General features: G+C 42.6%; 5 protein-coding genes across 5 annotated transcripts; 1 reads left to right on the forward strand and 4 right to left on the reverse strand.

The window, feature by feature from the left end:
• Nucleotides 1-27,938: 27,938 nt before the first annotated feature.
• arl8 (ADP-ribosylation factor-like 8) lies at nucleotides 27,939-42,588 on the reverse strand. The gene is made up of 6 exons (XM_080751613.1): nucleotides 42,274-42,588; nucleotides 40,387-40,447; nucleotides 40,142-40,289; nucleotides 39,158-39,241; nucleotides 29,551-29,702; nucleotides 27,939-29,141 (listed from the first exon to the last, which is right to left on the reverse strand). Exons 1-6 carry the CDS (start codon nucleotides 42,317-42,319, stop codon nucleotides 29,093-29,095), a joined length of 540 nt encoding a protein of 179 aa, XP_080607739.1. The 5' UTR covers nucleotides 42,320-42,588; the 3' UTR covers nucleotides 27,939-29,092.
• A 752-nt stretch (nucleotides 42,589-43,340) lies between these two features.
• On the forward strand, nucleotides 43,341-55,224 carry nsun6 (NOP2/Sun RNA methyltransferase 6). The gene is made up of 12 exons (XM_080751919.1): nucleotides 43,341-43,409; nucleotides 44,704-44,803; nucleotides 45,606-45,761; nucleotides 46,720-46,817; nucleotides 48,094-48,200; nucleotides 48,356-48,512; nucleotides 48,800-48,881; nucleotides 49,346-49,465; nucleotides 49,909-50,053; nucleotides 51,629-51,774; nucleotides 53,446-53,571; nucleotides 54,550-55,224. Exons 2-12 carry the CDS (start codon nucleotides 44,708-44,710, stop codon nucleotides 54,745-54,747), a joined length of 1,431 nt encoding a protein of 476 aa, XP_080608045.1. The 5' UTR covers nucleotides 43,341-43,409; nucleotides 44,704-44,707; the 3' UTR covers nucleotides 54,748-55,224.
• Nucleotides 55,225-58,870: 3,646 nt separating this feature from the next.
• Nucleotides 58,871-188,949, reverse strand: cacnb2a (calcium channel, voltage-dependent, beta 2a; the record flags this gene model as incomplete). Its single annotated transcript, XM_080752027.1, has 14 exons — nucleotides 58,871-59,785; nucleotides 64,313-64,477; nucleotides 66,643-66,738; nucleotides 68,538-68,689; nucleotides 74,707-74,816; nucleotides 81,603-81,661; nucleotides 82,681-82,761; nucleotides 90,372-90,502; nucleotides 90,884-90,957; nucleotides 92,133-92,269; nucleotides 93,283-93,405; nucleotides 103,421-103,540; nucleotides 187,258-187,350; nucleotides 188,869-188,949. The coding sequence occupies 14 exons, from the start codon at nucleotides 188,947-188,949 to the stop codon at nucleotides 58,871-58,873; spliced, it is 2,337 nt and encodes a 778-aa protein (XP_080608153.1).
• A 12,665-nt stretch (nucleotides 188,950-201,614) lies between these two features.
• LOC308306727 (zinc transporter ZIP12-like) lies at nucleotides 201,615-220,326 on the reverse strand (the record flags this gene model as incomplete). Its single annotated transcript, XM_080751771.1, has 12 exons — nucleotides 201,615-201,743; nucleotides 202,356-202,543; nucleotides 203,488-203,646; nucleotides 203,832-203,904; nucleotides 208,731-208,811; nucleotides 211,239-211,394; nucleotides 213,515-213,687; nucleotides 214,394-214,565; nucleotides 215,185-215,345; nucleotides 215,633-215,840; nucleotides 218,616-218,927; nucleotides 220,087-220,326. 12 exons carry the CDS (start codon nucleotides 220,324-220,326, stop codon nucleotides 201,615-201,617), a joined length of 2,052 nt encoding a protein of 683 aa, XP_080607897.1.
• Nucleotides 220,327-228,068: 7,742 nt separating this feature from the next.
• Nucleotides 228,069-265,913, reverse strand: mrc1a (mannose receptor, C type 1a; the record flags this gene model as incomplete). The annotated part of the gene is made up of 33 exons (XM_080751772.1): nucleotides 228,069-228,307; nucleotides 229,453-229,485; nucleotides 229,659-229,826; nucleotides 230,536-230,652; nucleotides 231,207-231,359; nucleotides 232,141-232,306; nucleotides 232,870-233,102; nucleotides 233,475-233,580; nucleotides 234,526-234,698; nucleotides 235,175-235,283; nucleotides 235,794-235,933; nucleotides 237,290-237,390; nucleotides 237,668-237,732; nucleotides 239,045-239,208; nucleotides 239,665-239,703; nucleotides 239,840-239,984; nucleotides 241,468-241,549; nucleotides 241,673-241,788; nucleotides 242,478-242,677; nucleotides 243,427-243,575; nucleotides 244,279-244,394; nucleotides 244,688-244,804; nucleotides 245,136-245,293; nucleotides 245,901-246,077; nucleotides 246,701-246,844; nucleotides 247,347-247,460; nucleotides 250,729-250,884; nucleotides 252,857-253,030; nucleotides 253,858-254,257; nucleotides 259,707-260,317; nucleotides 262,723-262,846; nucleotides 265,015-265,087; nucleotides 265,642-265,913. 33 exons carry the CDS (start codon nucleotides 265,911-265,913, stop codon nucleotides 228,069-228,071), a joined length of 5,334 nt encoding a protein of 1,777 aa, XP_080607898.1.
• Nucleotides 265,914-266,377: the final 464 nt, after the last annotated feature.

Genomic DNA, 266,377 nt, shown 5'->3' on the forward strand with positions numbered 1-266,377 from the left:
AACCCATTCTGTTACAGTGGTTCCCCTGACATCACAGTGACATCAGACCATGATGTCAGAGCGGCAAACCCATAGACCGTAAAAATGTGTACACATCTGCACGTCCCGACAGACGGACATGGACAAGCTGTGACGTTTCTTATAGTAAACTGCGACCTTCGGTCGCAATAATGTAGAACTGGTTAAATAAACTCACCTGAATTTCACCGTACAATACAAGGACTCTGTTTTGTTAAGTGGATGGATGCCTTGATGTCCAGTTTTCTTGGCATTGCCCACCTCACCAGCGTCGGACTCGGCAGGTTAGCTACTCACCAGCGTTAGTTTTACTGAGGTTAGGGTTAGGGTTAAGGTTAGGTTTAGGTGGTCGGACCAAAGGGAGTTCGAACCAAGGACATGTTACCATTTTATTGTTCAAGATGGGCTCTTTACTTTTTTTACTTTTTTTAAACACACATAACTAAGACAGAGATAACAAACCCAAAAATACAACTAAGATAGAATAATTCAACAACATACACCACGTAACTGTCTCTGAACTGAGATAACAAAACAGTCTCGCAAATACATTACTTAATTCGGTCAGGAAAGCGTAAGCCAAAGCCAAACATCTAGATTCAATTTACAATAACATTATGCCCATATCCTAGCGTAATATACGCTGTAGCTCTGTGTCAAAATCACTGATCAACAATTGACTGGATCACTGTGTGTCCTGCTGTAAGGCCTACTAATTTTACAACACAGGAAATGCCTTATTTGGGCATTCCTGCTCAGAGCGTTTTTTCTTGTAGGCACTAAAAACCTCACCTGATGACACGTGAAGGTGAGTTTCAGTGAATCTGAAGTCACATGACAGAAGACTGTCATGTGACATGACTTATACCAGTGTTTTGATGCTATACCCTAGAGTACACCGCCATCTTGTGGGCCGTGTGCCAGGCTATGACCTAGAGCCTGACGGGACCCAGCGGGTCGGCGCGGCGCAGGCTGGGCCGGGCTAAAATTCCACGTATATGACGGGCTATGGGTCGGGTCGGGCTTTTATAATCCGGTAGGCAAGCGCAGCACAGTATCATGATGTCTCTGTGACTGTGTAAACTGCGCGCTCATAACTCTATGGCTGCACCGCTGCGCTGTTGCGGAACTTGACAGTTGAGCGTGCGTGAGTGTGTGTGACTGTGCTGTGTGTGGCTGGCTGCTGTGGCGCGTGCATGCATGCGCTGCCAGCGCTGGTCGAGCAGAGCAGAGCGGAGGACATCGTTGAAACAGTCCACAGACACTTTTTGTATCCTAATAATCATAATAGACGTTGTGTGAACATTGTAGCTATAATAGCCTGTACGCCTGCTGCCTGATTTAGCGGCGGTCGTCGGCTGTGTTTTCCAGCAAGGCTTTTTGATTGATTGATTGAAGAATTAGGCTCCGATGTTTATTTGTTCCATAATTGGCATGGTACTTGATACAATGTCTTTTAATATATATAAAGACAGTTGGAAAAGGACTCTGTTCTTAACAAATCACCAAATGAGGAAAAAAGGCTGCTGCAGCAATTAAGCTTGTTTAATTATAATGTCGGGCTGCGGGCTGGGCCGGTCTCCAATTGTCAATTATGTATCGGGCTTTGGGCTGGCCCAACCCAGCCGACAGAACGGCAGCCCGAGCTCACTTTTATGCCCGATCTAAGCCCTACTATGCCCTAGTGGGCATCGCCATCTTCTGGCTATAATAATTATTTCCCTGTCTTTAGAGGCCCCCACACCCACAGTCCTTAGATAAACTACATTTGTTTTCTACTTCCTGTGTATATGGCCTTTCAACTCCACTACATCTCAGTGACAACTATTGTACTTTTTACTCCACTAAAATTGTTTGAAAACTTAGTTACTTACTTTCAAGATTTTGAATAGGCCTATTACAAAACACAATTTAACCACTTCAATCCTATATACTGTACTTTGGCTATTTGAAAAACATGACAAACTTGTGAAATGGGACATTATGACTACAAGTACATTTTTAACCAAATTTGTACTTAACGTAAATACTCTGTACGTAACAGACTATTTCTACAATAGGGTATTGATACTTTTACTTGTAAAACATGTGAGTACTTCTATCAATGAATAAAAGCAAAGACAGCATGCAGTAGATGGCAGCATGTCTTGTTGATGTACAGAAGCTAATGCAATCGTCCTGAGCAAGGATGGGAGTGTGTGTGTGGTGGGCTTGGCGGTGATGGTTCAGAGATTGAGCCTCCATAGTAAAATGCAAATGAAACAATGTGCAAGATGACGGGCTTAAATGGGCACCAGACTGACAAGGGAAATGTCACGAAAGAGTTGGCTCCTTGACACATCTACCAAATTGAACATTTTCATGGAATTAATCAGGGGTGCAGGCAGTATGATTATTCTCTTAGCAGAGACTGGGATCAAAGATGAACATAAATATTAATGAGTGTGCCTGATTCAGAATCCGAATGCTTGGGAAAGTTAAGAGAAATCAGTATTGCACATTCATTCATAAATCCAAGTAACAGACAATTCTATTTGAGGATTAAAAGATTGCATGAGGAACAAAATGGGATTTCAAATTAAACTAGAAGCAGTGCTCTTCCGAGCACAGGTCTCCACCAGGCCAGGTGTCCTGGTGGTGCTACTGTATAATAGGCCAATGTAAAAAGGGTGGCATATGTTCTTCACCTTAGATCTTTCATGGCAATCGAACACGTACTGCATGCATGATTTGAGGCATTGTGTTCCAAAAATGTGTTTTGCTAAAGTCTACCTGCTGGTGGCGCTATAACAGGCCAATGTGAAAAGAGTAGCATTTGTTCCTTGACATAGTGGGAATATGTGTGGCAAATTTCACGGTAATCGCAAGCTGTGTTGATGATTTGAGGCATTTTGTTCAAAGACTGAGCAATCCTGCAAACGTTGGAAGCTAATATTAGCCAATCAGGATGGAATATGAAATATCAGATGGATCAGACTTGATCACATGACTATAGAGATACTGTGTACTGATACTGATTTGTGTTATTTTTGGAGAAAATCTGAAGGAGTAATATCCAAAAATGTGTTTTAGGCTGATGTGTTTTAGGCTGATGTGAAAAATGCAGTGAAAATGTTTTTCCTTGGCCTCTAGGGAGTGTGTGTACAAAGTTTGACACTGATAGGTGGAGTTATAGGTAAAACCACAAATCTGCCTGTTATAGCGCCACCATGAGGCTGATTAAAAAATAATAAGTGGCATTTCTTCCTCGGCCTAGTGGAAATGTGTGTGTGCGATTTCATGATAATTGCACTTTGCGTTTGTGATTTGAGGCATTTTGTTCAAAAACTGAGCAATCCTGCAAACGTTGGAAGCTAATATTAGCCAATCAGGATGGAATATGAAATATCAGACGGATCAGACTTGATCACATGACTATAGAGATACTGTGTACTGATACTGATTTTGTGTTATTTTTGGAGAAAATCTGAAGGAGTAATATCCAAAAATGTGTTTTAGGCTGATGTGTTTTAGGCTGATGTGAAAAATGCAGTGAAAAGGTTTTTCCTTGGCTTATAGGGAGTGTGTGTACAAAGTTTGACAATGATAGGTGGAGTTATAGGTAAAACCACAAATCTGCCTGTTATAGCGCCACCATGAGGCTGATTAAAAAAATAATAAGTGGCATTTCTTCCTCGGCCTAGTGGAAATGTGTGTGTGCGATTTCATGATAATTGCACTTTGCGTTTGTGATTTGAGGCATTTTGTTCATAACGGCTCAATCCTACAAACTTTGGAAGCCAATCTTAGCCAATCAGGATGGAATATGCAAAATCGGACAGATCCATGTCGATCACATGACTGTCGAGATACTGCCTACCGATTTGTAGGATTGTTGGACAAAATCTGTAAGAGTAGTGTACAGAAATGTGTTTTGCGAACATCGGCCTCATGGTGGCGCTAGAACAGGCCCATTTGAAAAATGTGGGTCAGAGGTTCTGAATTGGCATCCAGGGAGTGTGTGTGCTCATTTTGGCAGCGACCGGGCCAACGGCGACTGAGATTAGGTGGTAACTAGGGTTGGAGGCGGTAACCGCCGTACCGCCGTACCGCGGTATACCGAGGTCTACCGCGGTGTCATTGTGCTTACCGCGGTAAAAAGACAAAAAAAAGGTCTATTTTTTATTGGAAAACAAGCGAGTTTTAAAACGGGGGAGAAGCGAGGACCGCATGCGCTCCATGCCGCTCTGCTCTGGGCTGTGTACCACACGTTGGAAGCCACATACGTCACTCAGACACAGACCTGCACACAGTGCAGTAGAGTACGGAGCACAACTCTATGACGGAGCAGCATACACTTTCTCTGTAATCCACTCGACACAAGGATGTTAATACATACCTTGTGTTGTGGCATATCTTTTTTTATTCATACGGATTACTGGCGGAGCGCGGGCCGCGTGGACTAAAACCGAAAATGAAACTATTTTACTTTTTCCACCGCGTCGCACGTTGTGCCCCGTCTGGCGGCGCGTCTGCGATTTTATAACCTTTTCTGTCAAGTCTTGTAACTAAAACCTGTATATAGCAGCACTCAATCATTGTGAGTTTACAGAATCACTGTACACGATCTGACTACCCTTCCTCTTCTGGTTTGTTCACACAGCTGTTTGTGTCTGAAAAGCCCAAGTAGCTAGCCTACGTTACTATGGTAACCCGACAGTGCAGATCTAAAAGCTCAGAACGCGTCACGGATGCGATGTGTTGTGAGCTTGTAGATCTGCTCCTTTGAAAGCCAGACCCGCTGTGCTGTACGGAGAAGTATAACTCGGGCAGTCAGGCTGTGTCGCCTCTCCACTGTGGAGAGGCGACTTTTGGGAAGATGATTGCAATATTTTGGCTTATCGCCGAACCTTAATTAATAGATACAGGGGTGCGGTAATTACCGCAGTACCGGCGGTAAATGGGAAGACGGTAATCGCGGTAACAAAATGTCCATACCGCCCCAGGCCTAGTGGTAACAAACTGCGAGGACACACACACACGGACGCACGCACGGACGGACGCACACGCGGACGGACGGATGGGAAAACATACTCTCCCCCATGCCTTCGGCTGGTGGATACAATTAGAGGAGATAATAGCAATACAAAATAAATAAAAAAGTGCCGCTCAGTCAGAGCAAGACCAGACTGGAAATGCACTTTCTCAAGTCAAAGGCACAGATGACCACAGTCTGCCAGAAGCAATGGCACTGACTGTAATGGAACAAGATGCCACAGGCAGCAGATGTTTTCTAGCACATCACATCACATCTCGCCTGGCTTGGGTCAAGCAAGCCCTGTGTTCTTGCAACATTGATAAGCTTGCAGTCTGGCCCAATCACTGTCTGTCTGTATATGGTCACTCGCTGTCAGGCGGGAAAACCTTGTATGTCCAAACCGTATTTTTTCAGGTAAGTATCTTACTCTCTTCATAACTCCCATTCATACATTTCATTCTATAAACCCCAAAGACACACTTAACCACTTCAACTGACTTTCAAAATGCTTTGAAATAGCAGATTTACAAGCATCTACAATACAATGTGACGCGTCATGAGCTTGTAGAGCTCAAAATGTGTTCATATCATGAGCAACCTTTGCATGACGCTGCTGCATTACAAAGTGGAGGATTATAATTTAGAAAATATGGAGATATGAGGTTTCTGCGACTGTGATGATTGATATAGGCTACTAAAATGGAGTGTTGTTTTTTGTCTCCAAGGCTGGGATATGTCCAATTAAAAAAAACGCACGCACATGCACACGCACGCACGCCTCAAACTATTCTAGTCCCGATCATACAGCAATTTCATACGGCTGAAATGAAAAAATAAAAAACACCTGCTGAAAAGGGGAGGAAATTTCTTTTGGCATGCTTCCATATTCAGGTGTCTCACATCAAAGGTACCCTACATAGAATATCATCCATGGGTCCATAAAACCTTGAGAGGAAAAAGTATCAGTGTTACCATGGCAATGTACAGTAGGAACCAACCAAGAAGCATGTGAAAGGGGAGCCAGCCTTCAACCAGGGGTGTTACAAGGGGGGGAAACGTGGGACTGAGTTACTAGGGCCCAAAGATGGAGGGGCCGTAATTATGCTATACTTTAGCTATTGAATACACAAACTATGAAATAGGGCTTAATAGGTTGATGTATTATAATCTAAATCTACAAGTAAAAGTACCTCACAATACACAAGTATAGGAGGCTACTTGAGTAAATGTACTTACGGTAGGTGCTTTCCACCAATGAATAATACAAAATGGAATCTCAAAAGTTGCTCATACATTTTAACCTCAGGAATCCTATTTCCCAGACTCACAACAGAACAGAAGGTCAATAATTCACTGAGGTGATCATGTCTGGGAATTTCATTCTACTTCACAGCTCCTCCAGAAAATGAAAATCCCTGACAAATGTATCATGGGTAGCTGCCATTTTCAATAACTAATGCTGGGTAAGGGCACGGTCACATCGCACTTTTAATCTACCTATGAGGGTGGATTCCGCCAATGCTTTTCAAAGGTAATGAAAAATGAAGTGGTTTCTTGTTATTCGACCTTTCCCATTGCAAAGCATTGATCCGCTCTCATAGGTAGAATTAAACTTCGGTGTGACCGTGCACTTTAGGGCTGTATTTGGCCATGTCCATCTATAGATGATAGTGTTTTTAGAATTTTATTTTCTTCTATTATTGTTTATATTACAGTGGTGGGTTCAGGGGAATTATTTGGGGGATCCAAGGCTATTCGCATTTAAATAGCCATAACTACAAAACCAAAAATCATAATAAATAATATGTATTTGCTCTGCCTAAATAATCACGGCATCATCGACATCGGCATGCGAGCGTGCGTGATGCCTGTCCAGCTCACTCAGTCACTTTGCTCAGTCAGAGCATGTTTTCAGCGAGCCCACGCAGTTTCTGCAGTAACTGCATTTCTAGTTTATTTATGTTTTTTTCCTTGTAGTTGCGGCCATCAGGTCGCAGTTACTATGAAAACATGCAACTGATGTCCATGAGTGAGTCACGCTAATACACAACGCTGATTGGCTGTGGCATTCACGCACAGCTCAGCTGTTTAACCCAACACTGCTGCGCGGCTCGTCACTGATTGATGCCGCTTCGCCACACACACACACCCCAACCACGCGACCATGTGGTTCCATCTCTGTGCCCTTGTGTATTACCAAGCAGGGATCGCATTTTCGCACGCATCTCTGCTGCGGTAACGTCTGTGGTCTGCCGCCTCTCGAGAACTCCATATATAGTGATCCGCCATTAGCGGAGGCAGATCACATTACCGCTGTGCTAGCGAGAGGCGGATCACGTTACCGCTGTGCATCGCCTCAAAAACGCCAAGTTCGGTGGCCAAAGAAACAACGACAGGTTTGTGCTGTATTTGGAAGCTCTGACCTGACGTTAGCCACTCGCCATTAGGCTGTGTTACTTGTCATAGAGGGCAGAAAGTATAAGCACTTGAGTTTAAATTAAGTAAAACCGAGTTAATACACAACAAACATAGTTCATAACACTATTCTATTCTGCAGCTTAATATTCACAAGGCGTTGGGGCACTGAGATGCAGTGTTGCAAGTTCTGCTTATTATAAGTGACTTTGGGCTTGTTTTTCTGTTAAGTTAATTGTAAAATATTGGTAGTTGCGGGTTGTGGAATATAAAACTTTTCTAAATGTTTTAATTTTTCGCTGTTGTTGAAAATAGCAAAGGTTTAAAGTGCTCATGTATCCTAGTTGCTTCTTTTGGGCTGGTTTTCATAGACATGGTTGCTTATTTCTCAACACTGGTGATTGCCAGAAATCAATGCAGGCCAGAAAAAGGGAACAACTCAAGGTTGAATAATAAGTATGTACTATGTAGTATTGTGTGTTTAACTTGTTATACCATGCATGCCCATGTGGACTAGAGTGGAGTCACCCAGACTCTCAATAAAGAGAAGTGATTAAACTGGTAAACAAGGAATGAATTAAGCAGGCATTAAATTAAAAGCCTGAGTGAACCGCAAAACAAAAGGTATCCCTTCACCTGCCCTGCCCTCCCCTCTCTTCTCAATTTTCTAATTCAAAGGGTGTCATGGATTATTTGTTGAGTGATTAATCCTCCCTTAAATGTGGGATGTTATCAGCCTGAACAAGAACACTTCAAAAGTCATATACAAACAAGTTTGAAGCAAGTTTGAATCCTACAGCACCCACAGATGCTTCAAATTGGGGCCCGATCAATGGACCTGGCTGGTAATGGCCATTATTTGACTTTTTTACAACATTGGTTTCGGCAATGAATGCAGCTGATGAATCCCGATTTGTAACCACTTTCAAACCTGACGTTCCTATTTTAGCCATATTATAGGCAAAATAAATAGCAGATCTAGCTCACAATGCATCACATTGCAATGCCTTTTGAATAGGGCTTAAGTGGTTAACAAAATTTGTTCAGTTTACAGTATGCATGTTTTTTTTTTATGGGCAGACTTAGTGCACCCGTCTTATAAGGATCAGGGCCCCCACTCCCAAGGCCAAGCCGCGCGCTGGTCCTAGGAGAACATGGGGAAGACAGGAGTGGGAGAGAGACCGGATCCCAATCCATCTCACCCCCACACCCTACCTGGACGAGGCAGCCCCACCCAGGAGGACCGTGATGAGCGCCATCGAAGAGCGCCGACACATCCAGCCTGTAGAAAGTTCGAAGGTGACGACCAGTTCGCCGCCGTACATATCTCGTGGACCGAAGCTCCCCTGGAGAGAGCCCAGGATGCCGACACACCTCTGGTAGAATGAGCCCTCCCTCATGCACTGGGGCGCCACCACTGGTATAGGCAAGCTTGATGACCTACCGGCCTCAGTCTTCTGATGGTAGAGCCGTAGGGCTCTCACCAGATAAAGACAGTGCAGCCGTTTATCCTCCTCCTTCCTTCGTGGCAGGCGGAGATGGCCGCCAGGTACACCTTGACCGTCGAGAAGGACAGACCTCTGTCCATCCTGTCTTGCAGGAAACGGATGTCGGAAACTGGAGCCTGGAAAGACACCACCAGTGGCGACCGTTCCAGGCAACAAGCCATGAAAACGTTCCACTTCAGGTCTGAATAGTGGCTATCACAACGTTAGGCCACTCAAGCTCAGGTTCGCCCTCTCACGGGCCAGCCCCATAGGTCCAGGTAAGGTTTTTTTTAAAGTGGAATATCCCTTTACTGTTGGCGTTGTTGACATTCTTCTTAGAGACGTACTGCTTCTGCTGACAGCAGGCTAATGAACTAGTTTAAAGATAGCAGTATCTGTTTGTTCAAGATGAGGAATGACATTGCCAACAGGCCGTTTTGTGGTTAATAATGAGCAAATGCTGAAAAGGTTTTTCAATGCGATAAGGAAAGTTTCTTCAGGAGAAAAAATATAATTTAACTTGTTTTATTTACACACAGACAATCACGTAGTCACACATGCACGCAGCCAGCCGTGCACGCACATAAGCACACACGCCTAATAGCAGAAACTATGCAGTCCTGTAAGATTTTTTTTATAGCTCTAAAACATTTAGCAGCAGCTTGCATCAATGTCATGAGAATGTTCCTCTTTTGTAAGAAGTTGTCAAAATTTGCAATAGTATGATGTGTCCATTTGAGCTTATTCCAGGATAAGAAGCTCAAGCAAACCAAGGAGGAAGATGACAAAAGATTATTCCATGTGGATAACAGAAGAATGGATTGTCCTAATCTGTTGAACAGATGGTGTTTATCACATAGCCTACACATTTTCAGTTTGGTCTCTATTCAGAAAACTCCTTCCTTCTGCAGATCCTGCCAATATGAAACAAACAACTCTGCAATCCAAACAAACTTTTACTGGTAAATAGCTACCAAACAAAAGCACATCAGGCTGCAATATGTATAACAGAGAGAGAGAGAGAGAGAGAGAGAGAGAGAGAGAGAGAGAGAGAGAGAGAGAGAGAGAGAGAGAGGGAGGAGGGGAACAAAAGGTAGATGGTCTACCTTCAACGTTTTCAGGTCAAGGTCCCCTTAGCTGAGAGAGAGATGAAGCAGGGACCCCCCACAACTTTTTCCATAGATTCCATATAGTGTCATTGTTTGACAGCACAATCATCAGTGTATTTTTGATTCATGTCAATTTGTGTTTTCAGATATTTAAGCACTTGAACCGTCAACACTTAAACTTGACCTTTCACTCTGCACTTAGTCTGTTCTCCCTCTACAACAAAGCTCTTTGCCGAAAATTGCAGATCTACAAGCTCACAGCGCCTTGCAGCATAAAAAGGGGGGGGGGGGGGGGGGATAAAAGTTTCTATCACACAAAGATCTGGAGGACCCCCTGTAGTAACTCTGAGGTCCCCCTAGGGGTCCCGGACCCCATGTTGAAGACCCTTGGTCTACAGATATTAGTGAATGCCATGCCAAAATCATTATCAGAGCAAAAAAGGTAGCACAAGAGGATATGAAAATGTAATTTCCAGATGTTTTTTGTGTCAAGTTTTCAGTGTGGGGATTTGTTTCCGGTGTCACCTTTTTGAAGTTCACACAGAGAGCATTTTTTTGATTTTCCACTCTGACGAGCATGAGTTCAAATATGGCCCATTTGAAAGGTCATTGGTGGAAAATTATCAGTGATGGCAAAGTATTGTCAAGTTAAAGCATCAATTTTACTGCAATATAGCAATACTCTACATGTAAGAATTTACTTGAGTAAAAGTACAAAAGTATTGGAATCAAAATGCATAGACAGTACCAAAAGTAGAAACTACTCATTATGCAGAACGAAAGTTTTCAAATGTATAAAGATCTTTTGAAGATAGCAGATCTACAAGCTCACAATGCATCACCATTTTTAAAAAAGGCCGAAATGTACATAGGGCTGAAGTGGGTAATATATGTTTTTTTTTATTATTATAATCAAAATCTACAAAGTAACTAAAAATGTCAAATTCTAGTGGTGTAAAAAGTATAATTTGCCTCCGAGATGTAGTGGAGTAGAAATAAAAGTACTGAAAATTGGAAATACTCCAGTAAAGTAAAAATACCTAAAAAAAGAATTTCATGGCGTTATGATCATTCTCTTATCATATCTCACAATTTGCCTCTGGTATAACCCGTCACTCTTCACACTCTTCCGGCCTAGAAGTTCAAAAACATTTACGGGGCAGAATAACAGACTTTCTGTATCGTTCAAAGACTATGGAAGAGATAAGAGCTTTCACACAGGAAACGACTTTTGTGCGTATTAATACATTTTCAATGAGAGGAAAGCGGGTAGGTAGGGGTGATATGACAGGCAGAGCAACAAGGGGCGCACTCACCAGCAGGAGTCACTAGTGTAGTGAGGAGACCATGATCTTTCACCGGCTTGTCGTTCTCACCGGCGTGGTGGTCCGGGCACCCTAGGCTGCAATGCCAGCCTGACCGCATGTGGCAGGTTTTTTAAGTATTTTTTATATCAAAAGTCCCTAAATAGCCCATTTTATTTCCTGTGAACAGAAACGTTCCGCGTGATGACATAGACAGGTCTTCTTGAATATAAATGAACCTTGATTACATTCACCTGTTTGATTCCCAGAGCTACTCCGTTTTGAATCTCATTCAAGATGATGTCCAAACTATGTATTACTAATTATAAACTTAATGAGCACAATAAAATATGTATTCTGTAAACATTATAGGTTAGAATAATAAGCAACTTGGTAACAAACATTCTGTACAACTGGCCCACTGGCCGTGTCCCTCTATTGAGGCTAATGGAAGCTACAAACATTGGGCACACGTGCCGTCCCATCGGGCTGGTCCCTTCGGATTGGTTCAGAAACAGACAGGCTTGCGTTTCATACTGAAACTTCAAAATAAAATGCCCAAAAATAAAAGATAAAGAATTCTCTAGGTCTTTAAAGACGGGGTGAAATCAAAAACATGTTTTTCACACTTTTAGAGCATATCTGTAGTGATAATATGGCCATACCTAACACTGGATGCCAAAAAAATAGAAAATAAACAATTTTTGTGTATATTTATATCAAAGGTTCCTAAATAGGCCATTCTTAATTACTTCCTGTGAACAGAAATTCAAAAAGTGATGACATAGATAGAGTTTTTGAATATAAATGAACCTTTGATTACATTCACCTGTTTGTTTCCCATTGCTGGCTCCCATTACTCCCATTACTCAGATTTTTAATCCCATCGCCTGAAGGGCTGGTCCCCTCGGATAGGTTCAGAAACACACAGGCTTCCTTTTCAAACTGAAACTTCAAAATAGAATACCCAAAATAGTCATTTCATTGGGTCTTTAAGGAACAGAAATCTCCAGAGAAGCTTGTTTTCTGCTGCTGAAGAAAAAGGTGAGTGGCTTTACCAAAGTTAAGGGAGGAAATAAAATAACCAACTGAAGCAAATGAATCAGGGTCTAGTTAATCTCTGCGTCAGAGCCTAGGGAACCTGTGATGAGAATATTCAGATGAATATGATTATGTAGGCTAAATGGATATGGGTCAGTGACGTGACGCCCCAAAAAATGTGTTTTTAAAAAAACTTTAAATAGCAGGCATAAAAATGATTTACTTTTGTTCTACTCACTCTCAACTTTATGGAAACACATTTTGTTTTTAGATATTTTATTGGAATCAGACTTTATTCAGCCGTTTGTTGTACTTGTGCCTAAAATCGTCATATGGTGTGACATGAAAATAATTGTTCATAAAATGAAAATTGAGTACATCTTTCTTAAGTTACTCACTTTATCAAAGTCCTTTATCATAACTAACCTGTGATCCACTATAGTTTTGTGAAAATCAATTAAATCTGTATATTTCTTTCTTAATCAACACTCTGTGTGAGGCCCATGTTGTCGATCTTTCAACATATTTTAAATTTATTCTGACAAAACTTTCTCTAAAATTACACAAATATTTGTGACTCTTCCTGATACTATTTTCTATGTAATCCATAAAAAAATGTTTGGTTTCATCATTAATAAAGGTATGATTTTTCACTACTTGGAATGTCACACCAAATGATTTAGTGTCACACCGTATGATCATATCTTCATGTGTCAAAGCAAACTGTGTTTTAACCTACCTATTAGTGAGTACAGAACTTTACTGATTGATTAAACAATTACTAGGGATGGTCCGATCAGGTTTTTTGGAACCGATCAGCGAGCACCGATCATAAAAGTTTGATCACCCGATACCGATCAATCACCGATCCGATCAAGTTATTATTTATATTTTCTAAATGTTAATGTTTTAACTTTAATTCATTCATTCACTCATGAATTCATTTATATATTTGCCTTATAGTTATTTACCAGCATTACTATGTATTTATTATCATAGCAGTAACTAATTATTCCTTCAGCACTGTGGAAATCAATACCCCAAAATGGCCTCAAGTGGGCATACTGAACGGCTGGTTGATCGGATGCACCGATCCGATCGGATCGGTGAATTTACCTTTTGATCTAAACCACCGATTATCGCCGTTCACGCTTTGATCGGCCCGATCCGATCCATTGCCGATTGATCGGTAACATCTCTAACAATTACCCAGGAAAAATAGCAACAGTGAAATTGCTTTAACATTAAATAACACGTTATTTCTGAACAGGATATTATTGTAGGGCTTTAACATGGGATAAGAAAGAATTGTAGTAGTAGATGGATGATGAGGATGTGCACAGGAATGCTATGCACACCTAAGTCTTCTGCCAGCCCACGGCAGAAGGATCCTAAAGAGACAATAAGGTGCATAGCCACACTGGGAGCCAAGGCAACATTTTATTAACACCAATTAGTGGAAACAGAACTCAGCATTCAGGTGAATTGCTTTTTTCCGAAGTCTCCTGAACTTGAACACAGCATTTTGTGTATAACAAATGTATTTAGGAATCATGACGTTACACCACATCTCCACTAGCTAAAGAGTGCTGGGTTGCGCAACTCCGAAAATAGCTGATCTACAAGCTCTCGCAGCACAACGCGTTGAGAGCTTGTAGATCAGCTATTTTCGCTAGTTTTGTCTCGGGTCCTACCTTAACACTGTCCAGTCCAGTGAGTGAAAGTACAAAAGTATTAGATCAGATTAGATTATACATTTAGACTGTATTGTACATGTATTGTATTGTACATGAGGGTAGCAAACCGGCTGCCTTGTTGCGGTTCTGCTATGCCACAGACAACCTCTTGCTCTTCGTAGAGAATGCAGTCTCGCCCCTTTGTCTCCTCTCTCCTTACTAGGTCATTGTTTAGTTTCTCCCTGTACTTTCTCGTTCTCTCAGCACTTGTCATGTTCCAGCTGACCAAAGAAAATGGAATGTATAGTTTAAGACAAAGAGAAAATATTGTTTAGATTGAAACAATATGTTAAGGTTTCTGGGAAGGGGTTTCTGCTCTGTCTGATGAATTTGAAGTATCACTGAATGAAGCTAAATTACATTTTATGTAAAAAAGTTTAAAACAAATGTTTAAATGTACAATAGAAACATGGGACTTTGTTATTTATTGTTATATCTGTAGTTAAATACAGTATATATCATATGGTGTGACAATCAAGTCATATGGCGTGACAAGCAGACATGTCACACCATTATGATTAAGTGTCACACCATATTACGTTTTCTGCATTTAGGTTTACCTTGAGGCTACTAGGTACACATTAGCATGCTAACAACATGCTAGCTATAACAAAGCAACCTAGATCTACATGGAATTATGACCAAAACTTCAAATAACTTAAGCTTTTTTTAATGAAAAGGTGTCACACCAACAGACATCCAGAAGTGGTGCACTTGTCAAAGTTTCAACAAGATGGCATTTCATGAAAATGTTAAAATCACCTCAGACACCTGTCTTGCAGTTGTGCTGGGAGTGAATAGCCTTACAGAAGAAGGACCTCTCTAGCCAATAGGTGTCCAAATAATTGCCTGTTTAATTTTTCCAAACTAGTGTCACACCAAATGATTTTGGTTTGGGGGACAAAATGTTTTTGATCAGAAATGACTGAAAACATTATGCTTTGACTTTGAAAAGATATAGGCTCACAAATAGACATTTCTTTTAGCCTAAATTCATTTTCAAATGATTTTTAGCAATTCTTTTTCTTAGTTTTATTCAAGTTCCCACTTTTAGAAACAAGGTCAGGACAGTCACACCATATGAGTTTTGCCATGTTTGGTTGAAAATTCTGAAGAAATGAGGAATGAAATGTTTTAATCTTGAGTAAGTTCACATAAAGCTTAATGTCCTGCACAATATTCAGAAGGTTTTTGACAAATATATTTTTTATTTATACATGTTTGACACCGAGGACAGCGAAAACGTTACGTCACGTCACCCACCCATATATGGAAATACATGGAGGAATATACCGTAGGTGAAGAAGTGCTGTATGTGTGCGTTTAAAGTTGTATACTTGGACAAACAATATTATATTCCAGTTAAGATGGAACTGGAGTGAAACTTAATTCCCTGGGGACTGCGATACATTTCTACATGTACTGAGACTTTTATATTCCTCATTATTCATTAAATGTAATTATTTCAATCTATATGTATTTGGGAATTTAAAAGAAGGAAAAACTGGAAAGGATATTTATGTATAAAACAGAAGAATGTTGTATTCTGTGATACTGCTTAGAAAAACAGAAGAGTAATTTCAGACCCCCTAAAACTGCAGTAAAGTGGTTCCAGACTAAAGTGACTGAAGGAACAGATACTCATTGCAAGAATACCAAACAAGGTTACTTTCCTTTTTACATTCAATGTGCACAATGTGCTGTTCTGGTTTTCTGTGGGTGCAGCACTTCACCACTTTTCAACCTCTTCATACAATGGTCCTCAATAATGGTATCCACTATCCAATGGTGATAATAAAAATCTAAATCTAAATATAAACATATATATATATATATATATATATATATATATATATATATATATATATATATATATATATATATTAAAATAAATCTGCCTAATGATGTCACTGGCAGACACGTTTTTGAACTGCCCACAGCTCTCTCTCAGCTCTCTCTCAGAGACACAGATGAGTAGTTTTTTTTTTTTTTGCTATTTTGTCTTGAACTGAATTAGTGAGGAGTCAGGACCAATTATATGAACACTAGAAGTTTGCGGCCCTTCGGGCCGCAAAAGTCTAGAGTTCAGGCCGCTGCGCGGCCTTCACCGCCATGTTGCGGCAGTGTGGTGTGTGTAATGGCCAAATATGGGTAATTCTTTTTTTGAGAAAAAAACGTTTTTTGAGAAAAAAAAAAACGTTTTTTGAAAAAAAAAAAGTTTTTTGAAAAGAAAATTTTTTTTGAAAAAAAAAAATTAAAAAAAATTTTTTTTTGGGGAAAAAAAAACGCTTGCGCACACACACGCGCACGCACGCAAGCACGCACGCACGCACACACACACACACACACACCCACACACACCCCTCTGTTGTAATTCGATACTCTACTCTGCTCAGCTCCTCTCCCCCCTCCCTCCCCCTCCCTCCCTCTGTAACTTGATACCCTGATGATCATTTTGACGTTTCAGCACTGGCCAGAATGTTCAGAATACTATGTCAGGACTGGCTGCTCTGCGTGAGGCGAGATGTTGTTAAATTGAAATAAATGCGGTTCAAAGAGTGGCATGTTTAAAATGTGGACAGTTGTAAATTTTCACGTTTGTTCGACGTGGTGGCTATGTTTGTGAGAGGTGTTCGTGAGAATATGTAGCTAAACATTCTGGTTTAGGTTTGCCACCAATTGCTCCAGTATAGATGCTTGATAGGTTGAAAAGTGGTGAAGCTGTTCTTTAAGATGTGCATTGGCAACATATGAGCACAATGAGCTGCACGCAGTTTGACCATTTTGTTTTAGTCTTCAAAATCCTTTTAGACTGAGGCATTTTTTGGAAAGTTTTAAAAGCCTCTCCATCTCTGGTTTTCCTGATGTAATGGCTTTGGCATTTCTTTTAAAGCATTTGCAAAGCAATTTTCAAAACAAATTGCTCCTCCTATGCCTTGCATGTGTGAATGACTATCCACTTAGCCTCGCGTAGCCAGGCTTACTCATCTCCGAAGAGAAAAGCCTGGTGACAATAGAAGGCAGAAAGCGTTCAACTTCCGCCGTGAGAATTTCACCGGAAGCTGTATTTTTTTCACGGTGCGGTGTTTCTGCAAACGTATTCCCTGCACGAAATTAACTCTGGTCTACGTCTCCTGCTCCGTCGGTTGCGCTCGCAATAAACAATATACAAACAAAAACATTGATTCAAGCAATGTTACACCTATGAAGAGCGAGTTAAGAGCTACAATCTATTTTAGTTTTTTCGCTGGGGAATGTAAACAGACCCGCACCGCATGACGTAACGTCCGTTAAACGCAGACTTCCGCTAGAAATCTAGGAACACACCGGAAGGCATATTGGCACCGGCTTCGACTGCTCTCTTCGCATTCAATCCGACTTTTTCACCATTTCTCAGACGTTTGAATGCAGAGAGTATGCACTGGGTATCCACGGAGGAGTATCCACGGTATCCTGTTCTCCGTGCACTTTGAAGTACGCATGCGCCGATATCTCTCGCCTTGAATATTATTCCCCTCAGGGGAATCGAACCCAAACCGTGGGTTTGTTGCATCCGTGCTCTACTGACTGAGCTAATGAACGGATGAAGTGACTCCTTTTTTGTGCATTTATCTATGACGTGGATAGTGGGGTAGGCGTGGATAGTGAGGGACTGAATATTTACTATTCTGTCCATAACGGCACATAACTCGGTAACGCGGCTGAGTGGGATTGGGCGCCGTTCCCACCGCTCGTCGCGGCAACTCGGCTCGCTAGCGCTCGCCTCGGTGGCGACTCACGGGGGTCATCGGCGCCCAATACCGCGCCGCTCCGTCGGGGTCTGTGGCGTGGAGCGTTACACCGGGGAACAGAGCATATTTGGCATCTGGTTCGAGGCTGGGCTTCACCTCAGGTTTTATTTTTGCGCTCCTCTGAGGTTGACCACTAGATGTCGACATTTTACTACTAATATCTCTGCATTGGCATACTGGATATCCAAGTATCCTGGATACTTTCTGCATTGAAGAGTCTGAAAGCACGTGAATATTTCGCATTAAGTGCGTTGATATCATTCGAACCAGGTGCTATTGTCTACAGGGTGCTATCCACTGCCTATGTCCGCTATTCTCCATCCAGTTATACAACCCAGTCTATATTATGAATTCCCAGGGGAAAATGGCTCTGTTTACACATAAATCATGATTCATGTGTTACTCTACCAACCTGGGGAGAGCAACGGACTGACCTCATGCTTTATTCTAAGCATGAGGAGACCAAGCCGCTTCTTTTCACCTGAAAGCGGAGTTTCCCCAGTTGGACGTAGCGTGTGGAAGGAACATGTTATTCCAACCAGTTCCTTTCCCCTCCATCAGGCACTGGCCAGGGGGAGGCATTATAGAGACCAGGATTACTGCATGCTTTTTTGTGAGGGTACCTACCCTAGGGGACACGAGGAGAACTTGCAAACTCTACACAGAAAGGCACTTTTGCCAACCCCACCTAGGGTATAGGCACTGATGAAACGGAGGAGGGCACAAGCCCCCAGCGCCCACAGCGGGATTCGAACCCAGGACCTTCTAGCTGTGAGGTGACAGCTCTACCGACTGCAACACTGTGCCCCTCCCAGTCATGTATTTCTGAAGTATATTCAATTGCATGGATTCCTAATGCAAGTTCTCTTTATCAGCTTTTCCCACATTTCCCCAGATGGATTGGGCCTCCTGGTGGTATCTTTCACTGTCACCCCAAAATAAGTATCCTAAATAATTAGCTACAATAAAACAACACATTAAGAAATCAGAAATGAACACACATTTAAATATACTCTGTTCCACCCCTATACCACCCAGAAAGTAAATTATGTTGTTATTTTGAATTTAGGCTATGTACAGTATTGGCACATGCCAGGCAACTGGTAGAAATACAGATGTTTCCACTGTCTGGGGTGAAGCTGTCGCCTGAGGTGTTCCAAGGTGATCTTGTCTTGCAAATTGTAATGCAGCCTCTCTTCAGTATATTGGGTTGCTATACTGTGAGTCCTAACCGGGAGTCTGTTAGTATTGATCACTTGGATGCTTTACAGACTTTCTGTGTTGAATCCAAAACACAGAGGCTCAGCGGTGTGATAAATCGCCTATAGTAACTGCTCTGAATCAATCCATGAGGGCAATGACTGACCATAGTGTAAATGTATGAAGTGCAGGCACGTAACTCATCATTGGTCTCTGCTGCACTGTTGTTTGTGTATTATTAGACCTCTTTCTCATCTCCAGTCTGACAAACAATTTCTCACTTTCATTTTGGACACTGCAGCAGTCAGAGAAAATGGCACTGAAACAAGATTAATGGCACCCATCGAGATGGACAATGAACCAAAAGAGAGCCATGTTTGCCTGCTACAGAAAGGCACATGCAGAAATTCCTCAGACATAATCATTCCTCTGTGAGCCTTCTTATGGTTAATGAATCGCAAATGGGCTTAAAGCTTCTATAAACTTTATCAAGCCACATGAATTTCACTAATGTGGGATTACGATTGCATAGACTGGGGGAATTACTTTAACAGTTAAGATCAATATTTGTCATCTGGTGATAGTAAAGGACATGGAAGCCTTTTTCCATAGCCCATGAAACAGCTGGAGTCCATCTGATGAACTGAAAGAGTTATATCTCCATCTAGTGGATAGTACTGAGTATTTTGAAGATACAATCCCAATATTCATCTTAGATATTTTGGACCACTGAAATGACTGAATTAAATTTCCTTTTAAACCCCAAATACACATTCATTACAAACATTTCTTTCACATTGTGATCATGATTTCATACACTTGAGTGATCAGGTTGATATTTGATGTTATGCTCAAAAAGTAAATATGTGCATGTATGTGATTCTGATTCAAGACTCAGTGTCAAACTAGAAGGCCTACAGTTCAACTTTAACATGTGAACATGGTGTGAAGTGAGCCTAGTCTAGGACCTTTAAATATAAATTGAATTGAAACAAATCTTACCGTGAGCCAACCCTGCATTTTATGTCACTTTTGATTTTTCACTTTCTGGTTTCGGACTTGAACCATGCTCCTATAAGTCCTCAAGTCAGGATCATAGGCTTGGCTACCAGGTTTTCAAGGCTTTGTGAGCTTGCAGATCTGCTATTTTCACAATATACCGAGTCCAATACAATTGAAAAGGCTACTTCAACTCCTACACTTCCAAGTGCTTGTCAGGGTGGGTCCCCAGTTCAAATATGATTATTTTGGGGAGGTCTAGGTCAAATACATTTTGGGGGGTCTAGTTATGATATTTATGGGAGGCCACTGACTGAAAAGGTTGATAACCACAGTGGTTCTCAAAGGGACGGTGGGACCTGCAGTGTTCCGGGGATTGCACGGTCCAGGGTTCCCACACATCTTTACCAATTAATTTCCCAAACTTTTCCAAAACTTTTCCAGAATATTTAACCTGATTTCCAGGACTATAAAACAATAATTCAGCTCAATAACGCTCAGTATGCCAGTGGTTCTCAACCTTTTCAGGCCGTGACCTCCAAAATAATCATATTTGAACTGGGGACCCCGGCATCCTGACGAGCACAAGCCCCTATCAGAGTCGGTACCGCGGTGAAGAGCTATCCACCGCGGTGTAGTCTTTTTGAGTCATAAAACTACAACGTTACGTCATTCCTCGCGGTGAAGAGCTTTCCACCGCGAGTCCCGACACATCTCTCTGTTTTTACTTTCAGACAGATAGGCTCTTCACCCCGTTCACTGATTGGTCGACCTGGACCAGTCAGTCACGGTGAATAGGACTTCACCGTGACTGACTATGATGGCCTCCACTTATTTTCTGACTTGAGGTGGAAAGCTTTCCACCTAAAATTTGCGGTGGATAGCTCTTCACCTTGGACTCTGATAGAGGCTTCAGAGTAGGCTAGAGGAATTTTGTATAACACGGTTTTATTGTGAAAATAGCCGATCTACATGCTCACAACGCCTTCACAATTTCTGCCTCTAATATTTGACAAATTGGCAAATGTTGAATTTGTCATTTCAGAGGTAATAACAAAATCAATAAAGACAATGCATAGGCTAGCTATTTTTTCCAGGACCTTCCAGGACCCTTGATCAATTCCAAAACCTTTCCAGTACTGGAAAAATATTTTTCTAATTTCAAAATATTTCCAGGAACTTCATGACCGTGGGAAGTCTGGGAACCCTGACGGTCATAGTTATGGTTTAGGCTAGTATAGGAGTTAAAAAGTTAAAAAGGTCTATAATCCAATTATATGTTCTTCTATCAAAGCAAATAACTATAGCATAGGCCTATATAAAGTAAAAGTAAAATGTCTTACATTGTCTTCGTCTTCTTCCTTGTAATAGCCTGCAAACAAAAAGTGTGGGTAGTTGACCGTTTCGTCTGAAGCAGCCCAATAGGCCTAATTATGACTCTTCTTAATTCTTATTCCTTAACTCATAATACACATAAAAAATGTCAAAACTCACCGAAAAGAAGAAAATCCAAAAGCTAACGAGGCGTTAGCTTTTAGCTGACTGCTGCAGTGTCTGTTTGCGGTCGCAGGACACCGAATTCAGACGTTTTTATGATTTCCTTCTGATAGGTATTTTGTTATGGTTCATATCATCTTTTTATCAATAGATATTGATGACTACCTGACCCTAAGACACAGTGTCATGTACAGTAACCACAAGGTCTCCGTCTGGTAGAAATCAGACCTTATCAACTGCCTGGAGCCTGTACCTAAACAATGAGAATTGTTTTGGTATTCTAAGGCTCGGCCTGGGACATCTGGTGTCATCCATACACCAGCAAGGACATCTCTCCCCCCAGGAACCTGTATATGGACTCTTTGTCTTGTCATTCGTGGACAAGAAACATATCCTATCAACTGTTGAAACGTCATCTACTGACTGACCAAATGACCATAAACTCATGTCAAAACATAATTTGTCAGAGAGAGCACGAACCATTGATTATTCTGTTGTACCTTTGTCTTGAATACTCTCTCTCCATAGTAAAACATTCCATTCTCACTCTGATCACTCTCCTGTCTTATTTCTGTGTGATGGATTATTGTATCTCATATGGGAATAAGAAGGTGTTGTTGTTTACAAATAATATTTCCATCACCTTCCATCCAGTGTTTTTGAAGAAAATTTTGAAATGACAATTTGCTTAAAATGATATGCACGGTTGCACCGACCTGCCTGGTTGTTCGCCGTTGCCGTCCATGATGTTTGATGAACTTTCATCTTTTCATGTTGTCAAGAACTGCGTCATCATCTATGTCAAAAAGCAACATTTCTGAAGCCACGTCACTTCGTCCCACGAGTGTGTCGCGCAGGCCGAAACAGCAGATCTACAAGCTCACTAAAACTGCAGTCGAAAAGGCTTTTCGACTGCAGTTTTAGCACCACACCACACCACACTACACCACACCACACCGCACCACATAAAAATATCTACATTTTCCATTACAAAAAAGTACCCCTATCGGTAAGAAACAAATTGACCCTTTTAACTGTGATTATAATACAATATAAATTTGTATTACAACTGTCCTAATTATAATGCACTGTAATGGATTATAACTGTGATTATAATACATTATAAAGTATTAATGTATTACTATGATAATTAAAATACACTATAATAGATTATAATAGTGGTTATAACACAATAGAATCATGTATTACAACTATATCCTGGTCTAAATGAAAAGTCAGTGAGTGATCAGTCATTATGAAGTGTTTGGCCCTGTTTGGCCTAGCTCAGACCTACTCTAGAGTGGATACTTTTTGGTACCCTGTTTAGTACCACTTTCACACCACTCTACCCAGGTCCTTGAAGTGGAAAACCTGGCACAAGTGGGCGGTGTGGTGCGGAGTGGTGTGGAGTTGGGCCAGTGGAAAATTGTCTTTTAAGCGTCACGGGTGTCAATGCGCGCTGTGGTCTTGAGGGTTTGATATGCGGCGCTCACGTCGTTTTGAAATGCCCGCCACAAACAGCCAGCTATAATCTGAAGCCGTGACATCATTTTGTAGTCAGACCTCCAAGCAGATTTATTGTCAATATCTGTCCCTCGCTATTTCAACAAATCCGAGACAAAAATAACGACTAAATTATAATTCTATCACTTTCCTTTCAACAACAAAGAGAAGAAACATTTGTAAACAGTAAAAATAGTAAAAAGATTCACGGGCGCTGGGGCCTTTTGGCCCCAAAAGTTCTCCTCTGCCTACAAAATGATGTCAGACTTAACAGCCCCATAGATTTAATATCAATAATATTAGAAGAAAATAAGAAATAAATACGAATTCATTCTGTCCGTAGGTGCTATATCTTTATAGCAGATAGCACGTAGGCCTACGTATACAGCATGTATCTTATGAATGTATTTACTTTGCGTATATTTAATAGTAGCCTAACATTTTGCAACATTTTTTAATGACTATGACAACTCCAAACAGTCCCAAAGACCCAGCACTATTTGGCCCCACTGATTCCAAAAACAGAAATTAAAGGAGGCGGACCACTAGTAAGACACCTGAGGCTGGAATGCGACCTCAGGGTGACATGCAACCTCGCCGGCGAGGTCGCGCCAATTCTTGCCCATCTGGCCAACCACAGCGTTTCTCTGACGATTCTAGTTGTTGTCATTCTGGGGGGAGTTTGTTCATGTTTTTGTGAGGGTATCAACCCTAGGAGACACGGGGAGAACATGCAAACTCCACACAGAAAGGCCCTATCGCTCACACCCTAGGTTGGGTTGGCGATAGGGCCTTTCTGTGTGGAGTTTGCCTAAACATGGAGATGTGGTACATAAGGACTCATATATGGGCATAAAAAGTATGTCATGTGACATCACTTCCTGTACAGACAGTCAGACAGACAGCCATTGACTCCGACCTAACAATGGCTACTGTCTATGACGGTAGTTCCATATGACATATTGGACTAGACTATCTCCATATATAGTGTTATCCACATCTCCATGTTAGGACTCATATATGGGCATAAAAAGTATGTCATGTGACATCACTTCCTGTACAGACAGTCAGCCATTGACTCCGGATTAACAATGGCTACTGTCTATGACGGTAGTCCCATATGACATATTGGACTACTAGACTATCTCCATATATAGTGTTATCCACATCTCCATGTTTAGGCCAAACAGATTCGCTCCATTTCTCCATGTATAGGTCCAAATGCCCAACGTTGAGCTTGACAACGAAACGTTCTTAACACAGCCGCCCCCATATTTACTTTAGAAAATATGTTAAATTCTAAGTACGTTTCGAGTACCGGTTTGATACATCGACTTAAAGTTGGATCCAGGCCTAATAACTTTATCTGGCCGCCCCGTTGCCACCTCCTTGTTACATTTTCTTTTCTCCAGGTGGATGGACATTCTTTCATGGACATCCTTTCAATGGCTAACAATGGCTACTTTCTATGACGGTAGTCCCATATGACATGATGGACTGGACTATCTCCATATATAGTGTTATCCACATTTCGTGTAGCCGCCCTGTACAGGAAGTGATGTCACAACTCGCTGACATCACACTGACATCACTCCCATACAGAAGGAAGGTTACGGAAGGAAGGAAGGACACTCAAGCGACACGGTTCTTCAGAGTATATGCGACCTTCGGTCGCAATAACCACACAGCATTATTGTGTGGTGTTGTTCTTATGTGCGGAGGCCAGGGTCCTTGGGTATATTAGTAATATACCCTTACCTGGCTTCCTTGTCAGGAGACTCTCTATCTCCTATCCCCACCTTTTCTCATCCCAGGTAGGTAACCTACATTTATGCAAATGCAACACATTAAACAGCCCCAAAGACATGAAGCCAGCACTATTTAATTTTAATCCCACTGATTCCGAAAACAGAAATTAAAGGTTGCAGACTGTATTCAGCAATACAGATTTGCTCTCCATGAACTATCCACCTCCCTTTTCTCAGACTAGATGAGTGGTAAATTAATGAAAAAATGGCTATGCCAACTCCAAAAAGCCCCAAAGACAAGATGCCAGCACTATTCAAACTAATACCAAGAAATGGTTTGCTGACCATGGTATTACTGTGCTTGATTGAGCAGCCAACTCTCCTGACCTGAACCCCATAGATAGACTCTGTGGGGGCATAGAGAATATGAGGTTCTTTCAAGAGTTAGATCATGAGACACCAGACCCAACAAAGCAGACCAACTGAAGCCACAATCAAACCTGGGCTTCCATAACACTGCAGTGCAGGCTGATCACCAGTTAGGTCGAAAGTTAAACATGTTGGCTTTTACATTTTGTAATGATTAAAGTACATAGATGTATGTTACACCTATCCAGACAACTTTATCAGAATCGCCCCAAAAACTTAGAGTGTGTTTCCATCTGTAACTCCACGTTCAGCAGTTGTTCAATTGTCTAAAAAACATAATACAAAAATCAATAACGCATGTACCTTGCCCAACATCAACTGTATCACCTTCAAATGTGTCTCTACTTCTCATAATCCTATCCTCTTTTATAACTTTTTAAGAATATTCAAATTCTTTGTAATGTACCTGTATTATAATATCAGTTTGAATATGAAAGGCATTGCAGGCTAAAGTTCAAAATACATTTTTTAATTAAAAAACACAAGACAGAAGAAGCATGACCAGGACCATACATCACCAGTTTCCTTGCTTTGTGACATCAAGGTAAACCAATACCCACACATATCTTAATGCTATTGAGATAAGATCTTTGTATTTCCCCCATTTACCCTGCATGTACTGCAGTTACCTCATTTCCCAACAACATTGAACAAGTACAGACAGATGGCAAATCAAAGGAAAACCCTGAATAACTGAGTGTAGTAACAAATGCAGATGATTCCATAGATGCACTGCACACAATCAAGCAATTAACATCCTATAATATGCTTTGACTGTGTCATGTATAAAAATACTGAGCAGGCCCAATTGACCTTGATTTTGGATCAAGATGAAAAAATAGATGATCTAAGTGAAAGAGGGTTCATTAGTGGGCCACGGATGGCAATCGCTTCAGTCATCAATACTGCTGTTGCTATATAGTGGTTCAATAGGAACAGTGCCTAAGGTGACCTCTGCATTATATTGTCACTGTCGGGTGGAAACTGTCCAAAACGTACTTTTCAGGAATCAGGATATGGGAAAACAATTACTTGGGTTCTAATGGATCCAATGTAATTTAGTAACAAGCTCTTGTTAGTACTTTTCATTGGTTCAATAGTTGTAAAACCCACACACAATTAATTACTTACACCTTTTTGGGTAACACCATTTTGTCAGCATTGAAAAGAAAAGTTGAACTATGGAGATACAAGCTTTCTGGCCAACAGTGAAATGCATCAGCAAATATGGCAAAATTGTGGCCAAAAACACACATTCAATGGCCGGGATTTTCATGCATTAGTGTGACTGTCTGAGAACATTGATGCAATCGTATTTCTATCCTGGGATGGGAGTGGTCTCTTCTAGGATGATAATACCCTATCCGCAGGGAATGAGGGGTCACGGAATTGTTTGAAAATGATGTCAATCATATTCCATGGCCTTCGCAGTTATCTCAACCAAATTTGAACACCTCAGTGTTTCACTTCCCAACACCACCATCAGAACACCAAATGAGGGAATAACACCTTGTTAGAATGGGGTTCCATATCCGCAGTAGAGTTCCAGACTTGTACAGTCTATGCTAGGGTGCAACTGAAGCTGTTCTAGTAGGCTGTGGTGACCCAACCATTTCCGTTAATTTATCACCCCGTCTCTATATCCTATGTTCATTTTCACCATTACTGCGACCAAGAGATACTCTAAGACCAAGATCATGATGGATGTTTTTATATCAACATATGTCAGTACTGTGATTCAGAATCCAGTTAAGAATTAAACTCATGCACGGCGGCTTCTTCTTGTACCCAGTTTGGCCATTATGGAACTAAGAAGGTATGTTTTACAAGGTCTCAAAGTGACACGTGCATAGATTTTGTTTGCAAGTTACGGAGTAACAAACCCTGATCCTCAAAGAGGGAAATGAGGGTAAAATTCCAAAAAGGTAAACCGTCAAGATACTTATCGCACCCGCAGTTCTCCAGGCAACATACAGACCAGCATGACAGAGGATTCTAAATGCACTGTAGTAACAAGACTACTGTCTGATGGCCTTTTGAGTCAAGATAATCTGAAAGCAACTCGAGCTTTGGAGAAACAATATCGCATTCATACTTAAGCTGGGAAACTATGTGGCACATTTGATACAGAAGCCCGACTTCCAACAGCTTCAGGGCACTGGGGCTGTTTTGAAGCTCTGCATCTGGTTAACACAAGGTTATAGTGATCCCTTAATTCAAATAATACAAAAAAGGATTTCAAGAAAGCTGGTTAATACAAGCAATAATGGCTATAGTAAATGGGAAAGAAAATGTTCACCTTAAAATGAACCACATCAGCCACAAAAACTTGTAGAGCACCATATCTGTAAAAAGCAATCACCTCTGAACACAAAATACCGGTAGGTCTAGATGGTAACTGTAATTATCAACCTACCCCATTAACAGTATGCAGAAGCAAAAACACTCAAAATAAAACAAATTAAAAACAAATTATAATGCAGCATTGACACAATGTAGTGTAAAATAAAAAATACTGTTTTAAAAAAAACTGAGTTTTATACTTTTTCATTTAAAAAAGGTTAAACCAAATGCTTTGCAACCTCACATGGCAAAGTACATGACTGTGAAGATTTGACCGTGTTCCAAGGGTTGTGTACTGAAAATGTGCATGTAGACGCTCACAGTTCATAGGAATGGAAATTTGTACCGCATAACACCAAGTACGGCATTGTATCCACCACCACTGCAGCTTGTGAAATTGACACCATGTAAAAAAAAAAAAACCCTAACTGGTTTGAGAACTGAATAGTATGGAGTTCAAAAAGAGAAAAATACACAAAAATATGAAATTCTTTAAAAACCATTAACAGGTCTGTGCAATGTAACAGAGAACTTAATTCCACGTGTTCATCTCAAATGTTTTGATAACACCTCTGTGGTGTGTCATAATCCCTTTTGTTTGTCCCATTTCTTTTATTTCCTGTCCTGAACATAACCGAAACGCTGTGAAAGTAGTGGAAGTCCGACAGATAGCTGCACCATAGATGACATGGCCTTCCTGCTGATCATGATCAACAATTTCTGATATGATAGAAAAGTAACATGACATGATATGTACTGTATGTAGTGGTGACAATGAGTGTCCGTGACATGATATGTATGTAGTGGTAAACGAGCAAAACTCTTGCACACGTGGTCACCTGCAGATAGACAGGTGTGTTGGACAACCCCAATGGCCGACCAACGTAGAAGAAAGCACTCCCTGCTCACCAGCTTGCACACTTGCAAATAAAAATGGAACGGGAATTGCAACGTTTCGCTCTGGAATCCTTCATCCCAAGATGACCAGATGATGGTCTACGCACTGGCATTTTGTGTTTATTATTTTTGCAAGTGATTAAGATGGTGTGCTGGAGTCTTTTCTTCCATGTATATAGTGGTGACAATGAGTGTCCATCGCAGCGCTGCCTTTGACATGATGTTTGGACTAGAGCCACCACTGAGCGCAGGCTCATCATTCTCCACAGTAAAACTGACTGCCAGTTCCAGTCAGTACAGGGTCAATGTGAGTGACTACTGGTCAAGTTTCCATTTTCCAAACAAATCCTTGGGGAGAAGTAGCAGCTCCATTGTAACAGATACGGTCTGGTCGCACAAATTGGCAACACTCCACTTCCTGTGCAGTCTTTTAAGAGGTCAATGTAGAAGTTTTGTTGAAGTCATTGTGTAACATAAAAAACAGCCAGTAAGTCGAAGCTGTTATACCACCTGGTCACCAGGTGGCGCTCAGTCACACAGAAGGCCAAAGTGGTGTGGCTATCTTAGTCCCGCTCTGGAGGTCATCCACTCAAGACCTTGACATAAACTGTAAAAAATAAATACAAAAAGATCATAAAGTACATGCAGAGCAGAGTCTAAACATACAGGATTCCAACATATCAATATGCCAAAAATGATCTAACAGATTTCATGAAAAACTTGTCCCCCCCCAAATGATCTTGTCACATCAAGGTCACGGTCAAAATGTTAATATTATAAGTGCCATAGAGCAACATGCACTCAGAACTCTTCTAAATTGCTTGCTGATGTTTGTATGCTTTAGACAGCAATGGTTCTCAAAGTGGGGTCCCGGGGTTTGTTTCTTTTTGGAACACAGTTCCTATATGATATGCCTATGGGGATTCCAATAGACCCAGGGGGTAGAGGAAGTGATATCAGAACTTCGGTATTCTATTGGGAGTGTGTGTGGGCGCAAATGGACGCTCTCATCTTACCCCTCTCCTGTCAGTGCACAGCAGGACTGGATGTGCCAGGGGTGGTCTTTGATGGAGCTGAGGCTGAGGTATTTGGAGATCTCGGCTGCAGACATACAGTCCTTCATATCCTGCTTGTTGGCAAATATCAACACAGCTGCCTTCCGCAGGTCCTGAGGCCAGACACAAGGATCAGACAGAGAACAATGAAACCAAATGCACTAAACATTCACCGTTTCAACACAGACAGGGAACAATGTGCATGCAGAACAGTGGGAACCACTGGCACTGGTGGAATATAATCATGTGTGGGGCAATGGTTCCCAAATAGTGGGTAGGGACCCATTTTTGGGTCGCGGACTAAATTTGTGTGGGTCACAAGTAGATTTCTGTTTATTTTTTTTATTTCCTACATTTTGTTTTTAGTTATTATTTGAGAAATCCTCCAAAATGCTTGACTTTTCATGAACAAGAAACAACTTTAAACCATTTTCTATAGAACTTCATAAATAAACTAGAACATTTGCAGGAAGGCGATGGTGCTTGCAAAGTTTCATCGGACGCTGTGTTCAAGATTTGCATCATTTTGTTCAAAACGGCCAACTCAGCCAATCAGGATGGAATATGCAAAAGCTAAGAGATACGTCTTGATCACATGACTACAGAGATCTTGTGTACCCATGAAATCTGAAGGAGTAATGTAAATAAATAAATAAATCACACCTAGTGTTAAGTGAGCTGTGCTGAGTTAATTTCATCAAGCGTCCTAGATAGATAGATAGATACCTTTATTATCCCAAGGGGGAAATGCAGTTGTCCAGTAGTAGCACAGCAGTATACAGTTATTTACAAAGTTACAGAGACGTAAGAAAAAATAGATAAGAGGGAAAGAAACAAGAGAACAAAAAAAAGAGCAGTACAGTACCAATAAAGAGAAGGTGCATCAATAGAGGGGGCGAATAATATATAAGTATATATACATAAAGTGTCTTGCAAAAAAGACCATAGCAGTCAATGCTAGTTAGTGCAAACAAGTATCTCACTGTCATTGTTAAACAAAGCAAAAATACTCAGAAACTACCAACACAAACTAATAGTGCAAAGTAAAAAAAAATCAGTGCGAAAAAAGAAGAAACTAGGAAGCGTGTCACCGCAAGACGCACATGAGCACTCTTCCTGGACGGTCCTTTTGGGTCAAAGTCAATACAGCAATAGTTCCTTAGAGGTCAATGTCAATACAGCAAAGGTTCCGTCAGTCTAAGTTAGGAAGGGAGACCTTTTCAAGCGTCCGTTATGTGTCTCGTTGTACAGCTTAAGGGCAGCCGGTACAAAAGATTTTCCTAATCTCTCACATCTCCGTCCTGGGTAGGTAAAGCGGTCGTTTCCTCTCTTACTCCAGTAACTGGTGATCTCTAGATGGAGGGGGTGGGAGGAGTTCTCCAAGATGGAATCCAGCTTCCTCGCTGTGCGCACACTGGTTACTTCCTCCACCCCCTGCAGAGAGGACCCGAGGACAGAGCCTGCTTTCTTCACCAGTCTGTTTAGGTTAAACGTGTCACCTGCTCTGTTGTTGCCACCCCAACATGTTATACCAAAAAAGAGGACACTTGCCATGACAGACTGATAGAACATCTGTAGCATCCTATTGCACACCCCAAACGATCTCAGTCTTCTCAGGAGGAACAGCCTGCTTTTCCCCTTGCTGTGAATCGCCTGTGCATTGTCCGACCAGTCCAGTGAACTATTCAGGTGTACTCCGAGGAATTTGTAGTTATCCACAAGCTCAACCACCTCACCGTTAATGGTGCTTGGCACCGGGGGGACTCTCTTGGAGGTGCGGAAGTCCACCACCATCTCCTTGGTCTTGCTTGCGTTGAGCCTGAGATGGTTAGCCTCGCTCCATTGCACAAAGTCCCTAACCACACCATCGTGCTCAGCCGTGTTGTCACCCGAGATCTTGCTGACCACCACGGTATCATCTGAGAACTTCTGCAGATGACAGGTCTTGGAATTGAAGAGGAAGTCCGATGTATAGAGAGTGAACAGGAAGGGTGAGAGCACAGTTCCTTGCGGGGCCCCCGTGTTGCTCACCAGCACATCAGACCGACAGCTCTGCAGTCTCACAGACTGTGGCCTTTCTGAAAGGTAGTCTGTGATCCATGCCACAAAGCCCTTGTCCACTCCCATCAGCGTAAGCTTCTCCGCAAGCAGAGACGGTTGGATAGTGTTGAAAGCACTGGAGAAGTCAAAAAACATAATTCTGACTGTGCTGCCCAGATCTTCCAGATGGGTGAGAGCCTTATGGAGCATGAAGGTGATGGCGTCGTCAACCCCAATATCAGCCTGGTAGGCAAACTGAAGGGGGTCCAGGTGATCACTGACCGCCGGTCTCAGGAGGTTCAGAACCAGCCGTTCAAAGACCTTCATGACCTGTGATGTCAGGGCGACTGGTCTGTAATCATTGAGGACCGAGGGGCGGGTCTTCTTAGGCACCGGGACAATGCAGGAGGTCTTCCACAGCTGTGGTACCTTCCCCGTCTTCAGGGAGAGGTTGAAAAGATGCGTAAGGGGGACAGCGAGCTGCTCCGCGCAAGCCTTAAGCACCTTAGAGCTGATGTTGTCAGGTCCCGCCGCTTTCCTGGTGTTGACTTTTCCGAGTTGACGCCTCACTTGCTCGTTGGTGAGAATCAGGGTGGGTGGGGGGGGGGGGGGAGGGGGAGATGGTGCAGGGGAAGAAAGAGGGCGGCAACCGAGGTCACCGTTTGGCCCAGCCGCTGTTTGTTGAACATGAACAGGAGCTCCGTCAAACCGATTGAAAAAACGGTTCATCTCGTTTGCCAGCTCCTCCGTGCCTGGCACAGTAGAGTTGGCAGAGCCATACCCTGTGATCTTCCTGAAACCACCCCACACTTGTCTCGTATTGTTCTCCCTCAGAGAGTTCTCCAGCTTAGCTTTGTAGCTCCCTTTTGCCTGAGCCTTGACTGTTTTAAGCTCCTCCACCACCACCCTCAAGCCCTCCCAGTCCCCTGCATGAAACAGATCTCTTTTCCTCTTAAGGAGGTGAATGATTTCTTTTGTCATCCACGGCTTGTTGTTAGAGAAGCAGCGAACCTTCTTGGTAGGAACACACACCTTCTCGCAGAATAGGATATAGTCAGTGATAACCTGACATAGGCTATCTACATCATCCCCATGTTCACTGAAAAAAGATTCCCAGTCTGTCATTTCAAAATCAAATCTGAGTCTCTCCTCCACCTCCCCAGCCCAACACTGAACCTCCCTGATGAATGGAAGCACTCTCTTCACAACAGGAAGGTACGAGGGATCCAGTTTCACCATGAAGTGATCAGAGCCACACACAGGGGGTAGGGAGACGCAACTGTATGCGTTTCTAACATTAGCATACAGGAGATCAAGAGTGTTCTCACCTCTTGTTTTGCAAGTGACAAACTGGGAGAAATCAGACAGGCCCCTAGCAACATTCACCTGGTTAAAGTCCCCGTTCAGCAGAATAAGGGAGCTAGGGTAGTGCGTTTGAAAACTGGCCACAGTTGAAAAAATAGTGTCCCGAGCTACCGCTGCATTGCCACAAGGTGGACAGTACACGGTCAGCAGGACAACGCACGAGAATTCCCGTGGTAGATAAATTGGTCTCAAAACGACCCCCAGTAGTTCGATGTCTGGGTTACAAATCACTTTTTTCACTGTGGCGTGTTCTTCCCTGCACCAAGACTTGCTAAAATAAACAAGTAAACCTCCTGCTCTTTTCATTTTGCCATTATTTTTCACTATCTCTCGATCTGCTCTTATCATACAAAAACCATCTACAGAGATAGAATTATCTGGACATGAACTGTTCAGCCATGATTCTGTAAGACAGATAATGTTGGCATCTTTGTATTCACTCTGAGATAACATGAGAGTTACTAGTTTGTCCGCTTTATCACTATCCTGAACTGATTGCTGGCCAATCACAGAGCGTTGTGCGAAGCTTGGCCAATGGGACCCTGGCCTGGGTGTACAACAAACCTTGTGCCCAGATGTAGGCCATATCTAGGGCAACTTTACATTTTTTGGCGCACGTAATATTTTGGGAACCGGACAAAGCCATGTTGGAGCCTAGCTTCCAGGAGCAACTCTCAAAAGAAATCAGCCTCCTGGTGGCGCTAGGCAGATGTGGAAAATGCAGGGTACAGGTTTTTCCTTGGCCTCTAGGGAGTTTTTCCTTGGCCTTGTCCTAGTTGAAATGTGTGTGCAAGATTTCATGGAAATCATGATTGTTCATGATTTGAGGCATTTTGTTCAACATGGAGCACTCCTGCACACGAAGCCAATAACAATGGAATATTATATGACAAATCTGAAAAACCTGTTTAGTTTAATGACTGATGTGTACCGATTTGCGTGATTTTTTGACAAAATCTGTTAATCTGTAAAAATGTGTTTTGCACAAATCGGCCTCCTGGTGGTGCTATTAAAAAGAAGGGATTGTGCATGCACAGTTTTGCTGTCACTGCCACAACAGTGCCAGAGATAAGCTGTCCAAAGACGGAAAGAAGGACACACGAATGAACGGACAGGGTGCAAAACATAAGTCTTGGCCATGCTTGTCGGCCTGGCGGAGACAATAAATAAGGGAAAGGGCTATTGAAAAGAGCAGATCTCCAGGCATCACGGTGTGACACGTGAGCTTGCAGATAGGCAGTTTTCACTATAGCTTGGGTCATGGTGAGACATCAAATTTCTATTTCAGGTCTCGAGCTAAAAGGTTTGGGAACCAGTGGTGTAGGGTCAGGGTGTACCACAAGCGTTGGCCACTGGCTGGATATTCAAACATAAAAACATTTCCAACAGACTACTCTAATGGATCTGTTTTCTTCCTTTGCAAGCTGCTTATCATCCCAAGGATGCCAGCATCCAATTCACCCTTTGTTAGCCTCCTGGTTGGTCCCTGACTGACCAACCAGCAGGCTCTATCTGCCTTGTCCCGCCCTGGTTCCGCCTTTTTTATGTTGAATTAGCTAAAACATAATATTTGGAGAAATAAAAACATTTAAAAACATGCTGATTCACTATGCTGCCACTGAGCAGCTCCAATTGACTGAAACAAAGTTTGAAATTAGAATTGAGCACACAGAATAACAATATGAAGCAACTGAATTAACATGGCAGTGGATGGAATGTCCCACTGAATGTCCCTCCAAGTCAAAGCAACCAATGGGTGTGGAGAGGGGCAGGACAATGGGCGGGACTTGACAAAGGGTGAATTGAGTTGAGACCTCCGTCACTAAAATGAATGAGAAACTGCCACTCACTGCCTGTTTATGTGTGCCTGTCAGACGCATTTGGATAGCCAGTAGCCACTAAAGAATTAGCATGATGACCTCTTTGCCTATGTTCTGCCAATGACTAAACAAAACCTATAAAACCATTATATTTTACAAGCTGAGATCCTCAGCTTTCTTTTTTTTTTTTTTTATAAATCTTTTTATTAGGGGCACAATTTTACACAACAAAAAACAGACAAAAACAAAACTAAACAAACAAACAACAAAATAAAGAATACAATAACAATCGCACAACAACAACAACAACAACATCAGCAGCAAGTGCACAACTCATGTCTTACAGTTCATGTCAGATAGTTGACCCAGCTCTCAGCTGGGAGAACAATGGGGACCAAAGGTCCTGGAACATCAGTCCTCGATTATGTATTTCAAAAGTCAGTTTCTCCAGTGGTAATAGTTGAGCTAATTGCTCTTGGAACATCCCAAAGGTGGGTGACAGTTAGGCCTGGGGCGGTATGGACATTTTGTTACCGCGATTACCGTCTTCCCATTTACCGCCGGTACTGCGGTAATTACCGCACCCCCGTATCTATTAATTAAGGTTCGGCGATAAGCCAAAATATTGCAATCATGGCAACGGTCCGCCATTCCGAAACACCGCTATTCCGAAGCAGGGTTAGGGTTAGGTTTAGGGTTAGGGTTAGGGTTAGGGGTAGGGTTAGGGGTAGGGTTAGGGTTAGTTAGGGTTAGGGTTAGGGTTAGGGTAAGGGTTAGGGTTAGGGTTAGGGGTAGGGGTAGGGTTAGGGTTAGAAGTCAACGTTCGGAATAGCGGTGTTTCGGAATGGCGGGGTGTAACCGCAATCATCTTCCCAAAAGTCGCCTCTCCACAGTGGAGAGGCGACACAGCCTGACTGCCCGAGATATACTTCTCCGTACAGCACAGCGGGTCTGGCTTTCAAAGGAGCAGATCTACAAGCTCACACCACATCGCATCCGCGATGCGTTCTGAGCTTTTAGATCTGCACTGTCGGGTTACCATAGTAACGTAGGCTAGCTACTTGGGCTTTTCAGACACAAACAGCTATGTGAACAAACCAGAAGAGGAAGGGTAGTCAGATCGTGTACAGTGATTCTGTAAACTCACGTCACGTCTCAACTCTCAAATCACAGTGATTGAGTGCTGCTATATACAGGTTTTAGTTACAAGACTTGACAGAAAAGGTTATAAAATCGCCGACGCGCCGCTGGACGGAGCACAACGTGCGACGCGGTGGAGCTGGAGAAAGTAAAATAGTTTCATTTTCGGTTTTGTCCACGCGGCCCGCGCTCCGCCAGTAATCCGTATGAATAAAAAAAGATATGCCACAACACAAGGTATGTATTAACATCCTTGTGTCGAGTGGATTACAGAGAAAGTATATGCTGCATTGCTGCTCCGTCATAGTTGTGCTCCGTACTCTACTGCCCTGCGTGCACTGTGTGTGTGTGAGTGACGTATGTGGGCGGCTTCCAACGTGTGGTACACGGCCCAGAGCAGAGCGGCATGGAGCGCATGCGGTCCTCGCTTCTCCCCCGTTTTAAAACTCGCTCGTTCTCAATAAAAATAGCCTATTTTTTTGTCTTTTTTGACCGCGGTAAGGACCCTGACACCGCGGTAGGCCGCGGTATACCGCGATACGGCGGTACGGCGGTTACCGAACCCAGCCCTAGTGACAGTTCATCTTTCCAAAATAAAAGGATACATTTTTTAGCAAAATATGTTATGGTAATTAACAGTCTATATTTTTTTATGTCCATCCTGATCTCCGATAGATCGTTCAGTAGGTACACACATGGGGACAAATCAAATTCCGTTTCCAGTACAGACCTTGTGAATGAGTGAATTGAGTCCCAAAAATGTTTTAGTTTTTCACATTGCCAAAAATGTTCCTCTGTTAGTTTTACATCTAGGACAGTTTGGTGAATTATCATTACAAATGTTATGCATTTTTATTGGTGTTAGGTAAAATGTATGAATAAATTTAAAATTGGCTTCTTTGATTTTATTACTTGTAAATGAAAAGTGTATTCGATCACAGATATTTGTCCAAGTGTTTTCTTCAAATGTCATTGCTAAATCAGTCTCCCAAATGTTCAACAAAGGTAAGAAAGCTGATTGACAGTCTTTGGATAGTATGTCATATAATTCACTGATTTTACCTTTAATTGTGGTTAATAGTGTTAATGTTTCTTCTATTTCATATAATTCTAATCTTAACTTATTTTCTCTCCTGAGTGACTGTATAACATTTCGCATTTGTAAATATTTAAAGAAATCTGTGTTTGGAATTCCATATTCTGTTCTTAAATCCATAAATGATTTTAACTGCTTGTTTGTGTGAAACAAGTCTTTAATTTGATTTATCCCCAACTGAGTCCACCTTTGAATATTAACTGATGTTAAATGTTTGTCCAAGTCTGGATTACGAAGAATAGGAGAAAGCAAAGTTGTACAGTTGATAATACCAAGTTTTTTTGAACAATCCTTCCAAGCACGCAATGTGTTTGATATGGTGAAACAGTTACCTATGTTTCTTATTTTATTAAATTGTTTTACAAATATAAGAGAGCCCAGTGGTATTGGGTCAACAAATTTAGCTTCCATCTGACCCATTGTGAGTCTTGTCTTCCCAACGACCATGACAAAACATTTCTTAATTGAGCTGACCAATAATAATATTGGAGGTTGGGAACACCAAGACCTCCCATGGATTCTGGTTTCATAAGAGTCACTAATTTTATTCTGGGTTTTTTGTTACACCAGATGAATTTTGAAATCGGTCTATTTATTACTTTGAAAAAATCTGTAGATAGGTAGCATGGTAACATTTGAAAAAGAAAATTTAGTCTTGGAAGGACGTTCATTCTTATCACATTTATTCTTCCCAATAGAGATAATGGTATCGTAGCCCATTTACACAGATCACTTTTTATTTTTTGAGGACAGTGATTTTCCCTGTATAAGTTCTCCAGTTTCGGTGTGATATTTATTCCTAAGTATCTAAACCCTTCTGGAGTCCAGTTAAAGGGATATGCGTTGTGCATCATTTCTGTTGGTGTCATGTGCAGGAGACACGCGTTAGATTTGTTGAAATTTATCTTGTATCCTGAGTATTTTCCAAATTGTTCTATTTCGTTATATAAATGTATTAAGGATTGCTCTGGTTCTGTTATGTATAAAATAGCTCCTCAGCTTTCTTATGTGTAACTTGGGGCAATTAAAATGTTTAAATAGAAGTATATTTGAAGTCTACACTAGTTATACTTCTTATGCTGTAGGTCTATTTTGACTGAATTAAACAGACATGTACTTTATATACAGTATGCCGATTTCAATAGTGTGTGTGGCCAGCTTGTAGGTGTTTCAGCTTAACTTGCTACTGCCACCAAAATGTGGACTGACCAAGCAAAATACATTTGCGGATCCCTACCCAAACTCAAAACTAACCTAAAATATGTTTTCCTTACAATACATAGTTTATCACCTTTAACACCTTGATAGCAGAATCCTCTGCCCCCCACCCACATTCTCTGTAAATATAACTTATGGTTCTACTGAGTTTTATTCCAATATGCTTTGTATTGAATGTGTATTTGTATGTACCACAATGGAAACAAGCCCCCTGGGGATTTTCTTTGTTATCCTTTTAGCATAACCTTTGACTGTACTACCTACTGTTAACAATTGTGTTAAGTATTCAATCAATCAATCCTGTGTGGGAGTGCCTGTCTGAGGTAGTAACATTACATAACATTCTGCCAGACTTAAATGCCAGTGGGCATTTTAATTAATATAGCCTGTTCTCCTCTTAACTTTCTGAGTGCCCACATCCAGCTGGATCCAGGAGCACCACTTTTAAATAACTTTTCTCCATGAGCACCTGGTCATTCTGCTTTTATCGTTTATCATGTTCTGTTGTCTTGAAGATGGGTCACTGGGTCTAATAATAGTTCTCCATCCTGATGAAAGTGCCTATGGTGTGCGTACAATACATGTGGGCGTGCATATATGAACATGCATGAATGATCAGGGTCCCAGTTTGGGGGTTTGAAAATACGGTTGGTCCCCCTAAAATCCAAGTTAGTTTACAATAGGTTCATCTCAAGTTCTCAACTAATCGTCAATATTATCATCAATAAGTAGAAAACTACATAAAGATAAACTTTGAAGGCAGGAGGGGGGGAAAGCAGCAGAATTCACAACAAGATTCGTCCTGGATTATATTTTTATATATAATATATTTTTATATTATAAGTTCCTCTGCTGGCCCTTGGCTGTGTATGAACTCTGAATGGTTTACCTCATGAGCCAACATCCTGTAGAGCTCCTCTTTAGAAATGGCCAACCTCTCTCTGTCTGTACTGTCCACCACCAGTATGACAAACTGTAAAACAGAGGAGGCAAAAATCACAGTAACATTTTCAAAGGCCATTTACAACAGAGCGCAGTGGGTGGGCATTTATTGGCCGAAGACTTCACAATGGCTTTGGCCCTGACACTGGTGACTACTATGCTAATGCTCCGCTTTTGAATGGGAGAGACTGACAACACATGACAAAAGAACAAGGACATCTCATTTTGGAGAGGTGTGTGAGAGAGAGACAGTGAATAGGAGAGAGTTATTGTCTGTGAGAATGATGTAAGGAGGTGGCTGCTGGCAGATGTTGATATGTAATATGTATCTCTCCGCATCATGTTACAGTTGTGTTATATAATATACAGTCTGTATAGACTACTAGATGGTGTGAGCCGTATATACAAGTATAAGTGAATTCCTGTGGTCGCAAACACAGCCCAGTTCAGGGTGTTCTTTTTTTCCTCCTCCTCTCACTTTGTCCATACACTGCACAGCTCTGACCCTAGCTCTGCTTTTCTGATGGGCCCCTTTGTGGATGAGTGACCTCTGACTTGAGCCGCCCCAACTGCTGTCTGTGCTCTGAACAAACACGCCAGCTGCCATGCTCTGGGAGGGGACTGCTGCTGCTGGCCACTACTTTTGTCTCCCTCACCGACAACATCTATTAGGGATTAAGAGCCCAGCTATAGTTACAGCCTCGCATTGCTGTAGCGCTGAAAATGTGAGACTCCATCCAAGGCCCGCTTCCAATGACAACAGTGCTGTTTTATTGCTCATTCAAATCCACAGGGATAACCCCGTCCAGCTGATCAATTCTGCTTTAAATGAGCTTCAGTCACATGGGAATGGCATTCAGAGTTGATCATGCATGTGTGGATGAGCAGACATGTTACGGTTACCATCTGTGTTACTTAAAGAGACACTCACCTCTGTATTGGAGTAATAGGTATTCCAAGAAGACCTGAGAGAATCCTGCCCTCCGATATCCCACATCAGGAAGTGAGTGTTCTTTACCACTATTTCTTCCACGTTGCTTCCTATGGTAGGTGAGGTATGGACCACCTCATTCATCAGACTGCATAGGGGCAAAAGGGACGCAGGTCATCATTGTAAACAAAGACAAATATACAGGCTTATATAGAGAGTGGCGGTCAGCGCTGTAAACTACTTACAACTGGTAGAGTATTGTGGTCTTTCCTGCATTGTCCAGTCCCACAATTATCACCTTGTGCTCTGCAAAATATGAAAATTACACATTTGACATACCGGTAATCGGATTTGTAACATGAGCCACGAAGAGATGACAGGTATTTAGTCAACTCAACTAACCTAGTAACCCAGTGACATTCTTCCAAAGTCGACCCATATCTCAGAGTTGTGGGATATATGAATTACCTCATTGTCATTTACTTTGTTTAAAAAAAGGCAACATCCTGCCAGGGCAATGTGGTAAAGTATAGGCCATGCCAATTTCCGTTGTAGGCTTTTCCTTTCATTCATCGCAGTGGGTCCTTTCAGAATCATAAGGACACTGAACTTCCTTCCTACACTCGCCTTTTCAAAGGCAACGAGACCTCCTTCTTCAAGCACGACTCAAACCACAGCAACTTGCTGCTCCCATTCATAAATCCACTAACACTGCCGTAAGAACCATGCAAAGGGACACTTTTAACACCTGCCTGCCAAACAGGCACACATGACAGACCAAAGGCGGAATCGACGCTGGCACGTCCATGCAAGAATATCCCACTGGAGGGTTTTGACTTTTCCACCTTTTGAGGCCTCTGGTGGATGGAGAGGAAGGAAGTCTGGTCAGAGGGCCAATGATTCTGACAGTTTTTGGCACAACACGCAGGATGTTGGAGGATGCATTACTGCATGTTTATTGCTTAGTGAGACAGAAGCTACCCTATGGTGGCCATGCATAGAGCTAAGCAGAGAATGTAGTCTCATCCAAGATGCTCCCAAAAAACAACATTAAACGTTAAAATTCACACAAAATCTACTTGTCCAGTCACACAGAAACTTGCAATTACATTACAGTCCAATGCTTTGGATTTTACACAAAAACACACACACACACACACACACACACACACACACACACACACACACACACACACACACACACACACAATGAATATATGGCCACTAAGCACTGCAAGCAGGCTATAGAATAGGATGCCACTACAGTACATCTCAACAACTCCACTCAGATCTCTTTAAGCAAGTGAAAGCTGACAGTGGGAACACTATAATCCAGAATTGGAAAATAGGATTAGTAGTCTAAGGCTATTATCGAACTGGACACATAGAAATGCGACAAAAGGTCAATAGAATTGGACCAAAGAGATCATTATGTTGAGGATCATCTCCCATTCTCCACAGAGCATCTGCAAAGAGAATGGCAAGTGAAGCTACCTTTACATTAAATGAACCTGTGATTTAACAGATACATTGTGTTGGGGATGAGGACGATATTATATTGTCTTTTCTCCTAATTGCCTCATCGATTATTGATTGATCAGAATTCCACGACAGGGACCATTTAATTATTGTCAAAAACAAAAAAATAAACCCATCACAGTGTATTTCTAATAGCCAGTTGGTTCAATGCTTGATAAAAATGCTCTCGTTATCAACAAGTTGCTTATATAGAACCTAATCATGCTTAACATCGCATGATCTATTCTGCTATGTGGCACTGGCAAGATACCTTTCACACCGACGTCAACTAATTTAGTTACTGCTTTGGTATCTTACTTATACTTTGACAAAATGTCGCATTTTCGAAAGGGGAGGGAAAGGAAATCACATTTGACTGAAATCACTGAATTTCAACCAAAAATAGCGTTGACTCATTTCAACAATAACGTTAAATCAAACGTCAAAACGGTCCAGCGACAGTAGAAACGATGCGTTTTAGTCCAACGGTATAATGAAGCTGGATAATAAGCCATGCTAGCTCATCGCTAGCTTACAGCTAAAACACCAGCTGAACGGCTCGGCGGACAGTGGCAGCAGCCGTTCATAACAGTTTCACGTAACGTTTTACCTACCTTCATTACAAAAGAAACTCCACAGCTTAGCGAATATGAGGCCCATTGTTGTTGACGACGATAACGGTGTGGTTCCAGCTGTGTGGACGTGTGGACGCTTTTAGTATGGTGACTGTCTGTTATGCGCGTAATGTGTGTGTGTGTGTGTGTGTGTGTGTGTGTGTGTGTGTGGGCAGCTCAGCTTCATCCACAGTCCACACTGTAGTTATGTGCTTCTTTCGCTGGCTAACATGAGCTGGAGCTTCTATCCTTTCCAACAGGACTCCATCTAAAAACAACAACAACTATTTTAAAGGTTTAAAAATGGTGAAGATTCCTTTCTTGTGTGTGTGTGAGATCCGTCGCAGAAAGGCTGATCCTCCGCCACCGGTTGGTTGGTTGGTTGGCTCACTTGGCTGTGTGTAGTGCACTGGTTCCCAAACAGTGGGTCGGGACCCATTTGTGGGTCGCGGACACATTTTTATGGGTCCCTTAATTTTTTTTATTTCATTTTGTTTATTAACAACAAACTTCAGTGACCCCCCCCCCCCACACACACACACACACACACACACACACACAAACATAATTTCACGAGAAAAAAATCTATGACATTCCATAATTTAGAGAACAAATATTAAAGTGAAAATTATTAAGTAGTGAAAATACCTGCTGCTCTTTTCACTAGTTTGGTCTGGGCAAACGTCTATTCTCTTTTGGGTCTCGAGCTGAAAAGTTTGGCAGATCTATGGTGTTATCAGCCTGAGAGTTTCTGCAGCTGTGACCAGTGTGTTGAACTATGTTGTTGTTGTTGATGACTAGAGTCGAGTCGACACCGTTTTTACAAAAAGCCTGGTGGGCGAGGTTAGTTTTTACCTATGTTTTTTACAGTCCGCTGGAGGAAGGAAAAAATAAAGTCGTCAAGGATTAGTCGGTGATGTCACCGTTATGCGGAAGTGGTTCGTTCAAATTCTTTCTTGTCCTTGTTTTATAATCCTTGTACGCTCGCGCGCGAGATCTAGCAAGAGCGAGATCTGGCGTACTTGAAACCCCGCCCACTTAGGAGACCCCGGAAATGTGCCAGCGGCGAGCGATTGAGCGATAATACTATGCTATAAATCTATGGAGAGAGGCGTGGGATTGGCTCGGCTGTCTTGGTAATATATCTGGTATATCTGTATCTCTTTAATAGCGTCCTAGAAATCAGCACGAGTTAGTAGTGAGTACTGTTCTTTCTAGCCCTAGAATAGCATTTATAGTAATATTTCGTATTACACAGTCATGCATAGATCACTCCTAGCCCTCCTGTGGAGGTGAGTCATACACCTGTAGCGCTGCTTGTGTACTACAGTACTACTACTACTCAGTCAGTACTCAACTGTTGTCGGTTTCATTTTAAATGTCTTTCAAATGATGATAAAATAAATGTTGACAAAATGTATATTATCAACCTTCTCTTCATTCTTAAAATGTCATATTCATTGTACCAAATTTGCCAACCAACGGATGGGTTTAGATTTATCCCATGTAAATATCCCATAATGATTAAAGATTACTCCCACACAAGAAAGTAGACCACACCAGTGTAAGTCCGTTTTTCTCTTAGTTGTATTAAAAGAATAGTTCAGAGTTCAGCGTACAGTACAGCAATTCACCCATAGTGCCTTCTGCCCATAGCCTACAAAACATAATTTCACAGATATATGGAGTTACAGAATACATTAGTCACATTCTTCTGATTGGACAATTATAACATAACAATGGATATCAGATGTTTTCGTGGAGAGTGCCATGTCACAGGCTGACATGGCCTTCATCAGTGGATAGAATACAACAGAGTTGTTGACTGATGGTGTAATCTGGTTGTTGACAGCTCCTGCCGTCACCCCATAAGGATAAAGATTGTTTACTTAAAGATGGTTTACCAGTGAAGTATCAGACACATGTCCAGTGTCAAGGCTGTTTGAATTACAATGTTAGAATAACAGAGTGGCAAACAGCACAATTAATAGATGATCTGTTATGTACAGTAGTTTGACCTTTAGACAAAATTGGTACAAAATATTTTATTAATATTATATTAATAATATTAACCAAACCTTTCCAACAGTCCTCTCAAACCTTTTTATTTTCAAAGACCACCATAACTCTCAGAGTGTCCGAATGGAACCAAATGGGTAAGGTCATTTTGGTTCCATTTGTACACTCTCAGAGTTGTACACCTGTAATGGTCATTCAGGGCTAGCTCTGTTTCTGGTATTATTATTTGCCTGCTCGTTTGCATTTCCGTGGCAAAAAAATAATTTTGACACAAATGCCCACCACAAGTCTGCATGGTGATGATTTAGTCCTGCATTATGTGCAATGTCAAAACAGATGGTGTAAGCAGTGACTTTTGGCTTGCTTTCATCTATCATTTGATTCATTTTGATAAAATCCTTTATGGTGCAGATTGATGATCTCAGAAGAAATGAAGAAATCTGTTTTCCCGCAAATCCATCTGCGGCCTGAAGTCCACCAATACCTCAAGAATGTCTTCTTAAACAATGAGGTGTGTCATACATACATACATACTCACATATTTATTAGTCCTTAGTGCCTTAGTGCCTCTCAAACTATGGGTCCCGACCCAAAGAGGGGTCACGGGAAGTTGCCGTTGGGGTCGCACATTGAATACTGTTCTGCTACAACAAGTTAGTAGCAGAACAGTTTTCCTCCTCAGAGGTGGAAAGACTGGTGATGCGAGGTTAGCAGACACATTCACAAGCCCTTGTAAGCAGAGGCTTAGAGACACAAACTGATTTGAACGGTTCTGTCTGTAAACGATTTCCTGGGATTATGTTTAATATCAGCGGGGGGTACAAATTCATGGACCACTAGTCCATTTGGTTCCATCTATACCCTTGCTTAAATTTCGATCGCGGGCGACATTACCGACCAGCTCGCTTGGAGTGGGGAGATCATTCCAGACAGACAGACAACCAGTCCAGTTATCGAGAGTTGGATCACGAAATTCTTTTTGCAATATTATGTTAAAGTACTACTAGCAACATATTCTGGCTAAATGCTTATGGGGGGTGGTACAAATAAGTGGTCCATTTAGATCCATCTTTATTCTGTACCCTCGCTGAGTTTTCGATCGGGCCGGGGGGGTGGGGGGGCTTTGATGGGGTCACCAAAAAAAATCAGCCCTCATAATATGGGGTTGTGCTAGAAAAGAAGTTCGAGAACTGCTGTATTATAGTACACTTGGCTGCGTGCATGATATTTATGTGTGCGTGCGTGTGCATGCGTGCAGCACAGAATATCTTTCAAGTTGGTGGCTTTCTTTTTCATTTTTGTGATCTGTTCAGTTGTTGTCAGCAGTGGGACAAGTGGAGGCTGAACGGCGGTTCCAGAAGCTACTTGAATGCCTGTCCCACCCACCGTCATACACCTGTGTACGGGCCAGCACTCACCTAGCCCCTCTGGAGGAGGTTAGGCAAAAACTTGGTGAAGAGCTGAAGGAGGTAAAGCCAGTGCCTAACGCAGGGGTCTTCAAGGTTTTCAGGCCAAGGACCCCTTAGTTGAGAGAGAGATGAAGCAGGGACCCCCACCAACCTTTTCAGTGATTCCATTTAGTTTCATTGTTTGACAGCACAAGCATCAGTGTATTTTGGATTCTGGTCAATTTGTCTTTTCAGATATTTAACCACTTGAACTGTCAATACTTAATAAAGTTGACCTTTCACTATGTACTTAGTCTGCTCTTTTTCCCCTCTACACCAAACCTCTTTGCCAAAAATAGACGATCTACAAGCTCACAAGGCACTGTGAGCTTGTAGATCTGCTATTTTTGTCTAACGTTCTCAGAATAAGGACACTAGGGTTTACGTAGTTAATATAAAAAAGGAGAACAAAGTTTTGGAGCACCCCCTGTAGTAACTCTGAGGACCCCGGACCCCCTAGGGGTCCCGGACCCCCTGTTGAAGACCCCTGGCCTAACAGAAGAAATAAAAGAGCTTAACGAGACCCAGAATCTAAAAGCCATAACAAGCCCCCAGAGGCTGTGCTGCTCCTTACACTAGCACAAGAATGTTGCACAGGAGATTCCATGGCAATACAGCCATGGAATTTGGTCCGAAACAACCTTTGTTAAATTGTTTTGGACAAAATTGGTGGGCAGACAGACGGATGCTATTTTCAGAATATTTATCTGTGGAACCAAGTCAAACTAAATTGAAAGCTTCCAACTCCTACATTCCAGGGTGGTGGGGGGTCCCCAGTACAAATATGATTATTTTGGGGAGTCGCGGCCTGAACCATTGTTCTATATGGCTTGCCTCTTAGAGTTATGCCGTAAAAGATGAATAGGGAATCTGACGGTGAGGGCATGATGTCAATGCCCACACAACAGCAGACTGGAACTTTGATCAGATTCATCCTGCTCCTTAGCTTTTTCACAATCCTCTCTCTCCGATGCAGCAGCAGCAGATGTGCGGTTCTACAACAGGGGATGTTTCCCCAAAGATTCTCCTTCACCCACACATTCCAGATGTGCTGCTCCTTCCTGTCATCGGGCCGAGGTATGCATGGAATGCCTGAAGAATGTCTGCCAAAATCGGAAAGGCGCTTTTATAGACAGGGCCCAAATGGGCACGTACCTTTTTGGCGAAGCCCGAACTGGCGAACAGGGGAAATGTCCCCTACCGTAGCGATCTGGCGAAAGAAAAAGGGAAAAAAAAAACCTTCTGCATATTTTTCGTCTTTTTCGTTTAATCCTTCTGGACAGGGCGTTTATCGTGCGCATAAATATAACGATTGCATTCACCACGGCTTCGTAACTCGCGCGGCCGGCGGAGCGCCGCGCGGCCACTCGCGGCCACTCGCGCCTGCGGCGCTCGGGGGCGAAGAGCAGGACCAAGGTCCGCTGGCCTTCGCGCCACTTGCAGTGTCGTGGACAATCGAGCGCCACAATAACGCCACGGGCAACAGGCGAGACCAATGCGCAAGCACTCAATAACTACGAAAAATGCCTTAAAACAGAGCCATGTTTAAGACAATAAAACGATTCGCCAGATCGCTATGGTAGGGGACATTTCCCCTGTTCGCCAGTTCGGGCTTCGCCAGATCAGGACTTTCCCGCCCAAATCACCAGTATCACTCCTTCCCATGGTTCTGGAGACATCTGAGGCCAAGCCACATGTCATTTTATGGCCTGACTGCAAAAAATAGAAAGATCCTCTCCAGAGACATCCAATGACATTGAAATAGCAACAGCAATTAAAAGTGTGAATAAGAGAAGATTATGGTTGTAACGCCCTACTTGATCCACTACAGTGTCACATAAAAGCATCAAAAGTAGCAGATCCACAAGCTCAACAAGAAGCACTTTTCAGCGTTTAGATCTGATGCTTTTGCTTTAATAAGCAAAAGTATTTTAGAATCCCGAAAAGTCACAGTTTTGGACATATGAGGTTTACACACGACAGACGATATGTTTATATATCTTTTCAAACTTTTCTGCCTTTATTTAGATGGTACATTTGAAATAGACATGAAACAGCAAAGGTCGTCGGACTTGGGAATTGAACCCGCAGCTCACTGTCAGGCTTCATTAGAGCCTAGGGCTCTATTTTGGTTTTTAAGTACCAGCTCTTAACTTAAAGGCCTGTCCATACTGTCTCCGAGCAACAAACCTTTCGTCGAAAATGTCCGGTTCAACTACAAAATGACTTCACTCGCATCTTCTGGAAAGCATTACCCCAAATTAGAGTTCGGAAAGCTGCATGTCGGAAAGTCGGAACTCTCAGACGAAAAGTTCAGTGGTTGGAGAATTGAACTGTTGTCTTTTGTTCCCAGGCCAGTGACCCAGCTGAGGTCTGAGGTGGTGGTCGGGGCACTCTGTGGCAATGCGGTTCTGAGAGGTGCTCATGTTTTTGCTCCAGGGATCATTGCCACACCCAAGTGTAAGAGGAAAAAAACTAAACATAAAACGAGTCATATTATTATCTTTTTACAAACTATTTTAAGAACTAAGATTTTCATGGTTTATCTGTCAGACAAATCCAGCAGTAGTCTGGTTGTGACCTTGTTGTTTTTTTCCCCCTTCTCACTTCATCAGTCATGAAGTGTGGGGATGTTGTGTCCGTCTTCTCTGACGTGGAGGGCAAATGCACACGGGGGGCCTTCAAGGACTTTCAGGGAAAGAAGGTGTTTCTGGGAAATGGAGTTTCTGAAATGGACCGCTCTAGAATCTTCTGCACAGATGAACCTGTCAAGTAAGTAGGCCTATTATGGTCACTATGATAAATGTAATAACTAGAAATACTGTTCCTACGAAACAGTGTGGGCTTGCATGGAACGTGTTGTTATTTATATCAGATCGCACTTGTTGGTGATGATGTCACCTAGAACGCTGCTCCTCATTGGCCAAGGGCTCTGCCTTTGTACTGTCGGTGATTTTATTTTGCAGAGAATAAACTTGACCTATAAAGCAAACAGCTCACGACCCACAGGTTGAGAACTATCTGGACATGAGAATGAAAACAACTCCATTGTATTTCAGGGGTGTTGGCATCCGGATGGTGGAACCACTCTACCAAAGTCCTTGCTTTGACGGAGTACTTCCTAGCTTGGCATTCCTTCAGGTATTTTCTTCTCTTCCTTTTCTTCTCTGAGCGTTTCAAGCACAAACTCAGCTTGCTAGAGCAATGCTAAGGTCAGACTTGTGTCTCAGAGGGGCCCTCACATCTCAATACATAATGTAAAGTGAGAGAGAGATCAACCAGGTGCTTGCAGCTCAGTGGAGATAAAAGTTGAGTTAAAAACTTAAATTGGTGCTTCTAGGATCAACAGGAACCAAAACTTGAAAAAGAGGAAAGATCCGAGCACTCAAAAAATAATGGAGGAGAGGGCGTAAAATCAAGGCACTTTAATTATGTCTCCATACTTGCCCTGATGAAGACCAGTTACTGGTCGAAACATGTTGGCTTTTTAAAACCTTTTGTAAACATGATTAAAGTACCTTGATTTTATGCCCGTTATTTTTTGAGTGCCCAGATCTCTCCTCTTTGTCAAGATAATCTAAAGTGTTTGTGTCTTCTAATTGTAGAACCTCCCATCTGTGTTGGTGGGACACGTTCTGGGGCCTCGCCCCGGAGAACGCATCCTAGACATGTGTGCTGCTCCCGGGGGGAAGACGTGCCACATCGCTGCCCTCATGGAGGATCAGGTGAGTTTCTCTTCTTAACCACTTAAACCACTGTAGTCTCTGTTACAACTGTACTTTTTTGGGCTACTTTTTCAGTTTATATTCAAAATCTCGCCTAAAAATGGTCGATCTACAAGCTGAACTGGGGTTTAAGTAGTTAAACATTTCACTATGGGACTATAATGGATCATAATGCTTTGTGGCATACATCATTCTAAAACATCACATCTATCGCATGAATTGCCATCATGTGATTGCTAGTTCCGTTTTATTTCTCTGGACTGTGTCTCTTGCTCCACAAAGTTACTGCAGACTGCAGATAATGTATTGCAGCTAATTGACCTGAAGGTGGAGCTGTTGCATTTCTCTATTTCTGCCTCATTTGTGACTCCTGTGGCTTGTTTCCCCCCCTCCACACACACACACACACACACACACACACACACACACACACACACACACAGGGTGAAGTGTTGGCCCTGGATAGGATCCAAAATAAGGTAGAGCGCATTCGTCAGAACGCCCAGATGTTGCGTCTGCACTGTATCAAAGCGTATTGCTTTAACAGCACCCAGGCTGTGAGCAGTGACCCAGCCCAGGAAACTGAAGGTACAGAATGTCATCAACATGGACTCCATGTTGGCTCCTCTCTACTCTGAATAAACCCAGGACACTACATAGACAGCAGTTATGTTTTTTTGTAGTCCAACTTTGGCTCTATCCTCTGGCTCCTGTTCTTTCCCACTGTCAACTCCGAGACTTCCCGTTAAACATTGGCTCTTCATACAGTGGTGGGAAAAGTACTCACATTATAGTATTTCATTAGTATCAATAGTAAAATTTAGAAACACTCTGTTACATGTAAAAGTCCAGTAATCTACATTTACTTGAGTAACAAAAGTATCGTCATAAAAATATACTTTTAAGTATAAGTACTCATTATGCAGTATGTCACATTTTACAAGTTTGTCATGTATACAAATCTTTTGAAAATAGCAGATCAACAAGCTCACAATGCGTCTCATCGCGATGCATTGTGAGCTTGTAGATTGTCTATTTTCAAATGAGCAAAATGTATATAGGGCTGAAGGCTCAGGGGTTAAAGTTCTCAGTCCTGGGGACTGATTTCAGTCTTGAGGATTCCATAGGGACTATTTCTGAGATCAGTACAGAGCTGCAAAAACATAAGGGGGAGGTGTAGCGATGAATGACAAAGTCGTCAAAACTCTAGTCAAGTGTTCTCCAAACTAAAAAGCAGTATAATTTCAAGATTGAGTATTTGAAATCGCCAGACTAGCAATAGAATACAACAGAACTTCAGAAGATACTTCTATAAAATGAAGCATGGATTGGCACACACATTCAGTGAAGGCAGTTCAGAACTTCAGGGAAACACCCCAGATATTGGTGTGCGCTTCGCGCGCCATGTTTCAAAGATCACATATTGGGACATGGTCTGAAACTGTTCAGTCTTGGGATTTATTTTGGCTTTAACCCCTGAAGGGGTTAATCTATGTTTTGTAATAATAATCAAAATCTACAAAGTAACTAAAGTTCTCAAATAATTGTAACAGTATAATATTTGCCTCTGAGACGTAGCGGAGTAGAAGTGAAAGTACTGACATTTGGAAATACTCCAGTAAACAATACCTCAAAATTGTACTAAAGTACAGTACTTGAGTCAATGTACTTAGTTACTGTACACCAGTGGTTCTCAACCTGTGGGTTGGGACCCCCAGAGAGATCCCCAAATTATTTTGGGGGCCGGGGGGTCCCCAGATGTTTAGCTAAATATTCTCATTCAACAGTAAACAGACCAACATACAGTATAAGTGTGTACAGGATATCTTCACATTGACAATTTAAGGACTTTAAAGACTTTTTAGTACCTCTGGTCAAACATTGGTCACATTGTCAAATATTAGTGGCAGAACTTGTGAAAATAGCAGATCTACATGCTTACAACGCAGCGTTGTGAGCATGTCAATGAGCTGTTTTCACAATGGAATAGATCGAGTCAAACTTTTTAATGCCAACTCCTACAATTCCAAGTAAGTGCTCGTCAGGGTGGGGTGGTCCCCAGTTCAAATATGATTATTTTGGGGGTCACGGTCTGAAAAGGTTGAGAACCACTGCTTTCCACCACTGCTCTTTATACGAATAACAGCCTGTATGTGTTAACAGGACCTCCCTTCCTCCCTGGGAGTTTCGACCGGGTGTTGCTGGACGCCCCCTGTAGTGGCCTGGGCCAGAGACCCAGCATGGCCAACACCTGGAGCCTCAAGGAGATACGCTCCTATCAGCCGCTGCAACGCAAGCTATTTCAAGCTGTGAGTTTTGATGCTCAGATTCTCCGTCCAGCTCGCCTTCATCAGTAGCTTCAGTACACAATAGGGATCACAATTATTGTGACCAAAGAAATTGCGATATTACTGGGATAATCAAAATATCCCCAACATCCATTATCCTGGGCCGGAACATTTGCCAAAAATGTTGCTACGCGTTGTGAGCTTGTAGATCGGCTATTTTTTGGCAAAGAGATTTGGTAGAGAGTTAGTGGGAGAAAAGACTGTATCAAGTAGGCCTACATTATTTACAGGTCCGTTTTACCAATTATATGCAGCTCGGCAAATAAAAGGTGAATTGATCCCAGTGCATGACGGAGGATAATTTCACGATAAATTTAAATCTCCACGATACGATTATTGTGTGTGGGTTTTTTTATCACGATAAACGATAATAGCGATTATCGTCCCATCCCTAGCTGTGAGTTTTGATGCTCAGACTCACCGTCCTCACTGGTCCCCTTCATCAGAACACAATAAACATCTACTGTGATTATGGGCATTTCATGATATTGGCGCTGACTCATTTTGGCCACTAGATGGCAGTGTGGGACTATCGTGGCCTATCTCTTAGGAGGTTTCATGAACACCCCAGAACAGCCTCAACATTAAAATATCCCTGTCATGCAGCATTAAGCCATTTGATATTTTATATTTGTGCTGTCGGGTTGGAACCTCATATCTCCATGTTGCGAATTTGTATGTTTACCTGTAAATGAATGCCTTACTTTATCATATAGGAGTGTGGCACAAAAGCAGTGAAAATAGACGATCTACAAGTTGCGGCGTGCTGTGAGCTTGTAGATCAGCTATTTTCACTGTTTTAAGTTTTTGGACATACCGACAGCAACAATATTTTAGATGGGTTGGCTTTATGGTAGAGCTCTACCATCCTCCCAAAGTTATGAGCTAGTGAATCTAAAGTCCCATGTGAAATCTAGACCATATTGGTGGAGGACCTCACACACCTGAGCATCCAACTATCCAAGATTATAGGAATAACGTGTGAAATGTGTCATACAGTCTGGAGCAATGGAAGCTCTGAAAATGATCTGAAGCGGATGTGACGCCTCCTCCTGACGTCAATCATTAAATTAAAGTTAAATATTTAAAGAGTATATTGTATAATTATATGTGAATTATTTTTGCCTACTGGCGGTTAAGCATAAGTTTAGCCTAGCCAAGCTAAGGACTAGAGGGGCGGATACACTTTGCGCTACTTCTACAAAAGTAGCAGATATACAGGCTCAAAACGCTTGTGGATCTGCTCCTTTTGATACTTTTGTGTGACGCTGTAGTATGATGAAGTAAGGCCTTAATTTACCAAAAACATACAAAAAGTTAAAATATTGTAATAATAGGTTCCTGCCCAATAACAACGATATATATTTATATATCGTCGTTGTCGGTGGAAACCTTGTATGTCCAAAACCATTTGTTTTGTATTTATGTTTTTTAAAATGATTTAACAGCCGATCTACAAGCACACAACGAGGCGCACCACGAGGCGTTGTGTGCTTGTAGATGCTCTTTTCACTAGTTTTGTACGACGGCCTTGTATGATGAAGCAGGGCTTTACTTTACGAAACAATTTACAAATTAGAAACTTGGAGATACGAGGTTTCTGCCCGACAGTGACGATATGTATGATTGCAGGCTGTGCAGCTGTTGAAGAGGGGCGGCGTCCTGGTGTACAGCACCTGCACTGTGACTCTGGCAGAGAATGAAGAGCAGGTCGCCTGGGCCCTCAAAGCATTCCCCTGCCTCACTCTACAACGCCAGGTAAAGCACTGGTATATTACATATAAATCATTTTATTTACAAAATAACATTTGAACAAATCTTTGAATATATATTATTAAGTCAAATCTTTACTTCTGGAGGTCCCTGTAACATAATATTTTGAGATGGGGGGGATGCATTCAAATGTGGCTGTACGATATGCCTGCACTTTACTGGTTATAAAATGCTTTGAAAATTGACACTATTGCATCAGGTGGGTCTTTGATGGACCCACCGACGCAATAGTGACGGTCCCCAGTTTGCTCGTAGTCAGGACGGTGGTCCCTGGGTCAAAATCAGTTGAAAACGCCTAAACAAAGCGTTTCCCTGCCTCTGTACAACCACAGATAAAGCACTGTTATATTATAAATAACTTATTATGTTTAAACAAAATATTTACTTGCCTCAGCGTAAACGTACTGTAGGTGTGAGACAGCGAGCATCCACTGGGGACGGTTAAAATACTTTGTAACGTGTGCACTGCGCAGGATGCATGATAACAGGACTTAAACCGCATGAATGGATTTATGTAATTCCAACTCTCTCTTTGTAATCTTCAAAGTCTGATTATGAATTCCTTGTGCCAGTTGTCATCCGCCAATCTGCCAATAATCCAAATGTACAACTTCTCTCGCTTTCTCTGCTGCTCGTCTCACAGTAAACACCCTAGCCTCTTCATTAAGGGGGAGGCACCCCAAGAAGCAGGTCATCGCTGTCAGGCAGAAACCTTTTATCTAAAAAATATTTAAACTTTTTTCGTAAATTACTGCACTACTTTGTCATATAGCAGTGTTGGAGAATAGACGATCTACAAGCTTGCAACACAAGAAACAGCTGTTGTGACTAAATAATAAACAACAATGGAGCCATTTTTTTCCCTCCAATTTCCTGAAAAGTAATGGTTGTAGACATACACGAAGGTTTCCGCCTGAAAAAAGGTTTATGTCCATCTTTCTTTTCTGTCTGCCTGTCTCTCAGGAGCCTCACATCGGATCAGAGGGCATGCTGGGAGCTGGCCTATCACCAGACCAGTTGCGGCTCCTCCAGAGGTTCAGTCCTGAGCTGAGCTGGGACCAGACGGAGCCAGACGGCTCCTCAGGGTCCCCGCAGCCCCTCAACGACCAGGCCAACGGGGACACCATAGGCTTTTTCATCGCCAAATTCCTGAAGAGCTGACCGCACTGTTGAAGAACACACTATCCCTCATCTGTATACAGAAGCGGTATTGTTTGCGCCAACCGCCTCTCGCGCAGGACCACAGAGAAGTAACGATGTTGTTTACAGAACGACGGTGCGTCTGCTCAGCCGGTGACAGTGTGGATATCAGACACTCGCGGTGCTGTTTACATCTCCCTCTCTGCGGCTGCTCTCCCAAACTGTGAGCCATATAGGGGATGATGAGCTTCATAAACACCAAGTGCAGGAGAGAGGGGCGACTGCACACGAGAGAAGCAAGACGACGGTGCCTAATTAACGGCGTGGCTTCCTAGTGGAACTCTGATGTCACGTCGATGACCTCATATTGATGACGTCGGTTCCTGCCCAAATATGGTAATTAGCCGGGGAGAGAAGGGCAGACGGACGGACACAAGGACACGACCGCTCTTTGACTCGCCCTTACAAATCCCAGTCTGCAACAATGATTTGCAATGCAACAAGTTGCAACTTGGAACCACTTGCAACATATTGCAATGGTGTTGTTGCATCATGAATCAGTGGTGTGGACTGGAGCTTCAGGCGCCACTCCGTGTAAAAGAATTGAGGGAGGGAGATAAGCAGAGGGAGAGCCCCCAGGGACAGGAGAAGGAGACAGGGAGCCAATGAATGTCAGCCAGTGCAGCATCGCTTGCGTCGTCATACCAACAGTGACGACACTGACAGCTGCCATGGCGACAGTGGATTTGTTGGCTGTGGACGGATCAGGAAGTAGCGTGAGGAAAGGGGTCACGCAGGGTATTAACTATTTACTCTCCTTTTACTAGTGGCTTAGTGGACCAGGACAACTGGGCTATTGTAAGATGAACATGATGCTGGTGTCTAAGTGCTCTCTCTCTCTCTCTGTGCAGTTAAATCGTTGCCACATTTAAATGGGGGTTGTATGTTCTGTCGGATTTCTGTGGAAGTCTTTAAATTGATGTGCCTTATGGTTGTGTGTGTGGGGGTTTTTTGTTTGTTTTTTTTGGCATTTCTTGGCCATATTAAAATTTGACTGTAAAACACTTGAAATTCTATTATTCAAATGTTGGTGTTTACATTTTGCATGGACCCCTGTGGTCATCACTTCATTATTTTTTATAATTTTGATATGTGAAACTGTTACTTTTCAGGATTCAGAATTTTTTTTAAAATCACAAAAGTAGCAGATCCACAAGCTCAAAACTCTCAACCTTGTGATATGCTACTTTCAATGCTTTTGTGTGACACTGTAGAATGATCTGGTAGAAGGTTAATTTACAAAAGAAAAAAACTGAAAAAGTCAGATTATGGAGATAAGGGGTTTCTGCCCGACAGTGACGATACATTTTTAAAAGCATTTTCTGCTTTATTCAGATAGGATTGTAGAGACAAAAAACTGAGGGCAGAGAGGAATGGAGAGACAAGATGGGACTCGGAATGGAACATCGGTGGTCACTGGTCAGTCAGTGGTCAGTGCACAAACTGACTGAGCCACCAGGCAGCCCATCCATCCATCACTAATTCTTTCAATGGAGAGAGTGAATTATGTCACAGGAATCAATCTCCTGTATGGTATATAGATTAGGGCTTAACAGCAGCGCACAGGCGATCTGGCCCATGCTGGCAGACCTGACCCACATGCATGTCACTTGCAATGGCATTCAAAAGACCTTGACAATGACCTCGTGGCTCACATTCTCTTTCCAGGGATAACGGATTGCCGCGCAATCCATCAACACAAATGCATGTGACATTGTGGGCCATTACCCAATCCACCTTCAAGCCCCACCATAATGTTTTATGTAGCTGTCGAGTAATGATTAAAAATGGCAACTTAATTTAATGAATTGGTACAAATACTTAGAATTTGACTTGAGACATAATAAGCACCATTCTTTATATCAACACATTTTGTCTCTTACAATTCTGTTTGCTTACACGGGACTGTGGTTTTGGTGATAATATGCTATTTGGCTATTTGTGTGTGGAGACAGGGAAGATGCATTGTTGGTTCCTGGTTGGTGTTGTCATGACGACTAAAAAGCCAGATTCATACGTAAAAAATTGCAGAACTCCAAGCTCGTTGGTGACAGTAGGTCTGTTATCTTGGGCGTGCGTTGGAACACAAACGAGGCTTCAAAAGGCTGGCAGGTGGCTCTGCTCGCCGGCAGAGTTTTAGATGACTATTTATAGACAACGGTTCTCCATCCATCTGGATCGTCATTCTTTGGACCACACAGCTCCTTGTTAGCACACCTATTATTCTCATACATTCTGGGTATCATTGCACGGAGCCACACAGTGTAGTAAATCTAGACCACTTTTAAGTTCTTGTCCTCCACATAAATCTTTTCTTGACAATTTTATTCTTTGTATTTTTTACAATATGTACATACACCTGTATACTGTTAAAAAAATAATGGTATAGTACTGAGGGTTTCTCGGTAATTGTAATTGCAAAACAAAACAGACTGGGGGAAATTGTTTATGGATATTTGCAGAATTCACTCTTTGTCACTCCCGCCCGTTGTCCTGCCCCTCTTCACACCCATTGGTTGCCGTGTCTTGATGGGACACTCGGCGGGACACTCCATCCACTACCATTTTAATTCAGTTGCTTCGTATTGTTATTCTGTGTTCAATTCTAATTTCAAACTTGGTTTCAGTTAAATGGAGCTGCTCAGTGGCAGTATAGTGACTCAGCATGTTTTTAAATGTTTTTATTTCTCCAAAAATTATGTTTTAGCAAATTCAACATAAAAAAGGCGGAACCAGGGCGGGACAAGGCAGATGAAGCCAGCTGGTTGGTCAGTCAGGGACCAACCAGAAGGCTAACAAAGCGTGAATTGCATTAACCTACGATGGTTACTGTATGTATTGTTCATCTCAAATTCTCAAGCTCATGTTTTAGAGTACACTCTGCACTTAGTGGAAACTGTTCTTGAGTATCATTGCTGAGCATACTACTTGTTGGGTTAATGACTTGAAATTGACCATAACGTTCAATTCTAGTAGGGACTTGAACGTGAAGTATACAATTGCAATGATAATAGAGCACAGGACCACTTTTTTGTGGTAGAACCTTGGAATTGTTTCTGTATCACAAATATATTTGAATTTGCAGTGAGGAAAACATTTCTGACTGCAGCCTAGAATTGACATTCTTTATACTATGAAGTCAAATAGAAATGAAAACAAAAAAGTCATAGAAAATGGGTCAAAATTAAAAGACAAACCTCCATGGAGTTTGGTAAGATACATAAGTTGCAATGACATATCAAATCTATTTCACTTGACACCAATGAATCAGTAAAAGTGCTTAAACGGAGGTTGTATCAATGTTATATAAAATGTTCCTGGAACCTTTATAAATAGAACAGTACTGCATGTAAGACAGGAATTTAGTTCAGAAATCTTATGTCTTGTAAGGTAAGACTAAGGTGCGTCTCCAAGAGGTGACATCAGCATTAAGAGAAACACATATCTGAAACCGTTGATGCAGAGTTGCATACTTTAAAATCAAAGGAAGTTAAGTAACCAATACAATTCAACCAAGAACGTCTGCAAATACAGCATCAAACTCATTCGGTTTCCCCACGTCTCCGAGTCGGCCCTAGCAGTAGTCTGAAGGATGAACATTATTCAAGTGGTAGTGAGCAAAAAAAGAAAACAAACAATTCAAAAATGCTAATCACAGAAAGCACAGCTCAGTGCAGAAAATAGATTCTGCTTTTGTGTCATGCTTTATCCAACACAGGTTTTAAAATATGCATCTCTTGAGAATATCCATGCATATCCACACAGGAACAACCGTCTATGCATAGATACACTCATATATATATATATATATATATATATATATATATATGAGATCTGTTTCTACATACAGTAATCAAAATACTACTGTTGCTACAGATGCAACAGCCTTTTACAAAGGAAGCATACATAAAGGGGGGGCAGGGGGATATTGGGATTTAGCAGCACAACAGGAGTACGGAACGGCTCTTCAAGAGGAAGTGTAGTGACTCAAACTGAGATCGTCTGTGTGTGTGTGTGTGTGTGTGTGTGTGTGTGTGTGTGTGTGTGTGTGTGTGTGTGTGCAGAAGTTTGGGCTTTTGGTCCATCACTGGTGGATGTAGGAGTCTCTGGTCCCCCAGTCCCCCCCCGCGTCGCCCCTCTTTTTTGGGGCCACCTCTCCCTCTCGGTCCCTGTCCCTGTCCCGGTCGTAGTAGTGGTGTTGGTGGTGGTCGCGGGCCGGCCGGCTGTGGTGGTGATGCGAGCGCTGCTTGTTGCGCTCGTTGTGGTCCTGCTCGTGCTCCTTGGAGCGGTGGTGGTGTCCCGCCGCCGCCGCCGCGTGGCCGGCCTCCTCGGCCCCGCCCCCACCCCCACCCCCACCCCCACCGCGGTGGTGGTGATGGTGGTGATGGTGGTTGTGGTCCCGGTGGGGCAGGTAGCGCTGCTGCTGCTGCTGCGGCTGCTGCTGATGCTCCGGGTGCCCCTCCCGGAGTCTGTCCTCCTCCTCCCCCTCCTCAAACTCTTCCTCCTCCTCCTCCTCCTCCTCCCGGCGGAGGAGCTGCTGAGTGCGGGGCTCGATATAGGCCGAGTCCCTGCTCTCACGGCTCTCCCGGCTCTCACGGCTCTCCCGGCTCTCGGGCGTCTCCGAGTCCAAGGTCTCCTGCCGGGAGTGCATGCCCCTGGCGGCGCGTCCGCTGCTGCTGTGGTGGTGATGGTGGTGGTGGTGGTGGTTGTGTGGCGGCTCAGTCCTGGTGGTGGCGGAGGAGGAGGAGGCGGCGGCGGTGCGGTGGTGGATGTGCTTAGATCTCCTGGACGGTTCTGTCCTCAGTGGCCTCTCCTCCTCGTTGACCTCCTCTTCCTCCTCATCCTCATCCTCCTCCTCGCCCCGGGCGTCGGCCGGCTCTGTGTTCTGGTGGTGTTGGTGGTGATGGTGGTGGTGATGGTGGTGGTGCTGGTGGTCGTCCCTGGAGCCCGTCCTCTCCACCACGGCTTTATGATCCCCTTTCTGCTCTGCCCCGCTGCCCTGGGGTTAGCAATGCACACACACACACACGTTTAGTACACAAACAGGCGAGGGAAACACACAAAAACACAAGCACACACACACAAGCACACACACACACACACACACACACACACACACACACACACACACACACACACACGCACACACACACGCACGCACACACGCACGCACACAAACACAATCAAACCCATGCACTTTTTTTTACCCTTTTCATGGACCTGGTCATAACGGTGTAAAGACAGCTGCAGCTAATAAAAATAATGGTGGGTAAATTACATTTGGGTGTTCCAGTTAGAAAGCATATTGTCGCTGTGTAAAAACCAGTGTTCCATTGGATCCAATGTACCGGTAGTTATTATTTAGTCCCAAGCTCTTGTTAATACTTTTCATTGGTGCAATATGTATACAATCCACACTCATATCCACTTACACTTTTCACATAAAAAAAACTAAACAAACAATAACAACAAATTGGCTATTTTTTATCATTTTCTGTAACACTGGAGTATGATAAAGTTGTAGGACTTTCAATTACAAAAACTAAAATGTTCTGCCTGACAGCAATGATTTGGAATATTGACTAATTGTCAATACTTACACTTTGGCACACCTAAATCAAACAGACTCATTATTAACACATCTGTCTTTAACCCTGTTATGAGGATCCATTAATGGACACTCTTCACTCGCGTCCCCTTTGTTAGCATTACACATTAGATTCACACACGCAGGCCAAAGCTTGAACATGAAATCCAATCACACACAGTGCACGGCACACAGGTGGCACACTGCGAGGTATCACATTAACCTCTGCTGATTTTACAGTGTACGTATCAGCCGTTCCATTGAAGGCTGACTATGGTCCTGGAGGTTGTGATTTCCCTGGGAACTCAGGTGGTTTGGGGGGTGTCACTTGAACCCAAAATGCAGTGTAGAACAGTGGGTCTCAAAGCAGGGTCCACCAGGTGTCCTTCAGAGAGGGCTCCTGGGGGTCCTCAGCTAAATTATTGGCAGTTAGGAACCGCCTTGACCCTCACAGGTCTGTAACCCGGAGAGTGTACGGAATGGAACCAAATGGACCGTACATGGACTCTAACAGGTCTGTAACTCTGAGAGTGTACAAAATCCATTTGTACACACATGGGGGTCTGTGGCCTAATAATTGCACACCAAACTGGGGTCCTCCTTGGAATTAAAAAGTTGGAGAGCCCCTAGTCAAGGTGGCTCAGGTTCCGTCTCCAGGACCACGGCTGACATAACGGTCACCTCATTCAATCTTCCTCCTCCTCTGCTGCAATAAACCCAGCAAATTCCACATTCTCCTCGTTTTCAGCCTTACATTATCCCATTGTGAAGGCAGTGGGACAGAGGCAAGGGGAGGGAAGGGACATTGATTGTACATTTTTTAGATCATGTGAAAGTGAATTGAAACGACCAAACGTGAATAAGCATTACTTGCAATTAACAACAACAAAAAAGTGAATGATTGAGATGCAAGAAACATTCATCATGTAATTAGAGCTATTATTATTTGGTTTGTGTGCTTTTGTTACAGTCAAACCACCAAGCGAAAGTGAAACTGCCAGTGAGAGTAAATAGCAAGGGTTTGAATTAGGACTGCACAGTGTTTTATTATGGTCATATTCGAAGGATTCATTTAACCTAACCACCAACCCAAGGATGGTGTCAAGTTCATTCACAAAGAACGACGATGCCAGTCAAAGAAGTTCTACTTCCACCAGACGGGTAGACTGATAATTGTGTTCAACATACCCTAGAATAATCCATTCCTAAATTCACTCTTTGTGAGTGTTATACTAAGAAAATAAATGTTAAAAATGTTGGTTCGTAAGCACAAATAAACTTGGAACTGGTAGGTTTGTGTTGCATGCATAACTAAATAGTTGCTTCTTAGATACAGATGATCCAACATATTCTACATAGGTCTCAAAGTCATTGTTTTAGTACAGAAACAGACACACAAGAAGTGGATTCTGAATGTATAAGATAACAAATCTCAAATCTTAATTGTGCTCATGAAACACGTTTTTTTAACAGCATATCGTCTCTGTCAGGTGGAAACCTCATGTCCAAAACTGTTACTTTTCAGGATTCAAATTCAATTCAGTAATGCGTTAATTAACGAAAACACACAATGCCTGACAGCAACTGTATACTGTTATACTTCCCAATACTGTGCAGTCCTGTAGCTTCAACCCTCATGCCAACCTCCTCCCCAACCCCCATCCTAGTCTACTGGACCTTCTCTAACCATCACAGCATCATACTGTCCTCTGCCCTGCAGCTGTCCTCCTCTTTCTCTGACCATCTCCATGTGCTCCACTCTGTGCTCCGTGTCAGAGCAGGGGAGGAGGGAGGGGGCCTTCGTTGGCCGTGAGCCTGGTCAGCACCTGTACCTGTACCATGGTTATTATAGTTTGGCATTTTAGTTTTTTAAATGTCTTTTGTTTTAAATCACAGTTTAGCTTTGATGAGTTTTTAAAGCAGGTTTGCTAGTTTATTTTATGATTATATGTATATATTTTCTAAGTTAGGCTAAGTGATTTTCTTTGGTTAAATAAGTGTTAAATACCTCTATATTCTAATAGTCATTCATTGCTATAGAGTGTTTGTTCAGTAACAACTCTCTCCAACTCTTTATTAAAGACAAAATCCATTTTCAGGTCAGGATACCAATTTGAATAAACACTCTATAGCAATAAAATCTATTTTTTATTTTATTTTTAACCAAACAATATCACTAACCTCTACCTTTTTAGTTACGTTTTAGCTACGTTTTAGTTATTCTATATATTTTGATTAGTTTTCTTTTTTTTTTCAAATATGGATTAATCAAGGGCAAGATTCAAATGGTCAGAAAAGGCAAAAAGCAGATCTACAAGTTCACAACATTTCGCATCGTGACACGTGACCTTTTAGAGCCGCTATTGTTGTTAAAGATTTCTGACAGACTTAAAACTAAGTATGTATATTTTAGTTACTATTTAGTTTAGTTTAGTTTTATTTTGTAAAGCCTATATATATATTTCTTTTCTTTTCTTTTCTTTTTTCAGTTAACAAAAATAGTTTAGTTTAGTCTAGTTTTGTTTATTTGGCTTTAGTTAAAGCCGCACTATGTAACTTTCTACCCTGGATTCGAACCTGGTTTCCTGTGCAAGTGCTCTAGTGCTCACATTTTTACCATTGAGCTAATAGAGCCTGCCTGTTTGCTCAGGGGATAAATTGAATCGGACACAAGATTTGTGTCAGATCCTGTGTCTAGGTGAGACATGACATGATTACCTCTGACACAATCTAAATGTCTTAACTCTTTTAGTGCTAAAACCGAATATTTTATTTTAGCTGCTAGTAGCGACGTGGGTGGTCCTGGCTCGTCCATCGCCTTCCAACGAGCCATGCTACATATTGCGACGATTTATTCGATAGAAAATGGTTTAGAATAAAGTTTAGAGGCCCCCCCCAAAAAACGCTATTTTTGCAAGACGTATTAACGTTTACAAAAAACGAAAATTTTCGGTTCCTTTAATAAAATGAATTAAATAATCGGAGGCCTCAACGAAGCCCCGGTCTAGCCCTGGATCCAAGCCGCCTACCAAGCTCTCTTTCCACCGGCCCGTAATCGGGTAACGTCGCCGAAACGCGCCGCCCAAAACAATACAAAGTCCCATCTTTAGAGGTCATTTTCTCTGAACTGTGTTCCTAGTGCATCAGAAAAGTTTTTTAGTAACCGGATGTTACTATGAAGCCTTATGGAGGAATGGCTGGCACTCTAGCGGCCACTTGCGGCCCCTGGCAGTCATCGTGTTAATAAAAGAGCAGGGAGATAAAACATAACCACCCCAATCGTATACGTTATATTGTATTAACATACTCTACCATACAGCGGTCATCGCCATGTTGGCTAGTGGTGGACATTCTGTCAAAATTAAATGTATGCTACTGACATACGTACATAAATGAACGGACAAGAATATTAGCAGAAACACATACAGAGCCCTGAATGACCATAACAGGTCTGTAACACTGAGTGTACAAATGGAACCAAATGGACCCTTCCATTTGGTTCCATTTGTACACTCTCAGTCAAGAGTTATGGGCGTCCTTGTAAATAAAAAGTTAAAGAACCACTAGTAGTAGTGGACTCTTAATGTACCATAGTGTCATAGTAAATCAATGTCATACAGTACATATTCTGGAGAAAACCTGGAGACTTGACATTCAGTAATTGGGTCTTATTATCAAAAATAAGAGCATTATAATGGTGTCTAAAAAATAAAATAAAACATTTGGCACGGACAAGGCCAAGTCTTTGCAACAGACATACAGTGTGTGTGTGTGTGTGTGTGTGTGTGTGTGTGTGTGTGTGTGTGTGTGTGTGTGTGTGTGTGTGTGTACGGACATATTGATGACCCCTGCTACCATACAGATTGGACAAAATGTCATTTTAGTCTTACAAAACAAAAGCGACATAGTGCCTGCTTTAACTATCATAACCCTGGTTACCTGCATGACAGCGTCTGGGGGAGGGGAGGCCGAGGCCAGTTTGTCCAGCAGGGGGTCTGAGCAGCTGCTGGGGTGGGTGCTCTTCCAGTAGGCCTCCAGGTAGTCAGCGATGTGCTCGCACGCGTCTTCCAGCTGGTTCTCGTCCAGGATGATGTCGAACATCTCCTGCGAACGGGGCGGGCCATGGGAAAGTTAACTCATACCCTGCCAAAAAATATGTTTCTATGATAAAAACGTCTTTAAAACGTCTTTTTCACTATGGACCTCCCTGCCAGACGTCTTCTGAACGTCTTTTTTAAAAAAATAATAAAAAAAAAACTTTTGAAATTTTTTTTTTTGGACCTCCAACAGTGTACTAGGCATGATCGCGATCGCGAAATTGCATGTTTAACCCCCATACCAACCCCATCTTTCAAACATGGCAGCCATGTTTGTTTACATTTGAAGAAAACATAAGGGCTCCTTTCTCCTGAACGCCTGAACGGATTTCCAAGCGGATTTTTTTGTTTGAAAGCTGTGAAAAGCATGCACATGCATAGTGCATGATCTGTGCACGAATGTGTGCACCAGCGTGCACACTATTTTTTTAACCCTTTGTTGGCGAACCGGCAATATAAGAGGTCATCCCACTTTAAATATGGCACCGACTGAGTTTTAAGAGGGCCCGTCAGCATTTCCTGCTGAAAGCAGTTTTTCTCTGGGTGAGGCCAAACACCTCACCTGATGACAAGCTCAGGTGAGTTTCAGTGTAATTCAGGGGTCTTCAACGTTTTCAGGCCAAGGACTCCTTAGTTGAGAGAGAGATGAAGCAGGGACCCCCACAACCTTTTCATAGATTCCATATAGTTTCATCGTTTGACAGCACAATCATTAGTGTATTTTGGATTCATGTCAATGTGTGTGTTTTCACTTTTGAGATATTTAACCACTTGACCTTTCACCCTGTACTTAGTCTGCTCTTTTCCCCCCTCTACACCAAACCTCTTTGCCTAAAATAGTCGATCTACAAGCTCACAACGCCTCGTAGATCTGCTATTTTTGGCTAAAGTTCTCAGAATATGGACGCTAGGGTTCAAGTGGTTAATATGAAAAAGGTTTCTACCTCACAAAGATTTGGAGGACCCCCTGTAGCAACTCTGAGGACCGCCTAGGGTTCCCGGACCTCCTGTTGAAGACCCTTGGTGTAATACATAATTCTGCATATACTGTAGGCCAACTCATACTGGGTTTAGGGTACTTCATGTTTGCAGGCTGAGGCTCTTTGAAGGAATGGTTCTAAACCTTTTCTTACTGTCAAGGATTCCACACATTGAGCATGCCTGCAGAACACCCATCTGTAGATTTTGTGTGCAGGGACTCAAGGAAACATTCACACTTTCCCACAAGATTATTTAGAAAAAAGCTATTTACAAGCTCACAATGCTTGTTGATTGTCTATTTTCTAATATCCGATGTATCTGAGGTTTAAAGTAGCTCAAATAATTGTGATGCTATATTGACTAATTATGCTGGGGACCCCCTGGAAGCCCTTCAAGGACCCCTGGGGGTCCCCTGACACCACTTTGAGAACGACAAATGGTACAACGTGAAAATGTAACCGTCCTCGTACTGTTGCAGGCGTGGATGAAATTAGCTGCTAATGTGATTTCTGTACCGTGAAGTGTGATGATATTGCTTAATTTCACCAGAGGGGGAACAAAATATATATTTTAAGAAACTGGGGCATAAGTGACTGACTAAGCTGAGGGCGGCTTATAGGAAATTCATTATGTCTGAAATGCCTGTGCAATTCACCCAGCCAGGGATTCATTCTGAGAAAAGAAAAAAACATTTTCACAGGAAAGTTTTGAAAAAATAGCAGCACAGCGAGCTTGTACATCTGTTGTTTTTTTTTGTCTTTGAAAAACTTGAAAGTGTATTAACACAAATATTGTCTTCTAAGGTTCCCTGGCACTAAACATTTTCAGATCGGAGGTCAGCAGCCGAATACATTTTGGTCGTCCTGGGGTTAAAAATGTTTGAGAACTACAGATTGGTAGAATCTGCCTCAGGTCTTAATGGGTCTGCAAAATATATGCACTGTTACTGGTTTTAGATTAAGACTATACCCTAAAATAATATCTAAGAGGAATTTGCTTCATGTTCTAAAAATAATATCAAAGAAGATTATAGGACAACAGAAATAGAATTGGCATCAGATACCGTGTCTTTCAAGACATTCCAATACAGTTTACAGTATCAACTATCAGCCAGCAACCAAAATATTCTAAGACAACATTGAGCCATTGAGTGAGCAGTGCCCACTGCCTAGACTAGTGTCTAGTACTCACAGAAGGGCACTGTGCCAGTTTGTCCGCTGCCACCATCTGGACGTTGAGGTGCTTGGCCTGAGACTTCCCTCTGGACTTGATCAGCCTCGTCAGGACCTGAGGAGGAGGGCACACCGTTTTTGATTGATTGAATACTTTATTAGTCAGAAATGTAAACAGCACTTGGTACAGTCAGACATTTAAGCTAAAAGGATGACACAAAAACGTCCTGGCAGGGGACTTGTTTCCATTGTGGTCCTACAGTATCTATGTATTCAATTCGTCAACATAGCATAACAATAACACAGTATTACATATATATCAACAACTCATTTCACTTGTGTTTCACAGCTTGTTTCGGTTTCAGATTATTCTAGTAGTTGACCAGTCAACACATCAGCACCATAGCGACAAAATGAACCCTCAAGTGATGAAAGAGCTAAACAGTTGTGTTGTTCAGTATTTCAGTGAGCCGTTCAGTTGAGTGTGATTCGGGCCGACACTGATTTAAAGGTTGCGTGTCACGTCCCCTCCCTGGCTATACTTTTTTTCATTTTCCTTGTTACTCAAATGTCTGCCTTTTCATTGATCACTGAATCATGAAGGTCAGTGTGATGAATCAGTCTCCTCACGCATGCACTGTCCCTCTCCCCACCTCCCTCCCTCACACACCAGTTGAGGTGGGCAGTCAAAGCTGTCAGGCAGTATTTAAAAGCCTGGCAGCTTGGGAGCTAGCTGTTATAGAAAACCAATATAAGCAATGACAGGTCATCCATACAACCAAATGCACGGGGGACGTTTCATAAAGCAACAGAGTTGACATATACATAAGTAGAGGGAACATTTCGGTTGAGCTACCTTCATTCTCAATGAAGGTAAACCCCTCCGTGTCAAAGAGTATGCATGTCCCGGAGACCTCTCCCGTTGTTTGTTTATTGCTTCATTCTCTCGCTCCTGGTTCTGACAGCTGCCACTGACATTGGCGAAGCGGCGGAAACGTGACTAAAGCTGCTGCGTTTTTCGGGCCGAATATCAGAGTGAATTTCGGAGCGTGCAAATAAAAAATCAACCTCACGTTATGTCAATCACGTTTGCACACTGCCGCCCGTTTCGCGCACCACTCAGTCCCTTGCTCTCTCTATCTCTCTCTCTCTCCTTGCCCTGAAAAACGCATTTCGCAACGAAAAACGCAGCAGTGTGCAAAGACCTACAGAGCTCAGGCAATCCGTGAAGCCAATGGTTCAGGTTGGCAAATCAGGGAAGCCAGTGCCTAAGTATACCCACAGAGAATCGATGAATCCAACACAGGCCCAACTAAACTGCCTAAGCCCAGGCCATTTGGGACACACACAGCAAGTTTGGGGTCATTTGGTCGGAAAGCACCCGAGTTATGCCCGGGACAGACAAAAACACAGGTTCCGTGAATTCATAGATAGACAGACTGAGTAACTAGGACCCAAGGTGGAGGGGCCTTAATTATTTTATAATTTAGCTATTGAAAAATAGCAGAGTGAGCTTGTAGATCTGCTATTTTTTTTTTTTAAAGCGAACGTTTGTAACTCAAATTTTGCTTTTGGGGGGGTCCCTGGAACAAAATATTTTGAGATGGCGGGTCCGTGCCGTGGCCAAATACATACAGTATCATTCTGGGGGTCCTTCACATGAAAAAGTTTGAGCACCACAGACATAGAAACATAGGGTTTTCAAAAAACCTTAGAGGGATTTGAAAAATGTCAAAGACACGACTTTTCAAAAATAGCAGATCTACAAGCTCGCAGTGCGGCACTCTGTGCCACACTGTGAGCTTGTATATCTGCTATTTTTCAATAGTTAAAGTACCCAGGGCCCATAATTTGGTGCGACACCCCTGCAGATAGATGTTACAAAAGGCCAACATATGGTTTCACAGTGTTCACCTTGGGCGAGGTAATCTTGACGTAGACGATAATGGGGGCCAGGGAGGTCTTGCCCAGCTGGGACGGATGGTTGATGGTGTCAGCGTCCAGCACCACAAGCTGCAAGGTCCGAGCCAGCTCAAATATCCGCTCGATCTCACTCTGGACCTCGGCTGGAAGGGGAGCGAGGGCAGGAAGGGAGAGGGCATGAGTCAACAACACCTTGGCTTGCATTAGATGAGATCACACTTGTTAGGAGTGTGAGGTTACAGGGTTGATGCTAACATACGCCACAGGACTAGCAGCCATTCGTGTGAGAGAGAAAATGGATTACTTGCGGTGATTCTCAACCTTTTCAATTTCAAGGACCCCCAATTTGATATAATTTAGATCAGGTCACAGACCGCCCAATCGATACGATTGTTATTTATCTCTGGACAGTGCTGTAAAGAAACTATGTACATTTACTCAAGTGCATTTTTAGGTACTTTTACTTTCCTGGAGTATTTCCAATTTCCAATACATTTACTTCTACTCCACTACATCTCAGAGGCAAATATTGTATTTTTACTCCATTTCAATTATTTGAAATATTTAGTTACTAGTTACTTTGCAGTCTTGCAGATATGAATGATTAGTATTATATAACATACATTAACCCCTTCAGACCTATTTTATACATAGGGTGTTTGAAAATAGCCGATCTACAACGATCGTGACGCATTGTGACCCAGTAGATCTGCTATTTTCAAACATTTTAGTACTTTTACTTTGGTACTTAGTATATTTTGATACCAATACTTTAGTTCTTTTACTCAATTACATTTTGAATTTCCGGACTTTTACTTGTGGTATTGATACTTTTAAAAACATTTGAGTACTTTTTCCACCACGTACTGTCTCTGGGAGCTCAGTCTGCACTGTAAACTCCTCAGTGTTTATTTAACCACGAGAGTGGTCCCATTTGGTACACTCTCACAGATACAGACCCGTAAGGGTTCACTTGGACCCCAGGTTGAGTGCACAAATGTTTTACTCAAGTAAAAGTAGTAATTACTATAAGGGTGCCCTCACACCAAAATACCTATCAGAGTGGAATCCGCGTTCCGCCAATGCATTTCAATGAGAGTGAAGCGGTTTCATGCCAGCAGAGGATTTCTGCAAAAAACGCTCCCTAAGGGTGCCCTCACACCAAAATACCTATGAGAGTGGAATCCGCGTTCGGCCAATGCATTTCAATGAGAAGGGAACGTTTTTTGCAGAAATCATCTGCTGGCATGATTCCGCTTCACTCTCATTGAAATGCATTGGCGGAACGCGGATTCCACTCTCATAGGTATTTTGGTGTGAGGGCACCCTTATCATTGAAATGCATTGGCAAAATGCGGATTCCACTCTCATAGGTATTTTGGTGTGAGGGCACCCTAAGGGTGCACACAGCCACACACACCAAAATATGGTCACCAGCGGATAAACTCTTTTGGTGCGCGGCTGACTAAAAACGCAGCGAGCGCATTCTGTTCCAAAGCCAGTGCCGCGCCTGTCAATCACTTTCAGAACCCTCCCCATTACGCCTTCGACTCACCCAATCTGGACAGAGGGGGGAAACCAGAATCTGCGTGGAGTATTTATTTGCTCCAGCATAAACGAAAGGTTGGCGCGGCAGGCAGATATCCATTCCTGACAGAAAAAAACGCCCCCATCCCATTGAAACGCATCGGCGGAACGCGGATTCTACTCTCACAGGTACTTTGGTGTGGGTGCAGAACAATGTAGAAATGCTCTGTTGCAATGGTTTTCCAAATGGACTTGAGTAAAAGTACAAAAGTATGCATGAAATGTCCCATTTCAAAAGTGTGTAAAATGTATAATAGCAGGTCTACAAGCTCACAACACACCGCAATGCATCGCGTTGTAATCTTGCAGATCGGCTATTTTCAAATAGGCAAGGTTTAAACATGGCTGAAGTGGTTAATGTATGTTTTGTAATAATAATCTAAATCTGCAAAGTAACAACTAAAGTTTTCAAACAATTATAGTGGAGTAAAAGGTACAATATTTGTCTCTGAGATGTAGTGGAGTAAGGAGGTAAAAAAAAACATAAAATAAAATGAAATACTCCAGTAAAGAAAACAAAAACTCAAAATTGTACTTGAGTAAATATACTTAGTTACTTTCCACCACTGCATATAATGTACATGTAGGTAATCGTGAAGTTTTTCTGAGGCAGCTAATCATTGATTAATTTCCAAGAAGCTCTCACTGCATAGGAAATCATTCTTGTGCACTAACATTGTTGAACAGTGCAACGTCTCTGACAATGCATCCCATCCCATTAATTTGTTTCTGAAAATGTTACCCACAGGCCGGATGTAATAATTGGTACACAAACAATTATGCTTGATTTCCCACTTTTTCAATCAAACCGGCTACACTAATTCTGACACAAATCCTATTTGGATGTGATATGGTAAATCATTTGCTCTGATGAAGGTCCGGCCGAAACGTGTCAGCCTGAAGAAGCTTAATTAAACATTATGCATGTGAGTCAATCCTTTTCATCTTGCAAGTGCTGCTATTCCCACTTCTTGTGTTGATGGTTTGATGGTGGAAGTGCAAAAGGCTGTACTGTATCACCTTAACCGAGGGGTCTTCAACGTTTTCAGGCCAAGGACCCCTTAGTCGAGAGAGATGAAGCAGGGACCCCCAAAACCCATAGACGCGATGTAGTTTCATCGTTTGACGGCACAATCATCAGTGTATTTTGGATTCATGTCAATTTGTGTTTTCAGGTATTTAACCACTTGAACCGTCAATACTTAATAAACTTGACCTTTCACTCAGTACTCAGTACAGTCTGCTCTTTTTCCCCTCTATACCAAGCCGAAAATAGCCGATCTACAAGCTCACAACGCCTCCTAGCGTGAGGCGTTATGAGCTTGTAGATGTGCTATTTTTGTCTAAAGTTCTCAGAATATGGACGCTAGGCTTCAAGTGGTTAATATAAAAAAGCTTCTATCTCACAAAGATTTGGAGGACCCCTTGTAGTAACTCTGAGGACCCCCTAGGGGTCCCAGACCTCCTGTTGAAGACCCTTGCCATAACCCATTAAAACTGTGGAAACATCTGTGTCATTTTAGATTTTAGTGTTGCTCATGCAAGCTTGTAGGCTACTGTTGTGATTTATTTCATAATCATATTGATTTGTGGTTAAAAAAGTCTAATTTCATTTGTGATAAAACATTGAGTTAATAAATAGTAAACAGTTAAAAAGAAATGCTATTTACAGTTAAAAACACATTCAATGCATGCACGTTTGTATTTGTTGCAATTTATATTGTGTTTTACTTGGAACCACTTAGACATTTTACTCTGAAGGGAACAACAGGAAGTTACGTTTTCGTTTAACATTGTGTCATGTGACAACCTGAAAATAGCCGGCAAAACTATACTTCCGCTTGCCTCAGTGTTGTTGATATATTGTGCAAGAGCTGACCAGCTACACAGACTCACGTTAACGCTGCTGTAACCCAAAAGACGATTTTGTATCTTTTTCTTCGTTTGTATTCAACCTGCCAGAACTTAAGTAAACTTTGTCTTAAACATATTTTCGGACTATTATTTCACCCCTTTTAAGAACTTTCAGTACAGCTACATCTGTTTTATTTGGACGTTTTAGAAAAATATTGAATAATTTTGAATTCTAAAAAGTTTGAGGACTACTGATTTAGATGGCATTTTTAGAATCGCCATCGGGTCTTACACCAAAACCAGTCCACAGTCCAAATCGTTCAAGAGGGCTTCCAGTTAAAAGCTTATAACGTGAGGTGAAACTGTAGCTCTAAATATGTCTCAGTCCTGATGTATCTTTAAAGAGAAGAAGGGCAGTCCATTCATGCCGTGTGCTTCTTCTTTGGCAGGACAGTGCACTGCTGAAAGTAGCTGAGGCTGTTAAGTATTGTTGTCCTGGCTGGGAGTGACATTAAACATTGAGGATATATGGACCACTGTTTCTAAACCAGTGGTCTGCGGACCATGGAATGATTTAAGGTGGTCCATGGGAAAATGCACAGCCAAATGCCCCAGATTATGCGGGGGTCACATATTTTCAAAAAGGCTGCATATTCGCCCGCATATTTTGGGACTACCGCATATTTCACAGCATATAAAACCACATAAACCCCCGAATATTTTGCGTAATTCACAACTTTTCGCATATTCCACAACTTTCCGCAATTTCACAGCATAAAATCACATAAACCCTTCATATTTCATCGCATAATCAAAGATTTTTGCCCTAGTTTTTCTGGAGGGTCTATTATACACTAAATACATATTGTTGTGGGGAGGTGGGGTGCTGGGGTCGTCCTTTAGGATTGTTTAAAATATCGTCCAAAACTCTTACTTTTCAGGATTAAAATTCAAAAGTAGCAGATTTGCAAGCTCAAAACACAGCACAAAGTGACGTGCTCTGCTACGTGTGATGCTTTTATGATGATCAAGTAGGGTGTCGATTTATGGGGGAAAAAAAATATATATCGTCACTGTCGGGTGGAAACCTTGTATGTCCAAAACCGTTCACTTTGTATTTATCTGATCTACAAGCACACAACGCCTCGCACAGCGAGGCGTTGTGTGCTTGTAGATCAGCTGTTTTCACTACTTTTGTGCGATGGCCTTGTGTGATGAAGCAGTGCTTTACTTTGCGAATAAATGTACAAATTTGAAACTTGTAGATACAAGGTTTCTGCCCGGCAGTGACGATATATTGGAGATAAGATGTTTCTGCCCGACAGCAACAAAATGCCACTGGTCCATAGCTCAATAGAAGGGCTGAGATTCACTGTAATAGACCACTGGCGTTCCCCCAGAGTTCATGGACTCCAAGCGTCTCTATCAGCCGAGCATACACATCTGGGACTGTCTACATCTGAAGCAGTGTGTGCTGCATCTGCTGCTCACACAGTGATAGCACGTGAAGATTAGGGCGGTTGCTCCTGTCGGTCTTGACCTCCGTGAGACCCCCACTCAGGAATGTGTTTGATTGTAATCGCAGCTCGACCCCAATCAACCCCTGGTTCACATCAGGCCATTCTTGGACCCGTTTTTATCTGGAAACTCCAGTGCTTGAGTCAAAGTATAGATCTAAATATTATACTCAACTTACCAGTATAAGTTGCTCTGTTGAATTTGTATTTTTTCTTTTATATCAATCCATTGGCATTTAAAGACATTTTAAATTGTGAAAACAGCAGAACTACAAGTTCAAAATGCATCACATCATGACTTGTTGTGCTGATCTGCTATTGTCTTTGCAATGTACATATCCAAAAAGAAGAAGTAAAGTACAGATACTCGGGGGGGGGGGGGGGGGGGGGGGGGGAATGGCGTGCTTCATTACCCCGACCCCACCTTTTCCCCCCACTATCTCTCATTCCAAACAGAAACCTAACTCACGACCCAATTGACCACTCTGGGTTTTTCTTGGCTCCGACAATGTTTAGAGTTTCTATAATTGTTTCCTTCCTTTTTTGCATAATTTGAGCCACTTTCCTTGAGAAAAATTATGCATGAAACCCTGCAGATGTTAGCAGGCAGGAAGTCTTTTTCAGTGATGCAAGAAGTACTGCAGCCTGACCGTGAAATACTCTGTGTATTTCTGCATTGCAGTATTGATACGTTTACTTTAGTACAGGGGTCGTCAATAGGGGGTCAGGGACCCCTAGGGTCCTCAGAGTTACTACAGGGGGGCCACCAAATCTTTGTGATAGGATCATTCTTTTAAATTAACAACTTGAACTCTTGCATCCCTATTCTGAGGAGAACTTTAGCCAAAAATAGCCGACCTACAAGCTATCAACGCCTGCGAGGCGTTGAGAGCTTGTAGATCGGCTATTTTTGACAAATAGTTTTTGTGTAGAGGTAAAAAAGAGCAGACCAAGTACAGAGTGAAAGGTCAAGTTAACTAAAAACACAAATCCAACATAGACAGATGACAGTGCTGTCAAACAAGTCTATATGAATCTGAAATCTGCATCACACATTTATACAATATGTAGAGGGGGTCCCTGCTTCATCTCTCTCTCAGCTAAGGGGTCCTTGGCCTGAAAACGTTGAAGACCCCTGCTTTAGTAAAACATTTGAGTACTTTTTCCACCACCGGTATTTTTCTTCTGGAACAGCAACCTACCCAAGTTGGAGCGTGTGTTGGAGCGTTCTATGATGGCGTGCTTGCTAGGGTTGTTCAGCACTGAACGTTTGGCAAGAGAGATGTCCGCCGTGACTCGAGTGATGGATATTCTGAGAACAGAGGGAAGGAAACACTTGGTTATTACACCGAGAGGATGACGATTTTACACACTAAACAAACATCAGTAAACACTTTCACAGAGAAACTGTGGTAGATCAATAAATATCATGATGATCAGAGCAGTCTTAGCAGTAGGGAGAGGAGAGGAGGTGCGAGTTTGTTAGATCAGTGGTTCTCAGGGGTCCCCAGGGGGTCTCCCCAGCGAAATGAGTTAATACAGCTTCACAATCCTTTAACCCTATATACATCGGCTATTTGAAAAGCTCACAACGTACTGTACTACAGGTTTGTACATCTGCTATTTTTTAATTTTTTAATTCTTTAAACACAAATCTTCTCTTCTGGGGGGCCCTGGCACAAAACATTTTCAGATGGGGGTCCGCGGCCAAATACATATCATATTGGTGGTCCTTGGCACGAAAAAGTTTGAGAACTACTGATTTAGAAGGCATTTGTAGAATCTGATTCAGGTCTTAAAAGTGTTAAATCATATTGCCAGGAGTGATGGGGGGCAGAATTCACTGCATCTGTGGAGGAGCTGATTGGATATGGGTGGGTGGCTGTTGTGTAACTATGGCTCTGGACAGGGCTGGACGGGACAGAGACCATAAGACTCTGTGAGGAGAACCCCTCCTGCACTGCTCCAGGGCCCACTATAGCCTATTAAGGACATGGAGAGGGCCTATTTAAAGAAGCTGCACACATCTCCAGGCCAAACAAACTTGTTGCACACTCCCCTCTGTAAAACCTCAGGGGACAGCTAAATACCAGCCTATCTAGTATGAGAGAGAGAGAGAGAGAGAGAGAGAGAGAGAGAGAGAGAGAGAGAGAGAGAGATAACTAGAAGTTAGGGGTGTAATGATACATTTTTATAACGATTCGATACATATCACGATACATGGTTGACGTGACGATACGATACCGGTACATGGACGATATTGGTTAATTCATGGCGATGCGATACGATACGATTCGATTTGATTCAATGATTTAAAATCGATATAGTAACTATTTAGCAAAGAAATAAAATCTGTGTGAAAGGTGTGGATAGTGCAGGTTTTAATGGGAAACATGCACTATTATGGATATAAATAAGTAAACACATTGATTATCTGCCAAATACAATGACATTGTATATTGACAAACCCGCACCTTGACTTGAACCCAGAGATTATACACATTTATCGATAGACCAGTGTAGCTACTGTATATGGAAAGCAAAAGTAATTAACCTTCCTTTTAATTTTTTCTTCTTAAAAATGCTAAATACAATGCACAAGTAGGTAGTCTTTGCACTGCCGATTCGATACGATACAAATTCAAACGATACGATACGATTTTAGCTTTCGATATGCTTCAATTTTTTAAGTTAAAAACGATATTTCCATGCTGTTACTATATCGTTACACCCCTACTGGAAGTAGTGCTCTTCCCGAACCAGGTCTTCGCCAGGTCAGGTAGGTTACTGTGGCCTCCTGGTGGCGCATAGGCCGATGTGAAAAGGGTGCCATGTCTTCTTCGGCCTTTCATGGCAATCGGACACTGCATTCATGATTTGAGGCATTTGTTTAAAAAATGCATTTGGCAAAAATGCATTTGTTCCTCGGCCTCGTGGAAATGTCCATGCAAGATGTCACACAAATCGCAAGCTGCGTTCATGATTTGACGCATTCTTCAAAACAAAACAATCTTGCAAACTTTGGAAGCCAATCTTAGCCATTCAGGACAGATCCATGTTGATCACATGACTATAGAGATACTGTCTACCAATTAGCGTGAGTTTTGGACAAAATCTGTAGGAGTACAGAGTAAAACAATCGGCCTCATGGTGGTGCTAGAACAGGAACATGTGAAGAATGTGCGGCAAAGGTTCTGAATTGGCATCCAGGGAGTGTGTGTGCACAGTATCAGTAGCCGGGCAGATAACAGAAATAATCGTTCACTTGCGGATACAAGCACCAAAATTGGCACACATACTCCTTAGGGATTGCTCTTTTCATAAAACCATCTGGCCAAATCAAATTTCAAGATGGCGGCCATTTTTCAAGATGGCCGCCATAAAATACCATAGACCTGTCCTATTTGAATGATCTTGGTGTCAAATCATACATTTTTCACTATGTAGAATCCAAATTTGGACCCATGGACTTACTCACTGGCTTCCTTGTACCATATATCAGTCCCGGAATCCTAATATTCTGCTAAATTAGAGGTTTGTGTTATGTCTGACTCGGATAAAATGGGTGGTAGTGTATATCTTAGTATTGTTAGAGGTTTATAGTGTGTATGTGTGTGTGTGTGTGTGTGTGTGTGTGTGTGTGTGTGTGTGTGGGGGGGGGGGGGGGGGTAATGTAGTAATGTAGTAACTCAACAGAGTTAGAGGCTGACGCGGCTAAAATGCATGGTAGATATAATAGCGCCGTGGGATCACTCTTTGTCTAGTCTCTATTCTTCGACCTTTTCGACTTGGGTAACCCTGCCAGGAGTACAGGAGTACAAGACTCCTGCCGACATAGCTCTGGGGGTCATGGAGACACGCAAACTGCCTCACCACGATAAGGTGATGATCCCGTCGAGGCAGGAGGTAGTTTTTTTTTTTTCTTTTCTTTTTTTTTTCTTTTTTTCTAGGGCCTAGGCAGTATAGTACAATAGTATAGTAGGCCTATACTACAACGCTTCTAAACCTCGCACCTGCAGCTGCACAGTGCCGTGCAGGTCAGACCAAAGTGGTAGCATTTGCATCGACTGCAGCATTCCAACTTGCATCCACACTTGGTCAGCTGCTGGCAACTCTCTGCAATGGGTGGGAGCTCAGTCCAATCAATCTGCCACAGATCTCCTTTCTTGGTCCAGCCCCAGTTGTCAGGAGTCTGCATTTCTGGTTGACATACTGTTGACTGACTCCAGATGCAGGCCGCTTGATAGGAAGCACGCTTCACATGTTGCTTCAGTGCTGCTTGCGTTGGAGGAATGGCTTCGTATGGCCTCTGCTTCCGAGCAAACAAGTCCAACCTCGCATCATTGACACCTTCAGCTGTGCTGGATCGGTCGTACATCATGACCACAAACTTCTCCAAGGTTTTCAGGTCTTCATCATCCACTACAGGTGGGTAATGGCTGAGTTTGCTGAAGACACCAGAAGCCTCATCACAAACATTCCAGGTTTGCCACGCAGACTTCTTCCCCTTTACGCGGAATGCTGAAACAACATCGCAGCCAGTGAAGGCATGGAAGAAGAGCATCCCTTTGCTCTTTTCTGCAAGAGTGCAACACAGGTCATGAACAGAATCCACTTTAAGTTCTGTCTTTGGCCAAAGGCAACCCACTGCCCAGCCCTGAGGCTCATAGGGCAGGAGTCTATGTCCTGTTTCTGTGAGGCTGCTTGATGTACATTAAGTACCCCTAGTGGACATGATAATAGTTTGTCACAGGGACATACCCCAATCCAGCCTTTGATGCTGAGGTCATAGATTCAAGATGTATGACAAGGTCCATATATGGAGTTCCCTGATGTCTTCAATATTAAGCCCATATCTAACAGGACTTCATATGGGAATGCCCATATATGGAGGACACATTGGCCACATACCACACTAACAGAATCCATATATGGCCAAGACAGATGGCCAAGACAGCCCATATCTGTGTGACTGGTTCTACAGACAGGGATCTCCATGTATGGGCATAAAAGGGTATGTTGTCAGTTGTCATGGACATCATAGTACTTTCACATAACAAATAACTGAGTAAGCATGTTTGGGCTCTCACAGCATATCTCCATATACAGTACATGGACCTCCATATATGGGTACCAGGGGGTCTCCATATATGGGTAAACAGCCGTTTGGATGGCCCCCTGTAGTAACGCTGAGGACACCTGGGGGTCCCGGACCCTGTGGAAGACCCCTGGTATTAGCCACAGAGCCCAGGTACAGGTACAAAAGCTTTTATGCTTCAAGTATGATCTAATTGTTCTGGAGCAGGAGCAGAGCAAGGACTATACTGAGATAGGCTCAGGGGTCATTCCGGGGGTCCCAGGTGAGGAGAGACCCCCACCAAAAGTCATAAAGGTTATTCTGGCTGCTTCAAAAGTGCAATATATGAACTTAGAATGTTTTAAAACCTTCAAAACAACTCTAATAAAAGGAGAATTGGACATTAACTGGCTGACATACTGTTCTGCGAGGTCCTAACATAGATGACCCCCCAGAAAGGGGGCTGGGGTCAGGAAAATCTGACACCCATCATTTTCTGACAGTTTGGTCCCTATAAATGCCAAAGCAGTAAAAAAATACATTTTAGCAAAGAAATCCTTAGAAGTACAATTCTTATCACACTAGGTAGTAACTCCGAGGACCCCCAGGGGTCCCGAAGCCCCTGTGGAAGACCCCTGGTATTTGTTACTACTTTTTTTTTGTTTTCAGAAAAAAAGTTTATGCTTCAATTATGATCTAATATGACATTGTTCTGGAGCAGGAGCAGAGCGAGTACTGAGATAGGCTCAGGGGTCCATCTGGGGGGGTCCCAGGTGAGGAAAGACCCCAACCAAAAGTCATAAAGGTTATTCTGGCTGCTTCAAAAGTGCAATATATGAACTTAGAATGTTTTAAAACCTTCAAAACAACTCTAATAAAAGGAGAATTGGACATTAACTGGCTGACATACTGTTCTGCGAGGTCCTAACATAGATGACCCCCCAGAAAGGGGGCTGGGGTCAGGAAAATCTGACACCCATCATTTTCTGACAGTTTGGTCCCTATAAATGCCAAAGCAGTAAAAAAATACATTTTAGCAAAGAAATCCTTAGAAGTACAATTCTTATCACACTAGGTAGTAACTCCGAGGACCCCCAGGGGTCCCGAAGCCCCTGTGGAAGACCCCTGGTATTTGTTACTACTTTTTTTTTGTTTTCAGAAAAAAAGTTTATGCTTCAATTATGATCTAATATGACATTGTTCTGGAGCAGGAGCAGAGCGAGTACTGAGATAGGCTCAGGGGTCCATCTGGGGGGGTCCCAGGTGAGGAAAGACCCCAACCAAAAGTCAGAAAGCTTATTCTGGCTGCTTCAAAAGTGTAATAAATGAACTCAGAATGTTTTAAAACCTACAAAACAACCCTAATATTAAGAAAATTGGACATTAACTGGCTGGCGTACTGTTCTGGCATGCAGGTCCCAAACTAGATGACCCCCAGAAAGGGGGTGGGGGTCCGGAAAAGTTGACACCCATCATTTTCTCATAGTTTGGACTCTATAGAACCAGGATCTGCAAAAAGATCAATTTTAGCACAAAAATCCTACGGGAGCTGTTTTTTGGACGCATCGCACCACACTATTAGCAGAATATTAAGATTCCGGGACTGATATATGGTACAAGGAAGCCATTGAGTAAGTCCATGGGTCCAAATTTGGATTCTACATAGTGATAAATGTATGATTTGACACCAAAATTATTCAAATAGGACAAGTCTATGGGATTTTATTGCGGAATGCAAGATTACTGTATATTCAATGGCGGCCATCATGAAAATTGGCCGCCATCTTGATTTTTTTTTTGGCCAGATGGTTTTCTGAAAAGAGCAATGCCTAAGGAGTATGTGTGCCAATTTTGGTGCTTGTATCCGCAAGTGAACGATTCACCTGTAATATGCACTTTATCTGCCTCGCTACAGGGTTTCCTGCAGCACTTTACAGGCCAGGCGCCCCGCCTGGCCAGAAAACCCCCCCGCCCCCCCAAGGGTCTAAGTAAGGGTCTTACTTTTTGGACCTCCAACAATGTACTAGGCATGATCGCGATCGCATGTTTAACCCCCATACCAACCCTATCTTTCAAACATGGCAGCCATGTTTGTTTACATTTGAAGAAAACATAAGGGCTGCTATCTCCTGAATGCCTGAATGGATTTCCAAGCGGATTTTTTTGTTTGAAAGCTGTGAAAAGCGTGTACATGCAGTGCATCATCTGTGCACGAATTCGTACACCAGCGTGCACACTATTTTTTTAACCCTTTGGTGGCGAACCGGCAATATAAGAGGTCCCACTTTACATAATAATAATTACATAATATAGGACAACTTATTTTTTTTTTATGTATGTTAATGTATTAATGTATGTTTTATAGTATAAACATTTATATCTCCAAAGTAACAAGTAACTAAAGTTAACTTTGTAAGAGTAAAAGTAAAATATTTGGATCCCAGATGTAGTGGAGTAAATAAGTACTGAAAACAGGAAATACTCAAGTAAAGTACAAATACCTGAAAATCTCCTTTGTACAGTATAAGTACAGTACTTAAGTAAATCTACTTAGTTACTTTACACCAATGTTTGTTTGTTTTTTTACTGTGCTGTAGACTTCTATTTATATGGCACAAGTGCTGGTTGATTAACCTGGGGGAAAAAAACAAGTTACACTGTCCTGTGAAAAACGTATTTATTCAATGTTGAATAAATGTGGATGATAGCATGTAGTTGTGTTTTCCGTCATCATGGGCACATTCATGTGTTTTTTATAGGGCAAAAATAAGAATTAATATTAAAAATTAAGTGAATTAATTACTCGAATTAATTAATTAATTATCAAAAAATTTCGGCGCACGCGCTTCGCGTTTGCACCATGAGATCCCCCCCTGGTCAAGACTTTTTCCTGCAGGAAACCCTGAGTATGGCTGTGACCGGGCAAATGGCGCCAGAGATGAACAGATGGACGGACGGATGGATAGACAGAAAGGGTACAGAGACTGGCATTAAATAGAAAAGTCTAGGTTTGAAACTTACCTTCCCTCAAATCGGTGTTTCAAAAAGTCAAAGAGTGCTTTTTGCATCATGTCTGTTACCTGTGGAAAAAAAATGAAAAAAAGAGTCACATTTTGAGAAACAATGGAGGTGGCAACCCTATAGATTTCCCCTGTGCATGCATGATGTGTAGCAGCCTATGTATGCTGCCATCACCATGTGTACATACAAGACTGGCTCAAAAGAATGAAGTTGTGTGTGTGTGTGTGTGTGTGTGTGTGTGTGTGTGTGTGTGTGTGTGTGTGTGTGTGTGTGTGTGTGTGTGTGTGTGTGTGTGTGTGTGTGTGTGTGTGTGTGTTTGTGTGTGTGAGAGAGAGAGAGAGTGACTGAGAGTGAGAGAGGTTGGAGAGAGAGATTTCTGGGGACAAATATCGTGGCTGTCTGATTCGGGCAGAAACCTATCTCCAGTCCACATTTAAACGTTTTATTTGTACGTTAAAGTCTACTCAATCACACTACAGCGTCACACAAAAGCATCAAAAGTAGCAGATCTGAAAGCTTGTAACACGACGAGAAGTGACACGTTTCGAGCTTGCAGATCTGCTTATACTTTTGCTGTTTTTGAATTTGAATCCTGAAAAGTTACAGTTTTGGACATAATATGAGGTTTCCACCCGACAGAGACGATGTACAGTGTATTTCCTTTCTGAACCGAGCTGAATAGTGCTGATGATTTCCTGTATGACCAACTAGTGGATCTTAGTACCCATGTTGTTGTTGTGTGCTGTGAGATGTGAGATCTGCTATACCAGTGGTTCTCAACCTTTTCAAATAATCATTATTTTAACTGGGGACCCCCCACCCTGACGAGCACTAAGAGTTGATGCATGACATTTTCTAGAACACGGTTCTATTGTGAAAATAGCAGATCTACATGCTCGCCTCGCAACGCAAGGCGTTGCCTCTAATATTTGACAATTTGGCTGTTGGCAGAAAACAATGTTGCACATTAAGTTAATCATCTGGGGACCCCCCAAAATAATTTGCGGACCCCAGGTTCAGAACCACTGAGCTATTGGAGGAGGTGTCAGAAGAACTCAGAAGTATTTTATGATGTTACCTCGTAGCCCTTCAGAGACGGACCGACCAGAACAACAGGCCGCATGGAAGGCACCACATCGTAAGGAGGAATGTGTTCCGTCTGGGAGGGAGCGAGATCGAGAGGCAAGAGAAGGTTTTAACAGTCAACATAGCATCACAATGGAACAACACTTCTGGGTGGGGGGCCAAAGCTATTTAAAAGTACACAGTCCAGAGCAGGGATCTTCAACTTTTTCAGGCCAAGGACCCCTTAGTTGAGAGAGAGATGAAGCAGGGACCCCCATAACCTTATCATAGATTCCATATAGTTTCATTGTTTGACAGCACAATCATCATGTATGATTGTGTATTTTGGATTCATGTCAATTTGTGTTGACTTGAGCCGTCATTACCTAATAAACTTGACCTTTCACTCTGTACTTCGTCTGCTCTTTTTCCCCGCTACACCAAACCTCTTTGCCGAAAATAGCCGATCTACAAGCTTACAACGCCTCGCAGCGCGAGGCGTTGTGAGCTTGTAGATCGGCTATTTTTGGCTACAGTTAACAGAATATGGACACTAGGGTTCAAGTTATTAATATAAAAAGGATTGGAAGATTTGGAGGACCCCCTGTAGTAACTTTGACGACGCCCTAGGGGTCCCGGCCCCTGTTGACGACCCCTGGTCCAGAGTGTTAACTTTGACTCTGAGACCCTCCTTCGGGTCAATTGTTGCACCTCTCAGAGTCAAATTATCACTACAACTGGATTTGGCTGTGCCACGGCTGGATCGTTTCACAAAACATGAAATGAATGAAGGGTCTCAACAAAGGTCCAAAAACAAAACAAAATACATAAACTTTTAATGACAAATACACCAAATAACCTTTTCCTTTCCAAGTCAACATTAATATCGTTGCCGTCGAGCAGAAACCTTGTATCTCCATATTTCAACTTTTTATATTCTTTTCGTAAATATAATGCCCTACTTCATCACGAAAATAGTGAAGATAGCCGATCTACACGCTGCGATGCGTCAGCTTGTAGATCAGATTTTCTTTTTTATGATAATAAAATAGGAACAGTTTTGGACATACAAGGTTTACACCGACGACGACGATACACTCTTGTGGATGAAGATCTTAATGCAACTTCTGAAAAAAAGAAGGCTCCGTGACAATGACAATGGAATTTGTGGAAGTTGTGGAATGTTGAGACGGTTTCACTCATATCGTCATCAGTGTGATCAAAAACATTCCATAGAGTACAGAGGTCCTGACGTCACTCGCTCATCCCCTGGGTCACGGAAGTAATTTCTCGACAGGAAAATAACATTGGGTCATCTTAGAATCGTCTCATATAAGAATTGTGGTCCATAAATAAACGAATTGTCCCAGCGATATTGTCAGGGAGGGGACTCTGACTCTGTATCGTTTACGATAGTCAATCAATCTTATCTGTCTGTTCCTGGTGGAAATGTAAAATTGGCATAGCGTTTTCTCACCGTCTGTTGACGCTTAATATCCATATGAGTCAAACCGGCTTATTTGTTTATTTTTGGAACACGTTTCTTATATGCCGCGATATTAAACACGTCTATGGGAATTCAGAATGGGGAGGGGAAAAAAAAAAAAAACGACCCAGGTAGGATGTGTAAATTACGTCAGACTTCGGTAGTCTATTGGGAGCAGAAAGAAGAGGTTAGTCAGACTGGGGAAAACAACCGTAGACTAACTACGGCAGCTTACAATGGAGCACAGCACTGTTAGTTAGGACCATGTGGGAGCTCAGTGTGTAACGGCTTCAATTTCTTTAAAACTAAAAGGATTTACAGGCATTTCCACCCTCTTCTATAGTGACCTATTCATTTCCCCCTCTTCCCCCTCTTTAATAGTGACCTATTCATTTCCCCACTCTTTAATAGTGACCTATTCATTTCCCCACTCTTTAATAGTGACCTATTCATGTCCCCCCTCTTTAATATCTACTATGATACCAACATCAATACAGCATGGAATTGTACAAAATATTGTACTGGGTCTGAGAGGTTAAATCTCATCAAATGGGGGTCCGTGGCTCACTCTTTGGCCAATGTTTGTTAATTTCATTTCTTGTCCGTTTTGCATGACCTTCTTTGACCCCGTTTCATAAAAAGCGACTGCACGGTTCTACCAGAAATATGAAATAAAATATGACATTATAATTCAAAATAGTGGGAGGTCAAAAGTCCACAAAAGTTGTTCGGCATGAGGAGACGCATATGTGTATCAAAGTTTCATGGCTGTAGGTCAAACAGGTCATGAGTTATACCTGTTCAAAGTTTTGCATTCAACTGATCGCTACAGGGCCACCCTTTGGCCAATGGTCATGGGCTTCGTGTCACTGACCCTTGACATAACCCTCTACCATATCTCCCATTTTCGTGAAAAACCGACTGCACCATAGAGATAATGTGGCGATTATTCGTAAAACGGCAGATTAATAATAAAACATAGAGTTGCAACAGGGGTTTTGCCTTTCTGGCTTGGCCCCTAATTATAAGAAATATAAATATAAATATTTTTGAAAATAGACGATCAGGCTCACGCCTCTCAACGTAAGACATTGTGAGCTTGTAGATCTGCTATTTAAAAAAATGTTATCTGTGGACCCGAGTCAAACAAAATGGAATGCCTGGACTCCTATACATTCTAAGTGCTTGTCAAGGTGGGGGGTCCCCAGTTCAAATTATGATCATTTTTGGAGGGTCACGGCCTGAAAAGGTTAAGCACAAGGGATACACTAGATGCAGTGTGCTGATAAAATATCTTAGAGAAGAGAGAGTGGTTAGATGTCCATGATAGAGAGAAAGAGCTCCATGATGATGCAAGTCTCCATATGAGGACAAAACACAGACGATTGGAAAAGTGTGGTTATCCACTTATTAAGCCCCATATCAATATTGTCAAAACAGACAACATGCAAGGTCACAACGCATCACAATGTGATGTTTTAAAGCGGCACTATAACTTTATTTGTGAATAAAACATAATTATGTACAATCTGTATGGTAGAGTATGTTAATACAATATAACGTATACATCTGGGGTGGTTGTATTTTGTCTCCCTGCTTCTATTGAGACATTTAGATTGTGTCAAAGGTCATGTCTCACCTAGACTTAGGATCACAAATTTTGACCTGAAGGTCAAGATTCAATGTATCCCCTGAGCAAGCAGGCAGGCTCTATTAGCTCAATGGTAAACATTTCAGCACTTGTGCAGGAAACCAGGTTCAAATCCAGAAGAGAAAAGTTACATAGTGCAGATTTAAGCTTGAAGTTTGCTTGCTATCTTAATTTGTTTTTTACGATTAGTTTTTCAAAGTTCTCACCTATGACATGCCCAAAATAGCCCGGTTGAAAGTGGTTAATACAACTCGCAATTAGGGGCTTTTAAGCCGTGACATCATTTTGTAGGCAGAGGAGAATCGCTATTTAAAAAAACAACGACTAAAAAATAACGACTAAAGCATAATTCTAACACTTTCCTTTCAACAACAAAGAGAAGAAAAATGTGTAAATAGTAAAAATAGTAAAAAGATTCACGGAAACTGGGGGCAGAAATTCTCCTCTGCCTACAAAATGATGTCATACTTAACTCATTCTGTGCCAATGACTGTTTATGACGGTTCTTTTCCAATAGCCCTGTGTGCCAATGACAGCTTATGACGGTTTTTGTGTTTTTTACATAGAAAAAAAAAAAAAAAAAAAAAAAATCATTTTTTTTTTTTTTTTTTTAAAGATGTCAAAATGACCTGAGATCAGAGAGATGCTTTTCTCTGTTTGTGTTTTCGCTCCCTCGTTTAGCTGATTGAGAAAATGTGTGTTCATGTGTGTCCATTCTAGTGGATGGACACTTTTTTTCATTCAAACAGCTCTATCTCTGGAACCATTTGTCCGATTGCCAAAATTCTTTTTGCCACTGAATCACAACAACTGTGTCTGTTTCTGTGGGGAAAAAAATTATAAAAAAAAAAATCATTTTTTTTCATTGCATAGTAAAGAAAAACATACAAAATCTCGGCACAGCTACCTTGGAGCCATTTTGGCATCTGGCACAGAATGAGTTAACAGCCCCATACAGCAGGGGTTCCCAAACCTTTTAGCTCGAGACCCAAAAGAGAAATTAGTCATTTGCCCGGGCCCCAAACTAGTGAAAATAGCAGATCTACAAGCTCACTTTGTGCCGCGTTGTGAGCTTGTAGATCAGCTATTTTCACTATTTCTTAAACATTTGTTTTCTAATTTATGCAATGTTTTAGATTTTTCTTTTATTTATTCATCAAATTACTCAGAAAAATCAATGAATTTGTTTTTTAATTCATGAAAATGCTTTTTGGGAATGTTTTTAGAAAATGTTTTGAAATAAACAATAATTAAAAACAAAATGTAGGAAAAATATATTTAAAAAGAAAATTGAAAAAGAAAAACTCCACACAGAAAATTTCTGTGTGGAGTTTGCATGTTCTCCCCGTGTCTCCTAGGGTTGATACCCTCACAAAAACATGCACGTAATCCTGGTCTCAATAATGCCTCCCCCTGGCCAGCCGGGGCACCTGATGGAGGGGAAAGGAACTGGTTGGAATAACGTGTTCCTTCCACGCGCTACGTCCAAACCAGGGAAATCTCCACTGTCAGGTGAAAAGAAGCAACTTGGACTCCTCATGCACAGAAGGAAGCATGAGGTCAGTCCGTTGTCTCCCCAGGCGCGGCAGAGGGAGAGCAGAGCCCAGGGATACATAGGCAATTAGCACTGGGTGAAAAAATGGGTTACAAAAATTGTGGGATAAAAATTATAAAAAAAAAAAAATAAAAAAAAATTGGGAACCACTGCTATACAGTATTTGTCAGTCATTCACTCACAAAGGTACCAGCTGTGATATCGTCGTTGTCGGGTGGAAACCTTCTATGTCCAAAACCTTCCTTATTTTTAAAACGATGATGTGATGCGAGGTTTTTTGTGCGACAGTCTTGTATGATGAAGCAGGGCTTTACTTAAAACGTCCAAATTTGAAACTTGGAGATACAAGGTTTCTGCCCAACAGTGACGATATGCCGGTCAGCTGCATGGTGTTACAACTTAGCAGTCCCAGTGGGGGTCAGAAGTCGCCCTCTGCTCGCCTTCATTTTCACAGGTCATTGCTGTTCCGTGCAGAGCTTAGACTTACAGTATATTTATTTGCACAATCATGCACGGTCACTGCTGCACAGAGGTAACGCATTGTTTGTTCCTCCAGCGTTCCCCAGTGTTCTTGTACCTTTGCACCCTTTCAAACATAGCACTGTGGCACGGCTATGAGACTGATAGCAGTCACGTCACAGGTGTGGACCCTTATGAATTAATAACTTGCACTGTAACTTCTACCCCGGATTTGAACCCAGTTTCCCGTGCAACTGCTGAATCTTTTACCTATGAGCTAATAGAGTCTGCCTGCTTGATCAGGGGATGCATTTACTCTTGACCATCAGGTCAGAATTCGTGTCAGATCCTGTGTCTAATTGAGATATCATGATGAAAATGTTGAGAACCACTGGTGTAGACTAGACGTAAAATGCTTACCCCACAGCCACAACCCCAGGTACGTGGGTTCAATTCATGGCAGCTGTGCCCTATTGTTTGGTCGGATGCTCCAATAAACACATTGGGAATAGGTCACTATTAAGAGGCAAATTGTGGATCAAAACAACAATTTTCTAATCGTGTGGAATTGTGTAGACTTCTTAAGTAATGCAGATGTTTAAAAATAATTTAACTCTTGAGAGCTTAAAATGAACAGGTCCATTTGGTTTAATTCTACCCTCAAGGGCCACTGGTTGAAAACCACTGGACTATACACTGGTGTGTGTATGTAGTGTCCTACATACACACACCCGGCCCGGACGTCAGAGGCTAAGTTTATCCATAGGCTGAAAATACGTGTCCTTTGTCTCTGTCCCTCTTCTCTTTATGGTCTCTTTATGACATATTTTCTGTGTACCTAAAATCTGTCTCACTTGTCCCTCATTTTTCTCATCTCCCCCTCCCCCGCTATTTCATGTTCCTTAAATGGGTCTGACATCTGCTGTCACTGGGCTCCCCCTGGGAAGTTTCATTTTACATCAGAGCGAAAGATGCTTGCTTTCTGTTGACTAACATGACGCTATTATTGGACGATGTTGTTCCTGTGAAATACATCAGTTACCCTTCAGATCCTTTGGTTTAAGATCAACATTTTAAGTTATGGGAAAGGTCTTATTTGCTGCTGTCATATTGTAGCTACTCTCGGATCAGAAAATGCCAATGATTCAAGACCAGAGAGACCGTCCTTAGCGTCCCTTTGCATGAGAAAATAATATTTACGTAACATATTGCATAATGAAAAAAGAAAAAAAAAACATGTTCCTGTATAATTCTGGCTCGGAAATAAATAGCAGATCACATTCTCTAAACGCATTGTGCTTGTGTCTATTTTCAAATGGCCGAGATGTATATAGGGCTGTTAGATGTATATAGGGCTGACGTATGTTTTGTAATCTACAAAGTAAATAGTAACTATTGTAGTGGAGTAAAAATATAAAATATTTGCCTCTGAGATGTAGTGGAGTAGAAGTAAAAGTATTGGAAATTCTCAAGTAAAGTACAAGTACCATAACATTATACTTTACTGTATATACTTATACCGGTAGGTACAGGCTCAATAAATGTACTTAAGGTAGTTACTTTACCCCATTGGAAATAACAGAGGTCGTTAAAGTCACAGAATGGAAGTGTACTCCTCTGGTCTTAACCACTTAAACCCTGTACTTCACGTTTTCAGGCCAAGGACCCCTTAGCTGAGAGAGAGATGAAGCAGGGACCCCCAGATTCCATATAGTTTCATTGTTTGACAGCACAATCATCAGTGTATTTTGGATTCATGTCAATTTGTGTTACCAGATATGTACTGTAACCACTTGAACCGTCAATACTTAATGAACTTGGCCTTTCACTCTGTACTTAGTGTGCTCTTTTTTCCCCTCTACACCAAACCAAAGCTCTTTGCAGAAAATAGACGATCTACAAGCTCACAACGCCAAGCTTGTAGATCTGCTATTTTTGTCTAAAGTTCTCAGAATATGGACGTTAGGGTTCAAGTGGTTAATATAAAAAAGGAGAAAAAAGGTTTAAATCACACAAAGATTTGGAGGACCCCCTGTAGTAACCCGGACCCCCTGTTGAAGGCCCCTGTGTTAGACCCAGAATAGTGATGCTGGGGTTCGAGTGGTTATATCTATATACACTGAGGTCCCACTAAATACGGATTGTAGATATAACAACCCAAACAAACAAACAAACAAACACAAGAGGACAACAAATATAGGGATCACAGCACTGGTGAGTAGAGGGGAGGGGAGGGGAGGGGGGTCAGTAAGGAAGAGTAACACCCCAACTTACCGACTTCTTAGCTATGCTCTGCTTAGCTATGGTAAAGGTGGAAGAGGAGAGAGAGAGAGAGAGGTTACGAACATGCATACACGCAGACGGCTCCGTGCACGCCAAGTGGAGGACGAGGACGGTGGAAGGACACGTGAACAAGTAGACAAGAATGGACGCTATAAGTGAGCAGCCACAGGCATTTTTCGTCAGAGCCGTGCGGACAGACGGACGGACGGACAAACGAGTGGACAGAGGAAAAGAGAGGAGGGCAAGGGCATGGCACGGTGCCCGGTTTACCTTCTTAAAGAAGGGCATTCGTTTCTCTTTTGCTAGGGGTGACAAGACGGCGTTTGGACTGGCTCTAGGGGAGCGCAGGTTGACTGGTTCATTGTCTTCGGGGTCTAAACCTGTGGCGTCTATGTCAATGGCTACGCACACAGACAAACAAGACCACTGTCATGTTACATAGGCCAATACAACGTGGGAGGCTACAGGAAACACAATATGCTATAAAAGCCGAGGACCGATACAGAACAGTGTTACAGTTGCTTACTGCATAGAGAGAGCACATTTAAAACAATATTATTGGTGACAAATGGAGAGGCACTCAATATTTAACAGTTACACCAAAAAACATAATGACTCCAAGCATGAATTTAAGCAGTAAAACATACCTTCACCTTCCACTATTGTTTTTATTGATCAGCTGTTAATATATCAGTAACCTAAAGCTCATGTGGAGGAATTCAGGAATTTTCCCTGTAACTTTTGAGTTAAAAGGAAGAGCCAGAAAAGACATAAGAACTCACCAGAAGAAGGAGGGGTAGATTTCCGCGAGTTGGCAATGTCACCTAAACTAGAGGATGAGTTTGCTCCCAACTTGCTGCAAAAGAGAGACAGTGTTTTGTCACAATCCTTTTGCATTTGGTCACAGTAATGCCTATGAGTAAAATGTCTTTTCACAAGACAAGTGACTGACAGGACTAATAAATCATGTTCTGAGGCCAGTGTTCTGGCAGGGGGGCGCAGGCAATATGACAGGTGTATGAAAAGTAGGGTTGGGATTTGGAACCGGACGTCCGGAATCAGTTCCATAACTTCAGTCACATTTGGAACTGATTCCGGAAATGGGTATTAACACACTGTCAGAGCTGGTATGCTAGAGAATTCCAAGTTTGGTTCTCAAACTTTTGAATTTCAACGACCACCATAACTCTGAGAATGTACAAATGGAACCAAATGGACCCTTGTACACTCCCAGAGTTAAGCTGGTTGCACACTGCACTGCGTTTTTTCATTGCGTTTTGGTAATACGAAATCCGAAGTCCAGGGAGAAAGAGAGGAATGAGAGAGAGAGCGGGACTCAGTGGCAACATTTGCGAAAATCTGGAAAAATCAACCCTGGTCCGAAAATAAATACGAAACGGGCGGCAGTGTGCAAAGTAAACGTGATTGACATACAGTAAGTGAGGTTGATTTCGTGCTCGAAAATTCGCTCCGATATTTGTCCTGAAAAACACAGCAGTGTGCAAGACCTTTACACACCTGTAGCGGTCCATTTTGAACCCCCTATAGGAATTGTTTAAAGGGAACCAAAAAGAACCAATCTATGAGCGAGGCATTGTGAGCATGCAGATCAGCTATTCTTGGTGCGTGACACAGGTACGCATCTATAAGTATAAATCAGGCCTAAGCATCAAGTAAAAAAAAAAAAGAGGTGGTGCTGTAGTTTTGTACTTTTTCTGTTTTGTATGTGTCTATGGAGTTAACATTACTCTAATAGAACCCCAGGTGTGGTTAAAATATGGAAATATGTCTCTTTTTGGTTTCTTCCTGAAAGCTGAAAGGCTCTGAGTCAAAAGGCCCAATTGAAAAACACAGATTTAATTTAATTTAAAAAATCATCCCCTCCCCTTTTTACCATCCAGCAACCTCAGCTGGATCACCACCCACCTCAAAACCAGCTATAGTTAATGAACAGGTAGGTGTGGCTACATAAAAACGTTAATAATACCTGATGATCATGTTTTATGGGGGGGAGGGGGAATCACGGCGTACCTGACGAGGAACTTGCCGTGCTTGGCTCTCTGCTCCTGCAGAATGCGAGTGTGTTCGATCTTCACAGGACTGGGGATGAAACCGAGTTCACAGCCTTCCTTCACCAGACGTCCTATCCACCAGTCATTGTTGAATTTCTACACAGGGGGGAGGGTATTGAAAATTGGAAATACTCCACTAAAGTAAAAATAACTTACTCCATTACTTAATTTTTTTCTTTTCAAACTGCTCACTCTGGGTCACTCTGCCTAACCAAATGAGAGGGGATGTGTTTGTTCTGTCTTTGTATGTTTGTGATGTGGAATAAAAAGAAAAGGACTGTATTTCTCCTTGAATAAAGAAACTAAAAAAATGTATAAAGTTACTAAAAATACCTCAAGTCCACCACTGATATCTGGTACTGAATTATTTACTGGAATCTTATGTTAGTTACCAGTTTGTTCATTGTAAACATGTAAGCATCAGCATTCTCTTGAGTATACTCCTAATCATCAACACATTTTAACAATGTATTCATGTCCACATAAAGTAGAGCATACAAGGACACATAATATGTGTCTTTAATATATATATTAAAGGCACAGTTAAGGCTACTGTACATTCAAATCATGGCACATGTCTTCATGATACAATAAGCACGTCACTCATGTATAAGTAACAGCGTCTCTGCCATATGTGGCGGCTGCCAATTGTAGCAGAGACAGCACAATACTTTGCTGGCCTTTTTGCCTCCTTTTGGGGCACCCCAAGTTGTTGAAACCCTCTAACAACCAGTCTGTGGAGTGGGTACCTGTATGTCCTAGGCTGCCAAATCTAAAAACAAATAGTTGGAACCTATAGACCAGCTCTGAGTTGGTATATACCGGTAGGAGTGGTTGGTATTTATAAGCCTCCTTTTATAAGGTGCAGGCCATTACACACATGCACACGTGCGCGCACACGCACACGCACACGCACACGCACACGCACACGCACACACACACACACACACACACACACACACACACACACACACACACTCCAATATCGTTGTCATGTTTGTAATCGTACTATATTCTGTATTCAAAAATACACTGACAGAAAATACCCCAAAGCAATCCCAATCCACAAATATCAACACAGCCAAAGTCGCCGAATGACCTCTTCTCACCTCTTTGACGTGGAGGAAGTCTTTAGCCTCAAAGGAGACGGCCATACCCGGAACAGGGACGTCATCGTCATGACTGGCGCTGTAGTTGACGTTTGTGCGGACGGCAAACGCAACTGGTTTAGTCTGGAAGGAAGAAGAGATGGAAAAACATTAGGCTTTTGCTGTGTACAATGTTTTAATAGCATCTGAATCTAGTAGAATGGATTCAAGTAAAATAAGAAAATAAAGTCCTAATGTGGGATTTGTGAAACATTATGAATGGAGCCCCCCACACTAGCACTGATTCCTAAACAATTAACACCAGTAAATTAGATGCCCTGAGGGTGAGAAGCGACCTCTCCCTAAAGGGCAAGGTTGCGAACATGGTGCGTGCACATGGCTGCTTTGGCATGTATACCCTTCTGCTGAGCTGGTAGAGTCATCACTGTGATGTCAGAACAGGTCAGCTATATTCATATATGGAGTCCGTGAGGTCAGATGTAGAGGTATTGACCAGCTCCATATATGGAGATCTAGGTGATGATCCAGTCGTCTCCATGTATGGATATCCAGGGTTTGATGAGGTCAGTGTTGTGATCTTCATATATGGAGATCCAAGTGATGTTTGTCTTGATTTGCAAATGAATTCTGTCTTGGCCATATATGGAGCGTCCATATATGGGTATTGCCAAATATGGGCATTCCCAGATATGCGCTTAATATTGATGACACCGGGACAGGGATCTCCATATATGGGCATAAAAGGGACAAGGATGGAGTTAATTTGCAAGTGTGACTCGTGTCGCACTTGCAAATTGCGACACGGCCTATCTCTCTATGAATGATGCCCATGCACAGTGACTCCCGTTATATGGGCTTAAAACACTGAATATGTCACGACAGGATAATGTGACATGATCTATGACTCCGATTGGGCGCTAAATGGCCATTGGCCAGTCATGCAGAGCCACACCAGTAAAACCAGACAGGATTCTTTTTTTTTTTTTACTATAGTTTTACTTTCCGTACATTGTGTATACTCGCGAGTTAACGACGGGAAACGGCACTCACTGTAAATGGTTCATAAATCTGGTCTAGGATCTTTACAATGGCCCGGATCAATATTGGTCTTTCCTATCAAGTCATCTGTGACCTTCCTCCTCTGGGAAACGGCAGTCAGTCCATTTAGATAATACATAAACCTAATGAAATGTTTTCCCTGTCCGTTCACGGAACGACTCTATGTTGCTGATCGATCCGGCTTCTTAAATGCGTCGTAGGCACGAAGGCAACATACATATTTGGATCACGAAACAGCAAACAGAAAATCCTGTGGTACTAAACATTTTTACTTTTAGTAAAAATGTCAATAACACCATGTACACATTTCTGTTACAAGTAAAAGTCCAATGTTCAAAAAGTGCTAGAGAGTAAAAGTACAGAAGTATTGGCATCAAAATGTAGGCCTACTTAAAGTACCAAAAGTAAAAGTCCTCAATATGTCTGTAGAAGGTCCCATTTCACAGGTTTTGAAATGTATGAAAATCCTTTGAAAATAGCAGATCTACAAGTTCAACAACATGTCATATCGCGATGCGTTGTGAACTTGTAGATCAGCTATTTTCAAATAGCCAAAGTTTAAATAGGTTAATATATGTTTTGTAATAATATTTCAAATCTACAAAGTAACGAGTACCAAAAGTTTTCAAATAATTCTAGTGTAGTAAAAAGTACAATGCCTCTGAGATGTAGTGGAGTAGAAGTAAAGGTATTGAAAATTGGAAATACTCCAGTAAAACTACAGTACTTGATTGAGTAAATGTACTTAGTTACTTTACCACAATTTAGCGTGTATGATCACTTCATGAGGCCAGCTTGTGATGTCTGTCATCTATGACATCAGTCGTCTACGTCATATACTCTCCAACATAATTCATAAACTCTAAATTTGGCAAGCTTTCAGCCCGATGAGAGACCCATTGGAATCCATTATAGAATTAAATAATTAATAAGAATAAAACAAAAATGTGAAACTGAGTGGAGGAACTTCTGTGGCCTACTGTGTGAATACTCTGGCACTAATAGGTCCAGCGAGGGGGCGAAAAAACCTTACAAACCAAAGCGCAATCTGAAATAGATCCTCGCTGCTTCTAAAAATATCCAATAGACGTCTCTATAAAAATGACATGAAATGCTTCTGGCTCCACTGGTTAGTGAAAATGAACACATCCTATACCAGATTATCCCTTTAAAAAAAGTGCACAAAGTCTGAAACTGGGTGGACTGAACGGCCACGCCAAATACCCAGCTCAGAGTAATCTTACTGCAGCCTGAAGTGGGCAGGGGGTTTAGAGGGGTCGCCTGGGAATAACAAGGTCCCTGGTTCGGCCTCCGTTCTTTTTGTCAAAGTGTCCCCGAGCAGAGCACTTAACCCCTAACTGCTCCCAGAGCACTGTACTAATAGCGCTCACTGCTCCTCCTAATATATTTATACAGTAGGACGGGTAAATAAATGCCACGCTGGGCAAGATCTAGCTGGGTGAGTGTCAAAACGGAAGTACCAGAATTTAGCAGAAGTATAGTATACTCATAAAGCTGTACTGTACATCCCAGCCAGAGCCCTGAGGTCAGCTGAACAGTCACTGTCTTGACTGAGCTCATAACTAAATTTAGTTGTAAGACCAGAGGTCCTTTGCAGCGGCTGACCCTAGACTCTGGAACACCCTGCCCCTCCATATTCGCTCTGCTCTTTCACTAGCGGCCTTTAAGTCTTTATTGTAGACTATTTTTTTTTCACTGTGGCCTTTGACACTGTTTGGTTGTGTAAGTTGTATAGCTTTGAAATGCTGTTTTTCGCCCTTTTCAAAGTTTTGCCCAGATGTAGCCCAGGGCATGCTCTAATGATTTGGCTAGGGTGGCCGAGTCGGCGACCTTCGGGGTCGTCACAGCAGCCAAATCAAGTTGGGCTCCCATTGACTTTCTATACACTATACTACAGGAGGAAAAATACATCTGCTTTAAGTAGGATGTGAGGGGTCTAACTAGGGGTTTGTCATGATTCTGAATCCATTGCAAGCATTTGTTTTGCACAAAAAACATTCCTTGGGCTATAAATGGCCCCACAAAATGCCCACAAAACTGTGAAAAGTGATGACTCATCACTAAAACATAGTTTTGTGGCGTTTATATTCAAGAATATGCCCCTTGAATGCTAGTGTGCTTCTGTTATGTTTCCAATGGGACTATACAGTTCAGTGCAGCAGTGACTACTTCCGTTACTCGTCTATCGGGAGCTGTAGTTCCAGACTCTATATAGCATTTGGAGATTGTGGAATAGTTGTCTGGCTACGCAAGACTAACTATGCACTAACCCGCAGCCTGCTCAGCCACCAGGGCAGCCCCTTTTTTTACCTGACAAAAGAAGATTGTACTTTTACATAAGTGTCAGTAGTACAACTGTATCATCATTACAACGGGTAGAATGAGCTGGCCCTGTGTTGTTTGCACGTGCCGTGCGTCAACCCGTTATCAGTGTGTGTGTGACTGTGTGTGTGTGTGAACAGCGCTGGCACTAACATGATGGCAGACAGAGGACAGAGTGTCCTTGGCGCTTGCACTGTGAGCCCACATGGTTGAAAGGCAAAGGTAGCCGGATGGATCCATTAGGACGTTGCACTGTGTGTATGTGCAGTATGTACTGTACTGTATGCTCTCTCTCCCACTGTGTGTATGTCGTTGTTGTTGGACGGAAACCTTGTATGTCCAAAACCGTCCGTTTTGTAGTTATCATTTTAAAAATGATTTAAAATAGTGAAAATAGCTGATCTACAAGCACACAACACCTCGCACCGCGAGGCGTTGTGTGCTTGTAGATCTGCTATTTTCACTAGTTTTGTGTGACAGTCTTCATTAAGTAAGGGATTTACTTAACGAAAAAACATACACATTTGAAACTTGGAGATACGAGGTTTCTGGCCGACAGTGACGATGTGCAGTATGTATGCTCTCTCTTCCACTGTGCGTATGTATGCCCTCTCTCCCAGGGGAGACGGACAGCCTGTCTCATGGACCGCTGCCTTTTCCTTTTCCTCTCAGCTGTTTCCACTCTCGCGTCAATCAATTAAGGGTGCTGGCACACCGAGGCCTTTCTGTAGTGGCCTAATGGCATCTTACAGATCCGCCATGGTGCACTCACGCGTGCTCGCACCCGTGCATACACACACACACACACACACACACACACACACACACACACAACCACCATGTATCACAGGTAACAGGAGGGTTCGTACATAATTGCCCCAGCACTCTAACACATCTCCTCTTCTCCTGACCACCATGCAGACCTAATGTTCCTCGTCCTCTCTTCTTACGTAACACACAGGCCCTTCATTAGGTATGCTGTATTGACCGCAGTGAGGGAGGTAGGTTGACGTGGAGGTGGAGGGGGTGGGGGGGCAGAGCAGCAGAGCCAAAGCTAGGAGGAGGAAATGGGAACGAGAAAATGGAACGAGATGAAAGAGAACAACAGGAGAGGAGAGCAAGATGTACCATGCAAAGGGTTGAGGGACGCCAAGGACAGACCGCGTGAGAGAGAGAGAGAGAGAGAGAGAGAGAGAGAGAGAGAGAGAGAGAGAGATATGGAAAAGACATGAGGTATAGAGATAATGCTTGATATATAGTTGGTTGTGTGCCAGAGTCGCATGCTGAAAATAGACAATCTACAAGCTCACAATGCATCGCAGCTAGGGATGGGACAATAATCCTTAATATCGTTTATCGTGATAAAAAAAAAACTCTCAAAATAATTGTATCGCATTATGTTGATTATCACAATAATATCGTTAATTGCAATTATTTTTGCCACAATAATCGGGACATGTAATTTTCATATCGTCTCCCATCGCTAATCGCCCGCTCACCTCAAACAGCTGATCTTTGAGATCTGCTGTTTTCGGTGCACTGTGCCGACGTGCTGCCAAGTATACGGGCTCTTTTACAGACTCCAGAGGACTCTGATCTGTAACTGGGAACCCTGTAGGGCAGCGCTGTGGTCCATGGCCAATTAACACCACCATGCAGACACCCCTGGCTACAGTACATCTCATCACACCATGCATATTTCATCCTCTCCTCTCTGTGTACACTGCCAGTGCTGGCCCCTCACGGTTGCTCATTTGCCATAACATACAGCGCTCGCAGCCTTTCCGCATTTTACAGCATGCGCAGGACCTTCTGCTGCCGTAAATCAAAGATCTGCTTATATTGTTTCACCTTGAATTTTCAACAAGAATCGATTCCAAATGCATTCTCTGCAGGCTTGTAGCTAGCTAGCTAGCTCTGTGCTCTAGCCTTGGGGTGCACAGGGAGCTTGTAAAATTGACTTTTATATGTGCCGCAAACGCCCTCATAATCTTCATCAATCCAGTGGTGAGTTTAGCATTCTGGGCATGTGCAAGGGCCCTTGTGTCTACACAGTGTTAATTGAACATGAACAAAATAAATTGTCCGGTTCAAGTTCAATTAACACTTTCCGGAGTTTCCGCTGCTTAATATGCATAACAAAAAATGGAACAGATATTGGATCTGTACTTCAAAAACATGTAACCACTTAAGCTGATGTATTGGTGCATGTCATTTAGCAAAACTAGGCAATCTACAAGCTCACAGCTCCTCCCTTTTGCAATTTATGAAAAACTAGATTATTCTAATCCAGCCCTATATTGTGCCGATCAGAGCAATGAGTTATGGCCATTAAAAGTGTTAGATACTGCTGCTGTAGTGCCCCATATGAGTGCAATTTATGTTCTTGTTTTTCTTTTTTTCTTTTTTTTTTGCTATTTTCATGGCAGACTCCTGAATAGTGTTTGTGTATCAAGTTTGGTGTGGAACGGAGCAACAGTGCACCGTTGGCACCCAGGGGCCATTGGGTAGTTGCCCCTGGGTGCCAAATATGGTCCCTGTGATATTCTCATGGCACTGAACAGTGTTGGGGAAATCTCGATATTTCTACGTCCCATCATTTCGACTGAGGGAGTCGGCAGGTTAGCTACTCACCCGCGTCACGGTTACTGAGGTTAGGGTTAATGTTTGGGTTAGGTTTAGGCATAGAGGTTAACATTCACCCACGTCGGCAGGATAACTACTCACCCACGTTGGCAGGTTAGCTTTTCACCAGGTTAACGTTCACCCGTCTCGAAAGAATGAACCGTTGAACAGTTGCTATGTGTCGCAATATCGACACGCTCCCACAGTGTGCCAAGTTTGGTGCGGATCGGAGATACGGTGCGCCTTGCAACACCGGATGTTACATTTGTGATACCCACCGCCTGCCCAACCTTTAGGCAATTTGAATATGGGATGTATATTTGTATTGTATAAATGTGTGATGCAGATTTTAATTTATTTGATAGATAGATTCAGCCTTGTTTGACAGCACTGTCATCAGTCTATGTTGGATTCGTGTTTTTAGTTAACTTGACCTTTCACTCTGTACTTTGTCTGCTCTTTTTTACCTCTACACAAAACCTATTTGCCCAAAATAGCCGTTCTACAAGCTCTCAACGCCTCGCAGCGCAAGGCGTTGAGAGCTTGTAGATCTGCTATTTTTGTCAAAGTTCTCCTCAGAATAAGGATGCGAAGGTTCAAGTTATTAATTTAAAAGAATGATCCTATCACAACGATTTGGCAGCCCCCCTTTAGTAACTCTGAGGACCCCCTAGGGATCCCGGACCCCCTGTTGAAGACATGCTACAGAAGAATGTGAAGGCCTCGCACCATAGAGTCCTTTCCTGTTTATCTACCGAGACTCTGGGAAAAACGACCTACGGTTTGCTTTTGGTCCATCACAGCACAGCACAGCACAGCACAGCACAGCACAGCACAGCACAGCACACAGCACAGCACAGCACAGCACAGTCCACAAGTTACTGTGTACTTTTCAGGACATGGGGAAAATAAAATTGAGCGGCGCGATAGTGCTGGCAGTCAGTCTGTTGTACCCCAAGCTCAATCACCCACCAATCTCATTCCCTAACACATATACGCCCTCAATCTAGCCACTCATTCTTTATACTACATGCTCAGCAGCATAGGTCACCTCACAGCACCTCTTCTGCAGGTTGTCAGTGATCCCTCCACCTCCCCATTACAGTAACCCACAGGCAGATTTTTATCACTTTCAACATGGTGTCATTATTTCCACGGCCATGTCATTAAATTAAAAACGTATTGGCTCTGGATTCGGCAAACATGAACCACTTAAGCCTATATAATGTTATGTACATTCAAAAGTAGCTGATCTAAAAGCTCACAACACGCCACACAAGCTTATAGATCTGCTATTTTCTAAATAGCTAAAGTATAAAATAGCATAAAAACTTCCCTACAAGACTGTAATGTACAATCAATAACGTTTATTTTCTGCACAATAAGACGTGTTCACCAACTGCACTGGGCATCAACTTACATTACATCTGGAGCTTACATCAGCATGAGTACTGTATAGCCCTCCATTAGTGATATGACCCGGTGCACAGAGAACATGTTTGAGTGTAACTTGGTGCCAGTATATCAGCGCTGTATGGGTGAGGTGGGTCGCGGCGAACTGCCACCCATAAAGCATTGCCGTCAGAGGGTGTGTACAATTCCCCTGACCCCCAGCCCGCTCCGCTTCTCTCTGGCGGCTAGACCACTGGGAAGTTATTTTGTACCGCTCGTCTATCACGCTAAATGCCATGCCAGGGTGATCCATGCCAGGTTATCTGCAGCGCTACAGCCAAGTTATCTTTTTAATTACTGAGCAGGAGAGAGGTCCACTTCTGGGATATAGCAACACAGTGCACCTGGGACAATCTATCTCTACTGGAGGAGTACTGCAAGTTGCAATACAAGGAGTAAACAGTAACACCTGCTAAAAATGCTGCTGGGGGTGCTGTTGGCCTAGCCCTAGCAGTTAGGGCGCATGCCACATGTAGGCCGTAGTGAGTTGCGGGTTTGATTCCAGAGCCTGACTGTCTTTGCTGCGTATCACTCACTCCCGGTCTCTCTCTCTCCGTTTCCTTCTCTTCTCTACTAATAAAGGCAGAAAAGCCACACACAAAAAAAGTTCTGGCTGAATAGCTAGAATATCTGAGCGTACAGCTAGAGGGTGAGCTAGTTACGAAAGTGTAAGCACTCCAGGAAGAGTCAAGAAAACCATTTGTCAAGATGCTACCATAAATAGATCACCGTGAACCATCCCATAAGCCTGGAACCACCAACGACAATAGAACAATGTCACAGATGAGAGGCATGAATCATAACAGAGCCAGTCAAATTTGACTTACTGTGTTTTGCTCTGATTGCTCTGCCTGTTGCCAGTGGTGTAAAGTAACTAAGTACATTTACTTAAGTACTGTACAACAGGTATTTGTACTTTACCTGAGTATTTCCAATGTCTAATACTTTTACTTCTACTCCACTACATCTTGGATCCAAATATTGTACTTTTACTCCACTACATTTATTTGAAAACAATTACTAGTTACTTTGCAGATATAAATTATAATATTACAAAACACACATTAACCCTATTTTATACCGTGGCTATTTGAAAATAGCCAATCTACAAGCTCACAATGTGACACGTTGCGAGTTTGTAGATCTGTTATTTTTAAACATGTTTTACTTTAGGTACTTGTACTTTTGATTCCAGAACGTCCATTCTTTTGCTCAAGTACATTTTGAATTCCTACTTGTACTTGTAACAGAGTAATTCGATATTGCAGTATTGATATTTTTACTTAAGTAAGAAATGTGAGTACTTTTTCCACCACAGCCTGTTGCACAAGGCTGTGTTCATTTGTTTATTTGCTACTAATCAGGGCCCAGGGCATGCAGGGCAGAGCGAGGCCAGAGTCATTGAGCCCTTGCTCTGATTAATAGTGAGCGTGTGCTTTCTCTCTTAGGTCCACTGATCATCATTACTAAAGCCTCTTTAACACATGAACTGGGGACAGCAGGCTATCAGGTTGGGACATGGTCCGTTGTTGCCCTGTCACACTTGGAGCACACAGGAGACCGTCCTGGGTCAGACATCTTCTAACAAAACAGTAAATACTCTCTTCTTCACAGTGCGGAGATGAAATCCAATCTTTTTTTTTTATTAATTTCCTTCGACAGAACATGACAGAAAAATTCAAATGTGGCCAGTGTTGCAGTGCTAAATTTGGAAGTGTGGGCACGCACCGACGCACGCACGTGCACGCGTGTCAATGTGCACGTGCATCGCGTGACGTTTTCGGTGGGTTAAAACGGGTCTGCGCGGCGGCAGAAATAGTCTTGATATAGACCAGTGGTTCTCATTCTCAACCATTAATTTGATGACCAGATCATCAGCTAAACCATGCAAAATAGTTGCACAACTGATATTTCAAATTCATTAATCCATTCTCAAATCTTCTATTACCATCTGCTGTGTCAATCATGCTCATTTCAGCACACCTGGCGAGCCAATTGCTGGGTCATAACGACCTGTAATATAATATCAATATTTCCTAGAGACTTTTCACAAGAGATATTTCACACGGTTAATGCACGGCGGCATAACAGAACCGTTTTAGGCTTAATATAATAGTTTTAATATAGGCATTATGTCTTACCTATCCAGCCCTCCAATAAGAATAAGACATGTTTATTTACTCACGTTTAGCAGCTGATGAGAATGCACCACATTGCCGTTGTACAGACAGTGCTGGTGGTGTCTGCATGTTTGACTGGAATAATACTCGGGTAGATAATCCTATGTAACAAAAATTCACAACAAACAAACTGCTGCAGGCTACTAACCGCTTAAAGTTTGAAGAAGTAAACACAGACTGTGTAGTTGGTTGGTCAGTGAGTCTTATCCCATAGCCCGAAGGGGCAGTCGGCTTGGTTGGTTGGTTGTTGGTTGTCATGGCAATATTACAACCAATCGGTGGACGGTCTGCTCTGTACTTGCCTGGCTTCTGCACTCTGTCTGCGGTACAGTAGGCTACTTGATGACACGGACCAGCAGCCAGCCTGCCGGCCCGTGCATCACTTGTGCACGCGCGTTGGGGGGGTCCCCAGTTAAAATATGATTATTTTGGGGGTCGTGGCCTGAAAAGGTTGAGAACCACTGATATCCAGTACGTACCTTGGCCTTGTCGAGCTGAGCCTGTGCCTGGCGCTCTGCCTCTCTGCGCGCTGCCTCCTTATCCTCCTCCAGGGACACATCCGAGTCTGATGGACGGCTGGTGTAGGAGTCGGCCGAACCCTGTCAGGACACAAGACAACCACACCTCAGTGTCTGTCGCACATAACAGTTCCCATATACCAATACAGCAGGGGTCTTCAACAGGGGGTCCGGGACCCCTAGGGGGTCCTCAGAGTTACTACAGATGGGTCCTCCAAAACTTCCAATCCTTTTTATATTAACAACTTGAACCCTAACGTCCATATTCTGAGAACTGTAGCCAAACATAGCAGATCTACAAGCTCACAGCACGTTGTGAGCTTGTAGATCTGCTATTTTCGGCAAAGAGGTTTGATGTATTGGGGAAAAAGAGCAGACTAAGTACAGAGTAAAAGGTCAAGTTTTAAGTATTGACGGTTCAAGTGGTTAAATATCTGAAAACACAAATTGAAATGAATCCAAAATACACTGATGACTGTGCTGTCAAACAATGAAACTTTATGGAATCTATGAAAAGGTTGTGGGGGTCCCAGCTTCATCTCTCTCAACTAAGGGGTCTTTGGCCCTAAAACGTTGAAGACCAATGCAATACAGTATTGGAAAAGCTGCCGATACTGCCTAAAATGCTGCTATCAGTATCCACAAGTATGTCGGTCTATGCCATTTAATTAATCAAATGATCATCATGTTGTGTTTTGAAGGCTTCAGTTGATGTTGCACTACTGTGCAATACCGTCTTACTCTGTATCTGTAACTGAACTGCTGTGCTGCCTCTGGTGCCTGAATTTCCCTCGTGGGATCAGTACTATTCTATACTAAACCCTGGACTGTAGCATTAGTAGTAGTTAGTAGTTCTGTTTCTGTAGAGTGAGGTGGCTTGATCTAGTAGTAGTAGGCAACATCACTGTGGACATGATGATGCTACGCTACGATGTTGCAGGGACTCACCCCCAATCCAACCCTTGGATGCAGAGTGCCAAGCAGGGTACCGTTTTTATAGTGGGTATGACCCGGCCGGGGGACTCAGACAGGGTGGACAATCTAAACCACAAGGCGACTGAGCTGGTACATTTTAGAATAAGAAGTGGCTCATTGTGTGAACACTGAACAGCAATCATCACACATACATAATGTTACAATATATACAGTATTAACCACTTGAGCCCTATTTTCAAAATACAAAACTGCGATGCACTGTGAGCTTGCAGGACTGCTGTTATTTAAAGGTTTTAACTATGGTAAAATGTCATGCCCAAAACAGGGCAGCCAGGGTTAAAGGGGTTAACCAGTTCTACAAATCCGCAGTCATCCTAGGTCAACTGAACGCTGAACACAGAGAAACAAGCAGAGTTAACAGCAGGCCTACAAGCTCATCGCATCCGCAACACATTTGTGAGCTTGTAGGCGACACCGACACCATCATGTGATGGAGCATAACTTTCGTTTAGTGCTGTAAATAGCTCTCTTCTTCAGTAAATCACACAGTAAATCACGCCAGTGCTACACCCAAAGGGACATTTCACAAAACCACAAGAGCTACAGTAATTGGGTCCGTGTTGAATAATTAACGCTTCTTCTATGCCTGACAAGGCCGCACGACAGCCAATCTCTGTCAACACACGCACGGACGCACACGCACGCACACACACACACACACACACACACACACACACACACACACACACACACACACACACACACACACACACACACACACACACACACACACACACACACACACACACACACATGGGACTTCCATTCATTCACGGGACCTCCATTCATTCACTGTTATGAATAGAATTTTAACACTCAATTTAAACACACAATTATAGCACATGCTGGTATTACAGGCTGGGAAAACATTGCAATGCGAGTAATGCACACACACACACACACACACACACACACACACACACACACACACACACACACACACACAGCACACACACAGTAATTATGTTTACATCCACACTTAGTGACATTTCCAGATATACTGTATCACTAACAGACAAACTGTAGATAGCATTTAAGTCGTTAAACTGTACCAACGCCATGATCCCGGTAGTTGTGTACAATAGGATCAACGCACATCTCTGTGATTATATCATTCCCTTTGTTTGGTGTGCTCAAAACGAGCAGCTTGACAAGAGGATATTTTAATTAACCATAAAAACCCATAGCTTCCCTATTCATTTAGTGACTCTGCAATGTATTCATGTCAGATCCTGTGTGTATAGGTGACTTTAACACCATCTAAATGTCTCAATAGAAGAGCAGAGAGACAAAATACAACCACCCCAATTGTTATATTGTATGAACATGCTCTACCATACAGTTTGGACAATATTACATTTTATCCATTTAAAGAAGGTTACATAGTGAGGCTTTAACAGGATCCCCTTCAATCGTGACCGCGCCTACTCTGAGAACCAGACAACTGAAGGGACTGTAGTTTGCTTCAGGTCCTCACCTGCAGCATCTCTCTGCCTCCACACCAACACCGGTGTCTCATTCATCTCACTGCGCCATTATACTCTCTGCTGTGTCTGAGTTAAAAATAGCCTCCCTGACTCCATGCCTGATTAGAATTACCCAGCCACGCACGCACGCACGCACGCACGCACGCACTCACACACACACACACACACACACACACACACACACACACACACACACACACACACACACACACACACACACACACACACACACACACACACACACACACAGTGGAAGATCAAACCTCAACTCTTCCCAATGGCTGCATTACCATCGTTAAGTATGATGATGAGGTTGCTGTAGCATTATTATAAATCATAATGAACTATTCAGATCTAAGAACCCTGTGTTCCATATATATACATGCTGTCTGGCAGCCCAAGCTCATTAACTGTCTCTCTGTTCGTCTGATCTCATCTACTTTGTACCTGCGGTACAGTGCGACTATAAATACCTGGAGGTTTATTTGAAAGCCAGCTCATTAACTATCCATGGAGCTGGAGCATTCATCACATCAGGCTTATGAATAACGCATTGTGTCCGCGGCCGCGCTCTCGCTTGGCTGCAAAGCCCAAAACAAAGTGACACTCGTCGTGCAGTAGGTGTCGCTAAAATCACAAACAAACAGAAAAGAAATCTGGGGAAGATCAAGCGGCAAGATTGTGTTATGCTTTTCAACTTTACAGTACAAAGGAATAGAATGGAGATATCGTGCAAATGTGGTGGAGAGGGCCACATTTGTACAATGGACTACATTCTAACTTTGTACAATTTAGGAACAGACACAACAGAGAACACATTTTTCCAAACTTTAAACCACTTTAACATTGGCATCTTCATGGCTTATTTTAGCCATGTCATTATTATTATTATGTAGACAAGATCAAAATAAAAATAAATTATACAACTTCCTTTTACCCTATTAATAGTCATACTCCTTCCATCCGCTCACTTTCCCCCACCGCAATTCTACAGTTTATACAGTATCATAAATTCCATACTAGTAACATGCTTTTTGATAATACACAAGGACACCATCAACAAGTCCAGCAACATACCAACAGGTTAGGTATGCATTGGATTCAAACATACAAACCCCCATGCTCAAAAATCATTCACACACACATTCACACATGCGGTTGGCGGAGAAAACTATGCCTAGGGATGGGACGCTATGAAAATTTCACTGTACCAATTAAGTTATTTCCAGGTCCGTTTTCCCAATTATAGAGGGTTTAAATGGTACCGGTCCAGATATGCAGCTCGGCAAATAAAAGGTGAATTGATCCCAGTGCATGACGGAGTATACATTTAAATCTCCACGATACGATTATTGTGAGTGATAAACGATAAACGATTATCGTCCCATCCCTATGCAACGCAGCAGCCTGCTCAATAGTTAGTCAGACAGAGTCTTGCTCAAGGACACTTGGACTCAGCCAAAAGGAGCCGTGGCTAGAACCTGGAACCTTTGGATTCCAAGACAAGCACTCTACCTCCTGAGCTACTACCGCCCCCTTAGTGGATCTCAAAGTGTCCAGGGACCCACAGGGGTCATTGGGGGATTCCAAGGGGTCCCTAACAAAAAATGTTAATACACTGTAGCATCAAAATCAGTTCAAACACTTTAACCCTATTTTATGCTGTTTGAAAACACCCAAAAAAGGTCACAAAGCCTTGCAGTGTTGTGCGTTGTGACAATGTGATCTGCTATTTACAATACAAACTTTGTATGGAGGGGGTCCCTGGCTAAACATATTTTCAGTAGGGATGAGACGATATGAACATTTCATATCACGATTATTGTGACAAAAGAAATCGCGATTTACGATATTATCGCAATAATCAAAATCCATTATCCTGGGGTGTAACATTCGCCAAAAAATAGCTGATCTACAAGCTCACAATGCATCGCAACACGACGCGTTGTGAGCTTATAGATCGGGTATTTTTTGGCAAAGACATTTCATAGAGTGTGAAAAAAAGACTGTATCAAGTTCGTATAATTTATTATAAGTAGCTTTGATCAATTCTAGAGGTTTAAGTGGTACCGGATAAGCAGCTCAGCAAATAAAAGGTGAATTGCTCCCAGTGCACGATATCACGATAAATTAAATCTCCACGATACGATTATCGTGAGTATTATTTATCACGATAAACGATAATATCGTGTATCGTCCCATCCCCGGCCAAATACTTATTAATGTAGCCACAGTTGGTTGGCATGATTTCATCAATGTCAGGTCAAATGAGGCCAACTGGAGCAGTGGTTCCCAAATCCAGGGACCCAAACTAGTGAAAATAGCAGATCTGTGTTGCTTTGGGCCGCATTGCGAGCTCGCATAATATCTGCTATTTTCACTACTTCTTAAAACATTTGTTTTCTAATAATATATTTGATAATCCTTTATTAAAGAATGTATATATAATAATTTCAACTCATGAAAATGTGTGAATTTCTGTGGATATCTTTAGAAAATCTTTTAAAATAACGATAAGATTTAGGAAACAAGAGAATAACAGGGTTTTCATTCACGACCCACAAGTGGGTCCCGACCCACCGTTTGGGAGACATGGAGTGCGTTGGAGGACACGAGTCCAGTGGGTCAGAGCAGAGGGAGGTGATTGGCTACTGTACGTACTGTATGAAAGACCTGCCCAGAAGCTGACAGACATGAATGATAACGCACTACACTGCCCATCATCACTGTCAATAAACCACCACACTGTACCACCCTGACCCCAGCCAGGCACTGATTGATGGACTGCACTGTATGGACGGAGAAATACTCTCTCTCACACACACACACGCACGCACGCACGCACGCACGCACGCACGCACGCACGCACGCACGCACGCACGCACGCACACAGTCATACCTGTACAGTATACATACACATACACTCAGATGCATGCAACTTGAACACACACATAAACAAACGCACAGTATAGAGTATACCGGTACATGCATGCACTTTACTGTAGTTATAAACACAAAAGCATGCATCTCTCTCTCTCCACAAACGCACATGCGCACGCACGCACGCACGCACGCACGCACGCACGCACGCACGCACACACACACACACAACTCTCTCTCTCTCTCTCTCTCTCTCTCTCTCTCTCTGGCTGTCAGTGCTATGAGAAAACACACACACACACACACACACACACACACACACACACACACACAGACGTGGATGTAAACATACTTAAAGGGTCTGCTTACATCACAGGCATCAGAGTTCTTGACGCGACCTCCCTTGTTTCGTTTCAGTAGTCGGATCCAGGTGGCCTTCATCGGCCACACTGGTCATACAGTGGTCTGTCCTCCTGAGCCCCTGCCCACCAGAACCCACCCACCCCCACCCCACTACAACTATTACTACCAGTACAACTAGTACAACTACGACTACTGAGCTAATACACTTCCACAACTGCTATTGTACTACCATTACTAGTACCATTGCTACTACAACTACTACAGTACAACTATTACCAATACTAGGCTGCTGCAAGTGATACTGCTGCTACAGTTTACAGTCTACAGTTTAGGCATTTAGCAGACGCTTTTAATCCAAAGCGACTTACAATAAGCAGATAAAACATCACAATAATAAACAAGATAATATGTCAGTACATCAACAGCAATATAACAAATGCAAATTAATATCTATCTAGAAGCAATATAATCAGTCAAGAAAAAAAGGTTCTAAAAAACCTAAAAACAAATGCTAACTAGCTTCATGTATGGTCATTGAGTGTTTCGCTACTTCCACTATTACAACCAACACTGCTATTCTACTACTACAACTATTACTTGTACTATTGCTACGGCAACTATTACAACCACTACAGCTACAACTAGGCTACTACAACTGTTAAAACTGCTACAACGAACTGCTATTACAGCTAAACTGGAATGCAAAGTTCAACAGCTACAGGTGCATTTGAACCTATTATGGCTAAACATGGCCAGCAGGTATCCTGACGCACCAGCGCCACAAATGACACCATAACAAACAAACAAACAAACAGGTCTTGAGCTTTGTGTCCTGGTACTACTACCGCAGCTACAGTACAGCTAGCTCGGTCGTTACTACCCTACACAGATCCACGTCTACTGATGATGCTGCTTCTGCTGCTGCTGAAGACGACAGGGAATCCACAGGAGCTCTCTGCTACCACGTGCACAGACTCAGCAGCCCGCTCACTCGCTCGCTCCTCCGTCTGCTCTGGAGCTGGTGTGGTGGATCAGCCTGCAGGGGCAGTGGTGAGGCGGTCACGGCAGCCTGCAGGTGTCCACCTCACTGGCTGTTAATTTCTCCTTCCCTTAGCGGCTCACGCTTCGGCTCCAGCAGCCCCCACACCCAGCCTCACTCCTCCTGCCGCATCATCCCTGCCATGTGGTACCACGGCTCCTCTGCTGCCATGATGATGATGATGCGATGAGCCTCCTCCACAGGAGAGGGAAACGGACAAGGCGTGCGTGTGGTGCGTGTGGCTTGTTGTTGTCGTCTTGTCTGTCTGTCTGTCTGTCTGTCTGTCTGTCTGTCTGGCGGTGGTACTGGTGGCGGCGGCAGCGGCTTTGGCAGCAGCTTCTCTGTATGCATCCAACAGCTGCTTGCTTCTGTTGCCGTTGACGTGAATCGAGCTGTGGTGGTTGCTTGGCTGCTGCTGCTAGAGCTTGTTTCTCAGGTGCTGCTGTTGCCAAGCGCTGCAATGCTTGCTGTGTGTCTTTGCACGCCTGTCTGTGCTGTGCATGTCCTGCACTCTCTCCTTCACAGCCTCCCCCCTCTGCTATACCTCTGACTCTCTCTCTCTCTCTCTCTCTCTCTCTCTCTCTCTCTCTCTCAGCCTACCTCTCTCTCTCTACCCACACCCCCTCTCCTCCTCCACCTCCTCCCTCCCTCTCTCTCTCTTCTCCTCTTGTTTTCTCTCTTTTTTCAGTCACCCCTCATAGTTCTTCCATCTGCTCATAGCTCTCTGCTGTGATTGCAGCCTGGCTGGCATTGTGCGCTTATTTACTTGTCCTCACTGGCACATTTACACACGGTGTGTGCATGTGCGTGTGCGTGTGTGTGTGTTGTGTGTCGTGTCAGTAGATACGATTCCCCTCCCACTCATGCTCAAGAAGATACGCCCACGCTGAGTTTTTCTTGATATATTTGTCAGTCCTTAAATCAGTTGCACACACACCTCTCCTTCTACTCAGAGGCGAGGAATGATTGGTAAATCCTCTCAATCTACATGCACACGCTTATCACAGTCACACATCACACATTGACATGTCAGAACTCCTTCACTGAGACACCAGTGACAACGGACAGTGAGTGAGAGACAGAGAGAGAGAGAGAGAGAGAGAGAGAGAGCGAGTAGAGAGAGAGAGACAGAGAGGGAGAGAAAAAGAGAGAGTGAGTAGAGAGAGAGGGGCACACAGTGAGATATAGTTATACATCCTACATGGACGTGTAACTATTTCTGACAGAAAATTCTGAATTTGTATTGTTTTGTACGACGTTTTTCCACAGCTCTGTTCACACTTTTATGTATTCCCAGATATATTTAATATTTAATGGTACATACATTGTTTTGTTTGATTTGTTCTGCTTTGGCAATGTAAACCTAAGTTTTTTTTCATGCCATTAAAGCTCCTTAGAATTGAATTGAATTGAATTGACAGAGAGAGAGAGAGACAGAGAGGCGAGAGAGGGAGCTAAAATAGAGCCTCTATTCACAGCTTCTCCTCCTGACTGATGTTGACAGTAGTGAGGCAAGCGGCAATCTTTCAACTTTAAAGGTACCAACCCATCAGCTCCTCGTGATTCATTACATGTGAGCGGAGCGAGACAAAGTCACATGGGACAAAGGAGTAATTGCGTCTTTAATTAAATCCTCCAGATGGAAGAGGGCCGAGGAGGACAAAAGATTCTCCCGTATATCCTCTTTTTTCTTCTCCCAAGTTGCTTGACGTCTTACAATAACAAGCTCCCCTGGCTGACCTGAGCGGTGTGAGGTCATGGCGAGCCGTCAGGGGGTCAGCCTGCGGAAGTGTAATTGAAATGGGCTCGCTGGTTCTGTGGTCAGATCCCCGGGGAACTCTCTCTGACCGTACATCATAGGATGACATGCTAATCAGCTCCAGCTCATCACAGCCAATCAATGACACGGTTCCGTGCGCCCAGGGTACCTAATACTCAACAAGCAGCGCACCAATTTAGCCTCGTCTCACGTCGAAGGAGAGGCCGGCGGGGGAGGACGGTATGATTTTTACCTCATTAAGACCAATTAGCTTAATGACTGAGGCGGTTATGATTTGGACGGAGATGGAGAGTGACGCAACAGCCGACTGATGTTGCGGTCTAATTACAGACGCAAGGTGGACGAAGGTGAATCTAAAATAAGCAGGTTCACTGACTGCAGAAGGTCAACGGTCATGTAAGCCTGGGGTCTTCAAGGTTTTTCAGGGCCAAGGACCCCCTAGCTTAGAGAGAGAGAGATGAAATAGGGACCCCCCCAATACATATTGTATCAAATTGTGTTACCGACTTTTCATAGATTTTAGGGCACCTGATTGAGGGGAAAGGAACTGGTTGGAATAACGTGTTCCTTCCACGCACTACGTCCTACCGACAAAACTCCCCCCTGTCAGATGAAAAGAAGCGGCTTGGACTCCTCGTGCATAGAAGGAAGCATGAGGTCAGTCCGTAGCTCTCCCTAGGTTGACAGAGGGAGTGTTGCGCCCAGGATTACATTAGACAATTGACACTGGGTGAAAAAAAAGGGTTACAAAGATCGTGGGATAAAAATGTATAGAAAATAAATAAATGTGGAGCTCTATGGGGTCCTATACCACGGGTCACAGCCAAAGTCAGAGAGAGAAGGGTGAGCCTGGCAGGGCACTGCACCAGACACCCAGAACAAGAGGCAAGAAAACTGACTCTATGGGAGCCAACCCAGGGTAAAGCCAGGAAAGGCAACAAGCGCACCATCTACATAGATGTCAAGGACCCCCGAATTAAAAGTTATTTTGTTCGCAGACCCCATCTGAAAAAATTTTAAACTAGAAGCAGTGCTCTTCCGAGCACAGGTCTCCACCAGGCCGTGCATCCTGGTGGTGCTACTGTATAATATGCCAATGTAAAAAGGGTGGCATATGTTCTTCACCTTAGATCTTTCATGGCAATCGGACGCTGCATGCATGATTTGAAGCATTGTGTTCCAAAAATGTGTTTTGCTAAAGTCTACCTGCTGGTGGCGCTATAACAGGCCAATGTGAAAAAGGTAGCATTTGGGAATATGTGTGACAAATTTCACGGTAATCGTAAGCTGCGTTGATGATTTGAGGCATTTTGTTCAAAAACGGAGCAATCCTGCAAACTTTGGAAGCCAATCTTAGCCAATCAGGATGGAATATGAAAAATCGGACAGATCCGTGTCGATCACATGACTGTCGAGATACTGCCTACCGATTTGTAGGATTTTTGGCCAAAATCTGTAAGAGTAGTGCACCGAAATGTGTTTTGCGAACATCGGCCACTAGGTGGCGCTAGAAAAGGCCCATTTGAAAAAGTTAGGACAGAGGTTCTAGATTGACATCCAGGGAGTGTGTGTGCTCACTTTGGCAGCGTCCGGGCCAACGGCGACTGAGATTAGGTGCTCACAACGATGGAGTTATAGGTAAAACCACAAATCGCCCTGTTATAGCGCCACCATGAGGCTGATTTCAAAAATTTTAAGTGGCATTTCTTCTTCGACCTAGTGGGAACGTGTGTGCGCGATTTCATGATGATTGCACTTTGCGTTTGGGATTTGAGGCATTTTGTTCCAAACGGCTCAATCCTACAAACTTTGGAAGCCAATCTTAGCCAATCAGGATGGAATATGCAAAATCGGACAGATCCGTGTCGATCACATGACTGTCGAGATACTGCCTACCGATTTGTAGGATTTTTGGCCAAAATCTGTAAGAGTAGTGCACAGAAATGTGTCTTGCGAACATCGGCCACTAGGTGGCGCTAGAAAAGGCCCATTTGAAAAATTTACGGCAGAGGTTCTAGATTGGCATCCAGGGAATGTGTGTGCTCACTTTGGCAGCGACCGGGCCAACGGCGACTGAGATTAGCTGCACACAAACTGCGAGGACACACGGACACACGGACGGACGGACGGACGCACGGACGGACGGACGGAGGGGAAAACATACTCTCCCTCAGCCTTCGGCTGGTGGAGACAATAAGAAGAAGAATAAGACATTTTGTGCCAGTGACTCGCTGTACCAGATTTGTGTTGTTGAAATGCAAGCAAGAATAAACAAATCACCCCTGCAGTTTTACTCATATGGATATGAGGCATCAACTGACAGTGAAAAAGAACAAATGTATTTATATCTTTCTCTAAACATGGGCGCTATCAATATCACAAATATGACACAGAGTCACAGGTTCTAGATTCTGTCCGGTAATACGGAAAAAGATAAAGTATTTTTACTTTGAGACGTTTACCGCCGGCGGTTCTGACTGCCGGGCTACCGTGCCGTAGCGGCCTGTTTTCTGTCCTACTCCCGTCCACTAAAATGGTTTCCAGTTTGCCGTCTACTGCTTGCCTGAGCCCACGTGAACGCAGCATTAGATCTAAAATATAACGCTGTGACGCAGGGGCAGGGTCAGTACCTCGGTACTCTATTGTGTCCCCAGTGGTGGAAAATGTACTCACGTTTTTTACTTAAGTAAAAGTATCAATACTGCAATGTAGAAATACTCTGTTAGGCTGCACCCACACCAAAGTACCTACGAGAGTGGATAACCCATTCTGCCAATGCGTTTCAATGAGAATGGAGCTTTCTTTGCAGAAATCCTCTATTGTCATGAAACCGCTCCATTCTCATTGAAATGCATTGGCGGAATGGGGAATCCATCCTCATTTTTTTTCATTTTATTTTGGTGTGGGTGCAGCCACATATTTGCCTCTGAGATGTAGTAGAGTAGTAAAAGTATTGAAAATTGGAAATACTCCAATAAAGTAAAAGTACCTCAAAACTGTACTTACTTTACACCACTGTGTGTCCCTGTCATTGAACATAATCTACATAGTGGCCATTTTGCTTTGTGAGGTTGTTTCAATGGTCAAATCGATCCCCTCGGACTGGGGTCCTTCCACATGCAGCAGTGGCATATAGCAGTCAGCACAAAGGCACGTTAGAAATCACTAAAGCTAATTAGCACCATTGAGCACTCTCTGTATCGCGACCTGGTGTCTGAGCTGCGTGTATCTATTCTGCTTCTAGCTTAAGGCAAGACCCCTTTGCTTCTGGGGTCCCTGGAATAAAATATTTTGAGATAGGGGTCCGCGGCCAAATACATGTAATTTTGGGGATCCTTGACATGACAAAGTTTGAGAACCACTGATATAGGTCGATTCTACAAAATGTCTTCTAAACAGTTTTCTGAAAAAAACTATTTTGCTATATCAGTTGTTCTCAAACTTTGTCATGTCAAGGACCCCCAAAATATATATTTGGCCACGGACCCCCATCTCAAAATATTTTGTTCACAGAGTTTTTCTACATTGCAGTATTGATATTTTTACCCAAGTAAAATATGTGAGTACTTTTTCCACCAGTGAGCATGGCGATGACCCCTGTGGCTAATGCTTGGCTGGCTCCACTATCACATCCAGAACTCTATAGTGGTACTGTATCTAAAATGTTTGAATAATTATATCTACTACATTTTAATAGAGAGAGAATGTTGGCTACATTGACTGTGAACATTATAAAGTGTTAATCTAACTCTTTGTGAACCAAATGGAACCGAACTGTTTGTATAAATTAACATTGGGATTTAGAGCAGTGGTTCCCAAACGGGTGGTCTCCAAATTACTTGGGGGGTCCCCAGATGAATCCCCAGATGATTAGCTTTAAAGTGCGACATTGTTTTCTCACTCAACAGTAAACAAACCAACATCCAGTATAAGTGTATACAGGTTATCTGTCTCTGTACATTTCTAAAGTTACAATTTCAATGACTTCAATGACCTTTTTAATTCCAAATTGACCAAATTGTCAATTATTACATAAGAAAGAGGCAAACATTGTGAAAATAGCTGATCTACAAGCTTACAACACCTTGCAGTTTGAGGCGTTGTGAGCTTGTAGTTCTGTGGAACCGAGTCAAACTAAATGTAATGCCTACCATTCCAAGGGCTTGTCAGGGTGAGGGGGTCCCCAGTAAAATATGATTAATTTAAGGGGTCACTGCCTGAAAAGTTTGGGAACGCTTGGTGTAGAGGAGACGTGCAATTTTTCATTTTACTTCCAATTCTACCTCCTCAACCCTGCAGCGTTGTTTCACTCCATTCCTGACCCCATCTATTTTCACTTTCATTACAATGCCCTCTCTATTCCCCATGCCCTTCATTGCTCCCTCCATCACTGTTTTCTTTCTGACAATATTTTTCTCTCTAACACTCCATTTCAGCAATCTTCATCCCCTCTTTCTGTACCCACCTGAACCCCAACCACTTGCTCCTCTACTCCTCTCTCTCTCTCTCTCTCTCTCTCTCTCTCTCTCTCTCTCTCTCCCTGTAATGGGATGATGAGTGAAGAAGGCTTTGTCTTTCCAGCCAGTGTTACCAGATTCTGCGAGAGAAATAATCAACTAGGTCTATGAAAACAAGCCCAAAAGAGCATCGGATATTTGAAAATAGCCTACAAGCTTATAATGCTCACAACGCAATGCTGTTGTTGTATCACCTGCCAGTGAGGAGCCCCCACCGGGAGGACGTAGAGCCTTCGTCCTACTCCTCCCACCCAACTCTCCCTGCTGACAGGTGCCGCCCCAGCCCGTAGGAATACATGCAATGTCCAATATCACCCTCCCTGCCCGGCTTCCCTCTCCCGAACACAGGCCAATTGTTTTCACACAGACACCCGACAAAGCCGGACGCACCACAGACCGTGGTGCATTGAACCCACAACCTCCGGGCAGGGACTACCACTGTGCCACCCGCGCGCCTTTTTGAGCGGTGCTAACCGCACCTACATCTGGGTTTGCCTGTATGTATGTATGTCCATTCTGCCCTGTCTTGCATTGGCCACGCTTTGCGAATGAAATGTACTCATAAAAGGCACTGCTCACTTCACATATTAGATTTTTTTTAAACATTTTAAGTTACACAAATCTGGTCACAAAATACTTTTAGATGGGGGGTCCGTGGACAAATACATACAAGGGAACCATGACATGAAAATGTTTTAAATAACATAAGGAAGCAAGCCCAAAAAAGCAATTACGCTTTACAAACCAGACCAAAAAAACACAACCTGCAACTACCAATATTTGCAAGCAACTTTTCAGAAAAACTAGTCAAAAGTCGCTTCTAATAAGCAGACATGGTAACACTGTTTCCAGTCCATGAGGTTTTTGTCCTCAGGAAGCCCAAGACATCTGTGATGTACTTGTGCATGTTAACTGATGACCTGCACCATGCAGCCACACATGTAAACATTACCTGCATACTGTATGTTAAAGACGTAGTGAAATCAAAAATATGTCTTTCACACTTTGAGAGGATATCTGTAGTGAAAATATGGCCATAACTAACAGTAGATGGCAAAAAAGTGAAAGAATCCTGCGTTTGCGTATATCAAGACAATTACAGCCCTAAGTACAGCCCCTAAACAAAAACGTAATGCATGAATGATGACGCACATTAACTCTACTTAATAATTCACAATGCCTGTGTCAATCAACTTCAACTATTTCAATTCACCTACTCCCCGCAAGCTGCTGTTTCGCGTGGCTTCCCCTTTCCCCGCCTACCCGTTCGTCCTTTGTTTCCGTAGCCGCTGCCTTGTCAGTCTATATAGGCGCGACATTGTGACACTGAGCGTCGCTCGTCAGCCCTTTACATATTAATGTCTTCAATGAGTTATGGCCTGCCTACTTTTTGACCGTCAAATCACATTCCTCCCAGCGCTCCCACTGGTCTGAAAAAAAAAATCACAATCATGCAAATTCCCAAAGAAACCGATATTTGCCTTTTCTCCTTGGTTTGTTGTGACCGAAGGTCGCAGTTTAGTATGAGAAACGTCCGTGTCCGTGTACGCTTTTTTACAATCTATGGGTTTGCCGCTCTGACATCACGTTCTGACATCACTGTGGTGTCAATAACAGAATCCCACATCGGCCACATACCACAAACATAATCCATATACTGTATGGGCGTAAGGAGATCCCTGTGATGCCCGGGGAACCAAATCCCTTTTATGCCCATATATGGAGATCCCTCATATATGTGCCACATTACTGTGACTCAGACTCATATATGGAGATCCCTGTGATGCCAGGGGAACCAAATCCCTTTTATGCCCATATACGGAGATCCCTCTTATGCCAGGGGAACCAAATCCCTTTTATGCCCATATATGGCGATCCCTCATATCTGTGCCACATCACTGTGATACATCACTGGCCAGATGGCGCTTGTCGCCCTGAGGCGTCTTACTAGTACATATACTGTAGTGTTTTGTATTTGTTGATGACATGTATTATTTTATTTTTTATAATTCAAATGTTTTTTATTTTTTCTTCTTAATACAAAAAGTGGTAATGGGTGGTACAGTGCAGCACAACAACAGGTACAAATATATATACAGTCAGTCCAAGATAATACAAAAATAAAAATACAAAGGAAATAAAAGTAGGAACCTCTTCACATCTTCAAATAAGTGTCATATATGTTAGAAAACTATCCCATATCTCTTTCATCTTTCCCATACCATTCACTCTTCCCAGCATGTACTCATACGATGTGATTTTGATCATCTCCTCGTTCCACTCTTTAAAAACAGGAGTTCTTGGGGTTTTCCAGTTCCGCAGCAGGATTCTGGCTGCTGTGACCAGTCCAACCTTTACTATTACAAAAGCTTTTTTATTTAACCCAGGGACCACTGTCCTGTCTCCTAAAAGACAGAGCAGTGGTAGTGGGGGTATGGTAAATCCCAACCATTTTGACAGGTAATCAAGAATTGTACACCAGAAAGGATACACCATGCGACATTCCCAAATCATATGGACATACGTGCCAACTTCTTCTTTACACTTCCAACATGTATTACTCTCTGCAATTCCCATTTTCTGTAATCTAGTTGGTGTGTAGTAATATCTATGAATTATTTTATATTGAATAAATTTTCCCCTTGCTTCTCTGATCCCTTGTCCTGCATTTGCTATAAGTCCTTTCCAATGTTCATCTTCAATATCCACACCCAGATCCCTTTGCCATATCAGTTTGAGACTGTCACATGTATCACCCAACTGTTGTTTTGACATTTTATAAAATACGGAGGCGGTATGAGCTTCGTGTGGTAGTTTTAAATAATCAAGCAATGGGTTTTCACCAGCATCAAAAGTACTGCCCAGACAATGTCTCATTTGGAAATATTTCCAAAATGTACCATCATTCCCAAGTTTATATTTCGCTCTCAGATCTGAGCAAGTTATAAAGTTCCCATTGTCAAATAGGTCACTGATATTATTAATCCCGGCTGTCTGCCATTTTTTCCAAAATACCTTTGTCTTCCCAATACATATTTTAGGGTTATTCCAGAGTGAAGAGTATGGTTGTTTATACTGTGACATCTTGTGTGCTTTATGAATCTTAGCCCATACATTCTTTGAATGTGACATTATAGGGTTCGGATTGGGTTCATTGCTCGCTGCCTGTGACAGAACATCAATTGGACGAAATGGTGAAGCCAGGCTTCTCTCTATGATTACCCAGTCCAAGTCAGAGTCCAACCCACTAAAGTGTTTAGACAATTTAGCCATTTCGAAGGAGATATTGTATGTCCTCATGTCTGGTAGGGCAAGGCCCCCTCTATCTCTAGGCATCCACATTTTACTCAGTTTGATTCTCGGTTTTTTCTTTTCCCAAAGAAAGTCCCTAATGATTTTATCATACTCTTTATAGATCCTGTCAGGGGATGACATGTATTATTGTGTAATTTGTTTTATACCACGTTGATTAATTTAATACATAGGACCACAATGGAAACAAGTGCCCAGGATTTTTTTCTTTTTGCTTTATCCTAGTAGCTTTAATGTCTGACTGTACCACGTCCTGTTTACATTTCTGACTAGTAAAGTATTCAATCAATTAATCAAAAAACCCTAACCCTCAAGCACTGCTCTTCTTGGTTTCTTTGAAGTAATGCAGTCTTCATCAGGGGGTCCGGGACCCCTAGGGGGTCCTCAGAATTACTACAGGGGGTCCTCCAAATCTTCCAATCCTTTTTATATTAACAACTTGAACCCAGAGTAAAGTAAGTACAGAGTAAAAGGTCAAGTTTATTAAGTATTGACGGTTCAAGTGGTTAAATATCTGAAAACACAAATTGACATGAATCCAAAATACACTGATGATTGTGCTATCAAACAATGAAGCTATATGAAATCTATGAAAAGGTTGTGGGGGTCCCTGCTTCATCTCTCTCTCTCAACTAAGGGGTCCTTGGCCTGAAAACATTGAAGAGCCCTGAAGTAATGCATAGTTCTCTGTGCACACTTCTTGACACTGTCATTTGTTGACAACAGGCTCCATGCCATTACTCTGATTTCGCGCTCATAAGTTGCTCTGGATAAAAAGCGTCGGCTAAGCGACTACAATGTGAATTGTAAATCAAATGGCCTCATTATTATGTAATTGAATTAGCCGCAAGCTGTCGTCACCTTGGCCATGACATGTCTGTGAAAAAAAGGCTCCATTATTATAACAAGAAACTGAGTCACTGTGGTCAGAGACTAACAGTACATCACACAACTAGACTGAAGAATGAAGAAGACTCCTCGTGCCAAGTCCTGTTCTGCTCTGTTCTGGCTAATAGACTGGCTGACTGCAGCAGGGCTGAGAATGAGGGAAAGAGCTGGGGGTTTGGCGCGCGTGACTCATTTTTGGCATCAACCGACGTTGTTTTGTTTTGTCTTTTGTGCCGCCATCTGTCCGTCAACGTGCGCTCATCGCTCGGCGAGACACGAAAGCAAATTGAATCATAGTTTTGCGAACAAACTGTCTTTTCCATCAAACAGGCAGAAAATGTGGGGATTGCACATGACAGCCAAGAACATCAGTAATTGCGAGGGCTGCTGCGAGGGGGGCAAGAGCAACTACCGTTCAACCACACGATGGAGGAATGAGCAATAATAATGTTATTCCACTGATTGTGGCTGAGGGACAGCATAGAGGCTGATCATCAGTGGTGTAATTAAAGGGGAAGACCACCCATTTTCAATATTGAACTATGTCATTAATATAATTGCGACCGTCAGGGAGCAGTTTACTATGAAAACCTCCACCGGCCGTCCGTCCGTCCGTCCGTCCGTCCGTCCGTCCGTCACACGTCACACGTGACCATCAACAAACGTCACACCTTTGTTGATGTTTAAATCGAAGAGTCTTGGTCAAATACTTCTGTTGGTTTCTGCACTGATCATTTATACAATTCAGCTGTGTTTGCTCGTGTCATCATGATGAGGTCATAAATCAGCCATGCCCAAATATAGATTTTACGGGTTTACATGCTTACTCAGTTATTCGTTATGTGAAAGTCCTATGACGTCTATGATATCTGACATCATCATACATACATTCCCTTTTATGCCCATAAATGGAGATCCCCTCTGTAGAACCAGCCACTGACATCACTGTAATGTCAGGGGAACCAAATCCCTTTTATGCCCATATATGGAGATCCCTGTGATGCCAGGGGAACCAAATCCCTTTTATGCCCATATATGGAGATATGGAGATCCCCGTGTTGCCAGGGTAACCAAATCCATTTTATGCCCATATATGGAGATCCCTGTGATGCCAGGGGAACCAAATCCCTTTTACGCCCATATATGGAGATCCCTTATGTCATCAATATTAAGCCCATATCTGTGAATATCTTTGGGTACCAGATGTCTCCATATATGGTTAAATGGTCCGATATACATCACTGGCCAGAAGACCAAGAAATGGTGCAACCTCGCCCTTTGCTTTTCTCCCTTAGGCATCTTACTGGTAGGTAGTTTAATGAGGAATGCAGTATGGTGGTAGGTAGGTAGTTATGGCCTTTGATGTAAGATTTTCACTTTCTAGGATAACTATATTTGCTATTCCCAGATGATGCCCTTTTAGGGTACCCCTCATGCCCATATATGGAGATCCCCAGGCTTTACTAATTAACATAAGTTTTATGCCCATATATGGAGATCATTGTCCCAATGTCATCAGATATATGGGCATAAATGGACACAGGCAAACTAGATGGGCTGTATGGATATCCAGATGTGTGATGTAAGTGTTTTATTCCAAATGTGGCACCCCACAGACATATTTCCAGAAACAAAATCCCTTTCATGCCCATATATGGAGATTTCTGATGTCATCAATCCCAGGCCCTGTAAAAAACATGGTTGCTATGGTAAACAGTTGGTTGCTAGGGTAAACAGTTGGTTGCTAGGGTAAGAAAACATGGTTGCTATGGTAAACAATTGGTTGCTAGGGTAAACAGTTGGTTGCTAGGGTAAAAAAAACATGGTTGCTGTGGTAAAAAGTTGGTTGCTAGGGTAAACAGTTGGTTGCTAAGGTAAAAAACATGGTTGCTATGGTAAACAGTTGGTTAGTAGGGTAAACCTTCAATGATTTTGACATCTTGTTACTAATCTGTCGGTAGATAATGCCGGTCTTATATAAGGGTCATTTGTGTACGGTGTGATGTCATACTGATGTCAGCAGTGTGACAGGAGATAAGCGACCAACGGTCGCTTATCTCCCGATTAGGGAGTCTTACTGGTAATACACAGAAGGGGGGGAACCTTTTTTCTATTTCCACACAACTCCTCTAAGGTATATTAATGACATAGTTCAATATTGAAAATGGGTGGTCTTCCCCTTTAAGTACATTTACTCAAGTACTGTACTTATTTTTTACTTTACTGGAGTATTTCCAATTTTCAGTACTTTTACTTCTACTTAACTCAAAGGCAAATATTGCACTTTTACTCCACTACATTTAATAGAACACTTTAGTTACTAGTTACTTTGTATATGTTGATACAAACATACAGTAGCCTAACCACTTCAGCCCTAACGTACATACCGAAATGTATGTAACGGCCGAAATGCCATTTGAAATTAGCCGATCTACAAGCTCACAATGCATTGTGAGCTTGTAGATTTGCTATTCTCAAGTTTTATACATTTAAAACTTGTGAAGCGGAACATTGTGCATAATGAGTACATTCTACTTTTGGAACTTAGAGTACCTATGCCTTTGTACTTTTACTCAAGTAAAATTTCAATTCCCTGACTTTTACTTTACTTTAAAGAGAGCATTTCTACATTGCGATATTGATTGCGACCGTCAGGGAGCAGTTTACTATGAAAACCTACACCGGCCGTCCGTCCGTCACACGTTACACGTCACGTCACACCTTTGTTTGTGTACGGTGTGATGTCATATATCTTCAGTATGACATCACACCACATGTGTACACAAACCTTTGTGTACGTTGCTGTGGCAACAGTCTGTTGTTGCTGGTCTGTTAGTGTACGTTAGCAACCACCTTAGCAACCATGGTTTTACCCTAGCAACCAACTGTTTACCCTAGCAACCAACTGTTTACCATAGCAACCATGTTTTTTTACCCTAGCAACCAACTGGGCATAAAAGGGATTCTGTTAGGGATATCCATATATGGGCATAAAAGGGATTCTGTTAGGGATCTCCATATATGGGCATAAAAGGGATTCTGTTAGGGATCTCCATATATGGGCATAAAAGGGATTCTGTTAGCTGTTAGTGATCTCCATATATGGGTATAAAAGGGATGCTGTAAGGGATCTCCATATATGGGCATAAAAGGGATTCTGTTAGGGATCTCCATATATGGGCATGAAAGGGATTATGTTAGGGATCTCCATATATGGGCATAAAAGGGATTGTATCCCAGATGATGCCCTGTTAGGAGATCCACACTAACAGAATCCATATATGGTCCTACCGACAGCTGCTATAAGCCAACCCTGGCGATAAGGTCTGAGTCGAAGAAATGCTTCTTTCCTGGCAAGAATTGCCCCTTTATACTGTAGGGCTCGTTTGTGTATTGTATGACATCACGCCACATCATCGGCTGAGGACTGTGTGATGTCATCATGCACGCAAACGAGTGGGCGCGCTTCCAGAGGATCAACAACAACAAAAAGCAGCAAGAACGCAAAGCCATTGACAAGGCCCTGCAGAAAATGCATGACACGCTGCTGCGCCACACTCAGCACCCCTAAAAACCAGTACTTGGGATTTGTTGATGTAAATGTTCACATAGAGTGTAATAATTGGTAAAACAAACTTTTGGCCTATTTGTGGAGATAAGCGACCAACGGTCGCTTATCTCCCGATTAGGGAGTCTTACTGGTACTTTTACTGTACGTAAAAAAAAAAGAAAAAGAAAAAAAAGGTCTCCATCACTACCAATCATGAACGAGTAGAAGAAACGTGAGATCAAGTGCATGCACATGTGTACAAACGAGAGCATTTGCATGTAGAGAGACAGAACAAAAGAGTGAAAGTGAGGGCATGCGTGGTGGGGGGAGGGGTATGTGTGGTGGAGTAATGACCCTCTGGCATGGCGGAATAGGGATTGGCTGCATGGATTTCAAGGTGACACTGACGGGTCCTCGGGAAGAAGAATAAAAGTGTCCACCTAGCATTGTGCGTGCCAACCCCCCCAACCGCCCCTCAGATGCATTAGATAAGTGCATCACCCCATCGTTGAGATGGACTCCCAGGCTGTCAATCACGGGACAGGCTCCTGGAGAACGATGGATGTGGCTAAAAGGGGGGGGGGGGCTACTACAGCAGTGGTTCTCAAAGTGAGGTCCGGGGAACCCCCAGGGGGGTCCTTGAGGAGGGAGTTGTAGGGGGTCACCAGCAAAACAGATTGATATAGCATCTAAATCAGTTTAAGCTCTGTAACCTTATTTTACACAGTGAGCTTGTAGATAAATCAGTCGTTAATGTAGACAGGGCTGCAAGTTTTCACTCTCAAATTCCCACCTCTCTCTCTCTCTCTCTCTCTCTCTCTCTCACCACACACACACACACACACACACACACACACACACACACACAGGAGCACTGTACGGTAGGTAACCGGAATGCTCGCCCCAAAACATACACACCCCCATGTTTTTTTTGTGGACCGCTCGCCTCCCAGCCATTCTTGTATTGGTTTTGCTGAGGTTAAGGTTGGAAATACGATCTCATATGGCATATAGCCTTACTGAGTTCATGTTTTGTCGTAAGGTTAGGTTTAGGCATAGTTTTACTGAGGTTACTGAGTGTGTTCTGGGACGAGCGTTCTTGTATTCGTACTGCATATAAAGCTCTCATCTTATCTTAAAGCTGAGAGCTTTAAGATAAGATGAGATGCAGTGATCACAGAACTGTCTGCAAAAACAACCCTGCTGCACCATTTCAGTACAGATCCAGAGTGGGGGAGATTATTTTACTCATATACGTACCGGTACCGGTATGTACGTAATCTCACGATTACAACATTTTACTTGGCGATGAATTGTCGCTCAAATAATTGCGATTACAGCATGCTGATTTCATTTCATTTCATTTATAAAGGTTTTAAAGGCTTTTTGCAAGTTGCAAAACCTGTGAACTTAAACCTCTTCACAATATGAGCTCCACTGTCCTGGGCCGCTCCTTTCACACCCAGTGATAGCGCCGCTGCCAACGTAATAGGTTGATGGCTGACAAGGAAGAGGGATACATTATAAAATAGAGACAGAGGGGTGGGGGTCGGTAGGGGGGCGTACGTGGTGCTGCCATACTTTGTGCTTGCATCATCAATATTGCGGGTGGTGGGCTGGTGTATATGAATTAGCAGGACAGCGGATGATTGATGAAGGCTGCATGGCTCTCGTGGGGGGAGGGGTGGTAAAATGTGTCCAGCTGAGCAGCGCGTGGCAGCACGGGACTGTTGGATTGGATGGGACTGCACTGTTTATAGTATAGGGTTGGGTTCCTTTAGGGTTTAAACGACTCCAGTTGCTTAGCGATTCCCTCTTAACTAGGGGTGTAACGATACATTTTGACAACGATACGATACGCATCACGATACATGGTTAACGATACGATACATGGACGATTTTGGTTCATTCATGGCGATACGATACGATTCAATGATTTAAAATCAATATAGTAATTTAACAAAGAAATTAAATCTGTAAAACGTGTAAAAATCTATTATTATGGAAGTAAACGCTGTGATTATCTAGCAAATACATGGACATTATATTTCAACACATATGGACAAACCCACCTTGACATGAACACAGAGATTACACACATTTATCGATAGACCAAGAGTAGCTATATGGAATGGAAAGGTAATTAGACCCCTCTTTTTCATTTTCCCTCTTAAAATTGCCAAATACAAGGCACAAATACTTAGTTTCCATACAATCAATTATTTGCATTGCAAAACGATTCGATACCGATTACCGCATTTTAAAACGATACGATACGATACAAAGCCAAAACGGTACGATATTTTGCTTTTGTAGATCATTGCAAAGTTACTAGCGGTATATCGTTACACCCCTACTCTTAACGGTCCGATTCCTTAAAGGGATATTTCACAAATCTTGGTCATTTTATCGTCTACTCAGGCTTTTGGGAGCCCCCCGGACAGTTTTTGAGTAGCTTGATTCAGTATTTAGATATTTGATAGTCATTTTATCTGACACTCTCTCTACGTCATCCTCAGACAAGCCCTCCATCAGCGTCTCCAGTCATCTCGCTTCTCCATACATCTGGCCAGCTCGTTTTTGCACCAGCATCTTTCTTTAGTACGTCCATGTAGGACGCCCTCTTCCTATACAAACTCATTGTAACTTAAAACTTAATTTTAACCATGACAGATTCATAGTTATGGTGGTCATTGAAAATAAAAAGTTTGAGAACCATCAGTAGGCCTATGTACAGTAATTGCATACCAGACTTGAAATGCCAGCTGGCAGTGTGATGAAAACTGGTTTCGGAAAACGGTTCCAAATGTGACAGGGGTAGACATTAAGGGAATTTACTACTGGCCCTCAGGGCCAGTGGATGTTGATGATCACTGGCCCTGACACGCGTGTGCACGCAAAACTTGCGTCCTCGTTCATCTTCGATACCAGCGTCTTTTTTTTGGTTATGAATTGAGTACATAGGACCCCAATGCCAAACAAGCCATTGAGCTTTCTGTGGTTTAAATCCTTTCAGTAGAAGTTGTATCAGTGAACTGTACTGTCCTGTCCCTTTTGCCATTCAAAATATCATCCCCCATAAATATAGGCCTGCTCCTAACACCAGCTGTAGCCTGTTTAACTGGTGAGGGCCCCAGCCCAGATCGGGTGGATTGACAGCTGTCTGTCTGCCTTCCCAGGATCTCCTAATTTGGGGTTAATTAGCCTAGGATCAAGGCTATCAAAGCTGTATTTTATAGATGATATAAAATAAAATAATTGCATCATATTTATAAACTGTGTATACATTCCTGCTCCAGCTAGTCAGTTATACAGAAGATAGGACAGCAATTATAGAAATATTAGACCTTAACTGTGGAATGTTCAATCATGTATGCCTTTGTGTTACATTACTTAAGGCCATTTTCTAAATATTTGACTTTTTTAACATGTAGAAAAAGAATTGCCAAATTTTACATCAAAGTTCCCACTCTTCCTTATTAGTGCCCACAGTTGTGTTACATGATGCATCCATCTCTGACACTGAGACACTCCATTGACCATTCTCATCTTCTCGTTTTCTCAATAGGCTACAGTACATGTTGATTCTAAATATTTACAACAGTTAAAAGAAACTAATTTGCCGAATGCGTTCCGCACGCGCGCACACACACACACACACACACACACACACACACACACACACACACACACACACAGGACCGCCCCTCTCTCATTCACTAGACACACAGCGACTTGCGACAGCGTCTTCTTTCAGTATAGTAAATGGACCTTTCCCCAACTTCAAGAACATAACTTGTCTATTGTAGGCCTACTTTCTGATTCTGACCCGCGGTGGACATACTGAACAGCAGGGCAACAGCGCTCCGTTGTCAACAATCTGTAGAAGCTAACGTTTGCAGCATCAACGGAGCCGAACGCATGGATGTGAATGAGCGTGTCAGCGTGGAGCATAGAGATGGGGCGTTCATGAACGAATCGAGTCTTTGAACGGCTCTTTGAAATGAACGATGGGATCCGGTTCGCAGTATAGGGAGCCGTTCCTTTTGTAAATGAACGGCTCTTTGAAAGGAACGGATCTTAGAGATCCGGCTCACTTCAAAGAGCCATAAATCCCATCTGTAGTGGAGCCACTCCACTGTGACTGCAGCGCTGTGCGCAAGCACGCAGAAGGTAACTTTGATCTGGATCACGCAACGCTATATTTTAGCAGTAATTACGAGACGATTTCACTGAAATTATTACAAAACAGTTACAGTACCACAGGGAATACATGTGAAATTAGATATAAACGTTATTACTTGTTTTATTTTCAAGGCATTAAATTCACTGGCCCAAACGGGCAAGTCCCTGGTGAGTTCTGGTGGCCCTGTCACTCTAAAAAGTACATACGGGCCAGCGGGCTGGTTCTAATGTCGACTCCTGGGTGAACTGAATCCGTTTCCTCAGTGTTGGATCCGGTTTCGGATCCCAACCCTAGGTTTTAGCTGTTTGTTTAAGCCTCATTTAGAAGGAGAGGGGGCGGCTAACGAGACCGTTTATGCACCCAGGGACCTGCAGTTCCCAGCCAAAGCATTGATTTATTAAATGTTATGTTCAAATGAGCAAGTTTGAAGTCTATTTATTCCAGGTTGGCTGAGATGCAAAAAAAAAACTACAGGAAAAGAAAACAAATTCTAAAATGTATACAGAGCAATGTGTGTTAGGATAGTAGTATACTGTACATCATGTCCATAGACTGTTTTTGTTGGTGTTATTTTGTTTTTGTTATGACCTTTGACACAGTCATAAGATAGCCTAGTTAACGGGCCCACTTGGGTCCATTTTACACATTTAAATGAACAGCGAGGATTGTAACGCTTCAGGACAGAGACAGAACGGTGACGCATGTATGGACACATTACGCTTGATTCACAATTGTTGCGTGACAGTGTCTTGCAACCGAAAATATGAGCTAGTAGATTTTCGGTGCGAGACACATCGCGCAACTAAGTACTGTATAAATCAGGTTTACATCGTGCCAGCAGGATTATATATCTATCAGACTGCATGGTTTCACTACTGCTCTCACACAAACGCACGCACGCACGCACGCACGCACGCACGCACGCACGCACGCACGCACGCACACGCACACACACACACACACACACACACACACACACACACACACACACACACACACACACACACACACGCGCACATATAGAATTTCTCACAGGCTCAAATAGTGTGTTGGTGTTTGCCCACAGATCAATATATCGTTGTACATAAAACCAGCAGCAGCGCCTCAGAGACAGTGTGTGTGTGTGTGTGTGTGTGTGTGTGTGTGTGTGTGTGTGTGTGTGTGTGTGTGTGTGTGTGTGTGTGTGTGTGTGCATGTGTGTGTGTGTGTGTGTGTGTGTGTGTGTAGTAGATCAGTGATGTAAAGTAACTAAGTACATTTACTCAAGTACTGTACTTGAGTACAATTTAGAGGTATTTTTTACATTACCTCAGAGTATTTCCAATTGTCAGTACAATACTTTCAGTATTCCACTACATCTTAAAGGCAAATATTTTACTTTTACTCCACAACAATTATTTTAAAACTTTAGTTACTAGTTACTTCGTAGATTTAGATTTTTTTATTAATACAAAACCACTCCAGACCTACATGTATGTATACAACTTTGGCAATTTGAAAATAGCTGACAGAACACTTCTCTAAGCGTAGATCTGCTATTTTCAAAGGATGTTTACATCATACATACGTTATACGTTATTAAAACTTGTGAAATGGGACATTCTGCATTATGGATGCTTTTACTTTTGGTACATTTTGATTGCCAATACTTTTGTAATTTTTCTCAAGTACCTACACGTACATTTTTAATACTGAACTTGGACTTGAAAAACAGACTATTTCTCAAATAGGCTATTTGATACTTTTACTCAAGTAAAAATGTGAGTACTTCTTCCATCACTGGTGGAGACTGAGGTGGAGGTGGAGTGTGTCTACACTTGGGTAGAGGACAGGTGGTAAGATAGTCGCACTCCCACTGTGGAGTCAACTGCAGAGCATAGCGCTAGACAACAGCATCTGTCGCACAAGCACACACACACGCACGCACACACGCACGCACGCACGCACGCACGCACGCACGCACGCACGCACGCACGCACACACACACACACACACAATATTATCCTCTCCACACCCAATTACGATGAGTCATGTGCAGACAGACACTACCCTGAGACCAGTCTGAAAGAATATCTGCACTAAATAGCACTAGACTGATTACAGCCATTACTGCATAATTTATTTACTGCTGCAGTATTTGTGTCTGCGTGTGAAAGTGTGTGTGTGCGCACGTGTGTGTGTGTGTTACTACTGTTGCCAAACTGTCCTTTGAAGGTTGATCGTTAGAACGCGTATGAGGCTGATGACATTGTAGGGGGATTTATACTTTAGTTGTGTGCCAGCGGCACGCACCGAAAGTAGACGATTTACACGCTCAAAAAGTGACATGTTGTGAGCTTGTAGATCTGCTATTTTTGACGTGTGACACAGCCCGCATCTAGTATAAATCAGTCACTACAGGTGCACGTTTCCACTCTCATATTCAGATATCACCACTACCTCTGTCACACACTACTCATTGGAGTGCACTGAAGTCCCCCACCCACCCATTAAACTGAGTTATACTACTAACAACAAAAAGGGAACCAGTGCTGAAAAGGACATGATATTGTAATGGAGAAACAATAGGCAATACTTGAATACACAGCTCAGAGATGCTCTTCTTGCAGTCGACTGCATTGAGTGAAGCCATGTTTTTGCATCTACTGGTCTTCCTGTGTAATAAGTCAAGCCTGGCCCAGGTGTTTATTTTCTTTCGCTCAACATAAGCTGTTAACAACTGTTGCCGGTCTCCACTTAAGGCTAAGTAATGGCCATGCAGGGTCACTCACAACATTCAGGCGAGATGCTGACATGAGCTGCTTGCCCCTAAAGCAGCCCCCAAACCGACTCCCCCAACCCCCTCCCCTCCTGCACACCACAATAAGAGAGTCACGTCGAGAGCCTCTTGAGCAACTGAGTGAGTAACTTCCAGGAAAAGTGATAAGTAAGAAAAATAAGGAAGTTTATCATTACACTCTCTAGTCTAGACTTTCCCACTAATGACCCCTCCATTCTTCTGGATTCCCTCCCTATACTTTCCCCTTCCTCTTTGTTCAATGAGGACATCAGCGGAGAAACAGGAACTTTGGCTAAATAAGGTTCAGGTAACGGAAAGTTATACACTTTGACGAACGCTTAATGCACATGTTTCAAAGTGTAGCCGGTATGTCTCTGTCTTTGTGTGTGGCGAAGCCTGCAAAACAAAACTCACCACATCCGACTCCTCACTGCCGGACCGATACATGTCTGCCCTACCCAGCTCTGCTCGGTTCTGTGTCCCGGACCAAAAAACAAAAAGCCCCTCAGCTGCAGCCCATCTCCTCTCCGAGCTCGTACAGGAACCCTGGCCGCCTGCGAATCCCCCCTTGTCCCGACACAGGGGTGGGTGGGCGGGGGGGGGAAGGAAAAGCTCACCCTTTAAGCCTGAGTGAGAGAAAGTTGCCGGGGCTGTAAAGTTAGTTCCTTCTCGGCCCTTCTATGGCTCCTAATTCGGTCCACACAGCTGAGAGGGCAGAGGGGAGACAAACCTCTTTCCCACGCTGGGGGAAGAGCACTCCTTCAGAACGCCACGACCGTCCTCCAACCCGAAAACAAGGTCCCCCCTCTCCTCCGCCTCCTCCCCTGCCCCTCTCCCCTCCCACATGCGCACGCACGGACACACACACACACACACACACACACACACACACACACACACACACACACACACACACACACACACACACACACACACACACACACACACACACACACACACACACACACAGAGCCAGTTAGGAAGTAAGTACCTCTGGCCAACAGGGCCGGCCTGAAAAATTCCAGAAAGCAGCGAAAGCATCTGGGAGAAGCTTTTTTAACGTGTGTGTCGAGTGTGTGATCTGGTGGAGTTTACATGTGCGGCTCTACATGCCTTGAAGAGGTTACACTTTGAGGAGCGGAAGGCTAGAGAGAGACTAACTCACTGTAAGTCTCAACACATGTTCCGGAGAGACCAGGGAACGACGTCAGGAAGTAATTATCTTCACCATGTCAACAGAAAATGCCATATTCACCGGCATGATCAACAAAGAGGAGCCCATGAGCCGTGAACTTGACCGCTCAGTGTTCAAACCAAGATTAAGACTACAGCAACGCATAACTTCTCATAACTAAGTTATAACATAACTGCTTTGTAAAGGTAGTTGTCTTTTTTCACCCGAATAATCAGAAAAGTGAGACAACAATAAATTACTCAACATTTGAACAATAACTCAGTGTTAAAAATACAGTGAAAACGTGCCGTTAGAAGCATCCATCTGGCCAAGTCAATAAAAGTCGAGTTATAAGTGGATGTAAGTAATCAAGTGACACGGTTACTTTTACCAGGCTTTAGTTTGACAGTAGTCAGGCAGTGCCAACGTCAGGCAGCTGGTGCTTGTCTGGAGTCTACGAGACTGTAGTGGTTACAGTAATGAAGCCCACTCGCTTCAAAGAGAGTCCACAGATGATCCATCTTTTCATAGTTAAGACATCAGAGAACGCTGGGGCTGTGATGTGTGCTTTGAAAAAGCAATGATATCGTGCAAGTTGTTCACGTAGCACAAACAAATGTCAAATATTCTGTTAAAGGAGGGGAAACACGACAAGGCGCCGTCAAACATATGCTTTGTAAGACTGTGGCTCGTCACAAGCTTGTCACGAGTGGCCAAAATTATAACTGATCCACTTCTCCCTAAATTAAACACGGACAATAATAAATGCCACTTGGTCCATGAGACACACACGTTGGGCACTATTATGTCCGATACCTACAGACTAACATGATACAAAAACAATGCATGGGTGGGTGAAAACTATTCTAGTGTGCAATAACAATAATACGATATTGCTTGTACAAGAACAACAAAAAACCCAGCTTGAGGGCATGTTCACATGGTATTGTACAGTGCGTACATAGTGATAGAGCACAGTGTTCATATGGTATTGTACATGGTGATAAAGCACAGGATTTGCGTGTTCCACGCAGAGGAAATATCTGATGTGTTGCCTACTCTAAATCCTAGAATATATTGTGTTTGATCTGAGTGAACTCCTTTCTAAGGATTATGGAGGGAAAGTGCTAGGCACGTGACAAGCTATAGGATATAGATGGCATTTTCCAGCTCTCTGACCGGGCAACGGTCCAGTACAAAAATAAAACACAACCTTGTTGTTGAAATGTGCTATCACTGAGTGGTGGAAAAAGTACTCAAACCTTTTACTTAAGTAAAAGTATCAATACTGCAATGTAGAAGTAAAAGTCCAGAATTAGGGTGCCCTCACACCAAAATACCTAGAATCCGCCAATGCATTTCAATGAGAATGGAGCGTTTTTTTGCCAGTAGAGGATTTTTGCAAAAAACACTCCATTCTCATTGAAATGCATTGGTGGATTCCACTCTAGGTATTTTGGTGTGTGGGCACCCTTATACATTTATTTGAGTAAAAGTATTGGCATCATAATGTACTTAAAGTACCAAAAGTAAAAGTACTCATTATGCATAATGTCCATTTCAAGTTTTCAAATGTATACAATACTTTTGAAAATAGCAGATCTACAAGCTCACAATGCGCTGCATCGCGGCGCATTGTGAGCTTGTAGATCTGCTATTTTCAAATGGTCGAAATATGGGCTGAAGTGGTTGTAACAATAATCAAAATCTACAAAATAACTAGCAACTAGCAATAAAATAATAATAATAGTGTAGTAAAAGTACAATATTTAGATACGATATGTAGGGTGCCCGCTGGCCTACTGGTCCAGGCGCATACCACATAGGCATTGATGCCTGACGGTGTCGCCGGTTCGATTCCCGATCCAGATGACCTTTGCTGCATGTCACTCCCCGTCTCTCCCCCCATTTCCTGTCAGTCCTATCCAATAAAGGCATAAAAACCCCAAAAAGCAAATCTTTAGATACGAGATGTAGTGGAGTAGAAGTAAAAGTATTGAAAATTGGAAATACTCAAGTAAATACAAATACCTCAGCATTGTACTTAAGTACAGTACTTAAGTAAATCTACTTTACTTTACTTTACACCACTGTGAGCTACAGTATACAAAGAAAACTGCCTTGTCTTGCCTATAGTAGCCTACTCCTTCATGAAACGTTTACTGTGAAATACTGTATGCACGGACGAAAATCACCCATTCCAGATGGCCAAATCGTTTGAGATGTATACTAAATCATGCACATGATAATTCCAGTTCCAACATTTCTAGGCATTTCCCCCTTTACCTTTCCAAAAGCACTGCACTGTTTCTGTGGTTCTGATGTAACGTTACCGAGGTAACAAACGGTCAAAGGCACCTGAAGGGGAAAAGCAGACACTAATTATGCTTGCTGCCCCTGAAGCCCTGGGCACGCCGGGTGTGATGACAGCTGACTAGAAAGTGTGATTCTGGTACCACAGGGCAGCTCACTCACCAGGGACATGCTGGGCCCCTGATTCAGCCCGGGAAAAAGAGTTGGAGAGGCCCTCATTGCGCGCTATAGAGAGAGATCTCTCGCTGCTACTCAAAGATTTGCCATTTCAGATCATGACAAGTGACAAGCCAGTGGGCCAATTACTGTAGATGAGTTATATTTTGTCGTTGTCTTGTGAAAACCTTGTATGTCCAAAACCGTTTGTTTTGTATTTATCATTTAAAAAATGATTTAAACTAGTGAAAACAGCAGATCTACAGTGTTTTCACTACTTTTGTGCAACGGCCTTGTATGAAGCAGGGCTTTGCTTTGCGAAAAAAAAATACAAATTTGAAACTTGGAGATACAAGGTTTCTGCCCTACAGTGACGATTTATTTTGTTGGCCGCCCAACCCCCAAAATGGAACAAAGGCCGACATTTTATTTTTATTTTTTTCCTAATGGCCGACCTGGACCGGCCGGGAATGAACCGGCCGTTCGGGAGTTGTCCCGCTTTTCCCAATGGCCAGCACGTCCCTGTCACTCACACAACCACCACTGCACACAAACAACCTCATAATGACTTTAACCAATTTAACCAATTTAAGTCATGGTTCTCAAACATTTTCATGTCAACAAGGACCCCCAAATATTATGAGCACGGGCCCCACATCTGTTTTTTTTATTGTTTTTTTGCCAGGGACCCCCCAAAACAGAAGATTTGTGCAATCTTATTCAAGATTTTCTAATACTTTCAAGATTTTAAAGAAATATATCAGATACTGTAGCAGATAGCAGTACAAGCTCGCAGCGTGGCACAAAGTGACGCTCTGTGAAATACTGTACTGTATATCTGCTATTTTTTATTAGTATAAAATATTTAAATGAGCAGCGAGGATTGTAACGCTTCAGGACAGAGACAGAACGGTGACGCATGTATGGACACATTACGCTTGATTCACTATTGTTGCGTGACGGTGTCTTGCAACCGAAAATATGAGCTAGTAGATTTTATGTTTTCGGTGCGAGACACATCGCGCAACTAAGTACTGTATAAATCAGGTTTACATTGTGCCAGCAGGATAATATATCTATCAGACTGCATGGTTTCACTACTGCTCTCACACACACACGCACGCATGCATAAAATATGGATAAAGTGGTTAACATTTTTACATTTATACATTTAAAATCTATAAAAATCCGAGCCGATCTACAAGTTTACAATGCATTGCAAAGAGATTTATTATAGAAAATTGGAAAATACTCCAGTAAAGTAAAAGTACCTCAAAATTGTACAGTACAGTACTTGGGTATATGTACTTAGTTACTTTACACCACTGCTTCTCCCCATGAATGGGTTCAGACCCAGTTGTGAATGTTCAGTTGTCTGCACAGTCTGCAGAATAGAATGCCGCTGTAGCCTGTGGCTTTATTGATCACTAGACATGCACGCACAGACTGACGTAAGCAGCCGTTCATTGACAGGAACAAAACCTTTGGAGAATTCTTATACAACTGGATTACAGTCCAGCAAACACAGCAACCAATTATGGTGCTTTTTTCTCTTTGTACACAACATGTACAGTAGGTTACCTTTCACCAAAATGTACAATTACAATTAACAATTTAGGCATTTAGCAGACGCTCTTAATCCAGAGAGATTTACAGTGAGCAAGGTAAACACAAGGTATTACGTCAAATGCATAGAAATAATACTCTAGGATCATAGATAGAACCTATCATCAGTCTAAACAGCATATACATTGAAGCTATACACACTAAAGGATGCCAGGTCTACAGAAGAGGAAGAATTTTACTATATTGTTATGGTTGTTTACTGCATACCGATATCCAAACTTTATATTTATTTAACCATCACTTGTTTTGCTTGCAGTAGCCTAGATGTCTGTGCAAGCTAGGCCTGATGGCTATTGTTTATGTTATGGTTCAGCTTCTCCTTGTAGCAGCTAGAGTAGGCTATAACTATGGTCTGATCCCTGCATGTGCTCGTTGGCAGAACTACCCGTAACACCTCATCAATTACCGATTGATCCACAATTCCACGACAACAATCGTTTGCTCATTTATTTGTCTGTCCACATGAGTATGCTCTTAAGAGCATAAGAGCTAAGAGATAAGAGATATAGATTCTATATCTATATCCACAAAACACTGAAAATTAAACAATAAAACAAGAGTCTAAAAGCCACACTAGTGGCCCCTTGAGGCAGTGCTGCGCCTCACACCCAGACAAGACACCAAAGTGGTTTGAAGTGATGAAGAAAGGGATTCTACTGCCGCACCTCAGCCTAATACAGAAAGTCTGGGGTGTCACAAGCCTGGTATTCAATTTACTTGAGTAAAAGTACAAAAGTATTGGCATCAGAATATAGGCCCATTCCCACTGGGCCAGATAACAGATACAAAAATCTCTTTCTCCAGATATCTTTCCATTCAAAGTGGATGGTAGATACAGATAAAAAAAATATCTGCCACGGATAAAAGAAATATCTGTGGCAGATACTTTTTTTTTATCTGGAGTTTATCTGGAAACGTATCTGGAGAAAGAGATTTTTTTATCTGTTATCTGGCCCAGTGGGAATGGGCCTTAATTCTTAAAGTACAAAAAGTAAAAGTACTCAATGTGCAGAATGTCCAATTTTCATACATAAAATGCTACACAATTGTGAGCTTGTAGGTCGGCTATTTTCAAATTGCCAAAGTATATATAGGAAGTGGTTTTGTAATAATAATCAAAATCTACAAAGAATAAGTAACTACATTTCTCAAATAATTGTAGTGGAGTAAAAGCACAAATATGCTTTTGAGATGTAGTGGAGTAAAATGTATTGAAAATTGGAAACACTAAAGTAAAAATACCTCAAAATTATATGAATTGGAAACAGCACTAGAGTAAATGTACTATGTTCCTTTCCACCACTGATAAAAACCCTCCCTGTGCCAAACAGACAGTCAGTGTGCATAATAATCTATCTAGTTGACCTTGACTAATCAGTAAGCGTTTTATGAAGGAGAAACCAACAACCACACAGCCGTTTTGTTGGATGAGAGCATTAACCATTGTCACATGGTTAGAATGCATAATTAAAAACATGCTAAAATATGGTTCAAATGTAGGCATACTGTATGTTTTAATAGTCAGTCATTGCATATCTTCAAAGATTAGGCTCGCTAATGTTTTATATGCCATTATTTTGTTATAATAATGCAAGTGCACTGTAATAGGCCTGCCCTGTTCTTAGAATGTTGGTTTCTAATCTGCACATGATGAAGTATGGATTGTTCTATATTTAACCCACTGAATTGGCTTAAATGGTACCTGTACTTTGAGTAAATTAAGTAAAAACAACTTAGGATTTCTCACAAAGTGCACTAGCAGTCTTTTGACACTAACAGAAAATAAAATATGTCTCAGATTAATAGAATGATTTTGAAAACACCAAATGACCAATTTAATCAATTTTGTTGGCTGATACAAGAGAAAAGTACAAATATTTATTACAGGAGGCTGTTCTTCATGCTCACCACTTCAATAGGTTGCAGGTAACAGATTGTAACATGCATATTGCATAACAACGTGCACCAATTTGAGCATTGAAACACCAGGCTACACGCAACATCCGCTGTTGTCATTTGAATTAGTGGATATTGTAAACAAACGCTTTTCATGATCGGCCCACTGTTTGAGACAGAAAGAGGGAGCGAGACCATCCATTACATGAACGCAATCATTCTGGGACCGCGGCTAAAATGAGAATACAGATTGGATTATTGATTCAGCTCACTAATGGAGCGAGATTATTACATCACACTTTACTCTGTCAACAACAGTCTTGGCATCAACATCTTCAATGCCTTTTTGGTTGAGCTGTTTTCAGATCAGAGGTTTCAGCTTTGCCCCATATCAAGGTTCTTCAACAGGGGGTCCGGGACCCCTAAGGGGTCCTCAGAGTTACTACAGGGGGTCCTCCAAATCTATGTGTGATAGAAACTTGTTTTTCCCCCTTTTTTATATTAACCACTTGAACCCTAGCGTCCATATTCGGAAAACTTTTGCCAACAATAGCAGATCTACAAGCTCACAACGCCTCGCACTGCGAGGGGAAAAAGGGGGGGAAAAGAGCAGACTAAGTACAGTGAAAGGTCAAGTTTATTAAGTATTGACGGTTCGGGGGGTTAAATATCTGAAAACACACATTAACATGAATCCAAAATACACTGATGATCATGCTGTCAAACAATGAAACTATATGGAATCTGTGAAAAGGTTGTGGGGGTCCCTGCTTCATCTCTCTCTCAACTAAGGGGTCCTTGGCCTGAAAATACCTAAACATGTCTTCTAAATCCTAATAGTTTTCTGTAGAAAAAAAAGTTTTTAATGTCAACGACCCCTAGAATTATATTATGTATAAAAATATTTTGTTCCAGGGACTCCCCAGGAGCAAAGATTAGAATTAAAAAATGTTCGCTTTAAAAGAACATTTATTCAAAGATTTGCACACATTTTCATGTTTTTTTCTTCAAAAATAGCAAATCTACAAGCTTGTATATCTGCTGTCCCAATGATTAACGGCAGAAACACAATTAAATCATTTATCGCAATTATTTGAGCAACAATTAATGATCAAGTACACTTTCACCAGACAGCCTCTCAATACAGACTACGGCCGGACCCTGAAAAGATTTAAAAAGAAAATGAAGATGGAACTCCAAGTCATCTTACGCAAAAAAAAAAAAACAACTATGAAGTTCAGTGCACTGAGAAGAACTGAACTGATTCTGTACCACCCCTAATGAACCCCCCAGGGGGCTGGAGGCCTAGCCTGGCATTAGCCAGACTGATAACGTGGATTCACTCACACTTTCCTCCACGGTATCAGTCTGGACTTCGGCCAATAGGGAGTGAGTATGAGAAATCAGAGAATGATCGGGCCAATCAGTGACTGTGTTTCAACTGAACAGTGAATACACGTTCAGTCTGGCTAATGCCAGGCTACCAGAAGCCAGCATCTGACTGGGGTTACCTAGCTACCGCACAGGCCAGGCCACCGAGGCCCCAGGGCCCACTCTAATTACACAGAGAGAGTGAGTGTGGGGGGAGTGGTGTTAAGTAACTAGTACATGTACTAAAGTACTGTAGTTGGTAAAATGGTGCATTTCGACACTGTTAGGCAGAAACCATGTCCAAGTTTCAAAGTTGTGCTTTTTCTTTTTTTTTTAAGTAAAGCCCTGCTTCATCATACAAGACAAAACTAGTGAAAACAGCTGATTTACAAGTACGTACACAGCGCCTCGCGGTTTAAATCACTTTTAAAATGATAAATACAAAACCAACGGTTTTTGACATACAAGGTTTCCACCCGACAACAACGATTTATATAGCGCTTTTTATCCAAAGCGCTTTGCAGAGATTGTGCATTACTTTCACCCATTCACACACAGGAAACCATGCAAGGCACCTATACCAGCACATCTTGAGCAATTAGAGATTCAGAGTCTTGCTCAAGGACTCTTCAACACTAACTCTGGGGGAGCCCGGGATCGAACTGGGAACCTCACGATTGCCAATCCGGCCGCTCTACCGGCCACTCTACCCCCAAGCCACTGCCACCCCTGTACTGTACTTGAGTAAAATGTTGCTGGGATATTCCAGTTTTCAGTACTTCTACTCCACTACATCGCAGAGGCAGATATTGTAGTCTTTACTCCACTACAATTATTTTGACTTTAGTTGCTAGTTATTTTGTTGATTTTGATTATTATTACAAAACATACCTTACAACCCTATGTGCATCTACAAGCTCACAATTCTTTTTTGTGAGCATGTAAATCTGCTTTTAGCAAAAGATTTTTTTCACTTTTGCAAACTTGTGAAATGGGACCTTCTGCATAATGAATACTTTTACTTTGGGTATTTTAAGTCACCAGAAGTCACTTCTGGTCAAACGCAGGAGGAGCCAGGCCCGGAGGCAACCCACAGCGCCCAGAACCTCATTATGTGTCGTCAACACCTGCTGTTAACAGCTCCCCTGCCACAGTAAGCCCCCAAGAGACAGTGGATAACTAGCAATAAAGCACTTTATTCAGTAGGTGAAATAAAAAATAAATAAAAAAAGTTTCGTTTATTTTTGCACATGAAGCCTATTGCAGCTTTGCACCATGTATTTTCTATTTTGTTTATTGTACGGTAGTCAAATGTCTGCACTGCGGATTCTAGGTCTCACTTTGCTCTTCTTTAAAGCTCTGTACAGTACACATCCCAGTTCCAATGCAGTTTCACTGAATAAACATGAACCAAACCCAGTGGGGGAAGAGTGCGCATATACACTACAGCATGAGAGGGACAGGGAGTGAGAGGGTTAGAGGGAGAAATAATTAGAATTTAAAAAATGCCTTTATTAACTTATTGGATACAACAATTCAGCAAAAAAAAGAGTAATGTGCCTGACATTAAACCCAAAATAGATTTTCAATATTACATGAAATCCAGAGAGAGAGAGAGAGAGAGAGAGAGAGAGATAGAGAGAGAGAGAGAGAGAGAGAGATAGAGAGAGAAGCCCCAGCTGTTCATTATGCCCCACCTCTCTGTGCCACTACAGAGTTGTGCTGCTGTTAGGTCTGCTCCACCAATGGGCATCCAGCAACCATGTGAGCCTGGACCCAGAATAGCACTAAACCTACCCTGACACACAAATCCTGCAAATCACGCTTACTGTACAACACTCTTCATCTGTTCTGTAAATGAAATAACCCTATTCCTCAAAACAGAAGTCCCTGAACTGACCCTAAAGCAGTATTATTCATTAACCTTATTTCTGGAAGATGAGGAGGACACTTACGCTATATGATATTGTTATTGACTGTTAGATGTATATGATTTAGTTAAACTTATCAACTGGTTGCCAAACTAGTCATAGCTAATGTCACTTTGTTTTATATTTATGTTATAAACATTGTGATCTGGTCTATAATAGGCAATGCAACAACATAAAGGTGATTCAGCAATGAGTCATGATGTCAGAGTGCAAACACAAGGAGATAAAAACTCTGCTTTTAATATTTATCACCATAAATATTAACTTAGGTAGCAGAAATTTCTGCCAACACAGTGTGAATAGCTCCACTTAAACCCTACATTGTTGTGAGTCTTGAGTCCTTGGGCCCAAGAATTCTAAACTTTTAACCCCAATCCAAGTGGATCACATTTGGTGACATTTTTGGAGATGTGCGTGCTTCCCTCTTTGCTCTGAACCCTCCTTTTTACCCTCTTGAGTCTACACCAAATCTCTTTGCCGAGAATAGCCAATCTATGAGCTTGTAGGTTGGCTATTTTCAACAGAATAGGGACACTAATGTAGTCAACCCTCTGATAACAGGAACCAAGAGCTTACCTTCTCCACACGGCGCTTGGTCTGCCTGTGGTTAGGAGCCCTGTCAAGCACACCCATGGGAACTAAGATCATGGAAATGAAGAGCTGCTGGTGGACAACCAGTAGAAGGATGTAAACGAAAACAACAAACCAGATCACTTCCTCAACAACAGTGGTGTCTGTGTGCAACTGTTTTCCTCTGCCGACAGAGAGAGTGACAGTGTGTGTACATGTGTGCTTTGCTAAGCGCTCGATCACTAAGTCGCTTCACGCTCAGTGAGCGCGTCAACACATCGACTGTGTCATACTACTCACTACGTGAACTAGATGGGGAAAATACACATCTGACTGGCTGTGCGAATGGGGATTGTTGTGACCAATAAGGGTTAAGCAGTGATAGAACACAGCACACTCCCACTCCCACTTTTGTTTAAACGTCTCTCATAATAAACACACAGAGGCATTCAACACACACAAGCCTGTGCGCGTGCGCACACACACACACACACACACACACACACACACACACACACACACACACACACACACACACACACACACACACACACACACACACACACACACACACACACACACACACAAGCGTGCACAACTGATGGTTAGAGGACGGAGAGCCATGGCAGTGTCATCAGTAATTTGCAGAATCAATCAGTATGTGTTTGAGGTCAATACACACACAAACAAGTCGTGAACTTTTCTCTCTCTCTCTCTCTCTCTCTCTCTCTCTCTCTCTCTCTCTCTCTCTCTCTCTCTTAAGTTGCTCCTGCATATCACATCTGCAATAGATACAGGAATGGAAAGAAGTGACAGCAAGGTAAAATATCCATCAATAATGCTTTGACTTTACTTTTACGCCAATTTCCCACAAACGCCTTTGCAAGCTTTGCTAAGGACGCTTTTGTTTGTTTGAAGATCTCTAGTCTCACAGTCTGGGAAAGGTCTTTGCAGATCTGTGCAATATGGAGCAGTGGGTTCCAAACTTTTGTTTTCAGAACCACTGATAGACGAGATACAGTCAAGCATTATACACCAACAGGGGTGATTGCTACGTGTCCGCTTGATCCCCTGACTCTTTGTAATGATTGCTTCTCTCCTCTCGCTTAAGGAGATTTAAATCAGCACGGGTCTTTCCACCAATCCGGGGATTTGCGGAGAAAGAAACAATTGCCGCCAAGTCTTGCCTGAGAATCACAGTCAGTATTGGCTGACGGATGTCCAAATCTACTTCACAAACTCTTTATTTCTGATAACCTACAGCACTGCAAAGTAAGTGCAGGTTATTACCATATAGGCCTACTGCAATGTACTGTGTGCAGATCATCTCCCTATTAATACTGTACATAGTACTTGAGAGAGTGTAATGGTAGTATAAACTCTGCACACCTTTACCAAGTTCTTACAAAAGAGCCAATACCTTGCCTTGGGTTATAAATTAACCCCACTTTAAAGTGTTACCAACTATCCTTTATAACCTGGAATGGCTCTGCTTTGCTGGTCCCAAGGCTAAAGGCATACTGTATGGAGTCCTTCCTTTTGCACCTGATATGCGACTCCAATCACTGTCTACTCTGTCTTCAGTATATGGCACTTAGCTGTACACGAGGAATCGTTAACCGGACTTCTTACTCACTCAGTGACACAAAGACGTAACTTATGAGACCACAAATTGTGGCTTTTACCGACTGTGAAACCTGCCAAAACGTGCAGCATCCTGGATTTTATACAGCACACAGTAAAATCCTCAGTGTTTTTATTTCATTCTGAGAGTGTATCGATTGACACAAATGGACCCCATAAAAGCACACAATGTTCACAAAGTGGGAGAAACACAGTCCCTTATAATTATTATGATTTCACGAGGTACACAGATAGACACACCTGGCAGACAGGATATTATATCATTGCTGTCGTGCAACCTCTAATCTCCATATTTAAACTTTTTTTTTTTTTTGTAAATTATCATCAATTATCCTTCTTCAACATACTACAGCGCCACACAAAAGTAGCTGATCCACAAGTTCGAAACGCAGCATGCTATTTTTTTATTTGAATCCTGAAAAGTAACAGTTTTGGACATACTAGGTTTCCACCCGACAGAGACGATATACAGTAGGATACTTGGGCAAAGTGATACACTTGACCACAGCACAAACACACAGGACACAGCAAGTAATAGTAGTGACGCTGATAAACAATCCTGCAGGAGGCAGCAGTGTGAATTTTAGAGAAAGTTTGCTTTCTATAGAAACAAAGATAAAATAAAGATTAACCGCAAACCGCACGGCATGACACCAACCCACTAGAGTGACTAGACCACTACGACAAGTTTGTTTTTTACCTTGGCCTTCTTGTTCTTGGACATGCTCGTTCCCTCCCGCACAGTGCCGGCGTCGAGACACCTGTGCCGCTGCCTCTCTGTTCCAGAGCCACTTGTAATGAATTATGCAAATCCACTGGTTTTTGGTTCAGAATACACCGTGACCCATGGAGGAGGTGTACAGAAGCACCTTGTTGCACCTCAACACACACAAATAAACGGCGACCTCTTTGCCTCTGGTTGGAACGGATGACGGCTTAACGCCATCCTGGGCTGACGCCGAGCTGCTCCTAAATACCTGCACAATGGCAGCATACATCTAGCCAGGTAGCCATCTGAGAGACAGAGAGAGAGAGAGAGAGAGAGAGAGAGAGAGAGAGAGAGAGAGAGAGATGTGGACATCCTAGAAGGGCTCCCTTGTCTATCCAAGTGTCATGACTCATGTCGGCTGAGTATCTGGTGCAGATTACTCGCACGCACGCACGCACGCACGCAAACACACACACACACACACACACACACACACAACAGAAAGAAACACAATCACACACATGAGATAGATGCAAAAAGAGAAGAAAAGTAGACACGCACAAGAACACACACACACACACACACACACACACACACAGAAAGAAACACAAGCACTCACATGGGATAGATGCACAAAGAGAAGAAAAGTATACATCCACATATGCACGCGCGTGCAGCCGTGCACACACACACACACACACACACACACACACACACACACACACACACACACACACACACACACACACACACACACACACACACACACACACACACGTGCGTGCGAAGCTGAGCAGACGGGGCAGGATGTTTAAGCTCAGTCAGCGGTATCATGGTGTTTCTCTGGGTATTAAGCTTAATTGATAGCATGACATCTGTCTCCTCCTGCACATCTCCACTGTATGGCTTGGAGCTCCCAGGGCTCTGATGGGCTTAAATACTGGATCATTGTAAGGCAGGCGCATGCGCGTGCACGCACGCACGCACACACACACACACACACACACACACACACACACACACACACACACACACACACACACACACACACACACACACACACACACACACACCAAACTGATACATCGATCAGGCTTTAATGGTCTTATGACATCATTTTTTTTTCTTTTTATTTTTTTTAGGCTTTTTTCATGTTTCATGACTTCAATTACACCAAAAAAACATTCAGTGTTTTTTTCTGTACCCCTCCCCTGGAAGATGAGGTTGTAGGGGAGGGTGTAACACCCTTGCTGTTATGTTCCACTGTGTTTGTATCGTTCCAATGCATCATTTACAATTTACCACTTTGGTTGTTACGTTCCAAAAGAGGAACGATTAACAGGAAAGTGCTTGAACTACGACACCTAAAGGAATCTAGGTATATTATTAGTCCAGGCAAACTAGCGTTTTACGAGAAAGTAATTGTAAAAGATTTTTTTTCTTCACAGACCTTTTCTATAAGGTCTCCAGAACAACATACTAAAAGTCCTAAGAAATCCCATTTGCGGAAATATGTTTAATTGACATTAATCCAAGACTTACTATACACTACACTATAAAGGCAAAAATGACTCCCAAAAAATCTGCTTTAAGTGGGATGTGAGGGGTCAAACTAGGGGTTATTAATTATTCTGAATCCATTGCAAGCATTTGTTTTGCATGAAAAACATTCCTTGGGCTAAAAACGGACCCCAAAAGGCTGTGAAAATTGATGACTCATCACTAAACCATCGTATTGTGGGGTCATTTCTTGCCCAAGGAATGTTTTTCATGCCAAACAAATGCTTGCAATGGATTCAGAATAATTAATAACCCCTAGTTTGACCCCTCACATCCCACTTAAAGCAGATTTTTTGGGAGTCATTTTTGCCTTTGTAGTGTAGTGCAGGGGTCCTCAAATAGAAATCTTGAAGGTCCACAAATATTTTTTTGAAACAGGTCCGGGTCCGGAAAAATAAATATATATATATATGTCACGGTTTTAAAGAGAAACAGGACGGTCGAGAAACGGAGCACTCGGTGTGCAGCACGGGGCGGAACAAGCGGTCGCCCACAGCAACATCCTCCAGGCGGAGCCGCGCCCGCTCGATTGTCCACGACATTGCAAGCGGCGCGCAGGCCAGCGGACCTTGGTCCTGCTCTTCGCCCCCGAGCACCGCAGGTGCGAGTGGCCGCGAAGAGCGGGCCAGGGCCGCGCGGCCGGCGGAGCGCCGCGCGAGTTACGAAGCCGTGGTGAATGCAATAGTTATATTTATGCCCAGGCCATAAGGCCTGGGCAAGCCCACGATAAACACCCTGTCCAAGTGACTACAATGGAGCTAATGGCTAAGCTAGGCTAGGCTAGGCTAGGCTAGGCTAGGCTAGTAAATACAGTCGCAAACGAGTGACGTCAGCGCCTTCACTAGTGAATGCGAGTGAATGGCTGTCGTCGCCACCTGGTGGTGATTAGTGTGTGGTGAACGACAAAACAAGCGCTCTTACAATGAACGTCCTGCGTTACCCAAACATCCTGTAACATATATATATATATATACACATATATATATATATATATATATATATGTATATATGTATATATATATATATATATATATATATATATATATATATATATATATATAAAAATAAAGTAATGGTCTGTTTCCAGATTCTTTATTAAAAGGTCTTAGCTCCTTAAATTATGAATGGCCTCACTGTCATCTGGCCTGGGGACTCCTCCAAAATCATTTGGGGACCTCATTTGACTGAAGTGCAACAACCCATTGAAGGGAGATTACAGAATGTTTAAATCAAAGTGGAGCAGAGATATTTTGCGCTAATGTTTGTTGCTTTGTTTTCTTTTAACAAACTGGGATAATTTTCGAATAATTTATGCTTGTGTCACAACATGAATATCGATCTGAAAACAAGTATCGCGCGTCAGAGACTAAAGCGGCTCGTAGCTCACTCCTGTACTGAGTAGGGAGGCTACTGCGTGCAGCTCACAGCTAGCTTAGCTGCATGGCTCGCTGGCTGCATATCCATGCAGAAAGAGAGAGACGGCGGTGGCACGTCCCGACAAACTCTCTGGAGAGAAGATTACAATCCTGCAAACACATTCACGTTGATGTTGTTGTGCGTGAATGAAGCCCACTGGTTTATAGTTGAGCTGTTGCAGGCTGCAGCTCCGAACGCTTCGAGTAGCCTACTACTTGGACGCTTCCGTGGTCTGTGGAATGAACTCTAGTGACCCAGCTGGTAACAGCCTATCAGCGTAGAGATGACAACCCATGTGGGCCGGCATCAGCCAATCAGCTCGTCGTTGTCCCTCTCTCTCTCTCTCTCTCTCTCTCTCTCACACACACACACACACTCACAGCGCATGCAATGAAGTGAAACGAAACGAAAATATTTTTCCTTTTTTTTTTTTTTTTTACTATAATTCGTCCTGGGTCCGGTCGGCGGTGCCTCGCGGTCCGGACATGGACCGCGGTCCGCCTATTGAGGACCCCTGGTGTAGTGTATAGTAAGTCTTGGATTAATGTCAATTAAACATATTTCCGCAACTGGGATTTCTTAGGACTTTTAGTATGTTGTTCTGGAGACCTTATAGAAAAGGTCTGTGAAGAAAAAAAATCTTTTACAATTACTTTCTGTTTTGGGTCCAAAATGAGCTAGTTTGCCTGGACTATATCTAGAGGCCTCAGAACACAGAGAGAAAAAACCTGCCATGGCTCACTGGAGTGGAGTTCTCAGTTTTAGCCTGGGTACCAGCATGCTACGCTAGATTCAGTGGATTTGTTTTGTCACTTAGCTTCTCAGTCTGGCAAGCCACGATTTGACTCGTATTTCCAAGTTGTCAGTGTCACCAGTTACGTAGGCGACGTCGTTGCTAATTGGATGTTGTTCCAACGAACCAGAGTAGGGTTAGGTTAGCTATGTCATCAGCCAGCCAATACACACTGGTGTATTTTCCCGTCCCGTACCACACACCAATCAGAAGCCGCGAGTGGTTTCCACTCGTTTTCTATGTGTCCCGCAGCGCTTCCCTTGGAGATAGGAGCCTGGCCAGACTGAGAAGAGAAGTGACAAAACCAATCCACTGAATGCAGCGTAGCAGACTGGTATCCAGGCTAAATACTTTTATGTTTGTTAAAAACAGCATGTCATACTGTAAGAGCTTTAATACACACACATACCGTAACACACACGTGCAAGCACACACTACTATAACACTCATCACACCATTGAACATTATTCACACGGCAGGGTGCGGTGAACTGGTTAATGTATGTTTTGTAATAATAATCAAAATCTACAAAGTGATGACTAGTAACTAGAGTTTTCAAATAATTGTAGTTGAGTAAAAGTAAAATATTCGTCTCTGAGATGTAGTAGAGTAAAAGTAAAATTACTAAAAACTGAAATAATCCAGTTAAAGGGGAATAACACAATTCTTTTAACATTAAACCATGTTATAATATACCTTAGAGCTATTTAAAAGGATCATTTTAGTTGACCTTGTACCAGTGAAATGTACTGTCATGAAACGGTACCTTTTCCTATGCAAATTTCTAATAAATTCTTCAATCAATCAATCAATGTGTGGAAATAAGAAATAAACTGACACTATGGGAGCCAGCCCAGGGCTAAGCCAGGAAAGGCAAGAAGCAGAACCACCTATGTAGAAGCAGTGGGACGCGACAGCTTAGCTAACAACACTGCGGAGCTCAAGACCCTGATGTTAGATAGGAGAGCGTGGAGGGCAATGATTCAGGAGACCAGAGTTGGCGATGGCGATGACCGCACTCTCGCACCGCAAACTCATAATCTGCTGTTGGAGGGTTGTGCCCACTGCCAACAGAGCTTGTTGCCCGCTGGAGTAAAACATGTGACCTCCTACAGCTGGATGTGTGTGGCCAGACGGACAAACTGAGACACGCACACACACACACACACACACACACACACACACACACACACACACACACACACACACACACACACACACACACACACACACACACACACACACACACACACACACACACACAGCACCATCTGGAGCTCTAAGCCGCCTGACTGGCACTGCCCGTCTCTACGGTCATGGATGTGTCCCTCAGAGTCATTAGGCTTATTGGATAGACACAGTGGTGTAAAGTAACTAAGTACATGTACTCAAGTACTGTACTTAAGTACAATTCTGAGGTATTTACAATTGTCAATACTTCTACTCCGCTAACATCCCAGAGGCAAATATTGTACTTTTATTCCACTGCAATTATTTGAAGTCTTTAGTTACTTTGTATATTATTATTACAAAACACACATTAACCACATTCAGCCGTATATGCTTTTTCGGATATTGGAAAATAGCAGATCTAGATCTGCTGATTCTAAAAGATGTTTACACACATTTGAGATAGATAGAAGGTACTGCATAAAGAGTACCATCTACGTTTGGTACTTTAAGTACATTTTTTATATTGCTTAACCAAGGTGCTTTTTTGATACGCTCAGACTGAAAAACCTTCAAAAAACTCTCTCCTCCCCAGTCTATGACCCCTACCCATCTTTTTTCCAGAACCACCCATTTAGACCGAGTATGCATATCAGGTTAGCATTCACCAGCGTTGGCAGGTTAGCATTTCACCAGGTTAGCATTCACCAGCTTAGTTTTACTGAGGTTAGGGTTAAGGTTAGGTTTAGGTGTATCTCCGTCCCCCCGACTTTCGGCACCTCCGCGCAGCCAACCACAAGCTTCCGCTGCCTGAACCAAGTTGCTTTTTTGATACACTCGGACTGAAAGACCTGCAAAAAACACTCCCTAGACTGGGGAGCATGAAAGTGTCATGGCAATCCAACAAGTCGTTTTCAAGATATCTGTCAGTGTAGCCAACAAGGCAGTCGGACAGACAGGCAGACAGACCACACTGACTGACATTGCCATGATTAAGAGCAACGCCACTAGTGGGGCTCAATAAAATGGTGGTACAGTACATGTAAGTCTGACATCACACAGAAGAGTGGATCGGAGAGATTTGGACAGGCCAGGATAATGCAAAAAAAAAGTTAAGCCTTTGTTCATCTCATTATGATTATATTTTATCTGTCATCATGGTTTCATCATGCTTATCTATTCAGTGAGAGACAATCCAAGAGGTTGCACTTCATTTTAACTCAACCATAGGGCATAGCCGTCGCGGCCATATTGTGGTGCCACAGATAGAAAACCCATAGAGATTTCTGAAAATATTCAAACATTATTTTAAGCCTGGAACCAAGCCATCCAGGCTACTGATGAATCAAAACATTTGATTCTGTGTTAATTTAAAACCATTCACAGACTTAAGTGCCCTACAGACGGAGTGCGGTTGCCGCGTCCTAGTAATTCATTTTCAATGAGAGGCGGGTGTTTATTTTGGACGCACAGAGAAGTTTCGGGGTGGCGAGGCGAGCGGGTGCGGTCCCTTGAAATTCCCGCTTTCGTGCATGCGCATGCGGGCGGCGAGAGCTGGACTGTGGTCATCTTTAGAGAAAACGTGCAGCGTTTACTCACTGAGTGAGTGTGTTTGTGTCTCACCGTGGAACGGTCCCCGCTGACCCAAGAGGGAGCCCCCGAGGCAAACCACGATCCGTCTGAAGGACCCTTTAATCTTGCACTTAATCAATTAACCATTCGGCGGTTTTATTGTATTTATGTATATCAAGTATCAACAAATCGATGCAAAAATATAAATAGACTAAATCGATTAGCCTGATTAACCACTTAATGCTGTATTAGTTTGTTGACCAATGATGGTATGCAAAACAGCAAAAATAGCCTCACGCTTATGAGGCTCAAAGTGGCCAGGGGTCCATGTGGAGGTTCAGGGGGTCCCCAGCAAAATCAGTTAATGTACCATCACAATCATGTTTAACACAAATCATCTCTTATGGCGGTCCTTACACATTTCTGATGGTTTTCCGTGGCCAAATCTATTAGAGATGTGCCGATTGATCGGTGAGTGATCGCGATCGGACGGTAATGCCTCTATCGGCTTTGATCGGTATCGGCTTTGCCGATCTACAAGCTAGATCAACTATTTTCACAATATTTATCTGTGGGACTGAATGTAACCTCAGCATCAACTCCTACACGTATCGGTATCGGCAGATACTGATTCTAGTTGATCAGTGATCGTATCGGTCCCAAAAATCACAATCGGAGCATCTCTAGAATCATATCACTTTGGGGGTCCGTGACATGAACAAGTTGTACACACAGTAGAGCAGTGGTTCTCAAAGTGGATTCCAGGGACCCAGTGGGTTCCTTTATGGGGGTCTAAATCGACCCATACAAGTCTGTAACTCTAACAGCATACAAAATAACAGGTCCATTTGTACACTGTCAGAGTTAAGGTGAAACCTTGAAATGTAAAAGTTTGAGAAACACTGCAATAGATGATCAGCACGATTCAGCAGCATACTGTACTGTACTGTACTGTACTGTATGCACCATATGGGTGGGCTGAGTTAAAAGTAGAGCAGCAGTTCCCCTCTGGAGGACAACTCTCCAGCAAAACCCCGTTCATATCTGCACTATGCACATTCTTCACAGCTGACATGTGCTTCAGTATACGGTACTAAAGTGTGACCTACACAGAGTTTAGTTTCCTGCTAACCATTAACTACTGGATTTTTGGGGCATCCTGGTGTCTCAGCTTTTTTACACATGCCAGTGTGTGCATTGAAAGTAATTGCGAAAACCTTTCAAGATGCATACATTGAGAGCCGGTGGCCGGGTAGGACCACTACTGGTTAACATGAGATACAATTGGGGGGAGGGAACTCTCCTTCCCACACATGTTGTCTGCTGTACCTCAACAGTAAAAAAATAGGCACTTGCGCAGGGGACCCGGTTTAGAATCCAAGGTAGGACATTAAAGTTATGGATTGCAGCTATAAAACATCGCTGTCGGGTAGAAAAGGTATAGTTATGGACATATGAGGTTTCCACCCGACAGAGACGAAAAACAGCATTGGTTGAAATGTGGCTCCCCAAACCCTCTGACCCATCTTTCCTGTTGTTCGCCAAAGTACTGCCCAGTAAATCAGAAAGGCTTTGAGATATTAACATGTTTTTAGAGCAGTGGTTAGGTAAGTCACCCCTGTAAATAACTTGTTCATCCACGGAATTACATTGTTACTTTACATGTACAGCACCATACATTTATGTCAACTATGTAAAGCTTCCCCCCTAAGATACCATATGTCACGAGGAAAACTTGAGAGAATATCTATTTCCATATATCGAAATTAAATTTTATGCTTGGCTTTTAACCATTTAAACCCCAGCATCCCTATTCTGGGGGAAACATGCACTACTATTCACTTCATCTACAAGCTCACGACGTGTTTGAGGTGAAAAGACTTGGTGTACTGTAGAGTGAAAAAGATCGCACCAAGTACAACTCAGGTCCGTTTTACTAAGTATAAGTGGTTAAACTGAAGTGATATTGATCAATTCCAAATATTATCAAAGTATTCTGAGGACTATAGTGCAGGGGTAAGCATAAGAGACTAGATGAGGAGGGAGGAGGTGGCTTTTGAAGGCCACTGGACCCCAGGAGTCATCCCTTGCTGGCTTTCCACTATAGGGGTGCAACAGTTAATCAAATTAACGATTTAAGTTAATAAGGAAAAAAGGGGGAAAAATGCATGCTGATTGCTGACAGAGCTTGTAGATCTGCTGTTTTCACTATTTTTGCATGACACGATACAGGAGCATCGGGAGCAATAGCTCTATTATTAGGCTGCTGAACAAGAGCTAAGTCTGTTGACTTGACACTGTACAGACTTAACTTACATGTATTTTAAAGGGACACCTTTATTTATTATGCACTTTATTCACATTAATAGTATTATGCAGATTGGTCTACGGGAAAAAAATGCCATTGGTGTATAAAATACACCAAACTTTATGCACATGTACAGCTGAGATGTTTTTCTCATTCTCTTTGCTCTTTTTGCTTTTGCACTCTCTTTCTTTCCTAAGTCATTATTACTTATTATTTTATCTGTAGATGTGTTGTTTTCTGTTGTTCTGCTTTATTCTATATCACTGCATTGTCTGTAAGGATGCCGAACAAAAATAAGTTTTACTCTTACGTACCTGTATAAAAGACGTAACAATAAAGTACAACCTTGAACCTTGAACGGTATACTATGCACTTTATGCCTCTCCTCTCTCTTTTTATGAGGTGACACTATCTTTTAACTGCAATGATGAGCCTGCACAACTAAGAATTTCACCCACCTTACTTGAAATGTGATGTGACAACAATAAAGATTGATTCTGATGACACCGTTGTGCGGCTAAGTATAGGCCTAAAATAATGCTCAAGTGCTAACTCTATAATTGGATTAATCGAAAATAGACTATTGATGGAACTATAAGTAAATCGTCGATAGTTGCAGCCCTACTCTCCACAGGGTGAAAACTTTCAGACACCATGAACAGTAGAGACGGTGGCAGTTCTGTTCTAATGCAGTGGTTCTCAACCTGTGGGTTCGGGACCTCCAGAGGGGTCCTCAAATTATTTTGGGGGGTCCCCAGATGATTAACTTATTGTGCAACATTGTTTTCTCACTCAACAGTAAACTAACCAACATAAAGTTTAAGTGTATAGAGGGTGACAATTTAAGGAATTTTTAATACCTCTAAAATGACAAATTAAACATTCGCCACATTGTCAAATATTAGAGGCAGAAATTGTGAAAATAGCCAATCTAGATGCTCACAACGCCTCGCAATGCGAGCATGTAGATATGCAATAGAACTGTGTAATACAAAATGTAATGCCTCAACTCTTAGTGCTCGTCAGGGTGGGAGATCCCCAGTTCAAATAGGATTATTTTGGGGGTCACGACCTGAAAAGGTTGAGAACCACTGTTCTAATGGAATCATCAACTTCTCCCCTTACCCCCAACTTCTGCCACCTCCCTCCACGCCATCCACCAAGTAGCTGATTTCATCGGAGAAATAACACGTTCCCCCCTAATCTCCCCTGATCGTCCCATCTGCACAGGCCAAAAAGTCAGAAATCCCTGTAACGCAAGCTCCTGTGCATACACACACACACACACACACACACACACACACACACACACTATAAACACGCGCGTGTGCGCGCACGCACGCAACAATCAAAGAGGCTGGAACGTCATGAGCAAAACAGCTGTCATTAAAACACAAACTCGTCCACTGTAAACACTGCAATTATTATGCAATCCCACCTAATTAATTCCCACTGAGAAAACACCCATACGTTGTTTGCAGACCAGATCCAACCGTGATTACAAAGCCTTGCAACGACTACAATTCCAACGTATCCTTGCGCAAACAAAGATCAGTCATCGTGGTCATAATCAGGCAGAGTAGGCAGACTGGTTATCTATCTATCAGTTGTAATGTGAACATGACCGGATTTCATAAAGTAGGCATGTAGTCGCCACTAGTTATATAATGCCTAAATTGCTAAGCCTCTATTTGGAAAAGCTTTTGTGTGCAGGAACGACAGAAGCCAACTTAACCACGTCATACTTTGGTGTGACGTACTGCCAAACACAATCTGTTCAAATTAAAGAATTTAATTAATATTGAAATGAAATCATTAAACATATTTCACGTTTTTGAAGAAAGTTACAGATATGAACTGCTGACAGCAACGTGAGAAGACATGGAAAGTGTCATTCACACACATGAAAAGTGTAATTCACAATCACACCTTCAAACTTGTTTCATCCGCTCTCTCACACCTCACTCGCCTCACCCACCAAAAACTAAAAAAGAAAAAAACACACCCCAACTTACCCAGGAGACATTTTTATTCTTGGGTTGTTTGTGCATGGCAACAACGGGACGATCCCTGTAACATGGAGAGAATGTTTCGACTCAAGCCCCTGCTGCTTGAGTGGCCCAGGCACAGACCCAAAATGATCACGAGCCCCTCAGGCTGGCAGGTGAGAGAGGAGGGTCAAGGCGGGGCCTGGCGAGCCTGTGAAGCTCAGAGCCATGGGTCATCTGATGCTCTCCGACTGGACAAGCCCGAAGAAGAGTCCCCCAACATCTGTCAGAAGAGCCAGACAACATCCAGCTGATGCCCAGCGTTTGTCATACGATAGCAGGCAGCCACACCCCAGTGCTCAGAAGCTGTTCAGAGACACACCAGGCTGTCCCTGTGGGAATGGTGCACGCAGAGGGAAATCCTTCCAGCAACACAAAGTCAGATCCTCTTCCCTCTCTCGTAGTCCATGTTGACCTGCTGCACTGAATTAATGTATTCACGTTGAGTATGAATATGCAGCATCACATTAACAGGTTTAGCCACGCCCCCTACTGAGCCACGGCACTACGGAACAGTTGTCCAATAGCGGAGTTGGTATTTTTGCGGCCGTCTGCCGTCTGGGTGAGCTTATGGAAGCATTAGGATAAAAAGAAAACACACACACACACACACACACACACACACACACACACACACACACTGATGCTCCTTCTGGTAGAGGGAGGGGGTGGATCACTGTCGTCCCTCCAGGACCTCTTGAGCAGGTATGAGCAAGCGAGGGAGATGCAAGTGGCGGGTCTCAAAGTGACTCACCTGATCTATATAAGATCTACTGCAGGCAGTATCTCTGTCCACTCTTCCGTTTAATTGATGGAGGGGGGAAAAGAAGGTTCTGCTTCACTCAGAATCCACTCTTTGGTGTAAAGAATTGAAAAAAGAAAAGAAAAAAGAAACATATTATGGATCTGTAGATCATTTCTTGCACCAGCTCTACTCCCTTCTACTTCACCTCATTTGATCTCACATGGTCTCTGTTCCTCCACTCTCCTCTTGTGGAGTACTGTGTAGTGTGTAGGTCTCCATCCCTTCCTGGCTGCATAGCACTTGTTGTCACTCTTTTGCTGGGAGACGATGCAGAGCCCGAACAACAGCGGCGCACATTAAAATGTCATTTTCTCTCACCTCTCTCTCTCTGCTCTTCCTCCCATAAGTCTGGCCGCAGGCCCGCAGCATTGTTCTCTTTAACGCCTTATCTTATAATTATCAACTACCTGGCAACGGTCTTCAACCTCTATTCTGTATTGATTGTGTCTCCCCTCTCTCGTCTTCTTCTAGGGGTGTAACGATACATTTTAATAGCGATTCGATACATATCACGATACATGGTTGACGATACGATACATGGACGATATTGGTTAATTCATGGCGATACGATACGATTCGATTTAATTATTTAAAATCGATATAGTAACTATTTAGCAAAGAAATTAAATCTGTGTGAAAGGTGTGGATAGTGCAGGTTTTTAAGGGAAACATGTATTATTATGGATATAAATAAGTAAACAATGTGATTATCTGCCAAATACATGGACATTGTATATCGACAAACCTGCACCTTGACATGAACCTAGAGATTACACACATTTATCGATAGACCAGTGTAGCTATATGGAAAGGAAAAGTAATTAAACCCCTCCTTTTAATTATTTTTTCTTAAAAATGCTAAATACAATGCACAAGTAGGTAGTATCGATACAATCGATTCTTTGCACTGCCGATTCGATACGATACAAAATAAAACGATACGATTCGATTTTAGCTGTTTTCATTTCGATATACTTCGATTTTTTAAGTTAAAAACGATATTTCGATACAGTTACTATATCGTTACACCCCTATCTTCTTCTCTACACAGTACATCATTTCACATTTGTGTACCCTCGTAAACGGCTAAGTATAGCCCTCCTTTCTCTGCTACTTACTTCCCTCTCCCGCAGACCCCCACCTCACGCTACAACCCCCGATCACAGTGCGTCTGTGCCACTACTCAATCCAGAGATTACCTAAAGCGATCAGGAAGGGAGGTTTGATGCTATCACTGCTGATTTGAGTGGCTGCACTTAAGTGGAATTGAACTTTAAATGTCCCTAGACTGCGCTAGCAGTGACAGAGCAGGCACCAGACTATACAGAGAGAATACTTATTATAATAGCTATTGTACAGAACACCCAACCAGATAATATAGACAAGGTAATTAACGCCTTGCATGCGAAGGTCCCGGAGTATGGATGTTTACGTAACGTTATGTGGGCCCCTAGTCCATTTTTAACGTCTGTCATGCTAATTAATTGTCTCCAGTACCCATATGGGCCAACAGCCCTCCTCCGGTGAACAGAGCACAGTGAGCTGTCTGCATCTCTCCTCTCTTCTTAATTGGCATCTAAGAACATCTGCTCCTGTTTTGCGTTGATGCCTGACATGGTCTGGGGATGGTCTGACTGAGGTGCCACTTAAATGGGCACAGGCTGTGGCGATGTGCATATCGTCACTGTCGGGCAAAAACCTCGTATCTCCAAGTTTACAAATGTGTATGTTTTTGGTAAAGTAAAGCCCTGCTTCATCATACAAGACCGTCGCACAAAACTAGTGAAAACAGCAAGCACACAACGCCTCGCGATGCAAGGCGTTGTGTGCTTGTAGATCGGCAGTTTTCCAACGGTTTTGGACATGCAAGTTTCCACTTGACAACGACGATATCCTACTTCTCTTGTCACAGGCTGTGAGCCCCGATCCAGAGTTGAAAATAACTAAGCACATTTACTCAAGCATACATGTTTTCATGTGACGCTGTAGTATGCATTCATTCATTACGGAAAACCACAAAAAGTAAAAATGGATATAAGTGGTTTTGCCAGACAGCAACGATATTACACTTTGTCATTTTTGGGACTGAACAACCAAATGATATACATTTGGTAAGGTAATGTGTCACATTTCATAATTTTGGCTTTTGGGCAGAAACCTCGAAAACTGTTCATTTTTGGGAAATGGAAAAAGCGTAACCTTGTTCCAATCGATCCAATGTAGTTATCATTAAGTCACAGTTCTTTTTAATACTTTTCATTGGTTAAATATTTAAAAACCCACAGGCCCACTGTGGATACAGAATCATTGTACTCTCTTTATAGTTCGCTTAATTGGCTGCAGCCTATTGGCAAGAAGGCAACTTCACTGGTATTTATATGATATGTATACGTGTTTACTTTAACTGTACTTATTTGAAGACGTCTCTGGTTCCATATACAGGATCATATCCTCTTAGACGTACACAATATCCCTATTTTATTTGCAGAGTCCATCCTTCCGTCCTTAAAGTTTGCAGGGGTGGCCCCCTGCAAACAAACTGTGGCAAATCATGAACGCCAGCGTCCGATTGCGGTGAAACTAATATATTACACAGGCTAACATTTTCCAAAACATTCACAAATATAAAACACAACAGATGTAAAAGCTGACAACACACCATGATGCAAGCATGTAGATTAGCAACAACAACAATGTCAACATCTAACATCAGATTTATTTTATAAATTACGTAGCTGGGAGATAAAGAGAATGTGAGAAAGAGAGAGAGAGAGAGAGAATGAGAGAATGAGAGAGAGAGTGAAAGTGTGTGTGTGTGTGTGGGGGGTAGGGGGGGGGGGGGAGTGGATATGGCATCAAAATAAATTAAACTGAATGCTGAGTGGATTTATGCTATCCAGCTCTGGATTTTGAAGGGCCTACTACTGACCTAATTTGATATTGCATACAGAGTACAGACTGTGATGTTTCTCTGTCACGTTGATGCTTGTCAAAGTATTGTACCATAGACCTATAATAGATAAATGAATGCCATAAGCTCTGTATTAGTGTCATGGCTAACTTCGTTAAAGCTATTTGCCGTTTATCGGCTCTATGAGCAAATTAATTGTGCTGCTGGTAAACATAATCAAGGACTGGCTTGTGATACCACTCCACTGTATCACGATATTCCAATCCCCACAGACAGACAGACAGACAGACATGAACACACTTTATATTCTCTGGATGGATCTGATATCTTTGTATATGCAACCTACAGTATGCTGAAGGACATAAGTCCTCAGGGCTCCTTTCAAAGAAGACAAACACAGAATATTAAATGTGCACGCACGCACGCACGCACGCACGCACGCACGCACACACACACACGCAGAATGTGCAATCAGGATAGATGTTCACACCATTATTACAGACCCCAGCTGCAGATCAAGAGTACAGTATGAGTGTGGATCGGGCCTCGGGAGCGTGACTGTGGATTGCTATTTTCTTATACTATACTACTTTACAGTATACTATCTAACATTATTGTTATACTATTAATAATATATTATATATATATTAATATATTAATAACTATTATACAAGTAATAGTTATTGCTACTACTTGTATTTGCTTGTGGCTCCCTCTCTGTCTCTCTCTCTCTCAGTCTCATGTCGGTTCTCTGCTCTAGATGTAAAGTGCCTTGAGACAACTTGCTGTGATTTGACACTTATATAAATTGAATTGAATTGAAATTGAATTCACCAACGTGTGGTTGGAAGTCATTCGTAACAATTTGTAGCAATCTCCACCAATGCGTGGTTGGAAGTCATGCGTAGCAATATGTAATTGTAGAAATATTAGACCAAAATGTCAAATGTTCAATCATGCACTCATCGTGTACTTTACCTTACCATTTTCCAAATATAACATTTGTGTACATTTTAGACCAAATAGCCAATTTTACATCGAGGCGCCCACTCTTCCAGTTACCGTTTATTTTAATGACCAATCAGTTGATCGTGTTCCAGCTTGGATCAATGGAATGGAACCACTGCTCTACCCCAAGTAATGCAGAGTGTGAAATTACATAACTCTTTCATCGTAACGTCATGTGCAAACCCACAGCAAAGCCAGGGGAAGCTGCGTCATCCCGCCATGATTTCATGGTTTCCATACCAGAGAGTGGTACGCACGCAGGTCCCTGCTGCCCAATCTTACTGATCTGGGGTCAGAGCACAGCATAATTGACATCATTGTTTCCAGGCTGTGGAGTGTGGAGCTATGCTACACACATAGGTCTCCACAGACAGTATATCACACTTTCCAGTCCCAGAATGAGGTGATAGATTATGTAATTACAATAAAAAAAAGAGAAAATCTGTCTTAAATCCGAGACATTCCTGGAGAGGCCTCGGAGGCCAATTAGCTGGTCCGTTTCCGGACATTTCCATAGTCTCTGGAACAGTGGAGGAACGCACGGCCATTGCCAAGGAAACCCAGGTCCAGACAAAGCCGCCGTGCTGGCCCGACGCGGCGGACTGGGCTTCCATCCCAATGCCTGGAAAACTAGGAATTGCAGGTCACACATTCACCAGGGGACATTAGCTCACTGCTAGCAGCCATGAAGTCCGTGGTTTGAGGGGAAAATAAAGTATTCTCCACTACGTGCCACTATACTCCTTCTCTATGTTTTTTCCCCCTACAGCACAACGTAAAATTGACGTGATATCAGTGTGTAAATTCAAATGCAAATTCAGTATGAAGTGATACCACAGTATCGTGTCAGTATCATACAGTGGCAGTGTGTTTTTGAAGCCCGGTGTTCGGTGTTCGGTGTTCTTTGTCCCTGCGTCAATGCTTATCGTTTTCTCTGACTGTATTTTGATAGAACAGTGACAATTGACAGGGAATTGGGAGTGGGTCGCGAAGTGACTCACAGCAAAGTTCTGTCGGCTTCTGGAATCGAACCCAGGACTCGCTGTCCTCTGCATGTGCTACGTCCTCCCAGTGAAGCTGCTCATTGGAAGGTGAAAAGAAACGCCAGGCATGTGGGTTTCAACACCAATATCATCCAGATGACCAACCAGTCCAAAGACCAACCAGTGACAGTGACACAAGAAATGAGGGAATAGGCTGAATCATCACCACGGCCAAAAAATATTCCACACGGAAATACCCGTTTGTTTAACATTCAAACATTGTGATCTGGTCTATTGGCACTACAACAAAAAGGGGGGAGGGTGTACGGTTTGACCATCAATCCATTCAAATTAGCCGATCTGCAGGACATGTTAAATTTAAAGAAAGTTCTTTGTTTCTGAAATTAATCTTTAAATACTCATGTGAACAATTGTCATTTTATGTTTTTGCTATTTTGTTTCCTTTTGTGTCTGTTGGAGTGTATTGGGGTTTTGGTTTGGTCTGTTTTCTGTATGTTTATTGTGTGTTGGAGTGATAAAAAAGAAATATATTACTCACACCCCATGAAAACACAAACAAATGGGTCCTCCAACCCATTGTTTGGGAAACACGTCTGTCTGTTTCCTTGACTTACTACTGCTGCATCATGGGGAATGCAGGATGACAGCTCAGGAGGGAAAAGGGCTAACGGGCACAGGGCCCTGCTGCTGTCTTCAATTAGCTGCGTTTTCCTGAGTATATCTGCCTGGGACTGGCTATACCCGGCCTGTCAGAAACGGAGTTCCATCCGGCAAAGTCTCCGTCGTGCTCCAAATTCCATCCAAAGCGGAATAGTGTTCCGCCCCATTTCAGACGTAAAACGGCGGTTTGGTGCTCCATATTGGAAACACGTGAGAGGAGGGTCAGAGAAAAAGTGGTGTGTCACGGGCACATTGTGAAATCCTTAAGAGTTAATTTAACTCTTGAGTGTACATGTCACGGTTAGATAGAGAAACGGTGAGATAGAGAAACGGAGCGCTTGCCGTGCCGCACGGGGCGGAACAAGCGGTCGCCACAACAACGTCCTCCAGGCGGAGCCACTCGATTGTCCACGACATTGCAAGCGGCGCGAAGGCCAGCGGACCTTGGTCCTGCTCTTCGCCCCCGAGCGCCGCAGGCGCGAGTGGGGCGAAGCCGTGGTGAATGCAATCGTTATATTTATGCCCAGGCCGTAAGGCCTGGGCAAGCCCACGATAAACGCCCTGTCCAAGTGACTACAATGGAGCTAATGGCTAAGCTAGGCTAGGCTAGGCTAGGCTAGGCTAGGCTAGGCTAGGCTAGGCTAGTAAATAAAGAAAGAGAGTCGCAAACGAGTGACGTCAGCGCCTTCACTATTGAATGGCTGCGTCGCCATCTGGTGGTGATTAGTGTGTGGTGAACTACAAAACGAGCGCTCTTGCCACAGTCTCACTGAGTTACCCAAAATGACTGTAACATACATACCAATGGCCCTGAATGGGTTCATTTCACTTATACTCAGGATTATACTGTGAAGCTGAGAGTGTTCTCTAGGTCAAACAAAGATGGAGAAAAATCGTTATGCTTGGGCTGAACTCGGCGAACCAACCACAGTGATAAGAATTTAAATACGGCTAGAAGAAGGTCTACAATATAAATGAGAGCGTAGCGCTTAAACCCCAAAACACGATGTTATTGTACACCGCCACACTGAATGCTTTGTGATTTTACAAATGTCTTTACATATGCATGCAGGGCTTATACACTTGTCTGGTGTGGAGAGACAGGTGGCCCCTAACTCTCTCATTTAATCTACTAATCTACTCATAGGTAAAATTAAAGCTTACTCCTTTCTAAGATTAAATGTTAGGTCTAATCCAGACTACTATAAACACAGGTTAGACATCACTAAATACACCACTGGTCAAGGAAGGAAAATTGTGTATATTTTAGTAAAGAGAGGGTGTGTTGGGGTAATGGATTGTGTAACGACTTATTTGAGTAAAGGCAGCTTTCCACTGCATCGACATCAGCGGTGGTAAGTATTGAAAAGCTTCTGTTGCAGAAAATCTGCTGTTGAATGGGTGGTGGGTACACTGTTAAATTTGCTGGTGAATGCAGTGGGTACACTGTTAAATCTGCTGGTGAATGGGCAGTTTAATTGAAAAAGTATTAAGGTTAGGCTAAAAACCTTTAAGAAGTACTGAAACTAGACGATCTACAAGCTCGCTTGTCTATTGCTATTTTTGCCGAATGTCTGCCCCAGGATCGGGACCAAGCCCCCAGAACGGCTTGTAAATATTGAAGCGGCCACCCTACTGGCCAAAGCTGAAACTGCAGGCGGGGTGAAACATACATGCGCGAGCATAAGAGCACGCCGCTGGGGTCTACAATAAAGATCTTCACGGGGGGCCCGACCCCGAAATTACCCGAAGACCCGAGAGACCCGTACCGGGTTCGGTCAGTGTTTTATCATAGTCACTCGGTCGGAATGGCCGCATCTCCCTCGGAACACGGGGCTGTCAATCATTATGTGTATTACCCGAGAGGACCCGAGAAGACCCGTACTGTATGTGTACTTTCTGCTTTTTTATGCAAACTGTAAAGCAATCAATCAATGTGTATGTGCGCGCTGGCGTGCGCTATAAGGAACGAACTACTGGAGCTCTGTTTAACGTGTGTGCTGTGTTTAGGCTGACCTAGGATCAGGTCTGTTAGCCGTGAGACAGCGAGATTGCTGTGTAACAGTGGGATGATAATGCTCGGAACCTCGGAAATAAAAGGATTTCGGGACAACATGTTACGGGTTTCGGTCTGTAAAAAAAGAAAGTCAGTCGGAACGGGACGGAATCGGACGAGACCGTTACGGGGCCACTCGGGTTTCGTTTTGTAATTTGATTATTATTTCGGAACAGGTCGGAATAGGGAATAGGGGCGGGGCTATCCGTTCTCTATTATATATACACGCTATGATCGGGACACTAACTAAGTACTTCTTTTCATAATTACAGTATACAGTGTTATGTAGCCAAAGTGTCTTAGCATGGCATAATGAGCAGAAAACTGACAACATTCATTCTGTCCACATTACCAACGAAGTGCTCTGGTCGGGACTTTGGAGTTGACATCGCCATTGATTTAAGATTAAAAGATCGACCTTCAAATCTGAGCCACAAGTTTCTGTGGCTTTAAAGGCCATTTGATCAGTCTCCCATTCTCTCTCTATATCTGTGTGTGTGTGTGTGTGTGTGTGTGTGTGTGTGTGTGTGTGTGAGAGAGAGAGAGAGAGAGAGAGAGAGAGAGAGAGAACCAATCAAGTGAAACATGGCCATCTAGTGGTGAGAGCGATAGCAATATAGTGGTCTCTCTCTGCAATAGCCTATGTTTGCTTTGTAGAATAATCACACCTTTAAGACCGAAGGTATGATATATAACAGTGTTTCTCAAATGGGGCCCTAGGCAGTGTTGCCGTGGTCTTGGGTCGCGTGCCCCCGACGACCCATAACTTTTCTGAGCCGGGGTCTCGCACCCCCCCCCCCCCCCCCAAGTTCCCACTTCGACAACGGTTTTAACAAAGAACGAGCCTATATGCATATCAATAGACCTGTATAGTAGGTGTTGAGCGACGTTCACGACCCCCCAAACATTGAATCACCATTGCACCGCAGCCCTTAGGGGTACGCGGAGCACTGCAGGGGATACAGGAGAAAATGGGAATGTATTTTACTGTTATGGGTAATGACAAAACATGACATTATTTGTGTGAACCTGCTAATCTGTAAATTGTAAACCCAAATTACATCAATAACGTGACTAGTACAACTGTTATTGAATAGAAAGCCATGTTTATTTGCCATTATGCTGTTTAATTTTTTACATAATGGCATTGGAACTGGACTTTTGATGAGCTTTTGATAAGCAAAATGCTGTAGTCAGGGGAAGGGGGTACTTGTCATTAATTCGACTGTTCGGTGCTGCCGAGATTTTGTGACTCCCCGAACCGAACCAAAATACCACTTTGGCACAGTATGCATCAGCCCTAATTCATCATGTACATCATGTTGACAGTGTAGGGTCTTGCCCTCTTTGAGGCTGTGTTGCCAAGCCTGCTTATTATAAGCAATTTTGGGCTTGTTTTTCCTGTAAAGTCGCTTGTAAATATTTGTAGTGGCAGGTTGCAGTTCTTTGGACTTGTTTCTAAAGTGCAGTGATAGCTTATTTTGGACTTGCCTCCTCATTCAAACATTTTAAAATCACAACCTCCAAATTAATATGTATTTGTCCACGCCAGGGACCCCCATATACCACTCAATCACTTTTTTTCCTCCAAGATTCTTTTGAAAATAGTAGATCTACAGGCTCACAACTCGTCGCATCGCACAGACCTGGTTCGCTTATTTCCCTCACGATATCTGGCAACGCGGGCCGTCGCATGTCCCTCACACTGCATTTCATTAAGGTGAAGTGCCATAGATGAGCCTGTCCACTTAGCTTAATGCCGTCTGACAGGTAGCATTAGATTGCAGACACTTACTTACGCACACAGAGAGGACGGATGAAAGAAACCAGCAAAGCCCATTAAAGCAGATCTGTCAACCCAGCATGTGCCTGCAGCCATGGACCCAACGCTGTCTGCCGCCCACTGCACAAACCTCAGCTCTCAGCACCAGAATAAACGCAAAATAAAAGATTCATCACCTCTTAGTGGGTGCACACACACACACACACACACACACACACACACACACACACACACACACACACACACACACACACACACACACACAATGCAGTGGAAAGCTTCGTGTTTTGGCTAAATCCTGCAGATGGCCCAATAGTAAAGCTCTGCCAAAGGAATCAAGTCTTAATTGTTTGGAGAAAAACCTGGCAGGCATCCAGATAAGTGCACACTGCACAGTCCGTCATTTCAAACACGCACATGTGCTTTTCACATGTGGACATGACCCTGTACGTTACCCTGCAGTAAAACTACCGTAGATGCTACAAACACACACATTCAAATTCTCTCTCTTTTGACAAATGAGCATCGGTCGCCACAGGTGACTCAGTTTGCAGACTTACGTATGGAAGCTGTGCTTTCCGGCGATGGCCCAGCCCACAGCACGGCATGAAGGGGACCAGGGGGGCTGAGGGTCGGACGGCTGCCTCACAGACTCCCTGTCAGGCAGCAGCATCCACTCAGCCTCGGTCCATGGCTGCACTGTCGCCCCGCGGGCGGGCGGATAGAGACTGGGCGAACAGAAAGAGGCACGAGAGACGATGACGACGAAGAGGAGAGGGGGGATCCTTCATGAAGGAGAGAGAGAGAGACCGGAGGACTAGTGTCCCCGCCTGATGTCCCCACTCCCCACCACGTGCGACCCGGCTCGCCCCGGGCGACGACTACACCCTGGTGCTTCAGTCCCGATTCTGGCAGCTACCCCTCTTCCTCTATGCCTTGTACTTTTCATCCACTGTATCCCAGACCGCAGCAGCAACAGCAGAGGGGTCCTCCAGGAGTTGGCATTCAATTGCACCAGTTGTTTACTGCACCCCCCCCCCCCACCCCCAAAAAGAAAAACAAGCGTTTATCCTTCTCCGGCTCTGTGGTAAGTCCTCCCAAATCCTCTCTCCTCTATGCAGTGCCCCTGTGCCGTGGCTGGCTCAGACGTATACAGTATAGTATGTGGCTGCTGGCTGGCAAGGCTGGTGCCCTTGGATCAGCGGCGCATGGTTTTAGTCATGGGGGCACAGCGCTCGACTCAGGCAAGTTCCTCCTCATATGGGGAGGTGGAGCGTCTCGTGAGTGTCCTTTATTGACCGCTGTACCTCGCTTCCTGATGGAGGACAACGCCTTTGAATTCTCCGCCTCCTCTCTCTCTCCCCCTCTCTATCTCTCTCTCCTCCAGCACTCACTCTCTCACTGTCCCTCTCTCATTTAGACAGAGTGTGCACTGTGCAGTGCAATTCCTACCGCTGTTGTTTCCGTCTGTTTTTGTTGTTGCATCCTTCCTTTACTTTCATTAATTTTCCTGCTTTCCTTCAGTCTTGTGTTTAAGTGAGGTGACATGTCATGTCCATGGGCTGCGGGGCAGCGGCCAGCAGGCAGAGAGGGCTGCCAGCTGCTGTGAGTGTATAACGTGTGCTGCTGGAGGAGAAGGCAGCGCATGCATGTGCTGCAGAGAGTGGAGAACTCTGTGTGGTGCAGAGGGTGGCCGCTCGCACGCAGCTCAGTCGTGTCTGAGGGACAGAACAAGTCACTCAAACATGTCTGAGGGACTGAGTGCTGGGCTGAGGCAATCGTTCCTTTCCCTTTCACCTCCAACTCCCGTTGTCTGTCTCACACTTCTAACCTTCTCCTCTTCTCATGCCTAGGGTTGGGATCTGGGAACCGGAGGAATTGGAGGAAAAGGATCCAACATTGAGGAACCGGAATCGGTTCCATCACATTCGGACACGTCTGCTATGCCATTACAATACCGGTGGTTCTCACACGCTTTAATTTCAAGTACCACCATAACTCTGAGAGAGTGCAAAAGGATCCATGTGGTTCTATTTGTACACTCTTGGAGGAATCTTTAAACCGTTAAGGAATCGGACCGTTACGAGGTAATCATTAATTAACCGGAATCATTACAATCCTAAAGGATCCCAACCCTTATCATGCCCGCTTCAGTACCAGCAGCCGACATGTTGCGGCGGCGTGCCACCTCGCTCGATGCATCGAGATCCAGGCCAGATCCGATGACTGAGTTCAGACCTCAGTGAGTGCCGCTGCAGCTTAACCATCAATACAAAGTACACTCACTCTGTCCTCCTCTGTCCATGTGTCTCATTGGAGGACTTTGCTACGGTACCAGAGTTATGAAAAAAGAAAAAAAGAAAATGCTAAGCACATGGATCTTGGTCAAAGTCAAATGAAGAGCTGGCTGACTTCCCAGTGACTTCAAAGGATCACATTTACATGTATTTGTTTTTGTTTTGTTTTTACAAAAGGGAAAAACAACGGTTTATGGATGAACAGGATACTGTATACACACTTGCACAGTTACTGCTACTACTGCAGATTTGTTAATCAATCTTCTCTTAATGCAATGACGGCCTTTATCTGATTAATGATATAGCACATACTGTAGCTATTTACATGATGACTAGTATAATATGCTACGTAACTGCCTAAGTTGTACTATAGTATGAACAGTTTAAAAATGTGGCAGGCAGTGCAGAGAGTGTGTTTGCACTCGTGCACTCTGGACGGCCAGTTAAATGAGGCTTGTCCGTATTTATATAAAAAAATATGTATTTGCATCTCTCCCTTCATCCCTCCATCCTCTCATCCTATATTCTCACTCCTCGATCACTTTCCCCCACATCCCTTCATCCCTTCTCCCTTCATCCATCATCCCTTCTCCCTCTCACCCCCCCAGCATCCCTCCATCTCCTCGATCTCAACCCTTTCAACCCATCCCTGCATCCCTTCTCATCCCTTCATCGTTTTCACCCCTCTTTCCATTTCACCCCATCGCAGCACACATTTTTCATATTCATTAAACAATACAACTTAAATCAATTTAAAGTTCTTTACTAGTGAAAGTGAAAGCATTAAAAATATCCCTATTAATGATCTTTTTAAGACAGGTAGTGAGGGCAAGATGTCTACCAGGTTGGTACAGTAGGTTGGCATTCCTCTATTTGATTGAATACCGCCCCCCTGTGTGGGGGTAATAGGAAAGAAGATAAAAAAACAAATGAAGGAATTATTTTACAGAAATATAGTTGGAAACACTTGATATTAAATCAAACATGATCAGTTTATAAAATAGATATGCATTGCAGATGGCTTCATAGACCTGTAGCCAATAGCTCAACTCAACCTTTAATTATAAAGCACATTTACAACGACCAAGGTTAACCAAAGAGTTATACAAGGTCAAATTAAAAGAAAACTAGTAGCTATTCTAGGATGGATATTTTGAATACATTATCATCAATATGGACATCTCCATGTCTATATAGGAGCATATTGGTCGGATCTCAGATCTAGCCTAGGGAACAGACAACTCTGCCAGTGTAAAAGAAATGTGTCTGGCCACACAAGGCTAGGTCGGATCGGGCACGACATAACAAACATTATGTTGTGGCACGTCAGCAAAAGCTACAGTGCAGCCCATGCCATGATAATCTCACTCCAGCAAGTTGTCGTCCTTTTAATCTTGCAGCAAAGTAAAGAAAAATGGGCTTTTACCCATGTTTGTGGGCAATAGAATCCTGGAGAGCTGGCATGATAATGGGATAAAACTCCTGGAGCATTGTTATAAAGATGGAAGACTTATGTCTTTCGAACAATTGAGAGTGAAGTATGACTTGTCAAACAGGCATTTTTTCTGTTTTTTGCAACTGAGGGACTACCTCAGAAGGACTCTGGGGCCGGAGATGGCTTTACTTGTGTTTACTGATGTGGAGAATTTGTTACATAGTGATCAATGTTCATATAGATTCATTTCTAATATGTACAATGTGTTGATGAGTCTATGCCCAAGAGTAGGTATACACAAATCTCGGGAAAGGTGGGAGTCAGACTTAAATATTACTATTGATGAATCTTTGTGGTCAGATCTGTGTAGTGATAGCCTCTCTGCTACAATTAATTCCAGGTACAGATTGACCCACTATAATTTTCTCCACCAACTTTATTATACACCTCAAAAGTTGCATAGATACAAATCTGAGATATCAGACATGTGTTTTAGATGTGGCACAGAAGAGGGCTCCTTTTTACATTGTACATGGCAATGTGTTAAGGTTAAAACATTCTGGTATGATCTCTGTGATACACTGGCTAAAATTATAGATGCCCCCTTCCCATTAGACCCTGAACTTTGCCTATTGGGCAATTTCACCACCATCAGTGCAAATATAAGAAAACACAAAATAAAGTTTATCGAGGTGGCACTCGGAGTTGCTAGGAAATGTATTTCAATAACTTGGAAGTCTGACTCCCCCGTCCCCATTGCAAAATGGTTCGCAGAAATGAACAGCTGTGTTCCGCTAGAAAAAATTACTTATATTCTGAGAAGTCAAACAGGATTTGAGACTTTCTTGAAAATATGGCAACCCTATTTGACCCATATGGAAACGTTGTCATTACCTGTGTCAGAGATGTTGTAAGTTATTTATACCTGCCTCAGTCTGGTCGGTTGCCTCCTGAAGCTATCTAATGTTTATACAGTATAATTGTCTCTTCTTGTTTTATTTTATTTTCTATTATTTCTTTTATGTACTATTATTTGTACTAGGTTTATGTTTTGTTTGTATGTGGGTTTGTATGTGGGGTGTGGGGAGGGGGAATGGGAGAATTGTGTGTTTGTTGTGCATTGTATACTTTTGAGAAAATTGAAAATAAAAACAAAATATTCAAAAAAAAAAAAAAAAAATCTTGCAGCAAAGTCACCCCTACTTTTGATGCCGTTAACAAGTGCATGTCTGTGTGTGTCTATGCAGCGATGTCATTGAAGGCGGTGACGTGTCCTGTGCTGAGAGTAAAATAGCAGACATTATACAAAAACTATTGGTGGTCAGACATCCTCACAAGACAAGGGCTGCGGCTTTTCAGTGGTACACGTATACACTGTCCTCATGTAAATGTTCTCTTTTCAGTGGTACACGTATACACTGTCCTCATGTAAATGTTCTCTTTTCAGTGGTACACGTATACACTGTCCTCATGTAAATGTTCTCTTTTCAGTGGTACACGTATACAATGTCCTCATGTAAATGTTCTCTTTTCAGTGGTACACGTATAAACTGTCCTCATGTAAATGTTCTCTTTTCAGTGGTACACGTATACACTGTCCTCATGTAAATGTTCTCTTTTCAGTGGTACACGTATAAACTGTCCTCATGTAAATGTTCTCTTTTCAGTGGTACACGTATACACTGTCCTCATGTAAATGTTCTCTTTTCAGTGGTACACGTATACACTGTCCTCATGTAAATGTTCTCTTTTCAGTGGTACACGTATACACTGTCCTCATGTAAATGTTCTCTTAGTCAGGCCTGCTGCTCACCTCTGTTGCACCACAGACGCCACGCAGTCGCAGCGCTTTGGATACGAGAACAATAACAGTGTGACTTCTGCTGTCAGACAGCAGCGAGGTGAGATGAGGACAAGCACAGCTCTCTCTCCCTCTCTCTCTCCCCAAGGGGTGAAATTAAAATTTCATGAGGTATTTCAGTAAGCAACACATCACGGGAAAATACTGTCCATCATCATGAACGACGGCATGAATCATTTACAGATGGCCAACAACTTCACACTCAGCAACCGTGTATACATAATATCATCAGTGTTAGGTTTAGAATCAGGGGTGCCAATTCCCAGCCTATGCACGCTATTGAAATCATACACCAAACCATGGTAAAACTGTAAATGATCATAGTAAAATTCAACAAATTGCAGCGGTGTGGAGATTTTTCCACCAACTAATAAATGCATGCCAACAGTCAACACAGATAATGTGCACGCACAAAGGCTACTTTAATCTCAGCCACACCAACTCAAAACGGCCAAAGACGGATTCTGTTCGGCGGTTCCCGACATTCGGTCGTGTTGGAAGTCACCATTATTACAGAAATATATACTGCATGCTATGCTGAACGTAATCCACTTAGTGTCATCTTTTCAAAATGCATATTTACCGTACAGTTTGTGTTTGTATGCTTATTTCGCAATACCTATTGCGCAATCCTCTGTAGAGTGAGTTTGTCATCATGGTCACAAGAGTATCGGGTTTCAAGAGGGAAGGGGGGGGTTAGAGAGAGAGAGAGAGGAGAGAGAGAAGAGAGAGAGAGAGAAAGAGAGAGAGAGAGAGAGAGAGAGAGAGAGAGAGAGAGAGAGAGAGGTACAGTAAGATACAGTAGATTACAGTACAGTAAGATACAGTACAGCAAGGTACAGCATAGTACAGTACAATACGGTACAGCAAGGTACAGTAGAGTACAGCAAAGTACAGTACAATACGGTACAGCAAGGTACAGTAGAGTACAGCAAAGTACAGTACAATACGGTACAGTCAGGTACAGTAGAGTAAGATACAGTAGATTACAGTACAGTAAGATACAGTACAGCAAGGTACAGCATAGTACAGTACAATACGGTACAGCAAGGTACAGTAGAGTACAGCAAAGTACAGTACAATACGGTACAGCAAGGTACAGTAGAGTACAGCAAAGTACAGTACAATACGGTACAGTCAGGTACAGTAGAGTAAAGCAAAGTACAGTAAGGTAAGGTAAAGTAGAGTACAGTACAATACGGTACAGTAAGATACAGTAGATTACAGTACAGTAAGATACAGTACAGCAAGGTACAGCATAGTACAGTACAATACGTTACAGCAAGGTACAGTAGAGTACAGCAAAGTACAGTACAATACGGTACAGCAAGGTACAGTAGAGTACAGCAAAGTACAGTACAATACGGTACAGTCAGGTACAGTAGAGTAAAGCAAAGTACAGTAAGGTAAAGTAGAGTACAGTGCAATACGGTACAGTACAGTACAGTACAGTACAGTACAGTACAGTACAGCAAAGTACAGTACAGTACAATACGGTACAGTCAGGTACAGTAGAGTAAAGCAAAGTACAGTAAGGTAAAGTAGAGTACAGTGCAATACGGTACAGTACAGTACAGTACAGTACAGCAAAGTACAGTACAGTACAATACGGTACAGTCAGGTACAGTAGTGTACAGCAAAGTACAGTAAGGTAAAGTAGAGTACAGTAGAGTACAGCAAAGTACAGTAAGGTAAAGTAGAGTACAGTAGAGTACAGCAAAGTACAGTAAGGTAAAGTAGAGCACAGTAGAGTACAGGACAGTAAGGTAAAGTAGAGTACAGTAGAGTACATTAAAGTACAGTACAGTAAGGTAAAGTAGAGTACAGTAGAGTACATTAAAGTACAGTAAGGTAAAGTAAGGTACAGTAGAGTACATTAAAGTACAGGACAGTAAGGTAAAGTAGAGTACAGTAGAGTACATTAAAGTACATTAATGTACAAAGTACAATACAGTAAGGTACAGTAGAGTACAGTACAGTAAGGTACAGTAGAGTACATTAAAGTACAGTACAGTAAGGTACAGTAGAGTACATTAAAGTACAGTACAGTAAGGTACAGTAGAGTACATTAAAGTACAGTACAGTAAGGTACAGTAGAGTACAGTAGAGTACAGTAAAGTACAGTACAGTAGAGTACAGTAAAGTACAGTACAGTAAGTGGATGGATGGATGTGGATGGATGGATGCATGGATGGATGGATGGATGGATGGATGGATGGATGGATGGATGGATGTGGATGGATGGATGGATGGATGGATGGATGGATCGATGCATGGATGTGGATGGATGGATGGATGGATGGATGCATGGATGGATGGATGGATGGATGCGAATGGATGGATGTGGATGGATGGATGTGGATGGGTGGATGGATGTGGATGGATGGATGGATGGATGTGGATGGATGGATGTGGATGGATGGATGGATGGACAGACAGACAGATGGATGGATGGATGTGGATGGATGGATGGATGTGGATGGATGGATGCATGGATGGATGTGGATGGATGTGGATGGATGGATGGATGTGGATGGGTGGATGTGGATGGATGGATGCATGGATGGATGGATGTGGATGGATGGATGGATGGATGTGGTTGGATGCATGGATGGATGGATGGATGGATGTGGATGGATGGATGGATGGATGTGGATGGATGGATGGATGGATGTGGATGGATGGATGTGTGGATGGATGGATGGATGGATGGATGGATGGATGGATGTGGATTGATGGATGTGGATGGATGGATGGATGTGTGGATGGATGGATGGATGTGGATGGATGGATGTGGATGGATGGATGGATGGATGTGGGTGGATCACTGCTGCAACGTAGCTGTGAGCGCCTGCGAAGCAGGCGCGATCTCTAGATGTGAGCGGCCCGAAGGGCCGCGAACCTCTAGTTACTTCAATTAATGCATTGTGTGAACTGTCCATCGATCTGGTTGTCGCTTTAAATGACTTCATTAACATTGTCAACCAGTAGGGGTCCTCTTCGTCCACCCCATCATTACACCAGACACACATTGACAGCACATCGTCTAGAAGTCATTGCGTGTTAAATAAACTAGCACTCATACTCATGGAGGTATAAGCTCGACATGTACTGAATTCAAATAAGCTGTTGTCAAGCAAACCCCCCGCCCTCCATTCTTATAACGTTGTAAGTGAAATGTGATCCTACTGTGCCTGTTCCTTAGTCATTTAAAATATGTTAGAGTGCGTAGACAGTTTGCCAGTAAAGTGTAATGCTGCTGCTGCCTGATGGTGCTACTGTGCTTGTGTCATAGTCTACTGTATGACGCAAGTCTACACATACATAGTGTTATGTGTAGTTGTCTTTTTTATGTTGTTACTGTTCTGTTTGTTGTAAATAAGCTTTAGGCTTTATTGTGCTTGTTATCCTCAGTGATATTGTGTCTGCTATGTTGTAGAAGTGCTGATGTGCTCTTTCCTTTTATCACCAAATAAATACATTAATTGATTCATTCAATACATAAATGCCTCTATAGAGAGACAGTGTGTGCAATCTACTGTAAAGCTATACCTGGGATAGTAACATAGGCTATCTCTTGCTTCAGCATGGCTGACATTGGGCCAGACGAGCTCAACTAAACTGCAGACATTTTTCATCAGGTGTGGTGTGTGCGGCTTGATGAAAGGCTGTCCTTACATGCAGGGACCTGTGCCCTTTCCACTGTGAGAAGACTACCTTATGAGATACTCTGTCACGGTCTGTCTCCCTTTGACAAGTACCCATCACTCACCTTCCCTCCTGACAACATGCACTGTTGTGTTGAGGTCTACACGTGGAAATACTACTACTACTACTAATACTACTACTACTAAGTACCTGTTGTGTAGATCAAGGGTTCCCAAACTTCTCAGGCCGCGACCCCCCACAATAATCATATTTGAACTGGGGACGCCCAACCCCTTCCACAGATAATGTCACAACAACTTGCAGCCTCTTTCTTGCGTAATATTTTACAATTTGGCCAATTCTGTCTTAAAAGTCCTTAAATTGTAACTTTAGAAATATGCGCTGGATCTGCAGATACCCTGTATACCGGTACATTTATACTATGTTCGTTTGTTTACTATGTTGAGTGAGAAAACAATGTTGCACAAAAATGTACACCCGCATAAATCCGTTCTTGCTATCCTAGCAATATGTAAGTGATAAAATAGGTCCATTGTGATAATGATTCTTTTGACACAGCTCAGGGAATAACTCTATAGCCAGTTTTCCAGAAACTAATCAGTCTTTAGCAGACATTTCCATTCATTCCATCGTGGAAACAGGGCCTGCCTGAGGAAAATAGCAGGCTACAGCAAGAGTACCATCATTAAGAAAAGTACATACATGTAAAGCATAATGTAGCAGAGTAGTCCTGCATGAAGATCAGAAGCTTAATATCTCTCTTTATCAAGGGGGGACTATGTTTGATTTTCCCATGCAGAACACCGGGGTTCAAATCAAGGTGGATATTTATCGGGTGGAACAAATTACTTACGTTCTAAGACTCCAATCGGATTTGTTCATTAAAAGATGGAATCCGGCTGTACCAATTCTAATTCAATAAACCACTCTTGTTCCCCCACATCTACTTTTCTTTTTACCTAAATGTACGCACCAAGTATAACATTAGCAGCAACATTTGGCATATGTGGCCCATCAGAACACTGGTAGTCAATCTATCAATTTGGAATGATCAATCTGAATAACTGGCATATAAATATATATATATATATATATATATATATATATATATATATATATATATATATATATTAACTAATATGTGGGCCATGGAAGCGAGGCAGTTGAGCTTTATCATAAGAGCTACATATGACGTTCTTCCAACACCAGTCAACCTTCACCAGTGGTTTGGTGAAGACCCGGGGTGTGCCCTTTGTTCAACGCCAGCCACCCTTAGGCACATTCTATCAATCAGGGTGCAAAACCAGTCTCGCCCAGGGACGTTACACATGGCGTCACAACCAAGTCCTAAAGATCCTTGCCTCCACCCTGGAGGACAAACGAGCTGCCACCAACTCCCTACCGCCACCAGCATCCAACCACCAACAGGCAACCACCTTTGTCCGTGAGGGGGCAAAGGTAACCAGGAGCGGCTTGACACCATCGGAGCGAGGCCAACTACGCTTGGCTCGCGACTGGAAGTTGCTGGCTGACAATCCAGAGATCGCTACAACCACCCTGAGACCTGACTTGGTGCTCTGGTCCCCTTCTCTAAAAAGGTGTACATCATCAAGCTCACAGTACCCTGGGAGGACTCAGTGGATGAGGCTTACGAGCGGAAACACCTACGCTATGCAGAGCTCGCGGCTGAAGCACAACAGCGCGGCTGGAACACTGAAGTCCGCCCAGTGGAGGTGGGATGAGGAGGGTTTGTGGCAAGATCTACAACCAGACTATTTGCATACCTGGGAATTAGAGGCCAAAGCCAGCGTTCAGCCATCAAAGCTGCATCGGAGGCAGCCGAAAGAAGCAGCCAGTGGCTTTTTATGAGGAGGAAAGACCCCTGCTGGGCCCCAAAGTATCTAAGCTAGATAGCGTTCTTATAGGTATATTAGATTTGTTCTTTGTTCTGGATTGATATCTCTATGCAGTTGATGTATTGATGCTGATTGAGTCCCATGAGAAGTGATAGCTATCCATAAGATAAACACAGCTCTCATGACTAATCACATTGATTGTTGTATTGCTTATTGCCTATTGTATTGCTTATTGCTTGTTGTATTGCCTATTGCTTATTGTATTGCTTATTGCTTGTTGTGGGTCGCTTTGGATTGGGAGCTTCCAGTTTGGGCATCGAGCTTCTGCTAAATGCCTATAGGCTTGACTCAGGGAAAAGGACGCCTCTGCCTTGCACAGTCCCATGAGGAGAAGTCTGCCATCCATAAGATGAACGATACTCTCATGACTAATTGGAAATTAGTTGATCAGTTCGGGGACTGATCAACCTGTCCGGAGAGGGTGTATAGTGTATAATGGCCGAAACACCCTAAGACCTGGAGGAACACTACTGATGATGCGTCCTAGACTAAAACCTAACCCCCCCCCTCCCCCCCTCCCTTGCAGATGACACACACACACGCACGCACGCACGCACGCACGCACGCACGCACGCACGCACGCACGCACACACACACACACACACACACACACACACACACACACACACACACACACACACACACACACACACACACACACACTCTCACACGCATGTGCCTGCACAAAGGAAATTAACATCTTATCCTGTGTTTTGTAAAACCAAAATTGAACAAAAACATGAAAATATAAAGTAAAGAAGAATGCTGCAGCCAAAAAGGTCTCTAATTGGAAAGATTAAAACATAAATGACAAACAGCACTATTTTGATTGACAGGGAAGGTCCCGGATCCATTCAAATAGGTGCCGGATCCAGCGGATCCAATCAAATAGGTGCCGGATCAAATCAAAGAGGTGAGGGAACATGTTCCCCCATGTTTCCCCTCAAATTAAGCACTGAACAGACATATATTGACTTTTCTTTTATCCTTCCCAAGGCCTTCCGGTACCTTCCTCACATAGGCTCTCTTTCCACTGTCATATTTGCAGATAATAACCACTGTTCTACGGTATTGTTTATTTTTTTTCCCTTCCTGACTTTATACAATATTATGTAAGGTGATGTACTGTTCTTGACCTGTGCTTTTTGTTTGTTTGTTTTGCTTTCTCTGCTTTAGTCCAAGTTTCCTTTATTTTATTTTTCTATATTTGGTAAACAGCTGAAAAATTGTAATAAGAAAAAAGAGAGAAAAAAACGTTTTGATATATTTGTACAAGTTGCCTAAACTGAAATAAAAACAAAGTAAAACTAGAAGCAGTGCTCTTCCGAGCACAGGTCTCCACCAGACCGTGCGTCCTTGTGAACTGATCGGTGGAGTTATAGGTAAAACCACAAATCAGCCTGTTATAGCGCCACCATGAGGCTGATTTAAAAAAGAATACGTGGCATTTCTTCCTCGGCCTAGTGGGAACGTGTGTGCGCGATTTCATGATAATTGCACTTTGCGTTTGTGATTTGAGGCATTTTGTTCCAAACGGCTCAATCCTACAAACTTTGGAAGCCAATCTTAGCCAATCAGGATGGAATATGCCAAATCGGAAAGATCCGTGTCGATCACATGACTGTCGAGATACTGCCTACCGATTTGTAGGATTTTTGGACAAAATCTGTAAGAATAGTGCACAGAAATGTGTTTTGCAAACATCGGCCACTAGGTGGCGCTAGAAAAGGCCCATTTTAAAAATTTAGGGCAGAGGTTCTAGTTTGGCATCCAGGGAATGTGTGTGCTCACTTTGGCAGCGACCGGGCCAACGGCGACTGAGATTAGCTGCTCACAAACTGCGAGGACGCACGCAATCCTACAAACTTTGGAAGCCAATCTTAGCCAATCAGGATGGAATATGCAAAATCGGACAGATCCGTGTCGATCACATGACTGTCGAGATACTGCCTACCGACTTGAAGGATTTTTGGACAAAATCTGTAAGAATAGTGCACAGAAATGTGTTTTGCAAACATCGGCCACTAGGTGGCGCTAGAAAAGGCCCATTTGAAAAATTTAGGGCAGAGGTTCTAGATTGGCATCCAGGGAATGTGTGTGCTCACTTTGGCAGCAACCGGGCCAACAGCGACTGAGATTAGCTGCTCACAAACTGCGAGGACGCACGGACGCGAAACATCGGCCACTAGGTGGCGCTAGAAAAGGCCCATTTGAAAAATTTAGGGCAGAGGTTCTAGATTGGCATCCAGGGAGTGTGTGTGTTCACTTTGGCAGCGTCCGGGCCAACGGCGACTGAGATTAGGTGCTCACAAACTGCGAGGACTCACGGACGCACGGACGCACGGACGGACGGACGGACGGACGCACGGACGGACGGACGGAGGGGAAAACATACTCTCCCCTCAGCCTTCGGCTGGTGGAGACAAAAAAGAAAAGAAAAAAATCAAGGTGGATATATATCTATATATCTTTATCGGCCAATTCTTTTTTTTTAATATGCTTTTTTAATATAAATTAATGCCCAAGCTTGATCATACCACAGCATCACACAAAAGCATCAAAAGTAGCAGACCCACAAGTTTTGGACATAATGAGGTTTCCACCCGACAAGAGACGATATCTTTATTCTGGTTGGCTTTCAGGTGACAAATGCTGCAACCTTTTGGACTGAGCTAAGACCTCATTTACCACAGAGAGAAAATCTATATATTCTGAGAACAAAATCTGAGATTAACCTGGCATAGATAGGCCTACTGTTCATCACAAAAGAAACAAGAACTTTTCTTCCCTTATCTAACCACCAGATGGCAGTCTTGTGACACTATAGTCTTGGAGTTACCATCAGCTGTGAGACAAGTTTTGTCTCACTTCTGCCTATTTCACCCTTTTAACCATGTGTGTATTTTAACTCCAGGCATTATTACTGGGTTTTGAGGGGAAAAGGCTACATATGGCTTTGGCAGAAAGGTCTACTGTTGGAAAAGCATGATGTACATTATCCAATTATTTTTTCTCTTTAAAAAAAAAAGGTCTGCATGGCATATTTCTTACAGTGCACCTTTCCACATTTTCCACTGGGATTTGGAAGTAGCTACTGTAGCTCGTCCATATGCTGGCATCAGTTACATAAAACACATTGGGGATTGGGGGTTGCCAGATCTGATAAGCATCAGAGGCCAACTGGTTGCTTTACGTCACCCCGTTCCTCCATTAAGTGAAGAAACACACAATCGGGTGGATCATGAAAAGGGGAAAAGTCGGTAATCAGGGAGAGAATGAGAGCGGGGTTTCCTGCCCCCACCACCACACCCTCCCAGACGTTCCTTTCATCAACACCACTACCACTACTCCCGTCCAACAGGGTTGCCAGATTTCACGAGAGAAATAAAATAAGCAATCAGGTCTATGAAGACAAGCCCAAAAGAAGAGACTGTTGTTATAGGCCACATGAGCACTTTATAAACCAGTATGCATATAGGCTATCTTAAAAAAAGTAATTAGTATTTGGAACATTTTAACACAAATCTTGTATCTTGTATGGGGGTCACTGGCACAAAATATTTTCATATAGGTGTCTGCGGACAAATACATATTTGTGTAATAAAATGTGGGGTCCTTGACTTTGAACATTTGGGAAGGAAGCCCAAATAAGCAACTTTACAAAAAAACTATGCCAAAAGTCGCTTATAGTAAGCAGACAAGGCAACGCTGATCACCACAATACCACAACTCCCGTCCAAGTGCGAGGACGGGCTCCAACTGCTACAGCGTGCCATGGAAAACCGTGCAGTGAGCAATACGAGATACAGTCCTAGCCCGCGGCCGCTGTCATCATAGAGCGAAGAGAAAAACGGGAGAAAGAGAGGGAAATTAAGAACACAAAAGCCAGACAGAGAGGGGAAAGAAAGCTTAGTGAGACAGGCTGCCAACAGCAGGCAGTACTGTACAGTATTACAGTATCATTATCAGAAAAGGGCTTAGGAGAAATTATGCTGAATATGATTTCAAGCAGCACTATGTAACTTTCCTCTTCTAGCCCGGATTTGAACAGGATTTCCTGAAGAAATTTTTACCATTGAGCTAATAGAGCCTGCCTGCTTGCTCAGGGGGGGGTCAATTTATCTTGACCTTCAGGTCAAAATGTGTGTCAGATCCCATGTCTAGGTGAGACATGACCTTTGACACGCTCTAAATGTCTCAATAGAAGAGCAGGGAGACAAAATACAACCACCCCAATTTATATCGTGGAAGGGGTTATCAGCATGAAGGGATTTGTATTTCTCGATAACGACGATGAGCCAGACGTTATCCCGTTTATTACACAGCTACTCCCCCCAGCGCAACACAGTCGCCTTGGATAACAAGGAAGTGTTGATCAAATAGAATCCATTTTCTGTTACTGCATTGTCTATTTCTCGCTTCAAATATAAAATAAAAAAAACATTCTTGAGAGCAACGTTTAGTTGTAAATGACACTGTGTGTTTGTATACATGGCTTTCATGTTGGATACGGCACAAAATTCGCGCAGTGCAGCAGGTGCTCTGAGCCGTTGATTAGGCATCGGTCTGTTATAGAGCGGAGCAGTCATTACACAGAAATAACACACCGCTGATTTCAGCGATTGACCAATCAGAATAAAGCATTCAACCAAGCCGTATAATATATTGTATTAATACTATACCATACAGACAAAATTACATAATTACATTGTTACTTTACTACAGTACCTTACATTTATGTCAAATATGTAAACCACCTAGCCCACATATGTCGAACTCAAGGCCCGGGGGCCAAATCAGGCCCGTGATTGAATTATCTTCGGCCCGCGGGATGATATTTAATTACTATTAGAACTGGCCTGGGATTCGAACCAAGAAACCATGAAAGTTCAATATCTTACCCATCAGACCAAAGGGATATCCCTATGGACTGGGGGAGATATTAGACTTTTGATGCCATCAGGCTGAGGCAATGGGTCACTCTGTTACACACGCACCACCATAATACTACAAGTCCCACAATGCACTGCAGCCGCACCCCTACATTATATTCATATTCATATTTTTCACTCCTAGCACCTTATATTTATGCCATATTTGAGCAATTACTGTATGTTGCGAGGAAAACATTGAGATAATAACCATTTTGGTTAGAACTGACTGGAAATAACTTTGTAAGTGTCCAAATAAATTCCAAATATTATCAAATTATCTCACGGCACCCCTGGACTGCCGTCACGGCACCCCAAGGTGCCCCGGCACCCACTTTGAAAACCCCTGCGGACTCAAAATTGGCCATAGGTCCGGCTCTAGATATAACTCTGTGTCTGAAAACCAAACACTGTGTGATCACTGTGTTGTTCCTAAGAAACAAGTAGAAATAACCCACCTGTGAAACCCTCATAACTGCCATTTGCCTTCACAATTTTAATAAATAGAATACATTCTGTTGTTTACTACTGTATATGTTTCAGTTATCATACTGGCACTGGAACAAATCCCAACAAACCACTTTTAACCCGGCACCCTTATTTTGGGCACAGTATAGGCCTACTATAGGCAAGAATTTCCAAAGATTTTCCAAAAACTTAAATTATTATTACTATTCATTTATTTTTATTCCAGGAAATGTCATGAAACTAAAAGTTTGTGCTGTTATGCAGCCCTCACACCTACGTCGATCCGACTGATATGCCCCTATCTGAGATCTCTATCTGTCAGTCCTTGTCCATTTATATGCCCATATATGGAGATCTGTATCTGTCAGTCCTTGTCCATTTATATGCCCATACTGTATACTGTATGGAGATCTGTATCTGTCAGTCCTTGTCCCTTTTGTGCCCATATATGGAGCAACGCTGACTATTTTGTTTGCACCTGATGCCATGACGACTTATTGAGGTTAGACAACACACTCCATATTTGGGCATAGCTGCATTGGGAACCCCTTAAGTTCTCACTGGCCTAGCGGTCCGGGCACCTATAGACAGCAGGTTCGAGTCCCGTTGCCAACGATCTTTGCTGCATGTCTCTCCCCATTTCTCACTCCCTGTTTCCTGTCTGTGATTCTGTCTCTACATAAACTATAAAATAAAGCCCCCCCCCCCCCCCACCAAAGATAATAGCTTTACAAATAAAATAAAGGTTGTCTTATGATTCAAGGGACATTTTGGTATGTCTTGGGGAACTGCATCATGAAATGCGCTCAGTTACTTCACGCCGTACCTACAGGTACTGTACCAAATGGGAGATCTAACGGGGATACGCAGAGATTGGATTGGATTGGATTTTAATGCTGCATGGTCAGTCACTGGCTGACGACAAGGTTGGAGCAACAATGACCAGACATTGCTTTGAGTTGTCCCTTATGTTGGGGTCTCCGATTTCAGCCACTGGTTATTTTCTTGAATTGTTTGGAGGCCATAACATATATATTATAGCTAGGTTATAGCTGAGTCATGGTGACATGAGCGGGACATGACGTGGACTGTGGGGCAGACCGCGTTGTTTGGAGATCTGCTTTTGAATAGGGCTAAAGTGGTTAAAGTTAGTAGCCTACAGCACCTTTACAATTTACATGCCTTCCCTCGCATATGAATTGATGACTGAATCAACTGATACCCTCTTAATGAGGTTTGAATCAATGGTCACAAAGCGTGACGCACAGATCAGTCAGACGGTAGTTTAGCCTTCTTCCTGTTGAATGTATTGAGCCATAGGAGAGAGTCATGGCTGACTGGTGACCAAGACAAGACCACCAGTACTCTCCGCCTCCTCTATACTGTAAGCCCCCTTGGGCAAAAAGCCACAATTACAGTCTATTTCTCTCTCCCCCTCTCTCTCCCTCAACCTACTCTCCATCTGCACTCTCTCCCCTCTCTCAAAGAGCATGACTAATATTAGAATTGTTTTCTCCTTCTTTTTTTGAGTGACTGTTTGACAGGAAGACTATGTTAGTGAGGTTCAAATCGATGTGCCTCTCATGTGTCAAACAGGCCTACGAATGCTGGGAGATGTCTGACTCATGGTGGTGGCAACAGGTCGGACAGGAGAGAGAGGGAAAGGGCTTCTTTGGAGGCGAAAGCCTTAAAATCACATGCAGTAAACAATCTTAGGGGGAAATGTCAACTTTGGCAGGCTGTTCTCGTTTTGATGATGACAGAAAAGGGAATTGATTATGATAAAACAAAAAGAAAAGAGCGAGATACAAAAACAACAGGACAGGCTTGATGAATGGGCAGTGGATTAATCACAGAGTGATGCTTTTTGATGCCATAATTGACCAAGTATGGTGTTAGTTTAAATGTTTTAACTGCTACAACAAGCCTCATTCTTCAGTGAAAAGTGAAAATAATCACGAGCGCAAAGATTGAGTGCGATGGCAGAGGAAAATAATGTCTGGCTAAACACACCACTGCTATGCTCTAGCAGCAACTCAAAAACAGAGTATTTACATTATTATCCAAACAGACGAGTTACTGGCAGGGCCTGCTATTTCTGGTGTTCTCTTTCAGCGCACGTCTATAAAGGGGATATAACTGCCTCTCAGTCTGACCTGGAGACAATACCCCTGCTTCCACTTCCGCCCCCACCCTCTCTTTCTCTATCTCTCTAATACAGGGGTCTTCAACGTTTTCAGGACAAGGACCCCTTAGTTGAGAGAGAGATGAAGCAGGGATCCCCACAACCTCAGAGATTCCATATACCGGTAGCTTCATCGGTTTGAGAGCACAATCATCAGTGTATTTTGGATTCATGTCAATTTGTGTTTTCAGATATTTAACCACTTGAACCGTCAATACTTAATAAAGTTGACATTTCACTCTGTATTTAGTCTGATCTTTTTCCCCTCTACACCAAAGCTCTTTGCCAAAAATAGAGCTTGTAGATCTGCTATTTGTGGCTAAAGTTCACAGAATATGGATATATGGATATGTTACATAATATAAAAAAGGAGGAGAAAAACTTTCTATGACTCAAAGATTTGGGGGAACACCTGTAGGACACCCTGTTGAAGACCCATGCTCTAATACAAGATCGTTCCGCCCCAAAACACGCTTGCCCCGGGTCTAATCCAGCGACCTCGGAGCGGTCACCACCAGGTATTCCTAACCTTAACCTCTCAGGGGGGGCGAGTGGTGAAGAAAACAGGGGAGAGTGTGTTTTGGGAACACACTGTTCTGGTTACCTCTCTCTCTCTCTCTCTTATCATCCCACCCTCTCCATCTGTCACTTCCACTTGGTCCATGCCATGGTACAGTACCTCCATTCTCAGCCACGGTACTGAGTCACAGATTTTCTCTCATAAGCCTAATTGAGTTTGGCCACGATGACTCAGACGTGAGTGGAAGTCGATGACAGGCCAGTCTGAGGGGAACTGTTGACTTGCCCGCGGAACCCAAAGCTGGACTGTGGGAAATGGACATGGGCTCCCAGGGGTAAGAGGGCAGAGGGCGGGATGGGTCATGGCTGCGGAGCGACGCCTGATTAACTGGTTCATATTGGGCTGCAATAATACCACCATGCTAGCTCATTCAAAACGTCCCTCTGTTGTTGAGAAGAAACAGAGCCGGGAGGTTGTAATATTGCTCCCATTCCCATCCCATCCAGCTCAACTCTCCCTTTGCGTTGCCGATTCTCTGCCAAAGACATGGCGATCGGTGCCTCCCTCCCAAAAAAGGCAGAAACATTTCGGTAGAATCAACCCCCCTCCCCCTTAAGCCATTCCTCGTCCTTGTGCTTGCAGGTCTCTATACTCAACAAAGACCAGACACCTTGAGTGTGCTGTGCACTACCTTGAAGGGTCTGCTTTATAACAGACCCCTGTGTCGCCACACTCAAGAACCGCAGAGCTCAAGAGGAGAGTTGCCTCCTCTGCGTCCTTAACATGCTGTACCCAAGCTTTGTTTACAGAGCGCCTTCTTCACTGCAACATACAGTTCATCACTGACTGATGATAATGGTTGCAGCTGTGCTATTCCTGCACAGCTCACGTTCACTGCTATGCTGTACAGCAGGGTGCCCCAATAGGCGGCCCGCGGGCCATTTGCGGCCCGCGGGGGGCTACTGTCTGGCCCCCACCAACCCCAGTAATAATGGTGGTATAAGAGCAGCAACAACACTAGTATATCGTCGTCGTCGGGTGGAAATCTCGTATCTCCAAATTTGTACGTTCTTTCGCAAATCATACAAGGCCGTCGCACAAAGGTAGTGAAAACAGCAGATCTGGCGTTGTGTGCTTGTAGATCGGCTGTTTTCACTAGTTTAAATCATTTTTAAAATGATGAATGCAAAACGAACGGTTTTTGGACATACAAGATTTTCACCCGACAACAACGATATCTGAACTGTCGCTGGAGTAGCGGGAACGCCACCTCCGCCCCCTGCAATGTTGTGGCCCTCGGCTTGGTACCCTAGACATAATTCGGCCCTTGGGGAAAGCTCATTGGGGAACCCTGCTGTACAGTATGTGGCTCCACTACAAATGTTGCGCTATGACAAATGTTGCGATATGCGAAATAATCCCATAAAATGTAACAATGTGTAGGCCTACATTCCGTAATGCAATTCCAATGGTGAAAGCTGTGTTCACTCGGAGAAGCATGTGAGTCAAATTTCTCTCTCTCTCTCTCTCTCTCTCTCTCTCTCTCTCTCTCTCTCAAAGAGCATGAGTCATATTAGAAATGTTTTCTCTCTTTCTTTTTTTGAGTGACTGTCTGACGGGAAGAGCTTGTTAATGACGTTCAGACTCAGAGCCGGGATGGATCGATGGCATACCGGCCCGGCCCCCGATGAGCCTCTAAAGATGTATCAAACATATTAAGTCCCTGCGACATACTAGTGTCACATCCAAGGGATGTACTTTGTACTTAATGCAGGGGTCTTCAACGTTTTCAGGCCAAAGACCCCTTAGTTGAGAGAGAGATGAAGCAGGGACCCCCACAACCTGTTCATAGATTCCATATCGTTTCATTGTTTGACAGCACAATCATCAGTGTATTTTGGATTCATGTCAATTTGTGTTTTCAGATATTTAACCACTTGAACCGTCAATACTTCTCCCCTCTACACCAAACCTCTTTGCCGAAAATAGCCGATCTACAAGCTCACAACGCCTCGCACCACGAGGCGTTGTGAGCTTGCAGATCGGCTATTTTTGGCTAAAGTTCTCAGAATCTGGTTAAGAATCAGGTTAAAAGGAGATTTTCTTTCTATCACACAAAGATTTGGAGGACCCCCTGTAGTAACTCTGAGGACCCCCTAGGGGTCCCGGACCCCCTGTTGAAGACCCCTGACTTAATGTACACATCAAGCCGCCTCACGCCATAGGCTTGGCAAGCCGGCTACGGTCATCCTTACCTGTCTGACAATGCTGTTGGTCGTGGTGTCAGAGGAGGTGCTGCCATCAGAGCCTTTGAGTCTGCCTTTCCTGCGCACCGCCTTGCTCAGGGACTTCAGTGAGAGCAGGGGAGAGAAGATGTTGAAATGGTTTGTTAGTGGTGGAGAGATATTATCAATCAATCAATCAATCAATCATATATTGATCGATCTCTCTATCTGTTGTTGTCTAGACTGTGTCTTGCTCAGTGTGGCTCTGGAGGAGTCTGAAGGTTCGAACCGGGGACGACCCCATGCCCCAGACTGCCGCTCTATCTACTGAATATAGGTATACTGTAGATCAGTGGTTCTCAATCTTTCTCATGCCAAGGATCCCTAAATTAATGTGTATTTGGCCGTGGACCCCCATCTGAACAGATTATGTGCCGGGGAACCCATACAAGACCCATACGGCGGACTCCACTTTTGAGAATCCCTGTATTAGACCAATACGGACAACCATAACTCTAAAAGTGTACAGATGGAACCAAATGGTAAGGGTTGCATTTGGTTCCATTTGTACACTCTCAGAGTTACAGCCACATAAGGGTCCATTTGGTTCCATTTGTACACTCTCAGAGTTACAGCCACATAAGGGTCCATTTGGTTCCTAACTATCCATAATTGATCTGGTGACGGCCCTGGAACGCCTTCGGGGACCTCTGGTCCATGCACCACTTTGAGAACCACGCCGTAGGCGTAGATTATACTCAAAACCCGACGTTGTATAAACTAGCCTGTAGATTTAAGTCTTTAGCAAATACATTGTACATATATCCTTTCAGCCACTAGTGCCACAAAACCCTGGTAGTTGTGTGGGTGGTCTTAAGTTGTGCTTTTGATATGATGGGGTCTGGAAAACGAATGCACTACTAAGCCGGGTACTCCTGTGTGTTGCTACTGGCAACTGAGAAACACATTGATTTCAAGATCAGCCTTCTTATTCCATGTATTCTCCTGGGACATGTAAATCATGCATATAAAAAGAAAGGCCTATTCTGTTTCTTAGAAACCACTGTGTGTGTGTGTGTGTGTGTGTGTGTGTGTGTGTGTGTGTGTGTGTGTGTGTGTGTGTGTGTGTGTGTGTGTGTGTGTGTGTGTGTGTGGTACCCTTTGTATAAGCTGCCAGGAGAGGGTCTGGTAATCTTCTCAAAAAGAAGCATGCATGATGAGGTTTAATATCAGCTCTGCATAAAGCCAGATATCCAAATAGTTTAGCAGGCTAAATGTTGAACAGTTAGGCCTATGTGTTGAAATGGTTGATAACAACATCATGGCAATACATCTACATCTAAAGTAAGGTCTATGTGATCTTTCAGATGTATGGAGCACAACAACTCATTGCCTTGGGGCCACTTAGGCTAATGCTTCCTCTTCTTGTAGAAGTTTTGATTTGTATGTATTAGGTCTATTATTAGTCAAAAAACAAAACGACAATTTCACGAATCACCCCAATATAAAAGCATAAATAAAAAAATATGTATTTAAAAAAAACACAAATGGGCTATAATATGCAGTCTAATTAACTACATTGAATGGCAATCATGTAGGCGTTTTATATAAAGTATGGGTGGAATTAACGACTTGTCCTACCTGTAACCCAGGGGTTTCAAGCGAGTCCATGTGTTTGTCCAATTGTGTTGTTCTGGTCTTCGGTGTATTATTTAGAACCATCACAGCTGACTCCAAAGACAAAACGTTTTAAAAAGAAAAGGAAAAGAAATCTCCTTTCAAGTATCTCCAGCTGTGTGCCTTATTAGAAAAGTTACACCAAAGCGAATTGTCGCCACCGGTCACGACCACGACGCACGGTGACAGTGTACTGTACAAATGACATGTCAAGCCCGCGCGCAAACTTCATGTTTAGTGTCCATGCAATTGATGAAGAGAGAAGAGTTGAGAAGGAGGAGCTTTACTTCCTCTGAAAGTCATTTTCATAGAACTCATGGTTGCGTGCGTGCCTCTGTCACGACACGCAACTCTGCGCTGCCCACGTGTGGAGATATTTATAATCTAGGGTGACCATACGTCCTCTTTTGCCCGGACATGTCCTCTTTTAGGGGGCTGTCCGGCCTGTCCGGGGGGGTTTTATAGATTCCTTCAAATGTCCGGGGTTTCGCGCATATCAGCGTTAAATCATGGGCATTTACAATGCACGTTCAGTGGTTCGTTTGTAAACACAGCGTGAAAGACGGATTTCCACCCCTTAACCCCGGAACGTGTATTATTCATACTACTCTGCTGTCTCCGCTGCGATCCCTCCCTCCCTCCCTCGTTCAGATGCGTCGCTGTTCAGACCAGACTCAGAGCAGAGCTCGGCAGCTTGTGCTGCGCAGAGCCGATTCAGCCGAACGATAGCACTGCAAACGCAATTAATGCTGGTTTACACTGATGAAATGCACGACAAGTGCCAGTGTTTTCGTCTTGGTGACCAAATGAGAAGCAGAGCGTTCACTCTGCAGTCTGCATTAAAAGCTGGCACTTCTGTGTCCATTCCATCACAACTAAAGGTATTTAGACACTGCAAAGTACAAGACAGTCTGTGCGAGGTGAGAGCTCTTCTGCTAACTAAATTGACAGAATATGTTTTTGTTGTAGGCTACAACCTTGTAAAGCTGAAGATACGGTGGTTTGAAGAAACCACCGTATATTTTATTTAGTTTCTTTGTAATACAAAGCTGAACGTTCATACAGGAGTCAAGAGCACTTTAAATCAGTGGATCTGTAAAGGGTCAATTTGGAACCCCCTCAAAAATAAATACATAACTAATAATATTAGTGGTATAGGGCAGTGGTTCTCAACCTGTGGGTCGGGACCCAGGGGGGGTCTCCAAATTATTTTGAGGGGTCCCCAGATGATTAACTTGATGTGCAACATTGTTTTCTCACTCAACAGTATGAGTACCTCTAAAATGGCAAATTAAACAAATATTAGAGGCAGAAATTGTGAAAATAGCCGATCTACCAAGCATGTAGATCTGCTATTTTCTCAATAGAATAGAATTATACAAAATGTAATGCCTCAACTGTAGTGTTTGTGCTCGTAAGGGTGGAGGGGTCTCTTGTTTAAATATGATTATTTTGGGCTAATATATATGTGTGCGTGCGTGCGTGCGTGCGAACGTGCGTGCGTGTGGTATGCCGGGTAGAGTGTCCTCTTTTTGGGGATTCAGAATATGGTCACCCTATATAATCAGCAGCATAGAGGCACCTATCTGGGTATTCTTGATATACGCACCAGACCATAGTGCTGTAAAGTAACTAAGTAGGCATTTACTGTTAGCCTACTGTACTTACAATTTTGAGGTATTTGTACTTTATTCGAGTATTTCCAAATTCCAATAGGTCTACTTAATCAGGGACGATGATGTTTCAATATTGAGCTGGGTGCTCGTTTTTGACCCCGCCCCTTTTTAAGTAGGTATTTGTACTTTACTTGAGTATTTCCAATTTCCAATACTTTTACTTCTACTCCACTACATCTCAGATCCAAATATTGTACTTTTACTCCACTACATTTATTTGAAAACTTTAGTTACTAGTTACTTTTCGGATATAAGTTATAATATTTTAAAACACACATTAACCACTTTAGCCATTATACCTAGGTTGTTTGAAAATAGCCGATCTACAAGCTCCAAACGCATCATATCATGACTGTGAGCTTGTAGATCTGCTATTTTCCAAAAAATTGTACTTTTACTTTTGGTACTTTAAGTAGGTACATTTTGATGCCAATACTTTCGTACTTTTACTCAAGTTCATTTTGAATTGAAGTACATCTATTGCAGTATTGATACTTTTACTTAATAAGTAAAGAGTGTGAGTCCACTGGTCTTTGCCATCTCCAGGCAAACGTCACAATGCAGTGTCAGCCTGGCTTCATCAAAGTCGTCTCCATAGAATTGCACCATGCGTTTGCGGGCGCTGTTTCCGACAACACAATCCTCCACATGTGTGTTGACCATTTCCACACGTGAGAAAAACTTTAGCCTGATTCTCAAAGCAAAAAAAACGTGCTAAAAGTGTCTAGCTGCATACGCAGGCCACGGGCTGAGTGCAATGTAGTTGGAAGCAATGGACTGCAGTCTGCAGCGATGCCGTTTTAGTGGTCCAGCGTGTGGGGCACAGGGGTCGCAGAGACGGTGCGTCTTCGTCTTGGTAGGCTACAGTATAACAGAGCTACATCATACAGCCAGGATGTGGGGCGGTCTTTGACGCTGTGTATAACAAAGCCAACGTGTGATATCGGCCGAGTGCCAGGAATGCAGTTTGGCCAGTTTGGGAAAACTTGTGAAAAGACTGAGTCGGCGAAAAATCAATGGGCTCTCATAACTGTACGCTCAAGCACTCACGCGCCCCCTATGGTCCCGCCGCTGTACTTAATATTATAAAACATAGGCCTACATTAACCACTTTAGTCCTATATGTTATAACTACCTAGTCTACTTGAAAATATCCGATTTACAAGCTCACTATTTTCAAACATTTTGTAGGCGTAGGCCTACTCTACATTTGGTAGTTATAAGTAGGTCTATATTTTGTACTTTTATTCAATTACATTTTGAATTACGGACTCTTCTACTTTTTCCACCACTGCATATTGATAGCTACAGTAGCCTATTACGCACACAAAACCAAAACGCAATGGGCTACTCAGTCTGGAGCACATCCATTCCAGAAAGACTGTCTCGAATACAAAGTAGGCCTAACTTGTTTCTGATTAGTCATGTCACTCGAACACGTACGTAGTACGTACCTGACTGCCTGCGACTGGGTGAGTTATTGGTGCGCAATTTGTTGGATAGGCCTATCTGATGAAGATATCCAACACATTGCGCATCAATAGGCTATAGACTGTTCTGTCTATACATTTCTTCTGCACCTTTTTGAGAGCTGGTCTCCTGTCCTGGCTACACACACACGACACACAACACAATGACGCACGGCACAAGGGTAAAGGCTCGCAAATAAATAGCAAGCTATCTTTTAGGCTATAGGTTATTTATTTTAGGTCTCCCTACAACAGTGGTTCTCAAACTGGATTTCAGGGACTCTGTGGGTGCCTTTTTAGGGGGTCTAAATTGAATCATACAAGTCTGTAGAGTTAAGGGAAGGAGAGAGTATGTGAAATGACTGGATCCCGAGGCTAAGGGGATAATTCCCGAAGCAGTAAGGGGACAGTTAAGGAGAGACCTTGACATTTGTTTTAAGTTTGAGAAACACTGACTTCCAAAACAAGGAAAAACGCTTGGATTTCAGTTTTATACAGTGTAGGCTACAATCACTGAAATAAGACAGCCCAGGCCAGTTCATCATTCATAGTGCCGGGCTGTGCCCTGCCCTGCTTTGTACCGTCACACTGTCGCTGCTGGTGAGGAGTGAGGACCACCTGTAGGCTCAGCTGTCAGAGAGCCCCCTCCACCGACTATGAGTTGTACTACTAGGCCTACAAAACAGGTTGGTTACGTAAAATCTGGACTTTTTTGTGGGTGCTTCATCGCCCTCTACTGGTTCCTTCTCTTCCAACATCACCAGAAAAGAATAACATTTCTACTTCTAAACGACTTTAATAAAAGCTGCGTATTTGGGCTTCAGTCACAGCCTAAAACGGACTAGTCAAAAGCAAGGCAGTAAGGCATGCAGTTTTATTTCTGTTTAGCATATTTCAACAACAAGGCAATTCAATCAATGTGCTTTATACAGAACATCAACAACAATTATTATGAAATGTCATTATGCATAAATCACAAGAAAACAGATAGGCCTAGTTACAGTGCAGAAGGGAAAGAAAATAGAAAAGTAACAATCAAAGGCAGTAGCAAACAGAAATTCTTTAAATAAATAATAGTGGCAGCACTGGGAGTTTGTTCCAGATATGTGGTGTTGCATTAAAGCTAAATGCTGCTTCCATGTTTATTTTTGGGTTTTAGGGACAGAAAAGCACTTGAATGGTGTTTGATTGTATTTGATTTTACATTGTCTTCAAGTGATTTATACAGTATATCAGAACATTTTAAAATCTAAATGACAGTTGCTTTCCCTGTTTTAACAGGTTAAAGAGTTGGTTCAGCCTACTAGAAGCTCATTCAGAGACTAACCCTGTACCTAAACCTAACCTCTATGGAAGTGTCGCCATTCAGACAATTAGAAGTCAATGTCTGAATGGCAGCATGTCTAAATTGAGAGCGACCCCCTAAATAGGTAGCCTAAAGCCCCTATCAGAGTCGGTACCGCGGTGAAGAGCTATCCACCGCGGTGTAGTCTTTTTGAGTCATAAAACTACAACGTTACGTCATTCCTCGAGGTGAAGAGCTTTCCACCGCGAGTCCCGACACATCTCTCTGTTTTTACTTTCAGACAGATATACACCCCGTTCACTGTTTGATCTACCTGGACCAGTCAGTCACGGTGAATAGGACTTCACCGTGACTGACTATGATGGCCTCCATTTATTTTCTGACTTGAGGAGGAAAGCTTTCCACCTAAAATTTGCGGTGGATAGCTCTTCACCCTGGACTCTGATAGAGGCTTAACAAAGATGTGGTTCTTGAGATGTGATAATGTTTAGTGAAAATTGTATTTCTGAAGATAGTAGGCTATAATGTATTGTAGGCTACCTTTGTTTGGTTTTCTAGAACGCTTGTATCGATATAGATGGTAGACTATATTGTGAATATGCATGGACTCTGATGATTGTTGTTGTTTGTGTGAGTGGAGACTACTAACTAATATATTACTGTAATATTATTGCTTTACACCATAATGAGTAGTGTAAGGTATTACAGTACTCTGACAAAACAGTAATATTATATCACTTAAAATAGTAGGCTATACATGCATGTTACATATTACCCAGGTTTTTAACTTTTTGAAAACATTTAGTTTAAAAGGTCAAGAGAGATTGTTTTTATAGCTTTTTTGGCTGATTGGTGACGCATTATTAAAAAGTAATATGTAATATAATATGTAGGCTAATATAATATTGATTCTAATAAGTCATATAATATTATAACTTTTAAGGAATAATATGTAATAAGTAGGCCTAACATATTACCCTCCTGAGTAATACTGCCCAACCCTGGAGGTGTATTCTGTTTTGATTAGTTCTACTCCCTCTCAGGATTTTCAGAAAACAAAAACCTCCCCATATAATTAACAGCTAACCTCATTAACACGCAACATTCAGACATCAAAAGAAAATCTGGATTCAAGAATTTCTTAAATCATTGTAGAGTGGACAGTGAAAAACTAATTTTAACTCATCCTCCGTGTGTGAAAATTATGTATATTTCCATGTGGATTTGCACTTAGTACAGTATCACAGCACAGAGGAAACCCTTTCAACAGTCAGATCTTGGTTATTATTTCCAAATCAAAAGGAAAACACTGCTTCCACTTCCCATTGTGTGTCTGTCTTAACGTTTCCCATCTTGTCTGCAGTCCCCGGTAAACTCGTGACCCTGGCTGAACTTTTCTAGGGTCTGCTGAGCCAGGGAGGATGGCTGTGATGCATTCACACCATCACCAATCCAGATAAAAAGGCCTTTCCTTCCTCAATCCTGCCAGCAGCTGCCTTTTAAAAGATGCACACAAAAGTTGTCAAAGTCTGTCTTTAGGGCAAAAGAATGCATACGCACACAAACCAGTGCAGCTTTCCTGGAAATTCCAGAGGGGCTGGCATTTCCAAAAACAGTGCAAAATTGCAAGTATAAGAGAAAATGCAATGGAACTTCCTCCTATTGTTTTGAGCAAGGGAAACTGTAATAATGGTGTCAGCTGAATTTCCCTGACAATGACATGATAATGGCATATAATCTCACAACACTTTTGGTACGACTGATGTTGTTGCTTTGATCGTTAAATGACAGAGATGTAAATAATTGACTTTTGTAAGAAGTTTAATTGATTTCTTTTTAGATTTTTTCGCTTTTCACACAAACTATACCAAAATATATTTATCTTATGTTTCAAAAGTTAAAGCTTCACTATGTAACTATGCTGCACTTTCCTCTTCTAGCTGATTTGAACCGGTATCCGGTTCAAGTGCTGACATTTTAACCACTGAGCAAAATAGAACAGTTAAAAAAAGTAAGTCCTATAGAAAAAAATTGGCTACCCAAAAATAGCTGATCTACAAGCTCACAACACATCCTGCTATGATGCATTGTGAGCTTGTAGACCTGCTATTTCAGAAGAATCTTTGACAAATGTTGGCACACGTTCTCTTATGGATGACCCTGACGTAACCTCTTTTCTAATGCCAAATCATATCAAACTGTGAAAATGATTGAGAAGCTCTGCCACGCTGTTCTTCCAGAGAGGCTGTGCTGTGTGGGCAACAATCCCTCTGCAGTCTCTGGTTCACGGAGCAGGAGTTAGTCATCCTGGTAGGTGGATGAAAAGAGGAAACAGAGAGCAGGTGGGTGGTATTGGATCAAATCCATGAGATGTCTGTGTAACCTATCCATGAGTCAGAGCCTTGACAATAGCCTACTTTATAAAAAATAAACAACATTTGAGCACAACCTATGTAGCAAATAAGCAAAAGTACGGTAATAAATAAATACGGGATAGCTTCTTCTTACGCCTGAATAAAGTAAGACAGATTTTGGAACCTCATCGAGTTAATCAGGTTAATTACATTATATAATGTTTTCAGATAAAAATAACATAAATACACATAACATAATTAACTCATTGGTTGACTGAGGAAAAAAAGGTTTGTTTTGCATTTTTAGTGACCCATGCCCAGTTCAGTACAATTAGGATGCGATCACATTGAACTACGAAGGTTCACAGAAATAATTAAGAAATAATAAAGAAAAAGCTGGTTATTTCACAAAATAATTTATTGGTATTTACAAATTATTATTGTACAAACTCCTGAGTCTTAATGTTCATACATGCTCAGCCCTGGACTAATCAGAGTCACAGGACTTTTTAAGATGGGAATGGATGGGTGAGTTGGGAGTTAAAGGAGTAGTTCACCCCCAAAATGACCTTTTTTCAATTGATTAGTCATGCCATGGAGACTTGAGTTCTATAATATTTTTTGTATTCGTCGCATTCCTAAGACAGAAAACATGATTATAGTACATTTACCCCCAATGATTCTGGATGGGGACCCAAATGCATGGGCCTGGATGGGGACCCAAATAAGGCCCTGGATGGGGACCCAAATGCATTTGGGTCAGAATCAATGGGGGTAAATTTAGGGTCAAGGGTCAAGTAAATTTACCCCCAATTGATTCTCACCCAAATGCATTTGGGTCCCCGTCCAATGCCTTGTATTTGGGTCCCTATCCAGGCCCATGCATTTGGGTCCCCATTCAGAATCAATGGGGTTCAATTTACTATAATAATTTTTTTTTGTCTTAGGAATTCGACAAATACAAAATAATATATATATATATATATATATATATATATATATATATATATATATATATATATATATATATATATATATATATATATATATTATTGAACTCAAGTCTCCATGACATGAAAAAAAAAATCATTTTGGGGGTGAACTACTTCTTTAAAGAATTCAGAATCTCGGGTGGCACAGTGGTAAAGTCCCTGCACCACAGAGGTTGTGGGTTCTGCTCTGTGTCAAGCCCCCAGAACCGTGATAGAGCACTGATGGTCAAGACGCTACTGCACATGCTTCTGCTTTTTGAAACCCTAGTGCAATGGTTCTCAACCTTTTCAGGCCGCGACCCCCCAAATAATCATATTTGAACTTTGGACCCCCCCCCCCCCCATCCCCCCACCTGCACAAGCACTTGGAATTGTAGGAGTTGGCATTACATTTAGTTTGACGCTATCTATTCCATTGTGAAAATAGCCGATCCAAATGCTCACAACGCTTTGCGTTGTGAGGCGTTGAGATCATGTAGTTTGGCTATTTTCACAATTTCTGCCTCTAATATTTGACAATTTGATTTGACCAATGTTTGACCAGAGCTACAAAAAAGGTCTTTAAAGTCCTTAAATTGTCACTTTAGAAATGTGCAATTACCCTGTATACACCTATACTGTATGTTGGTCTGTTTACTCTTAAGTGAGAAAACAATGTTAACATTTACTGTAGCTAAACATCTGGGGACCCCGCAAAATAATTTGGGGACCCCTCTGGGGTTCCCGACCCACAGGTTGAGAACCATTGCCCTAGTGCACCTGCCCGGTAGGCCTTCTCATGTCACTCGGAAGTACCCTCTTCTTCCACATTGAGGGTACATCCGGGTGCTTTGTGCGCTGGGTGAGCAACTTCATTGGCTATTCAGATTATAACTCTACAGCCTAACTCTATGGTCTATGCGAACACAAATGGCCCACCCAGGGGGCAAAGGAAGGTATGCTGCATTTGCCCCGACATAAAAGGTTGTCCACCAGAAATATTATCTATGACCCAGTAGGATCACAACCTATATGGACAACCCGGTCAATTTGTACGGCAAAGTTCCAATATGGCCGCCTCAATATTAGCCCCTATTAGTTTTAATGGGGGGAGAATAGGGAACAATTTTAAACTGAGGGATATTTCCACGAAACTTCACAGGTTGATCAATGGTATACATATGAACATTTTTTGTATTGCAAGTTTCCATGAAATCCAATATGGCCGCCACAATATGGCCGCCATAATGTAAGGACCCAGAAAATAGGTTTTGCCTCTAACTTCTGAACCAGATGAGCTAGAAACACAAACTTGGTGTCTATTTCATGGTGTCTGACCATGGGAGACTCAATGGAATAGCTAATTTTATTATTGGGTGTGTCTGGACCTTTATTGTGCATATTTGCAAGATGGTGGATTCCCAAAATAGAGCTTTAACATAATTTCTACCATGATTGTTGACTGCTTTTATATGAATCCATTTGCTAAGATTTATGGCACAGAAGGGACTTATACCTGTATTATTCTTGAGTTTGCATGTTGTCAAAATGGCTGTAAACGAGATATTATATTTCCTGTCCGATTCTACTGTATGTAGTTGTAGCAATGACTTCAGATAAAATCAGAGACCAAAACAATGTATCTTAGATTTTTTTTTATTAAAAAAAAAATAAAAAAAGAGAGAGATTATCTCAATGAAATGAATGCAACTGCCTTTTTGGGTCTTTCACACATAGACATGCACATGCTTTCCAACAACTTCAGCTTCAGGGAAATTATAATGAACACATGATTAAAACAGGCTGCATTATAATGCAAATAATTGCTAGTCACTATCACTGTCATGTGTACCTATCCTGCTGCATCTTGTCTCCAGTCCTTGGCAACGACACCCCAAGTAGCATGCAATTCCCTTCTTCGCACATGAACAGTTTTTCTGGCAGCCTTTGATACAGCTACATGATATTGCCTTGTCCATTGATATAGGCCAGGCTGGCTCTGTAGATGGACAGGGGACTGCCTTCCCATGGCGGCAGCATGATATAGGCATCTATATCATGCTGCCACCCACCTCCTAGACCTTCCAGAGCTGTGGGTGAGAACAGAGCAGGATGCATATCTTCCTATCCATCACATGGTCTCAGCCCTTGGACTCGCACAGTGTCGTGCCCTGCCCTTTATTCACAGCCTGAGTGGCAGAGATACCACCAGCTATCCCTTTTTCACTGGAAAGAAGGCATGGTTCAAGACCAGCATGGGTCTAGATCTCCCTGCACTTCAGGAGTTTGGTGAAAATTCCTCTTATTCCCTCTCAGAGGATGTCAAGAATCAGGCTAGAGACCTCACAATAGCTGTATATGCATCAAAAGCTGACCATTCGGAGGACTTTGACCTGGCAAAGCTGAGAGTGTACAAGTTCCTAAATAACCGATCAACCCTGTTGAAGCTGCTGCCACCTACAGAAAATGCCTTTGGCCTGCACCTGAAAAGAGCTGCTCTTGCAGCCATAATAGATAAAACTGCACACATCGCGAAGCCAGACATCCCTTGCTTCACTGAATATGGATGGTCTCTCAGTGATGGGAAGGCAGTCCCCTGTACATCTACAGAGCCAGCCTGGCCTATATCAATGGACAAGGCAATATCATGTAGCTGTATCAAAGGCTGCCAGAAAAACTGTTCATGTGCCATCCATCCATCCATCCATCTTCAACCGCTTATCCGGAATCGGAGACTTCCAGATTTCCTTATCCTGCACAACTTCCTCCACTCCCTCTGGGAGTATACCGAGGCATTCCCAGGCCAGTCTGGAGATATAATCCTTCCATCTGGTCTTAGGTCTGCCACGGGGTCTCCTCCCAGTGGGACGTGCATCGAGGACCTTCCTAGGAAGGCGCTCGGGGGGCATCCGTACTAGATGCCCGAACCACCTAAGCTGACTCCTTTCCAAGTGAAGGAGCAGCGGTTCTACTCCAAGTCTCTCTCGGGTGATTGAACTTCATGTGCGAAGAAGGGAATTGCATGCTACTTGGGGTGTCGTTGCCAAGGACTGGAGACAAGATGCAGCAGGATAGGTACACATGCCAGTGATAGTGACTAGCAATTATTTGCATTATAATGCAGCCTGTTTTAATCATGTGTTCATTATAATTTCCCTGAAGCTGAAGTTGTTGGAAAGCATGTGCATGTCTATGTGTGAAAGACCCAAAAAGGCAGTTGCATTCATTTCATTGAGATAATCTCTCTCTTTTTTTCTTTTTTTTTAAATAAAATAATAATTTCTAAGATACATTGTTTTGGTCTCTGATTTTATCTGAAGTCATTGCTACAACTACATACAGTAGAATCGGACAGGAAATATAATATCTCGTTTACAGCCATTTTGACAACATGCAAACTCAAGAATAATACAGGTATAAGTCCCTTCTGTGCCATAAATCTTAGCAAATGGATTCATATTGGTTGTATTTGCAAAAGCAGTCAACAATCATGGTAGAAATTATGTTAAAGCTCTATTTTGGGAATCCACCATCTTGCAAATATGCACAATAAAGGTCCAGACACACCCAATAATAAAATTAGCTATTCCATTGAGTCTCCCATGGTCAGACACCATGAAATAGACACCACGTTTGCGTTTCTAGCTCATCTGGTTCAGAAGTTAGAGGCAAAACCTATTTTCTGGGTCCTTACATTATGGCGGCCATATTGTGGCGGCCATATTGGATTTCATGGAAACTTGCAATACAAAAAATGTTCATATGTATACCATTGATCAACCTGTGAAGTTTCGTGGAAATATCCCTCAGTTTAAATTTTTTCCTTATTCACCCCCCATTAAAACTAATAGGGGCTAATATTGAGGCGGCCATATTGGAACTTTGTCGTACAAATTGACCGGGTTGTCCATATAGGTTGTGATCCTACTGGGTCATAGATAATATTTCTGGTGGACAACCTTTTATGTCGGGGCAAATGCAGGTTTCCTAAAAAAAGGCTGGTTTGCCCCCTGGGTCTATACTTGTTCGGGGGAGGGAAGCTGGACCGGGAGGGCGATATTGGTCATTGCTCACTGGCAGGTGAGTCAGTACTGTAGGATACAACAGCATTGACAACACAGAAATGTGTGTGGGGAGGATGTAATTGGCATAACAACTAAATTGGGGAGAAAAAGGGGATTAAAAAGATATGCTATGGGCACAATTGAAACTTTTATTGGTAAGGAGGAGTGTCACACCAATGTTAACGTAAATATGACTTTTCAAAATACTGTGAGGACACTTTTTACTTCCATTGATGAGAAATTGTACACTACAGTACATGAGATAATCAATAACCGCCTTGTGTCTGTGTGTGTGTGTGTGTGTGTGTGTGTGTGTGTGTGTGTGTGTGTGTGTGTGTGTGTGTGTGTGTGTGTGTGTGTGTGTCCGCGCATGCATGTGTGCGAGTGCATGTGTGTGTGTGACTGTTTAGAGCATTGGTTCTCAACCTTTTCAGGCCGCGACGCCCCTAAATAATCATATTTGAACTGGGGACGCCCCACCCTGACAAGCACTTGAAAATGTTGGCATTACATTTAGTTTGACTCAGTTCCACAGATACATATTGTGAAAATAGCTCGCAACGCCTATCAGTATGTACGTAGATCAGCTTTTTCACAATTTCTGCCTTTTTTAGGTAATATTTGACAATTTGTTTGACAATTTTATAGCATAGTTTTTTCTTTTGATGCAAAATTACATTAGAAAGGTCTTAAAAGTCCTAAAAAGGTCCTTTACTTGTAACTTTAGAAATGTGCAGATACTGTACCTTATACTGTATGTTGGTTTGTTTACTGTTGAGTGGGAAAACAATGCCCATTAAGAAAGACCATCTGGGGACCCCCCCAAAAAACAGGTGGGGATCCCGACCCACAGGTTGGGGAACCGCTGGTTTAGAACCTGAGTTCATGTTCAAACAGTGCCAGCAGAAAGAGACATGCCCAGCCCATTAGTAGACCCAGGTTCTGGAGGAGAAACATGAGACATGGTCTGTTGGTCTTCGCACGACTCATCTCCGGAAGCTGTTGGAGGAGGATGCAACAAGCAGAGGTGGAAAAAGTATACTCTCATTTTTTACTTAAGTAAAAGTATCAGTACTGCAATGCAGAAATAGGGTAAAAACATTATAATTAAACATTCATGTAAAGTAAAAGTACCTCAAATTATTATCGTAGGTACAGTACTTGAGTACATGTACTTAGTTACTTTATAGGGGAGACTGGGGTAAACTGAGACACTTTTTTACATTTGCTCCCCTCTCGGCAAACTAAAAGATATATCAGTAAAAATTACGCATTTCCATGACAAAAGGCAGAGAAAATATGATTGTTTTAAAAAAAGTGGTCTTGTGTCTCAGTTTACCCCAGCACCGGGGTAAACTGAGACAGACCAGAGAAAATAATGGGGTAAATTTGATCAATGGGGTAAATTTTACTTTTACACCCAAAAAACATGTTTTTGTGAAATAATCATGTTTACCACAGCACCATGAGGTCCTCTTCTTCATGGCAATGAGGAAATGGGAGGGGCTTGAAAATATAATGGTACATGACCACAAATGTGTTCAGTTCCTAGATACAGGGGGTGATTCAGTTTACCCCACTCTCCCCTACCACTGCTGCTGCCCTGCTTACCATTTCTACCAGAGACAGATAGAGGAAGATGCCTGCGGTAACGCCGAAGATCCACTGCTGGACCTGAGTCTCGGTGGAGACAAACAGGCCGATGTACAGACCCAGGAAGGCGGTCAGAGCGCTGACAAAGTTCCACAGCACAGCGCTCCTCACGGAGAGCCCCGAGCTCAGCAACACCGCAAAGTCCCCTGGGAAGTTACAGTAGGTCAAGTGAAGGTATAGACAGCCCTAGACAGATCAGTCACTTCACTAGGCAAAATTAACACGGCAGCCATTTTGCTCTTACGTCAGACATCAGAAAAGCATGAGAATACGATGGGGACTGGGTGCAGTCACACTGAACATTTATTCTGCCAATACTTTAAATGGGAACAGAGTGGATTTTTGAGGACATCCGTAAATGGCAACAAACCACAAAATTTAAGTTTGGTGTGACTGCACTCTAAGAGCAAAATGGTCACAGTTTGAATATTATCAATGGAGCTTATGTTTTCCTGTTCTCTCAGATTTTGTGGTGGTGGAGATTTCTTCATATAGATCAGTGGTTATCAAACCTTTTTTATTTTGAAGGACCCCCATAACTCTGAGTGTACAAATGGAACCAATTTGCACTCTCTCAGAGTTACAGACCTGAATGTAAGGATCATTTAAAATTCAATTCCAAAATTGGCCTGCATAAAAGCCTATCAGGAGACCAAAAGGGGAGCCAAAAGTAATGTTCCCATCTCTTGTGTACGTACAGTGTTTGTATTTGTTGATGATATGTATTTTTGTGTTAATTTTGGTATGCTATGTTGATGAATTGAATAGGACCACATGGAAACAAGTAGGCCCTACCCAGGACTTTTTTTGTTATCCTTTTAGCTTTAATGTCTGAAGGTCAATGACCGAAAGCTTGCACTGTGCCTAAACTGAAAATAAAGAAATGGATTTTGCACAGTTTTTGAGTGTGCGGAGGCTCCCTTTTTTCATCTTGCTCCTTTTTGGCTACAGCACCTCACCTGAATCTACTGGCAGATTTTTTTCGCTATTGTCAGCTTTAATGTCTGTACCTTGTGCTGTTTTCATTTATGACTAATAAAGTATTCAATCAATCAATCAATCAATCAATCAATCAATCAAAGCCTCTCACCCATCTCATGTGGGATCTCGTGGCACAGGATGGCCACAGTCGTCGCCAGGCCAGTCTCGGCGGACGAGGAGAAGGCAGCCCCCATGACCAGGCCGTCGGCAAAGTTATGAAGGCTGTCTCCCACGATTATCATCACGGCCAGCAGAGGAACCCCTTGTCCTGGGAACACAAAGGCAGTCTGTGTCACCACTCGCCACTGAAAGCTCATCCTTGGACCGTGACAATTGCAATCTCATGCCAGGAGATTAATTACACAGTGTACAGCACACTCTGCACTGTGTATGTGCGTGCGTGCGACCATGCGTGCGTGTGTATGTGTGTGCGTTTCAAGCAGTTCTGCTTACTTTGATGTGTAGGACCCCTGGTGGCTGGTTCTTCAGCCGGTGTTTCTGAACACTCCAAGTGCTCCGCTGTTCCCTATTAATCATCATAGAAGTGTGTTTTATTTGTTAAATATCATACTAGATTGATTTTAACTGCCACCCTGGGGGGCTGTGATATTGCCCTTAAAAAATAAACTATGCAAATGCAATATAATGGCTATATTGATACTGCCGTCCGGATCCACAGCTGCCCTGCAAAGCAGAGGCACCCCTGCTACCCGGCGACGCCAAGCCCCGACTCTTGGCCACCATTGACACGGGTCACAGAGGCTCTGCTGCAGTCAGTCAGACGATGACTTTACATCAAGACCAATTTTACATCAAGGTGCTCAGATGTCCCTGAGCCCTTGCCATCCTGCAACGCCAAAGACCCTGTTGGTGGGTGTGTCCCGAGGACGCTGAGGTTTCCAGGGCTGCCCATTGATGCCATGGTTTCACTGTTGACACAGAAATCCTGCCCCTATACCAGGGATTTACATTTCTTTTGTGACTCAGGGCACCCCTGTAAATAACCTTTTCATTATGAATTACACTGCTAAAGAATGTGGAAAGCCTTACCGAAGGTCATAAAGGAGTGTGGATCACTAGCATCCTTTAAAATTGCCCTGAAAAACCACTTACAGGCAGCAGCCGCAACTGGTAAAAAAACTAACCTAGCCCAACCCTACCCTCCCCTGCCCCTTCTTTGTATATACTGTTTGTTTAGACTTACTGTTTTCTTTTTTGTTTTTCTTTACATATCTACTGCATAGTACTGTGTTCTATTTGTCTGTCATTCAATGTTATATGAGATACTTCAATGGTTTCCAGTGGAAATAAGCTTAGTCTTTTCATGGATCTCCTTTTAGTAGACGTTGTACCAGTGAACTGTACCGTCATGAAACTGTACCTTTTCCTATGCAAACTTCTAATAAAGTCTTCAATCAAATCAATCAATCATATTGGAGACATATCCGTTTCCATCAGAACTGACTGAAAATAACTTTGTACTTGACGTTTAACCACTTGAGCCCCAGCATCCTCATTCTGAGGGGAAGGTTCACCAAAAATAGCAGATCTACAAGCTCACAACGCGTCTTATTTATTGTGTGGATGTGTTCTGTGCAATCAATGTCAATGATGTACTATGTCATGCATTTTTAATTGTTAGTCGAATGTTAATCGTATTTTCTGACCCTGTTTTTATTAAAGTATGATTTATTATTTTAATGTACTGTATGTCCAATTTCTAAAGAATAGAGTAGTTCAGCCTGAAGCCAAAAAGCCTAGTATCACCCCTGGCAAAGGGGGATTCCCTCTTAACCAAGCAGAAGACTAGGGCTCACATTTCAGGTACATTTTGAGTTACACGTATGAAAATATGCTATATACAGTACATAGATTGATTTTGGATCCCAACCCATGGTTCAAAAATACTCTCTTGCAGTCTCTTCAGTATCCGAATACATAATCAAATAGATTTAATAATAATTTGCATTTTTATAGCGCCTTTCATGAATCTCCATTGGGAGAGAGAGTTCCACAGGGTGTGGGCTGCCACACTGAAGGCTCTGTCCCCAAAGGTTCGTTATTTGGATTGTGCATGATTTTCATTGCAGTATTATGTAACATTACAGTGTTGTGAATGATTCACAACAAAAAGTGATCTCTGGTTTAACATTGGCATCATATATTCTTCCACCCTCAGCATGACTCCAACCCACACACTGATACAGTTATATAACACAAGTGGGGGAATGATTGATTTGTGTAAAAAAATACACCTCATGTGCCCACCAGGGACGTGCTGGGTCCCTCATTCAGCCCGGGAAAAGGAGTTGGAGGGCCCCCGATTTTTTTTCTTTCCTGGCGTGCCGCGAGGCCCCAAATACTAACCAATGAGCGGTTACTGTGATTTTAGGTCTCATCGTTTTTATGGTATAAATAGAGTCTAATTATGTTGTATGTAGACCAGTGCTACTCAACCCGCGGCCCGCGGGCCGCATGCGGCCCTTTCCGCGTGTCTGTGCGGCCCGTCATGATCATGCCAATAAAAATATGATTTTTCTAAGCCTGTGAAAGTTAACGCGAAACGCAAAACGCGGTGATGTTTGACCCTCGGTGCACTCCGTAGTTAGGGATAAGAGTCAGGAAGCGAATACAGTCAATTCACGCGAGCACAGCAGTGCAGACTGCAGAGATGCAGGCGGCTACACTAGAGCTATAGTACAACGAGACAGTCAGACAGACAAATATGCGGAGATTTTGCAGCAGACAACCACAGTCGGGCTCACTGGAGCGGAGACGCATGACGGTCGTGCGATATGAACGGCCGCGAATCCCGCGATCGTCATGTTTCAGGCTAAAAGACCTAGCCCTTGTCTCCGCTGCTTGTCTCTCCCTCCGCGACTCCGCCAGTCAGCTCCGACTATAACTCTATGGCACCAACAGTGCAAGCATTCCAACAGATCGCGCTGCAGCCAAGGAACTATGCTTATTACCACAAATCTCCTCCAACGAGCTGTTGTGTTTTACAAAGCTCAAAGCATCAAACTGTTTTACAAGTACAGTGCATCTGAGGCTGAGTTGAACTGTACTTGAGTTATTTTTCCATACAATAACTCTCTTCACCAAAAATAGACGATCTACAAGCTCACAATGCATCTTGTGGTGAGCTTGTAGATCGGCTATTTTTGGTGAATGTCCCCCAAGAATAGGGATGCTGGGGTTTGAGTGATTGAATAATAAGTATAAACGTTTATTTATTTTAAATCTGTCCTATTCTGTGCCAGATGCCAAAATGGCTCCAAGGTAGCTGTGCCGAGATTTTGTATGTTTTTCTTTACTATGCAATGAAAAAAAAAGATTTTTTTTTTATAATTTTTTCCCCCACAGAAACAGACACAGTTGTTGTGATTCAGTGGCAAAAAGAATTTTGGCAATCGGACAAATGGTTCCAGAGATAGAGCTGTTTGAATGAAAAAAAGTGTCCATCCACTAGAATGGACACACATGAACACACATTTTCTCAATCAGCTAAACGAGGGAGCGAACACACAAACAGAGAAAAGCATCTCTCTGATCTCAGGTCATTTTGACATCTTTAGAAAAAAAAAAAAAAAAAAAAAGTCATTGGCACAGAATGAGTTAATGAAAAGGAGTGTTAGTGGCATGAGAAAACATACCTTTACATTGCCAAAGTCCACTAGCCTTGCATACCCAGACACAGGGGAGGTTACAAAAAGGTTGAACCAGAACTGTTCATTTTCACTTCACATTTTGTGAATAAAGCCTAATTTGATAAAAAAATTCAAATGTCATCAATTTCATCATTCCATCCATGACAATCTTTTGGTTCAATGAGGTTTGGCCTGGCTTATATAGATATGGAAATGTGGCTGTTTTCTGTGCGTTTCCTTAATTATTAGACTGTATACTGTACAAAATCAATGTAAACGTCCAAAATAGGACCGTCATTTTAAGCTTGCGGCCCTTTGGACTTTTGGTATTTTGCTGAGTGGCCCCTGAGCCATCTCAAGTTGAGTAGCCCTGATGTAGACCATCTAGGAGTAGTCAAGAAAGCTAGGGAGTAGTGGGCCGGTATTCAGATGATAGAAAAGCCAGTGGGGCCAATGTGATGGCTCTGTGGACTGCTGCTACTCAGCGCTATAGAGAGAGATCTCTCTCTATATACTGTATATAGCGTTGCTGCTACACAAAGATTGGCCATTTCAGATCATGAGGGACAAGTCAGTGGGCCAATTACATGAGTTATATTTACTTTGTGGGCCGGCCTGGACTGGCCGGGAATGGACCGGCAGTTCGGGAGTTGTCCCGCGTTTTCCCAAGGGCCAGCACATCCCTGGTGTCCACTTAGAACACCCTTTTCAAGGGTTATTTTATTAGTTGGTAATGATAATAATTAAAAGATGAGTGTTACATTTCCTTTCAGTTATACTATAGCTTTCTATTTAAAAAATCTGTGGGGCAGGGACATGTGGGTAATTGGTAAAATTCCATGTTTTTACACAATAAGCTGTCTAGTTTTGTCTCTGCAAGGCCGAAGTCCAGGGCAGAACCTCTGCCCCAAATGTTTCACATTCCATATCCTTATTTTTATTTATTTATTTCCTTATTGACTAAGATTGGCATCTAATGTTTGCAGGAGGGGCCCTGTTTTGTACAAAATGCTTGAAATCACGATATCTGATTGCCGTGAAACTTTGCACGCACATCCCCAAGGAAGAATGCCACAGAATCCAAAAAATATGTTGATTGTATGACCTACAGAATCGTCCAAAAAGTGTTTGTCAGCATGATCGTCTGAAATTCCTGCTAAATGCACCATTAAATGTCAAGGACACTCTGGCTGCAGAAAATAGGCGATTGACATGCATCACATCTGATAAATAAATATATATAATTATATCCCTTAGTTGAGGGAGAGATGAAGCACAACCTTCTCATAGATTCAATATAGTTTCATTGTTTGACAGCACGATCATCAGTGTATTTTGGATTTGTCAATTTGTGTTTCAGATATTTAACCACTTGAACCGCCAATACTTGATAAACTTCACCTTTCACTCTGTACTTAGTCTGCTCTTTTCCCCCTCTACACCAAACCTCTTTGCCGAAAATAGCCGATCTACAAGCTCACAATGCCTTGCGCTGCGAGGCGTTGTGAGCTTGTAGTTCAGTTATTTTTGGCTTAAGTTCTCAGAATATGGACGCTAGGGTTCAAGTGGTTAATATAAAAAAAAAAGAAAAGGTTTCTATCACACGATGATTTGGAGGAGCCCCTGTAGAAACTCTGAGGACCCCCTGTTGAAGACCCCTGCAGTAAAAGAGTTGGTGGTGAAGTGGCTTGAGCAGACTCACCAGCTCCATGGTAGAGAGCGACTTGCCCCTGTGAGCCTGGCCGTTGCCGGTGATCTCCAAGGGAAGGTCGTGGGAATGGCCCTGGAAAGAAAGGTTCATGGTCAGACTACAGTCACACCAAGAGGTCACCTGGTCAACACACCTCCGCTCTGCAGAGGTTCAGCCAGTGGTGGAAAAACGTAAGTAAAAGTGTCAATACCACAATGTAGAAATACTTACCAGTAAGACTCCCTAATCGGGAGATAAGCGACCGTTGGTCGCTTATCTCCACAAATAGGCCAAAAGTTTGTTTTACCAATTATCAAGACATACGGGCAGTTGACAGTTTGCCATGGTTACTCATTGAAGTTGAATCTCCATATATGGAGATAACCTACGCATCACACTAAGTCTGACCTCACCAGCCCATATTTGGGCATGAGCAACTTATGTCTCCATATATGGAGATATGATGACATCACACAGTCCTCAGCCGATGATGTGGCGTGATGTCATACAATACACAAACGAGCCCTACAGTATAAAGGGGCAATTCTTGCCAGGAAAGAAGCATTTCTTCGACTCAGACCTTATCGCCAGGGTTGGCTTATAGCAGCTGTCGGTAGGACCATATATGGATTCTGTTAGTGTGGATCTCCTAACAGGGCATCATCTGGGATACAATCCCTTTTATGCCCATATATGGAGATCCCTAACATAATCCCTTTCATGCCCATATATGGAGATCCCTAACAGAATCCCTTTTATGCCCATATATGGAGATCCCTAACAGCATCCCTTTTATGCCCATATATGGAGATCACTAACAGCTAACAGAATCCCTTTTATGCCCATATATGGAGATCCCTAACAGAATCCCCTTTATGCCCATATATGGAGATCCCTAACAGAATCCCTTTTATGCCCATATATGGAGATCCCTAACAGAATCCCTTTTATGCCCATATAATATATGGAGATCCCTAACAGAATCCCTTTTATGCCCAGTTGGTTGCTAGGGTAAAAAAACATGGTTGCTATGGTAAACAGTTGGTTGCTAGGGTAAACAGTTGGTTGCTAGGGTAAAACCATGGTTGCTAAGGTGGTTGCTAACGTACACTAACAGACCAGCAACAACAGACTGTTGCCACAGCAACGTACACAAAGGTTTGTGTACACATGTAGTGTGATGTCATACTGAAGATATATGACATCACACCGTACACAAACAAAGGTGTGACGTGTGACGGACGGACGGACGGCCGGTGGAGGTTTTGGTAGTAAACTGCTCCCTAACGGTCGCAATAAGTAAAAGTCCGTTAATCAAAATTTACTTGAGTATTTAGAACAAAAGTGTTGGTATCAAAATATACTTAAATGACCAAAAGTAGAATGTAGCCTACTCGCCATCCTGTGCAATGTCCAATTTCAAAAGTTTTCAAATCTTTTTTTATGAAAAAGCTTTTGAATATAGCAGATCTACAAGCTCACAATGTGTCGCATCACAACACATTGTGAGCTTGTAGATCAGCTATTTTCAAATGGCCGAAATGTAGAGCTGAAGTGGATAATGTATGTTTTGTAATAACAATCAAAATCTTTAAGTAACTAGTAGCTAAAGTTGTCAAATAATTGTACTGCACTAAAAGTATAATATTTGCCTTGCCGTGGAGTAGGTAAAAGTGCATTTTTTAGAGGCGGTGCCATAGTTTTGTTCTTCTGTTTTTCATTTGTCTAGGAGGTGACAGTACTTCATTAGACCCCCTGGTGTGGTTGCAATTATGTATTCTCTTTGTATTAGTTTTTTTCCCTGTAGGCTGTAACCCCCTCCCCTAATTACCAATCACCCAACACTGTGGGTGTGGCTAACTTCAGCTGGGTCACCACCCACCATGACAACCAGGCATACTTAATGAACTGGTGGGTGTGGCCACATAAAAACCTCATTTTAACTCTTTCTGTACACTTTTTTGGAAAAGATCTTCCTCCTAGTATAATCATAATAGTTGATAATCATGTTTTAGAGGGGGAAAGAATCATGGCACCCCATCTTTAAAAAACTAAACAGGTACAGTGGAAGAATCTCGATATTCCTATACGTCCCATTTGTCCGAATAAGTTTAGGGTTAGGTTTAGGCATAGTTTTACTGAGGTTAGGGTTAGGGTTCACCAGGTTAGCATTCACCAGCATCGGACTAATCAGACGTCGGACAAATGGGACGTCGTAATATCGCTACTCGCCCACGCACAGTACAGGCTACTTGAGTAAATGTACTTAGTTACATTTCACCACTGGGTTCAGCCAGTGCCTCAAGGAAGCTGTCTGCAGATATGCACAGTCATGACTAACAATGACAAGGATTTTGTAAAACTGGTGTTGCACTTTATCTGGCTCGATAAGCTAAACAGCCTCCAACTTCGTCTAGTGCAATACTGTGGCGTGAGAGTGTTTCTATCCGTTATATGCTTACAAAGTGATAAAGGCTTGAGCAAACAAGATAAAAGTAAAAAAAAAAAGGTTTATCTTACATGGCCATTAGATGGAACCACAAAGGAGAAGAATCTTTCAATGAGGAAGAATCCATAGATTCCAGCGATGATGCCCAAGATCTTCCACAGATACTCCGTGTCCTCTGTAAAGTCTTCACTGCCGTGATGGTGGCTGTCGTCATGGAGGCCAAGGATCTTCAATGGAATCAGAAATCCAGAAGGTTTTATTTGTCACTTCCTCATACAGGTAGTATATCCTTGGGAATAAACAGTTGCTGAGCCATGTGGCCCATGCCATGGGTCAGGAGGAGCCTATCCCCTGTTTCTGTAGCGTAAGGCAGCTTGATGTACTGTACAATTACTCCCCCTGAACATGATGCTATAAGTTGCAGATGCTGATATTATTCCGGGAAATGACAACTGGAACAAAGAAATATATATAAATAAACTCTTTACAAGTCTTGAGCCTTGGGCTGAAACTGTGTGACATCCCCAGTGCTTTCCATTTCACAAAATCACAATCAGTCCATTAGGGTGACGTTTGGCCTTAATTATGTTTTCCCTACTCTGCACCTGCTGTCGTGTATGTCCTGCAGGGATGGGAGAAAGCTCCCTGTGATGCTCTTTAATAGATTTGATGAATCTGCATTTTATAGATCTGATCAAAAATATATTTCATTTGAATCTGCCTACAGTCATAGTTATAGTCTAATAGGAGCCCAGCATGTCTCTTATGTTGCAGTTTGGTTCAATTGCCTGTGCCTACCAGTCGGTGCAACTTGGTTGTTATTGTCTAGCTGGGTATGTATCAAAAAGTAAGATAACCTCTCAATTCTTTACGGTATTGAAGTGTCACTGTGACTCTGCATTTGGGTCTCCATCTGGAATCAATGGGGCTACATTTATTTTTATCTTAACAATGCGACAAAAACAAAAAACTATTATTGAATTCAAGTCTCCATGGGGTGAGTAATTGACAGAAAAAAAGTCAATACAAAGCAATCAAGTGTAATCTTCTCTTGTCTGACAGACTTTTCACAACTAGCCTGAACTGTTACTGTGATTGTGACAGGCAGGATACATTCCTGAGGTGCCTTCCCACAGGATACAATTTGTGTATTTCATTATTGTCCATGTGTGCGTGCGTGCATGCGTGAGTGCGTGCGTACGTGCGTGCGTGCGTGAGTGCGTGCGTGCGTGAGTGCGTGAGTGTGTCTGTGTGTGTTGGGGGAGTAAAATACAAAGAAAACAAAACAATGGCTGTGCTTTTTTCTGAAAAAGCTTGGCATGATAACCAAGGTCCTACTGTATACTGTATGGCCCTTCCACAGAGGCACTGTGGAGAGCATCCTGCCTGGTTGCCTCTCTGCCTGGTATGGAAACTGTACTGACCTCATTGCGGAAGGCCGTGAAGACAGCCCAACGCATCAGTAGATGTGAGTTTCCTTCCATCCAGGACATACGACGGACGGACGGACGGACGGACGGACGGACGGACGGGGACGGACGGACGGACAGACGGACGGACGGACGGACGGACGGACGGACGGAAGGACGGTGTGTCAACAAAACCCGGAGCCACAGACTGTTTCAGATGGTGCCACATGGTGAGTGGCTACAGTACGTACTGTAGCCACACGTGCTATGGGCTGGCAGTAGGCTACTAAATAGCTACTTCCCCCAGACAATCAGGCTTATGAACAAACAGACTGGACCGGGGATAAACGTAACAAACGCTGGAAACGATAAACACCTCCGCCCTCTGGCCTGTGTGTTCAGAGGAAGTATTAATACACACACACACACACACACACACGCACACACACACACACACACACACACACACACACACTGTCACACGCCACTTTGTTCTTGTTCCACGTAATAAATTTAGTCTGCACTGATTTTAATCGTTAAAGATCTGGTGCCATAGTTTTGTACTTTTTCAGCGTCTTTTTTTTATGTGTCTATGAAGTTAACATTATTCTAATAGGCCACCGGGTGGGGTTATAATGTGCAGATTCCCTGTGTATTTGTGTTTACTTCCTGAAACCTGACAACCAGGCATACCTAATGAACTGGTGGGTGTGGCCACATAAAAACACAATTTTAACTCTTCCTGTACACTTTTTTTTTCTCGAAAAAATCTTCCTTCAAGTATAATCATAATACCTGATCATCATGTTTTAGGGGAGAAAAAAATCATGGCACTGCATCTTGGCAACACACCATGGCATGGTCAGTGCCATCTCCCTTTTGCTATTCATGGGTGCCTTGTCCCAGAGCACCCACCAAAGCTCTTCTCAAGAGTATACCTGTGGTATGAGGTGCAGGAGGGCATCTCCTGAGAGGGTGCCAACTGCCAGCCCCACAAACAGCTGCAGGATGAGGGCGTAGGTTTCCTGGCATGACCTGAAGAAAATCAGGCAAATCCCCAACATGGAACCCACTGTGACCATCAGGGCAGCTGCAGTGCTATAGCCATACTCTGGGAGAGAGAGAGAGAGAGAGAGAGAGAGAGAGAGAGAGAGAGAGAGAGAGAGAGAGATACCGTATATGCTCATATTAATTTAGTTAATACTATAAAAAATCACCTCAGAATTTTGTCCATACAGTTTTAGCAAAGTTTCTGAATTTAGATATCACCAGACGATCAGTAGGCAAGAGATCTGTTGTCTATGCAATAGATGCAATAGATAGGTGAAGCTCAAACATGCCTACCCCTCCATCTCAGAACACAGTGATTTCCACAGACAAAACTATTGCTAGTGAAAGAGGGAGAAATAAATCGTCACTGTCGGGCAGAAACCTAGTATAGTATCTTCAAATTTCAAATGTGTTTGTTTTTTCGTTAAGTAAAGCCCTGCTTCATCATACAAGACTGTCGCACAATAGTGAAAATAGCAGATCTACTAGAACACAACGCCTCGTGGTGCGAGGCGTTGTGTGCTTGTAGATCTGCTATTTTCACTATTTTAAATCATTCTTAAAATGATTCAAACAAAACGATTGATTTTGGACATACAAGATTTTCATCCGACAACAACAAAATGAAGAAAGGGAAAACCACCCAGGGTACACAAGGGCAAATAAATGTCCTCCAGCTTCAATCACAGCTGATTGCCACTGGTGATGATGGCGATCTGTCCGCAGAGTCAGTGAAGATAAAGGTCCAATCAGTGATGAGGTCTTACTCTCAATGGCAGTGGGTGGAGCTCCTCTCGCTGGCCGCTTGGTGGATGCACAGGCATCGCCTAGCAACTGCTGAACGATGGCGGGGCAGATCTGTCTGAAGTGCTCCTTGGAAATCAGAGCGTGTGGATCCAGAGCGAAAATATCCACCAGCTGATTGGCCGAGAAACACACCTGAACGGATTTGAAGAGACAAAGATTATCAACAAGGTTATACACAAACATTGAATGCCAGTCAGTTGTATAAACTAATTAAACTAGTCATCACTGTTATCAGATGACTTGAAGAGCAATGTAATATAAAACAAACAAATACAAAAATATCAAATTGAAAGATTTCGCTGAAAACTGGTAAAAGCATATAGAACAGGGGTCTTCAACAGGGGGTCCGGGACCCCTAGGGGTCCTCAGAGTTACTACAGGGGGTCCTCCAAATCTTTCTGTGATAGAAACTTTTTTTCCTCCTTTTTTTATATTAACCACTTAAAAATAGCAGATCTACAAGCAGATCAGCTATTTTCGGCAAAGACCTTTTGTGTAGAGGGTAAAAGGAGCAGACTACAGAGTGAAAGGTCAAGTTTATTAAGTATTGACAGTTCAAGTGGTTAAATATCTGAAAACACAAATTGACATGAATCCAAAATACACTGATGATCGTGTTGTCAAACAATGCAACTATATGGAATCTATGAACAGGTTGTGTCCCTGCTTCATCTCTCTCTCAACTAAAGGGGTCCTTGGCCTGAAAACGTTGAAGACCCCTGGTATAGAAAGATAGACAGGTCTGTCTCACCTGCGTCCAGTCCGTGTCGATGCCACGTGTTTCTTGAATGCAGCCCACCTGGTGCCCCGCCCCTATGTGGGAGGAGCGGGTGATGCTCCGCCTCTCCCTTCCTTGCGAGGGAGAAGCCCCTCCCTTTCCTACGCCCAGCTGATGAAGTAGCTCCTCTAGATCTAAATAAAGATATGTCATTAGGAGTTGGACACAGTGCACCAAATCAAGTCCACTGAACCATCCAAGTCTCTCAGCCCATTAAAACCACAGTTGTACATCTGCTACTTTTGAACCTTTTGAAAAGATCCTGAAAGTGTGAGAACATTTAGAAGGCATTGGTATAATCGGCCTCAATTCTTAATGTGCAATGAAAGACCTGAAATGACACAGAAACACAGTTAAAATTTTGAGAAATTCAAAACTGACCGAAAGAATAAATCAACAAAGCTATTCCTCCTGAATTTACCAGAGATCTGTAGGCTGCTGGTGCGATTCAGGGAGTGGAAGATGTAGTCTGTAAAGAAGGCCGGGGAGAGGAGGTTCTTCCTGCTGAAACAGTGTCCTTGCAGGGTGTGTGAGATGATGCTGGCAGCCAGCCTGGACACAGAGGAGGCATCAGCACCCTGGCTGCCTTTCACCAGAACCTCTTCCATGAGATGAGTGGCATCGATACACTGCGGTGGGATCATAGGATGGGCTCAAATTATTACAATGCAGTGTTTTTTTAAGTATCAATACTGCAATGTAGAAATACTCTGTTAAGTCTGGAATTAAAAATGTTCTTGAGTAAAAGTAGGCTACAAAAGTATTGGTATCAAAATGTAGTTAAAGTGCCAAAAGTAGAAAGTACTCATTATGCAGAATGTCCTGTCTAACAAGCTTTCTTTTGAAAATAGCAGATCTACCAACTCACAATGCTTCGCATGGAGACACATTGTGAGCTTGTAGATCGACAATTTTCAAATGGCCGAAATGTATACAGAGCTGAAGAGGTTGTTGTAATAATCAAAATTAAAGCTGCAAGCAGCGATGACCAGGCCCTCGCAGCTCTACCCACGTCACAAGGGGCAGCAGCCAATCAGAAGAGGGGGCGGGGCTGAGTTACACCAATGAAGGACAAGGACAAGTCCTTTCACACCACCCACAGGTCTGAGCGACAAACCATTGAAAAGTTATAGGAACTATTGATTATCGACCAATCAGAAGAGGGAGCGTGGCTTAGTTACACCAATGAAGAACAAGGACTCTAAAACAAGTCAAATGACACCACCCACAAATTTGTACGAGAAACAGTTGATGAGTTATAGCAAAAAAAATCACACCCGTGTGAAGTGGAGCTGTGTGTGTGTGTGTGTGTGTGTGTGTGTGTGTGTGTGTGTGTGTGTGTGTGTGTGTGTGTGTGTGTGTGTGTGTGTGTGTGTGGATCATGTGTACCGATTTTTGTGACATTTGAAGAAAATATGTAGGAAAAGGAGCAAAAAGTGTGTTTTGGAGAAAATTCAAGATGGCGGAAAATCTATCATGGCGCAAATGGGCGTGGCCTATATGGGGAGATGCGTCATGACCCAAGGAATCCAGGGAAAAAATATTTTTAATTTTCCGACCTACGGTTCAAGAGTTACAGGCCAAAACGTAAAGTGGGGTGTTATGGCGCCACCATGCGGCCAAATGACACAATTATTTTTTATTTAATCCTTGAAATCATTATGAACCTCCTCTCCAAGTCTTGAAACTCTAGCCCCTATGGTTTGCGAGAGACAAATAATTGAATGTGAGTTTTTGCGATTCCCATTATAAGTCAATGGGGAAAATTAATTCACTAATAAATTAATATCAATTAAACTATTGAACCTTTCTCTTAGCAAGTTACTAGCCCACGATTCCCGAGTAAGCCGGTCGATTTGACATATGGCGCGAGTGTGTGGTGGCAAAACTGTGGGACTAGTAGCGTGCCGAAGTTTAGGAAGTTCAGGCTACATACAGACACACACACAGACACACAGACAGACAGACCCACACGGCCACGTATAGGGAGCCTGTGCTTCACACAGCTCCAAAAAGGAATAATCAATTGTCAGCCAATCAGAAGAGGGGGCGTGCCTAAGTTAAACCAATTAAGGACAAGGACTTTGAAACAAGTCAAATGGCACAGAGTTCGTTAAAGTACTACATGTGAAAATGGCCAAAACATTTCCAAAATGCCATAAAGAAGTCAAAAGGCTGACTTCCTGACACGCCCCTTTTTTTAAAATATGAAATTTCTCGCCACTTGTGATGTGCATGCAAAGTTGCGCAACTTTGGGAGTATGTTTGGCACCTCAAAAACGCGATTTACTTTCGGGAAAATAAGAATAATAATCTTTGCAATTACAATAGGGCTTCGCACTACTGTGCAGTGCTCTGGCCCTAATAATAATATTTTTTGCAATTACAATAGGGCTTCGCACTACTGTGCAGTGCTCGGGCCCTAATTATAAAGTAGCTATGACTAAACTTGCAAAATAATTGTAGTGGAGTGACAAGTATAATATTTGCCTCTGAAATGTACTGGCGTAGAAGCTAAACAGTCAAGTAAAGTTTGTATGTACAAAGAGAAGTCCAGCGCGCTTCAGCTAGTTGAAGGTAGAATGGCTGGAGCTGGACTCAGAGAGAATTATACCTGGGAACTTCAGGAGAGACTATAATACAAATAAAATACTGGAGCACTCCACTGGTCTACACCTATTTATTATTCTTCCTCACTCAAACCTGTTTGACACTAAGGAAGAAGTCTAAATGTCAGTCACACCTGCAAAATAATAAATGCTGGTTGTGCAGATCCAGTCGATTGTTTTCTAAACTATTTATATATCTATACAATACCTGACCTCAGTAGATAAGCAGCCTAGAAGCAGCAGATCATTTTTATTTTTGTGGTTATATTGGTTTGCTTATAATTCCGCTTATGCCTGTATACAATAAGCTGAGACTTGTTGCATAAGCTTTATACATGGTGTCACTCTTAGAAAACTATTTTCAACTTAACAAAAGGGTCATGACTCGTGACGCATCACAATGCGATGGTGGCTCTTGATCAAAGTTACACTGAATGAGAGTGTCAGCAGAGCACAGGGCGTCACAAGGGGGGGGGTCCTTCACATGAAAATGTTTGAGCACCACTGACATAGAAACATAGGTTTTTCAAAAATCCTTAGAAGGATTTGAAATGTTCAAAGACTTGCACAAATTTTCACGATTTAAAAAAAATAGCAGATCTACAAGCTCGCAGCGAAGCACTCGGTGCCACGCAGTGAGCTTGTATATCTGCTATTTTTCAATATTTAAAGCACAAAATGTGAGTGAATCCTTGTACCCAGGGCCCACAATTTGGTGCGACACCCTGGCAGAGCATAATGCCTCAAATGTACTGTAGGTGTAAAAACATGAGATGTAAAAAATAAATCCTTTACTTGTGAGGGAGGTGAGGCGGCAGCAGGTTCATAGTGCCGGTTGATGAGCTGCAGAATGCTCTCCGTTTCGTTGGGAGAGAGGAAGTGGCTGTCCTCGTTGGGGTGCAGGCCGGTCAGGGCCAGGAGGTAGAACTGGTAGCTGGGAGAGGAGGAAGAGGAGGAGGAGGAGGCAGAGGCTGGGGCAGCGCACAAGTCCTGCATGTTGATGATGCAGTACAGCAGAACCGTGGAGATTCTCTGGTAGTCCTCCTCCGTGATGTAAGCCTTGGAGTTGTCCTCTAGCGTGGAGAGGACCGTGTCTGGAGACAAGCACTGTCACAGACACAGGAAACAAGGTGAGAAACGAGGTGAAACATTTGCAGACACTTCAAACAAAAATGAAAAGCAGCTAAGTGTGTACAGGCAGAAGTAAAAAATAACTTTTGATGAAAAGTTGTTAAGATTAGTGAGCATGCAGTCATCTGTGTGGAGTGATTCATACAGGGACATTTACATATCAACGGAAGTGGTGGGCATTATGGGTCAGATGTTGACTATGTAAAATATTCACTTCACTTCTCATAGCTTGATAAAAAGGCTTATTTACGCTGTCCCCGTCCTGGGGTGAAATATTCAAGTGCTTCTCTTATAAGAATTGCTTTTGTGCTGTTGCATTGTGGTGAGTTGAATACAAGCCCACACACAAAAACACAGAGGGTTTAATGAGTGGGTGAAGGGCTACCAGTTTCAGTACAGTGCACTATTCAGTGAACACAAGACTAAAACGGCAGTTAATGTACCATTTCAAGTTTCAAGTACGGAAAGTGAGAGAGAGAGCTCCTTCTCTACACGGACAGACACCACAATACCACCGTCAAACCCACCTGCACAAACATGTACGTATACAGCCTGACTCTCACTTCTGTCTGTAGCGTTTAGTTCATGTCAAACTGAGGGATCTCTAAAGCCACTCAGCATGAATGACCCAAAGAGGTCAAGGTCTTAAGCCTCCACACACACGCAGCACGCATGCATACGCACACACACGCGCGCACACACACGCGCGCGCGCACACACACACACACACACACACACACACACACACACACACACACACACACACACACACACACACACACACACACACACACACACACACACACACACACACACACACACACACACACACGCACACACACACACACACATTCCAGACATAACAAGCAGGGTTGCTGCCCAAATAACCAGGCATGGATAAGATGCACATGTACCAGTACGGTAGGATGACTTAATAAGAATTGTATTAAACTTTAAAGGAAAATTTAGGGAAGTTTAACTTTATTATGAATTTGGTTTAGCATGTTCAAGGTTCAAGGTTGTGCATTTTTTGTGTATACAGGCACATAAGACAAAACAATGTGAGCCTGGCAATCTCATTCAAGGCCTACAACGAACATCAGCATATCGAATTAAAGAGCGTTCTATTCCTTACCTTGTCACACAGCTCCTGCGTGGCGCCAGTCCGCTCTGGGCAGCGCACCGTTTTGAGAATCATGGTGAGCAGGGCTGCCGTCTGGTTCTTGTACAGCCAAGGCTGGGCGTCCGGGAAGCCTAAGGCCTTGAGAGACTGCTGCAGGTAGCCTACTTCCTCCTGACCCATAACCTCCGGGGCCCTCCCCAGCAGACCAAAGTGTAGCAGCAGCAATGGTAACGCATTGCTCCTGAACCACATGTTCCTTACCTGGGGACCCCCTCGACGCTCGACACTCCTGGCAGCTGGCTGAGGGCTTAGGCAACGACGACGTGGGAGAGAACAAGGGAAAATAGTGAAGCTTAAAAAGGAGCAAAGAGAGTGAGCACATCCCAAGCTATAGTTGCTGTGGGTGAATGCAGGATGTGTTCCGGCACAGGGAGGGGTTAATTATAGGCCTGCCTAATCGGGTGGAGGATGGCAGGAGGGCTCGGTGGGTATCCTTCAGGCTGAACTAACCCCATAGTGTTGCGATGGTCAGCCAAAGCACTGGGCCCCTCGGTCCACAACAAAAAGATTAGTGCAGGCAAGTGAGAGAGCACAGGGGCAGGGAGAGGGGGACAGAGTTGAGCCGGGAAGGGGGAGCTTCTGTGCTTCTACGATGAATAATGGTTTTGTGTATGTATGAAATGGCAGAATTCCTTACGCTGACATAATACAAGCTGAACTGTAAAGAGCAAAACATGCCACTGAATTAATTTAACTGAGTTTAGATTCAATTAAACAAGATATTTGGGGTACTGGTCCAGAAAAGAGCACCCAATGGCTATTATTAGTCGGGGGGGTTATGAGGAGGTGAAAACGTAAAAGTATTTGCGATTCCCTAAAAGTTTAAAGTGAGTCAGTTTCCTGACTAACCCATGACAAACAATGTTGTGATGTGATGTGAGTAAGAAGTGCATGTAGCATTTGAATGATCCAGAATATCTCATTCTCAAGTATATTGTATAATCTCTGTCTGACTCATCATCATCACAGATCAAATATACAGTACAAGTGCACTCATGGCAACACTAGATGCGAGTTTGTTTCCATAATAAAACTTTCTAGCATCCTCCCACGGTGTGCAACCTTGCATGTCAGAGTGGCAAACAGCAGTAAGAAAACAACAAACTGTGCACTTTAGGAAACAATTCTAGCCCTGAGGCAGACTAAAGGCATGGCAGATGAAACAAGGCTTACCTATACCGGCTGATCCCCTCCGCACCTCTCTCAGTTGGCTTTTTTGTTTGTAAACTATTGTTTTCCCTCATCTGCTGGAACTAGACTCACAGTTCTTGTTAGGGGAGAATTGTGTTATTGGTTTAAAACCCTCTTATGACAAGAGTTGTGCAAGCTGCCGAGGATTATACCTGCAACAGTCAGGGCTGAAGTTGCCATGGGGAAAAGAAAGCTGCCTCATATGGCTGGTCGTGGGGGTGGCTAGGAGCTGGAGGAGGTGATGTAGTTCAATGACTGACATGAGAGAGAGAGAGAGAGAGAGAGAGAGAGAGAGAGAGAGAGAGAGAGAGAGAGAGAGAGGGAGAGCAGTCCTCTGAGCTTGTTCATATTCATCCTCTCATCGTTTAAATAGTGCCATATTTATACACCACTAAGATGCCTAAGCGACATCGAGGTCGCGCCATGTCTTGGCCATCTGGCCAGTGATCTGGCCCATATATGGAGACCCTTGGTACCCATATGGAGATCCATGTACTGTATATGGAGATATTGCTGTGAGACCCCAAACATGCTTAGCCAGTTATTTGTTATGTGAAAGTCCTATGATGTCTATGACATCTGACATCATATATACAATCTCTTTTATGCGCATATATGGAGATCCCTGTTTCTGGGATACAATCCCTTTTATGCCCATACTGTATGTGGAGATCCCTAACAGAACCCCTTTATGCCATGCCCATATATGGAGATCCCTGCTCTGAGTATCTGACATCACTGTGATGTCACAGTGATGTGTCAGGGGAACCACAGTGTCAGGCGGTACCCGTCTATGGACAAGCTGTGATGGTTCTGACAGTAAACTGCGACCTATGGTCGCAATAATTTCTGTACTTGTAATTACCGGTACTTCCAATTGAAGAGTTTCCTTCTAAAATGAAATGCCTGACTAGAGTCTAAAACGGTGGTAGGCAACAGGCGGCGCGTGGGCCAGAACTGGCCCGCCACCGATAATATCTCTCCCGACTCCCGACTAAATCATTTATGATACGGTAGCTTATTGACAGTCCAGGTAGGATATGGACAGCAATATCTTTGAATTGATAACCGGGTAGGATGAACAAATAGTTTGATTCTTTATGTTTTCACTGTCAACTTTCCTCTTGGGACTTGGATGAAAAACTTCAAAGCTGTGTTTCACATATTTAAAATAATGTATTGTTTCTCTCCGTTCTAAGGGACCCTGAACCATCAAAGAGCTGTTATTGGTCGAAAAGGAGTATCTGTCTCCAGATAAAATATTATTTTAGAACTTTTTAATTAAAGTGCCAGATTCAAGGATGAGGCCTGCACAAAAACGATTACATTAGCATTTTCCGGGGCCAAGCTTACTTGCTGACCCCTGTTCTAAAAGCCCCACTATAGAGATAAGTGCATCATGTAGCAATATATCCAGAATCTCAAATGTAAGGCTTGACTGTATACTGTATAGTCTACTGTATTTATAATCTGGGACTCATTGATGTGCAGTCATGCCAACATTAGAGGCTGTCCGTCAAAAGGGGTACCTTTGTTTGAATTGACCAACATTGCCACCTGCTTTAAGATATCTGCAAGTGGAAATGTTGGACTACCGGAGGTCATGGGGTCACCAAAATCGGTAGCATAGCAGGCGTCAGGGCATCATTGTCTCTCATTGGATGCCAGAGCATAACCTCTGCCCCATATTTTTCACATAGGCTGTTATAGCGCCACAAGGAGGCAGATTTTGCTGAACTCTCTATAATCAAGTGATCAAGACAGAGCGTCCGATTTCTCATATTCCATCCTGATTGACAAATTCTGAACATTGCTGGCCCACAGTAACCTACTGTACCTGACCTGGTGGAGACCTGTGCTCTGAGGAGCACTTTTTCCTAGTAACGTATTTTGGTTTGATTACTGTTGAGTGAGAAAACAATGTTGCACATTGAGCTAATCATCTGGGGATCCCCCAAAATAATTTGGGGACCCCACGGGAGATCCCGACCCCCAGTTTGGGAACCACTGCTCAGGCGCGCGGGAACTAATAACTGTCAGGGTGGGCTGGGCTGAGCTTTGCGACGCGTGTCCGTGCACGCGCGGCCGCGAAAATTTTGCGTTTTTTGGCGGATTTGGGTGATTTCTATAGCGGTTTTGGGGGACTTTTATTACGGTTTCGGCCACAGACAGACAGGCAACACACACACACACACACACACACACACACTACAATGCCCTGCTCTGTTTCACCAACAGTGTGTTTCAAAAATATAAAACCCCCAGCCATGCAGAATAATAAACGACAGCGCAAAGCCCACATCAGAAAAGGGTTGGAGTCTGCACGGCGGCAGTTTTGCAAATAAGGGAGAGATAAAGAGAGAGAGAGAGAGCACATTATAAAGTCAATCTTCTTACCTTGTTAAAAGGGAATGAAAAGCGAATGAACTGTCCATGATGTCATGCAATAATCCCTTGGTATTAAAGTGCTGTGTTGCAAATTAATGAAGCAAAACACACAGTCCACCATAACGTAATCATGTTTCTGTGTTTACTTCTGCACCGCGCGAGTTGTGATTGAAACCTAGACTGCTTCCGGGTAGTCCTGCCGCTTCCCTAGCAACCTAAGCACAACGGTGGGGTCCAGGGTTGGGCAAGGAGGTAGGGAGCGCTTGGTTGTATCTTCTTGGACCGCGCGGAGGTGCCGAAAGTCGGGGGGAAGATTTACTATTCTATAACTCGGTAACGGCGCTGATTCTGCTCATGCGACTGGAGGGGGCTCAGGGGGGGCTGACCAGCTACCAGGGTGGGCTCCAGCCCCCGTAGCCCCCCCCCTTCCCGCGCTACTGCCACTGCTGTAGAGCACCTTGTAACATTTAAGGTTCTATAATTACATAATTACATATTTAATAATAATTACATAATCATTATAGAGAGGAATTGAGCTGGGTAACACTGCGTCCCATGTCCGTAACGAATTATAAACATATAACGCATTATAATCAGCTTATAAGTAAGTAGCCTTGGAAACCAACAGTTCTCAAGCCATGTGTCGTGGCCCATACTGTATAGGTAAGGAGCCTTCCTCCTGTTTCTGTAGCGTTGATAAAGTGGACATGATGCTAGTGTGTCACAGGCCAGGATCTTACCCCCATCCCAGTGGTTGTGGGTCGGGACCCCCCGGGGGGTACCCCAACTTATTTTGGAGGGTCCCCAGATGATTAGCTTAATCTGCAACATTGTTCTCTCACTCACCAGTAAACAAACCAACATGTAGTTGCACACGGTATCAGCACATTTGTAATGACTTTTAATTATAACACACTATGATTGTGGCCGGGTCTGTAACATTTCCTGTAACATCCCATGTCTTCAATGCGTTGTAGTCCTTATTTTCAGTGTTTATAAGCAGTGTTTATAATGCATTGTAAGTATGTTTATATTATAGACATGGGATGCATAGGATGTGTTACCACGAGGGGTTTACAAAAGTACACAGTACTTCTACACTCTCAGAGTAACACCCTGGCTTTACTTTGTAAAGAGTCCCATGTCACTGTGTTGCAGGACCTGCGGACAGGCAGTGATGAAAGAAGAACATGTATCAATAGGTCCCTATAGTGTAAAAGAAATACACAAGTAAAAGTCCGGAATTCAAAATTTACCTGAGTAAAAGTACAAAATGATTGGTATCAAAATGTATTAAAGTACCAAAAGTATAGCCTGGCATTGCCAGACTAATGAGGTGGATTCACTCACACGTCTGGACTTCAGAGAGTATGAGAAATCAGAAAATGACCGGGCCAATCAGTGACTGCATTTCAACTAAACAGTTTAACTGATTGGCCCGGTCATTTTCTGATTTCTCATACTCGCTCCCTATTGCCCGAAGTCCAGACTGATATCGAACATGTGAGTGAATCCACGTTATCAGTCTGGCTAATACCAGGCTACCAAAAGTAGAAAGTACTCATTATGCAGAATTTCCCATTTCACACAAGTTCAAGTTTCAAATGTGTGAATTGTATAAAAAAAAGAGAGAGAGAGAAAAAAAGTTTGAAAATAGCTCACAGTGCGTTGCATCAAGTCGCATTGTGAGCTTGTAGATCGGTTGTTTTCAAATGGCCGAAATGTATAGGATTGAAATAGTTATTGTATGTTTTGTAATAATAATCAAAATCTACAACTAGTAACTGAAGTAAAGTAAAAGTACCTAAAAACTGTACTTGTACAGTCTTGCTGGGTCACCCTGTCTTGTTTTTATTTTTTCTTGCACTGACCAATGGACCTTTTTTTCTTTTTGGCTCTGCAGTGCACTATTAGGTTGTGTTAGTAGTATTGAGTATTTTGCTTGTGTTTGACATGGCGGTGAGATACTTGTAGCACTGACTAGCATTGACTGTTATGGACACTTTTGTTTGGCACTGTATTGATAGTTGTGCTTAAGGGTCGCTATTTACTGTTTTTGTTTTTAAGTTGGCTGTTTCACTTTGAGCATGACTGTTTCTGACACTTTATGTACTGTAATTCTTCGTTCCCTTTCTTTGATGTACCTTGCTCTTTACTGTACTCTGTTCTTTTTTTCATACTTCTCTCTCTGTAACTTTGTAAATATCCTTATACTGCTGTGCTGCCCCCGGCAACTGATTTCCCCCCTTGGGAAGATAAAGGTATCTATCTACTTGAGTAAATGTACTTTACACCACTGCTGACAGGTTGGACTACATTAGGTAGGAGGAGGAGGCTCTGTATTTCCTTTGTGCTGGTGAACAACATAAAAAGCACCGAGAACATTCCACGCCAAGCTGTTTGGCTCTTCATAGTAGCCACGGCAACGGTGACATTAATGTGACTTTGTTTGTCCACCGAAGAAGGAGGTCTACGAGACACTTTATCGCTCCGTCTCATTATAAGGGGGCTTCACAAACAGCCTTTATTATGTAGCTATATAAGCCACTACCTCACCAACAAGGTGTTTTCATTATATTCCTGTTGTCTTTTGCAAAATAAATAATCACTGTGTGGAATATGCCGTGTAAACATCAAGAGACCAAAAGGAGAGGGAAATATGTACATAGTACAGTGTTTGTGTAAAAAAGTATTCAATAAATCAAAACTATAGTTGGGGGTGAAAGGAAACAGACAAGGAAATTGACTTTAGTTTATTTATGTTTTATTAAAGTATCTCCTGTATTTACAATGTCATGAGCAAAAAAACAACACTACCACCAAAAATGACTCTGCTTGAGGAGTCAAGCCATGTAAAAGAACTGAAACCTTGCATCTCCAAATTTCAAATTTGTATGTTTTTTTTTTTCTCGTAAATTAAAGCCGGCCTACATCACAGGCTACAAAAGTGTCGCACAAAACTAGTGAAAATAGCCGATCTACAGACACACACCGTCTTGCATCGTTTTTAAAATACCAAAAAAGGACATACAAGGTTTCCACCCGACAAAGACGAAATGCATCTTTGCTTTCTTCATAGCGGATGCTTCTGTCTATACAGTACTTTCCCACACCATGGCTGCTATGAATAGATTTCTTGTCTGCTTGTTGGGTTAATGTTTTAACCACTTAACGGCCGATTCCACAAATGCCTTCTAGAACTCTTTTGTGCCATGCACCCCCAAAATGATATGTACCGGTATGTGGCCGCAGACCCCATCTGAAAATGTTTTGTGCCAGGGGACCCCAGAAGAGAAGATTTGTGTTAAGAAATTCAAAGATTTTCACTTTCAAGATTTTTCAAAAAAGATGTTCAAAATTAGCACAAGCTTGAAGTTGTAGATCTGCTAACCAATGTTCTAAATCCTAAGAGTTTTCTGAAAAACTGGTTGCTATGCGGCTATTTCCGGCTGAAACGGTTTTGGAAGAAAACGAGGGGACCAGGGATAAGCCCTTGGGGACCCCGGGTTTACAGTAACTGGTTAAAAGCACACACTATATAAGAAATCTGTACATGTACAACATACACCAACATACCGCATTATCTGTCATAAAGCTTGTTCAGAAATCATTTTCAACAGTGTTCACAAGGGATGGGATGATATGAAAATGACCTGATTATTGTGGCAAAAATCATTGCTACTAACAAGATAATTATGTTACTCAAAATATGATTAAAACTTAAAATGGCACTTTTGTAGACCACTTGGGGGGGGGGGGGGGGCGTTCACCAGAAACAGCAGATCTACAATGCTTTGCCACGATTTGTGTAGAGTGAAATAAGAGCGTACCACATTTCACGATACATTTTAATCTCTGTGATACGATTATTGTAAGCAGTTTTTATCACTGTCATAACGATTATCATCCTGTCCCTAGTGTTCACATTATCACATATTAAAGCAAATTCTTATCTTTTGCAAACAGTGCTGACATAAGTATGGATATCCAGTGCCACTAACAGTATTTTCCATAATTATCAATATTAACTATACTTCATGATTGGAAATCACATTATAATCACATTACATTTTTGTTTCTATCACCCCCCCCCCCCCAAAAAAAAAGAAAAGAAAAGAAAAAAAAGAATGTGCTAAATCATTTTAAGCAACTCTGTAAGTGTTCTTTTGCCCAAAGCGAAAGTCCGAGAATTGGCCACCAATGCTCTCTGTCTTTCTTAAAGCCTGATTTATACAGTAGCTGCATGCCGGGTGTTGCGTATATAGCGGATCTACAAGCTCACATTTCTGACGCGTTGTGAGCTTGTAGATTCGCCATTTACTGAGCACGACACCGGCACGCGACTTAAGTATAACCTAAGCCTGTTCGTTCTGTTCTATGTTGGCCACCAGTCCCTTTGTGTCGACGGCAGAGCGGATGGGGTTGTTGAAGTACAGGCTGTTGTCGAAGGTACACTCTCCCAGGACGGGGGTGGGGAAACTGGCTATCCTCTTGCGGAGCAGGAAGCCGCCGAGTCCCACCACAGCGATGATAACCAGGACCACGGATATGGTGACGCTGGCATACCCTTGGGGAGCCTCCTCCACTATGGGGGCTGAAAGACAAGATAACATAACAGTCAAGGCAAGGCAAGGCAGTTTTATTTCTACAACATGTGCTTTACACACCAGTGGTTCTCAACCTGTGGGTCGGGACCCACAATTATTTTGGGGGTCCCCAGATGATTATCTTAATGTGCAACATTGTTTTTTCACTTAACAGTAAACAAACCAACATAAAGTTTAAGCGTATAGAGGGTATCTGCACATTTCTAAGTGACAATATAAGGACTTTTTAATACCTCTAAAATGACAAATTAAACATTGGCCAAATTGTCAAATATTAGTGTCAGAAATTGTGAAAATAGCAGATCTACATGCTCACAACGCCTCGCAACACGAGGCGTTGTGAGCATGTAGATCTGCTATTTTCACAATAGAATGGTGTTATACAAAATGTAATGCCTCAACTCTTAGTGCTATATAGTGCAGATATACAAGATCACAGCGTGGCAACAAAGTGCCACGCTGCGAGCTTGTAGATCTGCAATATATTTTTCAAAGCAAACCTTTGTAACTCAAATCTCTGCTTGACGCTTGTATATCTGCTATTTTTCAATAGTTAAAGCATAAAATAATGGTTAAAGTAATAATGCATAATAATGTGTTCCAGGTCATGAGTTAAAATAAATAAACAGTGGCAGCAGACCTGCAGAGTGTGTTCCAGATATGTGGTGCATACAAACTAAAATGCTGCTTCCCGCTTTATCTTTGTGTTTTAGGGACAGAAAGCAGACCTTTCCCAGATGACATGAGAGGTCTGGATGGTTCATGATATCTTACAAGATCAGAAATGTATTTTGGCACTAAACCATTCAAAATGTTATACATCAACAGTAGTATTTTGAAATCAATTATTTGACACACAGGGAGCCAGTCTAAGAATGTACCACTTTCAATCAGGCATCCTATTTTGGCCATGGTTATTGTAGGTGAAAATGTTCACAAAATGTCCCTGAATATAAATATTTTCTATAGAAAGTGAAAATACAGATTATAGAGTGTAAAATATGAGCATACACTTTTCCACTGCATACGACTGTGTGTAAGTACATAGGTGCTTAACAGAAGGAAGTTCACTTGTGCACAATTATGAATTTAATCAATTTCCATTTATTAAAATAAAGTCCCTGTAGCTTACCAGTAAGTGGAGGCTTTTCTGTTGGTACAATAACTGCAAAGCAAGCATAACCAATGTTGTAAGTAATGCAAACTACAGATGGATAGTACCGGTACATACTAACCACATTAATAATACTAATAACCATTGACAAGCAATGTAAATCACTGATCAATCAAACAGGTCTACCTTTAATTAAAGCAAACTTGAGGATGAATTGAACTTACTTTTGGGAGTTTTGCAGATGTAAGACTTGTACCTATTGCAGCTGTTTGTGCTCCATTTACCGCTGTCAGAAATGATTTCTACACAGGCTTCTGACTCTGAGGATTTTGGCATCCCCGTTTTCCAGTTGGTGAAGTCCACCACGCTGTTGTCGATCCACATCCATTTTCCTGGAAACAAGTTAAGTGGTAATTATTGGAAAATAAAAACCTTTGGGAGTTTGAGCACGTCTTTTTGGTGTCTGTGCATTTTCCTGCTTATTACAAAGCTATTTTTGAACAAACATTTCACAAAATCAATATGTAAACATAATAAAATAAACAATTCGGTAGAAATAAACAGGCAGAACAGCAGCAGTCTTTTGCAGTCTTTTGCGGTGGTCTGCTATCAGGAAATAACAGTACTGCGAAATGCCTTCATTGGCCAATCAGAGTATTCCACAAAGCTGTGTGGGATGTAACACTGTGATATGTGCAAGATTGCGGTTGCTGGTATCTCTGCATTAGTCGAGAGAAGTCAACTGTTCTTCATTTCCGTTCAAGAAAATCTAACATTTTTGAATTTCCATTTCTGTTAAGCAGCAAGCTATATATATGCTTAGATGATTTAGATTTATATTCAGATTAAATGTGTGTGACCGTAAAGACGAAACGGAAGTGGGGAGGAGGCATTCCGTCCGCTTTATCCCTTGATCATTTTCAGAGTTTCTGTTGCTCCAGACTGTATTACGGAAGCATCTGAAAATTGTGGGAGGCAAGAGTCTGGCTCGCGAGAATATACTGGAGAGACCAACTCGACACAAGAGTTATTGAGCTGCCTTCAAACCCATAGATGTCAGGATGTGGAGACCAAAGTCAACAATAACAAGGGCACTCTCACCTTCATGGCTCTTGTACAGGCCGGTCCAGAAGGACTTGGCACCGTCGTGTAGAAGCTCCACGTTCTGTTGTATGAACTGACCCTCCACAGGGTCCAGGATGCTCACCAGAGTCGCTCCTTGGGACACAGAAAGCGACATATAATAAGCCAGACATCATATAGATCAGTGGTTCTCAAAGTTATATCACAAACTCTCTGGGTAAAAAAAATATGAATATAAAAAAATACAGATTGCTAATTACCATAACATACTTTGCCAAAATGTTTTTTATTTTGTTTTGGAAAGATGAATTGTCACCCACTTTTGTGATGTTCAAAGAACAAATAGCTCAACTACTTCCACTAGAGAAACTAACATTTGAAAAACATAACCGAGGATGGGTATTCCAGGACCTTTGGTCCCCATTATTTTCTCAACTGAGTGGTGAGACCACTGTTTGACATGGAATGTAATACGTGAGTCGGATGTGAATTTGTCTCTTAAAAAAAAAAGATTATATATTAAAAAAAGGGGTTCTAAATTGACCTTTACAAGTCTGTAACTCTGACAGTGCACACATGGAACCAGTGGTAACCAGTCTGTTCGCCCTCCTGGCCGTTCGCCCCAAAAAGAGTTTTCTTAATTTATCTTTAGGCTATATAACTAAAATGGAAACAATTTAAAGCCTTACCCATTCTCATACATTCCACTGTGGCGTGGGCCCAGTTGTCCACCACAGAGTTGAGGAAGGAATAACAATGACCCCTGAACGGTACCCAGGTTTTTCTCTTCTTTGGTTCTGGACAGATGCCAGGGAGCTGTGGCGGGGCAGTCGGGGCTATATCTGTAAAAGAGAGAGGAGACTCTTGGATGAAAGTTCTCAGTCGCCACGACTGAGTTCAGTCATTTGGATTCCATAGAAGACATGGAATCATGTCACGCACCGAAAATAGGCCATTTGTCGCAATTTGTTGTTTTAAGATTAAAGAGTATTGGAAGCAATAGAATACATGTTCAATCTTCCAGAAAACCCTGAAGATCTCAGATATTTCATAAAAGCAAAGGTTAAAAAGCCTCAATCTGCAATTTCTGATTGGCTGTATGGCTAACGATTAGTAACAAAACATCATTCATTTTTACAAACTGTTTTGTGCTAATTGTTTATCAAACACAGTGCGGGGGATCCTTTCACACGGTTTCACAAATTCCAGGCCAGATTAAGATTTGCCCTAAGCAAACTTTTCAACCATGTTTTGCTTTAATCCATGGGAGACTGCATTTTTTTTTTTAAACTTAAGTTTTATTTTGTCACATGCGCGTACATTGAATTGCAAATGTTTCCAAACAACACTGAACACTCAAAGGTACAGTAGTTGACGTCACCACCCCGCCCTTGTTCAAGCAGGAAATCATTTCTTGAATGTTGTCGTGATGTGAGCATTTTTTGGCACAACCATGGGACTCAACTGTTTACTGTACCAGACTATTCAGCATTGAATCTTTTTCAAAGTCGTCTTTCAGGATAGAGCAAAACTGTATTACCATTCATTTTACAAATGAATGTGATATATGAATGGCAACTTTAATGGAAATGGTAAGGAGCATGTATTGAAGGGTTGTCTGACCTGGTGACCTTTTGCACAGCGAGTAATAGGTACTGCTGCATGCCCCCGTTTTCCACATTCTGTCCACGTCCATATATACACAGGCGTAGTTGTCTTTAGGTTCATTCGGACCCCACTTTGTGTAGGACAGAGGCCAGTTATCAATCCACTTGAATCGGCCCTCCGTCTGTGGACAAGACAAGATGGTGATGTTCATGAAACCATGGCACTGCATAAAAGGCCTGTCTAGAAATAGCAAGACAGCCATGAACTACAGTATAAATGTCTGAACGTCACCCATTTTCAACCTATCTTCGTATAATTGGTCCTCACTGATTCTCATTATAATATGGTACCATTTTTGGAGGAGGGCTGTGGACACTTCAGAAAACCGCACACCAAGGATATCATTGGTAGGCAGTGTTGGTAATTTAAAACACAATGTTTCATTGTATTTTTTTCTACAAGCTCACCACGTTTCGCGACGCGACACCTTGTGAGCTTGTAGATATGCTATTTGCACTATTTTTGAAAAATTTTGAAAATATATGAAAATGTATCAACATGGAAACGATTTTATGACGATTATGACAAAACAATTGCGATTATTTCGATTATGTAGCCTAATAATAGTCACAGGCTTAATCTCAATGGGAAAAATGAACTATGTGTGGAACCACAAAATGGCCGCCACTGCTATGCCCTACTAATTGCAATGTCCTTTCGAGAATAACATTCGGCCCCCTTCACCTCGTTGTTGTTGAGGCCGATCCAGACGGGCTCGTTGTACTTGCTCATCTGCAGCGTGATGTAGGCCTGCGTGATGGGGTTGAGGATGCTGGCCAGGTCAGCGTCATCCGCCTGGCACTGCCTCCGCGCCTCGTCCCACCTCATCTTCTCCTTCACCAGCTTGAAGGAGTCGTTGCCCAGCTTGTAGAAGGTCTTGGGTGAGACGGTGGTGGCCGGCACCACGATCTGAGAGTCTGATTATAAACATCATCATACGTCGGGTCAGCTCAAAAACGTTCTTCACTTTCTTGAATCTAATTATCTGACTTACTTTTATTTATTTTTAGCCTTTGGCCAGGGTACATTTTGACAGAAAAGCTTGATTTAGTCTTTTGAATAAAATTCTATTTAGTTTAAGTCATATTTTTGACTAAATAGCATTTTAGTTGACTCAATCTGATTTCTCGCATGGCCCTCTTCTAGCGCCACCATCAGGCCGATTTTTGCAAAACAAATTTTTGGACACTGCTCATACAGATTTTGGCCTAAAATCACGCAAAGCGGTACACAGTATCTCTAAAGTGAAGTCACGTCATCAGCACTGCTGTAGCGAACAGCTTCCTTACCAATGTTCCTTTTACAGATGAAGCCACGACTCGCGCCACAGTCCTCCACCTTCCAGAAGCCGATCTGTTTGGGGGAGCTGCCCACCATGATCACACAGTCAAACACCTGTCAGACATGAGAGCTCTGTTAATGGTCTGGGAAACACACACTCAAATAGAGCCATTATGCCTAAACATGTGAATATGAATAACTTTCACACCACTTTGACGCACTTTGATGATGACAGGTCCACTCAAAATAGAGCCATTATGCCCAGCATGTGAACTATGAATAAATCACACCACTTTGACAATGACGCAGGTGTCAATGCCTGCGTCATCGTGTGTCAAACCTATGAACTAGTCTTTTTATTCAAACTCCCAGCCAGAAGGGATTCATTCACTCATTATGCAGATTTTATGCTCATCCGTTAATCCATTAAGACCGGGAAAGAATCTGTGTCATTTTAGATTTCAAGTAGTTAATAAAGCATCACAATCATTGTAACCACTTGAGCCAATTATCTCTCTCTCTCTCTCTCTCTCTCTCTCTCTCTCTCTCTCTCTCTCTCTCTCTCTCTCTCTCTCTCTCTCTCTCTCTCTCTCTCTCTCTCTCTCTCAAGCGAACAATGACTGAGATGAAGTGCTGGAGCTGAATAAAAACAATATGAAACAGAGCAAACATTCAAACACATTCATTGTTTTGTTTAATACTATTTCAAATTAGTGTAAAAAAGAAAAAATATTTTGACATCCGCTGCCCTTTATGACCACCAGATACATATACGATCATAATAAGTCCCTGTATGCTTGATACAGTATAATCAAATATGAAGTTCAAGTAAATAATGTTGTAGTTTTCTATATTTGGTCGACTAAATATCATAAGATTGTAGTCGACTAAATCTACAATTGATTTGGTCGAAAAAATGTATTTTGGCAGGCCGGCCTTGATGGCGTCGTAATGCCTGATTTCACACTTGGTTGCATGCTGAAAATAGCAGATCTCAGGGCGCCACAGTTTTAGTTGAGGAAATGAAGGCTCATGTGTTGTTGGGTACTGTACGACTACCTCATCCATAAAGGAATAGCGTCCGTCAGGCACCGGCACCGGGTGTCCTTTGGCCCAGTTGGTGTATGAAACCTTCCTGCCTTCTGTCCACAAGAAGCGCATCTCCCAGTTGACGTCGTTCATGCCGATCCACATGTCTTCAGGATACTTCAGCATCTGTGTCGTTAGGAATGCTGGTAAAAAAAGGACCAAGATTAGATTTGGTGTTTTACTGAACCATTCTTTTTTCCTTTTTCTTTTTTTTCCCTTTTCTTTTTAAAACAGTGAGATATAAATAAATTAACATGGTAACAATAATCTCCCTTCTTACCACATCACTATGTACAATCCATAATTATATGAGAGTGCAAGTACTAATAGTCAACCAATCCTCTGCAATTCACTTCCCAAGCCATATCTGGGATGTAATCTAATGCCCACAAATCCTTTGGAAATATAATGGTTTTCCCTTTTTTTACAGAAACTTTCTTCACCATTGGCAGTTTATCACATCTCCTTAATTACTTAGAAACGATTAGTTTTACCACACCTTTACACAGACTATAGCGACACTGGAATGAGATCACTGAAATGTTAACTATTACCAGGCACTTTCTTTAATGTGAAAACAGTTACCGGACAAGCATGGCACAGAATGTTTGTCACTCACCCTGCTCTCTCTCACTGAGGACGGAGACCAGATTTCCTCCCTGGTTAATGCAGTGGGTCCTGGCTTCCTGCCAGCCCTTCTTGTCGGTCCCCGAAACAAATCTGTAGCACTGTGTAAACATGGGGTGTTTAATGCTGCGCGTTGGAATAATACGGGCAAGGGCCCGGGTTAAGATAACAGAGTCCATGTCCCAGGTTATGGTTGTAATGAGGCAGAATGGTGACAGAACTGCAAACGATTATGCAGCTACACAGCTACCACTAAAGCCACTTCTTATAATTAAGTATAATGTGAACATGAATGTCACTTGGTGTTACTACATCGGAAATATGGGCCTCTACGGGCACCACGCCATACCACAGGTCACAGACAAGGTCAGAGAGAGAAGGATGAGGCTGGCTGGGCACTGCCACTCTCGCATAAAAAACGATATATTTCCAAATAGTAGCCCTACTATAATTCAGGATGTGAACGACAGCTTTATTTGTAGATCATATCTTTAAACTAGAACTAAGACCTTTATATTATTGAACAAATACACGGATATATGCAAATGTAATACAGGTGTTTTAATGGTGTCTCTCTATGCTGAATAATACAGTATATTCACTGTGTTTACCTTTCCTTGAAAAGTAGTCCATTCTGGGGCACATCCTCCCTTCGGGACCGTGGTGGGCACCATGGTTGTGTTGACGAAAGACGCACTTCTCTTACAGATGGAAGGAAGCTCTAGGCCACAATTAATATCATTCCAGTAGCCTACAGGTGCAGACGTCACAGAGAAATGTATGAGAGTTGGTAGCTTTACTAAAACCAAGTAACTAAGTATAGGCTACTCAAATACTGTGCTTAAGTACAATGTTTAGGTATTTGTACTGGAGTATTTTCACATTCCTGTACTTTTACTTCTACTTCAGCTATTTGAAAATAGTCGCTCTACAAGCTCACAACACGTCGCATCGTTTGTAGATCTGCTATTTTCAAAAGACTTCGATCATTTTGAAAACTTGAAATGGGACATTTCTGCATAATGATTACTCTTACTTTTGGTAGCCTACTTTAAGTGATGGCAATACATTTTGACCTTTTATATCAAACTTACTTAGTAATAAGTATTTTTACTTTATAGTGTTGATACTTTTACTTAAAGGAGTAGTTCACCACTTTTCAACCTGTCTTCATATAATAGGTCCTCACTAATGTTCATGATAAAACATCACAATTTTTTTCTACTCGGTCCAAGTCTCCTAGGAGAGCTGTGGGAAGTTCAGAATCCATCGTCTTGTGACATCATCATTTTCCAAAAAAAAAGATTAATCAATATTTTTGAAAAAAATATTTAGATTTTTATTATCGCGAGAACAATGGCTTCCACTTTAAAATTGCAACTTTTCAGGAATAGAAAGCCTGCAGTTTCTATAAGATGGATTGGCAATCGATGATGTCACAAGACTATGGGTTTCTGACCTGCCCACAGCCCTCCTTTGAGAAAAAAAAAAAAAAAAAAAGAGAAAAGCTATTTTTGAGTGAGGACCAATTATATGAACATAGGTTGAAAAGTGGTGGAGTGCCCCTTTAAGTAAAAAGTGTGAGTACTTCTTCCATCACTGAGAGTTAGTGTGTTATACTCAGTGGTGGAAAAAGTGTACAAATGCAAAAGTATCAATACTGCAATGTAGAAATACTCTGTTACAAGTAAAGGTCTGGAATTCAAAATGTACTTGAATAAAAGTATGAAAGGGTTAGGGTTAGTTTGCAACAAACTTACTTTGGTACTTAAAGTACCAAAAGTAAAAGTACGAAATGTGAGTGAGCTTGTAGATCTGCAATTTTCAAATATACATAAAGTAGAGCTAAAGTGGTTTATGTAGGTTATTATAATTTATATCAGAAAAGTACCTATACTGTAACTAAAGTTTCCAAATAAATTTAGTGAAGTAAAAGTATTTGAAATTGGAAATACTCAAGTAAAGTACAGATGCTTAAGTACAGTACTTAAATACATGTACTTGGTTACTTTACACCACTGGTTGTACTAACTAAACTAGCCTCACATTAAGACACCCTGCTGAGACTTCAGCATGGAAGTTTGGGCAGGAGTAGGCTATAACTAACCCATGCTCTTGTAGAGGGTCACGCAGTTCTCTTCGTTGTTGGCGAAGTTGGGTTCATTGTGTTCCCATGCAGTGTAGGTGACAGGGCTACCATCCATCCAGCTGAAAATTGATTGATTGATTGAAGAATGTATTAGAAGTTTGCATAGGAAAGGGTACAGTTTCATGACAGTACAGTTCACTGGTACAAGGTCAACTCAAAGGATACGCTCAGGAAAGCACAAGGATTATTTACACGAATGACAGACAGATAGAACACAGTACTATGCAGAAAAAGAAAAAAACTATAAGAAAGAAAGAAATAAGAAAAAACTGTAGGGGTCTGTCGACTCCCCGTTAACAATCTTACAGCATTATACAAAAATGTGTTTTGATTTACCTAAATGATTTGTCCAAATTTATTGTCATGCCAATGTAGTATTGTCCATCTGGGCCTCTTGATATCTGCAGGAACATAATGATTTGTGTTTATTGCAAAACATACAGGATAGTTACTACTCTCTCCGAAAACAAAATTTTCGTCTGAAAGTTCGGACTTTCCGACGTGCAGCTTTCCGTACTCTAATTTGGGGTCATGCTTTTCAGAAATTTGTAGTTGAACTGGACCTTTCCGACAAAAGTTCGGTTTCGGTATTCGTTTGATATTTATGTTTGACTACTAGGGCAATATACACAGACACACATATGCACAATGGGGGGCTTTGGAATAGCGGCACTGGTGTTACATATCAAACATATAATTTTCCAAATGTCTGTCTGTCTGTCTGTCTGTCTGTCTGAGTGTCTGTCTGTCACAGCGTTTCTCCTCAGTGGCTGGAGCAATTGATCTGAAATCGCATCACCATGACATAACTGTGAAGCCCGTTTGTCACTTTCACAAATTGTATGCTGTATATTAGCATTTGTATGGTGTATCTACTATCTATTCTGCATCTAGCATGAGGCTTATCTATTCTGCATCTAGCATGAGGCAACATGTCTAACCAGCTGTGTGTGTGTGTGTGTGTGTGTGTGTGTGTGTGTGTGTGTGTGTGTGTGTGTGTGTGTGTGTGTGTGTGTGTGTGTGTGTGTGTGTGTGTGTGTGTGTGTGTGTGCGCGCAGGCGGGGGGGTGTCTGGCCCTGTTACAGATGTTGTCCAAAAATCATGCAGATCGGTACACAGTATCTCTGTAGCCATTAAACGAAACGAGTATTTCTTACATTGATGCTCCTACATATTATCATGCAAGCACCAGTTAAAGTTACTTTCCATCCCTCACTGTGTGCACAGTGCAACCCATAACCCACACACTGCACATCATTTCAGAGCTCATATCTTTGAACGGGTAAGGGCTAGTAAGACAAACACACTTAAGTAGGGGGAAAAAATTCAAATACTGAGGAAAAAAGTCTTCATCCCATTCAGTATTGGAAGTGGTAGGTTTTAGGGTTCTTTGTAATTCTACTGACTCTTGAACCTTTGTTCAAGAGTCAGTAGAATTACAAATCATTGGGAGTTTGCCTACTTTAGAAGCCATGAAGGGAGCTGACAGACCCTTCTTGATGTCAATCAATCAAGTCTTTCAAGTGACATATTCTTTTTAATTATATTTTAATATATATATTTTTTTGATGGCAAGTCATACACGGGGTCTACCTGCACATGCAGCCTTTGGGGGTAGATCACAATCTACCTTTTGGGCACCCCCGCTGTAAATTAAATCTGTATCTTTATGTTTTCTACTCAACTCTCTGTGCTGCATGGTCTTTGTCTCACCTGTTTCCATAGGAATCTCCTCTCACTCTCCCCCGTGATGACTGCAAGGTCTGCATGGTTGGCTTTACAAAAGGCTCGGGCCTCGTCCATTGCCAGGTTGTCTGAGTTGATGAAAAACTGTGTGTCGTTGTATATGACCCAGCCGTCCTGCGTGGTGTTGTACACTGCAAAGGGAACAAGAACAGCTCTAGAGCTTAGACCACTGTTTCCCAAACAGTGGGTCGGGAGACTCTGGAACCATGTTTGGGCTGCGGAACCAATTTTTATGGTTTATAAGTAAATATCCCCCTTTTAATGTCTTCTTTTTTTTATTTTTTATTTTATTAAATTATTTCTAACATATTTCAAAAGGATTTTATAAATAAAATACAATAATGAAAATAGCAGATCCACAAACTCACAACGAGGTGCGAAGCAACGTGTTGTGAGCTTGTAGAGCTTCTACATCTATTTTCACTTGTTTGGGTCCTGTGGCAAACGTCTAATTTCTCTCATGGGTCTTGAGCTAAAACTTTTGGGAACCACTGGTTTAGACTGAAAAGGGGAAAACGGCACTGGAGTTTCCTGTTTTCATTTGCAGGCTTTGTAAGAGGTGAAAAAATCAATAAAAGAACACTCACCTACGGGACTTTCGGTGGGCTCAGGTTTGGGCGTTACACCTGGAAATACAGAGGTTTAGTGAAGCCACACAACTTTAATTCTTTGTTTAAAGAACAATAGCAAAATGATTAATTGATAAATCAGGGTGGAAATGACCTCAACGATGGGACCCATATAGGCAGTAGTCTACAGTACCTTTGCGTATCTGGCAGATCCAGTCTTTGTAGGATTCGCAGTGCAGATCATTCCAGTACCACCCGTACGAAAAATGAAGCTCCACACAATGCTCAGCGTCATTGTGGTTATTAGGTTCACCAAAGGCCCAGTTTTCATAGCCAAACTAGAGGAATGTTGGAAGAATGACATGTCATAACAATAAAACGAAAAAATCTTTCTATCAATTACACACCCCATGAAGCCTTAAATTCATTCACATTCATAATAATATAATCTACCAAACAATATTACATTTTATTCACTACATAGTGACGCCATAATAATAATAACCAGTAAGACGCCTAAGGGCGAAAAGCGACTTTGCCCTAAAGGGCAGGACGGAATTCGCACAGGACGAAATTCATTTGCAAGTGTGATTCAAGTTGCGGTTGGTTGTTTAAGTTGTGGACAATGTGGACAAAATATTTTCCCAAATATGGATATGACTGACGTCTGACACCATAGATGTCTTTCTTATGTTATAGACCACATGACACTCACACATATGGCCATTCCAAGCTATGGGCTTAATATTGATGACATCAGGGATCTCCATATATGGGAAAAGAAGGGACAAGGACGAAATGTGATGTCACAACAATGTGATGTTATAGGGAGCAAGAGCCGCTGATACAAACGACCTACGGCCTGGTCGCGACTTAGGCCACGACTTGGAGGTCGTAGGTCCCGGTTCTGGAGGTTTTGCGCGATCTCGGTCGTAATTCAGCGACCTGGGAAGTCCGCGATCGAAACTCTACGCTTGCTAAGGGAAGGGACGCGAGTTTAGAAACTCTACGCTTGCTAAGGGAAGGAGCGCCGCGATCGAAACTCTACGCTTGCTAAGGGAAGGGACGCGAGTTTAGAAACTCTACGCTTGCTAAGGGAAGGAGCGCTCGTTTTCAACAGCGTCGGCAGGTTAGCTACTCAGTGTCGGCAGGTTAGGGTTAGGGTTAGGGTTAGGGTTAGGGTTAGGGTTAGAGTTGGGGTTAGGGTTAAGGTTAGGGTTAGAGTTAGAGTTGGGGTTAGGGTTAAGGATAGGTTTTGGTGCACCTCGCGCGGTCCAAGTGACTACAATGGAGCGCTTCCTACCTCCGGTTCAGCCAATCACAAGCTTCAAAAGGTTGAATAGCGCTGCTGCTCTAGAATATTCTGCAAAAAGACGGCCCGGGGACGACCGAGGTGGCGCAACCACGGCCGGGGGTCGCGAAACTAGACCGGCCGCGACCTAACAAGTATGTACCGCGAACTACGACCTCCAGAACCGGGACCTACGACCTCCAGGTCGTGGCCTAGGTCGCGACCAGGCCGTAGGTCGTTCGTATCAGCGGCTGTCTCTCGTTATAGGTCAGCTATAGACAGTATATGGAGATCAGGGATCTCCATATATGGGCATACAATGGGCAACAACGGAATGTGATGTCACAACAGGTCAGCAGCATAGACATTGGGGCGTTACTCATGTACGGACAAGATATGTCAGGTTTCATAGTTAAGTGCGACCTACGGTCGCAATAATAAGAATTAAGAAGAAGAAGAACAAGAAGAAGAACAAGAAGAAGAACAAGAAGAAGAACAAGAAAGTGTTGAAGTGAGCAAAGCATTCTTACAGCAGTTCCATCTGACCAAACATAACTTCCATGGGTTCCTTGTAAGGTGAGACCAATCCAGGCTGTACTGGAGGAATGAAACCTGCAGAGGAGAATACACAGGTATTGACCATTTCAGTGGTGGAGGATTATTACAGAACTCCTGCCATTACATTTACAATTATATAGTCATCAGGTAAATAGGTAGGTAATCAAGTTAACGTACGGAATGTTGTCCACGTCCTGCGAACTGTGAATACTGATCAGGTTGCCACCGATGGCTTTGCAGAAATCCCGCGCCTCTGCCCAGGTCTTCCTGCCTTCAGAGCTTCTTTTATAAAGCTTTATTGATGGGAAAAAAATATTTGACAAATTCAATGATGATACCAAACTTGTATATTGCTCATGGGTCTGGGCATTTAACTGGCTAATCTTTCCCCTTTCAATTTGCATACAATTTGTACACTTTGCATAAACAGTCAATTTCGGATTATGGTCACTAAGGGGGCCAGCTCTAATGAGTACATGCGCCATCTACAGGGAGCTGCAGGGAGCACACATCCCCATTCACAAACTATGCAGGTCACTTTCTTTGGTCATTTTACATTTTCAGATGGCCTAGAAAATCTGATCGCATATTGCCATTAGACCATTAAACCCATTAAGGACACATCCGTGTCACTCTAGATTTGAACCACTTTAACCATTATTTTATGCTTTAACTATTAAAAAATAGCAGATCTACAAGCTCACAACACGGCACCGAGTAACGCGTTGCGAGCTTGTAGATATGCTATCTTTGAAAAAATCTTGAAAATGTGTGCAAATCTTTAAATAGAGTCCCTGGAACAAAATATTTTGAGATGGGGTCTGTGGTCAAATACATATAATTCTAGGGGTCCTTGACATTAAAATGTTTGAGCACCACTGATATAGGAACATGCGTTTTTCAGAAAACATTAGGATTTAGAAGACATTTTTAGGTATTTTTCAGGCCTAATGTGACCGCAGTTCAGTCTGTGCCCTGGTACCTTGAAGCAGACGTTCCTCTTGGCAGCCGAGTACCACCCGGACGGGCAGCTGAGCGGGGGCGTGGTGGGCGGGGCCAACGTGGTCACCACCCCCTCGGCTCGCTTCTTGCAGATGTACTTCTGCTTGCTGCCGCAGCTCACCACGTCCCACAGGCCGGCGAACGCTCCAGTTGTCATGGCAATGCAACCTTGTTTTCTGGCTTTTTTCAAACACAGCGTGAAAAGAGACAAGCGGAGACAAAATCATAGATGCATTGATCTCTGAAAAGTGCAACTGGGTCAAAAAACACGCACACATTTCTCAAACTGGTTCTCAAACTTCATGTCAAGGACCCCCGAATTGATTGCATTTTGGCCACAGACCCCCATCTGAAAATACCTTGTGCCAGGAACCCCCCGGCCGGAAGATTTGTGTTAAAAAGAAAGTTTTCCCCTCAAGTTCACAGCGTGGCACACAGTGACACACTGAGCTTGTATATCTGCTATTTTTGAAAAGCCAACATATAAAATGTGGATAAAGGGGTTAAATGATTGTGATGCTGTATTAACACATTTAGCTGGGGACCCCCTGGAACCTCCCCAGGGACCCCTGGAGCTCCCCGGACCGCACTTTGAGAACCAATAACAAGTTCTGAGGGCTTGGTTCAGTGGGTTTGACTACTACTCCATACTGTCTGTCAATGGCATAAATAATTAATGTAAAGTTATTGAAGCTATATTAAATATGCAATGACACTCAAATGTGTAGTTAATTGACTAAACCTCACTGGTTTCCACTGCAGAATAAATCCACTTAACAAAGCAAAAAACAAAAACGAAATGTACATGTGTGTGGTGTCTTGATAGCCAATATTACCCGACTGTCCTGACACATACTGGCATAAAATGAGATAATGGCTATCAGAAAAAGAACAAATGAAAGAGTTCTTTGAGTGAAATTCTACTGTACCTGGCATTCCTAGATTGAAATGTGTGAACTTGACTTGTCTTCCGGTGGTCCACTCAAATGTGTGTATGTCCTCTGTGTTGGAAAGGCCTGTCCAGAAATACTTCTCTGGCCTCAGACCCACCAAGCTGACCAAGAAGGCATTTTCATATCTGGAGAAGAACACAGAATGTAACAGTATGAAATCACCAACATATCGTCACTGTCATGTCAGGTGGAAACCTTTTTGGAGCTGTGTGGAACACAAGCTCCCTATACGTGGCCGTGTGTGTAGGTATGTGGGTGGGTATGTGGGTATGTGGGTGGGTCTGTGGGTCTGTATGTAGCCTGTATGTAGTAACCCTGGGTGACCAGAGAGGTGCTGTTGAGTCTAGCCTGCCCTGAGCATCAACTGCAATACACACACACACACACACACACACACACACACACACACACACACACACACACACACACACACACACACACACACACACACACACACACACACAGCTCCACTTCGAACAGAGGTTCGATTTTTATTATTATTTTAAAAAATTACTTATTTTCACTGACTTAAAAAAAAAAACTAAAACATGAGCTGAAATATGACTTGCCCGACAGTGACGATATTAACTGTGAATCAGAGCCAAAAACTGACATCAACTGTCAATAAAGTACAGTAATTCTCAAAGAAGACCAACAATCAGGATACACATTTTTATAGTCTAACTGGAAGAGAGTACAATCAACACTGTGTATAGTGTAAAACTCAAATTAGAATCAAGCTCCATAAGTCCCCCTATGCTCATTTGTCAGTAGCATGAAGGCCAGAAGAAATTCACCTCCTCTAAGAAATACTTTCCCAACACATACCTGTCAGCCACATCCAGCAGATCGCCGCCAGCGTCCTTGCACGTCTTCTTTGCCTCATCAAAGGTTTTTGTCTCAGCTCCAACATTGTAGCAATAGGATCCAAACCTTTTCCAGCCCTTTAAATTATAAGAATACATTTACATCAATCTACCATAATATACTATATACATTTGTGCCATCATTTTGCTGTGTGCTTTGGTAACCGGAACACTCGCCCCAAAACACAGTCGCGAGGCATTGAGCATGTAGATCTTCTATTTTCACAATAGAACCGTGTTATACAAAATGTAATTCCTCAATTCTTAGTGCTCGTCAGGGTGGGGGGTCCCCAGTTAAAATATGATTGTTTTGGGGGTCGCGGCCAGAAAAGGTTGAGAACCACTGATTTAAAGAAAACTGCATCACTCACCAGATTGCATCCCGGGTTCACATCCTCTTGGGAGCCTTGACCTGGCTTATTGGAGGCCCTCTTCTTGCACATGTATCCATATTCCTTCTCACACCTGTGATCTGCCCACTTCCCCTCCTGTAAAGGCAGGTTATAGTACAAAATGAGTTCCAAAGATCACACACAACCCAAAACATACAAAAAGAACAGAGGACAGTCACAGACATGAGTCAAGTTCAAGGACACATGCTAGCATTAGCAATGAGAATTAATCTGACCAACAAGAGTATAGGCTACTGTACATGTGAATGGAGCAATTGAGGCACTACAGTAACTGCCTTCTTAATCAGAGGATGTTACCTGCTCTTCAAGGGCCCAGGCTTGCACGTTTTACAAGCATTTTCTTAAATTGTATTATTAAGGATCACGTTGTAACTTTGTTTTGATAAGTAATTATAATTATTACTACCTGTCCCCTGATGAGGACACAGTCTTCTTGGAGATTGATGGCATGCGACGGCTCTCCGGTCTGCCACTGTGTGTAGGTGACCGGGGAGTGGTCAGACCACTCAAATAGCATTTGGTTCCTCTGATCGTTAAACCCAATCCATAGCACATCTGTTGGCACTGGAAGTGCAGAAACACACATACAGAACAGATGAGGTCAGATAAGGCAGTGGTTCTCAACCCAAAACAGCAAAGACCATTACTGAATCAAAAAGTAATCAACAAACTATAATATCAAACACTGGTCAAACATTGGCCAAATGAAAATGTAATGCTTCAACTCCTACAATTCCAAGTGCTTGTCAGTGTGGGGTGTTCCCAGTTCAAATATGATTATTGTGGGGTTGAGAACCTTTGATAAGGCACAGTTGCAGACTTGGGTCTCGTTCTTGTTCTTCTGGTGTTTCTTTTTTCCCCCAGTGAGATAATAAATGTGTTTCTAAACCTCTACAAGCTCACAGCACGGTGCTTGTAGATCTGCTATTTTTGATACGTCTCAGAAACTGTTGCTGGACTGTGTCTGATTATGTAACTGCCATTTAAATGTAATTGTTTCTTCTGCTCATGTGACCACTTTAATTAATAACAGTCTTGCAATCAGTATTATAAAAAAACAATTCCTTAAATTTAGCATAAATCCGAGTAATATACAGCGAAAATCCAGAGCTCTAGTGTAACATTTTACCCATAGTAGCAATGTGTAACATTTGTGAACTTCTGAACTCACGGTATCCGGACTGGGATATGATGAAGCTCTGCTCTTCTATACTGTGTATACTGGCCAGGTCTGCCCCTTCTTTGCGGCAGGCAGCCAGGGCATCTCGCCACACCATTTTCCCACGCTGCAGGTTGTAGCAGTAGCCTGAATATGGGACCCAGTGATTGGGACAGAAGCTGGGCTGGTCTTTGCCTATGGATGGATGGATGCATATCAAAGAGTTTAAAGGGATATTTCACTTAAAAAAAAACCTGTTTGGTCATTTTATCGTTTTTTGGAAAGTGGAATATCCCTTTAATACATGGAGACACATGGTGTTGGAAAATCTTATTTATTTCCTTTTAGAGGAGAGTGGGAAGAACACCACCAACACCATTATTCAGAGATGTTGAAATCGCTCAGAGGTAGAGAGACAATATCAGTCACCAGAAACAAGGATGCGTGTTTTTGATGATTCTATTATGGTTAAATGGAGTTTGAAGTTACAATGGGTTTGTATCATTGAGGTAATATAGCCTATAATAGAGAGCGAACAGCCCGCCCCCAGCTATTAATTTCAATGCAAGTTGCTCAGTGGCGTTTGAAGCACCCGGAAGACTGCCGGAAATAGTAGAATTGGCCTAAAATGCGCAATGCATGATGGGATGTTGTGGATAGGTCAGTCAATATGTTTGGTCCCAGAGGTGAAGCGTGGAGTCAATATCTAATGACACACATGTTGACTATTTCTAACATGGTCCATATATGCTATGAAAACGTTAATTATGATTTTGTGAATATTACAACAGAAGAGAGACTCAGGTGTTTACCTAGAGGGGCAGGAGGCAGACTGGTAGAGTTTCCTTTACGACATATGTAACCTAGTTTCTTGTCACAGAGGCTGCTCTCCCACTTTGACGCTCTTCCAGCATTCAGGGTCGCACAGTTGCTTCCAGGCTCTGACGAGGGGTGGCCTACACACGCACACACACACACACACACACGCACACGCACACACACACACACACACACACACACACACACACACACACACACACACACACACACACACACACATCAAACATTCAGTCCCTCTCGGTGCTCAGTTGTGTCATTTGCAGTCCCCCTCTTAGTTCTCTCCATTTCTCACCCTAATTGCACTGAGTGCTTTCACCTGCAGATGCCAGAGTCAGACTGTAGTGTTCTTAGAGTCCTGTTGTCTCTGTTTGCCATTGTTTAAGCATGTTTCAGGTTGGATCTAGTCCACACTTTTAGTATATAATGGGTGTCCGGTGGAACTGTTGTGGATGTTATTTGTTGTGTATTGTGAGTTTTGTAGTGTTTTAGGTCAAGTTTCATTAAGCTTCATCCTGGTTTTCCTGTTTGAGTTCCAGCATTTGGGTCCTATATATCATGGTGTCGTGACACATACACATATTTGTATATATACACATACACACATTGTGCCTTACTCACCCGGCCCCCAGTTTAAATATCTGAACGGGTTTCCATTACTCCACTGCCAGCCACTCTCAAAGTCCAGACTGTTGAGTCCAATCCACAGAGATGTTCCATAGGTGTTCATCAAACCTGTGGTCAACAACAGTCATTGTTACTGTATTCACTGTAAACATACTGTACGGTTCCCAAACCTTTTAGCTTGAGACCCAAAAGAGAAATTAGACGTTCACCCAGGACCAAACTAGTGTAAACATCAGATCTACTACAAGCTCACGCAACATTCTTAAACATTTGTTTCCTTATTTATGGAATTTCTTCGATTTTTCTTTTATTTATGAATGAAATTAGACTACTTAGGAAAATCTTTGATTTTTTTTTAATTCATGAAAATCTTTTGGGGGAATGTTTTTTTTTAATGTTGAAGGAACCCATGACCTTGTGGTCAAAAGGTGAGTGCTCTACCGCCTGAGCTACCGAGGGGAGCGTTTTGCTGTTTCTATGTTTCTATGTGACACCACAAACCTAACCCTTACCCTAACCCTAACCTCCGTGGGGTGAGTCGCTAACCCTCCCGACGCTCCTTTGTTGAAATGACGGTCGTTTGAAAGAGCGAGATTTCCCCGCTACCGAGAAGCCATTTTGTAAATTAATGCCCCACTAAGCTTACTCGATCATACGGTACTACAGCGTCACTCAAAAGGATGAAAAGTAGCGGATCTGCAAGCTCGAAACACGGCGCAAAGCAACACGTTTTGATCTTGTAGATCTGTTACTTTTTTTTAAATCCTGAAAACAGCAACAGTTGTGGACATAATGAGGTTTGCACCTGACAGAGACGATATGTATATGGGTTATTACAAAACTTTTTTAAAGATTTGTTTTGGAGATTTTTTTTGTGTGATATTTTTTGGGCTATTCTGCCTTTATTGATAGTACAGTAGTTCGACAGGAAACAAAGAGAGATGGGGAATGACATGCAGTAAAGGTCGTCGACTCGTCGGGATCGGGACTCGAACCCTCAACACGCTGTCAGGCATCAGAGCCTTAGAGCCTATGAGGTATGCGCCTGGGCTGGACCGCATGGCCAGCGGGCGCCCCCGAGTGTTTACAGCACTTAACACAGGTGATCAACCAGTAAGACTCCCTAATCGGGGGATAAGCGACCGACAGGTCACAGTATACACAAAGAGGCCTGTAAGTGGCATTGGTTCCACCCACAAGTTTGTACGACAAACGGTTGATGATTAAAGCCAAATAAAGTTTTGGCCAATCAGAGGAGGGGGCGGGGCAAAGTTAAACCAATTAAGGTGAAGGACTCTTAATGAAGTTAATTGACACCACCCACAAGTGTGTACGACAAACAGACAGACTGACAGACTGACGGACGGACAGACAGCCGGTGGAGGATTTGATAGTAAATGCGATCTGACGGTCGCAATGATTGCAGGTTATGCTGCACAGTGCACACTGAATGGGCACTACACAAATTGCCTCACTTATAGGCCACTTAAAGAAGCAAAGGTCGTCTACATCACTTTCGTGGTCAGGAAATTCCAGCTTGCAGATTTTCTGCCCTGGGAGCCAAACTAGAGCCGAACATTGGATAGAATATTTTGAAATCAATGGGAGACGGGCAAGCACATGAATAAGCAATATGTTTTGAATGATTGTGGCCTTTGTAAAATAATTGCTTCAAAACAAAAAGAAAAGAAAAGAAAAATCGATATCACTTCAGGAAAACATGTTTTTCGATGTGCACACTTAGTGCACAAAGTAAGTTTCTGACAAATTAAGTAATTATAGGCAATTATCATCAGCCTTTCAACAAATTGTTGAGTAAAATGGTATACTGTGCAGATAAAAACACAAGACATCAGACTAATTGTAATGTTTTTTGTTTTTTAGTTTCTTTTTCCAATTATCTGACAAAGGTCACACACTTGTCCACCTGGCTCTCATTGACTTCAGTACATTCCATTGAACTTCCGGTTCCAGTTGCCTCCCATGCAGGTGCGTCAATGGCACATGCCAGGGCCAGGCATTGAACGTTTCCGAACATTCTTTACATGGCCTTTTGCCTCATTTCAGGAAATCGCCTGGATCTAGAACAGTGGTTCCCAAACGTATTAGCTTGAGAAGTGAAATTGCATGTCTTCCCGTGACCCAAACTAGTGAAAATAGCTGATCTACAAGCTCACAATATCGTCACTATTTTCACTACTTCTTAAAAGTATTTTTCTCTCTAATTAATGGATCTTTTATTTCTTTTGAAAAACACATTTGCCTTTGTTTTTAACTTTTACATTTCCTTTTATAAATTAAACATGTTACCCCCTTTTTCTCCCCAATGTAGTTGTTATTTCAATTTGCTCCCCACACACATTTCTGTGTTGTCACTGCTGTTGCATCCTACTGGCAGTGAGGAGCCCCACTGGGAGGACGTAAGGCTTCCCCTCGTCCTACTCCTCCCGCACAACACTCCCCGCTAACAGGTGCCGCCCCACAGCCTGTAGGAATTCATAACCAATATCACCCTCCCTCGCCTGGCTAAGGCTTCCTTCTCTCCAAATAACAAAGATTTGGTTTCATTTTACGCTCTCAAAACACCTGCATTACTTCATTTATAAGACGTCTACACAATTACAGAAGAATCTCACCTATGGTACCACATCAATACAGCATGGAATTATCCTATCCAATGCTAAAAATAATATTCTAAATGTTGGCCTCTGAGAGGCTAAATGTCTTCAGATGGTGGTACGTGGCTCATATGCTGAATAAATAATGGACCGTGGTATGAAAAAGGTTGAACACCACTGCTATGGAGGATTGTGTGTAGGCCTGTGAGGAGGAGGTGACCAGTGGTGTAAAGTAACTAGTAAGTACATTTACTCAAGTACTGTACTTAAGTACAGTTTTTGGTTATTTGTATTTTACTTTAGTATTTCCAATTTCCAATACTTTTACTTCTACCTCACTACATCTCGGATTCGAATATTGTACTTTTACTCTGCTACAATTATTTAAAAACTTTAGTCACTAGTTATTTTGTAGATTTTGATTATTACTGCAACACATTAATTAACCACTTCAGCCCTACTGTATACATTTCGGACATTTGAAAATAGCCGATCTACAAGCTCACAATTTGTGAGCTTGTAGATCTGCTATTTTCAAGTTTTTTTTTTACATTTGAAAACTTTAAATGGGACATTTTGCACAATGAGTACTTTCTCCAAGTGCATTTTAATACCTGTACTTTTGTACTTTTACTCAAGTACATTTTGAATTCCGGATTTTCAAACAGGGTATTTCTACATTACAGTATTGATACTTTTACTTAAGCAAATAATGTGAGTTTTTCCACCACTGGAGGTGACCGTGCAGTGTACTGTACCCGAGATGTAGGTCTGCTCATGGAGCTCCACGATGCTGAGCAGGTCACTGTCCTGCTGCAGACAGCTCTGTCTAGCCTGGTGCCAGGTGAGCACCGACTGGGCGTTCCGCTGGTACTGCACGCCTGTCACTGGGTCAACATCCCAGCCGCTGGTCGCTGGAAGCATGGAAACATGGAAACATAGCAGGGCAGACAATGTTAGAGAGGCAGGGGCTGACATTTCTAAAAGGGCCTTTTGGTGAAAATAGCAGACCTCCAAGCTTGGAGGTCGGCTATTTCCGGTACTTGATACCACACTGAACTAAACATAATCAGTTCAATACTGGAGATGTGGCGTAACGGCATGGATTTCTACACAGAGAGGGCAATTCTTTCAACATAAGATGCTACATTCAGGAGAGTTTGGACAGCCTTCAGGGATGGCATGGAAAGAGGGCATTTGCATTTCTTTCACCATAGTAAAAACTGCATTCATGGTCTGGAGAGGGCACTTTTTACAGACAGATAAAAGGGCAGGGGATCAAGCCCCCTTTGATGTCTATGTGTGCACGTGCCTGCATGGAACATGGCAAGGCAGAGTAGAGTAAATATTAGTGGAACTGTGGTCATCGGGTGGAAAAACCGAGGTCATATACTGTAAGTTCTCTCCTGTTTATGGTACATTAGGTAAATTATGTGTTAATAAGTGATGATCATTAGTCTTAATTGTTAAATGGATCTTATGAATAAGCAAGATAAGTGGAGAGAGAAGATGATAAACAGCCAGAAAGACACGCACATCCCAGACCAACTAGGCTGGATGCTGCATCAAAAAAAGTTAAACAGTATAATTAGGGTTAGGGTTAGGATTAGGATTAGGGTTAGGGTAAAAATCTGCACATTGCTATTGCTGCGGTTTCTAATAAGCCAGTGAGAGAGGTTACTTGATCTAACACATATACAGTATTCTACGTGCCTTTCATATCTATGACCGTTCACCCGAAATGATAATGAGAGGAGAGCTTGCTGTCTTTTCCTGGCCTTTTTCCTGTCCCAGTTTTAGAGCAGTGTCAGCTACACGGGCCGGAAAAGAAAGACAGTGCTGTTGACACTTAACAAGCCAGGAAGTGGTGGTGTTTTTCTACTGGGGGTGAGAGGAATGGACCTGGTCAGCAATGACCCCCTCATTGATGACTGCGTTTCCAAGTGTCCTTGAGCAAGACACTGACTGAAGCCCTGACTGCTCCTGATGAGTATATAGGCATGACAACGTATAGGCTTTCCAGGTCTAAATGGGTTCAAGCGCTTCGAAGGGTCGGAAAGACGCTATATAAATGCAGTCCATTTACCATTTACCCCAGAGGGATATTAAATCATTCAGTCATGTACAGTTGTACACTATCTTTTGTACAATGCTTTTTGTTTTTAGTTTTTTACTTCAAGGAGTAGTTCACAATCAACCCCCAAAATGTCTACTTTTCTATCAATTAGACACCCCATGAAGCCTTGATTTCATGGAGATTTTTTGTGTGGTTGCCCCTGCAGGGTAACCAGGCTACTTGTCCGACTTTATTCCATCCATCCATCTTTCTCTTCCTAGATATAAACTTTATTTTGCCGTGCTACTCCACAGTTTTGGTGGCACGCACATGGACTATATATCAAATTGACCTGCTTCATCTGTAATCGATTCCTTGCATTTTGCTAAGAGATAAGTTACATAGTTTAATTTATATACATTTATAAATTAAAAATTAAACTTTTCCCAAATATGGAGATGACAGACCTCATATATGAATGACATCATAGAACACACGAGACTGGACACAATATGTCCATATATGGGCCTTCCAAGATACAGTATGGGCTTAATATTGATTGATTGAATATTGATCAGGGATTTCCATATATGGGCATAAAAGGGACAAGGACGGAATAGTTAGCACCGCTCAAAGTGTGACTCGTGTCATGGCAACCACACTTGCAATTTCCAATTGCATCTTTCTAGTTTAGTTTTTGCCATAGTCAAAGAGTCTCCTATTGACTGATGAACCACAAAAAACATATGAGTACTTATTCCATCTCTGGTGGATATGTAGTGGATGGTTCAGGTCAGGAACATCTGTGGAACACATTTCTTATAGCTTACATTTGGTGGGACAAAAGCCCCACATCTTCTCTTGGTTGTAATCCGTCACCGTGGCGCACCAGAGCCCTCCATCTGATCGACCCTCCTGTGTGCATTCTGCGTACCACTTCTCCCCGAACTTGAAGGGGAACTGGCAGGGGCCTCCGAAGGAATTGCCCCCTATTGTGAAGATCTCTGAAAGAAAGGGACAAATCATGATGTTAGTGAGCAATAGGGATGGGACGATAATTGCTATTGCTTATCGTGGTAAAAAAAAGAAAGAACGCTGACAATAACCGGATTAGAGATTAGATTACATTTCAATTTATCATGAAATTGTCCTCTGTCATACTTTAGGATGAATTATCTTTTATTGAGCTGCAAATTCTGTTCCATGTAAACCCTCTATACTTGATAAAACTGACCTGTACAGAAGCACATTTGGTACACTCTTATTTCACTCTGCATAAATCACTCTGCAGATCTACAAGCTCGGGGATCAAATGTAAGATGAGCCAACCTCTCACACTTCTTCTACTTCTACTGAATATTTTACCAGCTGGGTACAAGCCTTTTGTATACAATATGTTTTGTCCACATTACAAAAAGGTGTCATGAAAAAAGTAAATATTAATGCTGTCATGTTCAACCTTAGCATCCCATTCTGGGGGCAATAATGCGTGAAAATAGCAGATACACAGCTGTATCGGTGAAGAGATTTGGAGGGAAAAAAGGAGCGGGCCTATACCATAGATGCCCGGAGGACCCAGGTCAATGTATAAAGGGTTTATGTGGTTAATAGCCTATCCTCCAAGATTTTCTTCAAACTTGTAAATTGTCTCTGATAATAATCTGATTCTGTGCAGTCAATCAGCACCTCAATTACTTAATGAGGACTTTTGAAAAATTGCCTTTCCCTCAAATAAAAATGGCGTTTCTTTACGATGAGAAATGCACAGTAGTAAATATAGTTTTCAATTACACGCGTGCAGCAGCTTTAATAGCTTTTTTAATATCCCTACCTTGGAATCCTTTAGAGCAAAGGTCACCACGGGTGCCAAATATCCTCCAGCGGCTCCAGAGCCCTGAGCCCTGGTAGATCATCACGTTCCTCTCTCCCTTGTTGCCCCAGTTGAGGTGCAGATCCCGGTCTTTGAGGCCAAAGAGGGTCTCGTTCTTGCACTGCCAGTGCTGTAGCTCGTTCTTCTCGTCGCAGGGGAAGAGCTGCACCTTCACCCAGTCCTTGATCTCCTGGGCGCCCATGCACAGCTTCAGGGACAGGCTGAGGACGCGTGACTCGGACACCCAGCGGAACTTCTGGTTCTCGGCGTGGGGGTCGCACATGGCCACCGCCACCGAGGTGGCGCTCTCCACCTTGATGCACTTGTTGTGGTTCTCGTTGTAGATCAGGAAGGAGCCCGTGTCTGCCAGCAGAACAGTAGGTTTTTGGAATTAATTGAATACAGAGGACCCCAAATGGATACAAGCCATAGTGCTTTCTTGGCAGGGGTCATCAATATGTGTCCGTGGCAAGACTTGTCCTTGTCCGTGGCAAACTTTAGATTTTGTTTTTACATAAGATTATAATGTTCTTATTTTGATCACGAGACCCCATTACTGAATGTTGTGGTCTGCATTCAGACCCCATTGGTCAAGTCTCCAGGTTATCTTCAGAATATGTATGACCCTGATTACTGAGTACAGTTGTTTACCAGACCTTTTTATTTTCGAGGGCCACCATACCGGTAAATCTGAGAGTCCATTTGTACACTCTCATAGTTACAGACCTGTAATGGTCATTCAGGGCTAGCTCTTTATATGTTACTGGTAATATTATTGTCTGCTCATTTTGTATGTATGTGGCAAAAATCTAATTTTGACAAAAATGTCCACCACAAGCTGACATGGCAACGACCCCTGTTCTCGATTAATTGAATCCACAGGACCCCAATGGAAAAAATCCATAGCCCTTCTTGGGTTTAATCCTTTTAGCATCCCTTTTTGGAACTGTACTTTTGCATTTCTTAAATTTTTTCAGACTGTTAATAATCAATCAATATTGTGGTAGTAAGAGACTATAACCTCTTTCACACATCAATTAAATTCCGTAGTTCTTTTTCACGTAAGGGACCCCCAAATTGATATATATTTGGCCACGGACTCCCCATCTAAACATTTTTCATCATCAGAAGAAAAGATTTGTGTTAAGAAATTCTAAATTATGAAACGTTTTCCAAACATTTTAGATTTTTTTCTAAAATGTTCAAAAATAGCAGATCTAGGTCTGCAAGCTTTAAGTGACACGCTGTGAGCTTATGAATCTGCTATTTTTCAAACACTTGCAAGATTTAAAACAGATAATAATCTAAATCGCAGATTCTCGCAGCACGGCACGAAGAACCACAGTTCTAAATCCTACACGTTTTTTGGAAAAACTTTTGTTGCTATACGTATACTATACATAATATAGATCTTAAACGACAAAAGGTGCTTCCCCCGGTTTTAATTAGTTAAGTACACTTCTGTTTGTACTTAAACAAATCAAATGAATGAAACCCCTGTCAGAGATGCAGGTACATAATAGTACATACCTATTTCAGCAGTAGTGCAGAGGGCTTTCAGCAGGAGGCAGAGGAGCAAAGCAAAGGATAGGTGGAGTGCCATTATGCTCGGTGCATAATTCAGTGGTTGAATGTGAGGTTATATGGTTGTCCACTCCGGTGAGAGGAGACAGGAGAGGGGCTCTTGTGGTGAGCTAAGATGCCTGTCACAAAGCAACAGTGAGATAGAGACATAGTGCTTCCCTCCCTTAACCCTACTGATGTATCCTGTCACATGGGTTGGCAAAAGGTTTTGTCGAGTGACAGTATAGTTTCCATGCAACTGATGTGTCAGAATGTCAGACATAGAGAGAGTAGAGGGAAGAGGTGAGGTAAGGGAAGAGAGAAAGTTTGCAGCCTCATACTGTATCATATCATGGGAGACAAACACTGCTCCAATCACAGTCATATATTTTGTAACTGCACTGTGTAAACACTGAACAGCATGTTGCACAATTAATCTGAAAAAAAGTGAAGGGCACAGTCACACCACACTTTTATCCTAGGCTACCAATGAGGAAGGATTCTGCCAATGCATTTCAATGGGAAATTTGGGAATGGAGTGGTTTGCTGCCATTTGCGGATTTCTGAAAAAAAAAAAAAAAAAACTGCCCCATTCCCATTGAAATGCATTGGCAGAATCCGCCCTCATATGTACAAAAAGTGCAGTGTGACTGTGCACTTAGTGTATTTTTCTTGTTTTTGTTTGTTTGTTTAGTTTTGCTATGAAAGTAAAAATTGAACACTTACAGTTCTGTTTTTATTTCAGAGGCAAATTAACACTCCTGTTTTCTTTTTTGTCTTCTAGCTGTTGGTATTCATGGCTGCCAGTTACCACCTGATGTTGTGTGGGAGTTCAGACTGTTCCAGACCGTACTGAATAATTGCTAGCTTGCATAACATCTTCAGTCTAACACATACAGGTAATCACTGTATCCTCCAAAGATGATTATACGGTTTCCCACCATGCAACAGCAGCCCATCTTTGAACGTGGGTCGTTTCCCTTGGACTCAACCTTCTTCCAGGAGAAGGTCTCAGGATTGTATATCCACAGATAATTGAATCGGTCATTCTTCTTATGCTGTACAAATATGTACAGTACAGCTCTCCATTGTAGGTAAAGGCTGAATGTCTATCAGAAAGACTATAATGTTCTTCTGGAAAAAGCTGTGTAGATGGTGTGTTCAGCCAGCAGTCTGTGTCAAACACTCTGATGTTGTTGTTACAGACGAACTGGTCCCTTTCACCCCCAAATACAAAAAACGTTGTCCCAATGATGGTGGCAGGGTGAAGTAATGAAGCAGGTGGTGCAGGGTGCCTCTGGTGTATTAAAAGACCAGACCATTGTGGTGGTGTCCAACTTGTAGATGTCATTAGCGCGTCCATCCATCTTTGTCCATCCTCCATGGATATACCGGTACATGACCTTCCATAACACACAGGCTGAGTGGTACCATCTCGCCTCTGGAACAGTCCCAGAAATCCTGGGCTTAAACCATCACGCGCATTGCAGTAACCTGAGTTATCCAACTCTGCCCAGATGTAGATGACATCTTCTAACAGCACAGCTGTGTGGTCCATGCACCTGGAGGGAACCTCAATGTGACTTTCCCCTCTTCCAGGAGTCCTTGGAGACAACTTCTTCCAGCATAAAGACACTGTGTTGAAGACGTACACATCTTTATGAGCCCTGTCGTAGGACCCTACAAAGGAAAACACCTTGTGTCTGACTGCAGTAACAGTGTGAGTGGAAACTTCTAGTCCTCTGTTCAGAGTCACTGTCCAGCCGAACATCTTGAAAAATTGCCACAGTTTTAAACTAATGTTTTCAGCCGCAAGGACCCCTTAGCTATGTTGCAGAACACACTTTTTCACAGAATTCATAGATAGCTTCATAGACTGAGTCAATTATTTACGTACATGTTTCTTTAGTGTGCAATTATTTTAATGTCTGCAATTGATATCCTTCCAAACTAGTGTAAATGTTATTACCTGTGAATATACTATACAGTACACATAATGCATTACTGTTCTAAGTGGTTCCTCCTATATACAGTATCTTGTTGAATAAATGACACTTGTTATTGAAACAGACATTTCACTTATTTATTTATTAATGTTATCAAAAGATATGTCATTGATACAATCTCACGCTTCGTGCTCATTTTGTGTTCTAGCAAAGAAAGATAAATCCTAACACTGATTTATTTATTGACATATTCACTGCACCTTATTGTAATAGAAAAAATACGTAACTTCTTCCATATGAACTGTGACATTATACAGGTAAAGTCTCATTCTCAAAGTGACGTGGTTTAGGTCATAGGCATAGCAGTGGCAGCCATTTTGTGGTGCCACAGATAAAAAGCCCATACATTTTTCCCACAGAGTTCCCAAAATATTGATTATTTTAAGCCTACAACCAAGCCACCCAGGCCCCTGTGAATCATGACCATAATACATTCATACTGTGTCCAACAACATTTGGAAAGAATAAAATACAATAAAAAATTGTATTTTTATTAAATAGCCTAATTAAATATAAAAATATTATTTGACACAGAATCAAAATGTTTTATGGTCATGACTCATGATTCATCAGGAGCCTGGATGGCTTGGTTCCAGGCTTAAAATAATTTATATAAATATCTTCTGAAATCTCTATGGGAAATATGAATGTGTTTTCTATCTGTGGCACCACAAAATGGCCGCCACTGCTTTGACTAATAGGGGAGGGGATCTGGGGGTAGAAAAATAATTTTGAAGAGGGAATGATAAAAACACACACACAACAGTCATTTGACACTTGATGTCTTGTATGGGAACACAGTGCCTATAAGAGCTCCCTTTTACAGAATATGAAAGCACCACCATGCATCTTTGTCAAATAATGTAATAAATATCGTAATAAAAAACGAGCAAGACCTAGTTTGCACACCTACTAAATGACAAGACCAAGGTCCGACCTATGCATAAGAAAAGCTCCTTTTTATTATTTATTGAGTGTTTTAGGTTTTGTCATTTGTCATGTCTTTATCGTATTGGAGCTTCCCAGCAAAGGTTTTTTCACATGTATGTAATGTACCTAACCAGTGCATCTATAGTGATAATATTGTGCATCTGAATCCTGTGCAGTCTTTAAATGCACACTATGTTTCAGGCCATAATATAGACCAGGTTATCTCGGGATGACTTGATGAAGGTTTCTGGACCGAAACATTGTATTTCCCATTAAAACGTATTTTTCCCCTGTTGAAGACAGTCGTGCAGGAGCTTGTCATATGAATAAATATTGTAATAAAATATCCCTGCTTTGCTACATATAGTACAGGGATCTCTTCCCTTTCTAAGCATCGCATTACTAGCATCTCATTGGAGATTTTGACCATTGCTCTCCGTGTTTTGTTATGACTGATATTACTTTGTTGTGCATCATGTTGTGCACAGTAAATGACCATTCTTTGCACACAACATCGTGAGCTTGTAGAATTGATAGAGTTGTTCCGATACCAGTATCGGAAATGCTGCCAATACTGCCTGGTATCACAACAGGTGGTCTGTAAACCAAAAGACTAACGCAAGCCTTTTTATATTCAAGGACCCCTATAACTCTCAGAGTTAGACTTGTAAAGGTCCATTTGGAACCCCCTCAAGGGACCCAGATAGTCCTTGGACCCCACTTTGAGAACCACTGTCCTAGATTTGTTTAAATTACACACTGGTATCAGATCAGTACTCTGTATCGACTGATACATATGCCCTCAGAACTCTTGCTGGGACCCTCATTCAGCCTCTCTTTAACTATGCTAGCACCTCCTGGTACTCCAACATCAAAATGTCACCAAAGACTAAGCTCCAAACCTCCCAAAACAAACGTATTCGACTACTTCTCGACCTGGGGCCCATGACCCACCTTTTTCCCACACATTTTGCTAGCCTAAGATGGCTCAGGGTAGAAAACAGGGTTAAACAACACAAAATGGGATTGGCTTTTAAAATAGTCAATGCAACTCTGCCCTCAATACCTCCATTTCTGACAACTTCGCATGAATCAGGCTTTAACGTTTGAAAAACACCAGCTTGGATGTTTTTGGTCTCAGAAGTACATCCGCTCAGTGTTGAAGACCCTCAGCTTGGTCATAAAGTTGAAATAGATGAAGGCCAGGCATACCAGGAGGTTCTTCATCAGGTAGAGCAGCGGCGTAACGAAACCAAAGAAGGCAATGAGGCCGATGCGGACAAACAGGAAGGGGAGATCCTGCAGGACCACCCCCAACGAGGACAGCAGGGGGCTGCGGGGCATGACCACCAGCCGCAGGCACGACAGGTAGCTGAAAATATAGATGGGGAACACCCACCCCGAGTAATAGACCAAGGGATGCCCCGCCACCCGGACCATCTCCACCGTGTCCAGCCAGAACAGAAAGCTGTCCACAAACACCTCCGCCCGGGCATCGCTGGCGCACAGGAAACGCAGCGGGCCCGTGTAGGCGTACGGGGACATCTGATACGCTGCCGTCGTGCTGGCCGAGTGCGAGCTCAAGCCGGAGATGCTGAACGGCCTCCCGCCATTACCTCCAGGGATCCCTGGAACGGCTCCGTTCGCCTCCGGCCGGACTCCGCCTATGCCGTTCAGGTTCCTACCGTTCCCCCTCTGCTCCCTCTCCGCGGCTCTCTGCTCCCTCTCTGCCACTCTCTGGTCCCTGTCGTTGCCTCTCAGCATCTGCAGCGGTGCAGGCACCGCTTGCCCGGGCACGGCGGGCCCAGTTGCAGCTGGCCCTGTGGCCGCGGTTGGCCCTATGGGTGTCACTGGCCCCGTCACCTGTGCTATGTGTGTCAGGACAGTGGTGGGGATGTCGGCGTCCCTCTCCTGTTCATTGGCTGAAACAATAACAAGACAGTAATACACTTTATTAGTTGCAAACAGATTAAAAGAAAATTGTCCTTCTATTTTACATGCACAGTAAAATGTTTGCCCTTTCTGAATCAAATCAACACTTTTACTGTGTGTATGTTGAAAACCTAACTTTGAATGTTTTAATCGTACACATAATCTTTATTTAAATTGTTGTGGTGTGATTTTGTACAATGCTGTTTTGTGACTCAGGACAGGTTATTGTGTTTTGTCTTAAGATCAAAATCCACCATAACCAGGGTCTAGATGTGGCATCACGAGGGGACATGTGGTGCTATATTCCCACTCACAAAAAGGCCACCGTAATAAAGAACACATCTCCCAGGGTGCCTCAGCACACAGACAGGTGCAGGTGTGTGAAGCACCTAATTGAGGCAGAGCTGGGAGATTAAATGGGAGAGCAAACAAACAGAGGACACAGAGGAGAGAGGACAGAGAGGAGCTGGAAGGACGGAACTGGACCCCAGGCCTCAAAGCGGAAGATAATACATTTTCGTTAAGTATTATTGTGTACTTTGCTTTCTTAAAAGACATTATTCTCCCTTTGGTAAAGCTTTATGTTACATTATGAAATCGCCCTGGTGTTGGCCTGAGCTGCTTTATTTAAAGCTATACTGTGTAAGATGCTCAACTAGTGGTCAGTAGCCCTATAGCAAACCGCGGTCGCGTTCGCGTCTTTCGCCCGTTTTTCGTACCTTCACACCCCCGCGTCTGCCTCCACAACGCCGAGAGCTATCTTTAGAGGGGTCCCTGGTTCCTGTGCGTTCAGGCATTCCGGAGAAACGGACTACTTCACCCTGCCTGGTAGGCGAGATTACCTTTTGAGTAAAGAGACACACGGGCGACTACAAATATGGCGACCCCACTTCAAGATGCGCTGTGATTGGCCGGTAGTGTACCATGTGTGCATGATCGGCGATGTGATTGGGCAACGTATACACAACGTATACAGATGATGCAGATTACGTCATTTTGGCGCGAAATCCGGTCCACAGCCAGGATCATAGAAAACATATAAAGAGAAGGCTTCAGAAGCTGAAAATAACGGAGTGGGTGTTCTAAAACTTTAGCGATTTAACAGTTAGGACAATTTTAAGATTTGTTTTATAAAAAAAGTTACATGGTACAACTTTAAGTAAACTTTATGCATTGGAAACCTGGAGTTTGTTTATTTTTTTTCTGCACTGCCTCACACTAGCCTGCTCCATACCTCTCATGACATTACATAGAATACAAACCCATTTCTTACCCCTTACTGGGTCCATATCCTAGGTTATTTATAGAAGAAATAGAATACATCTGTTGTAGTGACCACCATTATTTTATGACTACTTTTAGGTTACCGTATCCTGCTATAACTTCACAACGGCTAATCAGTCTAGAGGTTTCACAGAAATGGTTGGATTTTAACCAGAACTGACACTGACAGAAACTGACAATGGAATCCCTTAGGAGAACACTGTTCTTTCTGTCAACTCAGCATTGTGTTACGAGAAGCAAGCAATGGCCAACACATTTCCTGCTCATTTCCTCACTTTTTTCAAGCGCTTTTTCAAAGGCGTTTCACACCACATTGGGCTGTTGGAAGAATAGAATGTGCATCCAAATTACTGAGGTGGAAAAAGTACATATATTTTATAAATATCATTACTACAATGTAGATGTACTCTCACTACTCTGTCACAAGTAAATGTCCGGAATTCAAAATGTACTTGAATAAAAGTATGAAAGTGTTGGCATCCAAAACTACTTAAAGTACCAAAAGTAAAAGTACAACATGTTTGAAAATAGCAGATCTACAAGCTCACAACGCGTCGCCTCGGCTTGTAGATCAGCTATTTTCTAATATCCTATGGATGAAATAGGGCTAAAGTGGTTAATGTTTGTTTTATAATATTATAATTTATACCTGCAAAGTAACTAGTTACTTAAGATTTCAAATTAATGTAGTGGAGTAAAAGTACAACATTTGCATACAAGATGTAGTGGACTAGAAGTAAAAGTATTGGACAATGGAGGTCCAAGGACCCTCAGGGTTCCTTGAGGGGATTCCAAATGTACCCTCACATGTGCATTTGGAATCCAAATGAACTCTTATGGGTCCATTTGGTTCCATTTGTACACTGAGTCTTGAAATTAAAAAGGTCTGACAACCACGATCAAGTAATACATAAAAATGCAATTAATAATTGTTAAAGAGCATATACAATTTAAATAATGCAAATAGTACAGTAAGAGTCCTGCAAACTGAACACTGAAGCATTGATGAATTACATGGTATCAGAATGGCACAGAGTGCCATACTCGCCTATACCGATACAAGCATTTTAGGCCGTATCAGGTTGTTTCTAGTTCTAAGCACGCCGCTCACCCTGTCCTGTCAGTCTGCAGTGGCGTATCCGCTCCACGATGTCGATACAGATGAGGGAGAAGAGCACTAGTGACACTGGCAGCTCCTTGAACGTATCGTGTTTAAGATTGTTATTTATCTGAACCTGTGATGGACAACCAAGCATGGGTTTTAGTTTGGTTAATACATGCTATTGACTGGTTGATTCATTGATAAAACACAGAAGCAACAATTAAGCCAGAAACACAGTGATCAAATCATAAAAACACAACACAGAAAGCTAAGGAAGTATTTGCTAATTCATGCAGGTGACATAAAAACATGGCCGTCCATATCTCAGACATAATACTGGGTTAATGGGCCAATCACTTTACAACTCAGGTATTCGCTTAAGTCAGGACTTCCATAGCCTCGGAAACCCAGACTTCTTTTGCAACAGGACGCAGAACAAAGGAGTGTAGGAGGTCATTTGAGTGTGAATTTATGGCCCTTATGTAAAAGACACCAGATAAACTAGGACCCGCGGGAAGCGCACAGTCCTTAGAAAGTGGACATGGACAGCTAATAGGATCTGGGTTCCAACTTCCAGCCAGCGAGGAAGTGTGTGCGCTTTACGGATGGATGATTTGACCAGGGGCAGTTTGGACAGGAAGAGCAACCCGGCTGCTTATCAGTAGCTTCTTATCCATAAGGATGGAGATTTCTCCCACGAGAACCATTGGGCTCATCGTAAATCATCACCTTTATTCGACTTTAGAGGCACACTTTTGCTTCTGGGGGGGGGGGGGGGGTCATATGAAAAAGTTTGAGCACCACTGACTGATTTCAATAGTTAAAGCACAAAATAATGCATAATAATGCGTTCCCAGTCTAAATAGGTTAAACCCCCTCCCGCTATGAAGAACATTCATGGGGGCCCCGCAGTGAATCTTGTACCCATGCAGGGCCCAGAATTTGGTCAGATAGATCATGTCAAAGGTCATGTCTCACCTAGACACAGTCTGTTATTTTTTCGCGGACATTCGCAGGCAAACTGCTCTCTCAGTATCAAAGCAAGCTAATATCCAATTTAAAGAGAGAGAGAGAGAACATGGTCGAGTGACTATCCCTTTGCATTGAGAGGGTTTTTCTCCATGTCTCGTCTGTGAGGCTTGCTGCCGCCAGTGGTGTAAAAAGTACTTACTTAAGTAAAAGTATGGTTTATGTATGTTTGCAAAGTAACCACAGTTTTACAATAAATAGTTGAGTAAAAATACAATATTTGGATCTGAGATGTAATGGAGTAGAAGTAAAGAAATACTGGAAATTGGACATGCTCAAGTAAAATACAAATACCTACAAGTACAGTAGTACTCAAGTAAATGTTAAGCTATTTAGTTACTTTACACCACTGGCTGCTGCTGGAGGAGCCCGTCAGGTGGTGGGTTGTTTGATGCCGGTCTGTAATGACCTTTAGAAACCAGGTTCAAATCCGGGGTAGAATAGGAGAGTTACATAGTAGGGGTGTAATGATATAGTTACTGAATCAAATTTTAATTAGCAATAATCTACTATATCGATTTGCAAAAGCAAATATCGTACCGTTTGGCTTTGTATAGCATATTGTATCGTTTTACAATGCAAATAATCGGTATCGAATCGTTTTGCAATGCAAATAATCGATTGTATGGAAAAAATATTTGTGCCTTGTATTTAGCAATTTTGAGAGGGAAAATGAAAAGAGGGGTCTAAATTTTTTCCATTTCATATAGCTACTCTTGGTCTATGGAATGTGTGTAATAATCTCTGTTTTCATGTCAAGGTGCGGGTTTGTCCATATGTGTTGTAATATAATGTCCATGTATTTGCAAAAAGAATCACAGTGTTAACTTATTTATATACATCCATAATAATAGAATGTTCCCTCTAAAAACCTGCTCTATTGACACGTTTCACACAGTTACTATATCGATTTTCTATATCGAACCTCGTATCGTATCGTTGTTCAAATGTATCGTTACACCCCTATTACATAGTGCTGCTTTAAAGCTACCAAACAATTCTTAATGAAAACGTTGCGCAATTAATACAAATGTTTGGGAGCTTTAAACCGGTGTACGGATGTTTCAACTTTTTTTTCCTGATCCTTGAAATTAAATGGTTTTGATAAAACGACCCGGAACATCCTCTGCAACATTACAACGAGGGTCACTTGCGTTACTAAACAGGCCACAGCAGCAACCTATGGTCAAAGACCACAATGGGGGTCAAAGGTCAGACAAACAGAAACACCACAACAGATCCAGCAGCAGGCTGACAAAAACAACGTTTTACCTCTGAGCTGGCGATGAGGAAGGCAAAGCAGGGCAGCGTGGAGAGAATCACATACACCAGAGCCACAGGCCTCCTGTCAACGACAGAGAGAGGTCAGGGTTGTTAGTAGGGGAGAGAGAACAGGGTCTGATCTTTGCCGAGTCAGGTTTGTCCGCGAACTCCACGGTCAAGATGATTCAAACAGCTTTCAGGCCTCAGGTCACAGACGGCGGAGAGCGACACTGCACGGCTGACCTTTGACGCTGCCCCTGGTCAGATCCAAGCTCACTCACACACACACACACACACACACACACACACACACACACACACACACACACACACACACACACACACACACACACACACACACACACACCATCATCTGCGATCACTCTTCAGTCAGCTTTAGAGGCCGTTCCTTGATCCACAGTCTATTGCAATTGAGGGAATATGGAAGTGGTTGACTTGGTAGTGGTTGCGCGAGGAGCTGTTTTGGTGGTAGATCCCTTTCTCTGTTGACTCTTTGCGTCTGGAGGAGGTACACACACGCACACACACACATGTGCGCGAGTGCACATACTCACGCACTCAGGCCCCACTCAGGCCCTCAGCAGCAGTCTGGAGAAGAAAAAAAAAACAACTCACCACTTCTTCCTCCCGACGAGGAACTTCTTCTTCATGAAGACCATGTACTTCATGGGCACCCAGATCAGCAGGGCGACCGAGGTGACGTAGGCCACGGAGGAGGCCACGATCAGCCAGTAGGCCGTGCTGCCGTCGCTGGCGGGCCTCGCCGACGTCTTGACCTTGGCCACGATGACGGCGAACCTCTGCATGACGATGAAGAGTGGCACGCACAGGCCGGCGAACTGCAGCACCTCGCACAGGGCGAACTTCAGGGTCTTCCCCGAGCCCATGCTGATGTGGCAGCCCCGGTGCGAACAAAAAAAAAAAAGAAAGAAAAAAAAGTTGTGGCCGCGAGGGCAGACCCCCTTTTCCCTCCGAGGGCTGGTCAGGCCTCGGCCCGTTGCATTGTCTGCCCCTCCACTAGCATTTTCCACACACCACCGCCCTGGCTCGCTGCTCACCCGATTGCTTACACTGCACTAGGCATTGTGTACCTTGGGTGTGATGCCGATGTGACTGACTGCCCCCTTTTAACACTCTTTTATATGTACAGGTTATACAAACAAACTTTGTTTCTGCCACCATAAAGGAAGTATACACAGTTGTGTACACCGTACGCTACAGTAGGCCTATATGAAATACTGTAGATGTTTCAGCTTTGGTCACATCAGGCAAAACATGTCAGCATACGGTAAATGCATTGTGTCTTTTCAGTTAGGAGTTAGGACATAAGATATGTGCATAATCCATAATG

This window comes from Nannobrachium achirus, assembly GCF_963921795.1.
Source record: "Nannobrachium achirus genome assembly, chromosome: 21".
Lineage (NCBI taxonomy): Eukaryota > Metazoa > Chordata > Actinopteri > Myctophiformes > Myctophidae > Nannobrachium > Nannobrachium achirus.

What these genes read in the sequence shown, in the direction of transcription:
- arl8 (XM_080751613.1), bottom strand. Translation starts at nt 42,319, where the DNA reads ATGGGCCTCATATTCGCTAAGCTGTGGAGTTTCTTTTGTAATGAAG. An exon ending in ACCACAATACTCTACCAGTT is followed by an intron (nt 40,290 to 40,386) that starts GTAAGTAGTTTA and finishes GCCCCTATGCAG; the next exon opens with TCTGATGAATGAGGTGGTCC. An exon ending in TGTGCACTGACAGGAGAGGG is followed by an intron (nt 29,142 to 29,550) that starts GTAAGATGAGAG and finishes TATTTTTTACAG; the next exon opens with TTTATGTCAAGGTCTTGAGT.
- nsun6 (XM_080751919.1), top strand. Translation starts at nt 44,708, where the DNA reads ATGATCTCAGAAGAAATGAAGAAATCTGTTTTCCCGCAAATCCATCTG. An exon ending in ATGTCTTCTTAAACAATGAG is followed by an intron (nt 44,804 to 45,605) that starts GTGTGTCATACA and finishes TGATCTGTTCAG; the next exon opens with TTGTTGTCAGCAGTGGGACA. An exon ending in CCCAGCCCAGGAAACTGAAG is followed by an intron (nt 50,054 to 51,628) that starts GTACAGAATGTC and finishes ATGTGTTAACAG; the next exon opens with GACCTCCCTTCCTCCCTGGG.